A 240,921-nucleotide genomic window follows, 5' to 3' on the forward strand; every position below is an offset into this window, starting at 1 on the left:
TCTTTACGGTCATAAGACCCCAGAGGATCCTTCCCGCCGCTGAAACACCAGCTGTTGGGACGTCCTCTCTCCTCATTCCCTAAAGTAGAAGTAAACCACAGTCTGGAGAGCAGCAGACCCCCCCCCCCCCCCCCCCGTACTGTAGTTTTCTGCAGACGGCTGAGGGGGGGGGAGGGGGGTAGTCCAGGATGCAACTGAACAAGACCCATTTTCTGAAGAGTCAGCTTCCTGGGCACAGCCACGTTTAGCCACGTTTCAGGATTTCTGAGGAGGTACAAGCCTCTTCAGGTCTGGATGCCATTCCTGCTTTCACTCTGGCCTTGGCTGCACGCACAGCCTCTCTTCCTGCAGAGCCAGAGCACAGAAGCCATGAAGTTGAAGTTTTGAACCACTTGATTTCTGCAAACACACAAGCCAGCCACAAGCAAGAGGCATCACATCTCCGGTGACACCAGAATGAAAAGGGGAACATTCAAACACAATGATTTGCAATTTGAAATATTTTGCCTGTTCATCAAGATCGCTTCATTTAAAAAACCTCATTTCACATTCTATCCCACATCCATAGAGGCGTGTAAGGAAAACCTGGAACCTTGGTAAAAAGGGAACAATAATGAGGGCTGCCAGGCAGCTGGTAGATTCCACTGAAGGATGGTTCTCTACGGAGTCTGCATTTGGGCTACGTTGGAGAGGACAGGCTCTCTTTAGAACCAAGAAACCTCCTGTAGAAAAGGATTCAGTTGTATGTGTCCCCCCCTCTCCAACATCCCACTCTCTTTTCCGTCAGTCTTAACTGTCTGGTCCAACAAAAAAGGTATACAAACATAATGAGTATAAATTAAGTTTAGCCTCAAATACAAAAGGGGTTTATCCAAATATACACCTCGTGTGTCAGAAGATCCATGAACCCCTATTGCAACAGTAAAATATGTCCAACACAAGACGCCTGTGATCTGTTTGCTCAGCTGCTGGACAGAACAAGTATTAAAAAAGAAGAAGTTTGGCTTCAGAGACATTTTAGTTTGAAATGTTGTTCACCTTTTGGCATCTCACTTCAGGGGTCGCCACAGCGAATTTGGCAGAGAGGCCCTTCCTGACACAACCCTGTATTTTATCCATGCTGGGGACCAGAACAGAGGGACCCAGACTTGGGCCCCCCTTGTGGGGACAGTTGGACATCTTGATAATAAAGATCAACAGTCTGGTCTATAAATCTGAACATAGTATTTATTTCCCTCTGAGACACTAGAGTTCTGATTTTAGAAGTGAATGGAAATCAGCTTTACAAATATAGCAGAATATCATCAGCATATTGGACCAGGTACAGAGCCCTGTGGGACACCATGGCTGACTGTCATTATGGAGAAAGACCAGTGTAATCGGTCAAAGATATTAGATCTTCCAAATCACAAAAAAACAAATAAAAGTGAGATGGGAACAGTTTTGGACGAATCACACGCAGAGGAGAAAGTGGCTTTTGTACATTTGAACATCACATTTGATGTTCAAGATGGGTTTGACCTCTGAGCAACAGTGTCTTCTGGGCAAAAGTGAAGCTGGCAGTGAAGAAAGTCAATGCAGTAACAGTTCTGATACCTCAACAAAACCAGACAATTTCATCAGTAATGAGCCCAGCACTCTACTCTCCAAGTCAGACTTCAACAATAAACACACGGCGGCGGTTCTTGAACAATCAAAGTGACTGCAGCGGTGAAACCAGCGCAGTTACTGAATAAACACGTTGCTCAACTCGCCATCCTGACTGGACTTTGTTCAGCTCATGGCTGCACAAAGGTGAGCTGCATATCATAACGCGGGATGGAAAAAAGACTGCATCAGAAACCTCCCCCAACCTGGCAACACGGCCTTTACTTCAGAAAGAAGAAACCCCTGAAGATCACAGAGTTACGACAACAGTCTGAGAAGAGCCGGACACTTGCTCAACCTTTCTGCGGTTCCGTCGCAATTTCTGCGACAGGAAATGATGCGTTCTTTTCTTCAGGGTTTGCCTTCTAAATTAGTCGAGTCTTCAGGAAAAACAGCACATAATCAACACAACAGTCAAATGTGTGGAGAAACATGACAGTGGTTCAAAAAGCTGCAGGAACCGCTGATGCACAGAGGTCAAAGCAAGGGCTAGATGTGCATTTAAAATACCGCCTTTATTTTGTGGATATGACAACAGGAAACAGTTTACAGCCGTTTTTCAACATGCAGTGATCATAAAACACATCACAAAGATGCTACAGGTGAAAGAAAACCACTGGAGCCAGCTGGAAGGCAGTGTTTTCACAGGGATCAGTAAACCAGCCGTCTTCGAACTGAACCCGCACAAAAACTGAGGAGGTTCAGGACAAAGACTCTGCAATAAAGGACAAAGATGTGTGCTGACACAGCAGATAAAAACTGGAGCCAGGCCGTCTGTGGTGGAGGAAACCGCTGTACCGTTTGACCCTAGTGCACGGTCCGTGCGGAGCTGCCTCTCGTGCTTCCAGTCCACTTTGAAACCCGGATTGTTCTGCTGGAAAGCGAGTCCACACCGGACAGTGTGAGGATGTTCTGGAACAGGAGACGGCGTTGGGATTTCTTACAAAAACAACTGTGTGGCACAAAAACAGTCAGGAGGCATCCGTCTGTGCTCCCTGTCCTCTGAGGGACAGAAGATGCTTTGGCTTCAACAAACAAGAATATGTTTCATTCTCTAAAACAAAAGTCCATTTCACTAAAAGAAGTCAGTGAGACCTGTACAAGGTAAAATCATCAGGCTTAAGTGTGCTCCTGCCACTGATAAGGCACAGTTCTATATGTTCTCCGGCCGTTGTCACACATAGGCCCCCAGCGCCGCATGAAACTCCGTCAGACACTGAACGAGCTGCTGAAACTTGGGCCTCTCCTCGGGGTCCAGAGCCCAGCAACAAGCCATCACCGCAAACCTGCAACACAGAGCAGAAGCTTAGGAAGAGGCCGTTTCCATGCAGACACGTGAACCAGTGCAGAGAGGTGGACTGCAGAGCACACACTGTGAGAAAGCCACCCAACGTATGGAGGAAACGCTCGGTAAACATCAGCGCCGCGGTGGGAAAACCATGCCAGCAGACAAGAGCTCCCCTTGTTCTCCACAGTTGCAGGATGCTGATAAGCTGGAACGGAGCGACGCTGGCAGCGGCAGAAAAACAGTCAGCAGCAGCACTTCTTTGTCAGAAGTGTGCAGCAGCCAGGCCGCCTGCAGCTGAATTATGCTAAAGACACATCTGCAGGAAGAAACGTCTTCTATTATAGACCAACCTTTACTGAGTTGATGGAGTTTGAACTAAGCTGAAATGATGTGACGCTATTCTTGTTAAATTGTCATTAAACAGAAGTGTTTGTTTCTGCTGAGTTTAAAGAAACCCGTGTTTTGGGTGTTTTTATCTTCTCATGATGGAGGACACATGTAAAAGAATTTAAGATTAAAGATGCATTTGAGTGGTTTTTTGTTCAAATCGTGTTTTGGCGAAAAGCGGATGTCGGTAAAAGCTCGGAGTTATGACGCAGAACTGCTGTGGGCGGGGCCAACGTCTTTCTTCCTCCACTCCATTTCTAAACCATGAATCCTTTGACATCAAGTCTGGAGAGCTGTGACAGAAAAAGTCTGTTTTGACATTTCACTCCGAGCCTCCTCCAACTGAAGGAGGGGAACATGTGCTGGTGAACAGTAGGAGAAGCCCCTCCCTGCCTGTCCAGTGTGAACACTGCCTTGTTTCAGACATGAAAAGCTCGTGGACTGAACTCACAGCTCATCAGGACAGTTGATGGGTTGGGCTATCCTGTAGCCGTCTTTCAGGTAGGCAGACATCTCAAAAGGGTCGATGTCCATGTAGGGGGTCTGGCCCAGAGTCATGAGTTCCCACAGCGTCACTCCGAAAGCCCACTGTGAATGTGAACACACAGTACTTGGTCAACCGTGGGGTCATTGTTTACCCGTTCTTCACGTTTTCTGTACACCGTCAACACACTTGTGATTAGAATCAGAACGGATAAACATCATCACTATTTGTGTCAGGAGGGGGGGAAGCCAGGGTGCCACCGAGGAATAAAACAAAACCTTCACGGTGAACAATGCAAGGAAATTATGCAAAAATGCATCTGGAACGCATATCAGTGGCAGCAGCTTTTGTCAGGAGACTGAACGTATAAACAGAGGCGTGGCTGCGGGTTCAAGCTCCCATGCCAACCGAGGCCGTCCACAAGTGTTGATGCTCGCCTGACCTCTGCGGACTCAGCAGGCGTTTGGTGTGGAAACACTTCCTCACTCACACACATTCATAGTGCAGGCTCCTACACACACACACACACACACACACACACACACCCACACACACACACACACACACACACGCACACACACACTCAGAGGAAAGAGCCGTTTCAGCCCGTCTGTGCTTTTACATCATGATTTGATTCAACAGGCTGAAGCCTTGATAAAATGACCTGAGTTTAACAACATTCCACTACAGAGGAGCAGAACTGTAAAGGTCCCTGTTCTGTGTGTGTGTGTGTGTGTGTGTGGGGGGGGGTTAATAGGAAATCAGGATTTTTCCCGCCACAGTTCAGTCTCAAAGCATGACAAAGTATGACACAAACATCTTTTTACTATCAGGATGCATCTTCAGAAGTCACTTCTTTTAAGGAATGAGAACAATAATTACTGCAGTTCTTCTCACTCTTTGTTTATTTTCTTAAGCCCAGAAGGGAACTTTTTGGAGTTTTCAATCAAACCTGTTTTTTCTACCAATAATAGCAAATGGTAAATGGTGTATACTTATACCAGTGTTCTTCAACCTATTTTGAGCCACGGCACACTTTAACCTTGACAAAAATCCCGCGGCACACCAGCATCGAAAAAGAAAAAAAGGATAAACTCATAGTCTGTATTGATCTACAGTCCCTCCACAATCTCACATACATTTTTGAGATAATTGTTGCAGAAAAAGCTGGAAGCTGCAGCTGTTTTTTCTGAAAGATGTAATAAAAGTTAAGTTAGAAAATTTAAAAACTGATGCGTGTGGGTTGTGGTTTCAAGACGTCAAGACTCATTGTGCGCTGAGACGCTGTCACTTTAACCCAATGCATTATGGGAGATGTAGTGCGAATAGCTGGCAAACGCAGACGGACTAACGTCTCTGAGCTTCATGGTTTTGTTCACTTGTTCCACGGTCTGACACCGGATTCTGTGGAAAGCTACACCGCTGAAGACGAGCTTTAGCTGGTATTTTTGTTTTTTTTTTTCGAACTAAGAGACTTATGAGCAGAATCAGAACAAGGAAGTGAAGACTTTAACCACTTCTGATTGGTCAGACTGATGATGTGTGATTAAGCCTCCAAGAATGATTGGTGGAGACAGTTAAAGGGGCGGGACTGTTCCGAAAACAGCTGATGCTGCAGCTAAATCGTGGTACCGTCATTCTTATCAAAATGTCTTTAATAGAATCAAATAAACACAAGAAAAAAGTATTTTATGATCTTTCATATTCCTAACTACTCAGTGATTTATCAGGGCCTGTTTGGATGAACAAAGAGCTGATTTCCTGGAGATGGAAATGTTTTTAGATCAGTGAATGAGGGCAATTTCCCACAGCACACCTGACCATCTCCTACGGCACACCGGTTGAAAAACACTGACTTGTATAGCGCTTTTCTACCTACAAGGCCCAAACCGCTTTACAGTCACACACACATTCACACACTGGTGGCGGCTCCGACGCTGAACAATGGCGCCAACCTCCCACCAGAGGCAAGGTGGGGTTCAGCGTCTTGCCCAAGGACGTATCGACTCATGGGCGTGCAAGGCGGGAATCGAGCCTGCAATCTTACGATCATGGGTCAACCGCCCTACCGCTGCACCACGGCCGCCCCTGAGGTTCTCTCATTGTATCCAAGGTCATGTCAGCCGTGAAGACCCAGGGTGCAAACTACAGACAAAAGTCCCAAACAGGGCTACTGGAGCAGTATCCAGGGGTGATTGCACTGCTCGCCTCAGGACAAGCGCCTTCAGTCGGGGCATCTACAAGACAACTCTGAGCTGTTTTAGACAATTAAACTGCCCCACACATCTGTATACATTTATATTGTATGTTTTCCCCCCTTAATTGTTGCTTCTATGTCAATGAATTCCCTGTTGTGTTGTTCTATTGACATCCCCATCTGTGTCTCTTCTGTGTTGACTTAACTCACCTTTTTCTTTAAAGACCATCAACCTGTTCTATAGGAACTAAAGATGGAAAGGAGCCTAAAAGGCTATAATCTTAGGTTTGCATTTTGGAATGTTATATTAATATATTCTGCTGTGCGTCAGAATCCCCGTCTGTTACTCAATTATAAATTTATAGGAGAAAAAAAATTTAGCAAAATGACCCTATGGAAGAAGTGAAGGTCAAGCTTAAATCTATAGGAAACCAAAGTAGCTGGTAGTAACCTGGCATCCGTACCCCCCTCCCAAAGTATGGATGGGTTTCAGAACATCAGCAGCTGTGATTGGGTGAAAACGGGTGTGAAGAAAAGAAAGAACATCCACGCAGTGAGAGGACTTCCCACTGCACCATTCCCAGCAAGATGCCAACACGATGACACGGTGCTCTAACAGACGCAAGCAAAAACACGGCCAGTGACTATTTATTTGCATAGCAGTGATGCACAGCCGCATGTCAGGATTTCAACAGGCGCTTAGCTTCCTGCTTTACAACCATGGCTGCCACAAAGCAGCATGACCGTAAGAGGAATGTTGGCAGCGGGTGGAGGGCATGTCAGAGCCTCCGAGGGGCTTCAGGCTTCCCGAAAGCCACTGCCTTCGCCACTCTGCTGTCTCTGGACAGGAAGGAAGGGAGAAGCAGGGACACATGCAGCATCGGGGGTGGGGGGCCTCCCTTTTAACACCTTGACCAAGAATTTCAGAAAGACTAAGACACGCTAAAGTCGTTTCCTGGACCATCGTCTGGAAATGTTTCCTGAAAGTACATCCTACTGGAAGACAGGAAGGTTTCTTCTGCTGCTGTAATTCTTACCACATCACTGGCACTGGAGAAATCGTTGTTGAGCAAGCTTTCCAGGGCCATCCAACGAACGGGTCGGTTCTCATTGTCCCCCAAACAGTGGTAATCCATGGGAAATAGATCTCGAGCCAGGGCGTTATCTGTAATCTTCACCTGCATGCTGTCGTCAATGCTGTCAGAGGGAGGACAAGGGACAGAACAGGTGTGTTCCTTAGCTCCTAACCAAATCCCAAAACAAGAGTCACCTGAAAGCTGCGAGGAAGAACCAGAGGCGCTTTAGGGACACTCACACGCAGTTCCTCGCAGCCAGGTCTTTGTGTATGACCTCCCTGCGTGCAAGGTAGCTCATTCCACAGGCGATCTGGATGGCCATGTAAACCAAGTCCTGTTGAGAGATGGCCTGAAAGGAAATGAGAGACAGAGTGTCAATGTGCATTTCAGAGAAAGACAGGAAAACTAAACAAGAGGGAGTGGGAAATGTCAAGCTAGTAGCTCCAGCCTCCCTGTTTCCTTCACACTGAGCCAAAAACCGCCGTCACACATGAACGTTATGACGAAAAACCAACCAATTCCTTGATGTATGTGATGTGTAATTAAAAGCGTGCTTTTGGTTGCTCTGTGGATTGCCGACCGTTTGTCTTTATTACTGTTAACTTTGCCCCTCAGAGTATGGGATGCTGGAACAGCAGATCAGATGTACACCTTAGGCAGAGAGCTGGATGGTTCACAAGAGTTCTCATGTCAAATCCACTTGGGCTTTGTGGATTTGGAGACAGCTTTTCATCTTCTCCCCCACAGTGTTCAGTGGGAGGAGCTATGGGAATGTGGAGTCTGGGGCCCCCTACTACAGAGCGGTAGTTCGGCTTGTATTAGCGGGAAGTCGAACCTGTTCCCAGTTCACATTGGACCCCTCTTCAGTTGGTTCTGTTCATAATCTTTATGGGGTCAGCAGATGATGTTGTTCTAAAGCCTTTGTCCAACCAGGGCCATCAGTGCCACTGGGGTGGTGTGCAGTCTAGTGTGAAGCAGCTGAATAAAATAGAACAGTTCCAAGGTGGAGACCATAATTCTACACTGGAGAAAGGTTGTCTGCCCTCTTTGGGTGGAAAGCTCCTGCCCCAAGGGGGGTGTTGTTCATGAGTGAGGGAAAGGTAGAGTGAGATTGACAGTTGGATAGGTGCAGTGACAGTAGACACGTCACCTATCCACTTTGGGCTTTCCCTGACAGAAGGAAGGACGTTTCCATGGACAGGGTTTTACTCAGACTGCTGCCCACAAGACCCAGCTCTGGATGAGTGGAGTTCAGATCTACTTATGCTCAAACTGATTACAAAAATAACTACCGGCTCAGGGTAAAAACAGTCCAAAGAAAGAGCTGCATGAATACATGGAGGTTGGAACGTAAACCTGACTTTCTACTTTGCAACAGAAGGACCAGGATCCGATGCAGTCTCACAGCAGAGTAAAGCTGGGGCAGTTGTTTAGATCATGGAGGCACAAAGACAATAGCTGGACCAGCAGGTGTGTTTGAGAAATGACCCCCAACCGCTAACAAAGTGAGGCTACTCCCACAATGCTTCTAAACATCCTGCATAGCTGAGAACACCACCCTAACAGAGAGCACATCCAGGGGTGTGGTTCCACAGAAAAACTTTGATATCACTCAGCTCTGCTCAGACAAACAGGATTTTTCATGTTACTTCTCATTTTGATAGATGACATCAGACGAAAACAACCAGTGAACAAACACATGACCAACCCAAGTCAACCACTCAAGTGAAGCACAGATGAGGGCTGTTGGTGCAGATCATCAGGAATCAGGGGGGCAACAATTCATTTTAACCATTCAATTCATCTCATAATTTGTAGTTGACAGTCTGATTCATAGTTGATATTGGTTCATTTTGAACGATTCAACTGGATCCGATCAATCTGTTTGGATCGTAGGAGCAGAAATCCTTTCATCCATTGATGGTGACACTCCTACTGTCAGGCCTGCTGCTCGGCCTCTTCTCCGCTCTGGAGGTGGCTTGAAGAACAGCTCGTTTCAATCACAGCCGTAAAAGAACAGCCAAAGGTACAACAGGCATGAAAAAATACTGGAAGACAAGTTTGATCTTGTGACTGTGAAATGTTTTCTGCAGCCATATATTTCAGCTGATTGATTGGTCGGTTGGCTTGGATCTGGGCTGGGTTTTTATGCGTCAGGTATAAAGGTTACCATGGAGACAACCTGTGCCAAAGGCTGAAGGTATTTACACAGCGAGTACAACTGTGGGTCATAAGCACCAGCTTTTTGACTGGATCTAGGATTCACCACAAAGGCTACAGACGACAATGCAGTTCAAACATTTTGAAATAAACAGCAAACAGAAAGGAAGAACTAAGTGCCACAAAAACCTCACATGTGTGGTAGGAGAGTTTCTGAGAAGCACCAATACTTCTGCATACAGCAGAATGCAGAGGCTTGCAGCTTCATAGCACTGCAGTAAATCTGTACACACATACGTCAAACTCAGGATAATTAGTCATGACATTGATTGGAAAATACACATACATCCACATGCAGTTGCATCTTAGGTTTGAACTATTATTATTTGGTCAAAGTCTCCAAGGTTGGTATTCCTTCTTCTGCTGCCCGACTGACAGCCGTCCTTCTGGATCTACCAGACTTTATCAGTCCTCTGTGCTGCGATGTCTGCAGACAGGGTTCATCAGGGTCTTTGTCCTTCTGCAGCGGTTATCAGTGCAGCAGAGTAAGTTGAGGTCAAGTTGTCTGCAGGTCAGAACTCGGCTGAAAATCAGGGTCACTGTTGACATTTAGAGATAGTGGTAGATCCCAGGCGGCCTGATTTTCTTCCTCCTCCATTTATTACTGTATTTGTTAGCTCAGACGTCTGCGATCAAACATTCCTCAAAGCCTTCCATGTTGTTGACAACCACAACCTTGGAAGATCTGACAGTTCCTCACAGATGTGTTTTGAATTTTTTGCAGTTTCTTCAGAAACTGAGCTTTTTTTTGGCAATATCAGCATTCCTTCCTTCTATCACCGCCCGGACGACACGACAACATCCCGCACGTCCCTGATGCTCCTTTGAATCATGTGACCACAAATGCTAGCTAGGTCAGCACGCAAACTTGCAAACCACACAAAAATGGCAGAAGTGTAAATGTTCCCGTTGCTCGTCCGCTTTGGGGTTGATAATGAAGTGGTCCAGACTGCCCAGAAACCTTTGGGACAAAAGAGTTCTGTTTTCTGGGGGAGGGGGCTAAAGTGAAGTGGCCGTTTGATGGTGTGGATCCCTGAATGTCCTGCTCTGACTGAGGAAACCTCCTCAGGCACAGAAGAGCTAACGTTTTCAAACAGTCCAAAGCTTTCTGGCCGATTAAAGACAAACACAAAGCGCTGAAACGGAAAGAATGATCAGATCAATCCACCTGCTGACTTGCTGTGAGGCAGAGACCGGTGGACCTGAGGTAAAACAACCTCTCTGAACATAGATACACAGATATTGAACAACTTAAGGCCACGCTGGGAAAAGATGCTTCCAAACGGCTTTGCAGAGGCCTCAAAAGGGCCTTTAGGGTCTCCAGCGGCTGAACCGTTAAAGCTTTAGCGGGAGGATCCTGGGTCACAGCCTCACCTGAGGGTTGTTCGCCTCTGCCAGCTTGCACTGCCGCAGGAAGAGTTTGAGATTTCCCCACGCCATGAAAGGCAGCAGCACCATGGGCTTCTCCCCGTCCTCGATGCACACGTGACTGATGGGCAGCAGATTTCTGAGGGCGGGAGGAATGATCGGGTCAAAGGTCAGGTTAGCTGTGTGTGTGCATATGGCTTTATGCTAACTGTACATTTAAAAGATGTTTGCAGGCCACCAAGTAACACTGTAGAAAGGAAGTCCCTGAAACGGGAAGCTGATTTGATCGTGTCATTGGGTTTGACTGTAGTCATGATGACATCATACAGTTAGTTCATCTTCTAAAGACTGCACTGTTGGAAAACTAAAGAACTCTACAGAAGGCCACACAGGTGTAACGCTAGCTGCAGCGATTCAGGGGTTGGTTGTTCATCCAGAAGGAGAGAGGGGGGAGTTCAGGTCTCTGAAGGTGGATTACATATTCCTAATGCAGCGTTCCATGTAGATAAAGGGTTCCTAACAGACAAGACAGACACTCTAAAAGACTTGGGAATTGAACTGACTGGTGTGTGTAGACAGAACAGGCAGACTGGTGTTCACTTCATGTTTCAAAGCTCAAAGAAAACACCAGCACTCTTATTTCTGCTCCATTGCTGTTGCCTGACCTGTATTTCCTGACAGACCTGATTTTGACCTGGTTTTTTGTAATGTGTTTGGAACAAAACATTTGAAATGGGTTTGGCTAAGGCAGAGTGCAGCATGGGAGAACAGATCTAACCAAAGCTGATCTGACTTGGCTTTCTTAATCCCCTTCCACAAATCTTTCTCCCCTTCTTCCAACGTGCAGTTTTCAATTTCTCTTAGATGACTTCAGGTCCAAACGCCACAGAACACTTACCTGTGATGGAGTCCCCTAAGTTTGCAGCTTTCAGTCAGCATCATGGTCACCTGCACCTCAGAGGCATGATCTACAGGTCGGATCAGAGTGAAGATGCTGAGTCATCAGGTTATCACAGGGTAGGGTGGCTGAGCCTTTAAGGTCCGGTCCAGAGAGAGAATTTTATTACAGAGAAACCAGAATAAAAGAAAACGCCTCTTATTGCATGGCTCCTCTGTCAAGAGCAGTGGGGGATTCAGAGTGGAACTGATCTGTGGCAGTTTAAAATCTGTAAATCCAGCTTCACCATCCTCTGCTAGTTATGGAAAGCTGTGTTGTTCCCAAAAGCAGAAAAAGAAGGAAGCAAAAGGTTTGACAAAGCCAGAGCTGGCATGAGGATACTTTTTGCAGAGCGGAATCCCCCGCAGCCTGAGTAAACACCAGAACAAAGAGGTCAGAGGTCAGAGAAAGACGCTGCATGGGACGAGGCCACGTCCTGCCTGAGGCTGTAATCATTTACTGTGAGAATCTTTCAAGAATCCACCTGATTTTAGCAGGTGTAAAACATCCTCCTATACTGCTTTCTGAGGAGAAACCGGCTTTATAGGCGTGAGCGCAACCAGGGGGTCACTCCTTTAACCCAGGTTAGAAACCTGGATGTTTTTAGGGGGTTAGCTTTGTTGCCAAAGTATTGGCCGTCTGTGAAAAAGTTTTGTAGTTGTAGTAAAAAAACGTCTCTGTGTAAAAAGCAACAACTGTACCATCATAACTGTAGAAAACATTGTCGGTCCGTCAACAACTGTGTTGTCTGTGTGAAGCGCAGAGGCCTGGTTGTAGGAGGGAGCGCAACAAAACAGCAGAAGATTCCTGAAATCTGGTGATGACTGATGGGCTGGTCCAAGCTGCGCACCGATTGGGTGACAGTGAAAGGCTGTTGATTGGCTGATTTATTGAGAAGGAAAAGAACTGTACTTGTAACTTGAGTTTTGCCATTGTGGATCAATGTGCATGCTGCTGTGCATCCGACATTTAAAGAAATCTGATTACTCAATAAAATGCAGCCTGCAGAAGTCCACCCCACAGAGAGCACTCTGAAATATCCCACTGCTTTGAGCTCTTTCTGTAAAGTACAGCTGTTCAGATTTCAGGGTCTAGCTTAGCAACAAAGCTGAATCAATCTGTGAACCAGGATGTGTCAAATGCAGAGCCCAGCTCCGTGCTCAATGGCTCTTCAGCCGTCATAAATAGTCCTCCTGTCTAACTTTTTAAATTCAGCTCTACGACCAAAGTCTCTGATCAGAGGATGATGATGAAACAAACTATAAGAGCCAAAAGCCTGTTTCCAGTTTGGCCTTTTACCAAATGAGTTGGGATCATGTTTTCCAGCAATGTTTTCTCAAATCAGATAAGATGATGAAGTGCCGTCACTAGAGGCGTGAGGGTGACTTCAGGCAGCTGAGGCCGACCTTTACCGGATGATTCCACTCCCGTCTTGATTCAGTCCCAGAGTTACAGACTCTGGTTGTGTCTGAATTCCCACCCTAACTACTAAAAACTATATAGTGTGGTACTATGTAGTGCCGTAAATTTTGAAAACATTTCAGACACCACGCTCACTAGTTAAAATCTAATGGATATGAGCATTTTGCGATGATTATTTATGAGTCCACCGTCTTCTAATGATAAAAATGTGGATCGGTTGTTTAAAAAAAACATTTAAACACATTTTTCTTTGGCAAAAATTGTTCCAACGCAATGCATTGTGGTCTATATTCATCGATCTGGTGAGCATCCATGCACACTGGTTTTTCGCAGAGACTTCTGGGAAATTTCCAGGGCCCTGGATTTTGGAGTTGTATGTTCAGACAGCACTAGGAAAAGGTGAACGCACTATATAGTGTACTATGTAGGGGTTAGGGTGGGAACTTGGACCTTCAGGCATTCCTGTTGTTGGAATTGGCTAAAAAGGTAAACTAGCCAATCCAGCAGGTGGACCAACACCTCATGTAGCATCAACATACATGACGTTATAGACGAGACATGTTTAAAGGTGTATAAACCCTCAATGGAGTGTCAACACTGTGGCGTTCTTAAAGTGTACCTTTGACTGTTTTCACAAAGACTTCCTTTTCCTTGGTGGGGTCCTTCTCATCCAGCAGCACGCCGTGGAAGATGCGTCCAAATGTGCCTGTCAGAGACAGAGAGCAGCTCTTTATGTGTGGAAAAGGTCAGCAGTGAAGGAGCCAGAGGATTAACAGGTCACCTCCATCAGCCACTGATCCGTGGACAGAAGAGGACAGCCCTCTACACTAAACACTTTGTCTCCTAATGGGACCAGGCGGGTTTGGACCCTTACTTTGCTGACATAAGTCTAAAACAGAGACACATGGGCAGACTTTCCATCACTGCGGCCAGGGGATAAGCTGAGAAAGAGCTTTCCTGGTCTGCTTCCTCGCCGTGTCACTTCAGGACATTTCTGAAGTTACCATCAACACTAAAGACCATGGAGGAAAAATCCTGGCCTGGAGGCAAACTCATTTCTGTGCTTGCACAGGAAAGGAGAATAACAACAGGGTGATTGATGGCTGAAGCATCTGCCTCCTTTTGGAGCCTGTCTGGACCTGCCTGCTGCCAGAAACACAACCTCCCTCTGAGTCCAGGACCGTTGCCCCGGTATTGAACAAGCAACGTTCTTCAAGACCGCAGTATCGTTAAGATCTGACCTCAACGGTTCTGCTATCGGTACTGGAGAAGTCGCATGTTTTTGTGTCCCACAAGATATAAATGTTATCTGCCATATTTAACTCACCAAGTCAGTCTATTTTCCGTTAATTAATGATGATATTAATTTAGCTATTCTCGCTGAAGAGGAGGTCTGTCTGGCTACGGGGGGGGGGGGGGGGGGGGGGGGCTGTTGTTCAGAAAGTGAAATTAATCAAATCTGCGCCACAGCGCCCCGACTATGGTGTCAACCTGCTGCTATGACGACCGAATTTAGCGCTGTCTGTATAGAAACACTGGAGGGGCGCGGGAAAACACGACTCCTTGCTGCAGATGATATGAACAGGTGAACGAGTAGAGAGGAGGGGGAGGGGCTTTGGCGTCAGATGGAAACACGGACGTCAGATTCAGACGCAGCTTTCACGGCAGGAGTTGAAGCAGAGACTTCCTCTGGGATGATTTTATAAACTATGAACATTTATTTAATTCATTATATATTCACATCATGACAGCAATATGTCAAAACATTGCTGTTTATTTTGTTTTAAATAACTTCTTCATGTATTTTACTTTTAAAGTTGGAAAAATGCATAAAGTAAAATGTTTTGTTAAAAAACATTATTGCATGATGATGAAATAAAACACTATGTTCTTAATTTGTTATTTATTTATTTTTCGTCCTCAAAAAGTATCGATTAGAGTATCGTTAAAATACCGCAGTATCAATAAGAGTAGTAGTACCGTTAAAACCTTAACGATACCCATCCCTACTGAGGGTGCAGCGCTTCGTGCAGACCGCTCCACCTCAGACATTTACGCCGTATGTAGACAGACAGCCAAGGAGGAGACCGGAGGTGGATGCAGACGTACAGTTTAGACGACGTGGAGGTGATAACCAAACAAACCAAATAACTGAATTTTAGATTTGAACCCTCTGTTTATAATGTGTGATCCTCAGCAGGTTGTTTGGATTGAAATATTTATTTCCTACTTTAAACATAACAGATGCACTGAATGAACATGATGCTACTGGGGTTTTTCCAGATAACTAAGAAAAAGGCACATCTATCACAGGCTGCACTGAAAATGAAAGCTAAAGGGTTCAAGTTTCAAAAGATCAGAAACTGCTTCAGGTGATGAAAAGGTTGGTGGTATTTCCAGTTGTGGAAGGAACATTCCTTCTGCTCAGTTTGGAGATCAGGTTACTCTGTTTTTGTCAGATAGTAAATAACTTAGACCTCCAAACAGACGCCCACATTTAATCACCAACCAACTAGATTCTACTGGCTAAACTTATTTTTACTGGACAAATTAGAACACTGCTTTACGCAGAAAAACCTTTTGAATTTTTTATAAGAAAATGAAATTGCATTAAAGCGTCCTCTGAAAATGTCCTATGAAATAATCTTGTTGTATTTATCCTCCGCGTCTTAAAGGCCGGTCGGTCCGTGAAATACTAAATTGGAAGTGACAGACGGAACAGCCCGTTAACATGGCATCATTAGCATCATAGCATCATTAGCATCATAGCATCATTAGCATCATAGCATCATTAGCATCATAGCATCATTAGCATCATAGCATCATTAGCATCATAGCATCATTAGCATCATGTGAAAACGGGGTTTTAACATGTTCTTGTAGCATTTTTCTCATGACGGAGGACATTTGTCATTTCTGAGTGTTTCTTTATATGCTGTGAATCAGTAGCAGGAAAATGCTGTTTGAAAAAGCCTGATCATCCACCTGCAGACCAACAGATCCATGAACGTCTGTGTTTTCCTGGTCTGAGCTGCACGGCTGCATAGCTCTGATATTGATCACCATTTTTGTTGCACCGCTAATGTTAGGGGGTGTGAGGAGCTGTAAGCTAGCGGGAGAGAGTGTAAACAAAGGGATGATGGGATATCAGCGAAGGGTCACACCACGCCAACAGTCCACAATTCAGAGGTGAATTACTGATGAAATCCTGCTGCGCTGCAGAAACTATGTCCTAGAAAACGACTCAGGTTTTGGGATTTTGGCTAAAAGACAGAAGTGAATAGTGAAAATGAAAATGTAATAAATCAAGCTCTACTTTACTTTAGTTAATCACTGTATTTAATGAAATTATCGTGTCTTAAATGTGTTTTTGCATTTCATCATTTCTGTAATGAGTTTGACAGATCTGTGTGATTTTTTTATTGCATCGTCTACAATTGATGCTTGAAATGAAAAAAAATCAATACATCAGAAGACCTGGGAAGGCTTGGAAAAGTGATCAGATGATGGGAGTGGGTTGATCAGCAGTGGGTACTGTGAACACGAGAGGCAGATACCTTCATGTAAGACATCTTTCAGCGTCACTCTCTCTCTGGAGAGCGCAATGTCCTTGACTTTAGCCTTGGCCTCCATTAGAGTCACACTCCTCAGGTCGTTCTTCTCGATGCGCAGAGACGGATAGCCTGGGAGGAAAGAGAAGCGCGGTGGGTATTAATTATCTTCGTGGTAGATAAACCGGTCCATGTCTGACCGTGTTAACCTGCCCCAGTGGCTGTTTACACAGTTAAACAATAATGTTCTCAGAAGGACACGCCCTCCAGCTTTGGGCGCGGCATAGAAAGACAACAGTGACGTCTAGACAGGGCAGAAACATGAAGACTGAACTTCCTTGGGGGGAAAAAAAAACACCTCTCTACCAATGAGAGATGTTTGTTTAGTTCTTGCTCTTGTCAACAATCCACAACAGCTTTAAAGAATATTACATTTGACCTGATAAATCACCGTAAACCCTTGAAAGTTTTCATCTCAACATCATCTGATATTGTTTGGATCAGTGAGGGGACTCCAGCTTACAGAAAAATCGACCTTTCTAGTCTGAGCAGCACTTTCCTGAGTGTCGTCAATCCCCAACACAACAAAGCAGATGATGAGTCGTGTCAATTTTCTTATGTCACAATCAAAATTTCGACTGAAATGACAGAACTGCTGTGTCATTTTAAAAGAACGTCAACATTTACAGGAAACACAGCCGGCAGAACACGCTGCAGCCTACGGATGTTGCATTAAGGAGGCTGCATGCAAAGCCTTTACTAAGGAACTAGCATTACTCAACTCGTCTGTACATTCTGTCAGCAGGCCACGGCTTTAAAAACAGGAGAAAACTGGGATGCATGAAGTACACATAAATCCCATCTGTGTTCTTTTTCCTGACACATGAACAAAACACAGAAGCGCGTTGTGTCAACACTTTGTGTGAGCATTTAAGCTAGCACTAATAAGTTCATGCAGCGCCCAGGCTGGGCATAAACAGCCTGTGTGTATGTACACACACATACCTTAACATTAACACAGAGGATGCAGGGCCACAACACAAAGACACACTGTCAAACAGCCTACAGCAGAGCGGCACCGTGAGAGTTACCATGCCTCACCATGCCTTTTAGTCACGTCACAACGAACAAGAGATAAAGCCTTCAAGTCACTGCATTTAGGTAAAAAGCTGCAGTCACCAAAGGTTCAAACCTCTGGGTTTCTGCAGCGTGCAAACATACTGAGGCCTCACTGCTGCCCCCTGGAGTTCAGAGTACCAGCAACAAACATGAGGAGTGCAGGAAGGAGACTCATCTTCCACCTGCTGATGGAACATGAGTGATCATGAGGGAGGATAAATGGTGATCAAACATGTTCCATCCAGCAGCCACTCCCAGAATGACTCTTCAGGAATCTTTCTCCTCCCAGTATTAAAACGTCAAAGCAATGAGTGTTCCTCAGGAGGTGATGGAATGTTACCAAACATTTCTAGTTTCAGGACCTCCTCTATCTTTCAAAATCCCCATCCCATAACTGCAGCAGCAGCAGGAGCATCTTAACCCACACAGGATGGATTTTATTTTGAAAGGGGCTTGTGAGTGCTGCTGTCAAAAGTAAAATAATTCTATTTTTTCTAATACAAAAAACATATAACAGTTATAATTCAATACTCGTAAATATTGAAAAGCTACATTTTATAAATGAATGGCTCCAAAAACATGAATAAAAAGCATTTTTCTTTAGAATAAAGTGGGACTTTGCAGCTCTCTGTGGGTTTGTGTCCTTTAGACTCCTGGTCTAAGTCTTCACAGAAAGAAGAAAAAGGGGAACCGATCACAAATCAAATCTGATGGAAAAATGAGGAAAGACGCAGAAATGTTTAAAGCAGGACACATCCAGCTGCTGACAGCTTCACACATGCAGGAACATAAAGAACTGTGTTTTTGGTCGTCTTTCACCAAACTTACTTCTGTTCTCATGAGGAGCAGCACCGGGGCTTTGGAAGGAGGAGGAGGCAAGCTGGAGGATGGGTGCAGAACCAGGGTCTGATGACAAGAAGGGAGGGGCAGGAAGGCAGAGGAGAGGAGAGGGGGGACAAACACACCGTTTACTGCAACATGACCCAAAAAAGTTTCCTTCTTTGTCCAAACACATCCATCATTCCAGGACAAATACAAAAATTTGTGGACGGGTGGAGGGAGAGTTTCCCAACAACCACTAGAGGGCGGTAGGGGGCAATAAAGTGACTGAGCAAAACCTTAAAGACACAGAGAGAAAAAGAAACAGAAAACTAATTAATACCAATCAAAGAACGTTTTCACTAAATGTACAGTAAATCATGTCACTGTGGCAGCTACTGCAAGTGTGGAGAAACCGGATTAAATGAGAAAAACAATACAAGAGGAAAAGCTTCACTGTAAAATCAGAACCAAAGACACCTAAAACCCATTTGATGACAGTAGTTTAAAAAAAAAACTGCAAGAACAACATGACGATAAATATATTTATCTATTTTGGATATATACTGAAGAAACCTTTATTATGTCACATTAAACAAAACACAGTGGTTACACATAAAAACAAAATGACTTGAAATATCCAACACAGAGGGAGCAGTGCGGTTTTATACGACCAATGTGAAGAAGCTGGAGTGTGAAGTTCCAAAGAACACTTTGCACTTCAGCTGTTCATGTTAAAGTGACTACTGTGCTTCAACAGATGCTGCTAAAAGACGGAGATCCTCCCACAGCAGAGCTGTTGGGTCCTTCCATGCTTTACTGAGGATTCTGTCACAGGAACCAATCATTGCTCCCCAATATGTCAGTTTTTAATCAAGTAATCAGATCTACAGGACAAGGTGCATCATCAGATCAACTCAGATCAAAAGATTCAGCAAATGTTTCATGGCCACAGCTCTGTTTGTCATCCCACAAATCCATTTTCACAATCTAAATTAAAAAAACAAAGCTCTCAAAAGTGTAATAATAATTTTCTTTTGAAAACCTTTCCCAACAAAGACATGCAGTAGTTTACTGAAAACAGGTTTCTCTTCTGTTGATGCAATGGTGGTCAGGTGTGTAAAGACCCTGCTATTCATCTAATGGCCACTAGGGGGAGAGAAGAGCCAGGAAGGCAAACATGGAGGAGTTTGAAAATGACATCTCACATGAATAATGATACCTTTAAAAATGGAATAATTGAGATTATGGCTAAAAAAAATAACAGTTTTAAAGGTTTTCTTTGACAGTCAAATTCATTTTGGTACTCTAAATTCTACGACCACAACCTTAAAACAGAATCTAACAGGTGTGGCTATACGGCTGCCTCCGCCCCCAAACAAGTGCTGGCCACTTTCAGGAAGGCAAAGTTTAGTGCTGCTGCTTAGAAATCACTACAACTGTGACTGCAGGTCCACCTTTACCAGCATGGACTAACCAGTGCCAGTATGTAGAGCGGGTTTGTTTTATGTGTGTGATGAAACATTCAAGCAAGCAGAGCATCCCTGCATGACCTGTGTGACCCAGGAGTCTGCTGACACTGATGTGGACAATGCACAGCTTTTATTGCATTAGGAAAGGCATCCAGTTTAAAACACTGTCACACTCAATGAAGCCAATCTGAGCTCTTTCTTTTCTCTAAAGAGCACCGACCCGACTCCTCAGAGCCTCGCTTCAGGAGATCAACCAAAGAAGGAAAGTGTCTTACTGGAGAGCGGAGCGGCGTTGTTGGGAGTGTCGGCCCTCAGGTACTGGGTGGTCTGGGTGGACGGCTGCGACAGGCCCTGCGAGCTTCCGCTGTCACTCACACTGACAGACACACACAGTGCAAATACCTTCCGTCACGCATCACTTCAGTAATGTAAACACACTTCATCCAGGTGCTTTGCTGCTGCTGCTGTCTGCTAAAACTAAAAGGCACGGAAACAACAGTCCGCTTGAGGAACTGCAGGAGAAAAGTTCACTGGTTTAGAGTTTTAGCTTAAGTTTTGGAATAAAAACTTATAAATAGGCCAGGTCCGAACAAACAGCCTCTTGTTAGACCTGCCTCATTTCTAGATAATCTTTTCTTTTGGATCAAGAGAGGACCAGATCCCAGTCCAAAGGACCAGATCCCAGTCCAAGGGACATCCTCCAATGATTGGTTTTATTCACAATTCAAATCCTTGTCTGCTGTTGTCTGTAAATACAAAAGTGCTGTCCGATCAATTTATCTACCATACATTTATTCCGCTTCACAGGAGTCAGACACGTCTGATGTTAGCTGTGATGTTGTGACGGCAAAACAAGCTAACCTGTCCTCCATCTCCACTCGCTTCATGCTGTGCAGGTGAAGGATGGCCAGGATGATGGCTACCAGGAAGATGACGATGCAGCAGACGCTGACGCTTATATAAAACACCTGCGTGGAGGTGGTGGGCGGGGCAAAATTCTTTACTGTGGAAAGAAAATATGAAGTGACCATGGTTAAAAGCTTCTGCCCTGAAATAGTGGACACATAAACTCCTGCACACCCTCATCCCTACAAGAGCTGTTCAAGTGCTGACACTGGAGGAGAGCAACAATGAAGTCAGCCAATGAGATAAAGACAGCAGAAGTGTGTGGGTGTGGATCCCAGGGCTTTCTCCTAGAGTTAATGGAGGTGGCTGAGCTCGTCTCATCGGCCTCTCTGAGAGCCTCATGAGGCCCCAGGATCCCCTGGCCTACCCATGATGCATGGGTAGGCCAGGGGATCCTGGGGCCCATGGCCCACCCATGCATAAAGGCTGGAGCAGGGGACTCACAACAGGTCTGCTAAATCCCTCAAGACAAGGACAAGCACTGAAAGGAGTGGGGGGGCCGACAGAGTGCTCTCCAGCAAGAGCCAGAGAACCTCCTCTGATAGCGTTTTACTGAGTGAGTAATAGCAAAGTACCAAGGGCGCTTTCAGATGCTGATTATTGTGAGACGGATAACTGGGACTGCCATGGGATCCATTTAGCCGCAGAAGCGTGTGCAGAAGTGGAGGCTGGACGACTTACCGGTACTGTCAAATGGAGGAGCGGTGTTGTTGTTGAGGGGAATGGGAACCCCTAGGTCTGAACCCATGCGTGTCCCGGGAGAGAGGGAAAAGCAAGTCAACTCCAGCTGAATGTTAAGGCAGTTACCATTCACACATTGGCAGTTACAGTTAACAACCCTGAAAACATGTTTTACATCAAACTAGCTAAAGAAAACTCTTTGTCAGACAAAAACACAAAGGCTTATTCAGATACGTGTGAGTTTTATTCTAACTAGTGTTGAAAAAAAACATCTGAACTTTTTATGGAAATGTAATCCTCAGTCAAAAAAAACAAGCGATTGGAACAAAAATAGGACTAAACAGAGCAAAGTGAGAAGCTCAAACGTCCTTGTTTTGCTGATTCTTTGCACATTCATTAAGTGTGACTGTGTTCATCCTGACTGTGGTGACCGCTGGACCAACAGACAGTAGCATAAACACACTAGGACTTAGAGATGGATATCCTCTGGAAAAGCCTTTGGAAAGGCTGTGCCATGCTAAAAGTCTGTTGTGTTTCGTGGGTACAGAAAAAACAAATGGAGCGGCTCAAGGAGCAAAGCATCATGGACCAGTGCTGAGCCTGCAGTCAGCCATACAAAGAATCTCTTCATGCAGCTAATTTGACTCCAGCTGAAAATAAGACAGGAATTCTTTTTTTCAATTCTGGATGGAGAGGCTTTTAGGACACGACAGCCTTTAGGATACGAGTCATTGTAGTCATCGCACTGAACTGTACTCAGGAAACAAGTGTTTCTGAATGTACATTTTCATTTCAGTTGAGTATTTTCCTTGTTTATCACGGGGGATGTGTTCTAAAAATAACCCAGAATAGGTCAAATCTGCAAAGAGTAATTACAGAAGTTTTATGGCTGTAATACTCCACACTACACTCTTTATCCACTTTTCTCAGACATGAACATTTTCTCTGTTGTTTAAACTCTTAAAGTTCAAACTTCCAGTATAACAGAATAAAAACAAAGATCTGCCTGCGATTGAAAATTTATGTAGATTTGGTCAATCAAACACATCTGTACAGGAGACGCGCCACAGGGGACATTGATGTACAAGATCTCCAGCAAATTAGGACGCCAAAAAGGGCGCACTGTTTAAGAGTTTAAAAATTAAAGATGGTATCCAAAATCACCCTAAAACTATCAGGTGAACAGTGTTATAGGGAGGGAACCCTAACGGCTGAGAAGAAAACTACAAATACATTTATTATACCACTAAACTACACACAGGAAGTGTTTTTTATAAATATACAGAGTACGCAAAAAAAGCATTTGCCAGTCATTCTGCAGAGTTTGTCTGTATGTTCATCATAGAAAGACTTCAACTGTGAGAGACATGAACATTCAGGAAATCACAGTGTTTGGTTTTTAAAGAACATCTGTGTAATGGTGCAGAAAAAGAGTACCGGTGTGTATCTTCATCCAACAAGAATGAATTCTGTCCCTCACAGACCTGTTTGTTGTTCCTCTATCCTCCACTTATCTGTATTAGTGTCACCTGTTTGATCTGGTTATCTGTGTAAAAGACACCTGTTGATGCCTGTAAACAGTCAGACTGCTACCTCTCCATTATGACCAAGACCAAAGAGCTGTCAAAGGACACCAGGGACAGGAGTGCAGAGCTAAACAAGACTGGAATGAACCATTCTACAATAAGCAGCAGCTAGGAGAGAAGAGATCGAACGCTGGAGCAATTATTAGAAAATTAAAGAAATACTAGATCACTGACAATCTCCCTCACCTGGAGCTTCATGAAAGATCTCACCTAGTGGAACACAGGATCTTGAGACAATGAGGAAGCAGCCCAGAACTACAGTGGACCTGGTCAAGGACCTGAAGAGAGCTGGGACCACAGCAACAAAGGAACATCTTCATGGGTTCAAATCCTGCAGAGCTCCAGGGGTCCACCTGCTTAAACCAGCTCATGTCCAGACTTGTCTAAACTGCTCCAGAGACCATCTGGATGATCCAGATGAGGACTTTGACAAGACACACCACTTTCTGTGTTTGGAGGTGGAAGGAAACTGAACTGCATCCCAAGCATAGGGGTGGAAGCATCATGATTTGGGAAAGGGTGAATGATCCATATGAAGAAAGAGATGAAGGCTGGCCATCTATGGTGAGATTTTCTTTTGAGAACATTGAGGTTGAAACATGGCTGGATCTTCCAGCATGATAATGATTCCAAACACCCCCCCCCTGGGAAATGAAGGAGTGGCAACATAAAAGCATTTCAAGATCTGGAGTCACACCCCCCCCTTCAGTCTCTGGAACTCAATCCAATAAAAGAATCTGTGGATGAAGGCAAAAGCTCGCCTTGCCCAGAAACGGCCCCAAAACGTCACAGCTCTGGAGAAGATCTGCATGGAGGAATGGACCCAAATAACAGCTACAGTGTCTTCAAACCTGATGGAAACCTTTGCCCTCCATCGCTGGCAAACAGGGTTACATTATAAAGTACTGAGGTGAACTTTGTTATCCACCAAATCCTTCTTTTCTGCACCATTACACAAATACATTCTTAAGAAAAATATTAATAATAGTCAATATAATAATCAATTTCCTGGATTACTATTTTACATTTTGACTCTCACAGTTAAAGTGTTTCTATGGTCAACATTAAAGACCAAACTCAGCTTTTTAGGGGGAAAACCTGCACAAATACTTTTTTGCCCCCAAGAACAAGTGTGGGATGAATAATCCAAGTCAAAGTCAAAAAGGAATGTTTCTACTCAACAGCAAGAAAAGCTTAAAATGCTCTTGTTTTGGTTCAGATGTAGGATTGTTTTCTCACTTTTGTAGCACATTTTCCTCCTCTTGAAGTTGAGCACTGTATAATTGTTGGCCTGGTTGGTGAGATTGAGCTGCATTGTTAGGAAGGCCTCTTCATCCACTCTCCCCGAACAGATGATGTCCACTTTGAAAACTGTTGAGTAAAAATGCATCAGCATTTAATCTGAGGAAAGCGTTCATGACCAGCACAGACCATACCGTCTAACTCAGCTGTTTTCACAACCTAATTCCAACAAAGCTTTATGCACAGGATTTTGATTAAACATCATTCTAGTCCAAAGGTCACGTCTAAACACGCTTTCCCTAAAACCAAGAGGCAGGTTGTACTGATGGTACAGGTGTCAAGTCTGGTTGTAATTCCATGGGTATTTCAAATACATCCATGTCATTTTAGATGTAATTTGGAAAAACCCAGATAACAAGATGCAATTTCATGCGATCATGGTTACCAGATTCTGTTACAAATGTTTACCCAAAGATCCACTCCAACGACAAGTAATGAGTTTTTGGTGGTTTTAATGTTATTGATCGATGTAGAAAATAATTTAATTTATAATTTAATAATTTAAGGTTTCTTTGTTCAAATCATGATGGAGCAGGAGAAGACAAAAAAAGGCGATGAGACGCAGAAACTGAAGTGGGCGGGCCAAAGTATCCCCCCTCCCCCCACCCCCCTCTGCACACCCTGGCCAGTTCACGCTTATGTGTGCGAGAAACGATGAGTGTTCAACACCCATGTGCTGTAGCAAATGGTGTGTTTATGTTGATGATGTTAGCCCTCATATGTTTCAAAAAACGTTGCATTGACGCAGAAATGGGTAGAATTTCTTGGTCAGGTTAGAGCTGTGACGGTGTCGGATTTTTCATCACCGCGGTGATGAACCACCAGGGGGCGCGGTGTCGCGGTTAACCGCAGCCCCCCCAAAAAATGCCCAGGCGGCCGCATCAGAAATAAATACAATCAATTACAACGTAGTATTCTTTATTAACAAATAACAGTAACAACTAACTACTACCTAACTAATGAACTAACTATATATAAAGTCCATATAGGTGTTGTAGATTGAGTTGATTGTGACTGTGTGGGTCAGCGCTGCATGTAGGAGGAAGGTGCGCACATGTATGTTGGGGGTGCGTGTTGATCCCTCTGCAGCTGACCGCTCTCTAGCTGCACGCGAGTTTCACCTGTGCTCTTTGGTACAGACATCTTCTCAGAATATTAAATATTGCCCAGTAATAAACAGACTGCAGACACTTTGTCACTTTTCCGGTAGCCATGAAGAACGCGGGGCAGGAGGCTCCACCTTTATTTATACAGACACGCAACGTTGCGCTGCACAAAATAGTTCCCAAACAAAACATGTCGTGATATTCATGGTAGTCTAACAGTGCGCGTTCATGTTTGGAGTGAAGGTGAACCCTAATAACCCCTCCCCCCCCCCTCCCTACACACAGAAAATCCTCCGGCGGGCGGCCGTGTCGCGCGCCCTTAAGAACGCACGCAGCTTGAAACGGAAATGAATACAATGTAAATTAACAATTAGAACGCAGTAAATTTGTCATATTTCCTCGCGAGACGAACACTTCTGTTGTAGAATGAGTTTGTGTGCTTCTGAAAGCGCGCTCCTGTGTGTAAAGGGAGCCGCGTGGCACGTGCAGCGCGGAAGCACTGAGAGCGCGCGCCTATGAGAGAGAGCGGTGGGAGAGAAGGAGAAAACAGTCTGAAAGAAAGAAGGAAAGTCTGAACACAGGACTAGCAGAAAAAGTCAATTATCAGGAAAGATGAATGTGTTTAATGTGTTTATTATAGCTCCATTCACGCGCCATATGCAAAACTTAAAAAAAAAAAAACGTACGGTGATGCGGTGACCCCGAACGGGAATAAACGGAAGAAGATGAATGAATGAATGAATGAATTCCTAATGAACTCTTGCTGCTCTGCAGAAACTATGTCCAAAAAATAACACAGGTTTTTAGATTTTGTCAAAAAACTTTAAAATCCTAATTTAAAGGCCACTGAGAACACGATTACAACAGATCAGAAGATTGTTGGAGTGGGATTTAAAGAAGTTAATACCTGCAACCAATGATGTTAGAAAGCCTCTTTTTCTACTAATATCCTATATTTTGTAAAATACCAAATAAACCATACTATGATTATTATCCGTTTTCCATACTAATGGATCTATTGTTATAATGTGTCACTATAACTAACAAGGATGGACTGAAGCCATCTGTATGCAGGTGTTAAAAACCAGAAAGATTTAGGAAGGATTTGACGAACCAGAAGGAAGACGGGGCAGCTCCCCCTGAATGCTGGTGTTGCATGTTGGCTGGATGAGGGCAACAGGGTTCTCAACATGGAATGCCAGATGATAGTCAACCTTCAAACCATTCATAACAATCAAGATTGATTCAACCTGAGCTCATATGAAGAGGTGCAGATGCGGTGAGAAGACGGAGAGCCTCACCTTGGTCCTGGAGTACCACGTGAAGAAAAGGCTGTTGGTCTCAGTGGGAACTGGCATGTTGAAAGACAGCGCACAATGGTTCACGGTGTCGTCCCGTACATAGTAGAGCTCTGCATCTAGACCTGTGTAAGGACAGCAGAGACAATGCTAAAGGTGAATTACGGTTCTTATCCACATTAAGATCAAATGTGAAATATTCCATTGAAAAGCTGCTTTACAGGTTAGTAGAAAGTACACGAGAATCAGAACGGAGCAGCTATGTCTGGTGACGTTTAAGGACTTTGTGTTTAAAGCATTTTCCTAACAAACTGTTGCCAGTCAAAGGCATGTAAAAGCAGAATGTTTGCCCTTAAGGGGTTAATAAGACTAAGATGGGGGGAAACCCTTCCATTATGGCAGGATGGCAGCATTGCGTGTAAATAAGAACTGGACTGAGTGACTCCTCCCCCCTCACCTTCCAAACAGGAAGTAGCCACTGGTTCCAAGGAACCAAATCCCATAGACTTCTATAGAGAAATAAGGAGCTGTTAGTCAGTCAGTCAGTCAGTCAGTCAGTCATTCTATTAGTCGGAAGAACCGCTCGTACTTAAAACCTTTTATAAACATCTTCTTAATAATTCTCTTTTCTTTAATGATATTTTTGCTGTAGTGCAAACTGACCAATCAGACGCCTCAATAAACGCAGGTGATGTCACATCAAACATCTAAAACATGACTGACAGATTACCCCGGGCCCACGTTTAAGAGGTAGTGGCCAACAAGCTCACTACTAATTATCGAGAGTGGTTGCCATAGAAACTTTTACTTAAACCAATCACAGCTTACTGATGACGTCAAACTCCAACATGGCGGCATTTGTATCTAAAAATTGGTGACTGAATTGACTTCATTTGTTAGAACTGGAAAATAGCCATTTTCTACGGGTGACGTCACACTCACTCAGTCCAGTTCTCACATACAGTCAACAGATGGCATGAATGAATACCCAATCAAAGGGAAAGGAGACTGACTAGCATGCAGTTCTCTTTAAAGCTTCTATTATTTGTATTTCTGATTATTTTTCCATCACAGCTTACAGACGCCAAATTTAGTATCTCTCCATTCAGCTGGGTAATATAGTGTTGCTTTAACTGAGCCAGTAAATCACCAACACACACAAATTAGGCCTGCACAATTCACTGCAAATGTATTGTTAGGGCAGCACGTTATGGGGAAAACTTGCGATTTGCGATATTAGTGATCAATATTGCAATGACGATATAACCTGTGATACATGAACTAATAGGAAATCAACTAAAAAAACAATCTACATTTCACTGCAACAGATTAGTTTAAATAAGAGTCAACATAACTTAAATTATACTCCAAATGACCCTCGTCTACATAAGAAGTGAGCATCTAACATAAAAGGGTTCCATCTGATTTGTCTATGATCAAAAGAAGTCCATCCGATTGGTCAAATGCATAAATGGATTTATTTAATTCGTCAAATACTTCAAGCTGCCATAAGATTGCTTTAGCACATGTAAGATAACCATTTATAACAATTTTCGCCATCTTTTGCGATATTCGTATTGCACAGCTTGAAATCGCGATAACAATAAATTTGTGATTTATTGTTCAAGCCTATTTAATCGTCATTGCGGTATCAGGCCAATGCGGTATGCTTACCGCAAAAAGAGGCATAAGTGGCGATAAGTGGTCTCAAATATGATTACACAAACGCTAAATGATGTCTTTGTAGTTTGAAGTAATGAATCAATTAAAGCCCTTCCAACTGGAGCCCTCTAATGTTAGATGCCCGCCTTCTACATACTGCATGAGCATGAAGAAAGAAGGACATACTTTTTTCCCCGACATGTTACCGAACAAGAGCTGCAATGGTTCAAAGCAACACCTCGGAGGATGTGCTCGTGGCGGAAAAAAAAAGGCCCTTTTTACTAAAGACACTGGAAGTATGAGCCCTCTTTTACATTTTGCAGCCAATCATGGCCTCTAAATATCCAACAGGGAACGGGAAAAACATAAAAAACATAGGATAGTACATAGTATATGATGGGACAAAATAAATGCACCACGTCAAAAGGTGCTCCGACGCTCAGTTTATGGCATCAAATTACATTAAAGCTTTGGTGAACCGGCTTGCTGTGAGTCGCAAATCAAGTCTCATGAGTCATCACCTACCAGACTTGAGTCGCGGCTCATGAGACGGGAGTCAGATAAGCAAGCGGAAGTAGGTCTGAGCTCTTTCCAGTGCTTGCTTACAGCCCCTCACAACCCCAATCTATCAAAAACAAAAATGGCGAGCAATATTGGAGCTATCCAGCCATACAATTTTGAGCCAGATGGCAGCTCAAACGAGGAAAATTAAGACGTTAATGGAGTCTGCAGGTGGACGCATCAGAATGGAGCAGAGCAGGGAGACTTTGGCTCGCTCATTTCAGTTTCTACATCACAACTGAGAGCTTCTTCAGACAGCTATTTTATCATCTGCTCCGGATTCATCCCCATTTGAGTAAAGAAATACTAAGGAACACACTTTTAACCTTAAATTTGTTAATTTATGTTCTCCATCATGAGAAAAAAATGCATTAATTGGAGTGGGTCATTAAGTGTCAATGATGATTATGTAGGTGAGATTTTTATAATAGCAGTTCCTTCTTTACATTTATTAATAAAAAAAATGAATGGTTTAATCAGTAAAAAAGGAATTGTGTTTAACAAATGCTTTAGTTTTTCACATTTTTATGCAATCTTTTTGTTAAACCCATGGAATAAAAGCTGAAAGTCTGCACTTCAATGGCATCTGAGTTGTTTTATTTCAAATTCACTGTGGTAATGTACAGAAACTAAATTAGAGAGAATGTGTCTCTGTGCAAATATTTATGTTGATGACTGTATAATTTACAATCTTTCGTGATGCTTTACTTAGTATTTCATGATCACACAACACTTAGACAAAATGTCTTCTGATCTGTAGTTGATAGCACTCCACCCACAAACTTCATTCTTACAAGGTAACAAGGTCCAGGAGTGACAGGACAAAGACCATCCTGTGTGTGGAGTCCACTGAACCAAAGAGAACTCCATAGAACTCTAACAACCTCTCTTCTCTTCTTTCTTTGTATTTGTCAGGTATTCTGACCTGAGCTTATGTACACCCTGAAAGACTACATCTTAAGTTAACAACTGCAAAGTCACGTGTGAACACTTGGGAGGTGGTTTGGGACAATTCTGCAATGAGCAAAAGCAAAAGTGTCGGAGACCACACTGAAGGCCCACCTATTGAGCTAATCTGACCCCACAAAAGCAAAAATTCCCACCAGAAAATGTTCAGTAACAAGTTTAGAACTTAGGCATTTGTGTCAAATGTTTCACATATTTTTAATCATATCGGCACAACATTAAAACAACTGCTGTGATAGCACATGAAACAGGTTGAAGATGGTCTAAGAAATGGTCCTGATTTTTAGCCCCCCATAAGAAACCACTTCCTAAGCATGGTGATTTAACGCAACGTAGCAGAGCTTAAAGTGAGCCTTTGAAGCAAAGACCATGAATGTTGGTCCTTTATAAAGCTGAAAATTATTTCAAGAATATTTTTATCCTGTATGGCTTTTCTCCATTTCTGTAAAGGATTGGCGGCTGCAGCAAAGCTTTTCCCGCTGAAAGACAACGTGCTTTGGCAGTTGAAGCTGAGGATCAGCTGAAGACCCCACACAGTGTGTGACCTTGTACTCTGATGCATACCATTTTCCCAATAATGTGACTTTTGGCCAGAATGGACCACAGCAGCTGTGATCCCTTTGGCAACATTGTATTTCTGCATTGAAACTGCTGTGTCAGCAGCCTTTGCTTAAGTTTGCCAACATTTCCCTATTTCCGTCTAGAATCCTTAAAATACCACAGAATGTCACTGCAGGTAACTGGCGGTGCATTAGAGCCAGAACAGAGGAGGAGCAAACACTGACTGTGTGAGAAAGCAGGCAGTGATGCAGCAGGTGTTGCTGCAGTGAAGTGCTGCTTGAGAACACATCGCCGTTTTCCCTCACGATGCCACATTAGTGTATCAGCTAAGTAACTGCACACTGCAGTAAAATCACTGAGACAGTAAGCTCTCTGTCAACATTACATTGTGTCTGGGCGTGCAGCCAGCTCATTGTAACCACAGGACATATCCCCTTCCCAGACCCCTACCTGTAGCAGGTAAGGGTCTGGATCTGATATACTGTTGACGGGCGGGAGGCAAGCATTGACTGTACAATGAACGCAAGCGATGAAAGCGGGACAGAAACACCGGAAACAGTAACAGGTCGGATGGGGCTCGGGTTGCTCTCTGTATTTTATATTGTTGTTGTTGTGTATGTGTCTGTATTTAGTGCTTCACTTGTCATCATCCTCACCTGCCACCATGAGGTGTACTTATGATAAGTGTTTGTCCACTGATCTGTTCTATAAATGCAGTTTATAGGCATGATTCTGATCAATTAAATCCTGAATAAACTCAAAATCTCTGTATTCTGCATATTTCCTGTTCAACTGCAGCATGAACAAAGTAATAATTGCTGTACAACTTTGCAAATAAAAATAAATACAACATTTTGTATGCAACGTTTCTGTTTTGAAAACGACTTCACTTTGTCTTGAACATATTCCCATGTCCACTTACTGTCAGAAATTATATATATATATATATATATGACCCCCTGATGTTTTTTGACTAGTCAAAATTAATATTTAAGACCCAAAAAAAGTGGTATTCCAAACAAAAATCATATTAACAACAGAAAAATTCAACGTTAAACTAACGTATACAGTTTGTACAAATAAAAGATATGAAATCAACATTAAGTACTGTAACATGTGGGGTACCTCAAGGGTTATTCCTGGATCCAAAATTGTTCAACATTTACATTAATGATTTAGTAAATGTATCCAAATTATTAAAGTACATCTTGTTAGCTGATGACACCACCTTTTACCAATGTGAGTGATGATATAAAACAAATGAAAGACTTAATCCAGACGTAGTTGAAAAAAATGAAACAATGGCTAGATTCAAATAACTATCAATAAATGATTAAAAAAAAAAGTCATGATTCTGTGTTTAGCAATCACAATATAAATAGTATCATCTCATTTGAAATCAATCTCGTCATCAGCATGTATACCATGCTTTGAATGGGAGTACAGTATGGGAGTGGAGGATGCAGTCCTGTATGTGGTCCATAGGGTGCTCTCCTTTCTGGAAGGGACTGGCAGCTATGTGAGGGTGATGTTTTTCGACTTCACAAGTGCCTTTGATACAGTCCAGCCTCAGCTGCTGAAGGGGAAGCTCGAGAGGATGGGAGTTGATCCAGTTTTTGTTCGCTGGATCCACAACTATCTGACTCTTAGGTCACAGTTTGTCCGACTAGGAGACTGTGTATCTGGGGCATTGATGAGCAACACCGGAGCACCACAGGGAACTGTACTATCGCCTTTTCTCTTCACACTCTACACTGCTGACTTTAATTATGCATCTGCAGCTTGTCATGTCCAGAAGTATTCGGACGACACTGCTATTGGAGCGTGTGTAAAGGGAGGGGGTGAGAGTGAGTACAGGGAGCTCATCACCAGATTCACCTCCTGGAGCAGAGACAATGGTCTTGTGCTGAACACATCAAAGACCAAGGAGATGATCATTGACTTTAGTAGGAAGTCCTCCCACCAACCAGTGATCATCGATGGTGGGGGAATCGAGGTGGTTGACTCCTACAAGTACTTGGGTGTGCACCTTGACCACAAACTGGACTGGTCGGAGCAGGCTCATGCTCTGTATAAGAAAGGACAGAGTATGCTGTTCTTCCTGAGAAAGCTGAGGTCCTTTGATGTGTGTACTGACATGTTGCTCCTCTTTTATCAGTCGGTTGTGGCGAGTGCTGTCTTCTATGGGGTTGTATGCTGGGGGTGGCAGTATGACCACAAGGGATTGCACTCGATTGGACAAACTGATAAAGAGATGTGCATCTGTGATCGGGAGGAGGGTGGACTCTCTGGGATCTGTGCTGCAGAAGAAGATGAGGGCCTTGACTCAGAGCATCCTGGACAATCCCAGACATCCCTTGCACAGCACGATGTCTGGTCAGAGGAGCTCACGGAGTAATAGGCTCCTTTCACTGCGCTGCAGGACAGAACGCTTTAAGAACTCATTTGTCCCTTCAGCTATCAGGCTGTTTAACCTGCCTGATATGAACTGATATTTTATTTTGTGAACTGTCATTTTACTGTTGTTCAATGTGTGTGGTTGTGTGTTTTGCAACCGGACACCTGAATTTGTCCTTTGGGAGTTTAATAAAATTTATATCTATCTATATATTTTCCACAACTTGAGAACAGAGATAAGCTGTTTTTTTGCACACAGCACCAATAGGGAATTTTAGAAAAAAATAAGCTCATTGGGTTGCAGTCATTTGGACCCCTTAAGAAAGAGGACAGGGATGATGGTGGTAAAAGGATGCTGCGGTTAGAGCTACAAGGAAAGAGGCCACAGGAAGAGCAAAGAGGAAGCTGATGGATGTAGAGGAGGAGGCCATGAGGGTGGATGGTGTGAGTGAGGAGGATGCAGAAGGACAGAGGGTTAGATGGCTGCAGACAGTTTGCTGTGGCCACTTCAAAAGTGAACAGCTGAAAGGTAAAGACAACTTAACTTCTCCCTCAGAAGACGTTACATGTGCTAACAACAGCGAACTAAAACATCGATGCAAACTCAGTCTCTATTCTTAAAATTAGATGTGACTACTGTGCCCCTGTCTTTGTTCAGAAAAGCACAAATGGAAATAAGATTGCAACGATGATGAAAATATTTCATACCACAGAACTTGAGTATAGAACAGTGTTAAGTAGTCCCAGAAACACCAGTATTAGAGGCTAAAATGAGGCACATTTTAAGGACCTTTGAACTCAAAGAAGTGCCTGCATTAAGTCACAATCTCTGTGGTTTTCTTTGACTTGCTTCAAAGGCGCCATACTTGAGTTTCTCTGTTATTGCTTTAAAAGGCCTGAAGGTAAATCAGGGGGGAGGCACAACAAGGACTCAGAGCAAGACTGTCTGCCCAAAATGAACCTTATTCATGGTTATTTGCTGCGCAAAGAGGCTGTAGAGTTTACTTAACAAATACCAAAGGCTTTACTGAAAAACTGTTACCTGTTTGTGTCAGACGGATTTGATTTGGAAGTGACTAAATATAGTCACTTCTAAATGTGACTTTTGGGAGGGAAGGGGTAGTTTCAAAGCTTTGAACACACCTTTTCTTTTTAGTTTTACTCAAAGAGGGGCACTTACCTGTTACATCATAACCAAATACCAGATTTGACCATATCCAAAGTAACGGAATAAATTACAACAAACACACTGTAATGAAATAATCAAAATGAGTACATTGTATAAACATGCATTACATGTCCCCATGCTTCTTTCTTTTATCATTTCCTCAGGTGACTGTCCTAGTTTTGCTCCATTTACAGAAGATACCTCCAGGCTTCCAGAAACCTCCTTCATGGGGGTTTATGTCCCATCAGGGGACATTTAGCAAACGCTGAAGCATCAAGCCCCTTTGTTAAGACAGAAAAGAACTACAAGACACCTGACAGAATGTACAGGAATCATTTTATCTGAGGAGGAGCTGGGTTTCGAAAAAAGGACAGTTAACAAATAAAATCACCGCATTAAAGGCAGAAAGGAGCGGATTTGTTCACCAGAAATGTTATTCTCAACAACACAAAAGAGGTTTATGTTGTACAGGATGCCAAACTGTTGGCAAAATATCCATCAACACAAGAAAATGCAGCAAAACAAACTATTCCAACCTTTTACATTTGCAAAATTAACTCCACATGACAAAGAAGATTCAAGGGTGTAATTTCATTTTTTGTAGACCATGTCAACCATGATCAAGAAGAGAGAAAACTTTGAGTTCCATGTTTTGAACTGCAATTCTCAGACGTTGCTGAGCTTTTTCTTGACATTTTAATTTGAGGTTTTCCTTAGGTGGTCTGAGCTTTTTAAAATCATCTATAACTACTAACATTCATGCAGAGAGAATCCCCTTTTTTGCATAGTTTTGAAATCATATTTTTTGTTAAAGATCTGCGAGTGCCAGCAGTACATCTGCTGAATTGTTTCAGTTCAACTTGTTTAAATAGAACAAGCGTTTTAAATCAACTTCTCTTTGCTTTACAAAGTCATCAATTTACAGACCAAGTCCATTTTTTGTCTTTTTATTCTGACCGTTTAAAATGAAAAAGCAAAATCTTTGTGCAGATTTGGTCAAAAAGAAGTTTGAAACCTGCTGAAATGTATTTTAAGTATGGTTCAGTTTTCTTTTAATGAGCAAAACCAAATGTATCGTACTTTCATTGAATCCTGGTTAACCTATGTGTAGTTCGACCTTATAATGTTTACTAAAAATAAAAAAATTGTACCATACTTTTCAAATACATTGAGTTTTATAAAGTTTCTAGGTTAAATCTGAGCACAGAGGCTGCAACAAGGTCTTGGGAGTCTTGAGAAAGAGCTGATATGGGAGCTGGAGGTTGGAAGGTATGGATTCTAGAGGTCAGCTTTTAATACAGACATATGCAAAAGAAATCAGGGGCGCTGCCTGCCTGGAATCCAAACTAGCAGTGCATGTATGGAAAAACAAGCCTCTGCTCAGGTGGGACAGCTTCCTTACAAATCCACAGATCAGGATTTTTGCTGAAGATATTAAATAGAGAAGCTCATCTGTTTTGGAAATACAGCTGCAGATCCATTAAGTTGAACATTTTCAATTTCTGTCACAGTATCACCTTTATTACCCCCTTTTTTAATGTGATAGGAAACTTTAAATGACTACAAATGTTCCTATAACTGTGAATCTTTGAATCAGCCGTTTCATGATCCAATCCACTTTATTTATACAGCACATTTCCCAAAGTGCTGTACAGAGACCAAAATTAGATAAAAATTATTAAACAAACTAAAAACAAGCAAAGTACAACAATAAAATAATAGAAATAAGCTAAAATACAGATAAAAACACAGAGGACCACACAACTCACACGGTGTCATGATGTCAGGAGTCACTGGGGTTCTTTTAAACTGAGTGAGATTTTGATAATATTTTAGCTTCTGGATGGTGGCTAGACTGGATCCAAACATTCCAGGATGTCAATCTAACAACAAACTAAATGTTTAAATGTTCTTCTTATGCATGCACTTTTCCTGGATTCCACAAACTTCTCATTTCTGAACCTGCTTCCATGCTGTTCTAAGTCAGTTAGCGGCATCATACAGCTATCATCAGGAAGTGCGGGATACACTGTGGACACAATACAAATAAACCACGATGCTCCAGAAGGACAGCCGCCACTGAGAGGTCCAGTCACGCCCACAGGCATAAACACTACATTTCCGCTGAGCGACGCAGTTTGGTACGGTTTGTTTTTAACCACAGTTTTCACTGTCTGATGTTTCAAGATCCTAAAATGATACCATCCAACGTATTTGGGCTCTTTTTCTGGGATTCTACAACCAGCGGCACAGCTCCAATAGAACATTAGAACAGATTATTCTACTGAGAAGTATGGGGGGAAAGGGCCAAACATGCAGCTCTAAGCAACCACCTGACCTAAGCAACAATCACAAGACAAGTGAATGCTTAGACTTTTGAGGTCATTGATAACATATGTTAATGTTGAAAGTAACTTAAAAATAAATACTATAAAACATTACAATCTCTCTGAGTACGGGTCCTTTAGAGAGTACATATGAAAATAGTAACACAACAGCAACATACCACAACTGGAATGCAGTCTAGTTTGACTCAATTATTTGCGCTGGCTTCAAAGTCAGTAATGTGTATAATTTACTTTAGGAAATGACGTGTTATTGAGCATGCTAACTAACTGCTATGGCAGTAAGAGTCTACAGAAGAGCTCACAACTACCCTGACAGCAGAGTCTTTACAGCAAAAGATAAATTATTTTCCTTTAAGAAAAGACAATCATCAGCAACATCACTGTCTCTACTGGTCCACACCTTCAGTCAACATAAACAAGTAAAATACACAGGTGTGGTGCCAGTACCTATTACAGAAAACTCTAGTAAACACAGGCAAATAGTTGTCTTTTAAGAAGCACAAAGAAAGAAAAATGTTATTTGGATACCAGCAGTCCAACTGCCATTAGATTTGTTCATAATTCCTATTAGCAATTCAGTTCAAATGTTTGTTGTTCACCTTTCAGCATATTCCTTCAGAGGTCTGCACAGCACATCAGCTTTCACTGAGTCGCACAGGTGCTTTGGCAGAGATTTGTACACTGGATGCTCTTCCTGACACAACCCCTTATTTTGTTGTGGTGGGGACCAGCACAGAGGGACTCAGACCTGGGACCTCTTGTAGCTACATAGTTAGTAGTGCAAAGAAGCATCAGATATGTTGAGAATTGGATCCTACTTCCCCACTACCACCAGTGAATATCACACAAATTTATTAGTTAATGTTTGTTCAAAAACACAGATGGCGCTCAATTAAAAACTTTGGGAGATGAGATTATCTGTCTTTAACAAAGGAAAACATTTATTCACTCTTCATCCATGCTAGGTGATAGTAAGCTACCAACAAGTAAGACTGCAAACATAGACTATGTCCAACTTCCCACCCTACTCCCTAACTACTAAAAAAAAAAAAAAGATAGTGATGGACTATGTAGTGCCCTGAATTTTAAAAGCAATTCGGACACCATGATCATTACTTTTTTTTAATGGCGGATACGACGTCAACAATTTCACGAAGTTAAAATCTATGGATATGAGCGTTTTGTGACGATTATTTATGAGTCCACCGTCTCCTGAAGATAAAAATGTTGATGGTTTATTAAAAATACATTTAAGTACATTTTTTTTGGCAAACACTTCAGACACAATGCATTGTGGTCTATTTTCACTGATCTAGTGAGCATCGTTGCCCACTGGTTTTTTTGCAGAGACTTCTGCTTAATTTCTAAGGTACTCGATTTTCTAGTTGTAGATTTGGACAGTACAACAAAATGACAGACGCACTTTATAGTGCACTATTTAATGAGTAGTGAAGGAATTCTGACACAACCATCCACTTTATAAGACTTCTCTAAATTGTACTATCATGATGGAGACCAATCTACACACCTTACAGTTATTTTAAAATGAAAAAGGTGGAAGCAAAGTACCATCGTTACATCATGAAAACACAAAACATCGATAGTCCCTAACCCACAGGGCGTGGGCCGGTACTGGTCCGTTGGTCACTTGCAGGAAGGGGAAAAAAATCCATACACTAACTTTGATTATACCACGGTCCGGATGAATACTCGATTCTGATTGGCTGCTGGGTGTGCATTAAAATGTGATATACCACAGGATAACCGCATGGTGAAAAAAGAAGTTCTGGTCACCTAGCTTAAATGTTTTGTATCACTGCGCCGGCTTCTTTAAAACAACCTTTTGCTTCATAATTTGTACAAAAACAGGCAGTAAGAGGTGAACCTTCTCTCTGAACTGATGCTTTATTTAACCCATCGGAAAGATCAGCATATATATAATCGCCGAATCTCGACTGCAGCGGTTGTGCGGCGTGACGCGGACTATTTGTTATAACAAATATAGTTTGCTTTTTGTGAGACAAGATATCCAAATTCAAAAAAAAAAAGATGAATTAATGACTAAAAACTGGTTACTATTTATTTCCATGGTATAAACGGGTTAATGGCCTTCGAAGTGTGCATTATCACTTTTTAACGCACTTCGCGGAAGCAACAGGATCAGGTTCAGGCTTCCACGGCGTGCGTTAAAAAGTGATAATACATACTTCGTCGGCCATTAACCCTTACTTATTTCTGTTTTGTTCTGACTAAATAGCTGCTTGGGCTGCTAAGTTAGTAGCCCAAAGCTACTAAAGCTAAAAAGCTAATGAAAAAACAAACAATAAAAGGTATTTGGAAAAATTTCATCTGGAAGAAAAGAGTCAGCGAGGAAACTAAAGAAGAGCCTTCAACTTTAAAGAAACATAAATCTGCTGTTTACAGACAAAACCAGGAGTTTTCCTCCAAATATGGATTTATTGAACCGTTGTTCTCACGAACCAGAAGCTGCTCGCTCTGCCTGATACGCAGCGACTGACTTCAGTGTTTCACACACGCAAATAATTAAGTTACAGACGTGGTGGATTCATGTTTATTATTACATTTTGTTTTTTTAAATACCAGTTTACGACAATTGAGTCATTTTATTTTGCTTTATTTATCCACCACCACACCTTAGAAGTCTTACGTGGCTAAAGTTAGCGTCCAGTTGTTTGCATCCACTTTAATGTCTTCATTATAAAGTCTAAGTTTAAATCAACCGCAAACAGTTGACAAAGAATGAAGATTCAATCAAATAAAGTTGTTTCGGATTTGTGGAAACATGTAAAAAGGACTGTTAAGAAATCTGAGTACAGAAAATGTTCCTTTGCGTGAAAAAATTCAGTTAATCAGGATTTATTAAAACAAAATAAGATAAATCTTTTTGCTCTGAAAGATGATCTGGGTTGAATTCTCAGTGTAATAATGGCGTTCTATGAAAAAAAAAATGTAATGTTGCTTTTATAGAATTTTTTACAAATCAGAAACAACTTCTAAAAATCAATCTTTGTTTTATTAAAGCTTTGTCATCTGTAAAAAGAAAATAGACTAATTTTTTCAGATTTTGTAAACAAAATTTCTTGTAGCGGCATTTTAATTTGAGATATAGATTTTTCAGAAGCTGGAAGCTTAAAATGATTAAACTTCGGCCCAGTTTGGAGCGGTCTGTGAAAGTAGTGCCTGACATTAAAGCGGTCTGTGGCCTGAAAAAGGTTGGAGACCACTGGTTGGGAGTATTTAAATAATTAGTTAAAAGTAAATTATAGACTTCTTTGTTAAAATTGTGAATACACACAACACAATGCTCAGTAAAGCTGGAAGCTCTGCACCAATCCTGTTGGCACCATGACTTTGATGTCAGTTTTTTTCATAATCTATTGAAGTTTGAGGCCCTCGGCAGCTGCTGCATCATGGAAATGTTTGTCCTCCACACAAAACTGTCAAACAAAAAGAGATTTCTTCTTACAACCAAATGAGGTTTCAGGCAAACCACCAAAGAGGCTGTGGTCTGGCAACGCCACATTAAGCACGCCATGATGGAGAACAAGGGAATCTGAAAGGGACAGACCTACTCTCTAACACCAGCCAGACTACACACAGAAACCAGGAGTTTTTCCAACTCAACAATAACACAATGAAGCATTCCACAACATGTCCAAAAGCATTTTGCAGTGCCTTCACACTAGTATGTTTTCTCATGGTGGAGTTAAATCATCAAATTTACATATATACAGTGTAACTTTGCCTTATATTTGCAGAAGACCAGTCAGCGCTAACCCCAACCCATCCTTCAGATGCGGCAGAAATCCATCCCAGATGACTAGATAAAGGACTAAAGAAAGTGTACCGGCTGCTTCAAAGTCTTCCCCATAGAAAAGGGCTGATAGTTAAAGATGACACATTATAATAACAAAAGACCGATGATTCAGTCAACTAAACCAACAGCTATGTTTGATCTCAGGAGTCATTTCTGATGTTTGCAGAAACAGAGAATACAAAACAACCTTTATGACACAGTCAGATGCTAGAATGGAGACTGTTTCAGAACTTCTAGGACTATTTACCAAGTTTTAGCTTTGGTGACTGTATAGATCAGGGGTCTGTAACCACTCCGGTATCTATTTTTGTGGCTCTTTAGCTTTAAATAAAACTGATGGCTTTTTGAATAAATATTAAGTTTGGTAAATGAAGCGCATTTTCTATGCTGCGTAACAGTGTCTAGTTGTCGTTCAGAAGCAAAGTTCTTAAAGTGCATAATTACATTCACATGTAGGCCCTAAATATTAAAACAAAAATAGTTCTTTACCAACATTTTCATGTTGATTTCTGACAGTAAAACAAGTTTTTAAAGGGTGTCATTATGACAAAAGTCCTGAAAGAAAATGTCAAGTTTGAGTTTCAGTTTTAAATTGAGGAAATCTGCAGCAACAGGAGGATCTTATCCGACACAGCATGCACTTTATTTTGAAAGAAACTTGGATGCTGCTGTCAAAAACAAAGAGGTTATAGATAAATCTAAGACTTTTATAATTCAATGATTGTAAATATATAAAGGCTACATTTTACGAAAGAATGTTTCAATGGCCACAAAAACATAAAGTGTATAATTCTAAAATGTTGACTTTGTGGTCCTCAGAGGGTTTTGGTTGGTAACAAACCGGACCAAACGGCTCTCTAAGTGTTAAAGGTTGCAGACCCCTATGTGTTACCCTGCTCAAGGGCAAACTATGAGGGGCACATTTACAGTTGCATTAAAGGGATGAAGAGCTGCTCCTTCACACATGATCCAAATGAAATCCCTGCAGCTGCTTTCCAATGTTTCTGAAAACTCAAGTTAGTATGATTCCGTTTCCAACGGCAACACGTGTTTTTGGTAATGAAGTCCAACGGATCAAACAAGAATAATCACATTAGGGATATTTAAAAAAAAGAATTATCTGTTTCAAATCAATCTTAGAAAATAGGATTCAGCAAATCCATAAATCACTTCCTGAAGTGTTTTCTTTAACTTTTCTGTTGGTGTTTAGTCGGTTTTTAATGTATGAATTCCTAACATTGGCATTTAATGTTCCACCTGAGCCAAACTAACAGTTCTGACCCAACACATTGGTGCCTTGAAGTTAGAAATATATATATTTATAATTAAAACTAATAATGATTGATGCTGAATGTTAAATCTAGTCCCAGCTCTGCGGGCCATGCCTTTGGGGTAATTCTGGCCTTTGGGGTAAATGACTGGGTTCATCATGGGGCTTCACAGTACAAACTGTCACGTGAACGTTTTCAATGGTCCAAAATACTTCCGTTTAAAGTCAGGGTTATCTGGAGAAGAGTTCTGTTCCAATGTCCGGATTGGGATTTTGTGTTCAACAGGAACCCAAAGCCTGATGGATGTAAAAAAAACAAAACCAAAAAAAAAAAAAACCCTGGAGGAGTTGACACGCGGGCCTTACCCAGCAGCTTCTTCACCTCCTCCACGCTCATATAAATGTTGACCGCCGGCTTGTTGTGGGGGTAGACGCCCGGGTTGGCCAGGCAGCCCGCGCCCTCCAGCAGCAGCAGCAGCAGCAGGAAGAAGAAGCCCCCCAGCCTCCGCGGCACCGAGCGCCGCCAGCCTCGCCACTCGGACGGGCTGCCGGAGCCGAGAGTCGAGCCGCGCATCGCGGCGGTGGTGTGGCTCGCTCTTGTAGCTCCCGTAGCCCACTTCAGTCTCATCCGTCGGTGAAGTTAATCTCGTGATGAGACATAACTCGTAACTTCACGTCGTAACTCCCGTTAAGTTAACACCACTGCGGTAAGTAGCCGCAGCGGCCAAAGTTAGCCGGAGTGGGCTAACTTTGGCTGAGTTGTGCTAACCGACCGCGGTCAGACTCAGGCTGCCGCGGAGTTTGATCCCCCAGTCAAACCCGGACACCGACGCATTGAAACGCACTGATTTGTGCGCACAGAAACGAAACCAAGCGGCGGAGAACAGCCCGAGGCGGAAGGCAGGCTAATCCATCGGGATTTCTCCCTCCACGGTCCGTCTTCCCGTCGCTTTTCCCCGAATCCCCTGGTTTTCATTCGGGGCAAGAAGGCGGGCGGGGGCGGGGGCGCTCAGCTCCCACTAGACTGGAATGTTGCCTTCAGGACTGTCGGAATATTCAATGACTGTGCTCGTCTCAAGTGATTCCAACTACGTTTGGCTGCAGTGTGCAGTTCGAGGCGTGGCTCAACGTGGGCGGGGCTAAACGGGGTTATCTGATTCTTCTTCGTTGCCGTTTTCTTCCTGGCGTTTTATATATTTCCACGTGCATAATGTAAGGATTAATGGCCAAAGAAGTCTGCATTATCAGAGATTAAGACAAGCCATGGAAGCCTGAGTGCGTTATTTCTGATAATGCAGACTTCGAAGCCTATAATACCATGGTCACTTACAAAAGAACTATATATTCAATCAGTTTTCAGTACTTTATTCTGCTTATTTTTTAGGTTTGGATCACTTTTTTCACAAAAGCGGACTATTTGTTAGTTGATGGAGCTTTGTTTCAAAGAAGCCAGCTCCGTGATATAGAACATTTAAGATATGTGACCAGAACTTCTTTTTTAGCGTGCATAATCACTTTTTTATGCACACCTAGCAGCCAATCAGAATCAAGAATTCACCAGGACCATGGTATAACCCCCACCTATCGGATTCAGGAGTGTATCATCAGATGATTAAATTAAGGCTCGCCATGTACATTTCTTTTATTCCGTAAAAGATAAGTTATTTTGATTTTAGGATATGTACACTACTGCTTTAAGAATAAAAAAAACAGTCTCTTTTCATTTATGGCTACAGTAACAACAAAGCCAGACTGAACAAAACTTTGATGTGTCGGTCGCGAACAAACGACTTCTCTGTCATATAAATGTATCTCATATGCTGCACTAGAATAGCGGATGCAATTTGTCCCTTTTTTCCGCCTCTGTATTCCCTGCCTCGGCTCAGTGGACGAACACACCAGCCTCCTCTTCCTCAGCGCGTTAGCGGCAAGTGAATGAGCAGGATGTCATTCATGTCAATGTTCAATTCAATCTTGGAGACGGTCATGTTGTTTGAAAACTATAGACGCCGCTCAGAACTATTTCTTACGTCTTTTTCTCTTCAAGCCGCTCATAATTGGTCAAAACATGTTTGTACTGAGCAGGGGAAGGGTATGGTGTTTCATAGCTGCCATTAAGTGAAAGGGCGCAAAGACAACTGAGTGGGCGAACCTTACAACCGTGCAGGCGCTATTCTAACCGAGCGACCTCGCATTTTAAAACTGCATGATTGCAATCCTCCTTTGCGCCCTCACCAGGATTTGCGCTGAGTGTTAAGGGGGCCTTATTGTCACTTGGGGGTGGAAACCTTTCTGGTTGATCTGATTCGCCAAAATTTGCTGCTCAAATGGCGACTTTAATTTTTCAGAGCGGGGGGGTTAACAGGCGGCTCTTGAGCTGCATGCGGCTCTCTGCCTTTTATCATATTTTCTACATACAGTACTTTCACAACCATAAGGCGAACATAAAAGTCGTACATTTTCTACAAAATGTAAGGAGTGGTCCTAATGTGTTGTTGTGTGACTTCGGTAAAGAGGACCTAGAAGACAACAGAATGAGGACGGTAGGAGAGAGGTGAGGACGTGAAAGAAGACACCCCCATAGTACAAAGGTGCAGATGTGTGCATAATGCAGAACAGCTTTGGAAACACTGAAAATGCAAAGAGACACGAATATGAAGCACAGTTTAAACTGAAAGCTATCAGCTACGCGGAGGAGAACAGGGCACAGGGAACAGAGCAGCTGCAGTTCGATCCCTTGGCAGCCGGCTCGCTGCATGTCTGCATTCACAGTTTGAAGCGAACAATTCTGATTAAAAGGCAAAAAAAAACGATCTGTTTTCTTTAGAAATGCATTTGTGGTTCACTCTCTGTGTTAATACAAAATGATTGAGATACTTGCTGAAACATTTGAACGTTTAGCAGAAGAGTTATTGAGGCCGGAAGTCTGAATCTGTGAAGACCTTTCTGACTTTATCTTCAGCTGCCAGAGAATTTAAAATAATGAATCCATGGTTCGCAAGTGAGGACGCTGGAAAACCAACTCGGACAAGACAAGAAGACGCAGCAGCAGCTGAGTTTCCGGGGAAAAGGAGGTTGCCTGTGATGGAAGTTCGACTCGAGGCCGAGCGCAGCAACTTCCAGCAGATGACAATGAAAAGTTGCCCATCCTCCGCTCCTTTTACTGAGAGGCAGCGCCGGCGTGTTACGCCACACTTTTGGACTGTAGAACTTAAGTTTGGACTGACGCGTCTGCTTGCACTGTTCTTTGGAGCCGCATGACAAAGAGACGGACTCTGACGATGAAGAAAGGGAAGCTGGTGTGTTTGATAGAAATTTAGCCCAGCTGTTCATTTCAGATACAGAAGATGAGGACTTTGATGGATTTTAAATGCTGATTGATGACTGAAAAAAATAAATCACAACCAACTCAGTTTTGCGCTGGCTGCCTTTTAAAACACACACCAGGATGCAAGTTTTACCGGTATGTGTGTTAACGTCAAATACAGAAATAAACACCCATAACTGAAACTGAGGACGTTTAATCCAGTGTTGTTGTATTTTAAGGAGAGGAGTGTGTTATGGAAAATAATATGGCTTTAATTGTGTGTTTGTGTGTGTGTCTGGCAGGTAAGTGCGTGGTGTGGCTCTTTGACTTTCACAGTTAGAAATTTCGGCTCTTTGTGTTAATCTTTTTCGCCACCCCTGTTTGTGTTAGAGGCTTTAATAGAAAAAAAACAGCGGATGAAATGTGGATTAAAATGTTAACCAACAACCCAGAACCAAGGTAAGAAAGTGCAGCGGGTTTTTTTGTGTTTGTAAGTTTTTCTCACGTGAAAATCACTGCATTTGTTACCGTTTTATTCCTTTTAATCCACGTTACAGCCGCCGTTTCTTTTCTAGTAAAGCCCTAAAAAGAAAGTCCCGCCCCCCTGGCTCACCCAATTAGAGCAGCAAATTTTGGCCAATCAGATCAAACAGAAAGGTTTCCACCCCCAAGTGACAAAAACGCCCCCTTAACACTGAGTGCAAATCCTGGTGAGGGCGCAAAGGAGGATTGCAGCGGTGCAGTGTTAAAATACGGGGTCGCTCGGTTAGAATAGCGCCTGCACGGTTGCAAGGTTCGCTTACTCAGTTCCTGAATACGCCCGCTCAATTGTCTTTACGCCCTTTCACTTTACGGCAGCTCCTAAGACTCTTATGACTCATGGGAAGTGGGTAAGTTCCTCACCATGAGTGAGGGGCCTGAGAGCAGAAGTGAACTCTGTGCTGTTTCTGTGTTTCTGGGTGTGTTCAAAGAAATGGGAGTTGATACTGGAAGGCAGTTTATTCAAGCTCCTCTCTGAGACTGTTCGGAGTCGTGTGGTGTATGAGGCACAGACAGTTCTCCAACTTAGCCAGTTAATTAGCATCTCGGCTCTCGTTTCCCTGCTGCGGTGACGCACCTGCTGGGTCTTGACATTGGTGTCAGAAGTGGGATAGTTTAACCGGTGCTTCTACGCCATGGAGAGCTATGCTATGGAGCGAGAGATGGCTGAGACAGAGCAACAACATGAGACAGGGACAATTCAATTTTATTTGTATAGCCCAAAATCACAACAACAGTCGTCTCGATGGGCTTCGAAGTAAAACATTAACTCAAAAGGATTATACATACAAAGAGTTCAATAGGAAAATACTAAAATGAACTAACAAACTGACTAAGCTATACTGGCATCCCTGCCCTTATACCCCCCTTCGTGGTAAGGAAAAACTCCTAAAAAAACGGATTCCGGAAAAAAAGAAGAAACCTCAGGGGTGTCCACATGAAGGAGGGATCCTCCCCCAGGACAGACAGGCAATTTACCAGAAGTCTTAGAGAAGAATTAACTTATCTAACTCTACAACTACATATATAAAGTCCAGCAGACGAGTTTCATCCAGCCGTTGTTGGGGGGAGAGTCAGGGGGGCGAGTCAACCCTGAGACAGGATCCACAGCCAGGTGTAGGAGCAGGAGCAGAGACGAGGTACTCAGTCAGGTACAGAGCAGAGACGAGCCAGAGGCAGGATCCACAGCCAGGTGAAAGAGCGGGAGCAAAGGCGAGGTAAACGGTCAGGTACAGGAGCACAGATGAGCCAACTGGAGTCTGGAAGCACTCCCACTCCCCAGGAGGGGAGAGGGAAAGAGGGACAATACATGAATCGCACTGCACCAAACAGAGGCATGGAGAACTAAATTATGAATAATGATCAAGAATGGAGGAGAGGAAGGGTAGAAGTAGATGAGAAAAGAGGACAGAACCCCAGTGCACCATAGTTACCCCAGCTTCAACTTCTAGCAGCTTTTTAAAACAAATAGTTATTGTTATTAAGTTTAATTTAAACACATTAACATTACCATTATTTCCAGATTATAGAGCGCACTCGATTACAAGCCACAACCACCCATTTTCACATGTTTAACTTTTTTTGTACTTACACAAGCCGCGTTAGAGTACAAGCTGCATGAATCATGCAACATTGTCAGCCTGACAAATCACATCCTGACTCACTGACTGAATGCGATTTATTAGGACACTATGGGATGACACAGTACTGCGTCAGGCTCATGTGTTTGAATGCACCCACATCTGCCAAACAGCATGGACATCTATTCTGTTCACAAGTTCCTCAGTTATAGTTTTTTTAATTTAGTTTTTTTTACTTATTGACAATCTAGGTATCATACATAAAATTACAAACAGTAACCATATAATCAACATTACATCCCTCAGTTATGACGAGGAAATTTACATCCCATTCCCCATTTCCCATGAGTCTTAGGGGCTAAAGGCGGGTCTAACCCCCGGCTCGCCACACCGTTGTCAGTGTTTAAAAAATGAGCAAGGAGCAGCAGTGGATGGAGGGGTGAACGGGAACAGCTCTCCTTCCGCTTGTGTCGCGGCAGCAATATGGTAGGAACGGGGCTGGTTAAAAAAACACACCAGTATAATAAAGCAGCTGCGACTGAAAAGTGGCGCCTCCGCGCGGCGCGTGCATCAGAAGTTTCCTTCCACAGCAAACACTGTTGCTCCGCGGACACCTATGCGCTCCGCGCTCGCCAAGCGGGCTCTTTGTCTCCCCTTCCTATCTTCTCCGACACCTCTGGCCAGGGCGGCTTCAGGGAGTAGCGCTTCGTCCCCATTGCGCCGGTGGACGGAGCGAATCGTGTCTGTGCAGAGCAATCGGACTTAATACTGTACGTTTTGTGGATGAGGGGCGGATGCGTTGTTACGTGTGGGAGCCTTCAGACTGCCATCGGTCCTGCAGCTCTATGTGAACGAGCAGCAGGAGAACTTCTCTTCAGCTCACATGGCGGCTGTGGGGCAGGATGAGCTTTTCAAAGTAAAATTCAGCTCAGTCCTTATAAACCGTTAAAACGATCACATCAATTTGTGTTTCCAGTCGTGTCCCGACAAAATAAAGGCTGATGTTATTCCCACATATTTACGTGGAGCCAAGCTGCAGATTGCAGCTTTTCCCGCAGGGATTCATGTTCATCCAGGCTAAATTTTGTTAGTGCATGTTAGCCTTCACCTTACCATACTTCCGGCTTCGTTCTGCCGCAAAAAAGCACTGACCACACAGATTAAAAATAAAATGAGCGAACAGGCGCTTCATAATAACCATAACATAACTATAATAAACGTACGTTTGAAAGATCATCTCGTATATTACGGAGCTGCTAATAGATGGGCTAGTGTCACTGTGACTCTGAGGTAAATTCACTCCTGAGCATGCGCCGTTCTCTCCGTCACGCAGCTGACCGGCTTTTCCAAACCCGTTGGTGATGGTGGAATTTTTCACGCTGCTTTTAACGATTGCTTTTAACTTGAAAGCTGCATCATATTGTAATAAATTGATCACGTGCATGTTGGGTCTAATGGCACCAAAGGATTCTGGGATGCGGCTGGGCATGCATGTTTCTTTTTGTTGAACCATGACTGAAGTGTCTATGACCTGAAGTCAAGGCCATGCTGTTTGGCTGCTTAAAGGTATGTTGAAAAACAAAAGACTTGTTGCTTGGAGTTGGATAGAGTATTCAACCCATGCTCTGAGACTGAAAGTACGTTCATGGCAGCCGCCAATTAGATCCATAACTTAGCCGTGTCACTAAATAAGCCGCAGGGCTGTGAGCGCAGGACAAAAGTAGGGGCTTATAGTCCGTAAATTATGGTAAATTAAATAATCTCTGGATACTATCTAGTCTGATAATAAACCTGTCCAAAGAGGAATGTTTTCAGTCTAACTTTGAATGTAGAAACTGTGTCTGCCTCTCTTACATGAGCTGGGAGCTTATTCCATAAAACAGGGGCTTGGTGGCTAAACGCACTACTTCCAACTGTACTTTTACTAATTCTAGGAACCACAAGCAGTCCTGCATTTTGCGAGCGAAGTGTTCTGATTGGATGGTAAGGGACTATGAGGTCCTTAATATAGGACAGGGCCAGTCCATGTAAGGCCTTATAGATTAACTATATGCCATCCAGGGAGAATATCTGAGCAGACAGAGCATCTCTGAGGTTTTTAGGACCTAGTATAATGACCTCAGTTTTTTATGGGTTCAAGAGGAGGTAATTAATTGTCATCCAGGTCTTGATGTCTCTGATGCAGGCATTCAGTTTCTCTATATTGTCATTCTGGTCAGGTTTCATGGATAAATACAACTGCGTGTCGTCAGCATAACAATGAAAATTAATGCTGTGTTTCCTGATTATGTTTCCTAGGGGTAGCATATAAAGCGTAAACAGGATGGGTCCTAAAACTGAGCCCTGTGGGACTCCATAGTTAACTCGAGTGCACTGACAGGAATGTACATTTACATTAACGAACTGATACCTATCGGACAGATAGGATTTAAACCACTGGAGAGCAGATCCTCTGATCCCTATGTCCTGCTCTAATCTATGGAGTAAAATACTGTGGTCGATAGTGTCAAAGGCAGCACTGAGGTCTAACAGGACCAGAATAGAAAGTAGTCCCTTTTCTGAGGCCAGTAATAAGTCATTGGAGACTCTAACTAGTGCAGTTTCCGTGCTGTGGTGAGGTCTAAACCCCGAGTGAAAGTCATCAAAGTGGCTGTTGTTTTGTGGGTGGCAGTAAAGCTGCTTAACTACAACTCTTTCTAGGATTTTAGAAATAAAGGGCAGGTTTGATATCGGTCTATAGTTGGCCAAGTTGCTAGGATCCAAACTGGGCTTTTTCAGAAGAGGTTTAACAACTGCATATTTAAAAGACTGTGGCACATAACCTGTTTCCAGAGATGTATTTATCATTGTTAATATGGGATCATTAATTAGGGGGAAAGTTTCTTTAAAAAGTCTAGTGGGAATTGGGTCTAACAGACACGTTGAGGATTTGGAGGATGTAATAATTTATGCTATTTTCACTTGATCCACAGCAGTGAAGCAGTCTAATGTTACAGAGGTTTCTATGGATGCCTCCACTTCTACCGCTTCAGCCTGTTCTGGGCTGATAGTAGGAATAACTTGATTTAACTTATGTCTAATATTTGAGATTTTACTATAGAAAAATGTAAGAAAATCATCAGAGCTGAGAGAAACAGGAACATGTGGTTCTACTGAGCTCTGACTGCGAGTTAATTTAGCTATAGTGCTAAAAAGAAATCTTGGATTGTTTCCATTCTCTGATATTAAGGTTGAATAGTACTGGCTTCTAGCTCTACGCAAAGCTTTTTTATAATTTAATAGGCTATGTTTCCAGGTATTCAGAGGAGCAAGGGCGAAAGCAAGGGAGGAGCAAGGGTGAAATAATCTCCCTGATGATGGGAGCACCCGCCGTCATCTGCAGCCTGTCCCTCGAGTTGGGTTTCCACGCCAGTGATGAACCGTCCAGAGCAGTCTGTGATGACGGTGTGTAGCCCAGTTGAACTTTCGCGATGCAATGGCTTCAACACCTTTGGAACCATACCTGGCTCAGGTCAGCTTGGCCATGAGGGCTGGAGTCCCGAAGAGACTGTTACACACCTAGCCCTGTCGTTGGAGGGCGCTACACTTCAGGTTCTGCCAGACCTCACTTCTGAGGAGCTGCGAGACATGTGGACACTGACAGCAGCATTAGAGCGACACTTTGGAGAGCAGGGTTCAACAGTACGGAACTGACAGCAGCTGGAGTCTCATCGCCGTAGAGACAACGAACGCCTGGGGACCTTCGCTCGGCGGAGTTATCCAACCATTCCACCTGCAGCAGTGGAGGAACTGAGCCTCCATGCCTTCCTCAGAGGACTTGCTCCGGAACGTCTGCACGTCTGCGCCAGCATGCATGGCAAGGCCATCTACCCTGGGGGCAGACTGTGGGCCATACAATGCCGCTCGCGGCTTTGATGATTATTATTATTATTATTGCTATTATTATTATTGTTTCAGAACAACTGATTTGACTTTTTGTTCATCATAGATATCTCCCAGTTCAAGAGCCGAACACCCCAATCAGACACACCTAAGCATAAAATGTAAATACATATATGCCAGACATATATACATCAAAATATACCAGTAGGCATTTAACTCTGTTAGTTTTCTGAAGGCTGTTTTACTACGTTTTGTAGAATGAATTTTGAAAATATAACTCATGTTTTTTGTGTACCACCCCAAGATTTAAGGTGGCCCCATACCGGCCACCCCATGAAAAATTTGGGTGTAAAAACACAAATTTATATAGATTATTTAGAATTTGCTGCAGCAAAAAGAGTCATTCAGACAACAGAGTCAGGTGAGTGATTTCACAAAAGTTTAAGACCCCTATACTGTCCAGGCCCCACAGTCATTTCAGGAAAATAAGATATGGCTTTGTAGCAAAGCAGAACTATTTGTCATAAGACCGTTTGGGACTGAAATTGAACCTTTATGTATTATCATTGTATGAAAGCATATCTGTCTCATAATTCAAAATAAAAGACCATACCCGAAATGCTTTTTCATTTTTACAATGACTCATTTATAAAATAAAAATTCCAAAAAATCAACAGGTTTTGCTTTTTCTTCTTCAACTCCGCTCATTCTGTCACTTAATTAAAATGTGGTAAATGGTAAATGTGTAGCAAAATTCATTTAGAAATGTCTAATTTGACAATATAAATGGATTAACAGAAATGCATTTTTATTTTTTACAATGTAACTGCATCAAATGAATCAAAAATAAAATTTATAATTAATCCTCCAAAATGCTTTTTCATTTTCTACTTCAACACCACTCATTCTGTGACGTAATCAAAGCGACAATACAAAGAGGGGATTTCATTTTCGTTTTCACATTGTTAAACGTGGCTTTTCTAAAGGGGAGCAAAAGCACACACTGGGACACAGTCTGCAGTCAGAACATACAATCCATTGTTTATTGGTGCAGGTGCAGTTTAAATAGGCAGTGACATGGCATGACCACAGGGAACACACCTGAGAAGAATTCTCAATAATTGGGAGCACACCCATTGGACAATCAACCTGTTAACACCCCCACTTGCTCACACATTATTTACAACAATCATTGAAACCAAAACTGCATCACATCTTGGTTTAACTATAATCCAAACAAGAATCTGGAAAAGGTAAGTAGCTTTAGTTTTGTTGCTGGTTTGGTCATTAGGTCAGCAACCATCTGATCTGTTGGACAATATTTCAAAAACACTTCACCATTGTTTACAGTTGATCTCACAAAATGATATTTAATATCAACATGCTTGCATCTCTGTCTATTTACAGGATTCTTTGCCAGTGCAATTGTGCTTTGATCATCTTCATAGATCACAGTTTTGTCATACTGATACTCATCGAAATGTTGAAGCAGCTGAGTCAAATACAAACATTCCTGTATAGTGGCAGCTAAAGCCATGTACTCAGCCTCACATGTTGACAGTGCTACAGTTGGCTGCTTCTTGGTCTTCCAGGAAATCAGGGGACCATTTTTGCTTAGGCTAATACAATAACCAGAAGTACTACGTCTGTCATTGGTGTCACCTGCCCAATCTGCATCACTGTAAACCCACAGCCTTAATCCTTCATCATTTTTCCTGTAACAAAGTTTCTTATCATTTGTGCCTTTCAGATATTTTAGTACATGCTTTAAAGTTGTCCACTGTTCTTCTTTTGGCTTACTGAAATACTGTGACAATCTGCTAACAGCATAACTCAGATCAGGTCTAGTGCATGAGGAAAGGTATATTAGGCTACCTACGGCCTCTCTGTACTTCCTGGGGTCACTCATCTTTTTACCACCATCAGTGTAATACAACTTGGATTCACAAGGTGTCGACCTGGGTTTACAATCTTGCATGTTAAACCTCTCCAGCAGTTTATCAATATAACTCTGCTGTGACATGGTCACTTCACCATCACACTGATCAAAGGTGATACCCAAAAAAGTTTTCAGCCTGCCCAGATCTTTCATCTGAAACTTTTCAGCTAGCATCTGTTTGACAGTTTTTAAAACCCTTCCATCACTGGCAGCTATGACCAAGTCATCAACCCAGTTAACCAGTCAACCCAATATTATTATTTTTTCATATTCTGCTTCTCTCTTGTAAACACAAGGATCAACTGGATTTTGTACAAAGTTGTTTTCACACAGGTAATCATGTAACATTTTGTTCCAATTTCTACCTGATTGTTTTAGCCCATACAATGATTTTTCCAGTTTACACACAATTTTTTCATTTGTTTGAGATTTTACATCATATCCCTCTGGCTGTTCCATGTAAATTTCAAAATCAATTGGTGCATGTAGGTAGGCTGTCTTAACATCCATCTGGTGGAGGATCAAGCTTTCCTGGGCAGCTTTCTGCATTAACACTCTCACACTGGTTAGGTTAACAGTAGGAGAAAAAGTTTCTTCATAATTTACTCCCAACTCCTGACTATATCCCTTGGCAACATACCTTGCCTTAAATTTGTCAGACCCATCAGCATTACATTTGATTGCATAGATCCACCTACCCCCCACTGCTTTCTTGCCCTCAGGCAGAGTGGTCAGAGTAAATTTGTTGTTCTCCTGTAGTGATTTCATCTCCTCATCCATTGCATCTATCCACTCTCTTGAGTTGGATGAAGTCACAGCCTCTCCAAAAGTTTGAGGCACATTCGAAACCATCTTATACCAGTAATCAATGTTGATCTGTGCCTGATCATGCTCTACTGCATAAAACTCTGGTCTTCTTTTATCTCTACTAGGATATCTCCTTTCTTCACTCAGGGCATTTGAAGAAGGGGGTTCTGCCTTGACCTCAACTGACTGTGCGTTTATCTGACTTGGGCTTAATCCAGTCTCTGCAATGTTACTCTGCTTGGGTTTGTCTGGGTCAAGTCGGGTTGTACTATGTTGCACACCAACTTCATCATCATCAGACGCATAATCAGTCTCACATTTCTTAAAATTAGATATGAATCTGACCAGTCTGTGCTTCATCACTTTCTTACTGTCAGGATAGTAGACCATATAGGCTGGACTGTTCTTATCATATCCAACAAAAATGCCTTTTTCAGATTTTGAATCTAATTTCTTTGTGTCCAGTCTATAAGTATAACACACAGTACCAAAAGTCTGCATCCTGGACACATTGGGTCTCCTTCCTGTCAACATAAGCGGCTGAGTAGCTCGGTTGGTAAGGTGAGCGGCTACCATGCAGGAATCCAGGGTTCGATTCCCGGAGGGGAAGAAACAATGGTACTGGGGGCAATTACCATATCAATGACGAGCAGTTAACATCACTCAGTGAGGGTCCTTAGGCAACGCTACTGCCTCCCGAGCGCAGTTCAGTTGCAGCTCACCGCTCCCCCAGGGGATGGGCCAAATGCGGAGAAGAATTTCCCCATTGAGGGATAAATAAAGTATACGTAATAAAGTAAGGTGTCTGTCTAGTGCGGTGGTGAGTATGGTGCTGATGTTTCATGTCAAATCATATTCCTGCGAAGTAGTGCTTGGTAACCCTGTCCAATAAATTCGGTACCATTATCAGATCTGATACATTTAACTTTGCCATATGGAGCTATATCAGCTAGAAATCTCTCTGTAGCTTCCACAGTATCACTTTTGAGCTTTAAAAAATACACAAACATTGCACTGGAGTAGTCATCGGAAAAGGAAAGTGCATACCTATAACCTTCTCTGGACTCTGGGTTAATGGGCCCTGCCAAGTCAGTATGTACCAGCTCTAATGCCAACTTTGCCCTTACATCAGACTTCCTGTTCCTACTTTGAATGAATTTACCTTGAATACACACTTCACATTGCATAGATTTAGGTAATTTACCATTAATTGACATGCCATCAACAATACATTCCAACTTCTGAACATCATTATAATTGCAATGTCCAAAAATCTCATGCCACGTCTGAATGTCATGGCAACTCATAGATTGATCACAGTTTTTGTTCTCAGGAACCGTAGGCAAATAGAACAGTCTGTGTTCATGAATAAGAAAACGTGTACCGTCTTTGTACTTCAGGACGTTTTCTCCCTCCTTGAAGATTACTGTTGCTCCGTTGGAAGATGCAGCTATCACGGAGAAGATGTCTTGGGGATAGGAGGGGATATACAGCGCCTGCTTCAGTGTGGCACAAATGTGACGTCCCCCGCTGTCAACCAGCCATACCGCTGCTTCTCCTCTGCGCTCCGCAACCCCCTTGCACCTTGTCCCATCAGCCAGTTCCACACAGTGCGTTTCAGCCTGGAATTGATCGTCAAAGCTCTTAAACTTAGCAAGATCTGTAATGATATGCGATGTTGCACCAGTGTCCACCATCAACCCTTTTCTGGTGATGTCGCTCCCTGGCTGATAATCAGCGGTCACCAAGAAGGCAAAGGTGTTATCCGTCTCCTCGGATACTCCGCGTGCGTTGTCCTGTCGCTGCTGCTTCCGACCTCCTCGCCGTGTGTTGCTCTTGCCTTGGCTGTACCACTGCTGACCACGCTGACACTGTCTTGCCTTGTGTCCTCTCTGACCACAACGGAAACACTCAATGTCTCTGTTCTCTGCATTTCGCATCCTTGCACCTGACAGGGCACTAGTTTTCTGTGCCTGGGCACCCATGACATTGTCCTTGGCCACAGCTGTACGCATGCTTTCAGTGTTCTCATAACTGCGCAATTTGGTCTTAAAATCTGCAAAAGAGAGGGTCTCATTGCTTTGAGTGACAAAAATTGAAAACGGCTTGACTGATTCTGGCAACCCCTTTAAGACCATTGCAACCAGTTGTCCATCACTCAAAACTTCTCCGGCGTTTCTCAGCGCTGTGATTGAAGTCTCAGCACGTATGACGTAATCAGTCACACTTTCACCACTTAACTTTTGCAGGGGAAGTTAATTCAGTGTAGAGACTCACAATTCTGGGCTTCCCCTCGCCAGCATAATAGTCTTGCAATATCTTGAGAGCGCCACGCCCATCATTAGCGGCCTCTCGCATGACCAGAGACAAACTTTTGTCATCAAGGAATTGAATAAGTTCAGCATATGCTTCAGCATTTTTGGCTGCATCTTCAGCCAGTGTGTCTTCATCCGCATCTGTGGCAAATTCATTTAGAATTGTATCCTTCAGTTTCTGTAACCGCAAATGTCCCAAAAACTTTGTCTCCCAGAGTTCATAATTCTTTTCGTCTCCGTCAAACACAAGACGAGACCAACGTGAACTTGTCCTTTTACTCATGGTGCTGGCACTCCAAAAGTTTGAAACAATAGCTTATCAAACTGTTTTGCTACTCACACCATGTTTGGGCAAACATCAGCACATCTGGGCCCATAACCTGTTAAACGTGGCTTTTCTAAAGGGGAGCAAAAGCACACACTGGGACACAGTCTGCAGTCAGAACATACAATCCATTGTTTATTGGTGCAGGTGCAGTTTAAATAGGCAGTGACATGGCATGACCACAGGGAACACACCTGAGAAGAATTCTCAATAATTGGGAGCACACCCATTTGACAATCAACCTGTTAACACACATCCACCGCTTAAAAACTGTTGCATAATTCATTTCCACTCAGAGGTTCAGGGGGGAGGCAGGGCAATGATGTCATTGCAACAAGTGCAAGTACAACACAATTGAACAGCAAAGGCAATCAAAAAGAAGAATCACGACCTTACAAAAGAGAAGTACAGGTGATGACTTTAGACAGACCAGATTACATACTCATTACGCCTCCTTAACCCTTGTGCTATCCTAGGCACTTTAATGTTGGGAGTTGGGTCATCTAGACCCACTAGACAGTGCTCTGAACCTTTTTTCTTCAATGATTTGTGATCTTCACTGGTGTCCATGGATTACATGAAATCTTTCCACCTTTATCCACCTTTGTCATGGTAGGGAGAACACATCAATGTAAGGGTGGGGTCATTTAAGATAGCACAAGGGTTAAAAGACAAAACAGTTCTTTTTTTCCTTGAGTACTTTTAATTTACCATCATAGCAAGTCACCAGCTGGATGCTGCTGAATGTCCTCACTGTTTTTCCAATTTCCTATTTTTGGATGTCTGATTTTGTATGCTAATAAAGAAGTGTGACACATGTTGATAAAGGTGAAACTCCATATGGAGGAACTCAAAGGAGAGCATGCAAACTGCAAACAGAAAGAACCCAGCTGGGATTCAAACCAGGGCCTACCACTACATGTTGCTTCTGCCCCAGGTTTGATCAATACCTGTGCAATTAAGGTATGTCAAATACTTTCACTAACAACATGGACCTGTGACATTAATTTTTTTTTTACAATATGTGAATGCTTTTAAGACAATGCATCTTGAATTTGGGGTGTAGCAGTTCATTTGAGCAAGGATTTCATTCATTTCATAATTTGTGGTTGATGATACGATACATAATCAAAATTGGTTCATTCTGAACGATCCAATTCACTGACCTAAAATGGATCCAGGACATGTTATTACCGGGACAAAGCCCATTGAGACAACTGTTGTTGTGAATTTGGGCTATACAAATAAAATTGAATTGAATTGAATTGAACATGTTTATCCAAAACTTCCACCAGTGACTCAGAGGGACATACCGGGTACTGAACAGGTTTTCCAAGTTTGCCAGATTCCTTGGATTTCTTCCAGATCATCAAGTGTAAATGAAATATGTGTCTAAAGAAACAAGTAAACTAGAATGAATGTCAAATCCATTCACATTTTAGTTTCCTAAAGTTCAGCCCACTGTTGTTTTTCCACATAGAATCCAAGGAAACATTCTTAGAACATTCTAGCACACTGGATGGTCACATGACTTTGCTAAATGATAAAAAGATAAAAGAAGATAAGATATGCCTTTACTCTCACTGTCCACTGGACAACGAAATAGAAGCAGTCACCATCACAGTGCAAAAAAACAAATCAAACAAAGTATAAAATAAAATGTAAAAATGTCAGTATGTACAATATATACATATGTCATATGTACATACTGACCTACGAAGTCTGCAAATATGCAAAAAATATAAAATGTGCCAATATAAAACTGTCCATAATTATGTGCAGAGTGATATGTACAGATATAAACATGTCAGATATGCAAAAACAGCATGGAGGTGGGGAAGTGTTGACAAGTTTACACGGAATAAATACTTAAATAGCAAATATACATATGCATATATATGTATGTTTTTTTAAATCTGTTTGTTTTGTTCTGATGCCTCTGCAGTAGCGCCTCCCAGAGGGCAACAGGTCAAACAAGTCTGAGCCAGGGTGTGAGCTGTCCTTGATGATGTTCTGGGCCCTGCTGAGGGAGCGTTCAAAATAGATGTCAGTCAGGGTGGGGAGAGGGCGTCCAATGATCTTCTGAGCTGTCTCTACAAATCTCTGCAGTCTCCCCCTTCCGCGACAGTGCAATTGCTGAACCAAACTGTTGTGCAATATGTGAGCAGGTTCTCGATGGATGACTGGTAGAAGGTCAGCTGGTGGTTGATAATGATATTGTTCTTCCTGAGGACCCTCAGGAAGTACAGACACTGGTGAGCTTTTTTGGTGATTGCTGTGATGTTGGCTGTTCAAGAGAGGTCGGCAGAGATAAGGATGCAGAGGAACCTGAAGGTGTGGACCATCTCAACGTGCTCCCTATTGATATGGAGTGGGGCTTTGTTTTGTAATACTTGCTTCCCAAAGTCGACGATGATCTCCCTGGTTTTCTTGGTGTTTAGAGTGAGGTTGTTCTCTGAAGACCAGGTTGTCAGCTTCAGGACCTTGTCTCTGTTGGCAGACTCATCACCTCTGGGACTCTGCATTGGACTGGAAAGTTGGTTGATCAGTTTTAGCTGCATCACATGCGTGTTGTCTGCTGTGATGCACTTGGTTGTTTTTACCTTATGTTAAAACAAAGCTACTGTGTTTCAATCCAAATGCTAATTTCGATTATAATCAATTTATTTCATTTTGATACAATTTTATAATGATATAGGTTGATTTGGTTTGATTGGATGAACAGCTTGCCCTTAGAAAAATTGATCTGGTTGGACAAATTGATTCTTTGATTCATAGAGTTAAGCTGAACTTTCAAGAAATTCTCAAAGTTTGTCTTTTAAAATTTTGATTTTAATTTTTAGCTCACTTCACTCTGCTAGAAAAAATGGCAATATGATATGAACAATATAAACTGTGCCAATTTTTTTGTGGAATTTGCATGTTCTGCTTGTTCATGCATGGGTTTTAAACAAGCGGTTTGGCTTCCTGTCACAGTCCAAAAACATGCTTCATAGGTAAATTGATTAATCTAAATTGGGACTGTGAGTGTGTGTGTAATTGTGTGGCAACAGCCTAGCGACCAGGCTGTACATTGCCTTTGCCTAACAGTAGTCAGGTTAGGCTCTGGCAACCCTGTGACCCCGAAAGGAATACGGTGGGGTGAAAAAGTGGATGGATGGTTGGGTTGTGCCAGAGCAGTTTTCCCCCCAAAAAATCTCCTGTGATCACTTGAGCACTTAAACCCCTTCCCTGCTGTAAGGTGGTAATTCAAGGACGGGCAATCCATGCAGGATATGGTGGCCGTGGGGCAGAGGCAGAGCGGTCAACTTCTGACAGGGAGATTGCAGATTTGGTTTCTGCTGTGCCCACCTATGAGTCAAAGCGTACCTGCACAAGACACTTATCCCCAAATTGCACCTGTTTGGCGCCAGTATTCGGCAGCAGAGTGGTCATCAGTGAGTGAATGTGTGTGTGTGCATGGATTGTAACGTGCTTTGGGCCTTTATAGAAGGTAACAAAGTACACACCATTTATCTATTTTGTAACACTCTTCAATTTCATCCAAGTATTACAAAACAAAAACATACAAACAATATGACTCTGGTTTTTAACCCTTGTGTTATCTTAGATGACCCCACCCTTCCATTGACGTGTTCTCCCTACCATGACAAAGGTGGATAAAGGTGGAAAGATTTCATGTAATCCATGGACACCAGTGAAGATCACAAATCATTGAAGAAAAAAGGTTCAGAGCACTGTCTAGTGGGTCTAGATGACCCAACTCCCAACGTTAAAGTGCCTAGGATAGCACAAGGGTTACAACTGGTTTAAATGTTTAAAGACGGATGGATTCTTAAGGGTTTTGCATCCTTAAAACAAAGCAACACAAATGAATACCAACTAGTGAAAAATATAAAACAAATCTGTAACAGACAATGAAAACATTTGAACACTTTTATTATTAAAAAAATTCACCTACAAAATGGCCTATAAACACTATTTACATAGTAGCAAACAATATCTGTTGAGACGGAGAACAACATTTTACACGGAAAACATTGTGGACCATTGGCAGTAGAGAGGAGTAGTTTGTGGGGTGGGGTAGAAATATATATTTCCTGTTGACTCCACAACAAGCAGCATAGGGAGGTGTGAAGAAAAGACCCTGAACAGTTGAGGCTTTTTTTTCCCTGAGGGGCAAACCTGCAGCTGGACCACAGATGAAACCCTCTCCAATGTGTCAGCATGGAAATGAGGTATATAAGGTTTCTTATGCTGCTAACTTTTCATTTAAACTGATTGTATGCGACTGTGAGAAAATTGAGCCTGGAAACCTACAGAACAATGTGCATCACATATGCGCTGGTTGCTCAGGTGGAGATGCAGCCTTACTGGAGGATGGTTTGCTTCTTTCATTGGGTTTTGAGACAGTTTCTCAGCACAAAATGACCATAAGCAGATCATTCAAGTAGATTATTTACAACAAAATTGAAGTTCAGAGATTTCCCCATGACAGCTGTAACAGTCGTAACATCTGCATCCAGGAGATCTGGAGAGAGAGAGAGAAAAAAAACAACTTAATTTTAGGATACGTTTTTCTACTTTGTGGCTCTTCCCTCTAGGGGGGCACAGCAAATCCATCTATTCTTGTCCTCTGTATTTTTCTCGCTCACACCAATCACCATCATGTCCTCCTTCTTTACTTCTATGAACCTTCGCCATGTTCTTTCTCTTTCCCGGTAGCTCCAACCTCAGCATCCTTTCACCATCTCTCACCATCTCACCATCAGCATCTCTTTCACCGTCTCTCTGTGCTCCTGTCTGCTTTGTCTTAACCTTTTCCTATTTGCACACTTCCAAACTTCTTCACTTCACAGCAAAGTCTCCATATTTACTCATCAGCCACCACTTTGCAGTCACAGACCTATTTCTGGTTGCACAAGATGTCTCATGCATTTCAAGGAACTGGTTTAGGACCCAAAAGGCAGGAGACCAGGCCTGGTGGCAAAATCTTGGGGTGTACTCAGACTGCAAAAATCCTTTGTTCCGAACCGAGTCTGCTTAATTTCTTTCAGATTATCAGGGGAAACTAACACTGGTTCCCTGCAGGTGGACCAAATGTGTCCAGTCTGAACACACCCGTAAACATCTAATAATGTAAACATGACCAAAAGACCCCCATGCACTCAGGTAACAGCAAAAGGGTGAGAGAGCAGATGAATGAACAACTCTGGATAAATATGAGCTGTGGATTAATACGAACATGAACCTGGACTGGCTGTGACATTTTCATTCTTTTGGCAAAGTTCCACTTCTCCATCACCTCTGCCTCCCCCCCCCTCCCTCCCACATGTTTGTTGGCGTCTGCCCTGATTGGATGATCTCATCCAACTCTCTCCAGAATCAGTCCTCCTCTCGCTTACATCCACCCTGGGGGGCATAACCACTGACAACATTCAAAATCACCTTTTCAAAACCTCCTGCCTCATCACCCTCTCTGAGATTCTCTTTACCTCCAGAACATTCTCAGGAAACTCCTCCTCTCTTCTTCTTTCCATAAACTCTATCATAAGTAGTAGAAATTAAATGTAAAAAACCTTTAACTGCATTTGATATTAGATAGCAAAACAAACCTTTATTGTTGGTTAATTGTTCTTCTGGCTGTTAAGAAAAAACACAAGTGAGCCACAACAAGTGTTGCGTAAAAAATATCCTCATAACTTTGTAAAGAAATAGAACTTACTCCGACTTTTGCTGGGAAATATCTGTTCACAGATTTCTCTATAACACACATCCTGCTGTACTTTGTATATTCTTTTATACCTGCCAAGAAAAAAAAGGGCTTTAACCGACGAGCATAATGGCCACATTTCAACCTCAAACGTCAGCGTAGGAGCAAGCGAGGCCACAGCGGGTTTAATGAGACTCACAGGTAGTGGCACACTCCCCCCTCCCACACGGGCACACTCCTGGTCTCCGAGTAGAGACGGGTGCAGGGATGTGGCATCCGCTGGCATGCTGCAAAACAGCAGGCACACAACAGGGGAAGAAAGGGCATGTGGTCAAAAAGGAAAAGCACTTAGAGTGAGGCGGGTCAGAACCACCGTTCTGCCTGATGGAGGATTTTAAGACAGGAGTATTCAAAAAGTGGCATAAAATATTTTTGTAGAAAACAAAAGGTAAACTTTTTTAGGTTTTCTTTTCACTCTGTGCTTCACGGACTGCAGTTTATGAACAATGTAAAGCGTGTTTCCACACTGTGTTGTTTACTGTTAGCAGCTGTTCAGAAACACTGTTTCACATCCAAGATTGTCTCAACTAGATAAAGTATGACAAAAAACCACAGAAACAAGATAATTTTAATGGTTGAATGGTTAAAATAGCAGAAAAATTGTAGAAGGAGTTAAGCGGCTAAAAAAGTGGCAGAAGATACTAGAATAAAGAAATTAATAAAGAGAAACAGGAACATTTGGAACATTTTCTTGAAAAGAGCCAAGGTGAATGTAGAATATGTGTGGAGGGCCACATAAACGTACACAGTTCACAGTGCCTGCCTTTGAACCCTGGCGTGCAGCTGCAGATGAAGGCGCCGCCTCCGTTAACACATGTACCTCCGTTGAGGCAGGACAGACGGCGGCAGTCCTGAGGCGAGTCTGAAAAACAGCAGCTGCCATTAACCTCTTTAGAGGAGTCTGAGTTTTATGTTTCAGACTCTCCATTCCACCCTCTTCACAGCTGATACTGTGTGTTGATAGCCTGCAGCTCCACCAACACGCTCAAACCTCAAACACACAAGTGGCAGATCAGCTGGAATCACTTACACAACGAGATGAGACCTCTATTAAAAAGAAAACAGGATCCCAAAGACCTACCAGGCTTTGTTCTCAAGCTCTCCTCTTGAATCTCTAATGCAAGGCTGATTCTATTTGTTGTTTCTTCCATCTTCTCTAATCTGATTGGTGGATCTGGTTCTGCAAAACAGGACATTTTCCAAATCACTAATTGAGGAGTTCAGAAATCGTGGGATCAAGATGAAGGGCTCAAAATTTTGACGTCCAGCTCCTTAGCAAAAAGAAACTCATAGCTGAAGCCTAAAAGCCGTCAGAACAATCGGAAGGGGAACAAAGATCACATCTGGGAAATTTGTTTGGCTGATGACAAACAGCTCTGGAATAAAATGTATCAAGACTAAAAAGATTGAAATACATTAGTCAACTGCCATAAGCCAAATGCATTTTATCCCAAACATCAAACGTTTGTAAAAAAGGTTCAAAAGAATAACTTTCTATTGAAAACTGCCAGTTTTTCTTCAAGGCACGCATCGTTGAGGAGACAGTGCCATCGCTTCCCATAAAGGCAGCAATTTTAAGTGAGGTCAAGGTGGAAGTTGCACTTACAGTGGTTCAGACCCCTGCTTGAGAGAGGAGCGGGTTGCAAATCAATCTCTTAACTTTAAACCAGCACCGACTCTTCTTTCAGGACTCATTTATGCTCTGTGTATGAAACCTGCAGAGCTGACCTCCAGACACGCTGGAGAAACACTGAGACTGCACTCCATTCAAATGAGAGACAACAATAGTAAAATACATGTCTCATGTAAAAACAATGCCCCCTTCCCCCAAAAAGCCTCTGTTTGGTGACCTTTTCTTTTTTTCTACATAGTAGTAATGAAATTGTAATGAGCGGTGCAGCCTCCTGGCTGGACAGATGGTAGTCAAAAAAAAAAACTCCAAACAAAAATGCATTATATTAAAACTACACTAAGAACACGTATACAAGTCATTGCCACTAGTAAAAAAGTTCAAGTCCCATCAATGGTCACACACTTGGACATGGTACATTTGTTCTGTGCATTTGACCCCTCCCTCAGGGAAACGATGCGCTGCCATTTGTGGTTTAATCCCCCAATCCAAGCCCTCAATGCTGAGGGTGAAGCAGGGAGGCACTGGGTCCCATTTTTAGAGTCTTTGGTTTGACCCGACCAGTGCAACCACATGCTGCTGTCATGTGTGCAGGTCCCAAGTCTGGGGAAGCGCATAGGGTTAAGTCAGAAATCCGTCATGTGTATTGCATGATTTGCTGTGGTGACCCTGAAAAGGGAGGAACCAAAAGGCATAGTAGAGGCATGGATTCAAACCCACAACCAAATGGCCAATAAGAGTGGCCTCTACCACTTTGTGTCACCCGTTTTTAAATGATTTCTGAAAGAAACTTGTCTCTTGTTGTGCGCATATTTATGTTTTGACACATCTCTGTTGATATTTATTTAATTCTGGATTTGAACATTTTATGTTTAAACTTTATTTTTATTAGTTTTGTCACATGAAATTAAGCCACAAACCAAAATCAAAACAGAGGTTGATTTTTGGTGCTTCGTGGGTCTATTTGTTGTTAAGTCTCCATTTTTTCCACTTTTGGTGTAATTGTGCCTTTTGCAGTCTCAGCCTATATGTTATGGTTTCCGTTGAATAGATGTCGTTAATTGTTGATGTCCATTGCTCCTTTGATGGGACCGACGTAGAGCCTCAGGTCCTGGTTAATGTTTTAGTAACAGAACTTTAAATAAATATTTGTCACTTTGCTGGATTGAGTTTCCCGAGAACATGTACAAATAAAATAGTTCTGGCACCAAAGTAATTGTACATCCCAGCACTTTGCATGTTATATCACACACCATCTTCCAAAATCCTGTTACATTCGGACTCTTCCAAAATACATGAGAATGGTCTACATTTACTTCCACATTCACGCCAACAGCTCTGATTTGTTTTTAACTGTTTGTTCTTCAGTTTAGGTGTTATGAAAATTTTTCCAGGCAAACTCTCTTTTGGAGATCCAGTGGTGGTACGGTGGTGTCTCCACATGTCTAACCAATGTCTAACTCAGTTATCTTTATGTTTAATTCTTTTTCCCAGTTATCTTTTACTTTTAACATTGTGTTTTCGTCATTCTCCATAAAAGATTTACATAGTGTAATAATCAATATAGTATTGCTGTCTTTGTATGCCCTTATTATTGTTTGAACGATCCCACCCTCATCCCCAAAAGAGCCTCTCTGTATCAATGTTTTATACTAGTTTTTCATTTGTAAATATCTAAAAGAAATCCAGTTTTTCAAGGTGAAATTGCTTAGCAAGTTCTCAAAACTCTTCAGCTGTCTGTCCTTCTTTTATAACAAGCACCATTCTGTAATTGCTTTGTAGTCCAATATTTCTAAGTTTGATCATATTCTGTTGATTTAAATTGGATCTGAACAGTTTTATTTGACTTTGGTTCTCTCTCAGAGCGTCCTAAAAGGATGGTGATGAATGTGTCTTTGTCTGCCTCCTCACAAACCAGCTCTTGTTCCGGAAAAGTAAGCTAAACAGACCTTCAGATGTGCTTTAGACTTACTGGTTCGATGTCGAAGGGTTTTTTGAGGCAGGTGAGTGAACTTTGCTGTTATTTTTCCTCTTCTGTCAACCAGTTCTGTGAATCTGCAGGAGACACAAAAGCTCAGCCTTAACTGTGAAACTTCAGATCACTTCCATGTTTTGCTCTGTCTGGTACCTAAAGGAGTCGTCTGAGTTGTCTGTTCCTGCCGGACCTCCCAGGCCTGGCGTCTGGGATGAAGTACCTGGGCGTTCACTTGGGGTCCGCTGACCGGTCACTGATGGCTTCTCCCTCTTTGACGGTCTGACCTGCACAGGTACTTTTCCAGACAAAGCAAACACAGAGGAACCATTCAGTTTCAGAATCTTGATTTAAACTTTGACTCAGATCCGTTGCCTAATTGCTCCACATAGTGGCATGCTTGATTTTTGTCGTGTAGAGGATTGTCTCACATGTAGTGAAGGCTATGTGCTGCGGCGCGCTGGGAATCTGCTCTTGCCCTGTGTTTTTGACCGCACTGAGAGCCACGTAGTAGTTTTGTCCTGGATTCAGTTCACGGATCGTATAGGATCCCAATTTTCCGTTTGGCAGGAAGCGGCTCCTGGTGTTCAGCCCTCTGGTTACGTTGATCACAAAGCCATCCGGGATGTCTCTCGAGGGGCGACTCCAGGTGATCACCGCTGAGTTAGGGGTCACATGGGATAAGGAGAGGTTCTGTGGAGCAAGTGGCCCTAAAGGCAAGACATGCAATCAGATGGCAGCAACAGTAGCACTAAAAACTCTTACTTACTGCAGTTGTGCTCATAAGTTTATCTGTGAAAATGTCTTAAATTAAAACAATTCTGGAAAATCACAAGCAGTCTAAAATGTCACTTCCTATTTTCAAGATGGATTCAAACATGCAAAAAAAAGAACAATTCCTAAACTGGGGTAAACTGAAGTGTCAGGATTCTGTTTCTTCCTGTGTCTGCTCTGCTTTCCCCAAAAATCACCTTCATCACCTTCATCACCTGTCCATTGTGTGTCCTGAAAGAATTCACAGCAATTCATTTCCTTATTGCAAAGTAGATAAAGTTCATTGATGTCCACAAAATTCTACACACAACAACCCATAATCACAACAGGAAAAAAATACATTTAAAAATGATAAAAAAGGAAAAACCTGAGAAATCGCATATTCATAAGTATTCACACCTTTTGCCATGAAACTCTGATTGAGTTCAGGTACATCCCCTTTTCCACTGATCATCCTTGAGAGCTTCATTGACAGCTTCATTGAAGTCCACCTGTGGTCAATTCTGTTGATTGAATGTGATCTTTACAGGTACACTCCTGTCATCCCAGGATTGACAGTGCATGTCAAAGCACAAACCAAGCAAGAAGACTAAGGAATTGTTTGTAGACCTCTGGAACAAGATTGTCTCAAGGCAAAGGCTAGGGAAGGTTTCAGACAACTGTCTGCTGCTTGTAACCCTTTTGCTATCCTAGGCACTTTAACATTGGGAGTTGGGTCATCTAGACCCACTAGACAGTGCGCTGAACCTTTTTTCTTGAATGATTTGTGATCTTCACTGGTGTCCATGGATTACATGAAATCTTTCCACCTTTATCCACCTTTGTCATGGTAGGGAGAACACGTCAATGGAAGGGGGGAGGTCATCTAAGATAGTACAAGGGTTAAGGTTCCAAAAACAGTGACCTCCATCTGGAAGATGTTTGGAACCACCGGACTCTTCTCGGAGCTGGTCAGTCGTCTAAGTTGAGTGATGCCCTATGTTCGCAGGTGACCAATAACCCAATGGTGCCTCTGTCAGAGCTCCAGTGTTCCTCTGTAGAGACCATCTCTACAGCAATACACAAACAGGTCTGAATAGTAAATGGTAAATGGCGTATACTTATAGCGCTTTTCTAGCTTCTTAGAAGGCCCAAAGTGTTTTACAGTCACATACCCATTCACCCATTCACACACATTGACACACTGGTGGCCGCTCCGCTGCCGAACGCTGGAGCCATCCTTCCACCAGAGGCAAGGTGGGGTTCAGTGTGTTGCCCAAGGACACTTCGACACATGGGCAGGCAAGGCTGGAATAGAATCTGCAATCCTTCAATCTTAGGTCGACCGCCCTACCACTGCACCACGACCACTCTGTGAGAAGCCAGATGGAATCTACTCCTTTGTAGCCCGTCTGGAGTTTGCCAGTAGGCCCCTGAAGGACTCTCAGAGCATGAGAAACTAAATGTTCTGGTTTGATGAGACAAAAATGAATCTCTTTGGAGGGAACGCCAGGCACAGATGATCACCAGGTCAATATCATCCCTACAGTGATGCATAGTGATGGTAGTAGCAAGAACTGGAAGGATGAAGGCAATACTGTGATGTCCTGGATGAAAACCTGCTCCGGAGTGTTCTTGAACTCAGACTAGGGCTACGGTTCATCTTTTAGCAGCACAATGACCCAAGTACAAACCAAAGATATCAAGATAGTGGCTTCACAGCAACTTGGAGAATGTTTTTGAGTGGCCCCAGCAGAGTCTGGACCGTATCTGATTGAACATCTCTGGAGAGATCTTGAAATGGCAGTGCACTGTCACTTCTCATCCAACCTGATGAAGCTGGAGAGGTACTGCAAAGAGGAAATGGGGGAACTTAACCCAAAGAAAGGGAGCCAAGCTTATGACATCACATTTCAAACCAAGTGAGGCTGCTGCCAAAGGTGCATCAGTAAAGTATTGAGCAAAGGCTTGGAATACTTATGTACATGTGAATTATCAGGGTTTTGGTTTTTAACACATTTGCAACAAATACAAAAGACGTTTTTCACATTGTTAATAATGGGTTATTGTGTGTAGAATGCTGGAGACATCAATGAATTTGATCCATTTTGGAATAAGGCTCTAAGATAAAAAATGTGGAAGTAATGAAACATGTTGAAGACGCTCTTTATTTATCACTCTGCTTGCAGCCAGTAGTTTGTCTGAAGTCTGATGTCTTAAACCCTGCTCTGCCCGATCATGTTTTGACGCTCTTATGCCCTGGAACTGCCCCTGCTTGACCCCTGTCTGTATTTCTGCCCGTCTAGTGACAAACCCCTCTGATTCAAGCCTCCTGTCTCTGGACTCTGTGGAATCCTCTGCTCATTCCACCCTGGAGGACTTTGCTGTGTCAGCCCATAGCCCAGCTGAGTCCTGCCTGTTCAGAGGATCTGGCTCCATCCCTGCCTGCTTTCCCTTCTGCCTGTGTGCAATTTAGAAAAAAAGCGCCTTTCATTATTTTTATTAGCTGTCTGTTAGGACTAATCATTGTCTAACTTATTAGGCCAAACCTTTAAACATGCAGAGGTTATATACCTTAGTCCAAATATCCTTTTCCCCTTTTCTGCTAAACCTCTGGTGGAAATGTTTGTCAGTGTTGAGGTTTAAAAGTAAACACTGGCGTGATCTGCTGATCCCAGACTGCAGCATTGTCCAAGAGGAAACAAACTGTAACAATGATGAAGCATACTTGTCCAGAACTGCAGCGGTCCAGCTGAGTGGCTGGTGGAGGGAAACTCGTCTGGTCTGATTCCACTTTGAGTTAGCACGTCCACCGTGTACATCTGACCGGGCCCTAAAGACCTGTGGAGCACAAGCAGAAACACAAGAGTTTTGGTTCCCCAGTCCTGTCTCATTCCCTCCACAAGGGTGCCCTCTCCTGGGGCAGAAGGGAAGTACAGCCACCCCAAGGCTTTTCAGGAGCACCATCTTCCAGTGGCCACAGGGAACTACAGCCACGGTCCTGGAACTGTGTGGACACAGGTGCAGTGCAGAAGCTTACCTGAAGGTGTATTGAGTGGTGCTTATGTTGAGCACAGCAGTGCGAGCCTCACTTCCATCTAGTGGCGACAGAGACACGTGGACCCGGTTGACTGCTGCATGATGGGCAGCTTGAACGAGCCAGCTCAGCCAAACCTGAGAGGACGACACATTAACCACCTGCAGCTGCTCCACTGGTGGTGGTCCTGCAACACAGATGCACAGTAAGTTTGAAAATGTGTGGTGAGTCTCACCTGAACACATTTTTGGGCAGTTCTGAAGCTCACTGGTGCGAATGAGAGCAGTAGCAGGCTGGCTGGTGTCATTGCTGTTAGTTTTGAATTTGAGGGAGACGGCAGAGATGTTGTAGAGCATCCCAGGCTGAAGGCCTTGCATAACGTGGGTAAACTGACGATGGTCCAGGAAGTCTGTTTTAGTGCTGCTCTGACCCAGTGGAGCGTAGGTCACAGCAAACATGCTGATGGGGCTGAGGGAGGGCTCCAGCTCATCCCAGCACAGCTCCACCTCTCGCTCCTCCACACGCAGCACATGGAGACCATTCGGGGGCAGCAGGTCTGGAAGCAGAAGCATCCTCACGTTTCTGATCAAAGTGTCCAGCATGAAGATGCAATGCTCAGGGGGGAGCAGGGAACAGCAGGGAACTCACCTTTCTTGCAGTCTTTGCCAGTGAGGCCGACTTTGCAGACACAGTTGTAGTTGCCTTTCCTGTCACTCCAGCAACGGCCACGGTTTCCACAAGGTTTCAGTACACAAGGGTCTTCCACTGCGGGCGGGGGGAAGACAGGCAGTTGATGCAACACAGAGTCAAGCCTCTCTATCTGCTGCAGAGATGAGGGCAACATGCAATTCTACAAAAGGGTCTGAACATCCTCCACCTGCTCGTTCGCAGGTGTGTGTGTGCGTGTCCTTGTGAAGAAAAGAAACTAACTTCAAACTGTTTCAAATCAATTCTAAATGTTTCCTGTATTGTTTCAATCTGAGAACACTTCAAATGGCATTTTTAGTTCCTGATGTGAAGCCTCCCTGTGTTTTGGGGTTACATTTAGTATTTTTAACCTTAAAATACTTCAGAGGAACACGTACACGAGTCCAAGATGAGACTTCTCAAGAATCAGGACCTGAACAAACCCCATGTGGACGATGTGAAGCTGCTCGCTGAAGCGTGTTCTGGTTCCAGCACGGTCTCCAACGGTTTGGTGAATGATCAGAAATGGTTTAAATCCAAACTAACAGCTTCAATGTTGAACATTTTATATGTCTAATCTATTTCAGAATAACCAAAAAATATAGAAAGATGAGCTTTTAAAGAACATCTAAAGCAAGAATTAGATTTAAACAAACCAGACATCCTTCAAAACAGCTATCCAACAAAAACCAGAGCAGGACATGGAGCTTTGGACATAAAAGTCCAAATAAAAAAGCAACAGCTCAAGATGGTGCATCTTTAGCTGTGGAAGTGCTTTATTTCATACATGATGCAATTTTATAAAAACGTTAAATGCAGTCCATCCAGTCGGGATGAAAAGAGCCTCAGGCAGAAAAATAAAGACAGATCCATTTTCTCCTCAACTAACTAACTAACTAACTAACTAACTAACTAACTAACTAACTAACTAACTAACTAACTAACTAACTAACTAACTAACTAACTAACTAACTAACTAACTAACTAACTAACTAACTAACTAACTAACTACAACTGATTTTTTTATCCTACAGGTAAACGCATTGATCCAGTAAGAATTCAAGTGACGGCTTAAAATCATCCATACAGGAGTTTTTAAAAACTAAAAATGCAATCAGAAAACTAAAAGAAATCTTGGTTTGGTAAAAGAAGACTGAAACTAACTGACATCCGCACAAACAGTCCCTCTAGACCTCAACTGAAAAACAAATGCAAACACGTTTGGGCCCTCTAGGAAAAAAAAACACACAACATTTCAACTGTAAAAGAACAGTGCAAATTGACTTACACATTTGGCACTGCTCTCCAAAGAAACCGTCTTTACACAAACACGCGTAACTCCCTCTGTGAGCTCGACACACACCTCCGTTCAGACACGGGCTGGACTCACAGTCGTCCTGCTCTGCACACACATATTCACACGGTGGTAGAATCCGTTGTTTCCTGTGGGTCAGTGCTTAATATTTGTTACAGCAAAGGTTAACAAGAAGAACTGCACCTAGTTGACAGCTCTGGCCCCTGAAGCCTGGCCTGCAGTGACACAGATAGGAGCCTGGCTTGTCCTCACATGTCCCCCTGTTCATGCAGGGCTCTGACAGGCATTCGTTTGTGTCTGAAGGGAGGTGAAACATACGCAGGCACTAAATATAGATCTGTGGGTGTGAAGAAGTGTGTTTGTGTGTGGAGTTGACCACAGCTTTACCTAACTGGCAGCGGTTTCCGCTGAAGCCATCCTTACACGTGCAAAGAAAGGATCCGACGTTATTTTGACAGCTTCCGCCGTTGAGGCACGGCTGTGATAGGCACTCGTTGATCTCTGGTGGAGGGAGTGTGATGATCAGAAATTGCTGTTGTAACTGCAGTCTTTGTGTGTGTTTCTGTGTGTTCCAGACCTTCACAGACAGGAGTCTGGCTCCATTTTCCCAGAATGCCGCAGACGCTCGTGGCAGTCCTAGGAATAGATGTGAAGCCTGAGTGGCAGACGTACACAGCCACTGAGCCGGCTGTCATGGAGGAAAACTGGACGTCAGCATGCTTGACTTGTGGAGGCGGCCCACAGCCCTGCTCTGAAATGAACACAGGCAGACAGACTGTGCTGTCAAGGCTGCACAGAGCAAAAAGGCTGCACAGTAACACGGCTTCACAAGCAGGGGGCTTAAAAGAGCACATTGAGATCATACTCATGCTGATAGAGGTGCTTTCCATCTAGACGTCCTTCTAAAAAAACCTCAAGCATGTTGTTTATGCTTGTGGAGACGAGTCATCAGGTCTGATCGGGTCTCACTTTTTTTTTAGCTTCTGGAGCTTTCTTATGTGTGAAAACGCAGGACTTCCAGTGCAGTAAGACTGCTAAGACGATCTCAGTGTGGTGCCAACGCCCACCAGTGCTGAGGCCATGCTTACCTGATGAGCTCCTGCCTATTTCACAGTGCCTGCCGCTGAAGGCTTCCATGCATTCACACTTATATTTTCCTATGTAGTGGAAGCAGGTCCCACCGTTCAGACAGGGACTGGAGGCACAGGGGTCAGGCCTTCCTGGAAGAACCAAAGGAAGTTTGACGTTCAGAGATCTGGCTTTTATAGGAAGTCTAGGAAGGTTACAGTGAGAAGTGAGGGCAGGTCAAGTGGACGAACAAAGGTTGGTTGGTGTTGGGTGGTATTTCAATGGTCCATGTAACTCCAATTATCGATCCTAATCATTTCTTCAAATTTTGCGACCTTGAAGCAGCGTTTTGGGCTCTGTAACGTTTGTGTCAAGTTTACTGAGTGATGTAAGAAAAGCTCATTGCAGAAAGGATTCTTAGTAATTGTTGTTTATTTTGCTCCTTTTCTTCTACATCAAACATATCAACTCTAATAACATTGAATCTCCAGACATTAGAAGGAATAAATGAGCAAACAGCAACACGCCTCTGAGTGTGGTGTTACACAATAAGGTACGATAAGACTTTATTCATCCCACGATGGGGAAATTCTTTTCTTTGCAGCAGCGAAAAAGACATCCAAATGGCAAAAGTGACATTCAATCAAAATCAAAGTGACCTCCTGGCTCAACAGTGCAACACCACAAAACAACAGCGGTGGAGTACAAAGGGAAGGGAAGGACGTTTAGATGATGGAGAAATGAAAGTGTTGTCACATGTGTGCTTTGAAGCAAACAGGAGAATGACATGAAAGATTGTAGACACAGAGACATGACCTTTGTTTGGAACTCACCCACTTCACAGTGTTTTCCAGTGAATCTGTAAGGACACACACATCTGTAGCCCCCCGCCTCCTCTTTACAGGAGCCTCCATTGCGGCAGGGACCAGAAGCACAAGTATTCAGTCTAACTGGAGAGAGACAGTGAAGGGGAATCCTTGAGGCAGAAAGCACTTAGGCTTTTAATCACACAACATAAATCACTTCCACTCCACTCAAATGCAAATCATCATTTCGAGAAACCGCCCATAACTCTGACAGAAGAAAAAAATGATGGCAAGCATCATTACGAGAATTGGCAGGTGTCCTGAAGATTGGGTCTAAAGTAGCAGCAGTGCTGGTCTACCTTTTTCGCAGTGCTTCCCCCAGTATCCATGTCTGCACTCGCAGGAGTAGCCCCCGTCCCGTTCATAGCAGTACCCCCCATTCAGACAGGGAGAAGAGTCACAGACCGACTGGGGCTGTACTGAAAAACACAAACCCAGATTTGACTGTGTTCTACTGAAGCTACGTACAGCTCAAATCCTTCACATGCATGGTATAGAGTAATGGTGTCATACTTCAAAAACAGACATATGCAAAGTTCCCTGTTAATTGACTCTCATTGTACTACTTGTGGATCATATATAACCTTAAAGCTGCCACAAAACCTGTTCAACAGGATTCAAAAGAGCGTAGGAAGAAATCTCAGAGCTCAGTTCAGACCTCAGGCTCCTACCATCTGGGTAGAAGTCCTGAAGATCGAAGTCTGCTCCAGTCTGGCACGAGCACACGAAGGTCCCGCCGTACTCCAAACACGTACTCCCGTCAGGACAGGGTCTGCTGCTGCACAGTATCTGAGTGACTTCTGACAGACAGGGGTCATTGCAAGAGGGAACACTACAGTTGAAGAAACATTGCACCGTTTATCCAGCTTTTTTTCGTCCTTCTGACGGTATTCAAAGCCTTCTGAACTTACCGAACTGACAGAGATCTCCAGTGAAACCTGAAGGGCATTCGCAGGTTCCTGTGCTGCCCACACAGACACCCCCATTCTGGCAGAGGCAATGGCCTGCAGCACACACAGATACACAGGTTGGACAAAGTTTGTAATTCAGACAGAAAATCCTAAAGAGGAATCGGATTCTGCTGCAGCAAGCTCTTGTCTCTCATGTCCTAAACTGTGAAGCACGTTGGTTGACTTCCTTTTGGGGTTCTGAGAGGAGAACCTAGCCGTCAGCGTGCTGCACATCCTCCCTCTACAATCTGCAGGAATGCTTTTGTTTTCCTCTCCCTGCTAATTGCAGCAGTGGATCAAAGGCGGCGGCTGCATGGCAGCTCAGTGGCTCCACTTTGAAGACCCGCGAGCCGAGAGGAGGGCAGGACTTTTCTGATGATATGGAGCATATTTTGTGACCAAAAATGTATTGCCCCAAGGGCAATTCATGGGTTGTTAATTTGCAAAAGCCACTTTCATTGGCCACCTGTGCAGCTCGGCTCCTTTCATCTGGGAGCCTGATTAAGTCGGATTCTCGCCACTTTCTCCTTTTTTCCAGGATCTTGCTCCTTTTTCCATTGTGCCTTCCAAGTGAGCCAAAGAGAAACCATTTAGGAGATTTAAAAGTCTTTAAAAGCACTGATAGTTAATGAAGACAGAGGTGAGAAGTGGTGTGCATTTAAAACACTTGGAATGATTAAAATAGCTTTCAGCAACAAGCCAAATCTGCTGAATTGAAGAAGTTTCCCTCCGTTTGTTCCTAAAGCAAACAGAGATGATTAAAAGCCTATCTGACATTTATTCTGCTTTTCAGCCACAGCTGCACTTTTTTACAACTCTAAAGAGTGACGCTAAGGCGAACTTACAGGAAGCAACAGTGATGTGAAAGAATGCATATTTCACCACTTGTGTTAGAAGAAATGCCCCGAATACCAAGAAGCAGCTTTGACTCGTAAACGCGCCATCTCAAGTCTAGACAAAGCACTTCCTTTTGTTGGTAAACGAATAAAATGAGCAGTAAAACAACGATTGGCAGGATCAAACTGCTGGTTCCCGTCGTAAACTGGGTGAGGTTATGTTGATTTGGATAATAACAATACAGTTTGATCACAGCAGTCGCTTCCAACCCAAATTCCTGCGGTTTGACACAGCTCCACTTCCAACGCCTCCGTCTGCTCTTCACCTGCCCTGCTGCCTCTTGTCACCCCAACCACAGCCCAACCACAGCCCCTCTGCTTTCAGAAATCTTCAATCCAAAATATCTTAAAGGTATGTGAGACAGTTTGAAGAAAGCTGCACGTTTACCTGCTTGGTTGTCTGTCTCAGAAGAATTGACTTTCGGCCTCATCAACTCTGAGAGAAAAGGAGGGAAAAGTGAGTTTCAAAGCTCGCTCTCGTCAGACTTGAGGGCTCACTGCCCTATTCAGAATTTAAGAAACATTTTGGGTCATTCTTCTAGTCCAAGGACTGAGCTCTCAAAAACACAGACAGGGACCCCTGTTGTTTATTATTCCTTCTGTAGAAAGTTAAGGTGGCCGGTCCATTTATTTTTGCTGTACTGGTGTTTGTTATGACACATATGTATGTTGCTCATCTGCTCAGATCTTGCTTTTACCGCTTTCCTCAGGCTCCATGACCTGACCATGAGCAGCACTGTGCCGCATCACCGTACTGCATCAACGTGCCGCATCACCGTGCCGCATCACCGTACTGCATCACCGTACTGCATCACCGTGCCGCATCACCGTGCCGCATCACCGTACTGCATCAACGTGCCGCATCACCGTGCCGCATCACCGTACTGCATCACCGTACTGCATCACCGTACTGCATCAACGTGCCGCATCACCGTACTGCATCACCGTACTGCATCACCGTGCCGCATCACCGTGCCGCATCACCGTGCTGTTGTTTGATAAAGTTACATGGACTGAACTGATGTCAGAGGCTTAAAACCACTTTTGAACTTGACATGGACTTCTCCAGTCCGGCTCCCAGGTTTGGCATCTGCTGATGACTAAGTCAGATGAGCTTTTAGAAAAAAGCTGCATTTTGAAAAAATTGCACAGTTTGTCTAATTCATGAATGTGTGAGTGTCCTTTGGATCTAAACTGAAGGAATTACTCATTTTTGGAGTGTCAAAGTCTAAAGGGCTGCAGAGAAATTGCCTAATGTCAACTGAACAACTACAGGATGTCAACCATGTCATTCACAGAACTAAAGGTTGATCAATTTGCAAATTCAATGCATGACAGCGTAATGCTGCCATCAAAACGAAGAGGAGCTGTCGCACTGCAGCCAAAGACGTGACATAAAGCAGACTGTGTGCGGACTGTGTTGACTTTGTGCACAGAACATTGTAGTTCTACAGAGAGCCAGACTGGACAGAGGTGGACAGCAGGGTCAAGTGTCCTTATTAAGGCCAAAAGGGTACACATAAAAGAGGCAACTAAACGACTGTCTTCAGGGATAAACAAGACAAGCAGTGTTTCATGTAAACAATGTATACTATTTCCAGATGTTTTTTTGTCTTAACTTTGCCCATCGTGCGTGAAAGAAACAAAGCAGCTATTTACAAGAACCTGAGTCCAGCTACCAGGTGTGGTGGTGGTCTGGACTTGTTTTGGAATCAGTGCATTCAAACACACACTTTGCATATTGTATCACTCTGAAAAAAAAGAGACAACCCTTTTCTCTGACAGGGTCAGAGCTGAAGAATGCAACCTCACAGGTTTAACATAGAGACTCCCGTTTGTCAGGCCATCTTTCTGCCTCCACTCAGAGAAGAGGGGGGAGTGGGGACCCTCATTTCTTTGCTGGGAACCATTAACAATGTGAAAATGAGTTTGGTTTAAATCTGAGGTAAAGCACAGAATTACTCCATTTGCAGGTGGTCAACATGTGCCGCTTCTGGTCCAACAAGCATCTTCATGGACAGTTCAACCAGGTCACCATGACACCCGGAGAGAACCAAAACTGCACAGCACTACAAAGAAAAGATCCTTCACAACAATGTAACAAACTCGTAGTGCCACAATAAGAAATGATGACGGCAACTACACGGGCGGTTCCATGATGCTGCATGTTAGTCTAATCCTAAATAATTAATTTAATACGGTAAAATCCCTCATGTTTATCTGCTTTGAATGTCCACAAACGTTACAAAGGAAAGAGGCCGAGCTTCTCTTGTCCCAAATGAGGGGGACACATCACAGACGCTGCAGCAAAGCAGATAAACGCCGGACTGTAAAGACGTCAGTGAAAGGTTTGCCAAACCTTCTCTAACTCACCTGTTTGACAGAACGCTCCAGTGAAGGTGGAAGGACACGTACAGGTGAAGCCAGCCACCTGATCCATGCACTCTCCTCCGTTCAGACAGGGCCCGGACTCACATTCATTTATGTCTGCAAAATGAATAGAACATAATTATTGGGAGATGAACTCAGAGGGGATTGTGTGAACTTTACACGGGATGAGTAGGATTGTACTTCTTTGTGAAATGGCGTATACTTGTGTTAAAGCAGAGTTTCAAATAGTTGACAGATGTTTGGCACCGACTGTATTGTTTCATCCTTACGTTGCCAAATGGTTTGAGATTTTTCATCAGCCATCATGAGAGAAGAAGATTAGAAAAAAAACTTCTTCCTATTGTGGTTAATGCTACACTGAATGACCCAAGTGTGCAAAAAATGCTGCTGTTTTTAAATGTATTCAAGCATAACCCATTAGTCTAGAGAGCCGAGGAAACTCTTTGGACAGGAGCCTCTGGCAACAAGCTGAGTCTGATGTGGAAAGTGCTGAAGAGAAGGTATTCTGCAAAAAATCCATGGGACAGCCGTCTCACCTGTCTCACACAGGACACCGGTGTGGCCTGGCTGGCATGCACAGGTGAAGGAACCAATGCCCTGTGTGCATGAGGCGTTGTTCATGCACGGCCTGTCTTCACACTCATCGATGTCTGCAACACACACACATTAATTAATGCATCCGTCTCACTGCTTCTCTCACTCTGCAAGTATGTGTTGCTAGAAGAGAAGACGTTTGAAACATCTTCACAGGTGCAGAGGCTGCAGAAAACCGGGACCAGCTACACGAGGCAAACATTGTTCTGCAATAAACAGGATGAGATATTCAATAGAAGGATCTCATGTCACAAATTTTCACAAATTTTTTTAGAAACAGGGCTGCCCTGTGGTGTAGTGGTTAGCACTTTTGCCTCACAACGAGATGGCCCTGGTTCTACTCTTGGCCGTGACCTTTCTGTGTGGGGTTTGCATGTTCTCCGCGTGCACGCGTGGGGGTTTTCCCGGCACTCCGGCTTCCTCCCACAGTCCAAAAACATGCTTCATAGGTCAATTGGGGAATCTTCTTGCAACAGACTTTAGAGGAAACGGCAAAGAAAGGTCACTGTGGGTCCCACAGGGATGCACACACCAATGCTGCAGCTGCTCTTAATGTGCTGAAGGGGATTCATGTGGAAGAGGAGATGAAACAATGAACGGTGCTGCAGCTTGTAGCAATGGATCAACTGTACCTGTTTCACATTGGAGCCCTGTGTATCCAGCAGGGCACTCACAGGAGAAACTGTTGGTGTGATCTTTACAAGTCCCTCCGTTCTGGCACGGATTGGAGGCACACTCATCAACATCTGCAGAGACACACAAAGGAGGCAGTATAGTATCTTTAATCGGGGTGGAACATCTGTTGTGTTAATGAGCTGAATTTAAGCAGAATGGATTCCATCCAGTTATTGGGGAAATATTCAGGTGTGTTCTGAAAAGTGGAGAAACTAGAATTTTCCTAACAAGGAGATATTCTTTTTCCTGGCTAATCTAGAGCAGACAGTTCCTGCCAGAGTGTAAACTGCGTCAGAGGAGCAGGATATACAAGCGTTTTTCTCACCGATCTGGCATCGTTGACCTGTGAAGCCGGCCAAGCAGGAGCAGGTGAAGGAGGGGTTACCTGTGATGCAGTCATCAATGCAGCGGCCGCTGTTCATGCACGGCCGCAGGTGTGGGCACACTGATGCTGGATGAGGACACAAAGGTAAGGAGAATCACAGGAGATATGCGACAGAGGCACCTGAGCTCACGCACTCCCAGCAGACCTTACCAGAGTTATTGCAGCCTCCCACCTCCACCTGTGCATCATCTATGCGGAAGACCCATCTGCCTGGGTATCCCACGTTGGTTGTGGCCTCCACGTTCACGACATCACTGGTGCGAGAACCTGGAATGTTGAAATAACGCTTACCATCACCAGCATTGAAACCTGCCTGGGAAGAAACCAGCAGAGAGGCAGACATGACAAAAGATGACTGACATACTCGGGGAGCGTGGAGCAGATCAGGACTGGCGTTCTGACCGTCAGAAAACCGACAGCGTGGTCTTACCTGCGCCGCAATCCCCCCCAGGCCCTTCGGGTTCCCCCCACTGCTGGCATGCATGCCTGTCGTCCAGGTGATGCTGTTGTACTGGAAGATGGTGAAAGAAAGCTCCCCATCTGTGATGAGCACCGCTTGAAAAGTATTAACCTGCACGGAGAAGACTCTTTTAGACCCTTTCAGAAAAGATGTTTAAATCTGAGTGTTCACAGAACAGGCTAATATGCTTAATGTGACAGTGTGTGGTCATATTTTTTGAAGGAGTTTTTAATTATTAATAATGTCTCCATATTAACATATAAAGACATAAAGGTTTATGTGAAAGCTTGAGTTGAGGTCAATGGCAGCTAAGACTGGTAACCTAAAGCCGGAGGGTTTGACTCACTTCTTAACTAGAGACAATGGAAATCCTAACAAAAATGCATCTATAAATATACAGTTCTGTCCAGTGACGATATATACAGTTCTGTCCAGTGACGATTTTTGGCAAAAATCCCTACTACTTTGGCAAAAATCCCATTTCAAAGATTTCCCTGAAATGGTTTTGATCAAAGAGTTCTTCTCCGTTTATTTAGCATTCATGAGGATTCCATTTTCCTCTGCTGTGGCCGACATGTTCAAATGCGGCCACCTCAAACCAGATTACTCACATATACATGTATGCGCAGTTATTCTCAAGTTCTGGCTCTTAGCAGCTCAAGGAGGCAGAAGCTGGATTTACTTTGGTTTAAATGTTTCAGCTGTTTGGCAGCGTGTCAAAGGGGTTGCTCTCTAGTTTCCATGTGCTCTCAGTAACAGCATGCGAGTCACGCCGGAGGGGGAAGTAGACTACTGTAACTTCTAACCCACAGAGCCTCAAGTATTGAGTTTCACTGTTTATTTTCTCTTTAAATACTAATAGACTACATTTACTTTAAAGGAATTAGATTTTCAAAAACATTTTTTAGCCTCTACAAAGGTCAAAGTTCAGCATGGGCTGGTACCGGTGTTTGGGAGTTTCCTCCAAAGAAAGTCACTCGATGCCAAGTACAGATGAGGGTCCATGTTGCATTAAAGTTGGGAAACTCGGTAAAGTAGGTGCTGACATCGCAGGAGGCCCTTCTCAGGACTGAGGGGTCCAGGCTCTCCCGGTAGAAGACCGTCCCAGCTCTGCGGTTGTCCACGTCAGCCCAGAACGGCGCCACGACCCTCCGATCCCCCGCAATTGGAAAGGCCACAGGTGTGAACTGAGACACCTCCCTCAGGAAAGACACAAGGCCGTTGTTGTTCACCTGAGGAGATGCAACTGCAGTTATGGCACCTGCATGAAACATGCCAACAAGGTTTTCACAATGTTCGCCTGAATCACTCTGTTTACTGGATCAGGTGGGGCTGGAGGGGAAGTCAGCAAACAGGTTCTGACCTCACGGAGTCGACTCTAGCGGCGTTCGGCCGAAGCTCGCCTGGCGGATGTTTGCTTTTTCTATGTGGCAAACAGACGCTAACTTCATGAATGATGAAGCAGCTGAGAAAAGCCGCTTTCTGCTGCTGCTCCAACTTTACCTCAACAACACTGTGCTCTGCCTCTAAACACCCAACGGCCTGAGTCAGCCGGAACACAAAAACAAATGAGTCCAGCATGACGATGGCAGACAAAGCTGGGAGAAACGAAAGTTTTTCAGAACCAAGGTGCTGCGTTCCAAAAAAAAAAAGACTTCCCTGCATTCATGATGCCTGAACAGGAGTAAAAAAAGCATCTTTTTGGTTACTGAACAGGTGTAGAAATTGACATCTTTATTTTTGGCTTGACTCCATCATTTATCTCTTCTCTAAACCCACTGCATTCCTGCCTGGGGTCACGGGGTCGCTGAAGTCAACCCAGCTACTGTCCAACAACTTTCCAGTCCATCGTGGAGGTAGAAGAGCAACCAGACACATTCACACCTAGGAGATCATTTTAGAGACATGAAGCATGCTTTTGGACTGTGGAGGAAACTGTTGTGTCTGAAGAGAACCCACACGTGTACGAGGAGAACACACAAAGCAGGACCTCGACACTGAGAGAGACAAGAAACTGTTCCCTTTAGCTGATCACAGGATAATTGATCATCCGGTTCTTCTTCTTTCTCTTCACGTCTCATTACAGCTCAGTACATGACAGACATGGACCTCAGACTCAAACATGGATGCACAGTACAGGTCGCAGTGGGATGAGCTGACTTTTCCCCTCAGAGCAATGAGGCCCTGGTTCAAATCCCAGCTGGGATCCATTCTCATGCATTTGTACGTTCTCTCTGCTCAAGTGGCGTTTGTGGAGGTAATCCTTCTTCCTCTCACTGTCCAAAGTGTCTGACGGGTGCACACCCTCAGGAGTATGACCACTTGTGGTTGTCTGTATGTGAACGTCCAGAGAGGACCCTGCCTTCATGCTGCATCCACAACTTTAAGGGATGAAATAAATCTGTGAAGGACAGTGTGTGTCCCTTTCGGCTTTTCCCATCAGGGGTCGGTGCTTACAGAAAATGTCTGAGGGCAAAAGGTTTAAGCTGATCTTTCAACGTAAATGATCAAATGTAAAGAGAATCCTCACAGCAAAAGATCTTTTCCTGATATATGTCCACTTTTCCTTTCATTTGTGAATCTGTTTTTCTCTGTTTATCATGTATGTACAGCACGCATGTTACTGGGGGACAGAGGGGATGCGGCCAGACGCTGCTTTATTCAGTAATAAAAGCTGTATAGCACAAAGATTAAACCTCCTATGTGACAAATGAAGAATCTGAAAAACACGATGCTCCAGATCTGACGCCCTCGCCCTTCCCTTCAATAATGCGGATCTTTGTTTGTTTTGTGTGTTGCTTGGAGAAAAGCCTGCAAATGTTTTTTACCTTCTCAGCACAGTGAGCCTGTTAAAGAATGCGCCAAAAATATTTTCCTTTGGCCTTCACTTGAAAAGTTTAAACAATGTGTAGAGTTCTGAATTTAGGAAACTTCCCAGCCTCTTCTTTACATTTGCATGTGTGTCACTCACAGCAGGGAAGAATGTTGACGATCATGTTGTGTCGTTTGCAGGACAACAACTGAGAGGAGATTTTGCACATGGAGAAAATGACTTAAACATTTAGATCAGGTATACAGGAAGCTGTTTGGTATGTTTATGAGAGGATTATGGGTAAAATAAATCCTTACTCATCCATTATTTTGTCAGGAGACTTGTGATAATAATACTGAGCTATTAGTGGCCGTTACAGGGGGGAGCATTCTGCAGCTGCACGCGGTGTTTGAATGGCCTCTGAGCAGATCCATTCAGTGAAAAAACAAGAGACAGAAATCCAACTCTCAACAACCACTCCGCATTTTACAAGCCTGTGTCTAAACTTTCTTCCAAACTGTTGAGAATCCTTGTTTCATAATCAGCCTCTGTGGCAGAAGAGGAACTGTGACAAAGAAACGCTGCAGAACTCAGCGGCATGCATGTGTGAAAACCTCCAGTTGGAGACTTCTGCTGGAAAAAACAGCAGAGGAAGTTTTGCTTGGCACATCAGGGGAGCTCAGTTGATTGTTCCCCCCTGACTCCGCTTGGCGTGGTGGGAATGTGTCCGCCGTGGGGGGAAAGAGGACGGGCCGTCGGGGCAGAGCGCCGGAGTCACGGACAAACGTGACGGGGGGCAGATTGACGGGAATTAAATCCCCTCAGATCCAGAGAGACCTGGGTGGCAGGGATTTGAAGGTGGACCAGTTTACAACAAACAGAGCAGAGTACATAATTGAACATCAAAACAAGACGTATCCAAAAAGTAATTCCAGCATCTGGAAATGCTCAAACTTGTATGTTTTATTCCTGTTTTTAGCCTGCTTGATAAGGAAATAAGAAGAAAGGACTTGAATTTGAAGCTGGGTGTAGCTGCTACGACAGACAGTCCCACATTCGTCACAGAGTAAATGGGTTCAGAGGTCATTGGAGGAAGGGGGGGGGCCAGGTTGACCTACCAAGAAACAGGTCTCCCCCCACATTTTTTCAACTTTTAATGGGGCCACCTTATGATCCAGAATTCTTGTTTATATTCTGGAATTCTCTTTCTGTAAATTTTGAGAACTTTTGGTGTTTGAGTTTCTTTAGAAGCGATTTTTGAACCAAAACGTGTCTCTGGTTTGTGAAAAGCCACCAGCGGAGTGAAAGACTCGAAGGGTTAGTCCAGGAAAACATCACCTTTCCTAGTCAAAACTAGAGGCTTCACAGCAATGAACTTGTCCGATTTATTTGACGAGACCTGAGCCTGTGAGGACAGTCGGCGCTCTGTGCTCTCGGCCTGAAGCAGCTCCGTCTCCCCTTTAGAGTTTCAGCTGAAGCAATCATTTGTCTGCAGCCATGTCAGAACTTACAAACAGCTTCTGTGAAGGAACACTTCACTGGACACCCCAATCCCACTTTCTGACCCTGAAAAGCTGAGTAAAAAAGGGCACTATTCTGAAAAGTGATGTTAGGTGGCCACATGTTTACCCCACTTATGTCCCCCTTTACACAGTATACAAGACCCACAGCAAACGTAATCCTTCTGCTATCCTAGGCACTTTAACATTGGGAGTGGGGTCATCTAGACCCACTAGACAGTACTCTGAACCTTTTTTCTTCAATGATTTGTGATCTTCACTGGTGTCCATGGATTACATGAAATCTTTCCACCTTTGTCCACCTTTGTCATGGTAGGGAGAACACCTCAATGGAAGGGGGGGGTCATCTAAGATAGCACAAGGGTTAATCTCTTCCTGTAATAAATAATCTGGAGGAAAATGGTCTTTTTTCATCAAAGTTCTGTATCAGAAAGTGAATTAAAAGACCATCAGTCATGTGAAGGATGTTTTTTTACTCCAGTCTCAGATTGGACGTATTTTCCTCCAGGATTCAAATGTATCACAGCTTTGTTTAGTACCGCGTGTGTCTTTAAAATCCCATAGTTGTACATGTAATTCTGCATTTTAGGAAATACATTTAAAGTCAATCTTACTTCCACAAGCAGTCAAAGGCTGTTCCCTAATGTCCCGCTGTTCCATTAAAGAGTATGGTTTTTAAATGCTTGCAGATGTAGTCTCTTTGATAGCGTTTAACCCGACACATGCATGTGCAAAGCACACATGCAGAAATGTAGGACTTGTTGCATGAAATGTCAGAGGAAAATGCTAGCATGCACTGTGGATTTGCTTTAGCTCCGTTTTCAGATGATGATAAGAATTTCAATAGTTCTAAGGGCCAGAGTTTTCCCTGCTGTCCACACAACAGGGATTGACTAAGGAAAGGGAAACAAATGGGTTTATAAGCTCAGATTCCTTAATGCTGCAGATTTGTCTATGTTCTGTTGCAAAAAATATCAAACCAAATAAGTTAATTTTTCAAAACCAAGCAGCAAAGCCGTCTAGAGGAAGAACCTGCCTAATTATTCAGGAATTGGGGGATCAGGGAGGGGAGATATGGACGAGGATGGGAGATGTCACCAGCAAATAAAAGCTGCTGGATATAACGGCAGGACCGGAGGAGATTCAGAATGACGAAGGTACGCCAGAAAGTGTAGCAACTGAAGAAAATGATACGTTTTGCTCCAGAAAAGAAACAAAAGGCTCAAATTTAAACCCAGGTTTTGACCCAACTCATCAGTCAGCATCCACACACTCTCTTGTATTTGCTTGTCTTCAGCTCCTGACAAAAGTCATCGATTCAACTTTACGCTGCAATGCTCAGGGAGAAATGAGCTGCTCAGTCGTCTCCCTGCAGGCCTCCTGCATGACAGCGAGCGTTCAAGTGCTTCACATTTCAACTGATTGCCACATTTGGTTTAACAGAATATTACATTATTTCCAGTTGGATAAAGAGGAATGTGCAGCATTCCACTTTTTATGTCCACCAACTCCAGGCTGCGATTGAACATAGCTGCCAGATCCTCGTCTTATCTTGTTCAGGAAGTAGGCATCTGTATATTTAGGGGGAAAGAGACTATTTGCAGGACACACACAGCAGCATGTAATCAGTTCTGGCGTGCTGCAGAGAGAAAGGCTGCCACGGCCCGAACGCTGCAAAGCAGTTGAAAACATTTCTTCATTAGGAGACTGACCTCACCCCTACTGGCACAAATGCTGAGATTAGAAAGGCGGCCTTTAACCTTGCCCACTGTTGCCATGGTTCCTCAGCCTCTCCTGCCAGAGCAGGGAGGAGGCGGGAGTGACTCCAGGAGAGGACGGGAGGATTTGCAGAGAAAGTGCAGATGCAGAACCACAACAGGTGGTGTTGATTTGGGGGAGTTCGGTCTCTCCGTGTGCTGGAACTGAAACCAACACATGACAAAGGCAGATCAAAGGGCGCTTCGCTGGCTGCGCGAAAATCCTTGTCAAACCACCCTCCTTCCTCCCACGAGCACCGTTTCTCCCTCTCCGGAGTGCATACTTTCTCTGAACTCCAGCCTCGTGTGAGGAAGAACAACTCACAGATGCTTCAACAGCAGTAAGAACACAAACTGTCATTTCTTTCAACAGCCCTCTGTAGCCTCTCCATAGCAGGGGTCACCGCTGTCCACCCGGGGCAGCGTTTCTCGCCGTCCCCCTGTGAACCTGACCGCCCTGAGGGTGCAGGCAGGGCACATGTAAGGAGAAAAGAGCTGCATGTGGCTGTGATTGCAGCCACGGAGGGAAAACACGATGTTTTCCTGCTGGAGAGCAGATGAACATGCAGAAACTCTCAGAAGGCAGTGCCGTGTAGCATCTGGCTGTGCTCCAAATCAAATCTCCCCTAGCCCCTTCTCCTGCACATTTCACACAGTTTCAAACTTCCCAGGGCACACACACACACTCATATACAAACACTTTTCTGTGCGTTTAAACTGGAACGCACAGAAAGCCACACTAGTGTACTCACATACAGCCCCGTGTGCCTCTCTCCAAAGAAAGGGAAAGCCACAGAGATCTCCTGGAGCCCGGAGCCGCCATCGTCCTGAGTGATGGTCTGCGAGTCCCCCGCCTCTGGGCCAAAGGGGTAGAAGCCCTCCAGGGGCACGGCAGATTCCACTTGGGGCAGCGTGTTCAGGCAGAGCAGTGCGCAGCAGCAGGACAGCAGGGCTTGCAGCAGCAGCACCATGGCCTCAGCCACACAAGGATGGAGCTGACAGCAGGCAGCGTGAAAGGGAGGGAGGAGCGCACACACCTCAGGCAGCAAGTGCAGAGCACAACAGACGCGTGAGTTCCTCCTCTGAGCCAGAGCAACCAGAGTCCTCCCCCTCCCTGGTCCTGCTCCTGCCTCCTCACAGGTCCTTCAGAAGGGGGCCAGGCTCCTGGTGGGAGACAGGGGAATACTGCAGATTCTTTGCATTCTGTTTGCTGCCGGCCACGGCAGGCTCCTCTCTGAGCAGCTCAGATGAAATGAGGAAAGGAGTGAAAGAGCAGTGATTCAGTGGAGATTTTTTCAAACAATCCAGTGAGTTGGTCCCTGATGGTCAGCTTAGCAATATCCTCAATAAAAGCTCTATTCTGCCTGCCAAAGGACTTCTTTCAGCTTAGGTCCCGCCTCCCCACAGGGATTCACTACCTTGCATAATTAGTTCCCTCCAGCCAATAGCTAAAAAGAGGCTGGTAACTGGATAACTACTGGGCGGCTCTATGATAATCAAAGGGCTTCTTTAAAGTTACAAGGTTTTCCTTTGCATGCACAGTTACCTGGGCGTGCTGTGGAGAGAGACGTCCGTTTGACACACTGTAGAAAAAAGTCTGGTTTTAACAATTCAACAGAAAGTCAGATATCAACAAAAACACAAAGTTTGCAGTTGTTGTTGTTTTATGCCAAAGTCACAAGTGCCAGATAGACCGGATCAACCAAAATGTCACAAAAAATGCAGAGAAGGTTTCCAAAGTTACATCCATGTTTATTGAAAAAGATTAGACTTCCTCTAATGAGACTTCCACATTGAAAAATAAAAATTGCAAGGCACTATTGATCAAGTATTTCTCTGAGGATCATTTATTTTATTGAGATCCACTGTAAATAGAAATAGCACATGATATTTACCAGTACGGTGATTTCTATGTGAAGAACCAGAACAGAAGTGAACGATGCTGCATAATCAGACAGTAAAAAAACGGGCACATCCAGTTCCCACACAAACAAAACACTCATTGTTTGTTGTTGTTGAGTTTTTCCGCAGATTAACGTAATCTTGTGTGCACGTGTGCGGTGCGGGTGCACTTTGGGAATGTGCTCTTGTGCTTCACAGTGGGGACGTTTGAAAGGCGAGGAGCTTCACGCCTCACTGTCTGCCCGGCTGCAGCATCTGGTTAAAGTAAGCCTGTCGTCTTCTGGACTCCTGATCCAGCTGCTCTCTGAGAGCCAGCACCTGTGAAGAAAGGTGTTAGACATATTTGTCGGAAGACATGCGCTCGGCAGGACATCCACGGATAGAATACCTGCTCCTCCAGGCATCTGACCCTCTGCTGATGAGCCGCCTCCCTGCTGTCCAGGGCAAACTCTGCTCGGAGCTGACTGTCCTTCAGGCGGGCCCGCTCCTCTTCCAGCTCCTTGTGATGATAGGCTGTCACCTCCAGGAAGCGCTGGGCATGGGAGTGCTCCAAGTGGGACACTTGGGACTGGACATGAGTATTTAGGAAAATATTGTGTTGACAGTTTCAAAACAAAGGCGTGTTAAATGAATTGGTTTTATGACAGAACACTTCAGGAATAAAATGAATGCTTGATCTAGTTATTACCTCAAAAAGGTGTAGATTTTAATGATCCATAGCATTGTATTATGCAAGGAAACACTGGAAAGTTTGTCCTGGTTGATGCTACTTGGTCAAGTTGTCTCCCAGTTAAAGCCAACCACCTGCCTTCTAGACCCAATCCCCACATCGCTGTTAAAAACATGTGACTTCTTTGAGTTTGAGCTCTTAAAAATAGGAAATTACTCTCTTCAGATCTTCCATTTAACCTATCCTAGGCACTTTACCATTGGGAGTTGGGTCATCTAGACCCACTAAACAGTGCGCTGAACCTTTTTTCTTCAATGATTTATGATTTTCACTGGTGTCCATGGATTACATGAAATCTTTCCACCTTTATCCACCTTTGTCATGGTAGGAAGAACACGTCAATGTAAGGGTGGGGTCATCTAAGATAACACAAATGTTAAAATGGCAGTAATTTAGTTCCCAACACCTATGACAACTATCGATCGGTATCCAACTTAATGTATCATTTCGGAATAAAATAGTGGAAAATAACATTTCTGTCCAACTAAACAATTTCAAATCGAATGAGATGAAAAGTATGAATCTGGTTTTAGGGGCAGCCCTTGTTAAAGTAGTAAATGATAATAGATGTAATCTGGACTCTCAGAAAGTCTCAGTCCTGGTGCTACTGGATCTGAGTGATGCATTTGTAAATCAGAACATTCTAGATACCAGGCTGAGTCTCTCTGGTACTGTTCTTAACTGATTTTACTCCTACCTCACAGATAGAATATTTTTCATATGGCTAAATGCTCCTCAAGAGTTCACATAATCAACTGCGAGGTTCCCCAAAGATCAGTTTCAGGTCCACTACCTTTTAATTACTACATGCAAAAGCCCAGGGTGCAACTGCATGGAGTTTGTTTTCATAGCTACGCTGACGACACACATCTTTACATTGCTGTGTCTCCTGATTAAGAAGAGTCAGTCAAGACAAATGCATTTTAGACATTAAGTCATGGCAGTGCAGAGAACTTCTTACAGCTCAACCAGGACAAAACAAAGGTTTTAGGGCCTCATTTATAAACGTTGCGTACGCACAAAAGAAGGCGTACGCCACTCTCTACGCAATAGTTGAGATTTATAAAAAGCAAACTTGACGTGAAAATGCGCGGTCCTTCACGCAAGCTCTGACCCAGGCGTACGCACAAAAACGGGTGAAATGAGAAACGGCGACACCGTCGGCAGATGGAAGAAACACGTGAAAGTGACAGTGTGTGCCAAATCGTGCTGGCATGTGCTGTGCTACACAATGTGGCACAGCTTAAAAACGTGCCTCTACCCCCTGGCGCCGATTGCTATGATGGCCCCGACCCTGAACCCCATCCCCACGCATTTGAGCCATTTGCTGCTGCTGTGCGCCAGCGCTTGGAAGTGATGCGTCGCTTGTAAAGAAAAAGAGGTGTGGAAAATATTATTTATTCAAGAATTCCCTCATCGTGCAGTTTATTTCAGTCAAAGCAGTCTTGATTTCGCCCAACTCCTTGGCCACCTCTCTGATTGAACTACTGACTTCCCTCTGCATTTCAAGGACTGCATCGGTGAGGACGCGTCCACTGCTGGAGGGTTGAGAGCCGCGTGCCGTGGAGACGCTGGGTCCAGACGGCTGCTCAGCTGCAGCATCGTAACCACTGGCCCCGCTGGAACACCCAGCAACTAAAATAAAATTTTTCTATATTAATAAACTGTAATTGTGTAGCCTGCATACATGTGACTTGACTGCATTCATTTTAATATTTTCTCTTACCTGTGTCACTCGGTGCATCTGGCGCGTCGGTGTGCCCCCCCGCCTCAGTCACCACTCCACTTAAAAGGGATTCCCTTTTAAGCTCCGGTGTCATGAAGCCGAAAAAGCTGCGCTACATTTAGAATTGGTTGTGATTTATTAAAGGAAAGATGCGTAGGATGTGCGTGCGCACGGTTTTATAAATCCGAATATTTCTGTGCGTACGCACGTCCTATGTTTCATCCGTACGCCACTTCTGACGCAAATCCTACGCAAAGTTTTTATAAATGAGGCCCTTAGTGATCAGTTCTGAAGACAAGAGAGGGATTGTTTGATCTAAACTGAAAAAATTACAAAACTTCTAAGTGTGTGAGTAGCCAGGGTGTTATTTTTGACTGAAAATTTATTTTATCCCACAAATAAAAAATATAATAAAAACAGGATTTTATCATGTTAAAACTATTGCCAGACTCCACCCATTCCTCTCTCTTGCCAGCACACAGGTGCTGATGTATGGTTTTAGTTTTATTAGGCTAGATTTTTGTAATGTCCTCCTGTCTGGTCTTCGCAGAAGGACATCAAACCTTAAGCTTTTACAAAACTCACGCGTCCTGACGAGGACCAGGAGGCGGGAGCACATTACACCTGTTTTAAAATCCCTGCTTTGGCTCCCTGTGTATTTTAGAATTGGTTTTAAAGTTCTTTCAAGGGTTTATAAATATATTTTTTGGTCTCGGTCCTTCATATTTATCTGATTTGATTTTACAGTAGAGCCCTTGCTGACCCTGACGTCCTCTGATGCAGGCCTTTTGGTCATCCCAAACCAAAAGCGGAACCACCTCCCAGCATGCCTTAGGGCCGCATAGACGGTTCATGTTTTTAAAGGAAGCTTAAAGACCTTTTTATTTAGACTGTCTAACCAAACGACTGTCTAGTTCTAGCAGAGTCTGAACCAATCATCCTGCAGCAGTTCACCTGCAGGGTCTGCAGGGCGTCCTGCTTCTCAGCCAGCTGCTGCTCCATGCTGTGGACTCTCTGCTCCAGCTGGGCTCTGTCTCTGGCAGCAGAGGCTGCCTCCTCCTGCTTCCTCAGCCTGTCCATCTCCACCTGGCAACAGAACCAGGGTGGCATTATAACACTGTCTGCACTACGACAGGACATTTCTGAACAATGAGAAAACTCTGCAGCAGTGATCCTGACAAACTCCCAGCTTCTTTCATATGCTGCCTTCCAGTAGACACACAGCTGACTTTAAATGTATCAATGTTTTGATAGTCAGCACAGAGCTAATAGCAGAGATGGTTTATTTCCTGAGTCAAAATTGTGTTTTAATGGATAGTCTTGCAGAAAAGACAGCTCACCTTCTCTAGTGTCTTTCTCAAGACAGACTTGTCTTTACTGAGGCGAGTCAGGATAGGTTCCATCTCTGCTTTCTCCTGTTGAAGCTTTTGCATCGAGGTCTGCAGGAGCCTGAGTTTCTCTTTAAGTTGGTCTTTCTCATTGTGGAGCTGGTGGGATGTGCAAAGCTCAGCATCCTGCTGCTGCTTCAGGCTCTGGAAAGTCAGTGAAACTCGCATCAGAACAGAGGCCCAACATTTGCATCTATATTTTCTGAGTCTTCAGCAGAGACACTGACCTCCTTTAGGACCCTGTTGTTGTTTTCCAGCTCAGATATTTTCAGCTCAGAGTCTTCCTGTGCTTTTTGAAGGCTCTGCCTCTCCTCTGTGAGTGCATGTTTCAGCCTTTGACTCTCTGAAAGTGCATCCCATGTCTTATCCAGTCGTTCCTGCAGGCACATGTGTGGTCAAATTTTCTTTTTATTTGATGCTTTTCTTTCTTGAATGCTGGACGTGTTAAGCAGGTTTGGGGGTTTGTTTCATTACTTAAAAACGAGAGAACCAATCACATGTTGACATGCTCAGATCATTTCCTAGACAACAGCTTCCAGAGGAAAACCTGACTTCAAGCATTGCAACTGACTGGCCTTTGGCAAAAAGTGGTCCACATCAAACGACAGTTGAAATTTTGGCTTTATTGATTTCTCCTCCTCCTTGCACCCTTACGCTGTGAACTGCTGTGAGTGGCGGCTGTACCTGCAGCAGCCGTCTGTCCTGTTCGCTGGACACGAGGGCCCGCTGCAGCTCTGTCATCTGCTCCTGCAGTCCTTCAGAGCGGCGGCTCAGGTCGTTGAGGCTGTTTGAAAGCTTGTGGGTCTTTTCTCTCAGCTGGCTCTCTTGCTGCTCAGCTCGGGCCAGTACGGCGGCCTGCCTCTGCTCATTGACCTGCAGCGCGGCACAGCGATCTTCGCTCTCGCTCAGTTTCCTCCTGGTGTCTGTGAGCCGCTCCTGCAGCGCAGCAGCCTCAGCCTCCAGCTCTGCTGCTCTCAGCTGAGCCCTCTGCATCTCACCTTCCAGGGTGTGCTGGGAGACCTCCAAAGAGCTGGCTCTGCTCTCTGCTGCCTCCAGAGACTCCTTGTGTTTCCTTACTTCTGCATTTGCAGACGATTCTAACCCCTGCAAGACTTCCAACCTGCCCTATGAAGGACAGCATTCTTAAAAACAAAACAGACACTGAACTTTGTCTCAAAATGTTTCTACTTTTTATCTGCAGGGATTGGGACTCAGTCTGAGAAGCTTGCAGCCTCACTTTGAGTTGAGCCAGCTCTGCTTCCAGGGCTCTCTTGTCCTTCTCGGATCGATCCGCTAGGTCCTGCTGCAGGGACAGGGAAGTGTGTGCCCGCACCAGTTGTTCAGCCATTTCTTCTTGACCTGTAAAAAATAAAACTTTAAGCAGACAAAGTAGTGACAGGACCCCATGTATTACATCAGCACTTGAGTTAGAGCAAAGGAGGACCAGAACCAGGACCTTCTGGGAGGCCAGAGTGCTAACCACGTCAGCACTGCACCACCCCAAAGTCAGATTTGAATAAACTACTCCTGTATTGAAATATGAAATGCTAAGAATCTTGTTCATTACTGATGAATGTAATCAGATTTCTTGAGGTTGGTTGGTTTCCTCAGCAAGGCAGCTTTTAAGGGAACATGAATACAAATCACTCAGAAGCGCCTTAAATGTACTGTAAGTCCACAGAGTCAGGATTTTTCTTGGTTCATTTGAAGTTCCTTAATTTTAACGACACGATTGAAATATGCACAATTGTTTTGATGGTTTTGGACAGAATGTGTGGGAAGAGCATTTCTGGCATCAGATGACTTTGTCTTTGTTGCAGAGGACGTCCGGCTGGCTCCCTGGTCCTGCTGCAGGCACTGAAGAGGTTTAGTGGTAGGTTTTCACACTCTGAAGAGAAGCTTTCGTTTTTCCTTCTTCTCTTCTTCTTCTTCATAAGTGTTGAACTCAGATGGACAATTGTGTTAAATGAACCCCCTTCAAATAACATCCAGGAGAATCTCAATAATCAGTTTTCGTTCTCAATGGTCAGATGAATATGAACTGAATATTTTTTTAATAGAAAGTGAAGTTCAGACATTAAGAATGGATTTGTACTCAAATCCAGGCAGACTGAGAACCTCCAACCCAGCGTGGTCTGAGCCGGGTGGTGTTATCTCTTCATCGTACCTTTCTCTGACTGCTTCACGGACCTCTGCAGCTGCAGCAGCTGGGTGGTCAACACCTCGTGGGAGTCTTTCAGTTCCTTCACTTCTTGACTCAGAACGACTACCTGAGCTTTGGTTTCATCCTCAGAGAAAACAGGAAAACTTTTAAAAACAGAGAAAGAGGATTGTGTTTTTCTGTTGGTTTATTCTGATACCTTTTCTCTCTGTGCATCCCTGAGTTCCTGCAGTAACCCTTGCAGCGCATTTTTGACATTCTTTACACTCAGCTCTTCCTCAGAAGATGAAGGAAACGATCCCTCAGCCTCACTTTCTCCACCTACAACGAGACCACCAATCCAGATTAACTACTTTATGGACAAAATATGATTTAAAAGTAACTCTAAATATATAATAATTGTTGTTGGCAATATTTACATTTTACCTTTCACATGCAGTTGTCTTTTCCAGGGAGATGGCGAGCATGATCGGGATCCATGGTTGACACTGATCGTGCAACGCAGAGCTGAAAGTAGCTCTGCCAGTCGATGCTCTACCTCCTTGTATTTGGCATCACTTAAAACCAGCTGCTCCTCCAGGCCCTGGGCCTTGTTTTCACAGAGGCCAAGCAGCACAGAGAGTTCCTCGATTTGGGTCCTGGAGGCCTCCAGCTGAGCAGCAGCTTCCTTGTACCTTTGCTCAGTCTGCTGCAGATCCTGCTGCAGGCGTCGGCTCCTCTCCTCGGCTGTTTCCAGCTCCCTCACGCAGCGCTGCAAACCTGCAACCTGTTCAAACGGACAGCAGAGCCTCAAGGTGAAGCAGGTCTTCTGCACACCCTGATGAGCTGCAGCCCAAACCACCTGTAGAGCACCACCACCGTCTGAGGGAGGTCATTTCAATTTCAGTGTGAAAACAATCATTACGTTGTGAAGTCTTCAAAACGCAGATTCAAAAACTGCATTTTCATAAATCACAGGTGTGAGTTAAATAATCATTTGTCAGATTTGAGGTTTTCCTTGCTCTGTTTTGCTAGTTTATCCAGAAGTCTGTGTTTAGTTTAAAGAGCTCCGATAGTCTCTAATTTGCATTTGGTTGGAACAGTGATGTCATATTCAGATCATCAGCTGCTGGGTCCATGAGGAACCCGTCAGTAACACTTAACCAACCAACAGCTTCTGTTCCGTCAGGAAGAATGACATGAAGCCATGATTATCAGAAGGCGTTTGTTCACAAATGAAGAACGGCTCTGAGTGAGCCCTGACATGAGCCGTCACAGAGGAACGCTGGGGTCCACGCTCTGCGTGTGGAACATTTGCTCCAGATTGCGGTCTCATTCCCAGAGGCCTTTTACCTCATTTAGTGCTGCTTCCTTGACAGCCTCACACTCCAGTAATCTCTGCTGCAGCGTGAATGCCTCCTGACGGGCCTCCTCCTCCTTCTGCTCCTCATGACAAACCCGGGCCTGTACCTTTAGCAGCTCCACCGTCTGACGGCTGTTCTCGCCTTCAAGCATCTTTACCTGTTTCAGTTAACACGCCATAAACTATTATAGATAGTCCATCATACTCAAAGTTTTGGCCTGAAAAACCTCCTTCACCTGTCTGCGCAGCTCCTGCAGCTCTCTGCATGACTGCAGGTGGGTCTTCTCCAGCTCTCTCATGCTGCTTCTGAGAGTGGCAGCCTCCTGTTGCACTGAGTTCTTACATTCCTCCAGAACAATCCATTTCTGTTCCTGCTGTTCCAGAGCCTGTTTCAGACTGGATAGGAAAAATAGAATTCTGTTTTCCAAAAGGTCAGGGCCTCAAACACATCTCTCCATGAAAGCCGTACCTGCTCTTGTCACGCTCTGCTTTCTTGATGAGAGCTCGGAGCTGGTGGTTGGCGGCTCGGATGGCTTCTCTCATGCTGGTTTCATCGTTCAGGTGTCGTCTCAGGTCCAGAGCCTCCTTTCTTAAATTGTTTTGCTCCTGAGCAGAATCCCCGATCTCCCTGTGAGCCTCAGTCAGATCTCTATGCCCTTTAGCCAGACTTTCTTCTGCCTCCTGCAGGCGAAGTTGAAGGGTCCGTAACTACAAATTATGAAAAAAGAAAGAAAGGACAGATTTTAAAGACGAAACTCTTCATCCTGTTATACATTTAGTCAGTATTGTTATTTTTAAACCTTCATAAACAGCTCTCTGACTGTCACCCTAAAAGGGGTGACCTCATCTGTTCGAGGTGGACTGTTTGAAAGCTAAAACTCAGCATCTCCTGGTTAAAGTGTGGTGTGCAGATTCCCGAGGTACTCTGTGACCTATATTATGTTTTACAGCTACATGCTGTGCGTGGTGAGAAAAGCAGGGAGGCCTGAGCTTATCTGCACAAAGATAAGAGCCAGTTGGGCCCACAGCCAGGAGGTGTCTCCCCCCATCTGCTCTTTGCAGCTCAGTCCTCAGAAAGCTGCATGATAAACTGCTGCACCACATGAACTGGAGGAGAGGCAGCACTGGAGGGGAAAAGGAGCCAAGAGAGGAGGAAGACTGTTATGTTTAGAGGCCATACATGATGGCTCCTTCTGCTACACTCTAATGTGAGAAAGAAACATAGCTGGTGCCGATCTGACCCGTTCTGCTTTATTTTATCTGATGGAGGAGCAGGGGACGGTGAGGCGGAGCGGGCACTTTGGGGGCAGCCCGGTTGTGTTTTTGGAGGGAAGAGAGGGAACCTGGAGTCCCAGTGGAGCCACAGCCTCTCTCTTCTGCGAGGGAGAAAATAAACACTCCCCACGGGTTTATTTACACCAGGGGTTAACCCAAACTTTGTTTTAGATGGTGGTACCAGGGAGCGATTCTTCCCGTCTCTTTGTCTGTCTTCCATTGTGCTCTCTGTCAATCATTCTCCGCCAGGCTTTTGTGAGTTACTGACACGGAAACTGTCCGTTTGGATTCATGAAAACAATCAAACACAGAAACGTTTGGGAGTGGAGGCCAAATATGACAGAGCTGCACAAGTCTGACTTGATAAATGGCAGGGAGGGCTGACCGAGCCTTAAAACCCCTCTGCTCCGGCTCCACACATCCTCACTCACTGGGAGACGGAAGACAGCGCAAAGACAGGGTGACCTCCATGTTAACTTTTATGGAAACCAAGAAGTCCCATACAGATAAACAATACGCTCTTCCAGGGAATCCAGGCTTTTAAACCAGAGACTGTTGAGGCCCTCACAACTCTGCAGTTACATCTTAATGAGGTGAGTGTGAGTTTGTTTTTTCACTAAAACGCCCCGCCACCCTGCGCCTGGAATCCTGACCTCAAGCAACCCCAAGAGATGGGATTTACGGCTCTCGTTTGGCGCGGAGAGCCATGTCACTCTCTCGCCGAATTATGGTCTCTAATTGCACTTTTATGTTTATATTAAGGTCAGCAAAGCAATATTTTCCTCCTGTGGGTTTGACAGGAAAAGGATGGAGAAAACGAGCTCAGTGAAAGTCCTAATAGGGGACACCAGGCCGCCCCTTCTTGTAGGATTTGGCTGTGTGCTCTCTGCACCTGATGGCCATGCAGCTCTGTGACACAGGCCAATGTCAACACAGGCCTATGCTTAATGGCTCTGCCTTACCCTGCTACTAATTGGTGCAAACTCTCAGTCACACCAGCAGCAGATCAAAGGTCTGTGGTTGAATGCCAAGCCAAACAAACCTAAAATGTACTGTTCATTTCTGCAATCTCACAGTACAAACAACCTCTGCCATCTATCTGGTGACCCTAGATTGTCTGTGATTTGTCATGGAGGTCTGTGTTAGTTGCTGCTGCAGTCGATGTTTATATATATTTTAGCAGCACTAAAGAAACAAGCATGATGTTTATGTTGAAGTGAAAAATGTAGGAAGAAAGCTGCAGAAAATGTGAAGAATTCCTACCTCTTGTTGGGCGTGCTCTTTCTCCTCATTCAGCTCTTTGACCTGCTCTGTGAAACTTTTGTGGGCTTGCTGGTGGGAGTCCAGAGACCTCTCCAGCTGAGTCTGCAGGTCCTGCAGCTGAAGCTGAAGAGCAGTTATAGAGCTCTGCAAACACAGAAACACGCAGAGACACTTGGTATCTGTGTTCAGAAAAAAACCTTAAAAAAGCCAGAACTGTTCAAGGGAGAGGAGCCAGGTTGGAACCTTGTCTTGTTCCTGTTTGCTGACTGCATCTCTTCGAATGTGTTCGATCTCCAGGTCGGCTCTGGTGACATCCTTTTGAAGGGATTCCATTCTCTCTGTGAGGGCAGCTCTTTCCGCCTCCATCAGAGACAGAGCCTGAACACAAGACACATCAAGGTTGAGACCGAAAGCTGTGGAGTTAGCTTGAGAGCATTCTGTTCAGTGAGGGACTGACAGGGATTCTAGCAGGATATGCAATCACACACGCTGGTTTTTTTAGTGCAAGTCTTTAACAAACCTGCTGCTTCTCACTCTCAGCCTGCAGAAGACTTTGGCTGAACTCTTTCTGTGTCCGGGCCAGCTCTTCTTGCACCTGCTGCAGCTCCCTCTGGCTGCTCATGCGCAGCTCCTCACACTGTCGATGCAGCTGCTCCTCAGCCTGATCCTGCAGAGCCGCCAACTCTGAACATTGCTGCTCCTGTTAGACAGCAAACACATGCAGGAGACAACTGAAGCATGTTACTGGCAGTGCACAAAGAGTGGAAAGAGCAGGTGGGATTGTCTAATGTTGGTGTTGACCCCATAATCAAAGCCATAACTGCACGCTCCTCTCAGACCAGTCCGTACCCTTTGCATGCGTTCGGTTTCCATCTGCTCTCGGTGAATCTGCTCCTTGTTGCTCAGCACCAACAGCGCATTTCTTGCCACTTGAGCCAGTTTCTCCTCCAGTTGACTTTTTTGTTGTGCCGCTTCTGCAAGCTCTCGCTCAGCATCTCCACGCCTCTGAGCTGCATCACCTGCACAGAAAAACACACTGCTGGACCTTCGGCTCCAAGTAAACACTGAGCCAATGTCTAAAAACACACCAATACATGGTCCAGGATCAGAAGAGGTTTTGCAGCTTTATTTACTGGGTATACATTGGGACATGGCTGTAGATGAAAAGGTTGAGTTTTACAGCTCCTGTCTGATCCATGTGTGTTTGTGTGGAGCAGCTGGAGCCTGGTCAGCTGAAAAAGCAGCTCCAGAGATACTTCAGAGAGCTGAAATATGCTTCTCTAGTGGGCAGCTGGAAAGGCTTCATGGCCAAGGGGCTTGGCACAGAAGATGGTGGGATCTTTGAGGGAAGGGGGTAACTCACGCGTCAAGGCCTCGTTAGCAAGGATCAGGCTGTTCCTCCTGCCCTCCAGCCTGGTGACCTCAGCCTCCAGGGAGGCAGACAGCTCCTGGCTCTCAAACAGAGCCTTTTCCAGGGACTCCCTCTCTGCTCTGAAACACAGAGGAAAAGAGTTTAAATCTCTCAAAGAAGGCCTTTCTATCTTCGTTCTGTCTACAACTTCTGCAATCTCCTAAACCACTTCAAGAACTGAAGCTTATATTTCTGGAGAATCTTATTACATTAGGATCAAATCAACTTTAACCTTTGGTGTATTTACAAAACGTATTTGGAGAGCATACCAACCAACCAACCAACCAACCAACCAACCAACCAACCAACCAACCAACCAACCAACCAATCAACAGGCCAACCAACCAACCAACCAACCAACCAACCAACCAAACCAACCAACCAACCAACCAACCAACCAATCAACAGGCCAACCAACCAACCAACCAACCAACCAACCAACCAACCAACCAACCAACCAACCAACCAACCAACCAACCAACCAACCAACCAACCAAACCAACCAACCAACCAACCAACCAACAGGCCAACCAACAGGCCAACCAGCCAACCAACCAGCCAACCAACCAACCAACCAACCAACCAACCAACCAACCAACCAACCAACAGGCCAACCAACCAACCAACCAGCCAGCCAACCATCCAACCAACCAACCAACAGGCCAACCAACCAACAGGCCAACCAACCAACCAACCAACAGGCCAACCAACCGACCGACCGACCGACCAACCAACCAACCAACCAGCCAACCAGCCATCCAGCCAACCAAAGAGATTGTGAAAGACAGGCAGACCTCAGATCAGCCAGCCCCTGTGTGAGAACACAGGCCTTTCGCTCTGCAGAGTTGAGCCTGACTTCCAGGGCAGCCTTGTCCTTGGCCTGTTCCTCCCTGTCTTGGGTGACTCTCTTTACGGCAGCGGTCTTCTCCTCAAGCTCCTTCCTGCATGAGCCCAGCTCCTCTTGCAGAGCCTGCATCTGCCTTTTGACCTGCAGACCAGAATACACAAACAGAGGAACGTAGACTCAAGCAAACGTTTCCCGCAGCAGAAGAGTAAATCATTGGGTGTTTTAAAATACATTTCATTTTTCCTATGGAGAAGCGTGAGCAGCCATGACTCTGCATGAATCATCCACTCAAGACAATTTATGGGGCCAGATTTGATGCACTAACCCTGAACCGCTGCTGAAGCAGCACCAAGAGGAGGTTAGGAAAAGTTTGTGACTTTCCTCTAGGTGAAACCTAAATCTCTTTGACACACAGCACAACCTCCTTTTTAGCAGACAGAAGCATTCTAAAAGGTTGGATACAAAGTATTTGTGATGGTATTTATTGGATGTTCAATGGTGACTGCAGAACAGTTTAGTGTACTCAAGAAAAAAGCAAGTGGTGTTGGCTTAGAGTTTGGTTTCAAAGAGAAAAACGTCAGAGTGGTTTGAACCCAAATGAACTCACATTAGCCAAACATTTCCCTCACTTTCTCTTAGCTAGGCTTGGTAAATGAGAAAAAGGATGAATTACACACTAGAGATGTGAGAAATGCTCGACAAGAAAATGAAACATGAGCGTCAATTTGGAAGCCACACAGGGCTTGTTTTATTCAAGGTTGATTTATTTTTGCTGATAAGCTATCTCAAATGTTTGAGTGGAATGTGTATAAATGTTTGGGTTAGTTCTATTCTAGCTCTGGCCCTCAGGATTATCCCAGTTTGAGTTTCAGCACAAATAAAGCAGGAAGGGATTCCGTTCATTCTTTACTGGACAGGATGGAGGAGTTGAGGAAGAATGGGAACACTTAAGGTGCTAACTTATCGGTGATTTCACTAAACCCCTGCTGGATGTTGTCCGTCTATCTATTTATCTTCTCCAGTTGCGTTCCCAAGTTACTCATAAAACACACAGTGTAGTGCAAACTGCTCCCCTCTGAAAGAAGAAAAACCTGACGTTTTCCTGCAATGACGAGCTTCACGAACATGGCAAAAGTTATGAAGAATCTAAAATAGTTTTCTCTGCGTGGAAGGAGAAAGGAGGGGTGTGAGTGACCTGGGAGTGCATCTTCAGGGCCCCAGCTTTCTCCTCCAGCAGGAGATCCTGCTCTGCTTCCAGCTTCTGGCAGAGATCTTGCAGGTGACCGTGAGAGCTTTCCAACACTTGCTTTTCAGCAAGGAGGTTTGTCATCTCTTTTTGCGCCCGTGCTGCACGCTCTCTGGCTGTGGTTCGCTCCGCCACAGCTTCCCGTCTACGTTCATCCAGCTCTCCTTTCTCCCCCTCCGTCTGCATGTGGAAAAGAAGGCCTGAGCTGCCTTTCTCATTAAGGTCTGTTGTTGGGAGTCCCCAGGGACTGACCTGCATCACAATCCGGCTGAGGGCCACCTTGTCTTTAGCTAGACCTTCACTAAGAGCAGCCATTTTTACAACAGTGTCTTTCAGATCAGCCTCTTGGTTCTGCAGTTTGGCCAGAGCACAGTCCTTTGCAGCAAGCTGGGACTCCATCTGTGGAGTTCATCTGTTTTATTGAAAGGCTCTCCAGTGTCCCCTGATGCTGGTTCTGTGTGGGTGCTGAGAGCACGGTTTACCTTGGTGAGAGCTTCAGAGAGGCCGGCCTTGTCGTTCTCCAGCAGCTCTTTCTGGAGAGTAATTTGACTGAAGGCCTCTTTGATCAGGAAAAGCTCCCTGCGCAGATCTGAGTGCTTCCTATCGAGCTCCTGCAGACTCTTCTCCCTGAAACCCAAAATGCATGTGCGTATGACTCTCTCCCACACAAAATCTCTGCGCAGCTTTTCATCCGCTGTTCTAATGTTGGTGCCAAAGGCCAGACCTCTGAGGGAGCTTTTCCCTGTGCCTGATCGCATGTCCTGCTTCAGTTCTCAGCTAATTCGATCTTTCAGCTCAAAGCAATCCCTAAAAGCAGTAATTCTGTGTAAATAATTTACATTTGCTTCCCCATGTCATTTAGGTGCTTAGCTGGCCAGAGTGTGACATGTGTTATTGATCTGAGCTCCAAACACATGGAGCCTGAAAACAATTGGGCTTGACAGGATTTGTGTTGCGTAATGGCCGTCCTTTGAGCCCATCTGTACCCTCTTTGGGCTTCTGTGCGCTGCTGTGCCAGCTGTGTCTCCAGCTCCTCCCTCTGCTGCCTGAGGAGGTCCCGCTGTCTCTGGAGGTCCAGTGTCGAGCGGCGCTGTGCCTCCAGCTCAACACTCTGAGAGCGCACCTCCCGCCGCAGCCCAGAGAGCAGCTCCTCCAGGTTCTCCTGACTGAGAGGCATGCAGGGAGATGAACGGGCACAGAAAACCGCCACAGCCTGTCAACATTATTCACATAGCCACACCTACTTTTTGAAAAACAAAATACGTAGATGAAGATCTTTTCTGATGTTGAGACATTTTCATAAACACAAACAAGAGAAAGGGTTTAAAGAGTTTAATTAATAAATCTGTACTTTGAAATGGGCTCCAGAGCGCAGCAGTGACTCATGCTGTCGTCTTTGACCTCCTGACCTCCGCTCTGTACTCTGGAGATCATCTGCTCCACACCTTCTTCTAGCAGCTGATCCCTTAACGTGTCCACCTGCACCTGAGCTGCTTCCAAACGAGTGTGTAGCTCCTGTGAAGTTTGCGGAACCGAAACAGGTTGTTTGTTTTTTGCACTGAGGATTTGTTCCTCTGTGCACAACTGTGGCACCTGTGACTCTGCCTGATGCTTGGAGAGGGTCTTCTGCACTGCCTCCAGCGTGCACAGAGGGGAGGCAGATGCCGTTTTGGAACCAGAACTGTCCCCATGACTGCTTACCAACTGGAAAATAGTCACAGAAAAATGATAGTCTCATGGCAAAGGTGATGGTTTCCATGGAAGAACAGTTACGTTGTTGTGACCTGGTGAATGTGGCTCAGAATCTTGTGAAGGTTGTGGATCTCTGTGAGCAGTCCTTCCTCTGCTCCCCTCGTCTTCTGAGCAAGACACCATTTACACCAGATAAGAATCAGCAGAGCAAAGCTGACAATCCCCAGATGAGGAAGCTGTGCAGCACTTCATCACACCTGAGGTCTAGACTCCAAATAATGTACCCGTCAATCTGCTACCTCTGACTGCTGTTTTCCGGAGCCTTACCCATCCATCCCCTGGAGCCTGCGTGCCACTGAGGCCTGCATCCTTCTCACTGCTCTGGCTCTGAAGGTGCTTTACGGCGTCAGTCATTTCCTGGATTCTAAATATGCCAACACACATAGATGTCACTCCCACAGAGTTCAGGGGGGACACACGATCACCATGTTTGACAAGGACATCAGCACTATCATATTCTGTCATGGCACCACCAAATACTTCTGATGATTTCAAAAGCAGCTTAGAGGGGATTGGCATTCCTGCAGACCTGTGATTGAGTTGCACAGGAGATGGTCCTGAACAAAAGACAGAGCATGAAAGGCTGCAGTCTGTAAAGGTCTGAGGTTTCATGAAGGCTATGCTTTCAGACCAACGTGAATTTTGTAAGTGATACCATGATTCCAATATACACAAGTTTCTAGCCAGGATTTTGCAGAAAAGCAAACATCTTTTTGACTAAAACTGTTGTGAAGTTCTTCTGATACTTTGGTGAAGTAACTGTAAACCAACTTCTGAGGTCATTAAATAAAAAGTGGTTATAACCGGATCAGAACAAGCTCCACAGATGGATTCAGAGAGGGATCTACCTGGAGTTCAGCTGGACTTTCTGTGCATCCCAGCCAGCCTGCAGCTGCATGGCCTCCTTCAGCTTTTCCCTGAGCTGCGTCTCGAGCGCCGTCACACGACTACACACATGTTCTTCAGCGAGCCGTGCGTCAAGACCCGTACACGCAGCTCGGAGATGCCGGCTCACAGCAGCACACTCGCCAAGCATTCCGGACAGAGTTCTGTTAAAAAGAGTCAAAAGTGAATCTGTGCGTTGAAACGTGAGTAAGATCTAAAGGGGTGAGAAAATGTCCCGTGCTGGTTTTGGCTAACCGTTCTCCTGGATTATTGAGGCTAACTTTGAAGTGTGATTGGTTACAGCACAGCTTCATTCTAAAGCTGAGTAATCACCACTTTTCTTGTATTTGTCTTTGGTGCGGTTGTCATGGTTGTTCTACATTAAAGAGAGGTTCCAAGTGAAGAGCTCAGGTTTTGTCCTGGAGGATAGTTTCAGAGAATTCAGACGCTTTGAACCGTCTGTCACCCTCTGAGGAAACAATAAGCATGAGGACAGCCGACCCTAATAACCTTCTCCACTATAATCCTTGGAGGCAGCATGCACAGTCGCTGTGCTGCAGACAGTGCAAAAACAGGGGAGGTTCTGGGTGTGTCCTGAAACTCTTCAGGAATTCTGGCATTGTGCTTCAACTCACCTGTCAGTGAAAGTCCTAAACTGTGTGAACTCGCTCCGCAGGGAGGCAGCGAGGCGCCACACAGCTCTGATACCAGCCTGCTCGCGGTCCGAACGGGAGACAGCAGTCTGCAGATGCAAGCAAACACCAGTTTGCTAGAGGCTCAGTGTATGGGGCTGCTGTGAACCACTGCTCATTCTAGTGTGACCTGAGCACACGCTACAGCCGCGACTCCTAGACTGGCACACATACAAAAAAAAAACTATTTTCCTCGAGTCAGCACATGCAGGCCATTTGCAGCATGGAAGCCAGAGTGTTTGCACAAAAATGTCCTTCCCTTCAGGAGCTGGGATGTTTTCACAGGAAACAACAACTCAAAAGTTATAGCAGAGAATCAAAGAGGAATGAGGGGGAATTGATGAAACTGGGGATTAATTGGACTCCTGCTCCACATGAACTCAATAGAACTTTGAATGCACAGTCTATGAGCGACGAGGCATGAGGTTCAGCTTTCACCGTCGGTTTTAGGGCTTTTTCCCACCTTCTGTTCTCGCTGCAGGCGTGTCTCACACAGAACCAGCTCTTCCTGGGCCGTCCACAAACTCTCAGCCAGCTCTCTGTTGAGGGCGCCTGCCTGGTCCAGTTGTTCCCGCAGCATCGAGTTCACCTGGCTGAGACTGGCACACCTGGAAATAAATACATTGTCCTGAAATGACAAACAATGGTTCTGACAAAGCATCACCACCACTGAAACCTCAGACCGGCAGCGTCTCTTTCGGTCTCCAACGGAAGGATTTCCACTGAAAGCAGATCGTAAAGCCGCTGGGCTAAAAGCTCAAACAGCTGCAGAGAATATCTCTTCCTTCAAATCTCCCAGAAATATTTAAACTCACCTATGTACATTTCTAGCAGAGCTCTTTATCGATGAAACTGAAGTTCTTCATCTCAATAACAGCCTCGTTTTCCTGGATTTTAACCATGAGGTTTAACCAAAGAATAACATGCTTTTCTCCACCTACTGAAGAAAGGTGCACTGCCCTGCTCACTCACCTCATCTGCTCCTCCTGCAGCTGAGAAGATCTTTTCTGGATTTCAATGTTAAGATCCTGTTCAAGACGCTTCTGGCGCTCAGCTGATTCCAAATGGACCTGCAAACGAACACTCAGTCAAATCCCTTCAAAACAGCTGATTCATGCAGTTGAGCTTTTAGCTGAAACATCCCCTAACCCATGAACAGTAGAGAAAACAAATGAAAGCAATCTTTAAAAAAGGTCTTCCCCACTCTGTCTCCATTTTTATCATTTCCAAAAGCAGCTGTGATGCTACTGTGGATGTTTTTGCTGGGTTCATCTTTGTGTCTGCTTCTGTGCCTGTAGGTCATTTTGACTGAAAACAAAAATGTTAAGCTGGTTGCTTTAAATACACAAACATTTCTGCAACACATCGTTCAATAAAAAAAACCCAACAACAGCCAACATGGGAAGAAATATTAAAAAAAAAACAGCAATGATGGGATCAAAGAAAAAGACTGTCTGAGCCTTTGTTATCCCACCAGGTCCACTTGGGCTGAATTGTGGTTTATTATTATGTTTTAATTAGTTTTGAAGATACAAGAACAATTTTTGAAGTTTGGTTCAAATTCAGGTACACCTGAATTTTTATACTAAAATGTTCATTTTCCAGATTCAGACGTTTCTCTAATGAAGATTCTCCTCTTTTTCCTCACATCTCTTTTGAAGTAGTTTGTTCCAAATAATTATGCAAATTGTATTTAAGTGTCAATAAGATGAAATTCTTTGTTTTGTGTCTCTGGGCTCTTTGGATCACTGATATCAATCTTAGACAGGTGTCCTTAGTTTGCAGGTGAGTTCAAGTAAAGGAAAAACTACTCAAGAAGGACGCTGGGAAAGAAAATTGTTCTGGGTCTTGCCCTTGAGCACTGGGTCTCTCCAAAATTCCAACAGTGGGTGAGCCTGGTCGGGCCATGGTTACAACACTCCTCGGAGATTCCGACTTCTCTTGGGCGTCCTCCTCCTAGGCGGGGCCGGGCAGCCCCTGCCTTGCTCTCTCCTGGACCTCTTGCGACTTGGACGGGTGGTTGCCTGGAGCATGGCGCAGGTCTCCCTTGGGGGGCCATGGATCCTGCCAGGGGTTGGGGTGGGGGAAGGCTTAGAATTCCTGAATGGTGTTGGGCTACTCATCTGGGGCTAGGGGGGCTATTCGCTGGGCCCCTTGCTGTGGTGGGGGGCTATTCTTCTGGCCGGGTTGGAGCTTGCACTCTGTGCTCTTGTTATCCCCTATTCTTTGGGGCTCCTGTGGGGATCCTGCTGACCCTGGTCTGGGTGGCAGATGTTATTGCCCAGCGGGCGGATTCCATCTATCTGATATACTGTACGGGTGTCGGGGGGGGGGGGGGGGGGGTTCTGGCTACTGCTGCTGCTTCGGTGGGGGTCTTGTTAATGACCAGGGAATCTCCCACTTTTTACATTCCATCATCCACTTCAGCAGAACACTTGAGCACAGGTCCTATCTCACCTTTGCACAATAGTATTTGTTACTGAATGAAATACTTTACATGTGTGAACATGTTGACAGGATTGTATGTGAAGATTTTTGGAGCCAACAGGTATGTTTGCAACACTTGAATATGTCTGTGGACAGGCCCCGCCCCTTTTTGACTAACATTTACACCAGACAGTAATGATGATGAACTTCCATCAACTTGATGCTTGTTGCATCATGAGTCTACCCCCTTTATGTAATCATTCTTCAATTTCCTTAACCCCCATTTTTCCCCTTTCTTTTGTGTCCTTTCCCCTCTCTCAATCCCTGTCTCTTCTTTTTCTTACCCATCTGGTCCAGGGAATTTAAATAAAGTGTGACCTAAATCACAAAAGGGGTTTATTCAAATATACACCTCATGTGTCAGAAGACTGTTGTAACAGTAAAATGTGTCCAACACAACATCAACACCATCAAGGTGTAGGATCGACTACCCTCCCCCCCTCCATCCCCCCCTGACCTCAACCTATTGAGAACCTTTGGAGCATCCTCTGTAAGGGAACATCTGTAAGGGTGGGAGGCAGTTCACATCCAGACAAGAACTATGGGAGGCTATTCTGACAAATGCACGCAGAAACTCTCCAAAAACTCACAAGTTCAGTGGATGAAAGAATTAATTGAAAAGCTGCTAAAAAAAAGGGGTCCTATTTGTTTAAATGGAACTTGACCTAATAATAAAGGATTGGATTTATCTGCGCTTTTCCAAATGCTCAAAGTTCTTTAAATGTGTTCATTATTCATTCATACTTGGTGATGGTAGCTACTGATGTAGCCACAGTTGCCCTGGGGCAGACTGGCAGAGGCGTAGCTGCCAGTTCCCGCCTCTGACCGTCACCGGGACGTTCATACACATTCACACACCAGTGGAAGCGTCTTGCCGAAGGACACAATGACAGCGGACTGGGGGGAGCGGGGATCGAACCGCCGATCCTTCGGTCATTGGTGACCCACCTGAACCACTGCCAATGTTTTTGTTGGAATAACTTTAGATTTCAGTAAATATGACCTCCTAAAGTAGCAAATTCAACAAAGGACCATTTTCAGTTCTTTAGAATCTATCAAATGTTGTGGAACTCTGTTGTGCGTATAATGTGGAACAGTGAGTTTCAATGGTTTTATTTTTGAGGAGGATTGTTCAATAACATTTAACCCTTGTGGTATCCTGTAGGCACTTTACCATTGGGAGTTGGGTCATCTAGACCCACTAGACAGAGCTCTGAACCTTTTTTTTTCAATGATTTGTGATCTTCACTGGTGTCCATGGATTACATGAAATCTTTCCACCTTTATCCACCTTTGTCATGGTAGGGAGAACACGTCAAAGTAAGAGTGGGGTCATCTATGAAATTTATGAAATTTAATTTATGAAATTTCCCCATTGTGGGATTAATAAAGTCATCTATCTATAAAGTCATCTATCTATAAAGTCATCTATCTATCTAGGATGGCACAAGGGTTAATATATTTCTCTAATGGTTAGTGACTTGTGAATTATGCTGACTGTCATTTCCATCATGGATTTAGAAATATCATGGATAAATATTATTTGCAAAATAATCTGGAATGTGCTTTAGTGAGGAACCTCGTCTAAAAGAAAAAGGGCTAACTAAACAAACTTTTAGTGTTTCACACGTCTGAATTTTGAGAGCCACTTGTTTCTGAACACGTCGGGCTTGTGCTTCTGTGCTCCTTGGCAGGTGTGCAGCGTATTAGCGAGCATGTCTTCTTCATCGTGGAGTTGCGTGGCGGTCCACTGGCCACATGTGAGTCCAGCAGCGGCTTCTGATCCAGCTGGATGGAGTTGCAACAAATCTTGCCTCAGTGAGATGCACATAACAACAGCAGATGTCTGAATTTACTGATATCTCTGCCGGCTCTGATTCTTTGACTTTTAAACAGAATCAGGCACTCAGCTGTTTGATGGGATTGAATTATTCATGGAACTTGTTAGTGAGAGCTCCAGCGTGTTTAAGCAGAAGCTAAATGAGATGATTAGACATGGAAGCACTGCAGTTTTTAAAAAGCGTACACACTCTTGAGAGGAGATGGTCCTTCCGGTGTGGCTGTCAGCGATACAACAGGCTCACTGTTCATGTGTGCGTGCTGAGTAGGTGTTCCTGCATGATTAGCTGCAGCTGTCACTTGCATGTGAAAACAGAGACACCTCCTGGCCTTTCTCATCGAGGAGTTTCACATTCTCTTTCATATCTGAAAATCAAATCTGTAACCTCTCAACCTCATACACCCAAAACTCCATCTGCACCACCCACTCTATGTGCTGGTGCCAGACGCCCTGTCCTCACTAACACAAACCACATGGCTCTGGAGAGCTCCAACATGCTGCATGCCTCCAGCTGCCCTTACCGAGTCCTCGTGTAGTGCAGGAGAGCAGCCCCCTCCCTCTGAAAGCCTCCAAACTAACATCCAAGCTCTTCAAATCAACCCTGCGACCCCCTCCCTGCCCCTCCCTCTGCTCTGTACCTCATCTTTTTTCTGGGTGTTTAATCTCTCCAGCAGGCTCCAGGAGAGCCAGGACAATGGTTCCAGTGTTCAGCTTCGGCTCAGTCGCTCTGCTGCTGCTATTAACACACTTTTAAATGCTCTTTTCAAACATTTGTACTTCAAATGACATGAAAATCACGCACTGGGCTCCGTGCTTCTGGTGTTTTTCACTGCAGAGAAATGTCTCTCCTGCCCGCTGTTGAGGTGACAGCCACAGGGCCAGCAGCAGGGAACAGTGGAGGCGGGGAACACCGCAAACTGCTGCAGCTCCTGCAGACAGCTGGAAACTGCAGACCTGCTTGTGTCTGAAGTTTAGATGCAGACACAGAGTGACACCTCAAGGTTTGACAGCATTTCAGAAACCCTGTAGAAATTCATCATTTCTAAAAACCCACTCAAAGCAACCCAAACGGTTTTCTAAAGAAGGTTTTTTTGTGTTCTCTGGGGTGTGTGGTTCCTTCTACCCTAAATCAAAAGAACAACCTGAGCACAGCGAACACCAGCCTCTGCACAGCTGGAAGGTCATCAGTCTTTCACAGATAAGCGAGTTCAGTCCCTCCAGCTGTCACTGCTGTAACCAGGTGTCCTCATTTGGGCCCCTGAGCTCCTCAGCATAAATTAATGTGAGGTTTTGGTGCTTTTTCATGCATTGCTGCGGCACGCCGGCTCCTTCCCAGAACCTCGCTGCAACTCCACGACAACACGTGCTTTTCCGGAATTTTTCCCCAGTCAGCTGTAAAGCAGCAGGCTGGGTCCTGCTACAGATTAGCCACGCTTCGTCCAGGAAACTCTCAGGAGGGCGTCCTGATAGTTTGGTATGGACACCCTCATTTTCATCGTCTACTCTCTTGCTTGCATCACTAAACTTCTTCACCCTGACATCCATGTGAGCCCAACCTGTTCTTCACAACACACCACATCAGGGAGGATTACACAGCCAGAGGAGAGGAGCAAATGTTCATCTGCCCAAAAGCAGGAGGTCACAGTGGGGGTCAGTGTGGGTCTGTAAATTGTTTGCTGTGCCTAATGACTGTTGAGCAGCCTCCATGGATCACACACGTGTCCCGGTCCCACCAAAGCCCGACTCTCTGGTTGCCTAGTGGCATTTTGTTTCAATCTTCAGAAACCAAAGGCCCTCTTTAATAGCTGCGTTTCAATTGACTGTCAAATTGCACATGTTTGATATGCCATCATAAATTTGCCTAATGGAAACATGAACATTTTAAAAAAAACCTTTATTGAAAAAAGGTCTTTGCGCTTGGAGGAGGGGGTTTTTGAGGAGTATCCACATAGACAGATATCTCCATTGGGCATTGGGAAAACTTTCTTCAAATTAAATCAGTCACGTGACCAACAGCCGGATGGTGATGCGCTTCTTGGAAGGAACTGGCTGCCTTGGGCGCTGCACAGCGGGCGCCACCAGACGTCACACAGCATCACACAGATCATACAGTATAAAGTTGAGCGCGTCGTGTGGAATTGTTGGATCCACAGCTCCTCTGTAAAAATCACCAACCATCATTTCCCAAAATGGCTTCATCCCTAGCCCCTCCCACATAAAAGGAGCTCGCCGCTCCACCGCCTGAAGAAGACGCCGACGTCTCCTTTGACAGATGATGATGAGCACTAGAAGCAGAAATGTGAATGTATCTGCTGTCAATCAAAATATTGTTCACATCCGTCACCGTGTTTCGAATGACTTGGCGTGACTTAGTTTGTGTTTATTCACATAAGTATGATTTCATGGAAACAGTGTAACTGTGTTTTTGCGCACATGTTTAATGGAAACACACCTTGTGAGTTCTGTGCTTTCCAGAATAACTGGAGTTTATATTCTCTTTTCTTTGGTACAAGACGTTTAGGGCTGTAAAAGTTTGGCTTAAAGGATCGTTTTGAATCTACTTATAGTCATGATTTGTGCCACGCCTTGTATTGTCTCTTTTAATAAACGATTCAAGAAGCATGAAAGGATAAACTTGCTTTGATCCAACTGCCAACAAGCAACAAGAGGAGCGTTTGGAAGAGCCTGTGAGGCTTTGGTGTTTGGGCCAAAATGTGCTGCCTTCTTCATGTGACAGATTTGTAATAAAAAGAGAAAAACAACAAAAAGCAAAAACATGTTTGACCTAAACGTGACTCCAGCTGAAGAGCTGCTATTCAGATATTCAGGTCAGGTTTGACGGAAAACTTTTCCAGTTTGGATCTCTCCCACTTCCATGACAGAAAAACAAGCAGTGGGGGTCCATACTTGAGCTTTTACACACTTTCAGCAAATCTACAAGAGAGTCAACAACCTCAGATCCCTTTTTTATCCGCAGCGACATCTGGCCATGCGTGCACCGTCCAGGCAGCATGTGAGGGGTTACAGCTGCAATCGTTTTCTCTGGCTTGGCCTGGACCCAGAGGCTTAATAAAGGGAATTAATGGAGTGTACTATCTGTCAGATTCCTAAACACAGCTGGAGCGGATGTCCACAGCCCCCAAGCAGCCCAGAAACGTACTATCCTACTTGAATAACAAGCCCTGCCCTGCCCTGCCCCCCCCCCCCTCACATTACCCCCAGAGTGCTGACTGTGTGAAAGAGCCCCAGCTGATTGTGAACGCTGTTTATGTATCATCACTAACTGAAATTACACAACGTGGGATAACAAACGGGGGGGAAGGGAACTTTCTGGTCACGCATGAGAGCAGCTGCTGCTGCGGCGTATGGGGATCCACATGATCTATGGAGAAGCGTCTGCCTAATATTACCCAGCATGTGCTCACAGGCACGCGCTGCTCCTGCAGCACTTAACACATGCCCCCCCCCCCCCCCCCCCCTTCAAGGACAATGCCATATAAAACCTCCACACACTTGGGTCCACCCCGTCAGTTTAAGACTTCACATGCTTTTTGACGTGCTAAGAGGACGGAGAAGTATGCACGTCTTTAAAGTAACATGAGAAGTCTATTACACTCCTGAGGTTTTTACTGGAATACTTTGATCAGAAATAAGAAAGGCGTTTAAGCTCAGGCTGAAGGGACTGGTCATCATTTTTACAATTTCCCTTGAGAGCTCAGAGTTTGCTCTTGTTTCAAGCAAACTGCAACCTTGAAGAGCAGAGTTGAGTTGGAAGGGAAAACGAGAGACTCAGCATGTTGAAAGCTGACGGAAACTGCAAGCCCGGGAACTGAAAATCTTTGTTGGCTGGCAGTGAAACTTGTGAGTTTGCATTCCCATGAAGCATTGCTGCATGGCAGCTGGTGGCAGACATCCCTCAGCCAGGACTGTTCAGCTGTCTGTTAAAGCAGATTGTTGTTGTTTTTTGTTGCAAGCACTAAAGAAGCCTCTCAGAATGGATCTCATTCACCGAACCACTTTGTTAACCTGCAGCGGTCATCCGACACACAAACCAGCCAGCGTGCCGCCTCAACTCAGCCGGGATATCCTTGTTTTCCGGTTCTAAACATCTGTCCGTCCCACAGCAGAGAGGAAAACAGCAGTTTGAACTGTGGAGACATTTTAGCGCCGTCTGTCAAAGTGACTCTTCTGGCCTTTAAGCACTCCAAAGGACCTTAGTTTCCATGTATCTTTGGTTCTCTAACAGCTCAACACAGAAAAATCAACACAACCCTCAAGTGCTTGCAATGAAGATGTCATTTTCTGAGACAACATGACAAAGACAGAAAACAGGCAGCTGTGGCTCAGCTTCAAGGGAGGAACCAGCTGCATCAACGCTCATTTACTCTGATGTTTGGCGTTTACTCTTGTGAGTATGAGGAAAATGAAAAACTTCCAAAGAGCTGGATGAGCTTCGTGTGTTTATTGACTGTTTGAATAGATAAAACCTTGATCCATTTGATAGTTTGTTGAGCTTTGAGGGTTTTTTCATGATGGCAGCTGCATGTTTGTGTGGAATGGCTGAGCACGCATGACTTGGACGTCATGTACACAGTTACATAAAAACACACATCGGTTGTGTTCAGTACAATGATTGAAAAGATTATTTTAGTCCCTGATCCAGAGGAATCAAAACAAACTCCTTCTGTCCTGCTCTGATGGGATGTTTTTAACGTGAACTGAGATGTGTTGGAAAGTCTTGTTGTTTCGCTGTTCTTTATATCCTTCAATAATGGCTTTTCTATTTGTTATTGTCTGGCAGACGGATTTGGTTCAACACTCAGGGAGCAGCTGAGTGTTCAAGAAAATGTCTTATGCAAGCATTTTAAACTAAAAGAGCACAAAGAGAATCATGTGATAAGAATGCACAAAAAAGAACTTTATGTATACAGTGATCCCTTGCTATATCACGGTTTACTTTTCACGGTTTCGCTACTTCACGGATTTGGATTGTGCATTGTGTTCTGCATTCTGATTGGCTAAAAAGTCACACAGCGAATAGCTCAAGAATGGGACCCTTTGATGAGCCGTTCATTACAGTTCTCCAACATAATCGATGGGGGCATGTCGGTGTATAAGGATCTTATAGCAAAGAAGAAAAAAGAGCGACAACAACTGCCTATCACTATGTTCCTCTCCCGAACAAACACACCTGCAGCTGCACCGCGGGCTTCAGAAGGAAAAAACGCTGCAGAGGATGCAGCGGCTCAGTATGAAGAGCAGTGAAAAAGAAGACCGGAGTCACTATCTGTCCCACTGTACTTTTTTATTTTTTTCATAATCATTTTAAATTTTCTTCCGTTTAATCCACTCGGGTCGCGGTGGGCGGGGCTAATCTCCGCAATTTAAAGCCTTCTGTTCTTATCGATGATTGAAATTATTATTTGACAGCACACTACAGAAGTTATTTGTTGAAAAAACGTTTCTAAAGTACTTTTATTTGTTAAAAAAACAATTGACTTAGCCTGTTAAATGGTTTGTTCTTTCTTTTCAATGTATAATAGTGAATTTCATTGTATAATAATTGTAAAAAAAATAAAGGTTTCTACTTCACGGATTTTGCTTATCACGGGTTCTATTTGGAACGTAACCCCCGCGATAATCAAGGGATCACTGTACACCTTTGTGTGTCAAAGTAAAAAAATATTCCATTATCCTTCACGTCCCCCCCCCCCCCCCCCCCCCCCACAAAATAGACAGTATTCCCTGATTTGTACTTATAAACTAAAATATGACCTTATAGAGCATTTTCCCTGTTTTCCTGATTATTGCCCCTTTTTCAAAGGCTTATCTTGCTAAAGAAAAAAACCCAAGAAGAGCTGTATTTTGTTTACAGTAGCCAATACTACACACTCAGGCAGTTTTTGCAGTGAATGCTTGACTGTGGCTGACCTCCTTGATCTTGTCGGTAAACAGAAGTATATCAGTTCAGCGGCTCAAACTCCTATGAGGGGTGCAATTACTTTCCCCAACACAGCGCAGAAATGTTAAGGAGGAGAAAAGAGTTTAGAAATACATGCATGAATAATAACAAAGTGTTGCTCCCCCACATTTACATTGTTGTTTATTTTGAAAAGTCCTCATTTCCTGTTTAACCTTGTTGAACTGACTGCAGTGTGCATCAACAGCACTTTCCCTCCAGTTGACTTTTTCCTGGGATTCCAAGGAACTTTTGTCATAGCGAGCATGAACTGGGACAGCACATCCTAAACAGACACTGAGAATGCAAATAAACATCTGTTTGACCTTGGGTTGAGAATGGGCTGCTGCCCTGAGGCGCCCCTACCCTCTGTTTGTCACCACTGCATTTGATTGGCAGCTGGTCCAGCTGGCTGGAAGACGGCTGCTCCCCAACAGTCCTGCTCTCCTCCATCTCACAGATCTCTGAGCTGGCACCTGGGATGGGCGAACAGATCAGACCAAAGCGTCTTAACACAAATGAGTTCTCGTGTAGCGTGGATGCATACCTGCCAGGGCCTCCTCTCCTCCAGCCAGGTTGCTCGTGATGATCTGGCGGATGCGAGTGAAGATGGGTATTGCTGTGCCTCCAGCCTCTCCTTCATCCACTTGGACTGTCAGACTTCTTTCTCCTGAGATGTCCTCGGGGTGAAGAAGAGATTCCTCCAGCTTCTACAATCCAAGCATCCCACAATTCAGACAAACCAAAGAAATCTCACACAGAATATGAACAGAGAGTTTTTGATTCCTGTCTCTCTCTATATATATATTATTGTTGCAAACTATTCTGTGTGGTAGAATAGGCTCTCCACCCTAGCCAGCAAGGCCAGGTGGGTTCCATATGGTTTAAAAGTGGGCAGTTCTCTGGTGGCCCCACATGTGTTTGCCCACACTGGCTAAATGTAAGCTTGGGCTTCCATAGTTACCAGCTCAGTGGCCTTGTGGTGTCCTGCAAGGATGCGAGTCAAATCCAGGCCAAGTAATAACAAAGACCAGCCTCCCTGCTTGACACTCAGCATTACAGGGTTGGATTGGGGAGTTAATCCACCAAATGGTTCCTGACTGCGGCTGTGTTTGCAGCCCACCAATAATCAACCTCAAAGCGGTATTTTGATCCATTCACATATTTCTGAGTATTCCTCTAAAAACCTGCTCTCTAAGCAGAAACCCCTGCTGATCCATGTAAACGAGTGGGTTCTCACATTGTGATGTCACAAAGTGAGGAACAGCCCCTTCCAGGAAGAGTCTGCGCTGCCAGCATAGCCCCCACGCTAACACACACACACATTCTCCACGGAGCTAGCGGCTTAACACTTTCCTTTATATGCACTACATGCACATTAATCTTTGCAAAAGTTTAGTGTTGTTTGTTTTGGAGAGTCAAACACAGACATGCAGCTGAATCCGACTCTGGGAGCCTCAGAGATCAAGTCGTCTTACTTCCAGGTAGCAAAATGAGCTGTAAAAATAACTCATATTTCCTTAAAAAATCGTTCTTTAGTGTGCCAAATATATGATCATATATATGAATATACTCTGATAGGCTTAAGAAAAGCATGACGTAGGCTCTTTAACTTAAAGTTTTTTAAGTCTACATCTTGTCAGCGAACATAATTAGTCTTGAAGGGACAGATTAAAGCCCAAAACATTTTCAAAAAAGGTCATTTAAAGTTAGTTTAAAAGCAAATCTAATTCATTTGACGCAATTAAAAATGTTTTCTTTTCAACATCTGTGTTCTCTGAGCGTTTCTTTCCTGCTGAGGCCTTTGCTGCATGTTTGTGTCCAGGTCTCTGGACTCCCTCCTGAAGCCTGAACCTCAGCGGTCGAAACCTTCTCATGGTCCCTCAAACTCAGGAGCAACTTTCTACAACAAGTGAACATCATGAGAACTTTTCTTGTTTTTCTCCATTTAGCATCCTCCTGGACTATTTCTTCATCCTTCCATAGTTCAGAGGACTGTGACTTTAAAGATGAAGTTCAGAGTAAAAACCAACCAAACTAACCTGAATCACAGCCTCCAGGCCCGGCGAGCGCCGCTCCTCTTCACAGCTCATTACTAAACTAACAAGGATCCAGGTCCCACAATAACGTTCAAAGCTCCACAGCGCTGTGCCAATAAAGTTAGCAGAGTTCCTTCTAACAACAGGAAGTAGCTCAAAAACACAAAACGGAAAAGAAAATAAACCCTGGAAGAAATGTAAGTATGTTTGATACTTTTCAAACCTAAGAAAGTTTGGAAAGCACAACGGCCGTGTCAAATCCTTGAGTTCCGCCACGTTGCCATGGAAACCGAGTGCCTCCACAACGTTGCCCGGGTAACAGAGGGGTGGTTTAGACGTTCCCACAGTGAAAGAAACTGCTGGATTCCAGAGGGTTAATGATCACACCGCTGCCTCGGGGGAGAAACTTACACTTTTATTTCACTTTATTTACAATCACAGCCCTAACGCAAACGTTTACACAACACGACCATTTCACCGAAAGGGATTCACACGCCCACAGGAAAGAGCTCCCTCCACTGAGACGGATCCAGGAAGATGGTGCAGACGCCACTGTAGAACCAAAGCCTGGGCAGAAAGCACTCCACATCCCAAGTGTTGGATGCTCGGTTGTAGACTTCCACTTCTACACCATAGTCCCCTTCCATTCCTTTCCAGTGGCCCCCAGTGACAAACAGCTTTCCGCTCAAGGTTACCAGGCCGCCGTTCTCGTGCAGCGTGTGAACCTGCTGGACCTGAAAGCCACACAGAAGCTGTCACACGGGAAGAAGTACCCATTTTTCTGCAAATAGCAAATCCTTAGCTGACCTTCTGCCATATGTTGGCCTCTGGATCATATGAGTAGACTTTCTTTGTGTTGTCAGCCACCAGATATATAGTTCCATCCATGCAGGTCGCGCGGGGAGAAGACAGGTATTTAGGGATAAAGGAGGACCAAACACTGATCCAGCTATCTGTAAAACCCAGAAATGATAAAACTTTTCAGTTCCATTTTAAGGCAGTTTTTAAATACCTAGTATTAACCAAAGATAAAGCTATATTATAATAATTGAGTAAACACATAAAGATGGAAACTACACATATACGTAATGTAGTATCTTTTTGCCTTAGCTTCCTGTTTTATTTTGAAAGGTTTTTTTGTTTATGCTCTTTCTGGCCTCATTCTTGTTGACGTTTTAGATTTTGCTGCTATAATGTTGCTAACTATTCCATTCCCTTGTTTGTCCCTCTGGTTTCTGATCCCACAGCTGCATCCTGGAGCCCGTCTTTGGGTCCTTCTCCAGCCCATGCACCCTGAAAACTCTCAGCCACTGAGACTTTTGGATCGCCACGGTACAGTTTTAAACAATACCTCTTTTTAATCAAAGTTCCTACACGCATTTTCATCACAGTTCTTTCTTGTTTTAAGGACATTATCAGTCAGCAGGAAGAAACGGCTCAGACATCCATCCTCACCAATGACGGGGTTGTAGCACTGCATGGTCAGTGCGTTGAACTTCACGGCACACGATCCGATGACGTACAGCTTCCCGTGGCAGGCTGTCGCCGTAAAGTTAGTTACATATTTCAAGGCCGGACACGTTAAGGTCCAAGTGTTGTTGTAAGGATCATAATGCTCAACCTCAACTCGCTCCGATGTTGTTCCTGAAGAGAACAAATACCCAGAATTCACGAGAAGACGTTGAGAACTGCATACATGTAGTGAGCACAGATTGGAGCTTTCTTACCTCCAATGACATAAATCTCTCCGTTGAGCGTGGCTGACGTGTGGTTTGTCCGAGGCCGCAGCATGGGCGCCACAGTGACCCACCTCCCCTCCTTCGTGACGTACTTCCAGGTCTCTGTGGTGGACCATGTGTTAGTGTTTGAACCCCGGGAGCCTCCTGTCAGACAAACAAAAACACTTCATGAGAATTCTAACATGGATTTCCTTCATCAGAAACTCAGCATTTCCCTCTTGCTTTTGAAGATTTTTTAGGATTTGGGAGGTTTACCCACCTGTAACGTACACATCGTTGTTCAAAGACACCAAAGAGTAACCCCATTTATCAGGATTGGGAAAGTTAGGCAGCTCGTGCCACTTTTCTGCAGAGAAGGATCATAAGTTTCATTCAGAGTCTGAGGTCAGCTACAAAGAAAAATGCATAAATGCCGTTCTGCTAACTGTGTTTATGAAGTTAATTCAAGTTGGAAACAGAATTCTGAGGACATTTAGGTGACTCTGAGGCAGAGGTCAGGCATTTCTTACTTGTTAAAGAAACTTGCCTCTTCTGACCAATCACATAATCAAATTTCAGAAATTCAGCAACCCCTTGCTTCATCGTGTAAAAAATCTCCAATTCCAACTAGCCAGGGCTGCGAGGACTCTGTTTCATGACGTCCAGACCATCATGTGACCACGACCAACATTTGAACAAAAGCCCAGAATCTGCCTAATCCACATCAGGTGTTTCCAGCAAACTCTGGCTAAACTAAACCAACAAAGCAGTTGTTAGAAAGTTCGTACTTGTCTTTGTATTGTAGAAGGCACAGTTGGCGGACATTAGTCTCTGAAGCCTTGGGTCTCTGTCTTCATCTTCATCTGACTCCTCCTCATTATCTGACTCATCCAGTGAGCGGCCACCCATCACAAACAGCACCTCCTGCAGGTTTGGTTGAGGACTCTGAGGGTTGTCCTGGTCAGAACACTCTGGGGCTAAATCCATTTTCTGAAAAAGGTGAAGAGGCTCTTTGAGTCTGGGAATGGCAGCAGGACAAAAGGCGAAGGCGTGTGTAACGTCACTAACCTGTCTGTGAATCCTCTCTACAAAGTCCCTGCAGCTGGTGCAGGCTTGAATCAGACTGTGCTTTAGCAGGTTGTCAGCCAGATAGTTTGGACCAAGCAAAGAGACGCGCGAAAAAGTGAGGAGTTCGGGTAGGTAGCAGAGTCGAGACTCCTTCCGGTGCCCAACCCATTTGAGGACGGCTTCCACACGAGTGCACTCTGACCGGACCTGAAGCCCTTCATCAGACAAGCAGGACACCAGCCTGTCTTTCTCCATTAACAGAAACTCCTCATCCTGTTGAACAGCTTCAAAATTCCCCAGTAGGAAAGCCCACGCTTTGGCCACCACCTCCGGACAGCCGTGGATCTCCCCGAACTCCAAGATCCCCAGGCAGTTGGTCGCGTCGATTTGGTGCTGCAGGTAGCGGCTGCACACGGTTCGAACCGTCTGGAACTGCAGCTGGCTGGAGGTGCGGATCAAGCCCTCCACATTGCTCTGGTTGATAGTCAGCTTCCCCGTGTAGGCAAACTCAAGCAAACAACCCAGAATATCAGGGTTGACATCATGAAGCTCCACGCGTGCAGCTATGCTCTCCACAAAGTCCCCTGAGAACATGGAGCGGAAATACATGCTGCAGAGAGCCAGGACTCCCCGATGACAAGGGAAATCCCTCCCGCCCGCACTCAGAGTCACATCTACAAGTTTGGGGTGAGAGCAAAGCGAGCGCAAGCCTTCCAGGATGCTTTGAGGATGGGAGGACAGGCAGAAGTCCAGGTCATCCACATTGCGCACCATGTTCAACCTTAGTGCGGAGTGAATGTTAGCAGCAGGCGTCAGCGCTTACCTAGAAGAGTGAAAGCAGAAAAAAAGAACGCCCATTTTCAAAGGTGACCCGTGCAAACGGCCATTGGAATTTGACTGGAAATAGGAAAACCATTTGATCACTATTTACAGAATCTTCACAGAGATGTTAATGAACAAAGTGGACAACAGATCCTGCTCTTTTCTTTCTGTCATGTGTATAAAGAAGGCCTTTTGTTGATGAGGGCCTCTCTCTTTTATCCTTTTTTCCTTTAACAACTTCCAAACACTGATAGAAATAGTAGGGTTTTATCGTTGTTTACATCCTGCAGCCAACAGCAGAGTCATTTCTTGTCATCAAGTGTTTAAATAGCACCAAAAGACCTGAAAATAAACCAAAAAAACTTACCACCACAGCCCAGCGCAGCCCCTGTGGCTCATCCCTCCAGTAAAAAACAGTAAAGGCCGACGGAAGCTGCAGCTTTCATCGACGTGAAGTAGGGAACAGCACGGCAAAATGTCTTTGCCGAGTCACCGAGGTGGACCGCCTGTCGCTCACTCAGCTATTTTTAGGTTGGGACAGTGACGCTGTTCTGAAGTCAGATTCCAAACAACAAGGCTGAGCCCTACAGCTGCTGTCAAGGAGTCGCGTTTTGGATTTCTCAATGACCTGTTAAGAAAGCTGAAGAAGCAGGACCAAAGCTAACCCGAAAAATGTTTCACTTAGACCAAAACAGGAGTTTTTCACCAGCATGAAGACTGAAATTCCATTGCTGGGATCAAAACCAATCATCAACCAACTTCTTCATATCTGCCATCTTAAAATGTGCCACCTAGATCCGAGGATTTGTTGGAAACCACTGGTGTTAAAAGAATAAAAGGATGTTTTGCAAATAATAATTAGGAAACAATTTCTGAAACTTCTGAAATGTTCTTTTAATGTATAAACAGATCGAATTCAATTATACAAAATTGTATTTATTAAAATAAAAAAAAATCAGAAAATATGAGAAAAGCAAAGTAAACCAGGTGACGCATGTGGTCAACCTTTGATGCCAACACACAGCACAGCTGTTGAAGTGGGCACAACTCAAATTAAGCTCTAAAAAGTACCGAAGATTGATATCAAGTCCAAAATCCCCACAACTTTCATGTACACAAAAAAGGTGACTATTCAAAATCGAAAATTTCTGCCTCTTTCTCTTTCCAAAAAGCAAAGCTCCGATCAATATATTGACAAATTTCATCGTTGCTGAAACTGGAAAGGTCAGTTCCACCATGGAGCGCGTTCTCGTCAGGCGTAGGTGTCTGAACGATGACTTTAGGAACCCGTCGGACCTCCGGGAGGCTTTGCTTGGCCGGTTCTTCGCTGCATTTAGATTGACCCGCAGAGTTTTCAAAGAACTTTGCTTTAATGTCCTCAAAGCCATCCTTCCACTCGCGGTTCGCTGCCTCGATGTCCTGAATGACAGCCTTATGGAAGTCCCTCACTGTCTCCCAGGGAAACTTGCCCACCCGATCGAAAACTTCAAAACACAGCAGGTGCCTCATTTTGCGCTCATCTACCGGCAGGTCCAACTCCAGGATGTGGAAGTAGCCAAGCATGAAAAGATCCAGAGTCAGGCTGTCGTAGTCCACAGGCACGCCTTCCAGACGAGGTAAGAACTGCTCCGGGGAGAAGACCACTTTCTGCCGGTGGAGCCTGTGGACAACAAACACTACAACATTAGACACATTACAAATGTTTGGATTCCTTTTGGTCTCTTTCGTTTTGGTTCTCCATGTTGTTTTTGTGTCAGTTGGCTGTGCATCTTCTGGGTGGAGCCCTCTGTCAGGGGGACGACATTACAAGAAAAATCTGAAGATGCTGCATTATGAGAGAGCTTTGTGCTCCAAAAGTAGTGCTACCCAACCTCCACAGGTACTCCCACAATTCTCTGGTGGACTCCTCTGTTTTCCCACCAGGAAAAGGCTGCATCCTCTTTTGGGGCTTGTGAGGTGTAGGTTTCCATGGAGACGACACAGCTGCCTGCACTTGAGTTATTATTTTACTATTTAAGGAGCTTAGTTCCCAGGACTTTCTACATGTCTGTTGCTTTGTTTCTACAGCTTCTTCCACATTAGTTACATTTATTTATATTAAACTTTGCTTCTACGTTCAGGTTTGCCTCCTGAAACTCCTTACGCCCGTGCTTCCTCTTGCGGCTTGAAGAAATGGCGAAGCTGTCAAAACTTCCAACGTTCAAAAAGCCTAAAAAAAGAAAATCCTGTGTTTCTCTCAGGCAAAAGCTGGATTATCGTCAGGTTTTGGAAATAAATCTCAAGCTAAATTCCCATGTGACACGTGTTCAAGAACACACTACACGCATGTTCTTAAACACACCCATGGTATTCACACTGGGGAAGCAGGGAGGGGCTTCTTCTTCTGTTTACTAGATAGATAGATAGATAGATGACTTTATTAATCCCACAATGGGGAAATTTCATTTATCTGTGGCAGCAACACGACATTCAGAAATAATCTATATAATATAACATCAATAAAGGACATCACAAATTACATTTATATTAGATAATTAAAAATATTACTAAAATTATTATGAAAAATTATTATCAAAAATGAGATTCTTATTAAATAAAGAAATAAATATTAAATAAATACAGCTGCAAAAGTGTAAAAAACATGCGGTCTGCAAAACATGTAAACTGTAAAAAAACATTACAAATTTTTCAAAATACAGAAATAACTAATGAAGTTCACACCAAGAACAAAAACAAACAACTGTTCAGGAACAAAAAACAATTAAAAATTGAAAAACAACAACTACAACAAAAGTAAATGAATCAATGACTAAACAGAAAAACACCCTAGTAGCACATGTCTGCTACCTACAGTTGGAAGAGGCTTGTTGCGAAATGTCAAAATGGTGCAAATCTCGCTCCAGGTTTTTTCTTCCACAGCTTTATTCCAACATATGAAAGACTTGGTGTCATAGAAGTCCAGTCGGGGACAAAACGCAATTCTTAATTTCTCCTACATGCTAAATTTTCAAACGATTGGCACTTCCGTGAATAAAAAGGGACACCATTAAAATCGGAGTCCCTGATTGGTCAAAGTTCAACCTGGGTTAACCTGGGTCAATGTTTGTTCTATGACTGTGCATTTTGTATGTAGCCTGAAAACGGTCAGAGAAACGTACTTAGTGAAACGTTAACGTGAGAGTTTACAACGCAGAAGCCCCAAAGGCACATTAACACTCGTTTACATAGTTTACATCGGAAGTGGCCATTTGGATGTGTTTTGTCGAGGCTGGTGTGACCGTCGGTTCAGAGCACAGCTTTCCATTTCTTGGTTTTTATCTGGTCCCTTTAAACAGGAGCAGGCAACGAGGGCTGCATCCCTGCTTGCTTTCCAACATACCCTGCTTTGCCTCCTTCTAACTGACTGGATACACCTGATCCAGGTCATCAGCAATGAGTAGGGCACAGATATCTGGAGATCATGCAGACTCAACGGCCCTTCAGACCCGTAGCTGCCCACCCCTGCCCGATATATACTAAAAGGTAAGTCTGTGAGACTGAAGGCCGACTCACCACTGATCCTCGGCCGGGGGCGGTTCAGTTACAGTATCAAACCCGGTGAAGTGATCACCTTTGAGCGCGAAATTCCAAAATTAGAAAACCGCCATGTTCCACCGACCCATGACCATTCTTAGGAGATTACAAGGGTGATTCCATTTGACACCATTTTTCAAAAAACAGCAGAAGTTAATTTAATGGCTTGAGCTTTGCAGAAGTTGTTTACAGCTCAGTATCTGCATGGACTCACCTGCGGATCTGCCTGGATGGCACACTAGAGATCATTTTCCTCCAGTTTCCCATCATCTTGTTGACAGCACTCCTCTGCTTAAAGAAGTGTCCCAGGGTACTGTTCATCATCTTGGACTGGGCGCGGCTGTCTGTGCCGTCCACACGACCAGAGGAAGAGTCGTCGGCCATCTCCGGGTTTCCTGTGCTCATCTTCGTCTCCTCTGCATCCCTGCTCTTCAGTGTCACCGCGTAGGCAGATTTCTTCCAGTGGCCTAAAAACAGAACAACAATCCGCTCCTTCCTGAGGCTGGTGGTTTCCTGAACATCTACAACGCTGTCATCACAGCTGATGCCTGAGTCACTGTGCTGGTTCGGTTCTGAGACCGTCTTGAACCCTTTGGAGAGATCGTCTGACTCTGCTCCCTCACGTTCCTCTGCATATTCTAACACGGATGAGTTCTGCAATTCAAAGTTTGACTTTAGAGTCCTCACAGACACTCCAAATTGCTGGATTTCCTCCTCAATGCTCTCCCTGCGCACTCTGGTGGAAAACTGTCTGTCTGGCGCCTGAGAGAACACCGTTATGAGCTCGGTGTTGGGCATCTTGCAGTAGGGCTGGTCTGTCAGGTTGGTCATGAGCAGCGACATGCTCTTCACGATACCAGAGATCCGGCCACACCACACAGGCAGGGGAACCTGACTCTTGAAGTTCCTGAACTGCGTGTTGACGGTGATATTGACGATAGGGGCCGGCAGGATGTGCCTGAGCTCCTCTGCCAGCCGAGCCAGCTCCAGCTCATAGCCTTCACAGTTCCTCTGCATGGAGACGTTGGCAATCTGCTCTTCCAGGTAGATGAGGTCATCCTCTGTCAGCAGCTCACCAAACGGACCCAGGATGGCATTGTGGGCTTGGGAGTACCTCCAGCTGACTTTGACATATCTGTTCCCATTTTCCTGTAAAAGAGGGACCAATCAGCAGGCAGAGAAAAAGACTCGCCATCCTTTTCATGGACAAACATGCAGCACTGCTTCAACATGTGTACTTACACAGTAAAAGAGAAATTTAACTCCATTCAAAACCTCTAAAACATCTGAATTATTCCAAACACGTCCAAACCTTTTGCACACTTGGAAACGCCTTAAGACGTCAGAAAATTGGCGCTCTTCTTATTTAATCTGCTAAGATTCAATTCACACTGGAAGCACAGAACCCTACACAACCACAAGGCATGATCCAATGATCCAACACATCTACTACTAATAAAAATGCATACTGACAGAATCGCATTTTTAAATAACTTCACAAAAACCTTTAGTGTGTCAGGTCACTGAAGATGATCCAGTACAGCAGGACTCCCCAAATCCAGGCCTCAAGGGTCCTTCATGTTTTCCATCCAACCTGTCATTGAAGCTCCTTATTGACTAAACACACCTGATCCAGGTAATCAGCAGTAAATAAGGCGGGGTTCCTGGATTTGAGGACTACAGCTTCAAAAAGAGAATGTGTCCCTTTTGTCGGGGTGGATAAAGGTGGAGTTTGATGCTGTCTACGGATCACTGTGTTTGAGTTTCATTCCATCATCCTTTTCTATTTTAGATTGGAAATGTCTTGAATGAGATGGGCAAAGTACTCCCCCTCGTCTGATGAATCTGTTATCTTTTGGTCCCTAGATATTTTCTGCTACTTGTACAAATGGTGTGGAGTTCCTGTATTTTTTATTTTATTTTAAAGTAAGTACTTTATTCAGTAAAAATGTACCTAATTTGGATTTCTTTTGTTGGATTTCTTTCAAAATTCTGTTCTGTTTCTACATGTCAGATAGTGTAGCAACATTATAGGGAAACTTAATCCCTTCCTCAGAAGTTAGCTTCTGCTTTGTTTGTTGCTGTTGGAATATCTGACCTCATTTTATGGAAAAGGTTGCTGTTTGTTTATATTTGAAGTTTTCTGGATTGTAAATTCTGATACGTCAGTAAACTGAAATGAGTCCTACTCATTTTTACCTTCTTACACCCTTTGCTTTCCTTCTCGCTCCATGACACATCCTTGTTTGGTAGTGTGGTTGGATCACATGCAGCACACATTCAGCACAACACTGTTTGAATGTCACTGTGGCTGCTTTACTCTGAAGCTGGATAAATATTTGAAAATTTTGTGGGGAGAAATTTGGGTTCCAAAATGACGATGGTTGGACCTTTGGTTTATTTAAAACTGATGGAATATCAATAAATACATTGATGGAAAAATATGGTAATTTAGTGTGTTCCCTACAGTCAACTGACTGACTTGTTTCCAATCCAAACACATGAAATATCAGAAGTAGCTGATTCTTGAATTTGGCCTCATTTATATCCTATCTGATCAGAAGAAAAGCACATTTTCAAAGATGTCCTCATAGATTTGTCTCAACAGATGAGCATGATTCAAAGCCGATCTTCAACTGTACCATGTGCTAAAACGGTACCTTCCTCCTTTGGTCTTCCTCATCCAGTAGCCTGGCCTGCAGCTGCCTCACCATGACCTGCCTCTTCCACTCAGCGATGGGAAGGCCCCTCTCGTCGTGCGTGGGCACCAGATAGTCAATGTCTGACAGGTTGGCCTCCTCCGTTGGTAGAACCACCATCTTGTTCTGCAGACAGGTCCAAGTTATCTGCTTTGTTATCTAAGCAACTGCAGCACAAACAAAGTGCAGCTGGAGTTGCAGACGCACAGCTTGTCCCGTGAAGACTCCTGACATCCCGGAGTCTTTCAGAGACTTGATGGACTTCATGTCACCGAGCAGTTTCTTTTCAGCCAGGACGTCTGTGTTTGGAAACTGGGCTTCGTCAGCAGAAACGCCCTGTTTGCCCCTGGCTGTCTTGTACTGATGGAAACCTTTAATAACTGCAACAGCATTCAAAGGTGGAAAACATCCAGATTTACAAATCTGGCCTTTTGTAATTAACATCGTACTGTGCCCCACCAGATGTTACTGCTTGAACTTCCTTGATTCTTCGGACTGCACGCCTCCCGAGCTGAGCAGGTGAGGATGAAGATGGAGAAAGCTGGGGGTACCTTTCCTGTGGAGACTCCTCACACTCAGGTTTCTGATTTGGACAAAAGGATTTTTCAACTCAGTTATTATACTAAGAAACAAAAACAAAAAAAACAACACCAACTATCTTCCGACCTTTAAACTGTCCATGAGTGTGTCCCTGCTGGCCTTACTCAGGCTGCAGTAGTAGTCTTCCTCACTATGTGGCACAGAAGGCTTGGCCTCCACCTCCTCTGGAGCGTCTCTCTCGATGCGTCTCTCTGAGGAGGTCTGCAGTGGGAGATAACGATGAAGATTGACCTTCATTCTGCCGTTTACCTGTACATCACCTCAGTGAGTAAATGCAACATCTGCTGTCATTTTCCACTTATATTTGGATGGAAAATTCACATTTTGAACAGGGTTTTTTTTATAGAAGGATTTTTTTTAAACATATACCGGGCCGTTTCTGCATCTTAACTCTTCCTTTAGCAGAAACTAAAGTTTTCCCGATATCTATTTTTTAATTCACTTATTCAATGTCACATTTCAAAACAGTATTGCAAACATGAACAGCTCAAAATCAGTGTAAGAGTTCTTCATGATGCTAAGTCTGACACGATGTGACAACCGGTTCCACTAACAACAGTCATGGAAGTGAATGCAGGTAAATAAAACTGCTTCTCTGATCAGACTGACAGGTGTGTTGGCCTACAGATGGCAGCAGACTCTGTAGTGAACATTTTGTGTCAGGTCAGCCTTTGGTAACAGATTTGTATTGTCATAACACTTGTGCTATAGGCACTTTAACATTGGGAGTTGGGTCATCTAGACCCACTAGACAGTGCGCTGAACCTGTTTTTCTTCAATGATTTGTGATCTTCACTGGTGTCCATGGATTACATGAAATCCTCTTCTCCTTTTTCCACCTTTGACATGGTAGGGAGAACACGTCAATGTAAGGGAGGGGTCATAGGATAGCACAAGGGTTAAAAGTGATCCATGTTCAGGGATGGGTACTGTTTGGGTTTTATTCGGTACCGGTGCCAATCCGTTACTGTTAAAAGGGTGCCGGCTGAAACCAGGGCTTTTTTTGTGATTTTGATTAGCGATGAAGACAAAAAAGAGAAAAATGAAGAGAATGAAGAGAAAAACACAAACTATTGCCAAACCTGCACATGTGAGGAATCAGCATCACAGGATCCTGCAGAGCCTGAATGTATCTGAGTCGCTTGTTTCTGTGTCAGTCTCACCTGAACCATGTGGAGGATTATTATTGCTATATTAACCCTTGTGCTGTCTTAGATGACCCCACCCTTCCATTGACGTGTTCTCCCTACCATGACAAAGGTGGATAAAAGTGGAAAGATTTCATGTAATCCATGGACACCAGTGAAGATCACAAATCATTGAAAAAAAAGGTTCAGAGCACTGTCTAGTGGGTCTAGATGACCCAACTCCCAATGTTAAAGTGCCTAGGATAGCACAAGGGTTAATGCTATTGTTGCTCACTGCATGAGTGAATGTTTTTTGTATGTTGGCAATATACAAGAATACATCTAAATAATGTCATTTTTGACAGAATGTAAATGTTTACAGAGACCCAGATGGGTGACTTGCTTCATCAGATTTGTATTTTTCCAGCCCTTCTATGATCCATGTTTTTTATTAACTGTTATTTTCCTCACTGAAGGACATTAATCACAGGATACAAAAGGAAAAAGCCTTGTAAGAATTATTTGTGCCTTCAGCATAAACCTTGTTCCAGTCCTGATGTATTAGTTGAGCTTTTAAAGCTTCAACTGTTCTGGTTTTATGGGTATCTGTTTTATCTGACTTTAATTTGCTCAAATTTAGAATGACAAAGACGGTTGTGATGATGTCTAATGTGTAATAAAGCACTTTTCATTTTCTAAATCTGTTATATTACCAAAAATATTACCAATAACAGAGGCACTTTCCCTTGGTATCTCATTTCATTTAGTAACAAAAGGAGGAAGCAAACTGCAAGTGAAGATGTTATTCATAAACTCCACAGATTTATGTGACTCCAAACAAATCTATGTAAAAGTCAAAAGATTATCAAGTTTAGGATAAAATCAGACATTTCTCCTGTTAAATGGGATCAAATGTGATCCTAGAGGACTTTTTTTTATTATCTTCCTTTTCTATCTTAATAGTTACACACTCCATCAACCGTCAGATTCATGAACTGCTATGACATCATATGTAATGTCATCATTATTTTACTGAGGTTCCTGTTGGGACTTCTATGTATTGACTAAATCTTCAGTCAGTTCCTCGATGTCGTCTGCTGAATAGTTTAGGTTCTCACACAGAAATCTGTCAGGATCCACGTCTTCTTGCTCATATTCCTTTGGGAGGCTGAACGTTTTAATTTTGCTTGTTCTATTTATTTATTAAAGCCAAATGAGCATCAAAAACAATAAAAATAAACCAATTTATTAGAGCTGGGTGATATGGCCTAAAATAAAATATCACATAGTTTTCATTCCAAATTCGATGTTTGATTTTAATTATTTTTTTCTCCCTGCTTTTATGTTCTTCAACAAAAGTTACAAATGATGGAATATATTTAACAAACATTTTTTTATTTGAAAATTTCCTCTGGAAATTGGCTCCAACACAAAGCTGTAAAAATGTCTGCAGATCAATGCAGCAGATATTTTTACAGCTTGTATAAAATCTCAGATTTTGGCAGTTGAAACCCGCACAATGAACTGGCATTTTGCAAAAACTGTGATCACATGCATGCACTGCAGCAGTGACTTGACCTCACCAAGATGGCGGTGCTCTCGTCCCATGAGGAACCACGTGATGTCTCCTCTAGCGATAGAACTCATTGGGATTTACCCCCCAATCCAACCCTTTTATGCCGAGTGTCAAGCAGGGAAGCATTGGGACCCATTTTTAGAGTCTTTGGTAGGATTCGGCCTGGATTTAAAGTCATAACCTTCCAGTCACAGAGCAGACACTCTACCACAAGGCCACTGAGCTGGTATTTAGCTGGCATTAAGCATCGTAGCATTTAGCATCGTAGCATCAGTGTGCAACGACATCACTGTCTCTAAGTCTCCAAATCATTTCATTAAACGTTCTGTTGCTGCTGGAAGTCCAACGTTTATCCTCCAGTTATTTCTGGATTCTGGTAAAAATTCTCACATGTTTTGCTGCTTCATCAGTTTAAAATAAACCTACATGGAGGTGATTAGTGATTATGCGCTAGTGTTTTTTTCCTCAGTCTCTCAGAAGTAGCTCCTCCTTTGCTTGCTGCTGTTTTCACATCTGCGCTTTGCGAGAAACTGGCGGACTGACTTTACTCCAAGAAACGAAAGCCCCAGAGAGCAGAGAGCTGGGAAGATAAAATCGCGATTTTCCCAAAAATAAATCATCTAAAACAACAAAACAAATGAATCAATTTAATCGATTAACCGCTCAGTCTTATAAACCATTAAAACAAGCCATTGCATCACGTTGCATTTATATTGATCCAAGTCTGTTGTTTTCCCTTAAAGTACTGTTTGGCCCGTTCTGAAGTCCATTTGGTTTAATCCTCACTTTACGGTTCTTTGTCCACCGTCTGGGGTTTGTGTGATCTTTCTCATGAGGTGTTTATTTACATCAGCCCCTGAGCCTCTTGATTTCTTTGTTTGTTCAGCTTAGTGTTTAGAATTAGAGAATCTCACACCTTTTGTTAGAAAGTAGTTTGGTCTCTGGGGAGTCGTGTGACAGGCTGCCTCATTTCTGCTGTCCAACTAAACATCTTTACTATTAAAGGGGATCTTCTTCGTCTTTTTCACCCGTTCCAGTCCTGGCCTAGGCTCCAAACCAGTTATGACCAAGTCATTCATTCTAGTGAATAGTTCCAGGTTATCCACTCTGTTGTGAAGACCTCCTTGTCTGGTCCTTTTCTTGGATCGCCATCTTCAGCTGACATACTTCCTCATTTAAGGCCATCCATTTTCTTTTTTCTTTTTTTTAACAACAAAAGGACTTGACCAAAATAGGATCTGAAAATAGGTGGGATGATGGTTTTTCTGGGAAGTATTTGCTGGATTGTCAGAACAAAGAAACCCCGTGTATCACGAAAGCAGACATATTGGAAATATCTGATGAGCAGCTTCAACAGAATCCCATCGGCTGCAGAGTCGAGGGTCATCTCGATCGTCCTCCTGCTTCTAAAGGAGTCAGGAACGACGAGTTCATTCCTCCATCTGTACCAGAGGTATAGAGAAAAGCTTGGCTCCACTCCCGTTTAGTATCACTCAAGTAGAGATAAGACGTCTCATCAAATTAGCCACTAAAACCAAAGTAAAAAGAATGACTCCAGCACTGATTATCAGTATGAAGGTCATGTCTGATTTACTATTTGGATGAGTTAACTCACAGGAACAAAGCAAAAGGAAATTATTTTTTTACACAGGTTATAAAATAAAAATATTATTAAAATGAAAACCCCTTTTATTTGACTGTTTCTGGTAACAAACCATGTGGAATAAATGGTCAAAATGAAGCATCAAATATAAGGGATGCTACAGGTGAGAGCTACAGCTCAACTCCACTCAGGTAAGGTTTAATCAGGTGAAGTACCATTTTTAAAGACTTACAGAAGATCATACAAACAAGTAAACCCTGCTTCTGATTTACTAACTGAACCTTTGAGATTCAGAAGCTTAAAAAATGAAGAAAAATCCAAATGCAAAGTAAAACGAAAGCAAAAGGCTGACTGCAACTCTAAAAAAAAGATCAAACTAATCAATTACAAAATGATAACAGTATACGATAATATGTGTAAACGTGTTTAAAGAAGTATGGATGGATGGAAATGGAAGAATAGTGAAAGCAGGGTTGGAATTGTAAAAAATAAGCTCAGATTTGCTTTTTCCCCCCAGACTTTAGACCTCCAAATGCCACAAGTCAATTCTTTAGCTCATATAGAGCATTCAAAGGCCTGAAGACGTCCTCCACGGCTCAACGAAGCAGCAGAAGTGCAGGAGGCAGCGAGCACGCTCGAATGGTGGCAGCAGCTCCAGAGGATGCAGGATATATGGAAACGTTTAGGCTCCGTTTAATGAATGAGCGTCGTCCTAATGCACTCCATATCAAATTCAGCTCTCTAGGGACATGATTAGTAACTAAAAACATCAAAGCCGGACTTAATATGCTGCTGTATGCAGTTGTGCTTTATGTCCATGAGGTGGTCCATGCTATTTTCTCTCACACAGCACTTTGATGTGGAGCAACATGAACTATGCCGTAACACTGCTCAGGCGGAGCAAGAAACTTCCCAGAAGTTGTGCAATCCACAAACAGATAAACAAGAAGAGAGCTGGGAAAAGGATCTGGCTCCGATGTGACCCTTCTCACAACAGTTCAATGTCCTGAAAGCTGCAGTGTGCTGCATCAGACTCACTGGCAGGAGAGCATTTGGTTTTCATCAGCACCAGTGGGCTCGCAGTGACTGATACTCTAACCCTGGCTTTGGCTTGGAGCCACTCGTCCCGCGCTGAAGAGCTCAATCGCTGCAGATTAACAGTCAAGAGTTTAAGAACAATCCTTCACTGCTGTCCCTTTGGCCCGCAGACAGCGGCACCAACCTCTGGTCCCACCCGGCTTGAGTCCTGAGAGGGCATTACAGAACAGAGTGTGCACTTTCAAACATGCCTGCTGATCCTTCTCTCTGGAGTCGATCACAAAAATAACCTGCCTCCACAAGAAAGGCTCCCCACAGGGGGCGAAGGCTGTGGAGTAAATCCAAGTTCACTCACGTGACGCTCAGCTTTCCTGCAAGCCCAACGTCTGACAACCACAGTTTTGCCTACACCGTTTCAGACGTGACACTCGGAAAAGGAAAACTCTACAAGAGTCAACAACGAGACACAGCCATGTGTCTTAGTCACCCCTGACCGTAAGAGGCAATCACTGGATAGAAAGTAGTTCCAACTTTGCAAAAACCTTTGCCAGCTACTGTTACTTCAGCAGAACTTTTTAATGTCTTGCAAGAATCCTTAGTTTGAAACCGATTTAGAGAAAAGGCAGGACACGCTCACACAAAACAAGCTCGAACAACCAACAGCAGTTGGCGGCATCCGATAGCACAGATAGGGATCGGCCTGGAACGTCTCACCTTCAACTCCCACCGCAACACGACTTGACCGACACTCCCACGGTGTATCCAGGTCCTCCAAGACCGAGAATGAGCCCCTACCTGATCTACCTGGGGTTGAACTCCACCTAGAGCATCTCTACCACTGGCTGTGAGGCTGCTGGGTGATAAAGTATAAACTCAGAATGGAGAAGCTTTTAATAATTCATTGAAAGGATAGGATGGCCGGTAATGTCACTAATGCACGGACAAACTAATGGTCGTGTCGCAGCATAAAGGAAGTATCAATGGAAGACTGGAAAATAGACACTTTATCCACGAATGCTTTGTTCCAACGGGATCTCGGAAGAGACACCTCTGACTGATGATCTCAGCTTCCTGAATAGATGTTAGCCTCTGCTGCTGACCGATGAATCATCCGGCAAATAAAGAGTTCGACAGGAAACCGAAGTAACACGTGAAAACACATCAATCTTTAAAGTTATTACCTAAAAGTGGATAAAGAAAGTAAATAAGACCTGCAGGACCTGAGAACAGCCACCTTTCAGGCTTTAAAACCAGCTTTCTTTCAGTACATTCTGACCATTGAAGAACTTTTGTTGTGTAAATACAAGTGTAGTTTTTAGATCCTCATTTCCCTCTTTACACCCACCAGATCCAATGTAAAGACGTGATTGTGCCCCCAGACTGTTCTGTCTCCAGCCGTGTTTTCCTCTGATGGCAAATACTTTTGACCAGAATACATACTGTAATTTAATTGGACAAGCGAATCAGAATAAAGATGAGAAAACAAAACAAAGCAGGACCTCCTTTATTGTCTAACAAGGTCTTATTCAACATTAACACACTACCCTGAAGACTCTTGTTTGTTATTGAAACCATTAGAACCCAGAAGATTTGTTTCTTCTGTTCTGGCACACAAAGCTCAGACAGGGTTCCTCCTTTTCAAACGCTGCTCTAACAATCTGCAGCAATCGACAATCTTACAGTCATGACAATGTCCAAAAAAACAACACTGAGCTCCAACACATTTTCTGGGATTCTGCCCCACTTGTAAACCGTTATAACCGTGTTCCTCATTGAAAAAATGATTTCTGCTTCAGTTTTGCAAGAATCTAGACAAATAATCAGGTCTGTTGTTTCTTTAACATTTATTCAACCCCTATAGAGTGTAAAACTCCGGCTTGTTATGGTTTTGTGTTTTCCAGCATTCAAACATCTGTACATCGTTTCCTTAAATCAGACATTCGGACTTTTCTACCCGCAGCAGGCACGTCCAAAGTCCAGCCATGGGGCTAAATGCGGCCCACGTTCAAATCTCCATCGGCCCGCAGGCTCCTGCCACAAAATAGAATCATATGCAGCCCCCAGCACTTTCTAAGATCTGTGTGTACCAGTTCCTGATTGTGACTCGCTAAATTACATTCTGGCCGTTGTAAATGGGTGAGAGTTAGGGTTTGAGGTATCCCATTGCAAAAAAAATGCAATAGAATTTATATTAAATGGTTCGTTTCTATTTGTTATTTATGTATTTTGTTATTAAGTCATTAATATTTATTATTGAACTTTATTACAAGGGTTTAAAGAATGCAGGTCTATTGATTGAACTTCACGCTTTCATCTTACCAAATCTGCCCCTCTTTGCAGCAGGTTTGGCCCCCCCCCCTGACCTGCGGCCCTGCCGTCTGCCCTCTGAACGTGTTCCGAGTGTGTGTGAGGAAGCTGATGTTTGTCTGGCTGCAGCCTCTGCTGCGCTGTGAGATGAGGGTTGACAGCCTGGTCCCGTATGACCTCTCGGTGAGTGACCCCTCGGGCAGAGGCCATCCGAGTCCGCTCAGCCCAACCGCTTGGAAATGAGATGATCTGACCGACACGACAACCTGTGACCTGCACCGCACCACACAAACACGAACCACCCGCAGAAATGTAATTAAGACACGTCTGTTACGCAGAAATTAGAAGGATTCAATTCTGCTTTGACTGTACAGGTGAGGACTTTGATGAGTAACACGACACGCTTGTGCATTAACCACCAACGCTGCACATATTTCAGAGGCGACAGCCGTTGCACTTCCACTTACTGGAAGAAAGAACATGACACACGCACAATCAAACATGTTTGAAGCCATGACATCCTGCTCTCCCAGTCCTCAGAGGGGTAGGGTTGCTGGTTCCAGGCATCACAACAGTGAAAATGCTGAAACTCAAGCCTGAGGATCCCATAACAGGCTCAGCGCCTCGTCCCTCCACCCGAGCTGCAGGGGGGGGTAACTGATAGGCCTTTAGCTGGTGGCGGCCTTGGCCAGGTCTGACGCCGCAGCGGCCCCTGCACTAATTAGCTCCATTGTTGGGCGGATCATTTCTGAAGGTGCGGAGCCACGCCTCACTGCTTCACCATCAGCAGCTCTTCGTAGATGAGCGCTGCCCTTCCCTGCTGACTTATTCATGCCAGTGTGGGCCCACAGCTGTGATTGGTCCACATCCCAGGTGGAGAGCAGAGCAGGAGTGACGCTGAATGCTTCAGCCAAGCGGAGAAACTACCATCAACCCCAAAAGCTGAAACTCTGCTGCTGATTGTAATGCAAATATGCATCTATTTGGGAAAAAAACAAACCACAGATCTCCTCTCTTGTTAAGGTGTTACAGCTAAAATATTCATCGCTTTAAGGAGCTCCGGGATTCCTACACAAAGAAGCTAATCTCAGAGAGTCCTCTGTGGAAAACTGAGAGGGAAGCATCTCCTCCACAACTCACGCCATCACCAGGAGTGACGCCTTATTAACCACAGGAGCCTTCATCCTCTGTTTCACTTTGAGAGCGGTGCAATCAGGCTGAGTGGAAGTAAGCAGCTCAACAAAGCTGCAGGCTTGAACTGACCAGAACATACGCAACAAATCCAGAAAATGAGTCACCGAGTTTCCCAGACCCTCCAGATGTTTGCTGTTGACGCTCCTCGTCTGTGTTTTGAGTTTTCCATGGAGGCAAACAGCCGGTGAGGAGTCAGGAAGGACAGGACACGCAGAGGAAACGTGCACAAGAGGGCTTACGGTTCTCTCAATGCCACGCAGATATCTGGCACATTTGGAGTGTCCGTTGTACTCTGCCAGGTCTGCTGCTGTGAACCCGTCGATGTCTTTATCTGCAGGGTTAGCTCCGTTGACGAGCAGGACTTTACAGCACTGAGAGGTCAGAGAGGAAGACGAGGATGAGAGGAAGACAGAATGTGTCCCAGAACAACATTTCATGAAAGGTTTTTGAAGATAAAAAGTCAACCTCCAGCTCTCCATTCTCTGCAGCATCATGAAGAGGGGTGCCCCCCCAGTAGTCCTCCATGACCTTTGAACCCATGCACAGCAGCTTGTCCAAAATGCAGCAGTGCCCCCTGCTGGCAGCAAAGTGCAACGCAGTTGCTCCTTCTCCGTCCTGGCAAGACAAGCCGACATCAGTGCAGGTCGCCTGTCAGGAGAGTACAGGAAGCCAGCATGAGGGAAGCCATTTATGCAGAGCGTGCATAAATCTGTGCCTCTGCACTGACCAGCCACTCCACCACAGCCTGGTGACCCATGTGAGCAGCGGCGTGCAAACAGGTCATCCCATCGCGGGCTCTCAGGTGGACATCAGCACCAAATTCTTTGATGAGACACTCCACTACATGAAGGTGCCCTTCCTGACAGGCCAGGTACAGAGGGGTGGCACCAGTCCTGGTCTGATGGTCCAGTGTCCTGTGTCCAGAGAGCAGCAGCATCATGTTTTAGACTGTCAGCCTTTGAACTGCCCAAAAAACTAAAACCAATTGAAAGTTCCTCATCATACTCTGAAAAAAAAGATGTACCTCCACTTTCCATTATGCAGACCCACTGGTCAAGAGTGGTTCACCGTACATTACTGTTACAGTTCAGGAGAATGTGGACTCTGTTGGCTGGGCTGGGATTTGAACCTGTGACCAAATGATCATGTAACTGCAGAACCAAGGGAGCTCCTGTTTTACGTGACAGCAGGTCTGTCTGCTGCTGAGACAAGGAGCAACTCATAACAGTCTGCACAGCCCTGCTCCTGATGTCTCTGCGGCATTTCCAATCAAAGTCTGGGGAAAAGTCCCACTAATGAGACTTATCAAAGCAGCCAGTCCTTCAGGTGAAACGCCGTCTGTTGGTCTGTGTGAAGAACTGCAGGGAACCACAAAGAGGCTTTTCCCTCCAAGAAGGCAGTCTCGCTAAAAGAGGCTCACAAAGTCAAAGAAACATGTTTGCTCCTAAAATCTGTAAGGATTTCAATAAATATTTGAGAAAAATATCAGACCACATGGGAAAGAAAGGTTCACATTTCTCTGATGGTTATTACTATTTGATAAATACTTTTACCTTCTTCAACTTTTTCATCCCCTTTGTTCATGTGATATTTCACGTTTCATTTTACGCTTGGTAACCAGATTTTAACAAAGCCAAAATGTAAAAATGCAAGCAGGAATACATGTTTTTAAAAGCCCATCTTTTTAATTTGGCTTTTAGCTAATTGTAATATTGTTATATTTGTTTTATTTAATGCTAACTTTACTCTGGATCATTAATATCTCATTTTAATGCTGAAGTGTTTCATTGCTTTTATTACTATTTTTTACTTTGGATCATTATTTTATTTCCAAAGCTTCCTCAGCTGAATCCTGTACCTCTTGGTTTGTTCCGCTGCTGCAGCTCTACATGGGGGTCTGCATGGGGGGGCGTCCTCAGCTATTGACGTTTGCACCAAACACTTTTTCTGTGCTCAGCCTATTTCCCAAAGCCATCAGTAAAAAGGGGGGAGGGGGGTTGTATGTAGCTATTGAGGGGGGGCTCTAATCTTTCAACTAATTTGCTTGGATTATATTATTTATCTTGGTGAACAGCACTTTGTGTTACCAAGTATAAAAACTGTGATGTAAATAATGATTGAATGAGAACCCCTCCCACATTATATTGTTGTTTAGGGGAATAAATTGTCAGAGGGGAGGGGGTAAGAGGGGCGTTAAAAATATACGAGCAAAAACTCAACTCTCTAACTCAATGGAGTCGTTTCAAAGTTTCAAACCACATAACCAAATGCTGTATAATAATTTGACAAGATAAAGAGTTATATATGAACACCAGTAAATTACAGAAAGTATAAATCTTAGGCATTTATATACAACTCAGATCAATCCCAGGTAATAGACATTTGAGTAGTTTTATTTCTCCATCCAGTTGCTAATGGGCAACAGTACAATCCTACCAAACCAGGACAGTGAACTCACCCCGGTGCCCCCTGGAGGAGCAGTTTTAAGGAGGTTAGATCCCCATTGGCAGCAGCATAATGAGCAGGCACGGCTCCACAGTGGGTCTCCACACGGGCTCCTTCTCCTCCCACTGAGAGCAACCACCGGATCACGTCCACACGGCCAAATCGAGCCGCCAGGTGAAGAGCCGTGGCGCCGGCCGCATCCCGCTCCTGGAAACATTACACACACCTGCTGAGGAGGACGCAGACATGTCTGAGCTCCAATAGGAGTCCTCGCACATAATGCCACGGGGTTGTCTTTTTTTTAAGTTGCAACAGAAATTCCTGAAAACAACATGGAGAAATGACTTTGCTGCACAAAAAGAGGAATTGAGGTGAAAAAAAGATTCAGCAAGAAGATACAGCAGATCAAGTGAGTAAGAGGAAATGATTCTGTGGTCAACCTTCACTCAGCGTCTGACTGTCAGGACAGAACTCAGGGCTGGACTCACATGCAGAGTTTAGAGCTTCTATTCTCAGGAAAAGGCTTTGGCTGTGGAGCGGGATAAGACCAAACACACTGGCATGGGACAGAGGGAGACCCTTTGAGTCTAAATTCCTTCACTTCTCACTAAAAAGTGCATTTTACAATGCATTTTCAACTTACCCCCTTCCTTATATAACCTCATATTAGGGTGAGGGGGTGGGGGGTCTAGCCTGCGATGCGCCTTGGGGGGGGGCTACTTGGGAGTGGCCCCCCTCCTATGGTTGCCGTATGGAGTGGGCCCCCCCTCTTTCGGTTTTATTTGCACCTTAGACATGTAGGGTCCTTGGTAGGGGGGGTGCTTGGACATCACTGCAAGCAAGCAGCAGATGTCCTCCTGGCACCCTACCCGCCAATTTTAACCGCACCTTAGACATTTAGGGCCCCTTGGTGTGGAGGGTGAGGGGACATCACTGTGAGTAATCAGGAGATGTCCCCTTAGTGCCCTACTCGCCAATTTTAACTGCACCCCCCTTAGTACACACACCCCTCCCCCTTCAATATATACATTCAAACATAAACACACACACATGCACACAAACACCCTCTCAAACACCCATACACGCACACACATTTTACAAGGAAGGTGGGACCTGGGTCCATCTGTCCCCTACCCCTTCCCTGGTGGGGGGTGTGGGCCCCTTGGCGATGGCGGCCGTGTCCCTTGGGTGCCGGCTCCCTGGGCCCGGCGGTGCTCTCTCCGCACGGTGGGGGGGTTCATATTACACCTGAGCCGGGGGTGTTCGTGTCCCTGGGGGGTGGGTCCTGGTCCTTGCCCCTGGGCGCTGGGCCCCGCCAAACTTCCAACATGGCCGAGCCTGGTCGGGCCATATTTATAACATCCCTTGTGGGCCGCCCTTTTTTCCCCGGGGTTCCCCCCTCCTGGGCGGGGGCGGCGGGCCCCTGCCTTGCTCCTACCTGGACCAACCGTGGGCCGGGTGGGTGGCTGCCTGGAGTGCGGAGCGGGTCTCCCTTGGGGGGTCCTGGCTCGTACCTGGGGTCGGGGCGGGGGGATGCCCGGAACTCCTGGGTGGTGGTGGGGTGCTCGTCTGGGGCTGTGGGCGTCCCTCTCCGGTGGGGCCCTGCGTTGGGCTCTTCCGGCGCGGCGGGGGGCTGCTTTCCTGGCTGGGCTGGGGCGGCGCTCTCTTTCCCTCTGCGCCTCCCTGCTCTCTGGCTCTGGGGGCCTCGCGGCAGTCCGGCTGGCCCTGGCCTGGGTGGCGGTCTTGGTCGCCCGGGGGGCGGTTGTTCCCTGCCTGTTCCCGTGTGGCGTTGGGGGAATTCCGGCTGCCGCTGCTGCTGTGGCGGGGCTCTGGGTGTGGGGGTGGCTGGGCGCTCCTCCTCCTTCTTTTCACATTCCACCATCCATTTTAGAAGAACATAAACACTCACCTGAGCACAGGTGTTAGCTCACCTTTGCACTAATAGTTTGCATGATTGAATGAATGAAAGATTTCACACTAGTTGGTTTAAAGGCATAGGTATGCGTTCGTGAACACTATCTGTTTTGTGTGCATGTTGACATGTGGACATTTTTGCGGCTAGCAGGTGTGTTGATAATATTTGAGTGTGTGTGAACAGGCCCCGCCCTTTTTGTACTACATTTGAACCGTACCGTAACGATAAACAACCAGTAAACCTGTCTGCTCTATGCTGCTTCATGGTCTTACCCCCCTTCCCCTCCTATTATCACCCTCCTACCCCCCCCTCTCTCTAACGTCCCTCTCTCTTCTTCCCCTCTTTCCTTTTCCGTCCGGTCCAACACCAAAGATTTTCAAACATGATTGAAATTAATAAATTTTGGCCTCAATTACAAAAGGGGTTTATTCAGACATACCTTTGGTTTGTCTGAAGATGAATAACCCCTCTTGTTAAAATAAAATATGTCCAACACAAGAGGCCCTCAGCTCTCATCTGTTTGCCTAGCTGTTGGACAGGACAAGTTAAAAAAAAAAAAAAGTGCATTTTATATTAAATTGATTTCAATTTTATTTGTATAGCCCAAATTCATAACACCAGTCATTTTGATGGGCTTCGTATAGGTAATTGAAAAAGTAAAACATGAACTCAAAAGGATCATGAATACAAAGAGTTCAATAGGAAAATACTAAAATGAACTAACAAACTGACTAAGCTATACTGGCATCCCTGCCCTTAGACCCTCCTTTGCAGTAAGGAAAAACTCCTAAAAACCGGAAAAAATGAAGAAACCTCAGGGGTGTCCACATGAAGGAGGGATCCTCCCCCAGGACGGACAGGCGATTTCCCAGAACTCTTAAAGAGGAATTAACTTATCTAACTTATCTAACCCTACAACTACATATTTAAAGTCCATATTTAGGAGTTGGGGGGGACAGTGAGGGGCGCGGAGTCGAGCCGGGGACAGGATCCATAGCCAGGTGTAGGAGCAGGAGCAGAGGCGAGGTACTCGGCCAGGTACAGGAGCACGGATGAGCCAACTGGAGTCTGGAAGCACTCCCACTCCCCAGGAGGGGAGAGGGAAAGAGGGACAATACATGAATCGCACTGCACCAAACAGAGGCATGGAGAACTAAATTATGAATAATGATCAAGAATGGACGAGAGGAAGGGTAGAAGTAGATGAGAAAAGAGGACAGAACCCCAGAGCACCATAGTTACCCCAGCTTCAACTTCTAGCAGCCTACATGACATCATAATTCTGCTTGTGAGAACTGCTGTCTGTCACTTTAAGGTTTCTATGACGCATTCCTTTCATTTGTCTTTCAGCACATAAGCTAAAGCTCGGACCTGCTTGACTTTCCCTGCATGGGTTTTGCACCAGCACTAACCCTGATGGAGGCTCAGAGGAGCGTTTTACACCGCTGCTCTGCGCCCGGGTCTCGTCTCTGCTGCTGTCCAGATCTACAATTCCAAAATCCAGGGCCCTAGAAATTTCCGAGAAGTTTCTACAAAAAACCAGTGTACATCGATCCTCACTAGATTGGAAATATAGACCACAATGCATTGCGTCAGAACATTTTTTACCAAAACAACGTATTCAAATATATTTTTTTTTTAAATCATCAACATTTTTATCTTCAGAAGACGTTGGATTCATAAATAATCATCGCAAAACACTCATATTAATTAGATTGACTTTGTGAAATCGATGACGTCATATCCGCAGTTTAAAAAAAAAAAGAAAAGTAGCCAGCATGGTGTCTGAACTAGTTTTAAAGGAGAGGAGAGTTTGCATTTCAAAATAAAACAGGAAGTGCAACACGAGACAACTCAAGTGACAGACATTGACCAAAACTCAGGACAAAACATGAGACTCGACGAGACATGACACTGATCGTCATCATACTTGCAACCAAACAAGTCTGACAAACAGCAGCAGCGTAGCCTCATCCAGACAGCAGAACAGGGAGAGCTGCTGCTCTCAGCCCCAAAAACAAGACTGTAGAAATAATGAAGGTAAAGACAAAACGAATGCTGAAAGGATATGTTCAAAAAGAACTCGTCAACGGGGCTTCATCAGTCTCACTGGATGAAACGTTTCAGGGAAAGTCCAGATGCCACGCCTGAACTTCAAGACAACATCTGGATGAATGAGAAGCTTCATCAACATCAGTCATCTGAGGACAACTAAGGTTGAAACAAACATTGGTGTTTCTAAGGCAATTTTGGAATTAATATTCCTTCAGAATTCCTTTCCTGTAGAGCGAAAGATCATTCCAACATGGAAAGTGTTCAAGAAAAACTTTTCCCATGAAAAAGGATTACAAGATTAGAAGAGGAGCTCTAATTAAAGATACAGGCCAAGATCAGAAATACTAAAGTCTAGTGGTAGTTTATTTTGAAAGAGTTACTAAGAAAAAGTCTTAAAAAAGCTCGTCATTAGCATGGTGATGGAGATCTTTGCTGCTGTTGGTTTTGCTCTGCACATTCAGCAGAAACCACAGTGACAGAAACTCTACATGCTCACTGAAGAACTGTGAAGGAGATACGGTGCTACAAACGCAAACTCATGATTCTTTTTTGGACATTTTTTTTCCCGCTTTTAAAAAAGAACATCCTCAATCACAGCATTGGACAAACAACTGATGCACATCATATTTAGCATGAGTGACAGCGATAATCAAAAACCTCTGGAATTGCTGCTCATCCTGACTACAGCGTATTCCTGAGTCATGTGATGACCAAGCACCACAACTGCAGACTGGCTGGATCAAGCCCGTCCATTCAGGTGCCCACTGCATTATAACACCAGCACCAAGAACATCTGATGTGGTTTCAAGCTCTGAACTTTTTGGTCTATTCTGTGAAGCCTGCAGAGAGCTCCTCCGTCCCGTTTATGCTGGAAGAATGACACAAGCATGCTCTGCTGTGCACCCCACCTCTGGGGATGGACTAACCTGAGTCTTGCAGCCTCCTTGGTCCACGAGCCACTGCAGCTCCTGGATGTTTCCGGTAGCTGCTGCGTCGTGCGCTGGTGTGGCCCCGTTTGAGGCTCGAGGATCAGCTGGCATGCCCAGGTCACTGACTAGGAACTGCAGGCAGAGCAGACGTCCACACCTGGCTGCATGGTGCACAGGGCCCGCTCCCTGAGAGTCGCTGATGGGGGGGGACAGGTGACCAGAAGATGCTAGGTCTCTCAGAGCTTCAAGGTCTCCATCTCGAGCCGCCTGAATGGCCCGGTGGAGCACCATCCCCCTGGCTTCAATAGAGGGCTATCATAGATCAAGCTTCCTGGATCCCTTCTGCATACCAGTGAGCAAGCATCACCCTGCAGCTCAGGGGGAAAACGGTCCTTCATGCTCCTTTTGCCTCCTCCCCAGCCAGGAAAGTGATAGCTGAGCAGCAGCAGCCAGCTGGCCGGCACACAGAGGAGGGGGCAGAGCCAGCCAGATAGAAGGGTAATGAAAGACGGGTGGAGGCCCGGCTCGTGGCCTCTTGCTCTGCCTTTCTGTCCGGTGACCATATGCTGGCACATGCAGCCACGCTTCAGTGAAGGTGGGGGAGCAGAATCAGCACGGAAACTTAAGTAATGGGAGAAGTTGGAGCCAAGGCATGCTGGATTACAAAGAGTGTTTTCTTAGGGCTATTTTAAAAATTAATCACAGAGCCAGGATCATTAAGAAGTGTGTAATATTATGATCTATATAAAATATCAGAGGCTGTGTCATTTTTTTTTTTACTTTAATAAAACATGGCCCCCCAGGTTCCAATTAGCTAATTAGAACTTACAATACAGTCGCTTTATGTTTCCAAATACCACATCAGAGGTCATTCCTAGTTCTCCAGCCAATATTTTCTTTAATAAATATCTTGTACATTTTAGGGCATTAGTCAATTCAACATCACATTTGGAACAGAACTCTTTAAGCCATCAGTTCATCTCTTCCAGCAGCTGAACAGTCTCCCTCAAGTCCTCCACAACGGCATCCACCTCTGCTTTGGTGGTTCCTCTGCCCACGCTTACCCTCAGCGCGTTCGCCGCCACCTCTGTGGGAACGCCACAGCTCAGGAGGATGTGGGAAGGCCTAAGAGACAAGAAACCTCTGAAACTGCAAACATCAACGCTGGAGGGAAAGGCTCAAAGGGAGATTCTGGCACCTGTTTCCACTTGCTGAGTGGCAGGCGGCACCAACGCTGGCCAGAAGTCTCCTGCAGGTGGACAGCACCCTCCAGCCTGAAGCAGGAAGAGGCATGAATCATTTACAGGCTCTGCTGTTCACAAAAAGCTGTGTGAAGGTCATGAACTGTCTGACAAGCATCGCTGTGGGTTAGAGGAGGTTCTAAACAGGGCGGGTCATGGCATAACCTTGTAACGTTGGGCCCAAGATGGACATGTTAATGGTGTTGGGCAGGATGTCAGAGCCAGGAAACCGGTTGTTGAAGCGAATCTTGTCTCTGAAGACGCTCTATGAAAAGGAAGCACAGAACAGAGGCGTTAATGCTCGGGAGGAATTGCACAGGACATTTCTCAAAATGCCAAAAAAAGGTAAACCAGCGAGTCTTTATGTAGAACCTTATCCCCATTTATGTGTTTAACCATCCTTCTTTACCCCCTTTTCCTGGTTGTTCCCACATCCCCTAGTGTCATCCTCTTCTTCTGTCATTTCTAAATCACAAAAGCCCCCCCCCCCAAAAAATCAAAAACAATAAAATAAAATTGGGCCTAAAATACAAAAGGAGTACAAAAGGAATACAAAACCTTTCCAGATAAGTACAATATCATGAAAAGTGTGTTCATTTACATAATTCCATTCAGAAAACAAAAACCTTCAAAGACAAAGAAGACAGATTCAGAGACTGCTGTTTCATTGATTTCAAATACCGTATTTTCCGGACTATAAGTCGCACTTTTTTTCATAGTTTGGCAAGGGGTGCGACTTATACTCCGCAGCGACTTATATTAGAATTAAATTGAAATAAATACATTGTTAACCCTCCTGTTATATTCATTTGTGAGGAACAGAAATGATGTTCCTGGGTCAATTTGATGTATGAGGTATGTTAAGTGTTTAGAGGATGTTAAGTGACTCAGAGAATCAGCAAACCTTTTTTTACAGTAAGATCTTGACGGCTAAAAACATAATATTCTATTTTCCAATGATTTCATAGATTCAGAAATGCAATAAAAATGACAACTGTTTCTACAAATACAGGATGAAAACAGAGTATTAGTTGGCCAATGATGCTTCATGAAAGGAATAAATAAATAAGTATGAGAAAGAATTACTGTGAAATTATGAGATAAACAGTCTGCTATGATTGTGTCATATGAGGTTGTGCAAGTTATTAGTTCTTGGTCTCAGATTTTGTCAAATAAATTTCCCGTCAAAATGCGACTTATAGTCCAGTGCGACTGTGTTTTTTTTTACTTTATAATGCATTTTTGGGCTGGTGCGACTTATACTCCAGAGCGACTTATAGTCCAGAAAATACGGTATATATTTGTTTATTTTGGGATATGTTGGGGTTCCAGTTCATAAAGCCATGAAAACAGACTGTCAGAAAATTGTTGTTCTCATCTTCATTGTGAGCAACTGTGCAAGAACAAAACTACACAATCAAACATTTGTGAGCATCCTAGTGTTCACCCCACCAGCCTATGAATACACCTTCGACCCCCTCCCATGACTGAACAAAGCCGCTCTTTCAGGTGCCTGAGTTGTCAGTTAAACTGACTTGACTCTAGGTTGAAGTGCCGCTTTCTTCCATTTGTTTATGTCTAATATCTTTCATACAATAATAAAATATTCATCATTAAATTGGTCAAAATGTAAAAATGCCAGTTTGCTGCATGTTTTAAGGCCAAATGTGATTTAAAACACAGAAAACTCCACCTATATATTTTAAGGAAGATATTTAGCACAAAGAAGAACTCTTCCTGTAATGCTAAATTCATTCTGTAAAGGAAACAAAATCAAACTTACCTCCATTTGTTCCTCCAAGTAAAGTTTTATACTTTGCATATGACTGGAGTATTCTGACAGATTCAGAGTCACAAGTTCAGAAGCCTAAAACACACAAAAGGACCTTTGTAACACAACCACAGTCTCTCTGAGTCGACCCGTGAATCCACCCAATCCTAATCAAACCACCGTGGCCCTAATCATGCAGTTTGAGTCCCAACAAGCTGATATACCGCCAACCAATGGTTGTCATGAAATTAAAATAAAGCAATAAACATAAAAATGTTTTTGGATTTCTTTCTCGTCTGGCTGTTATTTTGATTTCAGGATTTCCTGTTTAACCACTTCCTGTATGTTTAATCTGACCTAAACAATCAACAGCAGTGCTTTCACCTATATGCTTGCTACTTAAAGAGCCCCGTCTTCCTGCTACTCTGCCAGATTCTCTGCTGGTTCTGCATTGGTGCTCCAGCTCTGAAGTCCTCTGGGTTTACTCCTGGATAGTGGTGGGCAGGTGAAGCTTCACGAAGCACGTAGGCTTACTCAACCATTGGGCCAAAAAAGATTCAAAGCTTCAATGTGGCCACGGCCCGTGGGTCAGGTGAGCCACCAGAAGTAAGTCAGTAGTGGTGGCTGCAGACAGCTCAGCACACCTCCAGGAAACCATTTGTTGACTTAACCCTCCAGTCCAACTCCGTATTGCAGAGTGTCAAGCAGCATGGCATTGAGTTCCACTTTTAGTCTTTGATTTGACTAATGACCTTCCAGTCCCAGGACAGACGCTCTACCAGAAGGCCACTGCGCTGGTAGAGGTTAAACAATGGTTAAGGGTTTATGTAAAGCTTAGAGCTTTATTTCAGAACTGTACTCAAAGACTCTAACAATCCTTCCTACTTTGCAGATGATCACAGTGTTTGAATGAAGAAACAGTCGCTGTGGTTCCACGTGCCAAATATCTTTGATCGGATCAAAGATCGGATTAGAACTGAACCGTGTGCATGGGCCCAGAAAAACTTTATCCAATTATAACTAACGTTTACATACGCCACACTGTCGGTCAGAATAAATGGACGTGTGCAGAACAGTTTAAAATACCGGAAACGGACGTAAAAAAAGAAATAGTGAGTTCTGTTGTAAACAATAAAAGCTGCAGCATAGAGAGAGAGGATCTTCTAAATGTGCTTTTATTGTTTAGTTTAGCTCAGGCGGTAGAGCAGATTGTCTAACAACCGAAGGGTTGGCGAATCGATCCCCGCTCTCCCCAGCCAGCTGTTTATGTGTTCAAAGCTGCAATCTGCATCTAGACCAGGGGTCGGCAACCCGCGGCTCTTTGGCGCTGCCCTAGTGGCTCCCTGGAGCATTTTCAAAAATGTTTGAAAATGTAAAAAGATGGGGGAGAGAAATATATTTTTTGTTTAATATGGTTTATGTAGGAGGAAAAACAAGATACAAACATTATAAACGTTTTCCAATGTTGTAAGAATGCGTAGAAAAAACTTTGTAACGCCAAGCAGGTACGTCACTTGCAGAGGGCAAAGCGGGAGACAAGCTGCCAAAAAGTAGAGCTATCAATCTCTCAAATGTCCGTGACCCATGACATCCACATCTCCGAACAGTTTCAAAGAGGAGCAGGCAGCAAGTTTAGCTGAGAGCATACACTCCATTCAGGCACTACAAGCCTGTTCACTTAACACACGCATCACATTGAACATTGCACAGAAGTCATCAACCTCTCTCCCTCCCACACTCACGGTGCAACATAAAGAAACAACATAAGAGGAAGAATAAACTAAGGTGGAACAACAAAACTGGCATATGAAAAGAGACGTGGGCAAACAGAAACGCTCATGCTGAGCCCTAATTAGATCAGGAGACTGCATCCCACAATCCCCTGCTGCTAACAGACCTAAAATGCACATGACTTTTTTTTTTTACTTTATTGTACAAAACGAAAGTACAATACAAAACACAAATTTACAAATTAAACTTCAGATATCAGGGGTTGACATAGCCCAGAAATTTGCACTGGCCCACAGGGCCAGTAGTTTTTGAAACTTACTGGCCCTGCCTGAAAGTTACTGGCCCGACACCGCGCATAGCGGGACCCGCCGCTCCGCAGGTGCTTGCAACTTTAGGGGGTCCGGGGGCATGCCCCCCCGGAAACTTTTAATATGGTGCAATTTGGTGCATTCTGGTGACATCACTTATTTCTACACTTTTCAATGACTGAAAATAGACCATATCAAACTTAAATCTGCTCTAGTCTGTTTCAGATGTTTTGAAGAGAGCACTGCAGTGTAGTAGGTAACACTAGTTCAGAAGTTTTCATGGTGCTTCTAACGGCAAATATCACAATAAATCATACCTTAAATGTGTTAAAACAATCTAATGGCAGCTTGAACCATTTAACGAATCAAATAAATCCCTTAATGCATTTGACCAATCGGATGGACGCCTTCACATTGTTGACCAATCAGATGGAGCCCTGTTATGTTAGATGTTTGTAACCTATGTCAACGTGGGTCATTTGGAGTATAATTTTTAAACTGGGAATGGTTATTTGGTTATATTGCTGTTTGTTTATATACCGCAAATTATATCGTTATCGCAATTTTAATCTCTGATATGGCATATCGCGAGTTTTCCTCATATTGTGCAGGTCTAACTGAGATCATTCAGCTAACTAGAAATACTTACTGCTTACAGTGTTGTAAAGAAAAACAAAATGAAGTAGTTTAACATTCTACTGCATTTGAGTCTGAGATTCAGGTATTTGGAGTTGCCTTTGATTCTTTGACATTCAGCTTAAAGCTTAGTGGATACAGTTTCATCTTCAATGCATTCATTAAATATCTTGCTGTCCATACTACTAATTATACCCACTACTCCATCCAACATATTCCTATCTATTCCTGCCATGTCTTCCACATCTCTGACATGCTTCAGTCTCTCTTCAGTGACGGTGTCGGATTTATAATCAAATGTTGTAATAACCCACTGGCTTGTGCCTTCGTTGTTGCTGTTTAACATTGTTTTGTATTGAATTGTTACATTCAATAAAGTTTGAAAAAAACTTTATTGAATGCTGCTTTCACTGCTCGGCAGTGAAAGCAGCGTGCGCGCAGGCGGGAGAGAAGGAGAAGTGATCAAAGGTTTCCCATAGAAACCCTTGAAGTTTGAACACAGGACTAACAGAAAAACTAAATTATGAAGAAGAGGTAAATCCACACGTTTTCGCAAAATTTACTTTATTGAAAAAGGTGAAGAATATATAAACCGTTAGATATTTTAGTGGCCCGAGCGGACAAGTGAAAAGTAAAGTCTTGTGGTCCGCACTGCTCGAAAAACAGGACCGGGCCAGCGGACAAATGGCTATGTCGAGCCCTGGATATGCCAGGGGAGCATTCTTTTGTTCGAATCCTCAAAATAAAAATTACATCAAAAATCGGATTTCTTTATTACATTTCTTTAATTTTATCAAAGCAATGAAACATAATTCATTGATATTGTAGCAACCTGGGGGTTAGCCCCGCCTTCAGCCCCTAAGGCTCATGGGAAGTTTCGGGGTAATACCATGAGTGAGAGTGTTGTGAATTGAAGTGACTTCCATGCTGTTTCGGCTGTTTATGTGCTTGGATAAACGGACTTATTACTGAAAAGGACTTTCGATTAGCTTCCTATTTGTATTTGTTTGAGACTTTCCGGGGTCGTGCGGTGTATGAGATACGGATAGCTTTTCAATAAAGCCACTACTCTAGCAGTTTGGCGTTGTATTCCCCGCCAAAGAGACGTCCCGGCTGGGTCGTTACAATATTATTGTATTGAAGTTAAACTTGCACAACAGAGCAGTCACGTGACGCGTCGTTCTCCGCAGAATGCACTGCAGGGCAAATAAACATTTAATCGTTAATAATGCTCATTAAGTATTTGTAACAACTTAGTCATTTTGATAGTAGGTTAATATAGATACATGTTGCATGTGTTGCCTTCATTATAAGGCTTAAATAGGGCTTTTAATATTTTGCGGCTCCAGACATATTTGTTTTTTGTTTTGTTCGTCCAATTTGGCTCTTTCAACATTTTGGGTTGCCGACGCCTGATCTAAACAGAATGTAAATATAGGGGAATAACATCAGCCTTTGTGTTGTCTGGACACGGCTGGAAACATGAATTTACATGATTGTTCACACGGTTTCTCAGGACTGTGCTGCACTTCAGCATTAGCTCACAAACCGTCCTGAAGCCACTCCTCTGCTTAGAGACACGGTTCTCTTGAGTCCGGCAGCCCGCTCACACAGAGCAGCCAGATGGACTCCTATCTCCTCACAACCCCGTTTTGACGATGCCTTGAATAAAGCTGGCATAGCTGGAACGGCACTAAGCCACTCACATCTGTCAAGCTGCTGTTGGCTCAGAATGCTGACAAGAAACGGCCATGAAATTCCAATGTCCCTGGTCATGTGACTCGGGTGTTTTGATACAAGCACCACTTTGTTTGCCTCCACTTCATGAGGAGCAACATGAGCTCCAAAGCTTTAGTATCATTTGCCCCTCACTCTTCCTGGATGTCCCCTCTGTCTCTGGCCCTTTTGACTCTCTTTCTGCCCATCAGTTCTGCCTCTCCCTTTAGGGTCTAGTCTTCTGGATCCCAGGAGGATTTTGGATTGACTCATTTGTTGACTCATTTGTTCCCGTCACCCTCTGCCCTGAACAAAACTCCTTAACACACCATCTCCACCAGAGGATCTTGCAGGTTTCTTCAAAAGCACCCTGTTGGTGTTTCCCACAATCTGAAGCCCAATCACATTCCAAACTCAGCAGTGAATCTGTTTTCAACTTCATTTGGAGTCCTGGCTTTATGATAAAGCCTTAATTTACGCACCTTCCCCAGACCAGCAATCATCGGTGTGTTTTCAGTTCTGTAGTATTGGAGAAATAAGAAACCAGATTAGCATTTCTGGAACTTTAAATCGTTTTGGAGCCTTTCATGTACATCCAGCTCTTTAGTAGCTACTACTGAGGAGTCACGATGAACAGCCTTACCCTGGCCGGAAGTTTCTTTCTTGTCCTCCTCCAAACAGCATTGGGTATAGTGGTGTTCTTGATCCAGGACCGTTCACAAACAAAGCTCCTATTCTGGGGGCATAAAACTGACAAACCCAAGTTAACTAGTTAACGTACTGCCTTGTTTGTCAGTTAAAAAAACCCACAAGCGCTGTCTGACCTTATGTCCTACTATAGTGAGATAATCCACTCCCAGTTCCTGGACATCCACTGGGATTTTGCCCAGGGCCTGGGCAGCATCCGTGTGCAGCAGGATCCTGAGCCGCTCTCTCTGCTTGTTTAGAAACTTGACTCGCTGGCAGATCTCCTGGAGCGGCTAAAATGTTTAAGATTTTGCTTAAGGTTCAAAAGGAACACATTCTTGGTTATTGCATGAAGGGAAATATTTGTAACAAAAAAATCTTCATCAAAGTCTTACCATGATGACTCCTGTCTCATTGTTAGCCAGCATGACAGATATGAGACAGGTGTTTGGACGCACGGCAGCAATGACATCCTCCACTTCTATGCAGCCGCTCACTCGAGACACGGGCACAAACGTCACCTCTGTGCCATAGAAGCCGTTAGGACCCAGCATAAAGACGTTTTTCAACTATTACAGATGTACGTATGTTTGTCTTACCCGCCTTTCCCTCCTTTTGAAGATGTGAAGCTACTTGTTGAATGGAGTCATGCTCTATATTGGAAGTGATGATGTGAGGCAGGCCGCGGCAGCCGTTCTGGAGTCCCTCGCCTTGCTCTGCAGCGCCACAGTTTTTTTGGAAATACTCCACAGCAGTGTGCAGCACCAGGTTGTTGGCCTGCAAGAGGATTTGTGGGCTTGAAACTGCATCCCCTGTGTCCCAACAAAGGTGACTGCTGTTGGCTGTCTTCATGAAAGAGGAGCAGTATAGCAGTCCTTTATCTGCTGCACTGTTTGGGTGTTGGGGGTTCCTGGCTGCTGCTGCGGCGGCGGGGGTCTTGGGGTGGGGATGACTGGGTCCTCTCCCTCTTTCTTTTTACATTCCATCATCCACCCCAGAAGAACAGAAACACTCACTCCAGCACAGGTGATAGCTCACCTTTACGTGACTGAATGAAATGTTTCACATGTGTTAGTCTGAATAATATGTATGCGTGTGTGAAGTATGCATACTTGTTTGTATGTGAACATTATTGGAGCCAACAGGTATGTTTGTAACTTTCTAGTGTGTGTGTGTGGACAGGCCCCGCCCCTTTTCGATTTATTATACATCTACACCTGACAGTAATTATTATAAACTTCCAGCAACTTGTTGCTTTATGATGTTTCATGACCCCCCCCCCCCCCCCCCTTCTATAACCACCCTCCTCCTTTTCCCCCCCTCTCTAACATCCCTCTCTCTTCTTCCCTACTTTTTTTCCCCGTCCGGTCCAACAAAAAACAGTTATAAATATGATTAATATGAATAAAGTTTAGTCTAAATTACAAAAGGGGTTTATACAAATATACACCTTGTGTGTCAGAAGATTCTTAATCCCTATTGTAACGGTAAAGTGTGTCCAACACAGGAGGCCTTTAGCTCTCATGTTTACTCAACTGGACAAGTAAAAGAAAAAAAAAAAAGAGCAGCAGTTACCTCTGTTCCACCTGAGGTGAAAATAATGTCCTCTGCTTTACCACCGACCATTCTGGCAACACTCTGTCTGGACTGATAAATTATGGCTTTGGCCGTGGCACCTGAAATAACAAGGGATCCATGTGAAGCTTTTTTCCCACTGTAACTTAAAATGGATCCCAATTTGTTTCAGGTCAACGATTTCTGTGAGTGTAGTGAAACAGACAATTGGACTGAAGTGCTTATTACCAGGCATAGATGTCTCTAGATTAACAATCACAGCACAAATTCCTTCTAGATGTGATTGTCTGAAGAAATGTCTTTCTGCACATTTACTTTGTTTCTTTAAAAACAAAACAAGACAATGAGTTTCGGGGTCAGGTGGCTGCTGGAGCCTATCTCAGCTTCTGTTGGGCAACGAAATACACCCCGGACAGGTTGTCTGTCTGGTGCAGGGCCACACAACCTCACACTCGCATGCACACCTAGGAGCAATTTAGAGTCATCAATTAATCCTACAAAGCATGTTTTTGGACGTGGGAGGATGCCGAAGAAACCCCACACATGCACAAGGGGATCATGCAAACTCCACACAGATAGGACCCCGGGATTACAACCAGGAGCTTCTCGCAGAGAGGCGAGAGCGCTCACAGCAAGTGAGCTTTTTTGGAGGAAGTGGATGGAGAGAAAATGATCCTTTAGAAGAAAACACTGCTTCCATCCAGACGGTTTTACTATCAGGATTGTGCACAAAGGTTAAGGAATTTCCTCCCCATTAAAGTTGTATTAAGGTGAAATATGAATATATCAGCTGTTTTAGTTGTTTTCGAAAATAAAAATGAAAAAGCAATGAATGATTTCTAGAAGTTGAGTCTGAATACAGTTTTGTCTATCATTTTTGTCAGATTCAAGCTCTTCGGGTGACGATTGTAGGCTGTTCTTTCATTAGCAGAGGAATACCAGCAATGATCTCCTCTGAAACCTTTTAGTCCCACTTCAGAACAAGTTTAAGACTATGTGTTAGAAAGACGTCTAACTTTGGGTCCAATTGGCAAAAATACATACATTTAGGCATTTAATAAAGTAAAAACAAAAGGGCCAGATGTTTCACACCGCCATTAACACAGGTTTAAAGCACAAATATTCATTTTTTAAACTACCATTTGCCCACTCTATAGGCTATGTCTCCATCTATTAGTGTTAGTATCTGTCCTGACAAGAGTTTTTTGAGGTTTTCTTACCTGCTATGTGGTTACTGCTAGGGTTTCCCCAAGCATCTTGGAGAGCTGTAGAAACAGCCTGCAACACCTCTGGTTCCAGAGGGGTTGTGGCATTATAATCCATATAGATCCTGCATTACAGTTTATTTAAAACAAAAAGAGCTGTGTTGACTTGATAACAATTATTAGAAGGAGAATCAACAAAATACAGATCCAAGTCTCCTTACCTCTCTGGATTAATGTCTGGTAGATGGTGCAGGGTGTGATCGTTTAAGGACTCATCATATAAGGTGTGACCCGTTACTATGGTAATGCCATCAAACTTGTTGGCCATACTGTTCACAAAGAGAAGAGAGACAGGTTGCGGTGCCTTTAGTCAGTTAGTCAAGACCAGAGGTCTGCAACCTTAGGCCGTGGAGTCACATGTGATTCCATCATTCATCCCCTATGGCTCTTTGGTTATAAAGAAAAATGCTGATGAAGTGAATAAAAAAATAGATTGTAGTTTTAGTTAATGAAGTTTTATGTTTAGATTCCAACACGTCACATAAAAAAATCATGGTAAAAGGTTTATTACGATAAACCTAAAGCACCTATTCTGATCTTCTATTGTGTCTAGTTGCTACTCTGAGGCAAAGGTCGTAAAGTACAAAACTGCATTTAAATATATATTTAAAGAAAAAATTTGGATTCCACACCAATTTTCTATAGTTTCTATAGTAAAGGAGAAAAAACATGGAGGCGCTCCAAAATAGTAAGGATAGAAAACGCCATGTTGATTTGGCTTCTAAATTTTCTCCAGAATGAGAATGTTATTCGACACAAAGTGTGTTTTATTTTGAAAGGAATTTATTTAATTACATACCGTAATTTCCGGATTATAAACCGCTACTTTTGTCACACGCTTTCAAACCTGCGCCTTATTCAATGATGCGGCTAATTTCTGCTCTTTTTCTAACGCCCGCTAGGGGCGCTGGAGCAGAAAGGGTAAGAGTGAGACAGGGGGAATACGGTAAATGTGTCGAGGAAGACACAAGTTTAATGTAAATTTCTGCTTTGTGAATCAATAGCACGAATAGACCCTCATCATGGAAAATGCAAGAAGAAATGCATACGACGCAGCTTTCAAGTTAAAAGCAATCGTTAAAAGCAGTGTGAAAAAATCCACCATTACCAACGGGTTTGGAAAAGCCGGTCTACTGCGTGACAGAGAGGACAGCGCAAGCTCAGGAGTTAATTTACCTCAGGATGAGAGTGACACTGACAGCGACAACGAAGGAGAAACAGAGAGTGCGCGGCGAAGAATGTCTGAGGCTATTCCAATGGAGGAAGACTTCCATGGAGGAGGAAGACTTCCATGTGTTACCTTCCAGCCTCAGGCTTCAGACCATAGTCGAAAACCGCTGTTATTTCCGGTCCAGTCGGGATGCAAATGGTAACTAATCAGACGGGACACCGTTGCTCTTGAACAGGGCTAGCAGCCGTTTATTTCTTTGCTCGGACCAAACTGTTGATACAGCCCAACTATGGAAACTCAGAGAGCGCACGTACAGCAGAACAGCATTTTTTTCCCTCTCCCGTACATCTCCTCACTCAAGGCTGCCTCATCACCTAGCGCCAAAGGCAACGCCTCCTTTAGACGCTGCGTTACTTCCATGACAACTGCAGTCACACAAAATAAACACAACAAAAAGGGGTGGAACAAGCTAAGCTGCTGACACATGGTTTCAGTGCACAGGAGGGAGATGAAGAAAGCTCTCAGAGACTTTTACATTCATGTCTTTTAAACCAGCCCGGTTAGTGCTGAGTTATGGTGTGTCACTGTTGTGGAAGAAAACTTCCGGCCTTGCCTCTGCGCGGCACGAGCTTATCAGTTACTGCTGCTCTAAGTGACTTTTACCGGTATGTTTTTTTTTAACCAGCCCTGTTGGTATGGAGTTAATTCAGTCTCAATAATCAGAAATGGACACAACCTGTTTCACAAATACACACGCTCTGATTCACAACTGTAATTTTACGCAAACGTGCAATATAAATTTGGAAATGCACACGTTGTGTTTCACAAATGCACACGTTGTGTTTCCCAAATGCACACTAAATGTTTCACACATGCACAATAGGTGTTTCTCACAAATGTGCACGCTGTGTTTCACAAAAAAACCATACATTTTTCAGAAATGCACAATAAATGCTTCACAAACATCATTTTTTTGGTACACTTGTAATATGAACTCACAGTTCGTGCAAATTTTAGAATGTGATTCACAAACCCGCTCTCTTTGTGAATCTCCACACATTTGTGAGAGATTTCTCTGCGGTGACTCCCTTCACGCTGCAGGTCATCTAATGTCACCATTGGCTAATGAATCTGTCAATCAAACTCATCAGCAAAGCAGACGTGCTCGCTTTCAGCCAATGGAATAACCCCATAGACTTCACACTGATGTCTGAACTGAAGGTGCACGACACACAAGCATGGCGGAAAAGTTTTAAAGTCCAGGAAATACAAAGCCTGCTAGTTAGGAGTAACACAATCATACATTATTATTAAAGTCAGTATTGTAGCTGTTCTAACTTTAGAGCAGTGTTTCTCAATTATGTTTTGCAAGGCCCCCCTAGAAAGAATAAAATGTTTTGCGCCCCCCCTAACCCCCCCCCCCCATCCCCTTCCCACACACACACCCGCACGGTGACAATATATTAATAATGATAATAATGATGGATTGGATTTATCTGTGCTTTTCAAGTCACTAAAAGTGCTTACAGTGTGTCCATTATTCATTCACTTCTCATTCATACTTGGTGATGGTAACTACTAGGCCTGCACAATATACCGCAAATTTATCGTTATCGCAAAATCAAGCTGTGCAATATGCATATCGCAAAACACAGCAAAAAATGCAATAAATGGTTACCTTAAATGTGCTAAAACAATCTTATGGCAGCTTAAATTATTTAACGAATCAAATAAATCCCTTTATGCATTTGACCAATCGGATAGAGCCTTTAGCGTTGTTGACCAATCAGATGGAGCCCTTTTATGTTAGATGTTCCCTCCTATGTCAACGAGGGTCATTTGGAGTACAATTCTTAAACTGTTGCATTAAAATGGGAATGATGTTTTTGGTTGTTTCGCTATTTGTTTATATACCGCAAATTATATCGTTATCGCAATATTAATCCCTCATATCGCATATCGCAAGTTTTCCTCATATCGTGCAGCCCTAGTAACTACTGTTGTAGCCACAGCTGCCCTGGGGCAGACTGACAGAGGCGTGGCTGCCAGTTCGCGCCTACGGCCCCTCTGACCATCACCGGGATCATTCATGCACATTCACACACCAGTGGAGCCACACTGGAGGCAAGGAGGGTGAAGTGTCTTGCCCAAGGACACAACGACAATTGGCTGGGGGAGTGGGGATCGAACCGCTGACCCTTCGATCATTGTACGACCCGCTCAACCGCCTGAGCCACTGCCACCCATACTATATTTGGTTAGTATCTATAGAAATTGTGTAAGTATACCAAAAATTGTATCTTTTAACATTAACAAAAGAAAAAATCAATATAAATCCACTTTCATCAAATATTACATTTCTTTAGCCACAGAAACCCTGTTATAGTCTAAAACAGAAAAGTAGCTTAAAGTGCCTCAAATACAAAATCTGTCAGTCCTTATTTAAACTAGAAACATTTTTGACCAAATGAACCATTTGATGCTGAGAAAAATAATATTAAATATAAATTGATCTGAAACATTAACACAGCAGCACCAATATATTTAACATTTTTAGTCTGAAGAAATAGATAAAAAACATTCTGAATTTTTTTTAAATGATGGATTGTTTATTTATGATGATTTATTTATTTATGATGACTGGGAGCCAGTTTAGCTCGTGCTGGTTTGCGGCGCCTTCCATCCGTGAAACCAGGGTTCGACTCCGGGCTGCTCCCTGTTCCCTTCTCTACCTCTGCCGGTTCCAAGCCCGGTTTGAGAAGGTTGCGTCAGGAAGGGCATCTGGCGTAAAACATTGCCAAATTTACCATGCGACTTGATCGCTGTGGCGACCCCTGATGGGAGAAGCCGAAAGTGGAAGAAGAAGAAAAGGATTGTTTATTTATGATCACATAAAGGACAGCTGTTTTCCTGCATTACCTGCTGTCTGTGTGTCAAATACTGACACCAACTAAACCACAGGCAGTCAAAGATACATTTATGGAAAATAAAGATGTCATCAAAATGTCAACAATAGTTCATAAAGAATGACATTATTAGCATGAGCTGAGGAATCTGAAGGCACGTGATGATCCTGGTGTTGTTCAATATATTGCTCCGTGTGCGCTGTTCCACCTGGCAGCCCCCTATCCCTCCCCTCTCTTTCTCACACACTGTGACAGAAGACAGGAGCAGCTGCAGGGATGGCAGTTCACAGTTTCAGGCTGTTGCAAACTCTGATATAACAGACTAAGGAAACCAATAGGCACGCAGATATTTTTCCTAGCACTGAGCCGCTGTCACCACTGCCCCCCCCCCCGTTAAATTTGTGCCCCGGGCAATTACCCGTATAACCTGTGCCTACAACCGCTACTACTGCGCGCCCCCCCTGGCATCGCATTGCGCCCCCCCCCCCCCGGGGGGCGCGCCCCACTATTTGAGAAGCACTGCTTTAGGGGTAATGCAACAGGACAGTTGGAGGCTGACTCCACTCTCAGCCTAGATTTGAAGAATTTGATTTTTGATTTTAATTGGTTTATTTTAAGCAATCAAATAAGAATAATGAATAATACACAAAAACAATACAGTCATCAGTTATACATTCATTCAAACTTAGAATATTTAGACATATTAATAAATATTGTTTGAAAGGGAGTGGAAGGAAGTGAATTTATATAATCCCACCCCTGTTCCACCGTAACCATTTTATTACATGATTTATCATTATCCGGTTCATAAATTTTATCAGACAGAATTAAGAATCCTGAAGTATCAATAAAAGCACATGACAAAGATGAATTACTTAAATTATGTAAAAAAATACTTTTTTAGAAATCAACATGGCAAATACAGATCATTTATTCAAAATATATGCAGATGTTTCTTATAAAAGTCATGTATACGATTAATAAAAATAATAATATATCAGTATAAAAGACATTGCACAGTTTCAAAAATGTTAGCAAAATCTGATCAAGTATCAAAAGTTAAAATATGTGCAAAATTGTAACATTAGGAAAAATCACGAGTCAATTTTTCAATTTTTGGAGCAAGTGAATAAATATCATTAGAAATCAATCAATTTAACCATTTTCAATAATTGATTAATCATTTATTTTATTCTTTTTTTTATTTTTTATAATAAGGTAATGCTGTGAAGTAAAATAAAGAAAAGGGTCCATAATCTGTCAAATTCCCAAGGTTGGTATTCCTTCTTCTGCTGATTAACAGCCGTTCTTCTGGTTTAAACAGAGTTTATAGTTCTCTTCAATGTTATGTCTGCAGACATTAGATTAAGATCTTTTTCCTTCTTCAGCTAATATCAGCGGCGCTGAAAGTTGAGGTCAAGTTGTCAGCAGGTCAGACCTATGCTGAAAATCAGGGTCACCTCAGACTTTTGGAGAAAGTGATGAATGCCATCTTTCTTGAAATAATTCGGTTCTTTAATTCATTAGTGCATGTTGGTTCAGACGTCCGTGATCAAACACTTCTCAGAGTCCTTCATGGTGTTCACAACCAGAACCTTGGACCGTTCCGGTGGACCGAGTGGTTTGACGTAAATCCTGCAGCCTTTAACCCAGAAGCCTGGCATGTTTGGTGATTTCAGCATTCCTTCTGGTCAGATGGTCGTTCAGATAAGCAACGGATCCCTTCAGATTCCTCCTTTGGTTCATCAGAGCTAGTTTGTGTTTTTGATTCACATACCTGATGAGGATCGCTGGTTTATCCGTCTCCTTTCTCCTGGGGAGCGGGTGGCAGGTCTCCATGGTATTTAGATCCAGGGAAATCCCTTTAGACGTGAGAAATGATTCCATTTGGTGTTCCACAGACTCTCCCTCGCTCCCAGGTTCAGAAGAACTGCTAGCAATGCTAGCGCTATTAGCATTAGAAATGCTAACTCCAGCTGCATTTAGCTTTGCCCGAGTTTTGACCGGTATTCCAGTGAGAATGACATTCTTCATCCACATCGTCCAGTCTTTTCTCCAGAATGTCGACCCGGTTATCTTTTTGCTCGTTTTGAGCTCGGAATCTTCGGAAGTCTTCAATTAGCTCCATCTGAGGAGTTACCTTAGCGGTCACTTGTTCCATAAAGGGATCCAACGCAGCTTAGATATCATCAAGAATCTTTTTAAGGTCTTCGGAGTCCTGCTAGTCCATTCTCTTTTTTTGGAGAAAATCAACTTTTAAGTCACTTGAAGATAATTGTTGAGCCGCAGAGAGCCACACGCGTCCGTGCTGTAACCCGGAACCGGAAAAAAAAAAGAATGAAAATGAGAATAAAAAAAGGGGGGGGGGGTGGGGGTGTATTGATCTGTGATTAACAATGAGGTTAGCTTGAGGTAACATAGTCACACTGCATCTTTAATATGGAGAGTGGTACAAAGTGATGCCAGTTCTCCACAGACCTTTCAGTGAAAGTTGAAGATTTTTCTCTTCCACCTCCTCATGATCCAGACCGAAGGTAACCGCTGTCTGAGTGTTAAAAGGATGCGAGAAGCATAGCTAATAAGGAGAAAGTCTTAGGAAACTATCCTGAGTGAACCCTTTGTTTTCCTGTTTCTCTTTATTTATTGTCACTATCTTCCGCCGTTTTTTGCTGCTTAACTCCTAGGACTATGACTTTTGGTTATTAAAATCCTTCAACTTTTCAAGATATTCCAGTATTTTTTGCTCCATTAAAATACATAGGGAAGTCTTGGTGCATGAGGTCGCCGGTTAAAGATCCGGCTTGTACGGCTTTTCAAATTTTTTAACCATTCAACTATTAAAGTGTTCAGCTCCTTCAGTTTATTAGTGCTATGACTTTTGGTTTTGGAAATCCTTGAACTTTCAAAGATATTCCAGGATTTTTGCCTACATTGAAATACATAGGGAATCCTTGCGCTTAACTCCTTCTAAAAATTTTCAACTGTTTCAACCATTCTACTATTACAATGTTGAACTCTTTCAGCTTATTCCAGCTGACTTTTGGTCCTTGAACTTTTCAAGATAATCCAGGATTTTTTGTTCCATTAAAATACATGGGGAATCCTTGAAAACTTTTGCTTCTTTCAACCATTATAACTTTAACATACTTTTAGCTTAGGACACCATTCAAACGTTAAAATGCTCAAAAGCTTTGGACAACAACATACGTTTTGAAATTATTATGGAATGGTGACGGTTTGGCAGCCATTTTGTGTTCTTCAAATTTTCAACAGTTCAGCCATTTCTTCAACAATTTTAGCTTTCATGCTAAACTCCTTCTACAAATTTTGACCTATTTTAGCCATTCTACTATTACAATGTTCGGCTTTTTCAGTTTATTCCTGCTATGACTTTTAGTCCTTGAACTTTTCAGGGCTCCAGACTAACTTTTTTCACTAGGAGCACAGTGGCCCCCAACTGAAAATTTTAGGGGCACAACCAGAAAATTTAGGGGCGCATTCCGTAAATCAACATTCTAACCAAATCTACTAATTTCCACTGTATTACTAATAAATACTTTAATAATAGATGCAGAAATTACAATGTGCTGTTCCAAATTCAGTGTCACATTTTATTCTGCACTTTTGAAGATGCAACAACAAGGTAAACTGACAGCACCATTGCTGTCATGACAGTACAAATGGTAAACAAAATACCATACATTTAGAATTAAAAAAACGTTTTTAGTAACAAAGTGATTACCGTAGTAACCTTTCGGTCATTTCACAGTTTCAAACAATACTTAAATGTATGTAAACATTAAGGGATGGAAATTCATGTTGGTGACACCAAATAGGTGCAGCCAAGATGCACAATAAGCGTGTTTGAGATCACCCAGATGGACGCAACACTGCACAGATCACCTGGTGTGTGACATATATTTTTGTTTTTGCTCCAACATCACCTGTCAATCAAAACAAAAATATCACGAGAAAGGGGTGGGAGCAAGGGGCAAACCTACCCGAACACAGCTGGAAATTTAGTACTGAACTGACTGAAAGCTGCCCTACAGACTACAAAACAATGCATTATGGGACATGTGTCCTGATGGGTTTTTTGTAGTTCAGTGGTCAATTAAAATAAATTAATATGCCAACTGATTAAAAATAGGCTACATACATTACAAAACATTAAAATAATTATAAAAGATATGATATCACAAATCACAGATCATACTAAGGGGAAGAGGCATATTAAAACTAAATTGAATTTTAAGGACAACAACTTCCAGTTCTCCTTAAGTCTCGCTGCAGCTTCGGCCTTCACCCCCCCCCCCCGGCCTGGTCTCCACAACAATCCAGACACGGCGCTGGTTCATCTTAAACACGTCAATCGTTGCATTTTCCCCACGTGTTTTAAGTGTGTCTAAAACTAAATCGTGTTGTTGCTCGCACATGTTTAATGTTAGAGCCCCGTTAGCTGTCACGCATGTAGGTGTGGGACATTTATGCTCCTCAGCTGACCATCTCCCACGGGAGCGATGTGCTGCAGTGACAGCCACGCATGAGAACCGTGGTTTGGTTCGCGAGTTTGAGACCCCCTGCTGTACACTCTGGCACTGGTACACTAGCTGCAAGGTGGAAGAACGAATCAATAGTTCGCTTATTCATAGCTCAGACGCACATATCAGGTTGTGATGATTTTTATCTCCGTTTCCTTCCAACGCGCGCTCGACTATCTCTAGGCCCCGCCCCCTCCACGCATTTTAGCCACTTACAGTGACTTTCCCTATTCTTCTCACACGCAGTGGCCGCCTCACAGTGAGGCATCACGCGAGTGTGTGCTCGCGTTTCATGAGTATGTGTGCGAGTGTGTTCGTTTGCGTGCGTGTGCGCTCGCGTCTCATTGATTATTTCATTGATCACTGACGTGCCCCTTCCATGTTTAATGAAAAAAAAATACGGAGGCTGGGGGAGGCAAATTTACTGGTCGCACATGTGCGACTGGATGTAAAATTCAGTCGCACACTCTCAAATTTTGGTCGCAAAATGCGACCATTTGGTCGCAGCCTGGAGCCCTGCTTTTCAATATATTCCAGGATTTTCCAGGACAGTTCAGCTATTTTTACAGCAAATTCAGCTTTCATTCCAATACAGCATTCAACCCAGCATTTTTTTTTCTGGAAATGCAGCTCCTTCTAGTTGAGACTGAATTACCTCCATATATTAGTGCTCTTACTTCCATATTGCTGCCGTGTGACAGGCACTGTTTGGATAGAAAAGCTCAGGTATATTTTTAAAACTTTAAAAACTATTTCTGTGTACCGTCTTTCTTTGTAAATATATCATGTGTTGAACCTTTCCTGCGATTACTTTTTTTCTTTCTGACGGTGGTCGGAAAATGCAGGGGAGATCCTCTCCGCCTAAGGCAAATCTTCCTTTGGGGTTCCCTTCCCTGTTCGGACCCTCAGAGCCTCCAGAGTGGGTTAATAAAGAATCATTCATCTTCTTCTGGGGGAAACCTTTTATTACAGTTCCCCTTTACTCTGTATATCAAACATAAACTCGCACCCCCAACACACTTCCGCTGCACGCGCTCCCCCCTCTTTCTAACACAAGTGCGCGGTTCCAGCACATACACATCCTCATTCTACAACAAATGTAGACGGTATTTGAACCTACAGACATTGAACGTGTACACATTGTAGCCCAACGCCTTGTGATCCTCACAAGGGTTCAACATGTTTAATACGTGAAAGTCTTTTGAAGATATGAACATTTGTTTGGAGGTAGTAACACGCACTTCTGACCCATAGAAATACATGGGGATCTAAACTTGGCTCAGAGATCCAGCAACGTCATTCGGGGGATGAGGCGCACCTCTGCTGCCAGTGTTGTTGTACACACCTGCTCGTCAGACCCTTTTATGTCTCCCTGACTCACTCTATCACTTACAATGACAATGCCATATAGATTAACTCACATTTGCACATATTCATCAATTAAACAAAATTTTTAGATGCATATTAGCATTTCTTTCAAAATTTTAGGCTCAACCACGTCATGCAGTAAATATAGAATTTCTCCATCTTTGTTAAAGCCATCAAGAACTTTTCATGCTTTTGCAAAGTATTGTTATGATCCTATCCACTATACGAGAGCATGATGGGAATTGCTTTACATTTGTTTTGTTAGTCTTTTGAACCTTAAGTTAGTTGTCTACTTCCAGAAATTACACTGCTATTGTCACAGAACAGACAGATGGCTGATTCCAAATGCAGCAGGTTTAATAGCTCAGCTAAAAGTCCACAAAGCTAAATCTGGGTGCATCAGAGAAGAGACATGAGTAGTCAGGATCCAGGCGAGATTCGGGGCAGGTTGCAGACAAACGGAGTCAGAGACAAAACAGGGTCAGGAAATCTGAAGATCAGGTCTGGATATAACGCTTGGTAATGCAGGCAGAGTGACACAAACAATACTTTGTACTGAGTGAGGCTCAGTGCAGAGCTTAAGTTAACTTTGAGTGAAATAAATGAAACCGTGCACTGGGGTTGCTGGGAGATGTAGTGCATTCTGTCCTCTGGAGACCTTTACCGCCGGTGACCAGAAGGGGGAACAGAGCACTGACTTCTAAAAGCTATTCTGTTTCAGAGATTGTATGAATTGCAAGACTTAATGTGTGGCTGCACTGTATACATTGTACTCTTCCACATTATCTGCCTCTTTGAACAGCAAGCAGAGTTGGTGGGTAGTTATGGTGAAGTTGAGGTGCAATCATTATCTGACCAGAAAGATGACAGATTTGATGATCCCTCTTCCCACTCTTGTGTTGAAGTGTCCTTAGGCAAGATGTTCAATCAATCCTTATGCCCTCTTGTCAAAAGAAAAGGTTATTGTCAAATGTTGTATTACTCCTCCTTCTCACTTGGATACAGTTGTGTGTAAAGTATAATGGACATATTCATATTGAGGTTTTTCAAGCTAATTTAGCATTTAGTTGAGGTTCTGGTATTTTGCTAGCACATTTAGCTAAATGTTTAACCATTATATTTATATTATGCTAAGTTGTTTGGTTAATTTGACACCTAATGAGGTTTTTACAGCTTATTTGTTGTTTAGCTAACATTTTAGCAATATGCTTTGCTAATTTGGCATTCACTAAGGTTTTTAAGCTAATCTAGCATTTAGCTAAAATTTTACATTATTTCTTAAGAAAAACTCATATCTCTGAGCACCTTTTAAGGATATCTTTGTATTTCTTCCTTCAGTAACCTTTGTTTTTTTTTAGATTTCTGTCCTGCCATTTATAGTGTTTTTTTTTGCTCTGTTCTGCAATGTTTTCTCCAACTTATGGGTTTTCTGTTATTAAAAATGTACAGCCTTACAATAGCAAGGCTCTTCTGCAGCTTTATACTTACTGGATTCTAAGGCAAATATGTTTCAGCATTTTATTCAACCCCTTCCTTTCAACTTCTTCTGCTAAAAGTTATGCAATTAAACAATTAAAAGGAACCGCCTCTGGCAATTACGCAAACATAGTTCCACAGGAAATGCAACTTTTCTTGTCATTCAATGAATGTACATTTTTTAAAGCTAAAATATATGGAAAAATGGCCAAAAAAAAAGTAAAATGAAGTTTATAAATGGTAAAAGTGTGACTTTGCAATACGAAACTGGACCAAAGGGCTGTTTTTGCACTAAAGCAGTGTTTTTCAACCTTTTTTTTAGCCGACGTACACTTTAATTTGACAAAAATCCCAAGGCACACCAACAACCAAAAATGTAAAAAAAGAGATACTCTGTAGTCTGCATTGATGAACAGTCTCTCCACAATCTCACATGCATTTTATTGTAATAACTGAGGCACAAAAAGCTTGGAGTTCCAGCTGTTTTTCCGAAAAGTTGCGATGGTTGTCAATCATAATTTGCAACTAAACTAAAGTTTACCAAGGTAGTTGTTAGGAGTGCTTAGAAACAGAATAGTTAGAAACTCCCTTTACATTTTATTAAACTAACTTTTACCTTTTATCACATTAATGGCTTAACCTCGATTCACTATGTATTATCATCTCAAAATTATATTACACTCCAAACAGAGCACAACCAAGACTATTGTCTCGCAAACATTCCTTTAACATCATCCCTTTTCATCTTTGTGTGTTCTGGTGTATGCGTTCTGGCAAATGTCTGTGATAACCTCAGAGAGATCTAACACTTTCGGTGCTCTGATGTTCGAGCATCTAGCCTGCAACAGTCTGTGGGTGGGTTTTTCACACCATGATCCATCGAATGAGGTTCTGAATATGCAAATGCAAGGTATATATGCCAGGCCTTTTGTTGAACCCCTTTGTTCGGACTTTGAATGCACTGTGTTCATCTGTCTGTAACCCTGCGTTCAAATCTGTGGTCTTTGTGCGGAGTAAATCTACAAAAGATAAGTTTTGTCTCTGAGTCATTATTCATTATTTCTGTGTGCAGGAAGCTGAAGGGGAACAAACCTAATTACCTATTTTACAGTCCTGTTTAGAATCTCCAGTTTCCTCACAGTAGTTATTTTCCCTCCAGTTCATTCCAATACAATTTCATGTAACCTTACAAAACAAATCAAATAAAAACAATAATATATATTTTTTAAAGTTATTAATTCATTGAAATGTTTTATTTTTGTTTATGCCAAAGCAACTGCGATTTTTGAACAATTATATAATGACATTATGCATACACAAAAAAGAACAACATTATAGTAATGTTTTTGTCCAAAAACAATGTAACTTCAACAACTAAAAACTTTTTTGATTGAATAATTTCTTTTTAATTTAGTTTAAATGTCTCTGTTGGCCACTTAACCATAACCCTGTGTCAAATTACTTTTATTTAAACTTGACCTCAATTTTTTTTAAGTGCTTAAATCTGAAATTCAATTTGTCCGTTTCACGTTTACGTTTGTTGTGCTTTATGACATTAAGCAGCAGCACAGTAAGAGTTGCTGTCACTTTAACCCAATGCATCATGGGAATTGTAGTGTTAGCAGTGGCACTAAAGTTGTAAAGAATAACATCCTGCAGGTGCATTAGTTTATGCATTTTTTTATATGGCGTGTACCCCAGTGGGCATCGATTGCTCACTAGATCACATCTATGTAGACCAAAATACACAGTGTTTGAACAATTTTTGCAAAAAAAAAAGTTATATATAAATGTGTTTTTTAAATACCATAGAACACAGTGGATTCATAAATGGTCGCCGCAAACGCTAGTATCATTGAGATTTTCCCTTCGTGAAATCGATGACGACATATTCGCTGTTTGTAAGAAAAAAAAAGAAGTCTGTGTCTCTGCAGCCGTCCACTTCAGTCCTTTCTTCCTCCTCCAAAGACAAGATCTCTACATCTGTGTGACGCTTCCGTCTGAAGAGACGCACTTTTTGGCATTTTTAACGTTCTAATGCTAATATAACAGACTGTTTTTATTCATCTTTGCTGTTTTATGTTGAAACGGGACGTTTCATCTGAAGTATGTAACATTGTTCACTTTCCGCATTGATGTTGTGCGCATGACAAGTTCATGACGTAATGAGACAGATGAACTTCAGGGTGTGTGAATGAAAAGGAGAATAAAGGCTGCAGCGGTCTTCTACACCCAAACGTGTCTCTGAGCTCCTTATTTTACATATGAAACTCCGCTTTAGTGACACCGAACTCCGGAAAGCCGGCTCCACTGACAATAATCTGATTTTGAGTCGTCAAAAGGTTCAGAATCTCTTTGTTTTTTAAACCTATCCAGAAATAAAGCTTCACAAAACGCTCCACATATTTCATCTTCAAGCAAGGCTCCGATAAACAGAAAACTTTAATCTCGTATTGGAACAGTTATGACTTTTTTCTCTCGTAAATAAAAGTTGTAATTTAAAAAACAAGAAATTTGTTTGTAAACTGGCCTTAAAACTCTGTGGTATTTATTAATGATTTATACAGTGAAAGCTTCACTTCTGCAGATAAAGACAGATGTCAGTTCCTGCTGAGCTCTCAGCCCTCCATGACTGTCCACTCTACTCCAGTCCAGTTTTCTTTTCATCTGGTAAATTATTCCACTTTCTTCGTCTTAAGATATTTTCGCTCCTAGTTCGTTGTCCCATAAGAAGAACCCATGGTGACATCAATATAACAGAAAAACATTAGAAATGGATTTTGTGGTAAAATACACATCATTTCATGGGTCTGGGTTCTTATGGGTTAAGTCGATGAGTTTTTCCTCACATGATGGATTTCAAAACCCAAGAACAAACAAACAAACAGAGCTAAAAATGGAGTCATGCAGGAAACTGGGTCAACGTTCTTATAAGCCCCAGACATGTTCCACTGCTGGTTTAACTGTGTTTTTCACCGCTGCTAGGTTTCTACAGGATGAGATAAAGCGACGCGAACACGGAAACAGCGCGTGCGCTATAGAAGATGTTTTAGGCGAGCAGCCAGGTTTCCGAAGGAGTCTACGTTTGGAGTTAAACATGTCTGACCAAGTTCAGACGGAGTTACTCGATTCTAGTCCTCACAGAACTCCACAAAAAAACAGACAGGCGACACGGGTCCGAACCGAACACACCTGCTGGCCGGAACCGCAGCTTTCCGGAAGAATGTGTCCTGGTGACTGGTCGATTGTGTTTACTTTAGGTTTAGCTTGTTTAGCTAGTCGCTTTGGCTAACAGACTCTGGCTGCTCAACCAGTTCGTCCGACTCCGACATATATAGGCCGACTGGGACGAACTTCTCCTGTTCTGGCGGAAGAACGGACGAATGACCTTCAATCTGACCTTGAGCGGTGAAAGAGAGATGCCTTTCCCGGACTTCTGCTGGCTGTTCCCGCCTGTCCTTTGCTAGCTCAGGAGTCGCATCTCGGGCTCGCCGGGTTGCCAGATCTGATCTCAAACGTGCACCCAGCAATTATCTTCTACAGGGGAAAAAATGTCAAAGAAACACACGCACGTGCGCGCACACGCATCCAAACGCTGAGACAAACACCTACAATCACACGCGCGTGAGCTCGTTAATTTATTTTTATGTACATTCTACTCAAATCAACACAAACGCGTTTACGTATTCTATTGCACAGTGCAGCATCCATCAATACATGACAGCGATCATAGAAGGAAATGATCACTATAACTGTGCACACACGCACGCGCACTGCCTTCAAATATCCATTCCCAGCCTTTATCTGTTAATAAATACATTTCAAAAGTAAAAACTGTACTTTTGAGAAAATTTAATAGTAGCCCTTATAGGAAAAAGTAAACACTTGAAGTTTATTTTACTAAGTATATCTGTAAGTGTAAGTAAGTATAATTATATATAAGTATATATATGTAGTAAATATACTAGTATACATGTGTAGCATAGGAAGTATAATAAGTTAATACTTCTTTAGACTAAATTGGAACATTTTAGTTTACAATATATAGATAGGATAAAAAGAAAGTAAACTGCAAGTATGCTGCCCTTACTTTTAGTACAGACTGATCTCCCTCCCATAAAGAAATCAAATAAAACCCAAAACACACACTTCTTTGTGTTGCATAAGTTCCATGTTTATTTAGTATATGACAAGGTGTTTAGTGTACACAAACACCTGACACTAAACTCCAACACTCAGACACAGACTGAACTACTCCCCATTGAGTTTGTACATGGGTGAAACGTTATAGTACACTGTTCACAGCACTCGTGTTTATATACACTGCCAATTTGAAGAAAGAACGGAGATGTACGGATGCAGAAAAGAGATGTGGAAGCACAGACATGTCAGCTATGACCGTAAAATGATGTCATAGGATTAGAAAAATGTGTATTTTGTGTAAAGACTGCCAGAGTGTGATGGTGAGGGAAGAGTGACAAGAAAATAGCATGAAAGTAGCAGATTTCTGTACAAGGTATAAATTAGCAACTCAGAGCTAAAATCCTCCCATGCATCAACCAGCAGGTTATTCCAGTGCCTCTTCTAGTCTCCATGTGGTTCTCCTAAAAGTTTCCGTTCTACAATCATAAAGGAACCACAACAGGATCCAGAAGCTGTTTGAGCAGAAGCACAGTACATTCAGTGTGAGTCTTTCTATAAGTGCAGCAACAAAACTTTGGTTGGTTCAAATGTGATGCAGATGAAAACATGATGGAGCTCAGTAAAAGACAGTGAGCAATTCCCACACACACACTCACACACTCATGATGATAAAGTACCGCTGGATGAAAGGTTTCCATCATGATGGTTGGATGTTGATGCGACCTTGTGTATCCAGCTAGAAAGACTAAAAACAATACTTCAAAGAAACACTTGAAAGTGTAAAAATGTTGAACTGGATTCACTTCAAAAATTTCCACGAGACACAGAATACAGGCTAAAACAAGCGTTTTAGGAATGACAAACACCTGGTGATACGCTCCAAACCTCAGACTTCAGATCCACCCGTTTGCATGTACATCACCTGGTTGTTACTGAGCATGCTCTCTAGGCTGGATGACCTGAGGCAGGCTCATCCATCCAAGTCACCGTTTGCTTTCAGGTTCCTGCTCATTGTCAGCAGTACCCATGGTGCAGTTGTTCACCTCCACTTTATATAGGATGTTGCAGGATTTAAAAAAAAGATGGATGTGTTCTTGTTTCAAAACTTGAACGTTCGTACAAGTTAAACCAAAGATCCAAACATGCAGATGCTGAGGAAAGTGACTGTAAGAGTGACGACCAGAAGAGAACAACTGTAGATTTTCAGTATGAAGGATGTAGACAAAAAGCAAATAGTGCAGAGGCAGACTGTGTAGTTGATTTGAAAAGAGAGGCACTGCAATTTATGAATATTCATCAATAAAGAGACTGATTCATTAGGAGTGTTGTAAAGAACAGACTTGTTTCTGCTTCAAAAAGCATAGAGAAGGGTAAGAATCTCCGTCCAATGATGCGCTGATATTTTTCTGCGAAAGAGAACTAATCCTGAAGACTACGACCTTTTTCAAGTGGTCCTTAACGCTAGCAGACTGGCCAATTCTCCAATGGTCAAGTTTTGTCCAGAGCATTCTCAGCGTAGGGACAGGCCTGTCCTTTTCAAACATCCGAGCAACCTATTTAAAAGTGCCGTGTGCAGAAATTGCACTGTACTACGTTCTACTTTAGAAATATAAATGTCTTTGTAAATAAATACGTGCAGAAATAAATAACTGTTACAAATCTAAATAGATCACATATTAAAACAAAGACTGAGAAGAACTGGGAAGAATTTATGAGTGAATGTTTGATTGGTCATGATGTAAATGTGACAACCCTCAGTGAACCTGCTTAAATACTGTATAGATGTATGAATGAATGCACAAGGAAGCCATCTTTTCTGTTGACTAAAGGAGAAGTCCTTACTGTCCTGGCAGCTTTAGGTAGAGATCTGTACATATCACTGCTGTATTTTTAAGGAATAAATGCATAAGGCTTGATGTGTCACCAACAACAACTACAGTTAATTATAACACAAATGCAATCGTTTGTAGAAACTGCTGCCCCCCTCCGTTTTTGCAAGTGGTCCAGCTAAGAATGAACTTCTGTACAGCAAAGGGGCGACGTTGGTTCACACAGAAAGGCTGCGAGTGTCGACAGGGCCTGACATGAAACAGTGTGGACGCTAAATGCTGAGGAGACGTGACTGTTGGACAGAGCGGTGGCGGCTGACAGGGCTCTGCACATCGTTAGGACAAGGAATTGTGTGTGTTCTAGTCATCTTTCTTTCACATCTTCATCTGTCCGGCCCTTCTTCTTGACAGCTTTGACCTGAGAGGCGGAGGACAGAAGTTTAACAGGTGGTTTTTACTGCAGGACTGTGGTTTGCCAAATGACTCACCTGATCGTTCCAGCAAGGAGAGGATTGAAAGCATACAACCAGTCGTGCATCTCCTTTTCATTAGCAGCTTGGAGCAGAATCCCACGATGCTCCGTGCACACGGCAAACGTGTTTGGAGTCTGTTAAGAGAGAACCGTGATAGCTTGTTGTTTTTAAGGCAAAGAGAAAGCTTTTTGAAAGTGCCAGTGGCGCACTAACCTTAAGCATGGCCTGCTGGTCCTCGCTGTACTCCACCTGAGCGGAGGAGAGATTGAGAATAGCCCGCTCCACAGTGTCTCTCTCTGAGTTGTAGATGTAGACATACGGCCGCCGCACGGTGACAAAACGCTTTACCCATCCGTTGGTGTTCGGCTCCAGGAAATGCAAATAACCTTTCTTTGACACGATGGGGCTGAGAGGAAGAATCCTGGACTGTGACTTTCAGGCAGGATACAATGCAAAGTGACAGAACGTTTTCTGGAAACTGACCTGACTCGGATCTCCTGGATGTCAGGGACAAATCTGCGGGTCGCTGGCTTGGCGTCAGAGGCACCGTTGACAGGTGCCTTGGCCTCTGCTGCCTCCTGCTGTGTGTCAGCGCGGGGTCGAGGCCTGGGCAGCCTGCAGAGCAGAGAAAGGAGCTTTGAGTGTTGGTTACAAATAGGCTTCAGGACTCAACTGCCCGGTGGAAGTAACAACCCTCAGAAGGCAATAATGAACCTGAGGTCAGCCGTGATGTAGCTGCCATCAACCAGCGAAGGACACGTTGAGGAGGGTGTGATTGTGTTAAGAGCGTAGGTGGAAGGGGAGTCTTTCAGCATTGTGACTGACATCTCAGAGATCTGTGAAACAGAGACACATGCTGGATCTTCTGTGCAGAAATCAGACTTTTTAAATCAGAAACTTTTAGATACATACTTTGCTTTCGCTAGCGCTCACACACACATGGCTGTACTCTCTGTTAAAGGAGTGGGTGAGCAGCCGCAAACACTGTGGCAGAAACAACAAAAAAACAAATGTTGTTGATCAAGACATGTATGCAACTGCAAATCCCTCTGCAGACAACTCAAGTCTGAATTGATATTTTGAAGAGGCATGGCGCGGCACCTTGGCGGCCAGTTCCCTCTGCCTCTCAGTGGTGATTTCAGAGCTGCAGCTGGCCTCCTGATCCACCTCACAAGGCTTTGGAGACTCGCACAGATCCTCCGATGTACCACACTGAAGAGACTCCTGGCCCATAAGTAAGGTGGACTCCAGCTTCTCCCTCAGAAGAAGGTAATGTTTGGTCTTCTCCACCTGAAAGACGGAGGGACACACGTTGATGTCAATGCCTGTACCCAGAGTACAAGTCAGCAGGAAGATTTTAGAAGCAAGATTTTGCAGATGTTGATGATCACCCTTCGGCATATGCCTTCAGGGATCGCCGCAGTTAATTTAGCTTTTCTTGATTCACACAGGTGGTTTGGCAGAGATTTTTGACGCCGGATACTCTTCCTGACACAACCGTGTATTTTATCGGACAGGGGATTCGGCACAGGGGGATCCAGACTTGGGCCCCCTTGTGGCCCACACAGTTAGGCAGTAGCGTGAGGGGACTTGCCCAAGGACCCACAATGGATAAATCTCATCGCACCCCCTGGGAAACTAACCCTGGTTTCCCATGTGTCAGTCCTACACTCAGACAACTCAGCCATCCAGCTGCTAAGGTTGTGCAGCAGCACTGCGTTGTAAAAGTGATTGACAAAAATGATGTTCATATTAATACAGTACCTTTAGATAGTTAAATAAATAGCTATAGATTTAAAATAGCAGAACCTCTTCTTCACATCCTCCCTCAGATCCCAGAGTGAACTCATAGTTCATACTGGTGAGAATTGGAAGAGATGCTTAGGAACTTTGGATACCTTGGAAAACTACACTTGATGATCTGTTTTCATAAACACCTTTTTACTGACTGAAATCATTCAGTGGAACCGGGGTATGCCAGTGGAAGTATTCTGAAACATATGGTCTTCATCCATCCATCCACCCATTTTTTTAACCCACTTTATCCCTGTCAGGCTCATAGGGTTGCTGGAGCCTAAGCCAGCTGCTGATCACCACTCCAAAAGAAGTTAACCAAGTTTACTAAATGACATTGTGATCGTTCGCTCTAATGGCCTGGGTCATTCACATATTTTGGGCTGAATAGTGGCTTTTTTACATTTTTTACTACTGTATGTTTGTGTTCTCCAAGGACTTTTTTGTGTTTTCATATGTTCTTGAGCTTGTTTGGAAGGGTCATTACTCGTTTTCCCATTTTTACAGAAAGCGTAAAATGTCTCACATCTTGGAGAAGACTGAGTTTCTCCAGTTCCCATTGGTGGTCCAGAATGAGGCTGTCACTTCGCGGCCTCCAACCAGCCAAGTTCTCCTCGCCGCGGACGTAGGCCACGGAGGTGTCCAGCACCCGCCTTCGTCTCCTCTGCATTCCTGAGGCGGGAAGGGGAGTTTGTTGTAGAAACGCCTAAGGCCTCCTGGAGAATCGTGACCTTGTGTGATTCCTACCTGGGCTCCCTGCATCTGCCAGGTAGCACAAGCTGACCTCATAAACTCCAGTGACACGGTTTCTATACAAAACAAAGAAAGGAGTAAAAACTTGTCTGTTTGCAAAAAGAAAGTCCACGCGTGTGCACATGTCTCCAGACTCACCCGTCTGCGGCTCTGAGGCTTCCTGTACCAAAGAGGTTGCGTATTGAACGAGTAGCGGAGAGCTTAGTGTCTCGAGAGTAAAAGACCATGCAGATGTCTTTGGTAAGGACTGCTGGCTGCGTGCAGTTCTCCATCTGCAGTTGATAAAAGAGGAGGGATTTAACACACTCACATCTGATACTGCGTGAGCCGCTCTGCTCCTAAAGAGTGCGAGCGCTCTACCTCCAGATAGGCTGACAGGGTCATGTAGATCTTCTCTCCATATGGGGTGACTCGGTTTAATAGCAGGGAGTTGTGCATGGAGCTATCCCAAGCAGCTTCAAAGCGGTAGAAAGTCCTGAGGTGGTCCGGGAGATGAAAAGTAAAAAGAGTCTGCGTCAGAAATGTGAGCTTGGGGCTTTTAAACGTCTGTGCATCTTTTACTGCAGAAGAAAAGCGCTAACTTTTGAATGACATGAAAAAGTTAAAGCATCACAAACTATACTCCTTCACTCCAACACAGTACCGGTGCTAAGACAGTCATTTAGCATGCAATAGGGTGTGATAATGCTCAGCTCTGCACAAAACACCATACAGAAGCAAAGAAAGCGAAATGAATGTGAGTGAAGAAAATGGAAGGGAATGAGAGAAGAATGGAATAATGAGGGACAGGACAGTGAAATACCTATAATCTACTCCCAAGGAGATGCTGTGAGAAGAAATAAAAAAGGAGCAGAAGAACGGAGAGTGAGAATCAGGAAGTGCTGTGTGTTGCTGGGATGGTCTGTGCCGTGGAGACGTCCTGATCTGTCACCGCACTCTGCCAATACCAAGGTCAGAAAGCTCCTTCAACAAAGCCGAGCTGCAGCTGGGACCTAATCCATACTTTAATGCACACATTTTTCCCGCGCCCCTCGAGAAGATATAATCGCTCACTGAAAGCAGTTATTATGCTGGCCTGGAGCCCGGGGCTGCCTTCAATCCGTGAAAGATCATCCAAGCAAGAATTGTAAAAGAAGCTAGTGTTTCTGAGGGCCATAAAAGCAGGCTGAATGGGCTCTTCATGAGGTTCAGATGTTCAGCCCACTGGACTTGGACTGAGCTGACCTTGTGGTAAAATGATCATCGTGTCACCCCAGAGACGCCAAACAGCCGGTTGCTGTGCTGAAGCAGAGCAAGCTCACTGAAAATGTGACGGGACCCCGGCCCACGGTACTTTGTGAGTCCTTAACCCTTGTGCTTTCTTGTGGGGTCCAAATGACCCCACTCCCAACGCTAACGTTGGGAGTGGGGTCATCTGGACCCCACAAGAAAGCACAAGGGTTAAACATGTCACACTTGCACGCGTCCTCACTGTTTCCAAATAGTAGAAACCTGTTTGCTTACACAACAAAGAAGCAATTTCCTCTTAGTGCCACTCCAACATGTGTTTTTATGCATTTTACTGCCTCCGAACAACATGGGAGCCAGCACTGAAGTCATGCTTCTGGTGGAACATGTGAGGAACCATTTATTTCTGGCACAAACTTTGGCAGAGTCTCTCAGAGTTAACGGCAAAAAAAACCATTCACAACATTGCAGTGATTCTGGAAAAAGAGCTACTGGTGAGGTAATGGTGCAACAGATTACACTTTAATAGCTGCATTTGAGTGTGGTGCCAGAGCGGTTACAGTAAACTATGTAATCCATCACACAACTATTGTGTAATGAAGGTTGAAGGCCTCCATTTCTAATCCTCTCTGAATCTGAGGAACAAAATCATTTCCATGCCATCAAAATACAGCCTTCCTGTTGAGTCATAAAAGACTATTTTTATTTTTTAATAAACATCTAGGCTCATTTCTTTTATTGAAATCTGTTATGGAACTCTACCTCCCCCTACTGGCAGCTTGTGAACACATTTCTTCTCCATAACAGAGGCGCTGAACATCAGACCTTTGAATGCAATTTGTAATACTCTGTTTTAAGGCATTTTAGAAATTAAGCGTTGTTCAATTTTTTAAACATTGCTTCTAAACGAATAATTTCAAGGGGCGCTTTTCTGTTTTTCTACATGAATTTTTTTTTAATCTTGAAACAAGAGCTTCAATAGAGCAGGCTTGATCCTACTCCATAACAGACCCGTGACAAAGGACCGCCCACATGAACTGAAGCCCAGCCATGCAGACCCTGCCCAGCATTCTCCAAAGCCAGGTAGCAGCTCAGGCACACCCAGCGCAGCGAGGCACGCCTGGACGTGCGGCAGTGCACCCCTCCCTGCTCACGAGAGCGGGAACAAGGCACAGGCCCCCGATGTAGTCCTTCCTGACTGTCACCACAACAAAGATGAGATGGACAGAAAATGAAGGGATGCAAGCAAAGGATGACAGGACGCAGAGAAAGTGGGAGTTTACATGTGCAACAAAAAAAACATGAAGACAAAGGCAAATAAAATACCTAGGCATGTCCGAATCAAGAAATTGTCTGCGGGAGCAAAAAGCAAAATAAAGAAATGAAAAAACATTGTGTTAGTGGACTGCAGGGAGAAAGATGTTAGCATTCATAGATAAACTTTGACGTTTGCTTTAGTGGAAATAACACGACTGGAGCGCAGTGCTGAGCGATGCTCTGACCTTAAAACTGACATCTAAAGCATTAAGACCTGAAGATGAAAAGAATCCAGGCCGAAGCATTCTGCCCCATGAACAGTGGTTGAAATGGGAGACTGTTATTATTATTATTATTTTTGAGAATCTTCTCTTATTTTTAAAAGTTTAGATGAGGTTAGTAAGAGAATACTATAGAATCCATATTTATAATAGGAATACTGATAAACAAACATACAAGAGTAGGAATTTTCAGTAAAAAAAAAAAAGAATTAATTTAAATTCCGTTTCGATCATCTTTTAATCTGTTTTTAAGGGTTGCCAGTGGTCTTTTAATTGTTGCTATGCCATTTTTAAGCAAAAACTAGAAAAACCTGTGTTCTTTTTATTAACTTATTGTCTGCAGAACGGCAGGAGTTCATTAGAAATTCAACTCTGAGTTGTGGGTGGGACTGTTTGCGTGGAAGTAAGCCTCTGATTATTTCCCATGATTACATGCTCTCCTGCTAGCTTACAGCCCCTCACAACTCCAGGCTATCAGTAGCGCTGCAACAAAAATGGTGAGCAATGATGGAACTATCCAGCCGTTCAGTTCTGATCCAGATTCCAGCTCAGACCAGGAAAACAAAGACGTTCGTGGATCTATTTGTCTGACAGTGGATGATCAGAATGGAGCAGAGCAGGAAGACTGTGACCAGACTATTTCAGTTTCTACATCACGACTGAGAGCTTTTTGAAATGGTATTTTTTTTATCTGCTCCTGATTCACCACAATCTGAATAAAGAAATACTCAGAAATGCTATTTCAATCTTCATTTTATTTATCTACTGCATATGTTTCCTCCATCATGAGAAAACTGCTACAAGACACAGAATTTTAATTGGAGTGGGTCTTTAGAGTTAAAGCTGGGTTGTATTTGACATGCTCTCAACATTTGGGTGCATGTGTTCACATGTTCAGAGTTTTTGGACTAGAGGCACATCAGACTCTTTCATCTCTGACACACTAAATCGCCACTAAAGCAACTCATGTCCCATCCATCAGTTAAAGGAAATAAAAGGCCTCACATCCAAAACAGTGCGAGGCCTGTTTGTCCAGCAGTAATTCATACTCCACTTCCCTCACTGCAGATTATTGATATCCAAACGTCTTGTTCTGGTAACAATCAGCAGTGTTTTAATAAACTGTGTGAGACCAATAAAGTGGCTTTGATGACGCCTGCCTAAAAGAGTTCCTTACATCATAACATTAGGCTTTTGTGGACCAAAGTTACTTAATCTGCTGGACAGTTTTGCATTGGTTCTTTTGCGATTAGTCTTTGCATGAACATGCTGGTGTGGCTCCTGTATGAGGTTAACATTAGGTGGTCTGACATGCTAAAGCCAACAGAAAAGCGTTAGTAACGTTATGGAAATAAAGCAGTTAGAATACATCACTTCATGCCACAAACTCAACATCCTGACTCCATAATTCCTCCTCTGCTAACTGGCTTCAAAACAATCTCAAATGAGACAAAGACCAAACAGCATGCTGCAGATGCAACCCCCCCCTACCGCCCCACAGACAAATCCAACACCCCAACAAGTCTAAACGCCATTTTAGGGCTATTATTGGTTTAAGTGTTTATTTCTTTTCATGTCAGGGAGCAAGTGAAGTGTCGATGAAGATGTGCAATAGCTACCAATGCATGGACACACAAAAGCAGACATGGTTCATGTGAAGGAGTTAGAAAACATGCACAGTTGTACTGGGGAAGGTGAAAAGTATTGAAATAATAAAACACAGGACCGTGGTATGGATTGTTAGATGATAATTTGCTGAAATTGAGGTACATTTGAGGTTCAGGGGATGCACTCATGAAAACAGGATGAAGTCATCATCACTGTGAAGTGCAACATGCACCTGCAGCAATGACACAAAAGCAGGTGATCTCCCAGTCAGCATGGATGAGTCCATCTGCAGGGAGATGCTTTTACACATGAGCTGCTTTCCTTTGTAAAGGGGAGGGACCGTTACAGACACGGAGCTCCAACAAGGCTCATTATGGATATTTTGAAATGATTTAATAAAAGATGTTTTATAATAGTAAATATGACTAATGACGACTGCCCTACAGGCTATTAGTGATGGAAATCTGCTCCTGATTTATGGATGAGTGAGCTTCAAACGCGATTTAGCGTCATGAGCATGGAAACAAGATCCTAAAGCCTAACGATTTCGAAAGATGTGAACTTTTAAACCTTTTACAAAAAACTATAAATTCTGGTTTAATTTAAACAAAATATTACAATAGGGAAGCATACTATCTATATCTAGACATCTGTACTAAATATTGTCTTTGCTTGCAACATTTAATTTATTTTTTTCTCATTAATGATTATTTTTAAAACAACCAAAAACCTTTAAAGCTATGAAGAGGAAAATGAATGAGGTTTATCCCTTTAACTAATACATTTTAAAACAGCTTTTTTTCTTGAATGAGAAATATCTGCTTATAATTAGAAAAATTGGATTAATTTCAATCACAAAAGCTTAAATGAATCAATGAAACATCAATAAATAACTGCTTTTACAAGCGTAAAGAATGCAATAGAAATATCTAAAAACAACTTTGAAGAATTCTGCTGACCATTGTTTCTTTATTTTATTATCTGTTTTTCTTCTTCTTTCATATTTTGGCTGCTTTTAATTGCTGTTACTCAAAATGACCAAAAGAAAATATCAAATGAACTTTAAAAGCCCAGAAGAAAACTGTCCTTGGGTTCATTTTAGTTTAACTCATTTAAACTTTTCCACAGTCGAGCGTTTGAATCAGAGCTCCAGCACACACCTGTCGTCCAGCAAGGGCTTGACGTATCCGGCAGACAGGATGTTCAGAGAGAGAATGTTGGGGTCCATGATGGTCTCGTCAGCTTCGGGGGTGTTACGAAGACGCCCTGGAGAACAGACAGAGCTGCTCTGGCAAGAAATGCTCCCCTCACCACTTTGAAAGACATAAGCGTAACTTACCCACAACGAGCTCCCGCACGTCCCTCCATTCCACATCACCTCCCGATTCATGAACTATGGTCACAGCAACTCTCCTCTGGAGGCCCTGCAGAGGAAGAGCAGTTCACTCAGAAATGACACCAGTAGACGTTTGTTCTAAACCTGCTGGATCCACACCTGATGCAGCAGGAATGTGCCGTGGCATGGCATTCCTCCTCTGTGGTCCACCACTGCAGGGATGTACCTGAAGGAGCCAGCAATCCAACTCAGCTCCAGTAACGGTCTCAACACAGTCTGCAGATCTCTGCTGCGCTTCATGCACGGTGTGAGGATGACACAGATACTCACTCTCCAGTCGCTTCAAGCTCGCAGATCTCAAAGAACACCATCAGGTCATATTTGCAGTGGCACGGCCCCGCCTGGGGACGAGCCATGGCCTTCAGCTTGGTGGCAGGAACTGTGCGAGCAAACACAGCAGGGAGGGTCGTTCAGGAGAGTGCAGCACATGGAGGGGAGGCGGGTGGCTCACAGCAACAGTTACCCAACAGAGGAAAGAGGGAGGCACGGAGAAGGGAAACCTGGTTTTCTGCTACCTTATAACCACATTTGTAAACCTCCTTGACAAGTAAATGTCATCAGATTCATCTAGAAACCACCTCTGAAAGCCATCTGATGCCCTTTGAAACCCCTCAAGCCTCTGTTTAAGAGAAAGTTTTAGACTAAAAGCCTCTGCGTTATTACTGTGACTTCCTGACTAAGTATAGCATAAAGGATTTTGAAAGTTACAAAATGTTCATGGATCATTTTTAAAGTTGTGAACGGCCTGGCCCCTCCCCAGTTATTAGATTTTATAAGTAGAAAAGCAAACGTTGGAAAAGGCACCAGGGCTTTAGCTCGAGGGGGACTGTAATGTTCAAAGGCGCAGGACTAAGTTTAGCCAAACAGTGGTGTCAACCAGAGGAACACAGTTTGGAAATACTCTGCCACAGCACTTGGGTTTTTTAGACTCGTGTTTTATCGTAAATAACCTTTGTAAATATCTTTATCACTTATATTGTGCTTTTGTATTGTGTTAATGAAATTGCTGAACCTTTAATTCCGCCTTAGAACAAGGGATGAAATGTAGCTCCTGTGCTAACTTTGGCATATTTATGTTGAAGCTGAAACATTGATTCATCTGCACTGTCCTAATTCAAAGAAAGTGTCATGGTTTGAGTTTGTTTTGTCTTGGTTTTTGCTTTAGTTCTTGTTCTGTCTTGTTTGGTTCTGTTTCCTGTTTTATTTTGAAAGGGTTCCTGTCTTGTCATGTCTTGAGTTGTACTTCCTTGGTCCCCATCTGCCCTGATCGTGTTCACCTGTGTCTTGTCTGCCCTGTCTGTATATAAGTCTTTTCTCTGCCTTCCTCTTGTGCTGGTCCATTGTCGTCTTCTTGTCTTAGCGTCATTTATTTCTTGGATGTTGCCATGTTTCCATGTTTCTTGCCACGCCACAGTAAGTTTTGTTTTGTTTTGTAATCCTGCTCTGCAGCGCCTTTTGTTTGTCCTATTAAGCCGTCTAGTCTTGGAACCGTTTGCTTCCCGCCTCTGCGTCTGGGTCCTACCTGATCTCGAGCCCCTCTCACCGTGACAGAAAGAAAAAAGCAAAACAGACAAAGACGCACTGGACATTCACATGCATAAAGAGCACAAACTGCTCAACCTGTCTTAGTTTTTTGCTAAAGATTTGAAAGAATCACTTTGACATCTTGTTTTTCTTACCTTTTCCAAAGACATATAGAATTAAGAGACTGAGAACTCAAAGTAAAACCACATGCAGCTCAAGAAGAAATGGAGAGGCTTAGTCCCTACTGCTGTTACTGGTGGATACGAACTGTCAATGGATGAAAAATGGTCAAACCTGTACGGGACTCACACAAAATATGGAGGTCATAGACTATGGAGTAGAGGAGCGCACATGGTGACAGTTTTAGAGGGTTTGATCTGCAGCTGGATGCCTCTGAATTTTAGCTTTGCAAACCCTTGAAAAGAAAAAAAGTCAGCACTGTTTTATGGGCTAAAGAATAGTTTGATAATGTTTGGAACACGCAGCGCCATCGTCTGCAGAGTGATAAAAGAATACTCCTTTTTCTGTTCTTCAAACTAAAGCTCTGTTAGGAGATCAAGAGAAGGAACTGCTAGGAGAATTCAGCAGGAAGGTCAACGGCAAACACAGCAGAGAGCCAATCCAACGGCAGAATCCAGACACAGACAAACTCTTCCTTATATCAGGTCACTTGATCTTGTCAGACTTCTCTAGTCTTTCAAGCATCAATGTCAGTGGCGTGAATCTCTGTATTGAACGGACTATGTGGCTTCTGGGACCTTAGTTCTACAGTAGATTACAGAAAACTAGATTGGTACTAAAAATGACTACAAATGTGGTTTAGAAATAATGAGATTTACACCTAATATAAGAAAAAGATGTCCCGTGCCTGGATCGTCTTGGATTTGGTGAGGAAAACCAACCCGGCTTCTGAGCTCTAATAACCGAACATATATTGACGGGCGGAGCTGGCAGCTGAGCTCGCTCATGTGCTTCCAGAAGGAAGGAAGCAGCCAAGCCAGCAGCGGACAGAGCGTGTCCTGACAGCGAGTCCACAAGTGCCCCATTGAACACGTCTGGGACCAGGTGTCGGATCAGCTCCAGTGACTTCTCCCGCTCTGAAGAGTCCTCAGAATCCACTGCTCACACCCAACAACATGAAGCTAAGATGACATGACTGCCAGCAAGAAAGACAAAAACAAAACCAAAAGGTGCGACGGCAACGCAGCACCGGGGAAAGCAGATCACCTGGTTTGGACAGAGGCATCACTTGTGGAAACTGTCTTCTGCAAGGGCGGAGCGGACTGCAACAATACCAACACGGATTCCACGGTCAGAAAACACAGCAACATTTGTATTTCTGACACTCAGTGAAGGAGCAGAGTGTACCTCATGACGTCTTTACAGAGGGGAAGGAAAGGCTGTTTCTGGTAGTGACCGAACACCTCAAACACAACCGGTTGAGTCTTGATGTAATCCACAAAGGACTTAGTGACCTCAACAGCAATCTGCATGAACAGACAACATTTTCATAATCTCAAACAAAAGAAAACGGACAGAAAACCTCTTATCCTGATGTATACTCAAGGTTCTCACATTCTGCACATGATAGAAGCCGAGAGGCGGGCCACGGCCCGTGTTTTTCAGCGGTTCTGTTGAGAAGGCCTCATCATGGCGGTGGATGAAACTGCAACAAAATACACAAGGACGCTGAATTCAGTAGAAATAGGGCTTAAGACAGACTTTCTTGAAGATCTGTTCTAAACAAAAGACTTACTTGAACTGACAGAAGATGTCTGCGTACTCTGCAGAGATGCTGGAGGCCTGCAGAACGGTCACCCGGAAGGTGAAAACATTACCAATCCTCAGGTGCTCCAGAGTGGCTTCTGACGCACCATCTAGACAAGCCTTCAGTGGATTCTCCAACTCATCTGTACCAGCTGTAAACCAGACAGACATGAACAAAAAAAACTGCAAATAAGAACTCCTTTACAGGATCTGGTAAAAGAGCAGCTTCCTCCTGGCCTGTCAGTCCTCCAAACGCCATCCTGCAGCCACGCAGAGGTTCCTTGATTGAAGTATCCTACCTGTGTTGTTGTTGACCTCGTCAGCTGACGGCCCCACTTCAGCATTCTGACCCTCCCCCTCAACAATACGAAGCTCCTCCTGGGAAATCCCTGTGCGGGACAGTCCGGCGCTGCAGGACTCAGACTGGAACTATAAATTGCAGATTGACAAATGGATAAAAATGCAACAATTCCCAGTTTATTTGTCTTATTTTGTTCACATTGGCTCGTGTTTGAATGTCATCTACCCTCTCATACTGCTGATCTTCAAATGAGATTTTGGCTGTGCCTGACTGCCTCACGCCGGAGCCGTAATCAGGAGCTTCTTCATCAGCTGGAGGAAAACACAGAGAACCTTCACCTCACTTTCTCCAGAAGTCACACCCAGCTTGTCATCTCAACTGATTCATGCTGTTTGGTCATGAAATCAACAGTGAGGCAAAGTGAAAAGAGCCTTACCTGATATGGCCTGAACCGCCACGCGTAAGAAGCCCTTTACCTCTCCTTTCTCGCTAACAATGGCCACACGGTGGACAAGAGGAACCGGGTACAGCAGGTTACTCAGGTAGACAAAAGCCCTGAGCGGGACCAAAGACAGGCACAGGAACAATGCAGCGTCAAAACCAGAGGAGCTGAGAACCGAACACAGACACAACAGAACACAGAGCTGCAAAGCAACCAAACACAAGCTGGGACTGCTCTTGCGATGGCCATGGAGCCCTTTACTTTTGCTGTACACAGGGTTAAAAAAATCATCCATGAATCATTAAATAATCAAGACAGGCATGGGTAGCATGCAAGACTTTCGGACTGTACCAATGAGGACTTGGTGAGGCTGAGGAGCATGTGTGCGAGGGGGAGCTAAAAATGTCCTATCAGAAGAGTGAAAACAGCTCTATGAGCTGCTAAATGGTTGTGTGCTACTGCATCACCAATGTGCCTCAGTAGGAAAGAAGTAATCTGAGTACTACAAACATTTAACACCTGAGGCATCTGCATTCGTTTCACATCTGAAAATGCTTTAAAATGTACACAGACTGCATTTCTCCTTATAATTAACATGTGCTAGCGCTTCATTTTGGCTCCATGCAGTCCTCCTCTGTACTAAAGTGCTTGATCTTATGGTGAAAGACTTAGATTCCTACAAGCCAGAAGGGGTTAATATTCAGGGTGCTGAAGGAAGAGACTCATGACAAGATTGGTGAGGTGAAAATGATGCATGCTCAGGACAGAAATGTGAACGAAAAGGCTTTGAACCTGTTGACACCAAAGCAAATGGAACAGAAAGGACCATACAAAACATGGCTCAGCTTAAATCAAAGTTGCTGACAGCTTTATAGAACATGTGTTACACCAAAAACTAACCCAAAAAAGAAATCAATCAATAAATGCACTGCTTATGCCAAAGAGGGAATTTGGACAAAAAAGGGGTACCAGTTCATAATCAGACGTGTTCAAGTCAAATTTGACAAAAAAAGGTCAAATGAAAGGACATGTGCTCTGGCATGCCTAAACGAGACCGCTGCAGCAGAAACCAGCTCTTTCATCTTGAGATTTCCAGTCTTTGCTCATTCATTTCAAAGCTTCCCAGACTCTGTCATACTTGGGTCACGCAGCATGAGGAGAATGTTCCACTGCAGCTTCCACTGCTTGACATGAATTCATTCATCAGGATGTAGAAAAGATTGACAGAGAAATCTCAGCTGAACCCTATTTAACTGGAAAATGCTGTGTTTTCAATGAAAATGTGCACCAAGTTGATGTAAAAAACATTCACATCTATAGTAAAAATGAAATAGACAAAAAAATATGATTAAATTAATGTCACTCTGTCTTTGATCAGTAGAGAGATTCTAATTCGACTCATCTTGTTTTTTGACCAGTGTAATCCCTAAAGTAATGTGATTAAGTACTGTGAGGCACTTCTATTTCTTTTAGGTAACAAAACGCTTGATGTGTTTAGCAGCTCTCACATTGTGTGTGTTTCTGTTTCCACAGCAGCTGCAGCCAAATGGAGCTGTTCAGAGAAGATTCAAACAAACATTTTGTCAAGTCCGTAAGTTTACGTAGCCTGTCCCATTCACAGACGAAGCTACTTGTACACTGTATGTCTACTAACAGGCTTAGATTGTTTGGGATTTATGAAAGATGTGTTACTAATTCATGTTTTATCAGATTATAAAACCACATGAGCGGAAACATCTGTCACTTCTGACTATGTTCTACTTCAGGTGTTGGGATGAAAGTGACCTAAAAGTACCACAGGCCTGATATAATTCCTCCCACTTCTGAGACAGTCATTTTTATAAGGTATTGCATTTGCAAAACAGACACAAAGAAGTATTGAACCTGCACGACACAGTCCATCCCATCGCTGAGGTCATCACTGCCTCTTCCTTAGAGGTCCCACCAAAGGGTTTCAAACTTTAAAAGGTGCAGCTCGACTGATTTCTATCAAGACCACAGTGTTTGCATTAGCATGGCTTCACATTTAGTGGCAGTTTGTGTAGGGTTCCAGGTCGTGAAGTCACGTGACAGCGAGGAGAGCCAGTCACTGCCATGCTTGAAAGCTGCTTGAAAGAGATGCTGTGAATTAGAACCAAACACTCCACTCTGGTCTGATCCACCCAACAATGAGTTTCCAAAAGGGTTTGTGTGTTTGTTCTGATTCAACAGTCCCATCACAAGTCATGACGCTGTATTTGATCCACTTTCTGAGGTAGCCACACATTTAACTCCTCTGCTATGAACTTTAAAGGGCTTATATCAGCCAAAATCAACCTTTTGAGCTTTGAAGTGTAATATAATGTTCATTTCTCACAAAAAACAACCCCAAAGCGGTATTTTTAGTTCCCACATTTCTGCGTATCCCTCTGAGGAACAGCACTGCAAGCCCAGCCGCAGGGCAAACACATACACAGACACACACACACCTACACACACCCACACACACACACTTTCTCCATGGAGCTAGCAGTGATTAGCTAAAGGCTTTCCTTTTAAATGCACAAAATGCACATCCATCTTTGCAAAAGTTTGGATGTTGTCAGTCTTTGTGGGAGAAACTCAGACACAGCCGAGGCCGACTCTAGGATGATGTCATAAAATGGGCGGCACCCACAGGGAGCGAAAGGCGGAGCCTCAGAGATTAAGTCGTCTTACTTCTAGGTGGGAATATGAACTGTGAAAATGACTCACATTTTATGAAAACAATGTTCTTTAGTGTGCTATAGGTTATATATGATCATATATATGGATACAGCTTACTCTGAAAGGCTTAGAATAAGATGATATGGGCCTTCTAACACTTAACATGCTGTGTTCACTAAAAGGTTAGACATGTTGGTCTTGTGTTTCTCTTAACCGCTAACCGTTTTCTGCTCTTTGTTTAGAGCTGGTGGAGCTGTGGGAATGGAAACGGTTTGTGTGAATGTCAGGACTGTAGAAACTTTGATAGTGAATTGTTGGAATCTGTCTAATAAAGATGAAAGCACACAAACAGGTTCATCATTCAGAACCACGTTGGTTTGACCAGCAGCTGCTGGCTGTGGAGTGGAGAGAATTAGCCTGGTTTATCACACTTTTTTGAATGAATGATGATCATGCTGTGGATTATGTCATATGTTGTTGACTCTTGTAGAGTTTTCCTCATTTTAAAATGTAATAAAGAAAGAAAAACAACTTTTTTATGTTTATTTAAGTTTTTCTTAATAAATCCCTGTTTTTTTATTACAGTCCAATTGAAAAAAAGCACCTTAAGAGTTTCTGTAAACTCACTTCATTAGCTTAAGAAAAGTTAGACTTGATAATATTAAAGTTAGATGAAAAAAATCCAACATTTGAGATTTTGTTCAATGAAAACAAAAAAAACTAAAAAGAAAAGTTCGCTCTACTGAGTGTTCAGTAAAGAAAAACCCTTGAATGTGGTGATGGATCACAGCGGGAGACAAAGATGACAGTGACGTGGCTGGTTTCACGTCTAAACGAGAAGCTGCAGGAGTGTTTGGGAAAGTGAAATAGACAAAAGTCAGATCGTAAACTGAAACGTTATGACCTCCATTTCATGTCTGCAGAATAAACAGCTCAACAGAAATGGTAGAAACAAACAGTAACTAAGTTGGACTGATTTTGGCACCTGAGAAACCAAATGTTTGTTTTTCACATTCAGTGAATTTCCCGTGAACACAAAAACCACACAGGAGCATTCTTCCCAGCATTCTCCGGACTGACTCTGCTTGTGAAAGCGTCTCAGTGTGAAAGAGCTAGTTTCCCCCACCAGCATGCTCCTGAAACCTCACCAACCTTCCCACTACACTGAATAATGGAGAGCGGTCGTAAAAGGGATCCTGGCCTTCGCTGGAGCCACGGCAGAGCGCTCCCCCATCATCATCATCATCATCATCATCATCCTCTGCCACAAGCTCAGAGCTCGGGTCGTCCAAAAAGATATCATCATCCAGGTCCTCCATCTCCTCCTCCTCCTCCCCCCGACCCTCCCTCTGCGAGGTAGCCAGTTCAGTAATTTCAGAGGTGGAAAGGGTCGGGGATGGGGTGGGGTCACTCATGCGCTCGCTCATGCATGTGTTGAAAATGGGGTTTCTGGTGCAGCCGGAGACATGGGAACTAGGTTAGTACAGTTAGATAGAGAGAACACACTTGGTCAAACAAACAAGGCGCTGGATAAGCTGGACCGCAGGAGACGCCTACATCACTCAGATGGAGAGAAAGCCTCCACTTTCATTTTACCAGCTGTTTCTTTAATCAAAGGCTGTGTTTCTGTGAGGCAAATAAAGCTCACAGAAACAGTTCACACATTCAGGAGGCAGAAACGCACAATGTGAGTTTTTTCTGTGAGGTTTTGGATTTATTTCTCCAAAAGATGCAGTTTGGCTTCTTACTTTCTCTGAAAGGGTCTATCTATGTTGTAGTCTGAGCAAAACCTTCACAGGCACCAGTACTGCTATCACGGATCAGGCCTATTTGAATGAAAACAGCTGATATTTGACTGAATCCACAACTTTAGATCAAGTAGATCGTGAAAAGTCAAAACACTTGGCTGTGGGACAACGGACGTAAAAGTTCAGCAAATAAAAATGAGCTCACAGTTTTGTCAGTTTTTGTCAACTTTTCTGTCATTTCTGGCATTTTTATTACGTTTATGTCAGAATTTACTCCAAACTAATGTGCTTTATGTGGCATTTAAGATCACGCTGATTCAAAGAAATAATATAAATAATCAAAATAATAGATAAATTTTGAATATGAGTATCTATTCTAAATGCGGAATATAAATGTTTACAATATATCTAGATGAGACGCATCAGCAGGGGATTATTTTAAGGTGGAATGGAATTACGCTTATTGCTTCATACTTGGCCACACCTCCATGTGTTTTTAACCAAAACATAAAACTGAAAAAGTTCATAGAAATCATCCCAGTTTACACGCACAATTTTGGAATAACCGTTTGTCACATTTGACCATTGAAAAGATGACTCATAACTTCAGAAAAGAAGAAGAAGAAATGAGGAATATTAATAGGAGAGGTCCTCTGCCCACGGCAGCCTGGTCCTGCACTGGTGACCTGTACATGAAGGAGCTGGTGGAACTCAGTGTTTACCTGCCCACCAGGCGGAACCAGGGGAAGCGATCATAAAAGGGGTCCCCGCCTGTCATCGCATTTTCACATTCCTCAGTTGCTGTGTTGGGCACATCAGCTGCACGATCGTACATTTCCCGCATCAGATCAAGTCTCTGCCTGTTGGAGGTGGAGACAATTTTCACATTTTTTTTGCATTTGGCAAGTACACAACAAACATAACGAATGTTACAAACATCATATTTTCCCAGGATGGAACAGGATCTAAAGCTGTAAGACTGGTCTGTGTTCAGCTACCTTAGTTTCTCCAATGTCCAATAGTGAGTGGCTCCGTTCTTCTGATCTTGAACCTCCACAGCAACAATAGTGCGAGGAAAGTGCATCTTTTCTCTGTCTTGGGTTGCCTCTGGGGGCAAAAAGTCAGGAGGCAGTGGGGAATATAGGGTATCAGTCAGTAAGACAAACTGGAACTGGACCTGCAGGGGCACAGAAAGCACGACTTTGGTAAATATCCAGATGATGGGAAGGTGTCATGATGATAGCAGCTACATTCTGGACCTTTTTCTTGAGTTCAACACTAATCGCATTGGCCTCCTTAAGAAAGATGGCGTTTCCCCATAGGAGGTCCCGCAGAGAGGTGAACTGGTAACCCTTCCACTTCCGGAAACTCCACTCAGCCAGTTCCCTCTCCCTTTCTGTCCATTGAACTGCTGGCACAGACAAATCCTCACTTAGAAGTGTCAAAAGCAAAATGTGCTCATCCTCACTCAATCATTCTCTTTACCTTCTTCCTCAGCCTCCTCATCTTCCTCAGAGGCCTCTGGGTGACAACGGTCCACTTGCTTCTGAAGGGCCTCCAGCTTGCTCTCATAGTCCTACACAACAATTCATCATTTGTACACACAAGTGTCTTGAGATTGTGTATCGGATAAAACAATAACAGTAACAATTTTTGAGCTTTTAAGTGGTTTATAATGTTCATTCCTCACAATAAACAAGCATTTACATTTACACGAGATTATCTTGAAGAAATCCAAGAAATCTGGAAAACTTCACCTGCTCTGTTCAGTGGCAGGAATTTGTCTGAGTCTCACTGGTTGAAGTTTTGGATAAAGATGTTCTGGATCCACTTTAGGTCAGTGAATCGGATTGCTCAGAATGAACCAAATGAAACTATGAATGGCATCTTATGAATGGAATCATAGTTAAAATAAATTTTTAAACGCCCTTAGTGGCTAGTCTAAAATCTGCTTCTGACATGAGGAACTTAACATTTACTGTAGTTAACTTATTCCGACAGAAGATTTGAGTTTGCCCTTTCAGAAACAAATATATTTGTCTCATAATCAGCGTCCACAAATGCATCTGAAAAAACAAACGTATGAAGAAGCTATTTCTGCTGCTGTCATGACAAAGGAAAAGACTAAATTCTGCACCAGTCTTTGCTGTTCCAGCAGATTGTTGGCCTCCTCTCTTTCTCTGCGATATTGATCCTCCAACTCTTGCAGCCTAAGGACCAGAACACAGGTGGTTTTTAGTACACTATGAGGACTATTATGGCAGCATTTCTGATCTGGCTGTTCATCAGCTGTCAGGACTTTGCACCTCTGCTCCATCTCCTGTTTCATGTCGATGCCCTGTTTCTCCAGCAGCTCCCGCTGAGCGAAGGCCCAGTCCACAGGCTCAGAGGGCGTTTCAGCACAGGGAGTTCTCTCCCTCTCCGCTCTGGCTTGTGCGGGGTGGTTGAAGCGGAAAACGTGGCTCTTCCCCAGAATGATGCGATTCCCTGCAGTAACATGCAGGTACAGGCAGAAAAACCACGTGCACGTCAAAGTCTGTGCTAGAAATAAAGCTGAAACAGCTACAGAAAAGAGCATGGTCTGACCTGATCTGAGAACAGTAGGTTCTGTCACTCTCTTCCCATTCACATAAGTCTCAGCTCCTTCACACGGCTCCAGGACGACCGCTGCTTAGGAACAGAGAGGGCCTCAGTGTAAAACACCAAACTACTGGCTGAACATGGAGCTGAGAAAACATCACTCACTTTCTCCCGTTGGGCCTGTGGAGCTGGTGAAGGTGCAGTGCTCGTCCTGGATGAAGTGGCCACTGAGGCCTATGTCCTGATGCTTGCTGGCATCCAAACGACCAACCCTGACAGGCACGAGGGGTTAGGGCTCCTCAGGACTTTAAATGAAGATGCATGTTGTTCAAAAATGACTGACCTGGTCATTCCGTCTTTAATGTAGTACAGCAGGCACTCAGACATCAAAGGATCCTCATTGAGGTTCACCAAATGCGGCGTCTGGCACAATACAATGAGTGACTCAGTTCATTCCTGTTTGGAGCTGGCATAAGTCAGTAACAGTTCACCACAGGAATCAACCCATGCAGAAGAGAGTAGAGTTTACATCCCACAGTTTATGCATAAAATGATACTACGACTGAAGGTTTTCTTCAGAGTGAATAAGAAAACAGATGAATTTCAATGAACGAGGGCTCCACAGTCATCTGCTGCTAAGTCAGTGAGGAAGAGTTGGTCTGCTCAAAGCACTCAAAGATCACAGCTCCCCACTCTTCAGAGAAACAAACCTCGTTCGGGGAAAACAGCCCGACTGTGTCAATAAACACAGGCTGGGGCTTTCTGGGGTTATCGGAGGGCTTTGGAATGGATGAAAATGAATTTTAGTGATTCGTAAGTCATAGCCACGGGATAACCAACGGGGCCAGGGGGAGGAATTATCAAATTGGGTTCGTTTTTACCTTCTTCGGGGAGAAAACACCCACAGTGCCACCATCTTCTCGCATTGCCACACCCATTTCTGCCAGCAGGGCCTCTCTGCAAACAAAGGGAGTGAGCTTTCAGTCATTTTGATTTGACTAATTTGGTTACTGTTATATCTCTTTGTTTGTCGTTTAGTGTCTCTATGTTTTCCACCTTTGCCTCCATGGAGGTTTCATTGTCTCACACCACAAATACTGTCTGCTTTTGGATCCATATTTTCTGTTCAGCTATTAACGTCTTTACCCTTCAGTATTCAGATGATGTTGTAATTAGAGATCATAATATTCCAAAAATAAAAGTAAATAGCATCTTACCTTTCCATTCGAATGGCTTCCGTTTTGCGAAGTTTCTCTTCCCAAGTTTCATTTAGCTCAGCAATGATTTTCTCTGTTTCCTAGCGTTCAAAAACAGCAACAGCATTGTAACATCTTAATATTTGTTTGTAAATTTCTGACACATTTGCTAAAAATTGTAAAACCAATACTGCATTTATTAATTAAAATGTTTTACAAAATCTGTAGACAGTGGCACCCCATATGTTTGTGTTTCAACCATTAACTGTATAGGAGAACTGGAATGAGTGACCCCTCCCCCCTGGTGTTCCGAACAGGAAGTACCAGCTGGCCCCAAAAAGCCAAAATGCAATTGACTTCTATAGAGAAATAAACAGCTGTTATTCAGTCACTCTATTGGTTTTAACAATTTAATTTAACTTTATTGCAAATTGCTTCTTGAAGCCAGCAGGTACTTCCTGTTTGGAACACCAAAAGGAAGGAGTCACTCGGTCCAGTTGTCATATACTGTCAATAGCTCCAATATGGCAATGCCCTTATCATGTAAAGATGGCAACTAATTGACCTAATTTCATTGAGTCTGGAAGGAATCATGTTGTATGAGTGACGTCCCACCCACACACTCCAGTTATCTTGTACAGTCAATGGTCTTAACATTTGTGCACACAGGCGTGGCAGAAACTGGAAAAGCAATCATTAGACCTGTTGGGCGTTTACTGTAAAAAAAAACCCTCTGAACTGTTAATCCACACTGAAGCAGCAAACTAAAAGAATCACAATAATAAAAACAATCAGAATATATATGTTCTGTTAAAGGGCCTAAATCATTCAAAATAAGTTTGGTGACCTTTTAAGTGCTTTATAATGTTCATTCCTCACAATAAACAACCCAAAAGTGGTATTTTGATCCACTCACACATTTCTGATTATTCCCCTAAAACCCTCCTCTCTGAGCACCAGCCCCTTCCAAGCCACAAAACCGAGGTCACAAAGCGGGGACCAGCCCCCCCCCCAGGAAGGGTCTGGCTTACCAGCACCACCCCCAGACTAACACACACACACACACACACACCTACATACACACACACTTTCTCCACAGAGCTAGCGCTGATCAGCTAAACACTTTCCTTACATTTAACTCTTATTTCATTAACAAAATCGTTCTCCAGTGTTCCAAAGGTAATTTATGATAATTCACAGTATATGGATATAGTTTACTCTGAATGGCTTAAGAAAAACATGATATAGACCCTTTAACGTTCATGTGGCCTTTTTTTTGAAGGAGGACTTTTGCCCACATTGTTGCCATTCCTTGTCTCACAGTACAGTGTGTAAAAACAGCCCCACTGTCTGGAGCAGTCTGTGATGTAGTGGAACGCCAAATGAAACAGTCACATGACTTCCCCGCTTTGTTCAGAGCAAGGAACAATGTTTCTAAGTTTGGATCACAAGCTCAATCATGTCATCACTACTGACAGCATATTGAGGCATGAGGTTGAGTGTAATGAAGTCTCAAGGTAAAAAAAAAAAATCATTCACGCTGTTTTATGTCTAATGAGACATGAATAATCTTTTATAACTTCACACACTGGCTATTATTTAGGTGCGGGAAGGTTTACATCTTACTGCATAGTAAAGAAGGGGAAAGTTGTTTTTTTTTTGACAGATAAGACTGTAATACAGTTCTAACCTTCAGCCTCTCAATGGCCTCCTCGCTGCCTGGACTGAACATGATGCGATCATGGAGGCTGGCGATGGATCCAGCACGACTGGAAAGAGCTGAGAGGGATGGAGACGGGCTCATCCCTGTCATGGCATTGGTCACTGTGGAGAGATCATCACTTTGGTTCACAGCTTGGCTGCACTTATTGTTCTTGCATTCAGACACGTCTGTCACAGAGGGGCGGGGCTTAGGGAGTGAACAGGAAGTGACGTTTGGGTATTTAACAGAAATCAAAGGAGCAAGGAAATGCAAGACGAGAGAACAGAAAGGAGGGAAACATAAGACACATGGCTTAAAGCAGATCTAAGACTAAATCAAATTGTGCAGAAGCATGGCAGCACCAACATGACGCCTCACACAAAACAGAACAATGATTGCAGCGACACAGCCATCCAAAGTCAAAAACACAACTGCTATGCAAAACTTAAAGCCAGCATCACATGCTGTGCCACCACCAAAAACATAAAAAATCATGTCCACGCTACTTTTTCAGAGCAAAGCCCCACAAAACAAAGTTTAATGATTCGCAGAAAAGCCTTCACTTAATCAGGATGAGGTCATTTTAGAGGAGCTCTAGTGGTCGCCTGCTAAACACTTCTTTGTGGGTCACTCAAGGCAAATCAAGACAATATCTATTTATCTGATGAATGCTGGAAGAAATAAATGAAACTAACGCTTTGTCACTTATGTCACAATAATTATTGCAGTGCACAGAACAAGAAAACTGTCAGGCGCTGACCAGAACTGTAAAACTGGCCCAATGTTCAGGAGAAAAGCTCCGCCATGATCACCTGCCAGAAAAGACCGTGGAGACGATCACTTCAGTCAACTGGAAAGACACCAGATCAGTTTAAAAAAACGAAAAAATACCTGACAAAAACCAGAGCTTCCGCTTCAGAATCCAACCTCCTAATGTTAATCTGTTTGATCAAACAGATGATGGAAGGTAGAACCTAAAAACAAGGTTTATTTGCCTAAGACAGTTTGGTAAAATAGGGTACAGGAAGCCTTCAGGGTTCTGTGAGCCCTGGATCATACCAGGACAGTTTGAACCAGAGTCTGTTTCTTGGGATAGTCCATTTTCTTCAGCATGTTTGAAAGCTAATCTGAACTGTAGTGAGGACCAACCAATAGAATAAATAAAACACAGCAAGAAGAGAACCACAGATCCCAAAATGTCCTGCACATAAAAAGGGTACCTAACAGTCAGAGTGGGTTTAAGCCCCTTTTTCCTTTGTACTTGTTTTTCCTGCTCAGATATTGTGGAATAATCCTTCTAAAAGAGCATCTGTTTGGTGTTCATGATGTTTCCAGCTGGTTTGCTCCTCTTATCTATCTATCCATCCATCCATCCATCCATCCATGCATCCATCCATCCATTATCCATCCATCCATCCATCCATCCATCCATCCATCCATCCATCCATCCATCTTCTGAACCCGCTGTATCTCTTCAAGGTCACAGGGATGCCACAGCTACTGCTAACCTGGCTACTGTTAGGCAAAGGGTTGGGTTCACCCTGGTCAGTTCTTAGGGCCACACAACCTTAGACCCTCACAGTCACACCAAGGAACAATTTAGAGTCACCAATCAACCTATGCAGCATGTTTTAGGACTGTGGCAGGAAGCCGGAGTGCCTGGAGAAAACCCACACATGCACGAGGAGAACATGCAGACTTCACACATGGAGAACCCAGCCGGCCTTCTCATGCAGTCCCATCATCAATAAAAGCAGAAATCCAGTTTTCCTGGCAGAACCTCTCAAACAGCTGCTCTTCTGATCTAAACATTTATTCATCTTCTTCCGTTTATTCCCTTTACGGGTCATGGGGCTGCTGCAGCCTATCCCTGCCACTTGTGGGCGAAGGCAGGGGACACCCTGGACAGGTCGCCAGTCTGTCGCAGTGATCTAAACAGCATCTGTAGAAAAGTTTGAGTCTCAACTTGGGTTTTTCTCAGCTTTCATGACCTAAAACAAATAATTACTGTTTCCCTGCTAGGAGTTCTTGATGCAGACAAGCTCTTCACTCTAGGCCATCACTCTGTTGCCATAACAACTCAGAGACACTTACTAGAGAAGTGTATCAAAGGACAAGACAGATCCTCACATCAGCTTTGTGTTTAATTAGTGCATAACAGATCTAAAGATGATCTGAATCACATGTCACAGATCCTGATCTCACACTGACTCAGCACTGCAGCATCGTCTTATAGCTCCCGTTTCTCAGCCTGTCCTGCAATAGCTTTATATAAAGTAATACGCCTGATGCACTGTCCCCACGACTGAAGTGAGATGCGTCCCACTGTCATGAAAATGACTCCATTCTGTCCTTATGTGCACTGAATAAAGCCACAGATAAACTCGGACCTGCAAGAGTCCGGGAAGCAAAGCCAAAATGATGAAACATGCTTTTCACATCAGCAGAAGCTGCATGGTTGTGTGCTGAGGAGAGCAGCAGAGCAGAAGCAAAGGCCGAGAAACACACATTTCAAAGTCTCCAAATCTACGTCAGATGCTCGATACGCTGGGAGGAGAGAAGAGAGAGCACAGTACCTTTAGTTCAAATGCTGACAGGAGCAGCTTTCAGACTTCCTGGTCTTCACGATTTAAATAATAAAGTCTGTTCTCATTTCTATGCACATTTCCATCAAGCCAAAAATGTCAAACTATGTTATGTTTTATATAAAAAAAAACAACAAAACGTTTTTGTCGCCAGTGTCCTGCAGGAGGTGGGGCCACGCTCCTTCAGATTCAGCCCTGGAGGAAGGGGGGGTAACTCTAAAAAGCATCAGCTGCTGAAATGGCGTCAGCTCACGGACAAAGTGCTGACTCAGAGTAATCAGTGCATTGCTTTGAAAAGGAAATATGTTTGCAAAATACGTCAGAAACCTTAAAAGGGTTGAACTTACTCTCGATGATGTCACCCAGGCCCTGCGCATACAGGAGGTCCTTCAGCCGAGACACCTCGTCCTTCAACTCACGCACCAGTCTGTTGTTGGGATCTTCGTTTATGACGGCGTTACAGCGGATCTGTTTGGCACGGTCAGCATACCTGGGGATGGAGGTGGGAGGACACGCCTTTGAAGTAAAGCTGATGAAGCTTTAACACCTGGTTTCACAGAGCTGATGGCCGTAGCCGTGGGGAAGGGAAGCGTGTGCTCTTCTCTACCTGAGTGTGCTGAGGGTCTCATCGTAGTTGATGTCAGCTGGACTCAAGGCCGCGACCATAGCGGTCCGAGAATTGCCTCCTGAAAGGAGGCAGATCAGACAGCTTTGGGCTCAAGCTCAGATATCAAATTCCATTAAATAATGAATAACACAGAAGTCGTACCCAAGTTTTCCCTCAGCAGCCACGTTAAAACAGAATCTCTGTAAGGAATGAAGCTTTCTGCTTTCTTCTTTTTTTTATTCTGAATGAATATAAACACATTATAATGACATTCATACACTGCAATTTTTCGAGGATGGAAAATATATGTAAACCATTTACCTTATTTGGTCCAGAATCCTACAATCAACAGAAAAAGATGTTAATTCATGACATCATCATCAGCTTGAGGATTCAGAGATGTGACGTACCATTTCTGCCAAAGCGGAGATGACTTTCCCCAGAGTGGTCAGAGATTTGTTGATGTTTGCTCCTTCCTGTGATGAACAACACCAGTTAACGAGCCTTAGAGACTGTAAGCTGGCTGTCTTTTGGTTAAAATAAGAAATCTTAACACTACATTCTTTAAAAAGCAAGTCACCTTAAGCCTGGTTCCTTTGGCTCCAGTTGAGTCCGCTCTTTCGCTCCCGGCCAAATCCACCAAGCTGATTTTGCTGACCTACGAGAGAACCACGAGTCATGATTAAAAAAACGCCCTCTTCCTTGGTGCAACATACACTTAATCTGCATTAACAACGGGTCATTATCACTTTGACCTTTGAAACCATCCTTGACCTGCAGGGACCCAGCAGAGTTACCTTTTCCGAGGTGTTGTCGGTCTCTGCATCATGGCGTTTCTGAGTGAATATGATGTTGAAGACAGCATGCGAGCGACTGCTCGTCTCGTTCATGTTGGTGGCAGCCACAGTCCTGCAGAAACACCAAACCTCTGTGTTTACATATGAAAGCTGCTTCAAACATCTCATAATGCTTGTTTCTGTCTTTGCGAGTGTCTGTGTTCCTGTTCCCTGTTCAGTTTTACCAGGGAAAATGCTTCCTTTCCTCCTGTCAGGTATATGTGGTTTCTGTTATGGCCGATGTTTGTCTTCAGTTAAAACCCTGACTCTGCATATTTTTTACCTGGTTTCCTCCTTCATACTTTGGTTCTAAAAACTTCTTGTTCACTCTTCTGATAGAGAGAGTTAAGAGAGGACAGTTTGGTTTTTCTCTGGTTTTACTTCGGTTGCTTTAAAGGGAAACGAGATATAATCCCAGAAACGTGTTTTCTTTTTAGCTTTATTAAAGACAGATGTTATCCCACCTGCTTCCTTATTCGATCATTTATTATTTCGGGGGTTTTCACACCTGTACCATCATCTGAGTATGAAAGAGTCCAAATAAAAGCTTTATTCATGTTTTGCTACTTAAGCTTGAACTGAACGCAAAGCAGGTTATTCCAGCTATATTTAAACTACTGTTTATGCAGGACAAGTGCTATCCTATGGGGTCCAGATGACCCCACCCATACATTAGCGTGTTCTCCCTACCATGACAAAGGTGGATAAAGGTGGAAAGATTTCATGTAATCCATGGACACCAGTGAAGATCACAAATCATTGAAGAAGAAAGGTTCAGACCACTGTCTAGTGGGTCTAGATGACCCAACTCCCAATGGTAAAGTGCCTAGGATAGCACAAGGGTTACGCCTTACTGTGGCTATTATAAGAACTGAACTGGTTAATACAGAAAAAGTATGAAAAATATTATTGTCTCTGTCATTTTCATTTTCAAAGTGCTTTTCATAATCTAAAGGTTTTAATTTTCATAGTTCATAGTCATATTTACAAAAATATGACATTTGAATTCATACTGGTTAGCAGCAGTCTTTCTGCACATTTACAGTTTTCTTGATGAAAACAAACTTGTAAGCTGCTTCTTATATGTTTTCTCAAAAAGACTCGCAGCAAAGAAACACAAACATGCTGAGAAAACTGTGGCAGACGTGCATTGGTTAAAGTATTTGCTGAGCTGAACCGTTAACCCAGCTTTTCATGATCCAGCCTCCTGCTTGGTTTCCAACATCCATGTTCTACGGTTCATCAGCTGGATCAGATGTCTGCGAAGACTCCCATAAATCCAGGTGAATTTCATTGAAATAGATTACAAAGCAAGTCTTTGACAGAACAGATAAACCTGACTGCTTTTTTACCTGCTGCTTTGCTGGATGTTCAGTCAATCCAAACATGGAATCACTAACCCTCACAACATGTTCTGCTGCTTAGCTGAGAGATAATTGCTGGCATGTTGATTTTAACACGCCGTGACAGCTCCATCACCTGGCCTTGTTGCCAGAATCCATCAGGTCCTGGATGTCATTGTACGAGGTGACGGCCAGCTTGGACAGGTCCTCCACATAGGGCCCCATCAGAGGATGCTCTCGCACGCGCAGGTTGCCTTTGTTTTTGGGGTTCAGCAAGTCCCGCACACGTTCACAGTAGATCTCCATGTAGCTGACCTGTGAAAGACACGATGAACTCGGATATTTAACCCCTGATGTGTTTACATCTACTGGGACAGACACCTGACGGCACTCACTCGTACCTCAACAGAGTAAGACATGCTGTTGTCTGTGTTGTCGCTGATTTTTCTGAAGAGGTCTTCACACAGCTAAAAGAAAAAGAAAGGTTTGATCTCTCTGCATTCATCATCTCCATCAGTACTGTCATCGGTGTTTTTGTACCAGTGGAATGATGCCTTGCTGGTCCTTGACATCCTGCTTCCCCATCATTGTGTACGACTTGCCAGCGCCTGTCTGACCGTAGGCAAAGATGCAGACGTTGTATCCTTCAAAGGCGTGGAGCAACATTTCTTCTCCAATATCTTTGTAAACTTGCATCTGAGAGGCGTAATTGACATCCTCAGGCTGCGAAAAAACATTAAAGATCTAGTAAATGGTACAGGTCCAGCACAGAAGAATCCACTCTTGAACTCAAACGTGGGTGTGCTGTGGCTGAGTTCCAGAAGTTACCGAGGTGTGCGACCAGTAGGAGTAATCAAAGTTGAAGCTCTTGACATCTTTGGCCTGTTTGGGGTGGCTGATAGCTGAAAGACAGGAACACAGTTCAGAAGGGGGGGTGAGAGCTGCTCGTGTTGAACCAAATCAGAACTGGGTCGGGCTCTGATGACAGATCTGCCTTGGATGCCCCTCCCTCTGCTCAGCTTCAGGTGATTTAAATCCTACATGATGATGCATCGGTTTGTCATCAGTGTTTTATTTCTTGCAGCGTACAGAGTTCCTGAGTTTCCTGAAAGGTGCTTGTAAATCAACAGGTTTTTTTGTGAACTAAAAACTGCCTCGTGCTGCTTTAAATTAGGAATTCGTCATGAAAGTAAAAGGTCGCTCATAGTTACAGTTAAAGCTACTTCACAGAACAAACTGACCACAGCATAGATGAAATAAATAAGAGTTTTTGAGATGTTTTTAAACTTTTTTTTCCATTGTCTATCTATGGTTTTGCAAGTGTTGACCAGCTGCTGGTGTTTGTGTTCAGCAGAGGTTCGCTAACTATCACACATTCCTCTCCCTGAAGTCCATCAACACATTGTGAGACTTTAGTTTGTTAGTGTCTCATCATTCAGTTCCTGTCTTTCTATGACAAACAGATGCACCTTTTCACTCCTGGGTTGCCTGACCTTTCTTCTCACAGACCTGAAATCAAACTTTTGCTTTGGAAGAACTGGGGGGATCCTGCTGGCAGTCATGATGATAGTTCAAACTCCACTAAATTATCTTTGGATCTGGAAACAGAGAGTGCCACACTGTTCTTGACTTGCTGTTCTGAGCAACAACACACTAGAATTGAAAAGCATCCAAGTGCTTTTTGTAAACAGTTTTAGAAAACATTTTGAAGCTGAAGGAGAACATGATTTGGTGTTATTCTGTATTTGTTATTTCATTAAATGGCCGTCTGCACCTCATATAAGCCAAAAAGCAAAGCTGCTTTTGTTTCTACGGTGCGTTCAGGACGCCTCCGACTCGGCTGACAGCTTTTAGCTCGGCTCATCTTTCAGCAGTTCAAGGTTTATTGCACTTAGCAAGGCTCGTCTGTCCTTTGTTAAACCCTGCCTTTGTCATGGTCATCTCGCGTGACCGTATGAGGAGCTTACACGATTTACAGTCCGCCATCTTGGTCGACTGCTTTTAAAAGGATCTGTGTCCCTAAAGCGTGACTCACTGCGTTTACTGTATTTCTAATGAAAGATTTCGCCGTCATCTGCTGATCTGCTGCAGTCGATGTTCTTCTATTGAGACAAACAATCAATGAGATATTTCCTGTGAGTCTTCAGTATGACTCACTCACAACAGATACTTGAATGTGCTGGTTAGTTTTCAAAAGCTCTTTAGTTTTCAAGCTTAATGTATAGACCAGTTATCTCTGTAACATACACAGGTTTACCTGAACGTATCTACATCTACAAAGACTTCTGCCCGTATGTTTTTCACCTGGACATTTGCAACCTCTTGAAACATAAATGTCATCCAAAGAACAAACAGCCACACGCAGAGCTTAATTATGCTTAATGTAGAGCAAAAGTGTGCTGCCTGTTAAATATTGAACATCGTTTGGTGTCTTCTTCGAAATGATTTCCACCATAATGACTGGGCATCAGATGTCATAAAACTGTTCTTTTACTCAGCATTTCTGAAGGGTTAATTCCACCAACCATCAAGACGAGATCAGGTGTTTTCACCTCCACCAAACAACTTCTTTGACTTCCCTCTACTGTGATCGAGGTCTCTGCATTGATGCACAAACTCAACCAAAGCAAGCACACGCAGTCATTCATACAATTACGTTAGCCAAAACAATGCCAGCTCACTTTAGAGCACCATATGATTGGTGTGGTGATGTGGTGCAGTCATACTGGTGCTTTTTTGCAGCAAACACCAATGAAATACTAACATTAGGCATCTTCGGTCTTTTCCTTGATCTGACAAACATAGCAACATTTTTTTAACCCTGTCAACATGTTCCAATAATCTGGAAGAGCCAGTACAATGGTGTCCTCTAAAAAATATGAACAGTTTAGCAGTATATTTTTAGGTTAGATCAAAAAAAAAAAAGTATTGTTGCACTGTGCACTGCCCCCTTGTGGCGTAAATTATTACTCATGTCAATCTCAAAAGTCTTGAAAGCAGGGAGTTAAAGGAATCCATCCATCCAGCCCTTCATCCATCCATTTTCTTCCGTTCATCCAAGGCCGGGTTGGGGAAGCAAAAACCTCCAGACCTTCCTCTCCCCTGCCACTTCCTATAACTCTTCTGTTAGGATCCTGAGGCCTCCCAAATACGTAGCCTCTCCTGTGTTTTCACCTTGGTCTTTCCCAGAGTCTCCGCCTGGTGGGACATTCCAAGAAAACCTCCCAGAGAAGGCGTTCAGTAGGTGATTGAACCAAATGCCGGAGCCACCTCACATGGCTCTTCCCAATGCAAAACAGCAACTCTCAAGTAACCAAGCTCCCCACCCGATCTTTAAAGGAGCGCCCGGCCACCCTCCAGAGGAAGCTCATTACAGCCGACTGTAATCGGGACCTCGTTCTTTCAGACATGGCGACAGGTTGGTACTGGAAAAAAGATCAACTGGTAAACACACCAGCAAAAAAAAACCTGCTGGCAAAAAGACCACATGAGAGCAGACACTTCTTGAGCTGACGCTCTAATCTTCCCTCACCTATGAACAAAGATCCTTCTTCCTGGGGCAGGAGCAACTCTACCCACCCAGAGAGGACAGATGACCGTTCACTGTCAAAATGTTAGATGCCCATTGGTGTTTCATGGTGGCAAAAATGACAAAGGTTGCAATTTCAGAAGCAGTCATTTCTGATTTTGACCTCTAATTCATATTTTCTTTAAGTTAGAAAATTATAGCGAGACATTTAGCTCCAAGACACAAACAAAAGAGTCTCCTTTGCTTTAAATCTTTCTACAGTCTTTTAAATTATTAGTATCTTTTTAAGTTCTACAGCTAAGCACACTACAAGAGTCCACCAAACAAGCAGACCATTAGTCACTCCAATTGTGTTGTTGCTGGTTAACCTTTAAGAGCCACGTCAATGAAAATTGTGTTTTTGGTGTTTTTAACATGTTCTTATAGAATCTTTCTCATGATGGTGGACATTTATAAAGAAAATGTAGCTCAAAATTCCATTTCTGAGTATTTCTTAAGTCAAATCATTGTGAATCAGGGGCAGATGAAAAAATGCCATTTGAAAAATATCGTATTAGTTACAATGGGCGTGCCCACAGCTTCCTGCTCCACTCCCTTTTGATTCGTCCACTTGCAAACAAACAGATACATTCTGTCTACATACAATTCTGTCTGATAAAAACTGGGAACCGGATATTGATAAATCATGTAATAAAATGGTTACAGTATAACGGGGTGGGATTATATAAGTTCGCTTCCTTCCACTCCCTTTCAAGCAATATTTATTAATATGTCTAATTATCCTAAATTTGATTAGTTACTGTATGAATGTATAACTGATGATTATATTGCTGTTATGTATTATTTGTACTTAATTGCTTGAAATAAACCATTTCAAAATTCAAAAAAAAATACATTAACATTTTTGTTTTCCTCGTCTGAACTGGAATCTGGATTTAAACTGTACTGCTGGATAGCTCTGATATTGATCACCATTTTTGTTGCAGCACTACTGTTAAGCTGTGGTTGTGAGGGGCTGTAAGTTAGCAGGGGAGATTGTAGTCAAAGGGATGATGGGAAGTGGAGCCAGGCTTACACTGGGAACAGATCAGAAGATGATCAGAGTGGGACTTTAACATATTCTAAAAGAAATGAAATAAAAAAGTCAAATGGTTTAATAATCACTCCTTAAATATGATCATGAACTAGTATGGGACCCAACCAGAAGGTTAAGCAAAATGTTTGAAATGACTAAGGAACATCAGGAACACTGCCTAAAGGAAGCTAAAGTTAATCAGTCATCGGGGTGGCCCGGATGCAGAGGTAGAGTGCTCAGCCTCTGAACAGGATCATTTCCTACTCCGCCCACCCATGTGTGTCCAAGTCCCATGGGCGTTACACTGAACTCTAGCACCATGCAGAACTGCTGGGCCACCCTTACTGTATAATATGTGTGTGAATGGGACTGATTTGTAAAACGCTTTGGGCGTCAAAGAAGCTGGGGAATGGCTACATACAGTAAGTAGATGGCATCTGTATCTAAAGATCTATCTTTATCTATCTATCTATCTAAACCCACAGTTTTAGCTAAAGTTCTGGAAAAGGTGGTTGTAGTGCAACTATCGTCTTTTTGAGACAAGTAACCCTTGTGCTATCCTAGGCACTTTAACATTGTGAGTTGGGTCATCTAGACCCACTAGACAGAGCTCTGAACCTTTTTTCTTCAATGATTTGTGATCTTCACTGGTGTCCATGGATTACATGAAATCTTTCCACCTTTATCCACCTTTATCATGGTAGGGAGAACACGTCAATGTAAGGGTGGGGTCATCCAAGATAGCACAAGGGATACAGTGTTTTGAATACGTTTCAGTCTGATTTTTCTCCACAGAGACTGCTCTGTTTAAGGTCTAACAGTATATTTATGGTTTCAGACTCGGATCATTACACTGTATTGGTATTATTATATTTCTTGCTTTTGATGCTCTTGACCACAAAATGTTGCTGTGCAGACTGTGAACTTGGTCTGTCGGAGACTGTCATCTCATGGTTCTCTTCTTATCTAACCAATAGAACCTTTGCCTTGCCTTGTAATATTGCATCCCAAGTTGCTCCCCTGCTCCATGTTAAATGGTGTGTACTAATATAGCGCTTTTCTAAAAAAGCGCTTTACAGTCACAGTCCCATTCACCCATTCACACACACATTCACACACCACAAGGCTCAGAGTTCCTGCTATACCCCCCCCCCCTCTTGGCCACATTACAGTGTATACAGTTGCAAAAATATTTCATGCTATTTTTGTGCAGATGATATTCAACTTTACTGTTTGTAAATCAAAATTATACAAGATTTCAATAACTACTGAATTGTTTCTCTTCTATTCAAGACTGGGTTTTTTATTACCCCTTATGCTCCACAACACAACCACACCTCAGAAATCTTGGTTTTCTGAGGGCCATTCTTCCTAAATCGGACCTGGATGTGGTCATTCATGCTTTTATCTCCTCTTGTTCAGATTATTGCAACTGTCTTTTTATCTGTCTTTACTACTGTCTTAACAAATGTCTTCAGTTGCCGTCTACTGTCTCCAGCCTCACCAGAAAACGCCAGTAGAGCTTTTAACAGGAACCAATAGAAAGGCACACATCACACCCATTTTATTCTCATTGTATTGGCTACCACTGAAATTTAGCATTGATTTTAAAATCTTAGTGTTAAATTTTATTTTTCGTAAAGGACAGGATCCCAAATACAAAACCCAATTCACTTAAACTTTTTTTGACGGGTCTTTAATTCACTGAAAGACCCGTCGACTGAAACCCTAGATGGACATCTGCGCACATCGACGAATGACAAACGCAAGAAACACTTATGAATTAGGTATTTCACGCATGTATCATGAAAGACCGAAATTTCATACGTGGAAAATGCACAATATGTACACGGTGGCTGTGTGACACACTGTAAAAACAGTGAGACCTAAACATGTGTGGAATGTTATCTGATTTCTTTTGACATGAGTTTCTAGTCTTTCCAAGGGTTGGGAGACAATAAAAGAAGCCCTAATGCTTAGATTTATCTACTCTTTTCCCGACACTCAAAGTTGTCCATTATTCATTCATACTTGGTGATGGTAACTACTGATGTGGCCTCAGTTGCCCTGGGGCAGACTGACAGAGGTGTGGCTGCCAGTTCACACCTACGGTTCCTCTAACCGTCACCGGGACATTCATGCACATCCACACACCAGTGGAGCCACACAGGAGGCAGGGAGGGTGAAGTGTCAACGACAGTTAACTGGGGATAGCGGGGATCAAACCCCTGAGCCTTCCTGCTCAACCACCTGAGCCACTGCCGCCCTTATCCACAGCTTTGTCTAGTAACAGCCTGTGGGTCAAACCCTGATTGGCCGAGACCATTTTCTAAAGTGTGATGACAGCAGCGCTCTGCGCTTAAGCTGTAGCCCCTGGTCAGTCCTGCTCTGAGTATCTTTTTATGCCACCATTTGTTGTAGCTGCTGGGTCTTGGTAATGGTGATGGAGGGATTTTGATCAGGCTGTTCCGAATGAGCTGTTCCGCTCAATGGAAGAGGAAATGTGTCTGCATCAGCAGGTCTGGCAGAGAGCACATGAACCTCCTGACAACAGAGAGACACGTGGATCCATATTCAGGCTCAATTTGTGCTGGAAATTCTATCCAAGATCAAGAAAACTCTCTTTTATCAGAAATAGGCAGTAGATGTGGTGCTAACAGCATGTTTCCCTCTGCAGAAAACCCCACACCAGCATTAAATTTGACCTCATTTCAACAGATTTCACAGGAGAAAAGGTTTACTGAACATGTTGTAAACTGAACACGTTTATTCCATGCTGTAGTTTGGAAATTTTAATAAACTTGTTTGTAAATGCAATAATGATACATTTTCACAAGGTAAAATCCCATTTGCCCTGGAAAACACAATCAGCGTGAATTTGGACTAAATTGTATCTAAATACAAAAATATGGATTGAATAAAACAGATTTTGTTGATAAAAGTTAAGAAATAATGAATGAGATAAAGGAAGAGGAAATGCTTCATGAAGCCTAGAGCTGTGGTCTGATATGTAACCAATAACAAATGAACATCATGTTAATCTGCATTGAAGCAGCACACATTACGAATTCCTCCACCCCCTGCACCCTCCTCCACCCTCTGTACCCTTCTTCCCCCTCTGTACCCTCCTTAACCCCTTGTACCCTCCTCCACCCTCAGTATCCTCCTTCACCTCCTGTACCCTCCTTAACCCTGTGTACCTTCCTCCACCCTGTGTACCTTCCTCCACCCTCTGTACACACTGCCACCCATGGTCAGTTAATCTGATGGTTCAAAATGAACCAGTGTTGACCATGAATCGTATTGTCAACCACAGATTATATTATAAATCAATAAAATGAATCACTACACCCCCCAAGCCCAAGACATGCAAATCGTGTTTTTCACCTTTTGACCCCAAAGGTATATATCTTTTGTTTTCTATCTGATTGTTTCTTAATTTAATTACACTGCTCTGTTGCTTAGGGCCACAGGAAGACCTCTAGCACTAACTAGCACTTTATAAGGGAGTCTCATGTTTATTGTTCTTAAACACAAGCACGTTGGTCAACGTTCTTCTTTTGAAGTGCTTTAATATACATTTAAAAAGAACGTAAAATAGAAAAAAGACTGTTAAAAATGAAAATGGGATCAAATGAAATTAGGCTTCTGTGAACATCATCAGTCAACCATATGTTGGTAACATCAGATTTGGTGGGAAAATGCAGGAACTTTCAGAGAAATAGTAGAAGTACATAAACTAGAAGAGAAGCATGAATGAAAATATATTAATGTTTACATAAATTGTTTTATTAACTTAAAGGTTTGCTAACATAACAATCTGCATTGTTTTTTATATGTAAAAGCAAACCTTTAGGGATTTGAACCCCATGGTTGTGTAAAGGAGACCCGTTTTCCACCAGGTCTGTCCCCTGCATCTCAATGAAGACCCGTCTGGGATGGGAAATCTGTGCAGCAACAAGGCCGCTGTCCTTCTCTGGCTTTGTGAGAACCAAGCCATTGACCCACACATGAGTGTGACACAAAAGAGGCACACACAAAACCTCTAGAACTCCCTCGTCTTCGCTCTTTCTTCTTCCAGGACTTGAGAGACAAAGGGGGGCATTTATTCTCCCACTCCAGACATTGCAACCAGTAGGCTTCAATGCTATGAGCCCAGTCCCATCCTCCACCCTCCACCCTCCATCCTCCACCCTCCAGCCTTCAGGCTCCAGTCTCCAGCCAAAGCTTCAAACTCTTCAGAGAGAACAGTCTGATCTATTTTAAAGCTCTGAAAAATGAATCATTTAGGCCCTTTTTTAAGCCACAAACTGCAGAACTGAATGATCGTGTATGGGATATTTTTCAAAACTAACAGTGTCTCCCACTAAGATCCATAAAGGAGATTCATAAATTCCCCTTGGATTTCAGCCTCTCTGACCTGAACAGACACTGAATAAGGAGCAAAACAACACGAGGAAGGGACCGCTGTACACGTCTGCATCCTTCACTAAGTTTTAGGATTTGTTAGGAGCGACATCAAAAACTGCAAAATAAAAGTTTAAAAAAGACTTTGGAACTTGTAGTTTAGTCACCCATGACATGAAGGGGGGAGACGGAGATGTCTAAATTAGACTAAACTTTAAATATTTTAGGAAGTCGTATCTATTATTGATGTTTGGCTTTAACTTGCAAGGCAGACAACATATCAAATATCTTTCCAGTCTCCTTTTTCCAAGCTCTGTGAAATCTATGGAATGCGTGCTGCTTCAAACGTTCACAGGCTTAACCATTTATTTAACCCTTGTGCTATACTTTACCATTGGGAGTTGGGTCATCTAGACCCACTAGACAGTGCGCTGAACCTTTTTTCTTCAATGATTTGTGATCTTCACTGGTGTCCATGGATTACATGAAATCTTTCCACCTTTATCCACCTTTGTCATGGTAGGGAGAACACGTCAATGTAAGGGGGGGGGGGTCATCTAAGATAGCACAAGGGTTAATGGACAACAAATAAAACGGTTTTCAAAGGCAGAAATGTTTCTTTCACTCACTGGCATTGTACAATCCTAATCCACACTGAAGTAGATTTCAATAGAAAAATTAATCCAAAAATGTTGAATAAAGAGTCCGTTTTAATCCGGTTTACACCCTAACCCTGCAGGCCCTGGAAAGACTGAGGGATTATGTCACCTGCAGCCTACAAACTCAACGGATTACTCTCTTATACTGCTTTTCTTGATACACCTCTGTGTTTGATATGGACCAGCATGAAAACAGCTGTGAAGATTTCTGCCATTTAAAACACAGAGAGATCAGAACTGGGGTCCTCCAGATCTGTACATGTCTTCCTTTCTCACTAAGGAAGATTGGAGATGAGTGTGAGGAAGCTATCCTCTGACACAGGATCATTGGGTGTCCTATAATATACTCTTTTTAATGTCACCACGTATTGTACCCAATCTCAACATTTAGTCTGTTAACTTTGGTCTTAAACACGTGAAAATATACACAGCCTAGTTTAGACTGAATGTGTATCACAGCACCACCTATAAGCTTCTAGGTGTTTCCAAGACAACATTCTGGTGTTAAAATTCCACTCCAATCATCTTTTGGTCTATTGTGAAAGCGTTTCCAGTCGTCTTTTATTTATGATTACAAAGTCAAAAATCCAAAACCTGTGTTGTTTACTAGGACATAGCTTCTGCAGGACGGCAGGAGTTCAACAGAAATTTCCTTCTAAGTTGTGGGCAGGACCGTTGCTGCAAAGTAAGCCTGCCCTCACTTCCCATCACCTTTTTTTTTTTTACACATTTTTCCACTAGCTTACAGCTCCTAACGATCCCAGCCAAACATTAGCGCTGCAACAAAAATGTTGAGAGTTCAGAGCTATGCAGCCATACAGTTTGGATCCAGATACCAGCTCAGTCGAGGAAAACAAAGAAGTTCATGAATCTGTTTGACTGACAGTGGATGATCAGAATGGAGCAGAGCAGGGAGTGGTGGTTCGCCCAGCATATCTTCTACGCCACAAATGGGATAATTTTTAAACTGGGTTTTTTTTATCTTCTGATTCCCAACAATTTGAATAACAAAATGTCATTTTAAGTTGAACTTTCTTTACATATGTTCTCCACGGTGAGAAAAATGCCACAAGAACATGTTAAAAACATAATTTTTATTGGAGTGGTTCTTTAAACTAAACGGAGAATACAATTTTGACGCAAAGTCAATTGTGCTTTCCCCAAGTTCTGATGCGTGTTCTGAATGCTGCAACAGGGAAAAGCTTTAAAAGCTTTTATCCAAGCAATGTCCCACATGAACATGTGTGCATTGATGTTAGTCTCACACCTGCTCTGTCAATGCTTTCACGTCTCAGCCCAAGAATACCAAACTATTTGCATAAAACAATATGTGGCTCCGATCCAACATTATTGCAATAATGTGGTCATTAAAATGTCATATGAGTCCCGCTAACAGAAGTGTAGACGTGGAGTTTCATTGTGAATGGAATGGATTCATTTCACTGTCCTGACGTTCTCCTGCAGGCATGTTCAACCTTTCCTCTCCAGTCTTTCCTTTTCTATTTGAAGGGGTAAGTGTTCCAGAAGAACACGTTGAAGAGGCATCGAAGGAGCCATTCAGCAGAAAACGTTCTTTTTTAACCCTTGTGCTATCTTAGATGACCCCCCCCTTGCATTGACGTGTTCTCCCTACCATGACAAAGGTGGATAAAGGTGGAAAGATTTCATGTAATCCATGGACACCAGTGAAGATCACAAATCATTGAAGAAAAAAGGTTCAGAGCACTTTAGTGGGTCTAGATGACCCAACTGCCAATGTTAAAGTGCCTAGGATAGCACAAGGGTTAAGAAAGCCTAGAGTTTTTTTACTTTTCCATTCATCCATCCATTCAGATCTGGAGCCAGTGCATCAATGCCTGCTTCTTGTAAAATTATAATAAATAGCTTGTTTTTAAAACGCTAGCACCTAAAACTAAAGCCTCGTTTCCAATTAGCGGTACCGTCCCGTCTAGACAGGTCTGGCTTTTTCACCGTTTCCATTATAAAATAACCCATTAAGCCGGACCGAATCTTACCATTTTTGGGCTCCCAATGGTTGTAGGTCGGTAGATAAATGGAACGGACCGGTTAGGGCGGAGCTACAGTTGACACCCGTTGATTGGTCATTACAACAAAAGAAAACTCCAAGTAGACAGCCGCTCTTCGCCGCCCACAATCTGCTCTCTAACAACATTAAAAGCTTTGTTTATACGAAGTACCAAAAGCCAATGAGCTGCTGGAGGACCTCCATTGTTGTCGTAGTTGGCTTCAACCCACATGGCCCAACTTGGAGTGGAAACGCTCACCTGAATTGCCTGGACCATTCTAAACTGGACCAAACCAGACCAGACTGGACTGCTGAGTGGAAACAAGGCTGAAGATTTCATATACTTCATCTGTTTATGCTGAACAAATCTTCCTTGATTTTCAGCATGTTGTCTTGATGATATCTACATGTTTCCATCATTTACACAGCTGTGATGTGATTGGCTGATCCAACGACTGCGTGAATCCTCAGATGGAGCTTGGTCAGACTGATGCTCTTTTAGATTCCACTAAATGAGAACCCACAAACTGAAAAGCAGCCGGCATCCACGGCGACAGCTGTGCTGAAAGGAGTACCCTGCTTCTCGTACTTACTGGTGGTGTTGCCCGTCATCTGAATGATGCACTTGCTTTCTTTCCCAATCTCCCTCGAGTTGAAGGGGCGGACTCGGACCGCCACTTTCACAGAGGCTCCTGCCATGGTGCCTCTTCCCAGCACCTTTCAGCCCCTCCTCTAGAGTCCAGGTGTGAGGCTTCAAGTTTCTGAGAGGGTGGAGAAAGACGTGCACACAATTAAACGTGCTGCCAGCAACTACCAGTCCGTAAACAAAACACGTCGGACTGAATTGGAATAGACTGGATTTAAGATTAAACTGGAACGGACTGGATTATCGTTCAAGTGAACAGGAATGAACTGGATCATAGCTCATCTAAACCATAGTAAACTACCTTTTAACCCTTGTGCTATCCTATGACCTCACCCTTACATTGAAGTGTTATTCCTACCATGACAAAGGTGGATAAAGGTGGAAAGTTTTCATGTGATCCATGGACACCAGTGAAGATCACAAATCATTGAAGAAAAAAGGTTCAGAGCACTGTCTAGTGGGTCTAGATGACCCAACTCCCAATGTTAAAGTGTCTAGGATAGCACGAGGGTTACCTGAATGAAAATAATAGACAAAATGTTGGCTGAAGCAGACTGGATTTTTGCTCACAAGATTCATTTTTCATTTTATGTGACTGACCAATTTTACTGAAAACTGGCTGCATATTTATAACTGAATCAGCAGTTATGGAAGGCCTTCATGGGTTCACAAAACCAGAACTTTCTGAGCTAGATGAAGGAGGGAGTTGGTGTTTAGTTGTGGATATGATGGCAGCTCTTGGAGCAGGGTGGGTGGGAAACGTGGACATTGAACTGCAGCTGGGGGCGATAAAGCCAAAATGCAACAAAAGAAGCGCAGCAGCAGTTAAATGTCAGCATTGGTCTGTGGAAGACAAAAGCTCTGACAGCAACCTTAAATCCAGCGTCTGGCTCAGTCCAGGCGGCCAAGTAACCTTAAACAATGAACGCTACATTGCTTTGTGTTGTTCTGGGTAAATGCAGAGCAACCATGACTCATCAGAATAGTAATTATTGCATTTCTACGCCCCATAGTGACTAATACCGTACACGTAGATGGAGCATCAGCAAGAACACATTGTTTTTTATGCATCCATCCTCAGCGCCCTCGTTCCTTCAAGTTGTGACAAAGATGTGTGTCGTTGTGTCTAAATCAAGCGAATCTGCTGTGTCACTCGTCATCTTCACGAACTTCCACTAACAGAACGAGGCTGAAAAAAGGCGGTGGACCAAATGCGTTTGTGCATCTGTCGGGTTGAAACGGAGGCCTTCCTCCCAGCAGCACACCTTCCTCTCCGTTTCAGAGTAAGGTGTGGTCAGTGCCAGGAAAGATGACACGAAAGAAATCCTGTTCTGGAAAGGTTTATCCAATCTGGACTGTAAAAAAAAAGAAGAGACAGACAAATAAAACTGACTGACCACTGGAGGGAAGTCTAAAAATCAGAAGGAGTGTGTTCCCTCTAAACGTCTGAAAGCTCCTCAGGTTTTCCTCTGAACGTGGAGGAAGACACCCACCAACTACAAGTCAACCAGGCAAGGGCCTGTTTCCTACTAGAATGGATCATCCTCCAGACTTTAGAAACAGCAGCTGTACAGACGGACGGATTCCTTCATTCCTTCCTGGAACTCAGGAACAGTCCTTCCAGTCTGACTTCAGTCACATTCAGTCATTTTCCTGAGACTGGAACACAGAGGATGGAGCCCAGACACACAGCGACAGCCCGGGATGAGGCAGCCGCTCGGGACTCCATCCTCTCCGCAGCCTCCCCGCTCCGTGGCCGCGCCCAAAGCGCGCCTCCCCCCGGGCGGACAAAGCAGCGCCGGCAGCGCCGCAGACCGTCTTACCTCCGCCGAGCAGGCTGGGAGACGCGTCACCTCCGCCGGTCTGCTCCTCCGTCCGTCCTACCAGCCTCTGCTGCTCGCCATCGAACCGGGCCGGCGTGCTGCAGCCCACTGCTCCCCCCTCCTCCGCCCTGCTTTCAACACTCGGGAGGGCCGAGGGGAGGTGCTCGGTCAGTCGGCCGTCTCTTCTCAGATCGAAGCGGTCAAAATGGCTCTGCTGCTCTACCGAGGATGCTCGAGTTCCACTGAGCCGCTGGTGACATCATCAGCACCGGGAACGGGGGGGGGGGGGGGGGGGGGGGGGGGGGCACAGAAACCAAGCAAACACAAATGACGTGAGATAATCGCATTTATGAGAATCTGGATTGTCTATGTTATCTTTATAATAAAAATAGTGATAATAATGACAATAATAATATAAATAATAATAATATTTTACCGCCTAAACGTTTTTATTAGAGACAATTATTATACATTTTATTTTATTTTTCTATCTTGTTTAAGCTCTGCTGTTAGGAATCTTCACTTTTGCTATTTACGTTCTGTAATATACACGATTGAATAAGGTTTATTTGTATGGAAGCGATTCTGTAGCATAATTAAAAATAAAAGTCAAAACCAGAAATAATTTTTCATTATCAAAATGAAGCTGCATTTTTTGACTCAAAATTAAAATGAAAAATCAATACTTCAAAATGCTTTTTCATTTCTATTTAAAAAGCGTTTATTCTGTGTCATAATTAAAGCGAAAATGCAAAGAGGGGATTTCATTTTCATTTTAACATCCACCCTGGAATAGTGTCGTATTATTCAAATTGACTTACCATTTTCAGAGGGGAGGCGGGGCGATGACGTCAGTGCTGTCTCCGTGTGTCCGGCTGCTAAGATGTCTAGGTGCAGCTTAATGGTGTATACTTATTTATCACTTTATTTCCTACGCCAATGAAAATTGTGTTTTGTGTGTATTTAACATGTTTTTGTAGCATTTCTTTTTTATTTAGGAGCAGATGAAGAAATGCAGTTTACAAAAGTCTACATTTTAAACTATGCCATAGAAAAGGACACAGGTTTTAAGATTTTGTCTAAAATCAGCATAAATATAAGAACTAGACCACTGGGAATACTTTGACGATAAATCAGAAGATGACTGACGTGGGACTTTAAGGCCCAAAGTGCTTTCCAGTCACAGTCCCCATTAACCCATCCACAGTCACACACTGATGGCCGCTCCACTGCTGAACTACTTGAACCACCAGGAGCAATGTGGAGGTCAGTGTCTTGCCCAACGACACTTAAACACATGGGTGTGCAGGGAAGAATTGGTAGAATTGGTTGATCATAAACCCCACAATAATCCTACAAAATGTCCTTTTCTCAAAGACTTCTTTTTTTAAAAGTAAAAATTATATAATAAGCCGAATCAAATTACTAAATTATAAACTTTTTTTCAGATAATGGTACAAAGCCACAAAATTGCACTTTTACAAAACCACAGTAGATGCAGCAAACATTTCATTAATTCAAGTCTTGGTAAAACAACAGATTTTCCAGTAATGGAGTTCTGGCACATTTAGCTTGCAGCAGGAGGTTGATCTCATGTTGGTTCTTATTTAAGGTTCCACAGTTTGTTTTCACAGCCCTGCTGACGAGATGTTTTAAGGAAAATGCCATCATTTGTGAAATGGGGTACATCTGTACTTTGAGTGACAGAAGGAAGCTTAATAGAACAGATTGTACAGTAACGTGCAGTAACAAATAAAGGTTTGTGTTTGTGTGTTTTCCCTCAGCAGCTGCGCTCAGGTAAGAATCCACTTATGTCAGCATTTTAAAGGTGAGCGTGGGGTCGCTGCACACTGTGGCCTGCTCCCCTCCTGCAACCTGAGGCTCTTTAACAGTCACTGGTAAAGTTCAAGTCCCACCTCGGCATCACAACACCACTTCAAAAACTCTTGACTAGATTCAAAATTGACATATGTTTCTTTTTATTTAATTTATTTCTCTGAGACAAAAGAGATCTATCAGATGCCTGCCTTTCTAGTGACAATCAAAGATGATTTACTAAGAGAAGTGTTGAAAAATCTGACAGATCTGTTTAACCCTTGCGCTATCCTAGGCACTTTGACATTGGGAGTTGGGTCATCTAGACCCACTAGACAGAGCTCTGAACCTTTTTTCTTCAATGATTTGTGATCTTCACTGGTGTCCATGGATTACATGAAATCTTTCCACCTTTATCCACCTTAGTCATGGTAGGAAGAACACGTCAATGCAAGGGTGGGGTCATCTAAGATAGCACAAGGGTTATAGCAGTGAACCAGGACCAGACCTGACCTCATCCCTGATGTGAAACAATATCCCTTGCAGCTTCATGCATATGTGAAATCATCACACATTTTCACTGTCTTTGAGGGAAAATGAGTGTGCATGAAAGAACTTTCTAGAAACAAAACAGCCAAGTGAACAGGAACTGTGAGTGGAGATGCACAGGCTGCTCAGGTTTCAGCCTGAATGAAACACAATGCACACATGTTTGTGACCTGGCTCTTTGCACACTCCTGCCGCTCCCACTGCTCTCAGCCTCACCCGTTAAAAAATTTGTTGCTGAGGAACATCTCTCTTGAGCCCTTTTCTCTTTTAATGCCAATTATCCATTGCGCTCTTGAACTTAAATTTTACTGTCTGTTCCATGCACACATGGTGGAAACACCTTTTTCATTGCAATATACACAATCTGAAAGATCTGTGAATGAGAACACAGTGTGCTGTTATTTAATTTGGCTCCACACAAGAAAAAGAGCAGTCAAGGTGAGACTGTATGTTGCTCATGCCAAGTGTGGTGCGATGTAGAGAAAGCTGCAGGCAGAGGCTTTTGAGGGTTTTGGTCTTCCCTTCCAGAGGTGCCGTCTCTCAATTCAGTGGTAAAGGTCCCTGAATAATTCATTGGTTGGCAAGGCTGTTGCCTTGAGCCTTGTGTGACAGACGCTTCTTAAAGAGATACTCTTGGTGGAAGCGTCTGCAAAGAATGTGGAGCAATCTCTCACTGTTAGACATTTTCAACAGTTTTATATTCCTTCATAGTCTACAGCTACGTTCATCATTGCTCAACAGCTGTCAGTAAACAATTTCTACGTGTAATTGGAAGGCCCATCCACCTCCTCTTATGTGAACTAATCACAGAAGGGTTGCTGTTCCAATCCTTAGATGTGGATGAGACAAATCCCCTGCAGGATTGGATCAATCCTCCACAGAAAGGGCAACTCCAGGGATGAAGGTGCCTGCCCTGCTACTTTTTAAGATACCCTTGAAGTTATCTTTTACTTCTTACTGCCTGATCAGCTGTTTATAGCTTGTTGTAAGGACAGGGGTGATGGGAATAGAGGTGGGGCTGTAGCTCTTGAGGCTTGGATTTGCCCTTGAACCCACCATGCTGACTGTGAGTCCCTCTATCTGCTGTTTCCAGTGGAGCTGCTCAGTGGGCATGGCTGAGTCTGTGGTTGTACTGGGCCTCGCATGTGAAAGATTCCAAAAGTTAAAAAGCAATTGGTTGATCATCATCATCAAACACTTGATGAAGGCAGGATTAATCTCAGTCCTTCAGTGGCGCTAAACTGCAAGGACCCCTTAGGTGCAACCAGACAAAAATCCCTGTTTGTTGAAGGCTGCAAAAGGTATTCAACTCAAGGCCCAACATGTCCGAAACTTCTGGAAGAGTTTTAAATGTAATGGTAAGGACAAGACATTCCCAAACCACATGCTGCTCAAGAACACCTGAATGTACCTGAGCAGGTGATTGGGTTATATTAACCTGGAGTCCCCTATAATCTGCTGCTGAGTTTACCTGCAGGATCACAACGAGAGGAAGTCGGTATAGTTTTGGAAGAGATGAAGGGGCTGAGGCAGCCCGTGCAGTCTTTCAGAGAAGGATCTTTTTCCTGTTTTGTTTCTAGATTTTCTCCAACCAAACACAAAAAGGCAACGTCCAACATCAAGAGCAATTCTGACATCTAGGTGTGGAGTTGTAAGGTTACACATCAGGAGTCCTGACTTTATCATTTCATCTTTAAGTAATGTTGCTTTGAAACCATTTGCAGGAGTCAGAAACGGCGCCCTCTATCTGTGAATGTTAGGGTGGTTAGAAAGAACGGCCAGACATGCCAATAAAGAGACCAAATGCAGATGTTCTCTGGGCCGGACTTAAAAATACTGTTTGTATTCAAAGTTCAGATTTTGGAGATTTTCTTCATGGTCATGATAGCTTCTATGAGCTCTTTAACTTCCTTGACTCCATCAGACACAGCTGTTGCTCACTGAATGAAGTGCTGCAACTCCAGTGGGAATCTGATTCATTATTCTCCATGTAGTGTAATATGTGTGGTGGATATGTTTGAGCTGCATGTTGTTAATGCAACACAGGTCAGAGGTGGAGGAAAATTTAGATGTGGACAAAGAACTATACTCCAGTCCATCAAATATGAAAGAGGCACTCAAAACAAAACCATGCAAGGAACCATGCACAGACTTTTTCCTAACAGGATTTTATAAAGATTTTATAGGTCAATCAACTCAACATCCAGATATTTAAAGCCCAATATTACAGCAATAGTCGTCTCAATGGGCTTCATCCCAGTAATTTTAAACAAATGTGCAGCCTGCAAAAGATAAGGCGGTCTAATCTGAAAAATGTAATTACCTTGAGGGGTCTGCATGAAGCTAATTAATGGATGTGATGTGATTGATGACCAGCTCTATGTTCCCTGAACAATAGTTCAGTTTGCAGCGCCATTTTCAAACCTATGCTCCCATTTTTTAAGCATGATCCAGTCAAGGATCTAAACAAAATCTGGTCATTTTTTCCCCCCATATCAGTCACTGAGCTGCAGAAAACAGTACCGTTGTCCAGTCCAGTGTCTCTGCTGAACCTGCGTGGGCATGAGGGCGGCATGAAAACTGTGGAATTCCTATAAAACGGCTATATTTTAACTATTTTGACTAGCGAGAGCAAATGAAAGTTGTGTTGGCCTAAAAATGATGCATAATGGACACCAGTTCCTAATGCATCATTGTGTGGTTATCTGTCTCTTACCTATTGTCATAGATATACCACTCTGTAAGGATGTTTTCTTAGCTGTTAAAAAACTCCAGTATGTTGTCCAGTATGTGAGGTGAGGAACTTTAATGGGATCATGTGTCAGATGTGCAGATTAAAGTGACCTTTTTTAATCAGAGAAAATGAACTGAATGGTTTCTTCAACTCTTTGTTTTAATCTATAAAGCTCTGATAAATGATAATCTGGTTCAACTTTGTGCATGTTTGGGCTCCCATCAGGAGAATCTCAGGAGGAATTTGCTGCACTGGTCCAGTGGCACAAAAAACAGAGAAATAACAACAGCAGCGACACAAAAAACATCTCAAATAAAGAAAACAGCAACAACAATTTGTCATAGGGACTTTTTATTTTTCCATTTGGTGACACACTGAAAAGCCATTGTTCTAATTATTAATTTAAGTTTCAACAAAATATTTTACAAAGGGAGAAAAATGTACTGACAGAGGTATTTGAAACATCTTTCCCTGCACAAAAAGCAGTGTTTACAACATTTTACACCCATCACAGTCACAAGTCCTGAAAATGATCGTTTTAACAGATGCTTGAAGAAAAAGTCATTTACAAGTCAGAAGAAAAGGCCAGCTGACCAGCTGTTAGAAGCCTCTTCATATTCTACCCAGTTCATTACCTTGCTCACCTGAACAAAACAGTGTTCATTGAAAAAAATGACTTCATTTGAAACTGTCTGCAGAGCTCCTCAGTTGACATAAAAATGATGTTTGTAAAATGTTTTGAAATGTAAATACTGGCTGGTCTTCATACTGCAGCAGCTGTGGTTATGCCTGTAAACACTTGCTGTCATTTGTCACTTTTTAAAGGTTTTGATCTCACAAAAACACAAACCAGGTCTGATGCATGCTAACCGGGGCCAGCACCTTTCAGGAGGCAACAGTACAGTACTGAGGATACTGGCTTTAGCAGCTTCAGGTGAATCCATGAAGGCTTCTTCCAGACTTTAGTGGAGCCGTTGTTACCCTGCCATGCCATGCATTGTAAATAATGGACATTGTCGGGACAGATGAATGACTTTATATAATACTAAAATAAAAATAAAAGAACTGGGATGTGAGTGGCAACCGGCTTGCTTCTCTGTAAGACTTGAATTTTCTAGTTCATCTAGTTCTAGTTTCTTCACCTATAAAGGTTAAACTATTTGCATCCCTGCATACATTGAAGATCCAAACTGCCTTCATTTTTTGCTGCTTTTAAAAGTGACTGTTTTCACAAAGCTGCTGGATAAGCCTGCAGCTGGATAGACCTGCAGCTGGATAGACCTGCAGCTGGATAGAGCTGCAGATGGATAGGCCTGCAGCTGGATAGACCTGCAGCTGGATAGACCTGCAGCTGCTGGATCGACCTGCAGCTGGATAAGCCTGCAGCTGGATAGACTTGCAGCTGGATAGACTTGCAGCTGTATAGACCTGCAGCTGGATAGACTTGCAGCTGGATAGACCTGCAGATGGATACACCTGCAGATGGATAGGCCTGCAGCTGCTGGATAGACCTGCAGCTGGATAGACCTGCAGCTGCTGGATAGACCTGCAGATGGATAGACCTGCAGATGGATACACCTGCAGATGTATAAGCCTGCAGCTGCTGGATAGACCTGCAGCTGCTGGATAGACCTGCAGCTGCTGGATAGACCTGCAGCTGGATATACCCTACAGCTGGATAGACCTGCAGCTGGATAGACCTGCAGCTGGATAGACCTACAGCTGCTGGATCGAACTGCAGCTGCTGGATCGACCTGCAGCTGGATATACCCTACAGCTGGATAGACCTGCAGCTGGATAGACCTGCAGCTGGATAGACCTGCAGCTGCTGGATAGACCTGCAGCTGGATATACCCTACAGCTGGATAGACCTGCAGCTGCTGGATAGACCTGCAGCTGGATAGACCTGCAGCTGCTGGATAGACCTGCAGCTGGATATACCCTACAGCTGGATAGACCTGCAGCTGGATAGACCTGCAGCTGCTGGATCGAACTGCAGCTGCTGGATCGACCTGCAGCTGCTGGATCGAACTGCAGCTGCTGGATCGACCTGCAGCTGCTGGATAGACCTGCAGCTGGATAGACCTGCAGCTGCTGGATAGACCTGCAGCTGGATATACCCTACAGCTGGATAGACCTGCAGCTGCTGGATAGACCTGCAGCTGGATAGACCTGCAGCTGCTGGATCGACCTGCAGCTGCTGGATAGACCTGCAGCTGGAAAGACCTGCAGCTGGATATACCCTACAGCTGGATAGACCTGCAGCTGGATAGACCTGCAGCTGGATAGAACTGCAGCTGGATAGACCTGCAGCTGGAAAGACCTGCAGCTGGATATACCCTACAGCTGGATAGACCTGCAGCTGGATAGAGCTGCAGATGGATAGGCCTGCAGCTGGATATACCCTACAGCTGGATAGACCTGCAGCTGGATAGACCTGCAGCTGGATAGAACTGCAGATGGATAGACCTGCAGCTGGATAGACCTGCAGCTGGATAGAACTGCAGATGGATAGGCCTGCAGCTGGATAGACCTGCAGCTGGATAGACTTACAGCTGGATAGACTTGCAGCTGGATAGACTTGCAGCTGGATAGACCTGCAGCTGGATAGACCTGCAGATGGATAGGTCTGCAGCTGGATAGACTTGCAGCTGGATAGACCTGCACATGGATAGACCTGCAGCTGGATAGACTTGCAGCTGGATAGACCTGCAGCTGGATAAACCTGCAGCTGGATAGAACTGCAGATGGATAGGCCTGCAGCTGGATAGACCTGCAGCTGGATAGAACTGCAGATGGATAGGCCTGCAGCTGGATAGACCTGCAGCTGGATAGACTTACAGCTGGATAGACTTGCAGCTGGATAGACTTGCAGCTGGATAGACCTGCACATGGATAGACCTGCAGCTGGATAGACTTGCAGCTGGATAGACCTGCACATGGATAGACCTGCAGCTGGATAGACTTGCAGCTGGATAGACCTGCACATGGATAGACCTGCAGCTGGATAGACCTGCAGCTGGATAGGCCTGCAGGTGCTGGATAGACATGCATCTGCTGAATAGGGCTGCAGTTGCTGGATAGGCCTCGTAGCTGCAGGCATATCCAGCAGCTGCAGGTATTGGTCTGCCTTTGGAGCTGCTAAGAAGCAAAGAACTGAAACAAATTCTCTGTTAAGCCAGCATGCAGGAACTTGACTTTTCTGGCCTAAGGAGATGTAATTAAAGTTTAAAAAAAAGTGTGAGATAGTTTTCTGACCTTTTAATCTGATAGCTTTTGTTTATAGGAAAACATTAAAGCTAAGGTTGACACACCTGTTGTTGTGATGGAGAAAAAGTTCTAAACTAGCTCGTACATGAAGATACTCATACTTATAAGTTGTTTTTTAAATACAATTTCTGGAAGTATGTTTGAATAACTTTATGTGCTTAACAATTCCACTGAAGGTGTAGCGGTGTTTGTGGGTCATGTGGGTCATGTAATCACACACATCAATGGGGATCAATGTTCTCTACAAACACAGGGTAGTGAGGAACACAGGAGAGATGGGAATGAGATTTATTGGAATGTGTCTGTCTAGGCTCTATTTAAAGTTTGAAAGTGCAAACATTTCAGGCACCTCCTATCGGTTTAGTTTTGCATCCATCACTTCAGACTTGCTTGTCATTTTCAAAAATGATCCTGAGCAATAATTCTCCTGGATTTCTTGATGGGAATTCGATTTGCTGTTTCCACCGATCCCTAAAAAGAAATTCCTTTCATTCTGTATCCCTTGACACTGCCTACGAAGTATAAAGTTAGATCTTGTGAATATTGGAAGGATTATTGGTGAGTTGATTCTGATGGCTTTTTTTGAATTTGTTCAATTTTCCTAATTTTTTTAAAAGAAAAATTTGCGCTTTCTTTGAGGATCATTTAGTTCCGGTTCTGGTGTTTAACCTGTCTTTTGTGTTTGTGAACATCTGTTCAGCACTGATCCTTTCATTGCTCAAGCTCACACCTGCTTGTGGTTTCCATAAGTACATACACTGTGTACAGCTCTCTGCCAAAGCTGAACAAAGTAAATATTCTCCTGTTGGGCTTCTCCTCTCACGTTTAGGTTCTATTTCAGCTTTTAGTTTCTAACATTTTCAGCCAACAATTTTTGGGAATGCTTGTGTTGACGCAAAACACCTTTTGTGTGTGTAAGTGTAAAAATGTTGTTATTTTTTGTGATGTTGACTACTATGGTTCTCCTGCATCAGTGGGGTTTTCAGGTTTGCACTGTGAAGCAATAAAACCCAGATAGAAATACTGCCTAGCTAGATGCGTCAGCATCGTTTCATGAACTTGGTGATTTCCGGTATGGTTAATTTTCTGCTCAGTCTATAAGCAACAACAAACAGTATGTACACTATGTTTTAAAGGAATGAAAACCAACCATTAGTTTGTTTACCAAGCCAACAAACAGTGACTGTGAACAGCTTCAACTCTTCAAATATGAGCCATCAACGCAACGGCGTCCTCTCTGGAGTCACTGAGGCACAACTTCCTTCAGAGAAGCCAGGGCAGAATGGATGCGAACATGAAGCCGGTTTTCGAAATCGTAGCCTGTAAAATCCTCCTGAAACGTAAGAATCACCATTTCCTTAAAAACTCACTGATGCACTGTTTTTGTGTTTAAAATGAAGCAATCATTTCACCTTAGATTGAAGTAAGAAGGATCTTCCTTTTCCCATTGTCTAAATGAAAAGTACAAGGTTACAGAACACCTTTATAGTCAGACAATGAAGAGACAAATGACGAACGTGAACTAATTATAATGTAAAAAAGAGCAGATCATTGACCTCTGGTTTTGCAAGAAGTATACATCCCAGCTCATAGACGGCATAAGGCTGAACATACGAGTTAATGTGTCGTCCATACTCATCTCGAGCAGCCAACTGGAATGACTGAATTAAAAAAGAAATAATACAGATGAGGGTGAAGACCAGTAGAGATGCTCTGCAAATCCCCAGAAGGCTCAGAGTCTATTCTTACCTGGACAGCATCCCTCATGTTTCCATGGCATTTGTGAATGGAACCAAGAAGGAGATTTTTCAGACCTCTGCACGAAACCTCATCCAGACTCTGCAACACTGAGTCGACAACCAGAAGACATTCGAATGAAACCTTCTCTCCCCCTTAGGCTAAAGGCCTAAATACTGGTCCTAATCATGCTGTGCTCACTAACCCTGATTCATTATTTGCAGCTTTGTTGATGAGCAGTTAGGAAGTGCTTTCCACAGATAAAGTACTTCGATTATACCAAGGATGCAAAGCTCTCTGGTGGGTGAGACTTTTCTCAGCCTGTCAGCCTGCAGGAAAGAAGCAAAACGTATACGGTGACCTTAGAACAGCGGAGAAATTATTTTGGAAGAAAAGGAAAGAAAGGAAGGAAGTAAAAAGTCCAACCCTTTTGACAGCAAACTGCTCTATCTGATTGTTTTTCCTCTTGAATAGCCTCTGCACGTCCTTGAAAACTCCATTTGCTCCGTCCAGGTCCCCAGAGGCTCCCTGACACACTGAAAGGAAGCATGAGCCTCGGCATGAAGAACAAACAAGCAAAGTTACAACAGACACTGTGAGAGGCTGGCGTCCCTCAAACCTACCGCCAGTCAAGTAGGCGTAGTAGCACTGTGACCACCTTGACTCATTCTTCAGTCTTTCAAATGCTCTGAATCCATCTTCAAAGTTCAACTCTATCATACTACACCAACCTGAAAAAGAAGGGATAGGATGAGAGCACCTTCTGTCCAGAGCTGAGGGGCCCCCACAAGCCTGAAGAGGGAAACGTACCGATCTCATAGAGACAAACATGCTGGATCTCTCTTTGGTCTGATGCAAGTTCTAAAGCATCATGGAAACAGGTCAAAGCACTGTTGATGTGGCACTGGGGACAAAGGAGAAAACACACATACTAACGGGAAATGACAGCTGTGGTGCACAGACTACATGCGCGTGTCCCATGGGATCTGCATGATGCTGGGTGACTTTACGAATCATGTGCCAAACATAAATGTGCTTTAAGACTTGCTGCTGTAAAACACAAAGACCTTTGACACATTTTCAGTCTTTTGGGGTTTGAGTGAACCTTTAATGTATATTTGTGCCACCACATTGCCAACAAAAGTCAGTTTTGAGATCCAAATTACCTAAAATGCCAACAAAATGTTTAGTTTTTAAAACAAAACTTTCAAAGTTGCAAATAAAAATATGTTGCTTTCAAATTGTTTTTTTTGGTTTTGAAATAAACTTTTGCCTTTGCAACACAAAGGTTTTTAGATCCGTTCTCTCATTTCGCTTTATTCCAATCTAATTCCAATATAACATGAGCCGCGTTTACATGGACAAAAGTAATCGGAAGGAACGCCTGATCGAAAAGAAAATGCGTCATGTAAACGCGCCATTCGGAATACTCTGCCCCGGTCAGACTCGTTCGGATAAGAATTTCTTTCCGATGGAGATAGGTGGGTTATACCGATCGTTTATCCGATCGTGGAGCATGTAAACGGTCATTCCGATCGTGTGTCACTACTGCTCTGGTTTACGTCATGCATAGACGGTGTTTCGCTGAGAGAAAGCTTTGGAGCGCATACGGGACCGACCAGCTGCTCTGCGGACGCCCCGTGAAAAGTGCAGCTCCGCTCTCGCCCCGCTGGCTCTCGCCCCGCTGGCTCTCTCCTCTCTTACACCCCTCACGAGGGAGATGCGCGGAAGGAGTGCTTCGTGCCCCCTGACGCTCACTCGGTCCACTGGCACCCGAGTGAGCAGAACAGCTGGATTAATAACTTCGTGTCTGAAGGGAGGAGGATGCTTTGTTATGTGTGCGTTTTTCTTTGTTTTGTTATGTGTGGGAGAATTCAGACTGCGAGCCGTCCCGCCGCTCTGGGTTAGCGGCTCCAGGACTCAGGAGGAACCGCCAGCTCACGCAGCAAGTTTGGGGAAGCAGAAATAAATGTCGCTCAGTCCTTAGAAACTGGTCAAACAATCACGTGAATTTGTGTTTCCAGTTGTGTCCAGACAAAATAAAGGCTGATGTTATTCCCACACATTTACGTGCAGCCAAGATGCAGATTGCAGCGTTTCATGGTCCTGGATTTTGTGTCCATCAGGCTAATGTTGTTAGCCCGTGTTTATAGCCTGTCATAACCCTTCTTCCAGCACTGACCACATGGATTAAATATAACGATGAGCGAACAGCCGCTTCATACTATTCATGACATTAATAAAAGCACGTTTGGAAGATCGTCTTGTATATTACCGAGCTGCTGCATAAAATAAATGTCTGTGGCTGCTGTTTGCTTAGAACGGGACCTGGTTCCTCATCCGGGAGTTTTCAACACTACTGCACATGCCCAAATGATTCATTCCGACCGAAAGTGTGAGCCTTGGGAACGTTTGTTCTAATCGGAAAAAGGTTTTCTGATCCCATGTGCACGGGTGAATTTTAACCCAACCATTGATCCGATCAAGATATTCTGCCCATGTAACCGCGGCTAGTGTGGGATATCTGCCACCAAACAGCCTGCTGATTGGTCTAGATTCTATCCAATTAAATCGCCATATTTATCTAACATAGTGTCTGCGCTCAGAAGTCTATTTTACCCTCAATTTTGCATCTTTGGCTAAAGAAAATTTTATTTTTAATCTTTTTTTTAATTTGTTCTTTCTTATAGCATTGATTAAATTTTATTATGTCAAATTTGTGAATTTATGGCTGAAGATCTAGTGAAACTGTAAAATAACTGTGAAGTTTATCTGCTGACATAACACTAAACAGGCCTGTATGATCTATTAATCCTCCGGAGCAAAATATTGATTAAAAGTTAGATTTTCTTTGAGATCTGTTTGTTTAAAAAAATTAAAAAGATTTAAAGCACATATTATCTAATGCTGAACCAAAGTGTTTTGGATTGGATTATAGCACTTACTTCTTGACAGTAATAAGTAATGAGCTGCACGGCTAAACACTGGTTAGCGCTCTTGACTCACAGCAGGAAGGCCCCTAGTTCACGTTCCAGGGGAGTTTGCTTGTTCTCCCCGTGCATGCGTGGGCTCCTCCTTTTGATCTCAAAACGGTGACTTTTGTTCACAATGTGGCGGCACAAATATCACTTCATTTTAACGTGTTCATCATAGCTGCTGTACGTACCTCCAGCCTTTGAACTCTTCCCTCAAAGAACATGAAGAGAGATGAGTTGGGATAAACCAATGACTTTCTCTGCAGAATAGCTTTGGCTTCCAACAGCCCCTCGTGTGTGTCAGATCCATCCAGTGCAAAGAAAGGCAGCACCACTGTGTGGTACCACAAGAGGGCCAACCTGAGCAACAAAACAGGAAACCCGGTTCAGCTTACTGGAGCTCACATGCAACTGGAACTGGACTCATAAGCAACATGAAGAATCCAAATTCACTGCAGAACTCTAAAGCAGCAACATTTTTATGTGTTTTCATGGAAATGTCTTTTTTTGTCTTTTGTGGATCTGTTTTCTTTGTAGCATTTGTTTTGTTCAGTGTTGTTCTTTTCTTCAAACCTTCATGCTAACCCTGCGTCTGATGTCTTCCACACTGCTCCTCGTCTGCCTCATGTGTTTCCACGTGTCTCATCAGCTGCTGTCGGTGTCCTCTGAGTTTATTTATAGTCCTGTCCTCTTTCTTCATCAGTGTTCCTGTCATGTCAGTGTGCATCTCTCCTCTTTCTGTGTTTGACTACCGGCTTTGTTTAAATATTTCCATCATTTATAAGAATATTATCCATCTGGTGCCCTTCCTTCTGCCTTAATTTGCATGACCTCATCAGAAAGATACACACAGGAAAGTCTAGTAAAGGGTTTTAGAAGTTAGATAATCTGACTCCACTTTTTTCATGATAAATATGAAAAAATATTTTAAAAAACGGATGGTCAACCTCAGGGAAGTCAGCTTTATGCTTTTACTCTGTAAAATGTCAACAGTTCTTCATGTTGGTTCCTCTGGGGCACGATAAAAAGGCTGTAAAATACTTTGTTGTTCGTAAAACTCAATTTTATTTACTTTTTTGTGTTTAAGCTCTGATATCCAATTTCAACCGTCTTAAAGAAATGAGCATATTCAGATTTTTAAGGAGTCATGAACAGAAGTGATCCAAAACTAACAGTGCAGAACATCGAAAATCTTGGTTTATCATTGGTTTATCATTTGAATTATTGAGCCTTCTCTCCAAACCAATAGCTAAATTCCCTGTCGTATGTTCTCAGCCAATAACAATCACATTTCTGATTTTAAATTCTTGGATGTTCCTCTCTCTACATTCTAGATGGTTATGCCAACCCTGCTCCGCCCCGTTCTATTATTATTATTATATAAGATCCTCTAATTTTGTTTATTTTTTCCTCCTCGAAATAATGTGGGGCAGCAAGTCAGCAAACTGGGTAACAGAAAGACAGAAGTACAGCTGAAAGCGTCATCATACAGATCCGGCTCCTGCAGTAGATGGTCAGGCTCACCGTACTGGAAGAGTCTCTGAATGAAGTCATGAACCCAGACATGGAGACATGATTACAGAGCTCTTCAAAATAATTAAAACCAATCTCTAAACATCAGCTGTATCTTCCGTGCATCAGAAATCAGATACACAGTCGATGCTTCCATACAGCAATGAGGCTAAAAGCTTTAGGCAGTAGCTCCTCCCACACATCTAGAGTGTCTAGTTTGTGAACACAGTTTTGGACAAGCATCAAGCAGTAAATTTGAAGTGCACTGAGAGGCGTCTGATGTGACTTTGACGCATGAATCGCATTCGGTGTGACACACCATTACAGTAAATGATGGGAGTTGAGCTTACGTTGCCAATGGTGCCTTCATGTCTTTGCTCTCACTTGCATACATAAGAGAGGACAGCCCCTGGAGACGATCACCAGGGAAACCAAGCAGGTTGATAATCTTGAGAAGATGCGGTGGCACCATAGAGATGCACAGGTGGAAGAGGCCATAACCAAAACTGACGGAGCCCTTGAGACGGTCCAAGGCCTCAGCTGTTACTTCATTCTCCAGTGGTGCATTGTGGTTGGCGTTGTCGGCTGTGAGAGAATCCTGGGTGCCAGAGGACCTCTGTTGAGATGTCTCCTGGAGCTGACTGATGTCACTGTGGCATTTATTGTACATCTTCCAAGCCTTACGGAGAATCCACCCTCCTTTAATATATGCTGTCAGTGGAAACAAAAAGAAAGACATTGCTGAAGCCGCATCTTTGAGGTGAAAGGACAAAACTGTTGTCAGTCATAAAACCGAATGTTTGATAGTTTTCCACTTGAGTCTGAACAGCCGTCCGAGTTGCTGTGAGTAGTGTGGCATACATCTTTCTGTCCATCTGTTAGTCCATGCCTTTGCAAGATAGTCTTCAACTATAGTTTTTTGGCAAATAGAAGTCTCTCAATATGTATTGTGTTGGCAGACACACCTTATTTTTGTGTTTTCCACATGATGTGTCTGACTTATTGGGGCCAAAACCAAAGAAATCTTTAAGAAAATCTTTTTGATGTGGCATCAGTGTCAACATTGTGTGGGTCTAAAAAGCTGATTTTACCAGTAAGTCATTCCAAGTTCATTATTCAAACATCCATGAACTCACAATGCCGCTTAACGGACAACCAGCAACCCCTGGCCATAGCGCCGTCAGGTTGGTAGTACACAGTTAGATGTTGCAGGTGAACTTGGTGAGTTTCAAAGTGTCATCAGCAGACACTGAACCCCGCCAGGGTCAGACCACAACCATGTCTGGTACCTAAGGACCTCTGACCTCAGACAAGGTTTAGCAAATGCCACACAGCTGCAGACTCTTTTACCAGATGTGAGGGATACTCGAGTTTTCAGACAAACCATTCACAACCGACTCCAACGCTTTTGACTTGAATATCAGACGACTGTTGCAGGTAATATCACTGACTCCAAAACAACGTTTGCAGTGGACACAAGACCATGTGACCTGGACATGGCAGCAATGGTCTACCGTCCTGTTCACTGGTGAGTGTCGGGTCACCTTGCACAGAAATTACATCCGAGTTGCTGGAGAAGACAAGGTGAGCGATACGCCAAGGTCAACATAGTCCCCTAGGTTGGCTATGGTGGAGGAGGGGCAACAGTCTGGGCCGGCATCACCAGTCAGCACAAAACGGATTTGGTTATTATACATGGTCCATTCATGGCACGTCTTCTTACCCCAAAGACATCACAGAACCACCATCGTCCCCCAGTTCCACCAGAACACCCCAAATATTCTGTTCATTGATGCTCCACCACATAGTGCTAGAATTGTCACAGCTCGACTTGAGGAAGTGGGAGTGACTCATGTGGTATGACCAGCAATTAACCCCGACCTGGGGGGAGGGGGGTGTCTGGAGAAGCTGAAGTAAAGACTGGATGATCAGACCCCACCCCCAAGTGACCTGGTAGAATTGGATCTAGGATTTTGGGAAGAGAGGAACGCCTCAGAACAACATCATGAGTCTAGTAAGGAGAATGAGATGTCACTGTTAAGCTGTCATAGCAGCAAGCAGGAAATATCTGCTATTGACATGATCCTTTGTTATTATTTGGGGTTATCTTTGTTATTGTCTTAATGTTTGGGGCACAGTGGTCCCTTGTTATATCGAAGTTCACCTTTCATGGTCTCGCTGTTTTGCTGATTTTCTTTGGGCAGTTTTTTATGTACTTTAAACAGCGCACTGTGTCCTACATCCTGATTGGCTGTACACCTTGTCAATCAATCTCTTCCAGATAACGTCTCCTGTACAGAATAGCTGCCAAATCGACATCAATCTTTGATTGAAAGCAGACTTTTATTTTCATTCTATAATACTGGATTTATTTTTCTGTGAAGGTTTGAACTTTGGGGATGCATGGTGGCCCCCGTGGTTAACGTGCTCACCTCACAGCAAGAAGACCCTGGTTCAAATCCATGTGTAGTTGGTGTGTTCTCCCCATGCATGCGTGGGTGTTCCACGGGTGCTCCGGCTTCTTCCCACAGTCCAAAAACATGCTTCAAAGATTACTTAATAGATTACTCTAAGGTGTCCCTGGGTGTGTGTGTTGGAGTGATTGTGTGCCCTGCGACAAATGGTGACCTGTCCAGGGTGTACCTTGCCCAACACCAGCAAGGGTCCAGTAGCCTAGCTGGTAACCCCAAAAGGAATATAGTAGGTTAAGAAAATGAATGTATAGATGGATTTGAACTTTGAATTTATTAAACAAGAGAGAAAAGTCTTAAAATGGTTATGTCTGTCTGAGAAAGGTCTATAAAATGTGTAGTGAGGAGTTTTACAGCCTTAAAACATCTGTAATCCTATGTCACGGATTTCATTTATTTTTAGAACGTAATCCCCATGATAAACGAAGAAACACTGCAATAAATGTAAAAGTAATGAAAACGGTGTTTCTTATCAATTATTATTAGTAATATCAAAAGGAACTTGTATGTATTTCATAAAAGTTTAGACCAAATAGGAGAAACACTCGCATAAATAACAATATTCCAACTTCTTGTGAACAGTGTTTGTGATTGAATGTATGTATGTGTGTGAGTAGTGCATCTTCTTTGTATTTGACTTTTATATGTTTTGTTTCTATCTATAGTTAAACTGTTTACCAATGCTGTAACCATCAAGATGTAGACAAGCTGCAACCCTTAAACAACAAACTGTGAAGCTTTGTCTAACCGCAAACAACAGTAAATTGTTCTTGTGAAGCTACAAAAGCCTTTCTTAATAAAAGTACAACTTTAGAAGTATGCTTCAGCAAAATTCAAGGTGACTAAGGGTGAACAGCAGCATGCACCCATAGGTCACAGGGCTCCAGACTAACTTTTTTCACTAGGAGCACAGTGGCCCCCAACTGAAAATTTTAGGGGCATAACCAGAAAATTTAGGGGCGCATACCGTAAATCAACATGCTAACCAAATCTACTAATTTCCACTGTATTACGAATAAATACTTTAATAATAGATGCAGAAATTACAATGTGCTGTTCCAAATTCAGTGTCACATTTTATTCTGCACTTTTGAAAATGCAACAAAAAGGTAAACTGACAGCACCATCGCTGTCATGACAGTACAAATAGTAAAAAAAATACCATACATTTATAATTAAAAAAAAAGTTTTTAGTAACTAAGTGATTACAGTAGTAACCTTTCGGTCATTTCACAGTTTCAAACAATACTTAAATGTATGTAAACATTAGGGGATGGAAATTCATGTTGGCGACACCAAATAGGTGCAACCAAGATGCACAATAATTTGAGATCACACAGATGACGCAACGCTGCACAGATCACCTGGTGTGTGAGACATATTTTTGTTTTTGCTCTAACATCACCTGTCAATCAAAACCAAAAAACATCAACAGAAAGGGGCGGAAGCAAGACCCCAACCTGAGCGAACGCAGCTGGAAATTTAGTACTGAACTGACTGAAAGCTGCCCTACAGACTACAAAACAATGCATTATGGGACATGTGTCCTGATGGGTTTTTGTAGTTGATTGATCAATTAAAATAATTTAAAATACCAACTTATTAAAAAAAGGTTGCATACATTACAAAACATTAAAGTAATTATAAAAGATGTAATATCACAGATCATACTTAGGGGGAAAGGCAAATTAAAACTAAATTGAATGTTAAGGAGAACTCCTAATTCCTGTTCGCCTTCATGCCCCCCCCCCCCCCCCCCCCCCCCAGGGTGCTGGTTTATCTTAAACACGTCTATTGTTGCATTTTCCCTGTTTTAAATCGTGTTGTTGCTCGCACGTGTTTAATGTTAGAGCCCCGTTAGCTGTCACGCATGTAGGTGTGGCACATTTATGCTCCTCAGCTGACCATCTCCCGCGGGAGCGGTGTGCTGCCGTAGTATTAACAGCCGTGCATGATGAGAACCGTGGTTTGCTTCGCGAGTTTGAGACCCCTGCTGTACACTCTGGCACTGGTACACTAGCCGCAGGTCGGAAGAACGAATCAATAGTTCGCTTATTCATAGCTCAGACGCACATATCAGGTTGTGATGATAATCGTCTCCGTTTCCTTACCACAGATGTTTACGAGCACTCGATTATCTCTAGGCCCCGCCCCTCCACATATTTTAGCCACTTACAGTGGCTTTCCCTATTCTTCTCACACGCATTTGCCGCCTCAGGCATCACTCAATGACACGCGATTGTGCGCTCGCGTGTGCTCCAGTCCAGTGTCATGAGTATTCGCGCAAGTGTGTGTGTCTGTCTGCGTGCGTGTGCGCTCGCGTCTCATTGATGATTTCATTGCTCATTTCAATGATCATTGACGTGCCCCTTCCACGTTTAATGTATAAAAAATACGGAGGGTGGGGGAGGCAAATTTACTGGTCGCGCATGTGCGACTAGATGTAAAATTCAGTCGCACACTCTCAAATTTTGGTCGCAAAATGCGACCAAATGGTCGCAGTCTGGAGCCCTGGGTCAGGTCAAGGCATTAGAGAACACATATACAGTACAGACCAAAAGTTTGGACACACCTTCTCATTCAAAGAGTTTTCTTTATTTTCATGACTATGAAAATTGTAGATTCACACTGAAGGCATCAAAACTATGAATTAACACATGTAGAATTATATACATAACAAAAAAGTGTGAAACAACTGCAAATATGTCATATTCTAGGTTCTTCAAAGTAGCCACCTTTTGCTTTGATTACTGCTTTGCACACTCTTGGCATTCTCTTGATGAGCCACTAGAGGTAGTCACCTGAAATGGTCTTACAACAGTCTTGAAGGAGTTTTCAGAGATGCTTAGCACTTTTTGGCCCTTTTGCCTTCACTCTGTGGTCCAAATCACCCCAAACCATCTGTATTGGGTTCAGGTCCGGTGACTGTGGAGGCCAGGTCATTTGGCACAGCCCCCCATCACTCTCCTTCTTGGTCAAATAGCCCTTACACAGCCTGGAGGTGTGTTTGGGGTCATTGTCCTGTTAAAAAATTATGATGGTCCAACTAAACACAAATCGGATGGAATAGCATTCTGCAGCAAGATGATGTGGTAGCCATGCTGGTTCAGTATGCCTTCAATTTGGAATAAATCCCCAACGGTGTCACCAGCAAAGCACCCCCACACCATCACACCTCCTCCTCCATGTTTCAAGGTGGGAACCAGGCATGTAGAGTCCATCCTTTCACCTTTTCTGCGTCCCACAAAGACACAGTGGTTGGAACTCATCAGACCAAAGCACAGATTTCCACTGGTCTAATGTCCATTCCTTGTGTTCTTTAGTCCAAACAAGTCTCTTCTGCTTGTTGCCTTTCTTTAGCAGTGGTTTCCTTGCAGATATTCTAGCATGAAGGCCTGATTCACACAGTCTCCGTAGAACAGTTGTTGTAGAGATGTGTCTGCTGCTAGAACTCTGTGTGCCATTGACCTGCTCTCTAATCTGAGCTGTTGTTAACCTGCCATTTCTGAGGCTGCTGACTCGGATGAACTTATCCTCTGCAGCAGAGGTGACTCTTGGTCTTCCTTTCCTGGGGCGGTCCGCATGTTAGCCAGTTTCTTTGTAGCACTTGATGGTTTTTGGGACTGCACTTGGGGACACTTTCAAAGTTTTCCCAATTTTTGGGACTGACTGACCTTCATTTCTTAAAGTAATGATGGCCACTAGTTTTTCTGTACTTAGATGCTTTTTTCTTGCTATAATCCAAATTCTAACAGTCTATTCAGTAGGACTATCAGCTGTGGATCCACCTGACTTCTGCACAACACAACTGATGGTCCCAACCCCAGTTATAAGGCAAGAAATCCCACTTATTAAACCTGACAGGGCGCACCTTTGAAGTTAAAAACATTTCAGGTGACTACCTCTAGAAGCTCATCAAGAGAATGCCAAGAGTGTGCAAAGCAGTAATCAAAGCAAAAGGTGGCTACTTTGAAGAACCTACAATATAACATATTTTTAGTTGTTTCACACTTTTTTGTTATGTATATAATACTACATGTGTTAATTCATAGTTTGATGCCTTCAGTGTGAATCTACAATTTTCATAGTCATGAAAATAAAGAAAACTCTTTGAATGAGAAGGTGTGTCCAAACTTTTGGTCTGTACTGTACATGTAGCATCTATTTCAGAGTCCTGTTTAGGTATGACGCCCTGCAACAAACCGGTGACTCGTCCAGGGTGAACCCTGCCTTTGCCCAATAGTGGCTGGGATAGGCTCCACCAATCCCGTGACCCCCAACAGGGGTTAGGCATATTTACAAAATGGATGGATGGAAGTACTTTATGTTCAGTTAAAGCATTTCTCACAGGGATGCTTGTGATCTGAAGATCGGATTACCTGAGAGTTCCTGTTTGACGAATGACAGGACAGCAAGGTACACTTGGCAGTCAGCAACAATAATTTGTCTCTGTAGGCGATCCACAACAAGAATGCCTGACCTCTGGGAGTACATCTGTGACAGACACAAAAGGACAAATGTACAGAATCTATTTCATCTGAAAGCTGGTTTCCCTTGTCAATGGCAGATAACTGAACCACTAATTCCCAAAGTAATTATAACCAGTAAAGCGACGGAATCTGTCTGGATTTTTGCGTGATCTCACGTTTGATAACTTCTAACGTCAGCATTGCTGGAATCTAACTGAAATTGCAAACGGGTGCCATCTGTGTCGCAGGATTTTCCATTTGCCCGTAGTACGACAGAATCCTCTGGTCTACAGCTTTCTGCTCCTTTTCATCAGGATGTTTTGCTTCCCTGAGATTTCATACTTACACTCTTCTTGATCTTGTTTCTGATTGTCTCTAGGACTCCAGCGCTGTCGCTTTCACACAGTTTCTCGGTCGTCTTCAGGTCGTCACAGGCCATCTGCATCTTCTCCTCCTCAAATGTCATCATGGCATTCTGAAGTCAAACACATAAACCCCTCAATCCAGTTGGCCCTCTTTACCGACTGAAGTCCATTCAGATCTTAAAAGACCTGGCTTTACATTGTCTTTTGTTGATACATTTTTCCTCTCATTTAGCTTTTCATGACGAGTCATGCAAGTTCCAGTCTTTGTGGTCCAGAGCATTTTGGAAAGAAACACATTAGCAAACTAACTTTCTACCCCCTAACAACAGCTTTCCATCAAAAAACCTGGATATTATGTTATCACTCTGTTTTTAAACTGACCTGTTATGCAGCACAGATGTATGCGTCAGCTATCTCACATGAGTGAAAGAGCGTTATGTAAGAGACTTAGCAGTAGCAAGAAGGGACAACAGAATGGAGGAACAGTAACATTCACACAGCTGGGCTGGACTTAGTGCTCTCCAAATGACAGGAGTACAGTCACTATTTTGTAGAAGCAAACATCAACCATCTCTTTAGGTCTGTTGCATTTCATAAAATGCAACATCAAATTAAAAACCAGAAATCTGATTATGTTTTTAAGCCTGAGGAGATGGGTTTGTCCTACCATCTTATCTTTTAGCTGCACGGATGGCAGCTCAGCAGGATATTTATCACGCCAGCACGCCGTGAACATCATCCATGTCTTCATGTGGATTTGAGAGTGTGTGTTTGTGTCATGACCATGCTACAAAGACCGCCTCTTTCTACATCGACAGACAGAATAATTTACTTAAGTGTTTGTCAAGTTTTGCTTTCCTCATCAGGAAGCTGCATCCATTATGTGAAAGGAAACGCAGGGCAAGAGAGAGGATGTCGGTGGCGCCGATGATTTGACCTGCTCGACTGATGGAATCATATCAGGTTCTCTTCTAGGCTTGAATGTACCTCTGCTTCTGAATCACTCACTCTCCTGCTTCACCGTCATTCTGCTCATTTCTGAAACTGATCACCAGGAACTCACCAGGAAGCTGACGAAACTGGCTCCAAAGCTCATCAGGGGGCTGTGCGTCCTGCAAAGAAAACACAGTGGCAGCTCAACAAACTACAAGTATTAAACACTACAGCTACGTTCTTTCTACACCAAACGTTCAATAAAGAGATGCAGCACAATGCTATATTTTTGTAAGAGAAAAAATTGGTTTGTTTCTAGCATTTTGGGGTCCCTGTGCAATATGATGTAAAACAAACAGATTTTTCAAACTATAATGGAAATGTTCTATTTCCTTAAACGATTCACAAAGATGCCAACAAGTCTTTTTAAGCAAAACCGGCTACAGTGTTGGGAACCCTTCATTCCTAAATCAATGTTGTAAAATTAAGCCAGATAAACAAACAAACACAGCTCTTCCTAAATAAATGACATCAGCCAAGACGCAATAAAGGTACAACAGACTTGTGCTGATGTAAGCAACACAACATCAAACATATCAGATTATAGACAAAAAGACAAAAATGCTTTTTTAATGAAACCAAAATAAAAGCTCACAATCCTTTTGGATCATTTATTATTGCACACAACTAACTAAACTACATGTAGTACAAATTCAACAACCTTTACCCAAGTGTAGAAACAGAACAACACTGGCAAACACCTCTGCCTGTGTTTACACCAGGGGTGGGAAAACTGAGGCCTGTTACACCTTTCAATCTGGCCGACATGGTGGAATCATTTCTGTTGATAATCTCAGTTATTGTTTCATTTGGCCTGTATTTCAGGTGTCTGCCCATAATTGGTGCTCTACATTCCAACACCACATGAATGCAGCATTTCTGTAATTTGTGTTTTTCCCTGATAAACATCAAGCCATTGGTGCAACTGGCACCAAAATGAGAACAAAAGCCACAGTTTTGTATTAAAACCTCTAAAATGTTGTTTTAAAGCGTCTTCATCAATCTTCAATCTAAATCTAAGCATCTTTTCATCCAAATTCCATTTTATTTTTCTCTTGTGAGTTGGGTTCCCAAAACACTCCATGCATCTGTTCCTGGTCCGGTCCTTCTGTTGAATTTCAGACCCCTTTGTGCCCCACGAGTCAAAACGTTTGCACGCCCCTGATCTACACTATGATTGTTGGAAAGTCAGTATTTGTGAAATATGTCTATCTACTGTTTTTCAAGGTCAGCTTCTAACAAACTTATCACATGGATTTATTTGAAGTGCAGAGTTAAAACAAACCAAAGTCTGCAAAATAAACAATGCAGACGTGTTGTTCTCCTTTCTAAAGTGTGTAAATGTGAATTTACTGATTAATGCTGCTGAAACAAAGCTCCAAGACTTCAAATTAAAGTATTTTAGACAAAACACAAGCTCTGCAAAAAAGCTGCATCCTCTATCTGTAAATCTTCTCCTCAATAAACTGAACTACATGGAGCAACATCATTTTCAGCACCAATGTGAAGAAAATTCAGATTTCATTTCATCAACATTTGTTGATGAAATGAACAAATGTTGGGTATGTCCCCACTTGGGGGGTATGTCCCAAGTGGGGACATACCCCCCCCACACACACACACACACACAGACTCTGAAATGCATAAGAAGCCCTGATGCAGTGATTTCGACACCTGAGCATCACATTGCGAGTGTCAGGACAGGCTGTCCTCATTCTGCTGCTGCTAACCTGTATCTCCTGAAGAGCTCGTCGCTCTCCTTGAAGCCGTTGTTGAGCAGCATGTTGATGCCCTGCAGGGCCATCTCAGCATCATCCATGGGCTCTGCCTTCTCCTCCACCTGCTGCTGCTGCTCCGGCCCCGCCATCGCTGATGGGGTCTCAGTTAGGAGGCTGCTGGAACAAACCCGCGCAGAGGAAAGAGGATGCGTTCGTGTTCACTCCGGAACACCCCCGCATCAGTTTCTCCCCACCGATGGAGGAGACCGTCTTTACGGGGATGCAGAACTGCTCCTGCGCGGGCCCGACGTCCGGCGCACCTCAGGGGAAGGCCACTGATGCGCGGCCGCGCGCGTTTACGCAAAACTCCTCCGCTCCATCACAACCATCCCACTTTTTAGCATCTTCTCATCCCAAAACCATCGTCTGTTGCAGTTTGTTCATCATTAATGTCTCCATTCGTCAGTCCTTGCAGCTGGTGAGAGTGGCGGGGTGGTATAAGAGGCATTACATAAGCAGGCTGCTGCTGCTGCGCGGCTCTGCCCCACGCAACGCGCCCCTCAGACGGCCTGTCGTCATCACGCTCTGCGCATTTCCGGCCGGATGGAAGGATGAGGGCTGCTCACCCGATGCTGAATACTGTCACGGTCCCATCCTCACTTCCTCAGGCTGAGGGCCGCTCCTCCCCTCCAGCTGCTGGCAGGCGGAGCAGCCTAAAGTCAAGGAATGATCAAACACTTCTTCTGACTCCATTTAGCTATGGATGACAAATGAATGAATGAATGAATGAATGAATGAATGAATGAATGAATGAATGAATGAATGAATGAATGAATGAATGAATGAATGAATGAATGAATACATGCATACATGAATGAATGAATGCATGCATACATGCATACATGCATACATACATACATACATACATACATACATACATACATACATACATACATACATACATACATACATACATACATACATACATACATACATACATACATACATACATACATACATACATACATACATACATACATACATACATACATACATACATACATACATACAAACATACATACATACATACCAGACCTCAAACGTTCTGAGGCTCAAAGCCTTCAATTAAACTGCAGTTGGACAGTTGGTAACTTGACCTCAGTGTGAGTCAGACAGGCCAGGGCATGACATGGTCCAAATAAAATAACAGTAACCAATAAGGTTGCCATTCTCACAGCACCCCTCCCCAAATGGCCGGTTAGCTGCCCCAATACAATCTGACAGTTGGAGGGGGGGGCAGAGAGACAGAGAGACACCAAAGCAAAAGCTCAAGAGCTGAACAAAAGTTCAGGTTCTTGAGGGTTAAGAGGAGTAATGAAGGTTAACATGACAACCTTGTCCTCTGCACCAGCACAGGAAGAAGAGGCCGAGCTGGCAACCCTCCCCACAAACATGAGGGGAATAAACCCTGATGTAGTAGAATCTGCTGTAGTAGAATCTGCTGTGACCCTTGTGCTATCCTAGGCACTTTAACGTTGGGAGTTGGGTCATCTAGACCCACTAGACAGTGCTCTGAACCTGTTTTCTTCAATGATTTGTGATCTTCACTGGTGTCCATGGATTACATGAAATCTTTCCACCTTTAACCACCTTTGTCATGGTAGGGAGAACACGTCAATGTAAGGGGGGTCATCTAAGATAGCACAAGGGGTATAGTTGGATCTGCTGTATAGTAGAATCTGCTGTATAGTAGAATCTGCTGTATAGTAGAATCTGCTGTAGTAGAATCTGCTGTGGCCACTCCTCCATTTTGGGGGCTACTGCCCCGAGTGCTCCAATTACCACAGGCACCACTGTCACCTTCACTTTCCAGGCTTTCTCCAGTTCTTCTCTGAGTCCCTGGTATTTCTCCAGTTTCTCATGTTCCTTCATCCTGATGTTCCCATTGCTTGGTACTGCCACATCCACCACAACGGCTTTCCTCTGTTCTTTATCCACCACTACAATGTCTGGTTGGTTCTCCATTACCATCCTATCAGTCTGGATCTGGAAGTCCCACAGGATCTTTGCCCTCTCGTTCTCCACCACCTTCAGTGGTGTTTCCCATTTTGACCTTGGGGTTGTGTGTATTTCTTTTTGGACTGGATGGAAATAAGAGTAGGGTGTTGATGGGAGAGGTGGAGCAAAAGGGT

General features: G+C 43.5%; 8 protein-coding genes and 1 long non-coding RNA gene across 52 annotated transcripts; 1 reads left to right on the forward strand and 8 right to left on the reverse strand.

The window, feature by feature from the left end:
* Positions 1-2,143: 2,143 nt before the first annotated feature.
* Positions 2,144-42,650, reverse strand: ryk (receptor-like tyrosine kinase). Its single transcript, XM_023953947.1, has 16 exons — positions 42,004-42,650; positions 26,870-26,991; positions 26,683-26,782; positions 24,400-24,531; positions 21,575-21,631; positions 20,849-20,990; positions 20,263-20,363; positions 18,525-18,602; positions 16,584-16,709; positions 13,646-13,732; positions 11,566-11,635; positions 10,674-10,806; positions 7,319-7,428; positions 7,041-7,200; positions 3,774-3,910; positions 2,144-2,933 (listed from the first exon to the last, which is right to left on the reverse strand). The coding sequence occupies exons 1-16, from the start codon at positions 42,263-42,265 to the stop codon at positions 2,822-2,824; spliced, it is 1,929 nt and encodes a 642-aa protein (XP_023809715.1). The 5' UTR covers positions 42,266-42,650; the 3' UTR covers positions 2,144-2,821.
* A 17,604-nt stretch (positions 42,651-60,254) lies between these two features.
* On the reverse strand, positions 60,255-87,204 carry sned1 (sushi, nidogen and EGF like domains 1). The gene is made up of 31 exons (XM_011473681.2): positions 86,626-87,204; positions 80,729-81,016; positions 79,755-79,895; positions 79,475-79,637; positions 79,265-79,390; positions 78,897-79,010; positions 78,207-78,320; positions 77,653-77,766; positions 75,668-75,715; positions 74,345-74,437; positions 74,105-74,233; positions 73,733-73,852; positions 73,401-73,517; positions 72,588-72,719; positions 72,077-72,250; positions 71,887-72,000; positions 71,683-71,796; positions 71,473-71,586; positions 70,146-70,262; positions 69,766-70,053; positions 69,501-69,684; positions 69,189-69,301; positions 66,139-66,417; positions 65,864-66,005; positions 65,708-65,790; positions 63,187-63,285; positions 62,851-62,967; positions 62,245-62,332; positions 62,058-62,137; positions 61,948-61,975; positions 60,255-60,863 (listed from the first exon to the last, which is right to left on the reverse strand). The coding sequence occupies exons 1-30, from the start codon at positions 86,842-86,844 to the stop codon at positions 61,950-61,952; spliced, it is 4,050 nt and encodes a 1,349-aa protein (XP_011471983.1). The 5' UTR covers positions 86,845-87,204; the 3' UTR covers positions 60,255-60,863; positions 61,948-61,949.
* Positions 87,205-87,604: 400 nt separating this feature from the next.
* On the reverse strand, positions 87,605-117,021 carry LOC101165296 (rootletin). 5 transcript variants are annotated; one of them, XM_011473906.2, is made up of 34 exons: positions 116,822-117,021; positions 115,327-115,489; positions 115,146-115,255; positions 105,466-105,563; positions 104,957-105,101; positions 104,437-104,543; positions 103,765-103,965; positions 103,184-103,280; positions 102,949-103,023; positions 102,758-102,868; positions 102,516-102,679; positions 102,151-102,330; positions 101,647-101,791; positions 101,417-101,563; positions 101,114-101,344; positions 99,866-100,059; positions 99,024-99,151; positions 98,510-98,679; positions 98,181-98,360; positions 97,904-98,038; positions 97,661-97,804; positions 95,592-95,830; positions 95,359-95,518; positions 95,113-95,280; positions 94,207-94,546; positions 93,980-94,101; positions 93,787-93,907; positions 92,857-92,978; positions 92,304-92,744; positions 91,847-91,996; positions 91,572-91,763; positions 91,186-91,317; positions 88,164-88,343; positions 87,605-88,093 (listed from the first exon to the last, which is right to left on the reverse strand). In XM_011473906.2, the coding sequence occupies exons 1-34, from the start codon at positions 116,870-116,872 to the stop codon at positions 88,007-88,009; spliced, it is 5,430 nt and encodes a 1,809-aa protein (XP_011472208.1). In that variant the 5' UTR covers positions 116,873-117,021; the 3' UTR covers positions 87,605-88,006. The 5 variants fall into 5 exon arrangements, with proteins under 5 accessions (XP_011472208.1, XP_020558559.1, XP_020558558.1 ...); XM_020702900.1 differs by having other exon boundaries at positions 91,572-91,751; positions 92,815-92,978; XM_020702899.1 differs by having other exon boundaries at positions 91,572-91,754; positions 92,815-92,978.
* Positions 112,352-118,577, forward strand: LOC110015052. Its single transcript, XR_002873134.1, has 4 exons — positions 112,352-113,228; positions 116,605-117,015; positions 118,066-118,150; positions 118,227-118,577. It is a non-coding gene; the product is annotated as an uncharacterized LOC110015052 (long non-coding RNA).
* klhl30 (kelch like family member 30) lies at positions 117,212-120,926 on the reverse strand. The gene is made up of 8 exons (XM_011473694.3): positions 120,794-120,926; positions 119,605-120,427; positions 119,325-119,526; positions 118,817-118,903; positions 118,546-118,701; positions 118,274-118,462; positions 117,626-117,771; positions 117,212-117,552 (listed from the first exon to the last, which is right to left on the reverse strand). Exons 2-8 carry the CDS (start codon positions 120,376-120,378, stop codon positions 117,307-117,309), a joined length of 1,800 nt encoding a protein of 599 aa, XP_011471996.1. The 5' UTR covers positions 120,379-120,427; positions 120,794-120,926; the 3' UTR covers positions 117,212-117,306.
* A 373-nt stretch (positions 120,927-121,299) lies between these two features.
* espnl (espin like) lies at positions 121,300-137,835 on the reverse strand. The gene is made up of 9 exons (XM_011473702.3): positions 136,871-137,835; positions 136,609-136,791; positions 136,383-136,514; positions 127,365-127,499; positions 127,158-127,281; positions 126,906-127,078; positions 126,660-126,824; positions 124,214-125,148; positions 121,300-122,086 (listed from the first exon to the last, which is right to left on the reverse strand). Exons 1-9 carry the CDS (start codon positions 137,081-137,083, stop codon positions 121,555-121,557), a joined length of 2,592 nt encoding a protein of 863 aa, XP_011472004.1. The 5' UTR covers positions 137,084-137,835; the 3' UTR covers positions 121,300-121,554.
* A 6,416-nt stretch (positions 137,836-144,251) lies between these two features.
* On the reverse strand, positions 144,252-169,425 carry scly (selenocysteine lyase). Of its 3 annotated transcripts, none has more exons than XM_023953948.1 (13): positions 169,280-169,418; positions 154,579-154,686; positions 154,373-154,482; positions 153,153-153,253; positions 152,177-152,354; positions 151,973-152,100; positions 151,715-151,870; positions 151,534-151,640; positions 151,373-151,409; positions 146,512-146,595; positions 144,894-144,993; positions 144,686-144,761; positions 144,252-144,612 (listed from the first exon to the last, which is right to left on the reverse strand). In XM_023953948.1, the coding sequence occupies exons 2-13, from the start codon at positions 154,683-154,685 to the stop codon at positions 144,459-144,461; spliced, it is 1,338 nt and encodes a 445-aa protein (XP_023809716.1). In that variant the 5' UTR covers position 154,686; positions 169,280-169,418; the 3' UTR covers positions 144,252-144,458. The 3 variants fall into 3 exon arrangements, with proteins under 3 accessions (XP_023809716.1, XP_023809718.1, XP_023809717.1); XM_023953949.1 differs by lacking the exon at positions 169,280-169,418 and adding an exon at positions 169,072-169,250 and having other exon boundaries at positions 144,266-144,612; XM_023953950.1 differs by lacking the exon at positions 146,512-146,595 and having other exon boundaries at positions 169,280-169,425.
* A 603-nt stretch (positions 169,426-170,028) lies between these two features.
* LOC101166041 (kinesin-like protein KIF1A) lies at positions 170,029-214,364 on the reverse strand. Of its 10 annotated transcripts, none has more exons than XM_023953952.1 (50): positions 214,122-214,364; positions 212,246-212,413; positions 200,785-200,858; positions 200,497-200,679; positions 200,358-200,423; positions 200,093-200,271; positions 198,575-198,686; positions 198,358-198,435; positions 198,188-198,253; positions 198,099-198,116; positions 197,940-198,018; positions 197,778-197,856; positions 197,518-197,660; positions 197,094-197,132; positions 194,574-194,707; positions 192,905-192,984; positions 192,569-192,644; positions 192,031-192,110; positions 191,853-191,959; positions 191,694-191,774; positions 191,414-191,594; positions 191,245-191,317; positions 190,593-190,683; positions 190,367-190,515; positions 190,106-190,284; positions 189,830-189,967; positions 188,512-188,808; positions 184,669-184,787; positions 184,458-184,564; positions 184,231-184,360; positions 183,921-184,083; positions 183,740-183,830; positions 183,533-183,651; positions 183,392-183,447; positions 180,911-181,019; positions 180,740-180,806; positions 180,584-180,668; positions 180,405-180,510; positions 177,425-177,451; positions 175,232-175,346; positions 175,010-175,143; positions 174,866-174,927; positions 174,645-174,790; positions 173,426-173,614; positions 173,237-173,308; positions 173,039-173,160; positions 172,808-172,939; positions 172,538-172,730; positions 172,340-172,458; positions 170,029-172,269 (listed from the first exon to the last, which is right to left on the reverse strand). In XM_023953952.1, exons 2-50 carry the CDS (start codon positions 212,349-212,351, stop codon positions 172,227-172,229), a joined length of 5,394 nt encoding a protein of 1,797 aa, XP_023809720.1. In that variant the 5' UTR covers positions 212,352-212,413; positions 214,122-214,364; the 3' UTR covers positions 170,029-172,226. The 10 variants fall into 10 exon arrangements, with proteins under 10 accessions (XP_023809720.1, XP_023809721.1, XP_023809719.1 ...); XM_023953953.1 differs by having other exon boundaries at positions 184,458-184,543; positions 190,367-190,518; XM_023953951.1 differs by having other exon boundaries at positions 190,367-190,518.
* Positions 214,365-219,553: 5,189 nt separating this feature from the next.
* On the reverse strand, positions 219,554-239,313 carry LOC101169678 (tetratricopeptide repeat protein 39C). Of its 29 annotated transcripts, none has more exons than XR_002290117.1 (16): positions 238,742-238,878; positions 237,082-237,130; positions 236,000-236,128; positions 235,564-235,678; positions 229,064-229,424; positions 227,393-227,561; positions 225,037-225,130; positions 224,850-224,957; positions 224,653-224,762; positions 224,432-224,555; positions 224,239-224,336; positions 224,046-224,150; positions 223,902-223,940; positions 221,543-223,822; positions 221,178-221,231; positions 219,554-221,125 (listed from the first exon to the last, which is right to left on the reverse strand). XR_002290117.1 is itself a non-coding variant. In XM_004067603.3 (14 exons), the coding sequence occupies exons 1-14, from the start codon at positions 238,876-238,878 to the stop codon at positions 223,733-223,735; spliced, it is 1,728 nt and encodes a 575-aa protein (XP_004067651.1). In that variant the 5' UTR covers positions 238,879-239,313; the 3' UTR covers positions 219,554-223,732. The 29 variants fall into 29 exon arrangements, 15 of the variants coding, with proteins under 15 accessions (XP_004067651.1, XP_023809730.1, XP_023809729.1 ...); XR_002290111.1 differs by lacking the exon at positions 221,178-221,231 and adding an exon at positions 221,232-221,250 and having other exon boundaries at positions 219,554-221,144; positions 221,392-223,822; XR_002290122.1 differs by lacking the exon at positions 221,178-221,231 and having other exon boundaries at positions 219,554-220,564; positions 221,993-223,822.
* Between the last annotated feature and the right edge of the window lie 1,608 nt (positions 239,314-240,921).

The sequence above is a fragment of the Oryzias latipes genome, chromosome 4 (genome assembly GCF_002234675.1).
Source record: "Oryzias latipes chromosome 4, ASM223467v1".
NCBI lineage: Eukaryota > Metazoa > Chordata > Actinopteri > Beloniformes > Adrianichthyidae > Oryzias > Oryzias latipes.

Bases quoted from the DNA above. Each gene is read 5' to 3' on its own strand.
- ryk (XM_023953947.1), bottom strand. From the start codon at position 42,265: ATGAGACTGAAGTGGGCTACGGGAGCTACAAGAGCGAGCCACACCACC. The intron at 10,807-11,565 runs GTAAGTGTTCTG...TCCCGCCCTCAG, and splicing joins CTTAGGGGACTCCATCACAG to AAATCTGCTGCCCATCAGTC. The intron at 7,201-7,318 runs GTGAGTGTCCCT...TCCCTCTGACAG, and splicing joins CTGGCTGCGAGGAACTGCGT to CATTGACGACAGCATGCAGG.
- sned1 (XM_011473681.2), bottom strand. From the start codon at position 86,844: ATGGTGCTGCTGCTGCAAGCCCTGCTGTCCTGCTGCTGCGCACTGCTC. The intron at 79,391-79,474 runs GTAAGGTCTGCT...GTCCTCATCCAG, and splicing joins GGGAGGCTGCAATAACTCTG to CATCAGTGTGCCCACACCTG. The intron at 71,797-71,886 runs GTAAAGCTGTGG...ACCTCCCTTCAG, and splicing joins CGGAAACCGCTGCCAGTTAG to ACACAAACGAATGCCTGTCA.
- LOC101165296 (XM_020702897.1), bottom strand. From the start codon at position 116,872: ATGAGCTGTGAAGAGGAGCGGCGCTCGCCGGGCCTGGAGGCTGTGATT. The intron at 115,490-116,821 runs GTTAGTTTGGTT...CTTGGATTGTAG, and splicing joins GCCTGGAGGCTGTGATTCAG to AAGCTGGAGGAATCTCTTCT. The intron at 105,102-105,465 runs GTGAGTGAGCAG...ATTTATTTCCAG, and splicing joins CTGCAGGAGGAGCAGATGAG to GTGTGCCAGTCTCAGCCAGG.
- klhl30 (XM_011473694.3), bottom strand. From the start codon at position 120,378: ATGGTGCGCAATGTGGATGACCTGGACTTCTGCCTGTCCTCCCATCCT. The intron at 119,527-119,604 runs GTTAGTGACGTT...CACCTTTTTCAG, and splicing joins TAGAGAGGATTCACAGACAG to AAAATGGATTTAGCCCCAGA. The intron at 118,463-118,545 runs GTAAGAAAGCTC...TGTTCTCTTCAG, and splicing joins AGAGATTTATGTCATTGGAG to GAACAACATCGGAGCGAGTT.
- espnl (XM_011473702.3), bottom strand. From the start codon at position 137,083: ATGATGCTGCTGCTCTCTGGACACAGGACACTGGACCATCAGACCAGG. The intron at 127,500-136,382 runs GTAAGCCCTCTT...CTCCCACTGCAG, and splicing joins TGCGTGGCATTGAGAGAACC to ACCTCCTCAGAGAGACGCAT. The intron at 126,825-126,905 runs GTGCGTCTGCAA...ACCTGTCTGCAG, and splicing joins GAGTCTTCACGGGACAAGCT to AACAAGATGGTGGTTCTACC.
- scly (XM_023953948.1), bottom strand. From the start codon at position 154,685: ATGGCCAACAAGTTTGATGGCATTACCATAGTAACGGGTCACACCTTA. The intron at 151,641-151,714 runs GTCAGACAGCGC...TGGGTTTGTCAG, and splicing joins TCACTATAGTAGGACATAAG to TTTTATGCCCCCAGAATAGG. The intron at 144,994-146,511 runs GTAAGTTTGATT...TCCTTTTCATAG, and splicing joins ACTTGGAGGAACAAATGGAG to AGCGTCTTCAGAGACAAGAT.
- LOC101166041 (XM_023953951.1), bottom strand. From the start codon at position 212,351: ATGGCAGGAGCCTCTGTGAAAGTGGCGGTCCGAGTCCGCCCCTTCAAC. The intron at 190,285-190,366 runs GTCCAGAATGTA...GTGCCCCTGCAG, and splicing joins GTGTTGAACTCAAGAAAAAG to GTCCAGTTCCAGTTTGTCTT. The intron at 183,831-183,920 runs GTAAGTCTTTTG...ATTTTGTTGCAG, and splicing joins GACATCTTCTGTCAGTTCAA to TTTCATCCACCGCCATGATG.
- LOC101169678 (XM_020702912.1), bottom strand. From the start codon at position 222,322: ATGCCTGCAGCTACGAGGCCTATCCAGCAACTGCAGCCCTATTCAGCA. The intron at 221,376-221,410 runs GTCGATCCAGCA...ATCCAGCTGCAG, and splicing joins GGTCTATCCAGCAGCTGCAG to GTCTATCCAGCAGCTGCAGG.